This window comes from Bos indicus x Bos taurus, chromosome 16 (genome assembly GCF_003369695.1).
Source record: "Bos indicus x Bos taurus breed Angus x Brahman F1 hybrid chromosome 16, Bos_hybrid_MaternalHap_v2.0, whole genome shotgun sequence".
NCBI lineage: Eukaryota > Metazoa > Chordata > Mammalia > Artiodactyla > Bovidae > Bos > Bos indicus x Bos taurus.
This window is the reverse complement of record NC_040091.1, coordinates 29,734,471-30,022,828: the sequence shown is the minus strand read 5'-3', so window position 1 is coordinate 30,022,828 and position 288,358 is coordinate 29,734,471. Positions and strand designations below refer to the sequence as shown.

General features: G+C 40.1%; 4 protein-coding genes and 1 pseudogene across 8 annotated transcripts; 2 read left to right on the top strand and 3 right to left on the bottom strand.

Annotated features, from left to right (window-relative positions):
• Window positions 1–3,187: 3,187 nt before the first annotated feature.
• Window positions 3,188–4,305, top strand: LOC113907075 (annotated as a pseudogene).
• Window positions 4,306–20,970: 16,665 nt separating this feature from the next.
• Window positions 20,971–21,876, bottom strand: LOC113906474 (histone H3.3C-like). Its single transcript, XM_027564663.1, has one exon. The coding sequence runs from the start codon at window positions 21,801–21,803 to the stop codon at window positions 21,411–21,413; it is 393 nt and encodes a 130-aa protein (XP_027420464.1). The 5' UTR covers window positions 21,804–21,876; the 3' UTR covers window positions 20,971–21,410.
• Window positions 21,877–71,923: 50,047 nt separating this feature from the next.
• Window positions 71,924–101,934, top strand: SCCPDH (saccharopine dehydrogenase (putative)). The gene is made up of 12 exons (XM_027564662.1): window positions 71,924–72,259; window positions 74,373–74,485; window positions 79,679–79,759; window positions 81,951–82,080; window positions 84,384–84,433; window positions 90,561–90,691; window positions 91,343–91,460; window positions 92,530–92,649; window positions 92,740–92,796; window positions 98,415–98,526; window positions 99,960–100,041; window positions 101,293–101,934. Exons 1-12 carry the CDS (start codon window positions 72,070–72,072, stop codon window positions 101,396–101,398), a joined length of 1,290 nt encoding a protein of 429 aa, XP_027420463.1. The 5' UTR covers window positions 71,924–72,069; the 3' UTR covers window positions 101,399–101,934.
• A 1,060-nt stretch (window positions 101,935–102,994) lies between these two features.
• On the bottom strand, window positions 102,995–183,720 carry LOC113906205 (kinesin-like protein KIF28P). The gene is made up of 23 exons (XM_027564101.1): window positions 183,494–183,720; window positions 175,309–175,503; window positions 166,129–166,332; window positions 162,149–162,184; window positions 156,580–156,804; window positions 153,483–153,637; window positions 145,393–145,504; window positions 144,172–144,239; window positions 141,601–141,681; window positions 141,482–141,485; window positions 134,904–134,985; window positions 130,728–130,782; window positions 129,120–129,243; window positions 127,497–127,641; window positions 123,657–123,775; window positions 122,894–123,001; window positions 116,712–116,986; window positions 114,668–114,802; window positions 113,646–113,812; window positions 113,302–113,408; window positions 112,887–113,034; window positions 112,100–112,293; window positions 102,995–103,180 (listed from the first exon to the last, which is right to left on the bottom strand). Exons 1-23 carry the CDS (start codon window positions 183,698–183,700, stop codon window positions 103,028–103,030), a joined length of 3,099 nt encoding a protein of 1,032 aa, XP_027419902.1. The 5' UTR covers window positions 183,701–183,720; the 3' UTR covers window positions 102,995–103,027.
• Window positions 183,170–280,504, bottom strand: AHCTF1 (AT-hook containing transcription factor 1). Of its 5 annotated transcripts, none has more exons than XM_027564657.1 (36): window positions 280,022–280,396; window positions 263,243–263,370; window positions 256,816–257,069; window positions 253,373–253,553; window positions 247,599–247,806; window positions 245,752–245,868; window positions 244,265–244,349; window positions 242,771–242,921; window positions 240,843–240,975; window positions 240,576–240,757; window positions 240,097–240,158; window positions 239,112–239,240; window positions 232,755–232,845; window positions 231,603–231,692; window positions 230,298–230,438; window positions 229,533–229,637; window positions 228,576–228,669; window positions 226,914–227,037; window positions 226,701–226,757; window positions 225,694–225,840; window positions 224,961–225,148; window positions 214,688–214,832; window positions 214,476–214,607; window positions 213,658–213,808; window positions 213,051–213,201; window positions 212,613–212,720; window positions 208,822–209,014; window positions 207,176–207,379; window positions 206,082–206,496; window positions 201,082–201,205; window positions 199,058–199,155; window positions 197,887–198,095; window positions 194,550–196,383; window positions 189,898–190,031; window positions 188,752–188,834; window positions 183,170–185,001 (listed from the first exon to the last, which is right to left on the bottom strand). In XM_027564657.1, the coding sequence occupies exons 2-36, from the start codon at window positions 263,361–263,363 to the stop codon at window positions 184,812–184,814; spliced, it is 6,831 nt and encodes a 2,276-aa protein (XP_027420458.1). In that variant the 5' UTR covers window positions 263,364–263,370; window positions 280,022–280,396; the 3' UTR covers window positions 183,170–184,811. The 5 variants fall into 5 exon arrangements, 4 of the variants coding, with proteins under 4 accessions (XP_027420458.1, XP_027420461.1, XP_027420459.1 ...); XM_027564660.1 differs by lacking the exon at window positions 280,022–280,396 and adding an exon at window positions 280,488–280,504 and having other exon boundaries at window positions 183,724–185,001; XM_027564658.1 differs by lacking the exon at window positions 280,022–280,396 and adding an exon at window positions 279,586–279,680 and having other exon boundaries at window positions 183,724–185,001.
• Between the last annotated feature and the right edge of the window lie 7,854 nt (window positions 280,505–288,358).

Below are 288,358 nucleotides of genomic sequence, written 5' to 3'. Positions count from 1 at the left end.
TATAAGGATTTTGGAAGGCTACAGTTCAGTGCATAACAAAATCCCGAGATTTTACTGTATTCCAGATCAACAGTACACTTCAGCACACATCCAGCCCAGTGTTGTAAAAGATCAAACTCAGTAACAGAGCTAGCCAGGTTATGCTTGAAGGAGTAATTGTACAGCTACATAATTAAAGTTGCTAAACAAGAAGCCAATCGTAGCCTTTTTAAAATACATGGCTTCTCTTTATTATAAGTTTTATTGAAAATTACAGGAAATGGTTCCTTCCCTTAGAGGAATAAAGGAGGCTTGATAGCTGTGAGTCATGCCACAATCTTAGCTTTTTAAAATGCTGTTGTTTTCTTATCTAGTAGCTATGAGTATCATTATATCCACACTACTTCACCCAGGAAATCTTAGCATTGGCCAGGCCAGCCAATGTATTTACACCAATGTATGCAGGCAAACCGGAGAGGGCAATGGCACCCCACTCCAGTGCTCTTGCCTGGAAAATCCCATGGACGGAGGAGCCTGGTGGGCTGCAGTCCATGGGGTCGCTAGGAGTTGGACACGACTGGGCGACATCACTTTCACTTTTAACTTTCATGCATTGGAGGAGGTGGCAACCCACTCCAGTGTTCTTGCCTGGAGAATCCCAGGGACGGGAGAGCCTGGTGAGCTGCCGTCTATGGGGTCGCACAGAGTCGGACACGACTGATGCGACTTAGCAGCAGCAGCAGCAGCATGCAGGCAAACATAGACTCTATTCCCAAGGAGGGACAAGGGGAGTTTCTGGACATAAGAGGATCACTGGATTTTCTGAGGATAGTAATCTGAGTATAAAAAGAAAAAGGCTACTATGATGGCTTTGTCTCTTGTATTCACTCCCTATTCATTTATTCATCCATTCAAACAATAATCATTGGGCTCTAACTACATGGTAAGCATTGTGACAATTGATTTGAGAAAAATAACTTTGTAAAAAAAGCAAACTCCTACCTCCAAAGAGGGAAACTTTTGGTAAGACAAGCTGTACTGTGATAATGATGATGCCATAAAGCCTGGGTTTTGTCATCACAAGGACTGGGCTCAAGGTCCAGCTCCACCTGGGTCAGCAGTATGACCTTGGGCAAGTCACTCCACCTCTCTAAGCGTCAATTTTCTCATTTGTGTAATGAGCATAAGAATAACTCCTACATTAGCAGTTTGCATCTCCAAGTGGTAGGCTGGGAAGATTTTGTCCCTCTTTTCCATAACTGCTCTCAGTATCCTCCAAAGCCACCTTGAATCAGTATAAAATCTAAGTAAAAACAACATATTTACTTGGCATTTTCTGCTTCCAGTTAGACGGCAGCCCTTAAATCCCTCCTATATAGCTTCCTGTTTGCCTCATATACTGTGAAAATTAAACGAGGCAATGCATGCAATATGCTTTCTCATGTAAATGCCCAGTAAACGTTAGCACTATTAAGGCATTTTGTAGTAAGTACTAGGAGTGTGTAGTGATTAGCTCATCCCAGTCCCTCCAGCCTCCAACCTTCATCTCAGAAACCCTCCTCTGTGACAGACAAACCTACACAAGGATGTTCAAGTATGTTACTTGTAAATGATATAAGAATTCAGAGGGTAAAGGGTCACTTAATTTTTTTAAGAATGAGGACTGTTTCTGTGGAAGATGTAAGATTTAATCTGGTCCCTGAAGCATGGCAAAGCAATTGGAAAGAATGACATCAACAAAGATGTATAGATGGGTGAGAGTAAGGCACGTTCCTATAACATGTGAGTGATGGTGTCAGATTGAGCTTTGCTGGGTGGGGTGGGAGTTTAGGCTAAGAGTAAAGGCCAGAGCTAAAACTGAAAGTGTTTTTAAAAGATAGGCTGAAGAGGTTGAGGAGGGTATTCTGTGGTTAGTGAGGAACTACTGACTGGTGACAAATCTTAAGCAGATAATTTAGATGATTAGAAATGCTTCAAGGAGACGGCTCAGGTAAGAGCCTTTGGTAACCACTGAGCATATGGGCTGAATTGGAGCAAGGAGAGGTTAGGCGAAGGGTACCAGTAGCAAAGAAATTAATGAGATTGTCCAGAGAAGAGAAGACGAAGGCCTGAGCTAAAGCAGTGGCCGTGAGACTGGCAAGAGGGCTGCAGATGGAGAAACCCACCAGGAAGATGTTCTCCTATGGGGCTTGGTGGACAATAGGTGGTAGATAGAGAGCAAGGGGGGAAGAGGAGTCAAGTGTGCCATGGTCCCTTTAGCCACACAGAGAAGTAGAAGAAATAAGGAAGAGGATCCTAGAGAAAGAGGGAGACTTTGATATCAAAGTTGTTGACAGGAGTTGATGAAGTGGACAGACATCCAGAAGAAGACGTTCAGCAGACATAGAAATTGTCCAGGTCTCAGGATTGAGTATCTGGGTAGAGAGGTAAGCTGGGATCCATCCCTAGAGATGTCACCCCCAACTGGAGCAGAAAAGGAGACTATTGGTGGTAGAAGGAGACGGGTGTTTGTAGTCTGAGCAGGAAAGCTGAAGGTGTAGGAGGAGCCAGAGCCCAAGGAGAGGACATAGGTTTATGATCCATCCATCCATCCATCCATCTGGATGTGGGGTGTATTAAACTTTGCCCCCAAAGTCCGGAATCTCAAGCTCACTGAGAGAGGCTGCCAATGAGGAGCCCCAGAGCAGAAGGTTTAACTTCAGGGCTCCAGGCTGCATGGCATGCAGAGCCTCAAGAGATTGAGAAAATAAATCAAAGGAACAAGAAGAATCAAGTCTGAAAAAGACTTTTGGATTAGAAAAGCTCTGATACCAGAAGTCACATTGCAAGAGATTAAAAAAATAAATAGGTGGTGTAAACATGGAAAACCTGGAGACAGAGAACATTGCTAGATTAGCAACTTTAAAAAAAATTATAGTTGATTTACAATGTTGTGTTAATTACTGCTGTCTACCAGAGTGACTCAGTTATTCACACATATATATATATGTTATTTTCCATATTCTTTTATTGTATAGCTTGCTTTCTAAAACGGCAATACCCCATTGAGGGAGGAATATCCCCAGGGGGTGCTCAGAAAAGCCAAATACAGAGTTGTTGGGAGAATACACATTTATGCAAATATTTTGGCTCATAATTTGATAAAATAGAAAATGCCTGAAAAATGTTGACATATGCCCATAGTTATATTTCTAGGAATTTATTCCCATAAATAATAAACGATGGCCACAGTTAAGACAGCAGAAAACAGCAGACACTAGGAAGAGCTCCGGGTGGGCCCTCTGGCTTCCCCTGCGCCACCCCACCGCCGCCTCGCCAGACTGCCCTCGGCCCGCGCACCAGCCAACTCCGTTATGGCGTGCCACAGCACCTGTGTCACGATTAGTGATGAGGAGCCAGGTGATGACCTAGATCTATTTTGTGTACCTAACCATTATGCTAAGGATTTGGAAAAGGTGTTTATTCCTCATGGACTCATTCTGGACAGGACAGAAAAGCTGGCCGAGATGTGATGGGGGATATGGGAGGCCACCACATCGTGGCCCTCCGTGTGCTCAAGGCGGGCTATACGTTCTGTGCGGACCTGCTGGACTACGTTAAAGCTGAACAGAAATAGTGATAGGTTCATTCCTGTGACTGTAGATTTTATCAGACTAGATTTTTTAAGAGCTACTGTAATGACCAGTCAACAGGTGCCATCAAAGTCCTTGGTGGAGATAATCTCTCAACTTTAGCTGGAAAGAACATCTTGATTGTTGAAGATATAATTGACTTTGGCAAAACAATGCAGATCTTCCTATCCCTCGTCCAGCAGCATAATCCAAAGATGGTTGAGGTTGCCAACTTGCTGGTGAAAAGGACCCCTCGAAGCATTGGCTATCGACCAGACTTTGTTGGATTTGAAATTCCAGACAAGTTTGTAATAGGATATGCCCTTGACTATAATGAATACTTCAGGGATTTGAATCATGTTTGTGTCATTAGTGAAACTGGAAAAGCAAAATACAAATCCGAAGCTGAGAGTTTAGGTTGAATTTGGTAACATCTGGAGTCCCATGGAAATCATCAGTAGAATTACTAAATCTTATAGTTCTGTGGCCAGCTGCTTAGCAGAGCTTATTGCATGTATTTTCTAAGAATTCTATCTGTTTTGTATTTTAGAAATGTCTGTTGCTGCATTCCTGAACTCTTTTATTTGCACTGTGAGCCTATAGCCTGTCAGTTCCCTTTGAGGTGGATTGTTGTTGGACTCATGAATGAAAAATCTCTTAAACCACACCACTATTGAATAAAAATATTGAAATTATATCTGTGAGAAGCATTTAAAGAGGAGGATATGTTCATTTTTAATTGATATTTTAATTTCTATATACTGAATAAAGAATAGAAGTGATTGGATATTATTAATTATACCACTGTGTCTTTAGAAAAGTGAGAACCAGGGTTTTATATCAGTGACAGTATTTAGAGGTGTTGTTATATCGGATAAACTGTATGTCCTGGAATTGTTTTTGTAGGTTTCATTGGTAATAACTATTCTCCTGTTTGTTCAGATTATTTCCAATGAATCTTTGTCAAACGTTCCTTTTAAATACAGATCAAAAAATTTGAAAAAACCTACCACTTTTTGATGGGCTTCCCTGGTGGCTCAGACGGTCAATCTGCCTGCAGTACAAGAGACATGGGCTTGATCCCTGGGTCAAGAAGATCCCCTGGAGTAGGAAATGGCAACCCACTCCAGTATTCTTGCCTGGAGAATCCCATGCACAGAGGAGCCTGGCGGGCTATAGTCCATGAGGTCGCTAAGAGTTTAACACGACTAAATGAGTAACACTTACTTTCACCTCTTTTGAACTCTTCAGTATAAAAATTCTTAAAATAATAACTATCTCTTTAAAAGAAAAAAGATAGAAAACATTAAATATCTAATAAAAATGGGTTAAATACAGTCATTTTGAGATAGCAATCATAAAATATATATTTTAACAATATCATATGACAAAATGTCCAAGATATATTAAATGGGAAATTATTTTATAACATAGTAAATGCAACAGGCCACCAAGTTTATGAAGATGTATGTTGTACACACACAGGAATTTAGGCATCAACAGGACTGTTAATTTAAAAGTGGTTGTCTTATGGTTGTGGAATAATAGGTAATCTTTTTCCTTCCAATACCTTTTTGTATTTTCCAAATTTCTCTAATATACAGATAATGCTTTTCAAACAGAAAAAAGTAAGTTTGAAATTAAAAAGAAAGAGGAGGTAACTGGAAGGAACAGCAAGGTCAAGAGAAGTGTGCAGATAAGAGGAGGTGTGTGGGGAGGAGGGATGAGGATGAGGGAGAGGAATGATTGATGGCCTGTGCTCCCCAGAAGAGGAGGGAGAGAGAGACCAAGGGCTCAGGGGCAGGCACCGACTTCTGCAGAGAAAAGCGGTGAGGGTGAGGGGACAAAGAAGAAAGGTTAGAAGGTGCCTGAGGTCATTCTGAGTGACCTAGGTCTTCTCCATCAAGTCAGTGGCTGAACAGGTGACCAGCAGGGGAAGGAAGTAGGTGGAATACAGGAGTCTTCCAGATATGGCTCAGCAATTGACCAAGAATCCCTCAAATTCTCAAGAAAGCAAGTAGACCCAGTTATGCAAATGTATGACCTGAGTCACCCCTTCCCCCAGAAAGATCACCTCCCTGGTAAGTGCCCGTGGGTAGCCCTGGGAGTTCATTAATAATCAGCATTTTAAATTGGACAAAGACTCATTGTCACTTCCATCTACACCAGTTAGAGTAGCTCAGCTTTTCACTGAAGTTGGGATCCCAGAGGGCCAAGATGTTACCCCAGAGGGTCCTCCTCCAGGGCCATCTGCGTCTGGGATATGTGTAATGAGACTCTCTAACCACTAGAGGACAGAATTAACTTGAAACACAGGTATGGCTAAGGGATAGGATGGTCTACAATTTATGGAACAAACTAGGATGCTCTGGAGCTGTTCTACTTACTCCAGGACAGCAGATGCAAACAGGGGTTGTCCCGGGCAAACTGGGAAATATGGTCACCTTACTAATGAATCGAAGGGCCTGGAAGAAAGAAAACGATTGTTGTGAGGGAGATGGAAATCTTAGGGCTGCTCATTTGCACAGGAGTAACCCCTGGGGGCCTTCCAAATAGCTTACAGTTACCCAAGGGCCTGAAATCAGAGGGAGGATGTCGTCTGTAAATACAAACGTGTGAATAGTTTCTCGCAGAGGAATACACAGCTCTTTGTGTTTACCATCTCATCTTTCCTCTTGTCTGTGGCAATAGGAGTGTTGCAGATAGGGTATTTATAAGGCTTTTCAGGCTGTGCAGACATACTTGGAAGTACCTGGAGTACTTCTGGGGAACAGTGTATGCCAACAAAGGTGTCCCAGTCTCCAGACAATGGCATGGAAATATAAATAGTTTACGTAAACATACCTGCCTGTCCCGGGCAAGGGTGGGTATGCTCTGAGGCTGGGCCAGGGTTGGGAGCTCTGCCTGCTGCGTCCTCTCAGTGCAACGACAAGCTCCCCTGGTCCTGGAACATGTGAGTTCCAGGCTCCCACTCCACCCGAGATTGACCTTTCTTGGCTATTGTTTGAAATGCTGCAATGAACAGGGAATGACAGTTATCTCTCTGCTGTAACGATTTCGTTTCATTTGGTCATATTTCTGGAAGTCGGACTTCTTTTCTCATGTTTTGAGGAACCTCCATACTGTTTTCCATAACAGCTTCACCATTTTACATTCCCATCAACAGCGGACAAAAGTTCTAATTCTCGACTTCTTTGCCAACTTTGCTATGTTAAATAATTTTATTTCTTTATAATACACATCCTAGCAAATGTGAGATGATATCTCACTGGGGTTTTGATTTGTGTTTCCATGATGATTAGCGATGCTGAGCAACTTTTCAAATGTCTGTTGGCTATTTGTATGTCTTCTTTGGAGTAATATATATCCAATTCTTTTGTTCATTAAAATATTTTTTAAAGTGAGTTGTAGTAGCTCTTATGTATTTGGAGTATAAGTCTTTTTTTAAGGTATAAGGATGGCAAGTATGTTGCCTTTTCATTCTGTTGCTGTTGAAGAGCCTATCCTTTCCCCATTGTGTTATCATAGATACTCAGAGATTATCACTTGGCCACGTCTGTGTGAGTTTACTTGGGGACTCTTTATTCTGGTCCATAGGTCTATCTGCCTGTTTCTATGCCAGTGCCATTCTGTTTCAATTGCTACAGACTTTGTAATATTTTGAAGTCAGGACATGTGAAACCTCCATCTTTATTCTTTGCTGTCAAGATGTTTTGGCTCTTTGGGGTCCTTTGTGGTTCCATATGTATGTTAAGAATGTTTTTTTCCATTTCTTTTAAAATGGCTTTGGAGTTCTGTTAGGTGTTGCAGTGAATCTGTACATCACTTTGGGTAATGTCAACATTACCGATGGAAGTGTCAACAATGTTGTCTTCCAGTGTATGAACATAGCATGTCATTCCAATTAATGAGTCTTATATAATTCTTTCAGCAATGTTTTGAAATTTTCAGTATGCTGTTGCTACTGCTGCTACGTCGCCTCAGTCGTGTCCGACTCTATGCGACCCCATAGACAGCAGCCCACCAGGCTCCCCCGTCCCTGGGATTCTCCAGGCAAGAACACTGGAGTGGGTTGCCATTTCCTTCTCCAATGCATGAAAGTGAAAATTGAGAGTGAAGTCGCTCAGTTGTGTCCGACTCTTAGCGACCCCATGGACTGCAGCCTACCAGGCTCCTCTGTCTATGGGATTTTCCAGGCAAGAGTACTGGAGTGGGTTGCCGTTGCCTTCTCCAAATTTTCAGTATACAAGTGGTTTATTTCCTTAGTGCCCTTTGCCCCCGCCTTCTTAGCTCTTTCAGAGCCAGGGGTGAGAAGGATCAATTCATGAATCTAGAAAAGTGTCCCTAGATACTCTGCTTACTCATCTGTATTTCTCCCTGGACTGTAAGTTGTGGGAGAAGAGAGAGAATGTTTGCTGTAACTTTCTCAAGGTTAACTGTTTTTCGTATTGTATCATTTAGAGAGTATCCATAAAAATGTGAATCAAAATGCAACAATCTTTATCATCTTTTCCATGTTCTTTACATCAAAACCCTGAGGACGTCTATGTTGAGATCTTTTCTTTTCTCTTTTATTTCAGTGGAATTTATTTCCTTCCCTTCTGTGTGAGTCCTGTAATCACATATTACAGGTCCTGCAAGTTATTCTCCCTTGTATGTGCTGTCCTCAGTTGTATCTGACTCTTTTCTACTCCACGGACTGTAGCCCACCAGGTTCCTCTGTCTCTGGAATTTTCCAGGCACGAATACTGGAGTGGGTTACAGGGGATCTTCCCGACCCAGGGATTGAACCCATGTCTCCTGCATCTCCTGCATTGGCAAGTGGATTCTTTACCAGTGTGTCACCTGGGAAGCCCCTATTCTCCCTTGACTCCACAAATATTCATGGAAGTCTCAGTAATCAGTGAAGATTTCCAGTCATTTTATAACATTTGTCCTAACAGTAAATTTCTGGTTAATTTGATCACAACTAAAAAACCCAAAAGCAATCTGAAGATTTCATTCATCTAATACTTCCAATGGTTTTGTAAGTACCAATTCTCTATGTTAACTTTTGCTTGCTTGAAATACTTAGAGGTTTTTGGCTTCTTTACACGACTTGAATACAATAGAATAGAGAACCAAAAATGTTTCCAAGAACTAAATCATCAAAAATGGCAGCTGGAAGTTGTTTTACTTCTGCAGATTTTGGAAGGTCCTAAGTGGAAAATATATACTGGTTTTCCACAGTATGAAATAGCAAATAACTACTTAAATTATCATGCGTGCCTGAATAATGTGCTCTTTGATGGCATGGCTTAGTTAGGGAGGTAAACTAGCTGTTATAAAAGAAACAGTATGAAAGATTAATCACTACAAGACTTGATGGTGGACTGGTTGACTTTGTCAACATGATATCACCTGTAAGTGGGAAATTACTAGTTTGGGAATTTAAATTCTCAGTCAAAATGCGATAAAAAGAGCTTTCAAGCTTTCAAGCAATGTGATAAAAAGAGCATTTCAATCACCCTTAATGGCACCCCACTCCAGTACTCTTGCCTGGAAAATCCCATGGGCAGAGGAGCATGGTAGGCTACAGTCCATGGGGTCGCTAAGAGTCAGACACGACTGAGCGACTTCACTCTCACTTTTCACTTTCATGCATTGGAGAAGGAAATGGCAACCCACTCCAGTGTTCTTGCCTGGAGAATCCCAGGGACGCGGGAGCCTGGTGGGCTGCCGTCTATGGGGTCACACAAAGTCGGACACGACTGAAGTGACTTAGCAGCAGTTAAGTGATCTCTTACTTATTTTTTAAAACGTGCTTATTTGGCTGGGTCAGGTCTTAGTTGTGGACACAGGATCTTTGATCTTAGTTGCGGCATGTGGGATCTTTAGCTGTGGCATGTAGCATGATCTAACTCTCTGATCAGGGATTGAACTCAGGCCTCCTCCTTTGGGAGTGTGGAGTCTTAGCCACCGGACCACGAGGGAAGTCCTGATCTTTTATATTTTTATAGTAGCAGAACACAGCTATTTTTATAGCCCCATCTAATACTTTTGGTCCCAGAATTAAGAGGTGAATGAATTAATAGCATAGCTAAGTCTTGCATGAAATTTAGAGCATTAATTAGAAAGAAGTATCACCTTTAAATTTCAACTGAATATATACGGAAGGATTTAGATTGATTTGAGCATTGAGACTGCATCCTAGATAGTTTGTGCTTCATGGCTCTGAAACCAGCAGGCAATTGTGTGGATTATTATGGTGGTTGGAGTGATTGATCCTGCTACCTAATGGTTATGAAAGGATGTGTGTCTGGAATCCAGAAGATTTCCAAAGGGTACTTCATTGTACTTCCTGTCTAATTAGTGAAGACTCCTGAATCTAGTGCATGTAGGGCTGTTGAGAAATTTTCACCAAGTAAATAATCATAAACAACAAAAATGATTTGAGGGCAAGAAAGAGACAGACTATGTAGTGGAAAAGTGAAATTAAAAGCACCAGCATCTCATTACTAGTTTTAAGCATTTAGAAAAAAATCCCATGGACGGAGGAGCCTGGCGGGCTGTAGTCCATGGGGTCACTAAGAGTCAGACACAACTGAGCAACTTCACTTTCACTTTTCACTTTCATGCACTGGAGAAGGCAATGGCACCCCACTCCAGTACTCTTGCCTGGAAAATCCCATAGACAGAGAAGCCTGGTGGGCTGCAGTCCATGGGGTCACTAAGAGTCGGACATGACTGAAGTGACTTAGCAGCAGCAGCAGCAGCAACAAATTCTTCATTTTAATTAGCATATATTAGCCATTGTTTTCTTTCTTCCTAAATATTACATGTAAGATGTGTTGGTGCACCTCTACCTTATAATTTTATCTCTAATTATCATAGAACAGTGTATCTTCATTAGGAAAAACAAGACATAACCATTCCCCAGAGATGGATACAGTGATTGATTCAACTTCGGATCTCTACCTTGAGAGAGTTTCAGGACATTTTCACTTAAATGAGGAATGGGTTGTATTATCTTAGATCAACACATGCTATTGTCAGTTTTGCCATTGTTCAAAAGTTAAAATATAAGCCGTTGGGTTGAACTCTGGGAAAGAATGCATTTTGGCAACATCAAATCCAAATTCCTTCTCTGCTCTCCCTTCTGGTTGGAGGACTGTTCAGTTCAGTTCAGTCGCTCAGTCGTGTCCGACTCTTTGCGACCCCATGAATTGCAGCACACCAGGCCTCCCTGTCCATCACCAAGTCCCAGAGTTCACTGAGACTCACGTCCATCGAGTCAGCGATGCCATCCAGCCATCTCATCCTCTGTCGTCCCCTTCTCCTCCTGCCCCCAATCCCTCCCAGCATCAGAGTCTTTTCCAATGAGTCAACTCTTCGCATGAGGTGGCCAAAGGACTGGAGTTTCAGCTTTAGCGTCAGTCCTTCCAAAGAAATCCCAGGGCTGATCTCCTTCAGAATGGAGGAGGACTGTAAGCCTTGGAATTACATATCTCAGTTTCCTTTCCTCCAGATTTCTGGATGGGTTGTTTAAGTTCTATCAATGAGATAAGCTTGCATGAGATTGAGAAGGGAGAAAGGAAGTGGATGTCTTATTTCTCTTCCTGTTAGTAGTGGTGAGCAGAAGTACATGTTTGTTTGTTTTTATACGTGTTTTTTAACCATCCAGGTCTTTTTATTTTTTCTCACACCTGTTATGCCATGAATTCACAGGGAATGGATTTGAACAATTCAGGCTCCTTTCCATTGGTTCTCATGAAGTGTGTGTCTCTGGGTGGAGCAGGCTGGTGCTTCAACTGAACCCAACAATCTTTCTCTTTGCCTTCCTTCTTTTTTTCGTTTTAAATATTTAATTATTTGATTGAGCCAGATCTTAGTTGCAACATGCAGGATCTAGTTCCCTAAGCAGGTATTGAACCTGGGCTCCCTGCCTAGGGAGTGTGGAATCTTAGCCACTGGATCACCAGGGAAGTCCCATGGCTTCCTCTTTATCATCATCTTCCTTCACATGTTTCAAGAAGCAACCTAGGATTTTAGAGTGCTTAATATGCTCAATCACACATTTATTCTCTTGGCCAGAATCTTGCCCTTGTTTGTTTATTACAATGGCAATAGCATTCTGGGTAACATTGTAGACTTCCAGGTTTGCGGTGGTGACATCTGTGGGGCATTCCTTTTTGAACAATGCCCATTCCCTTGATGTCTGCAATATCGGCTTTCTTGTAGACTCACATGTATGTGGCCAAAGGAACATTTCCATGTTTTCTGAAGGCCTACGGTTTCCCCGGTGTCTCAGTGGTAAAGAATTTGCCTGCCAATGCAGGAGATGTGGGTTCCGTCTCTGGATCAGAAAGATTCTCCTGAAGAAGACAACAATCCACTCCAGTATTCTTGCTGGGAAATCCCTTGGACAGAGGAGCCTGGTGGGCTACAGTCCATGAGGTCACAAAGAGACACGACTGAGCAACTGAGCGCACAGAGATCACACAGCAGGCGCTTCCCCTCTTTCCCTTAGTTTCGGTCGTTTTGGTGAATTACTGGAAGATGGTGGTTCCAGCTGGAAGGCCAGAACTGTGTGCTTTTCTATGTGAGGGTTCTGGGTCTTTCCCCACCTATTTCTCATGCACTTGCCTGGCTTTACAAGGCAGGAGCAGTAATGGTGGCAGTATCTTGACAAAGTGGTGAGGGGAGAAGTGAAGTGAAGCATTAGTCGCTCGCTCGTGTCCAACGCTCTGTGACCCCATGGACTGGAGCCCACCAGGCTCTTCTGTCCGTGGAATTCTTCAGGCAAGAATACTGGAGTGGGTAGTCATTTCCTTCTCCAGGGGGAATCTTTCTGACCCAGAGTTCGAACCCAGGTCTCCTGCATTTCAGACAGATTCCTTACCATCTGAGGAAGGGAAGGGAAGGGAAGGGAGGCCCCAAAACTCATGAGTAAAATTTGAAACCTACAAATTCTCCCCTTGGCTTTTAATTCTTTAGTACCTAAACAATTTTCTAAGTGTCTGATTCCCTATATTTGATACCTTTGACTTGAAAACCTGTAAATATGTCTTTTTCTACAGTAAGTACTGATTGATTCAGGTGGCCAATTGGCCAGTAACTCAGACAGTATCTCTTTCAGTAAAGACCACCATTTTTTAAATTTGGAATATGGGATTGTATTTCTAAAATCTATACCACTTACATGCATATATGACTGAATTACATATGAAAACACAACATATATTTATCTGAATATGTAATGTTACCAATTATATTTGTTCCATGGGAAAAATTTAGGTTCTAGAAAATATTTATTGTTGTTGTTCTATTGCTAAGTTGTATCCAACTCTTTGCAACCCCATGGGCTGCAGCATACCAGGCTTCCCTGTCTTTCAGTATCCACTGGAGTTTGCTCAAATTCATGTCCTTTGATGCTATCCAAACATCTCATCCTCTGCTGCTCTCATCTCCTTTTGCCTTAAACATTTCTAGAAAATATCATAATCCTTAAAATATCAAATGAGTATTTTTTTCATATAGTTTACATCTATCTGTGAGCATTGATCTCAAGGGAACAATCAGCTATGCATCTGTGAATTTGAGCTTTTTAATTGGCCAATTACTGATTCACTCACATTAGACAAACAAAATAAAGTAGAAGTTTCATTAGACCATAATATAAAAAGAATAATCATGCAAAACAATTGAATTAAAAATTAAAATAAAACAGGTTTATAGATAATAAGTAAATGCATAGATACATGGATCTTTGTATGAGCTTCTACAGTACATGAACTGAGAACTTCCAGATGTTCAAGCTGGATTTAGAAAAGGCAGGGGAACAAGAGATCAATTGCCAAAATCTGTTAGATCATAGAAAAAACAACAGAATTCCAGAAAAACATCTACTTCTTCTTCATCGACTATGCTAAAGCCTTTGACTGTGTGGATCACAACAAACTGTGGACAATTCTTAAAGAGATGGGAATACCAGAGCACCTGACCTGCCTCCTGAGAAATAAGTATGGAGGTCAAGAAGCAACAGTTAGAACTGGACATGGAACAACGGACTGATTCCAAATTGGGAAAGGAGTATATCAAGGCTGTGTACTGTTACCCTGCTTATTTAACTTCTATGCAAAGAACATCATGCAAAATGCTGGGCTGGATGAAGCACAAGCTGGAATCAAGATTGCCAGGAAAGTGAAAGTGAAAGTTGCTCAGTCGTATTCGACTCATGGCATTCTCCAGACCAGGATACTGGAGTGGGTAGCTTTTCCCTTCTCCAGGGGATCTTCCCAACTCAGGGATCAGACCCAGGTCTCCCGAATTACAGGCAGATTCTTTATCAGCTGAGCCACAAGGGAAGCCCAAGAATACTGGAGTGGGTAGCCTATCCCTTCTCCAGTGAATCTTCCCGACCCAGGAATCAAACTGCATTGCAGGCGGATTCTTTACCAACTGAACTATCAGGATTGTGGAGAGAAATATCAATTATCTCAGATATGCAGATGACACCACGATTATGGCAGAAAGTGAAGAACTAAAGAGCCTCTTGATGAAAGTGAAAGAGGAGAGTGAAAAAGCTGGCTTAAAACTCAACATTCAAAAAACAAAGATCATAGCATCTGGTCCCAACACTTCATGGCAAATAGATGGGGAAACAATGGAGACAGTGTCAGACTTTATTTTGGGGGGCTCCAAAATCACTGCAGATGGTGACTGCAGCCATGAAATTAAAAGACGCTTACTCCTTGGAAGGAAAGTTATGACTGACCTAGATAGCATATTCAGAAGCAGAGACATTACTTTGCCAACAAAGGTCCATCTAGTCAAGGTTATGGTTTTTCCTGTGGTCATGTATGGATGTGAGAGTTGGACTGTGAAGAAGGCTGAGCGCTGAAGAATTGATGCTTTTGAACTGTGGTGTTGGAGAAGAATCTTGAGAGTCCCTTGGACTGCAAGGAGATCAAACCAGTCCATCCTAAAGCAGATCAGTCTTGGCTATTCATTGGAAGGACTGATGCTGAAGTGAAGCTCCAATCCCTTGGCCACCTGATGCAAAGAACTGACTCATTGGAAAAGACCCTGATGCTAGTGAAAAATGAAGGCAGGAGGAGAAGGGGATGACAGAGGATGAAATGGTTGGATGGTATCACCGACTTGATGGACATGAGTATGAGCAAGCTCTGGGAGTTGGTGATGGACAGGGAAGCCTGGCGTGCTGTGAGTCCATGGGGTCACAAAGAGCTGGACACGACTGAGTGACTGAACTGAACTGATATCCTAAAAGCTTTCTAAGAGCATCTCCACATGGCTGTCTGAGAAACTTCTCAAACTTAACATGCCTAAAATTTTACTTCTGACCTCTTTCTACTTAAACCAGAAATCAGCTACAACCTTCTCATACCTATCTTTTTAGCTGCTTAGATCAGATCAGTTCAGTCGCTCAGTCGTGTCCGACTCTTTGCGACCCCATGAATTGCAGCACGCCTGACCTCCCTGTCCATCACCAACTCCCGGAGTTCATTGAGACTCATGTCCATCAAGTCAGCGATGCCATCCAGCCATCTCATCCTCTGTCGTCCCCTTCTCCTCCTGCCCCCAATCCCTCCCAGCATCAGAGTCTTTTCCAATGAGTCAACTCTTCGCATGAGGTGGCCAAAGTACTGGAGCTTCAGCTTTAGCATCATTCCTTCCAAAGAAATCCCAGGGCTGATCTCCTTCAGAATGGACTGGTTGGATCTCCTTGCAGTCCAAGGGACTCTCAAGTCTTCTCCTACACCACAGTTCAAAAGCATCAATTCTTCAGCACTCAGCCTTCTTCACAGTCCAACTCTCACATCCATACATGACCACTGGAAAAACCATAGCCTTGACTAGACGAACCTTTGTTGGCAAAGTAATGTCTCTGCTTCTGAATATGCTATCTAGGTCGGTCATAACTTTCCTTCCAAGGAGTACGCACCTTTTAATTTCATGGCTGCAGTCACCATCTGTAGTGATTTTGGAGCCCAGAAAAATAAAGTCAGTCACTGTTTCCACTGTTTCCCCATCTATTTCCCATGAAGTGATGGGACTGGATGCCATGATCTTCGTTTTCTGAATGTTGAGCTTTAAGCCAACTTTTTCACTCTCCACTTTCACTTTCATCAAGAGGCTTTTGAGTTCCTCTTCACTTTCTGCCATAAGGGTGGTGTCATCTGCATATCTGAGGTTACTGATATTTCTCCTGGCAATCTTGATTCCAGTTTGTGTCTCTTCCAGTCCAGCGTTTCTCATGATGTACTCTGCATATAAGTTAAATAAACAGGGTGACAATATACAGCCTTGACAAACTCCTTTTCCTATTTGGAACCAGTCTGTTGTTCCATATCCAGTACTAACTGTTGCTTCCTGACCTGCATACAAATTTCTCAAGAGGCAGATCAGGTGGTCTGGTATCCCCATCTCTTGCAGAATTTCCCACAGTTTATTGTGATCCACACAGTCAAAGGCTTTGGCATAGTCAATAAAGCAGAAATAGATGTTTTTCTGGAACTCTCTTGCTTTTTCCATGATCCAGCAGATGTTGGCAATTTGATCTCTGGTTCCTCTGCCTTTTCTAAAACCAGCTTGAACATCAGGAAGTTCACGGTTCACATATTGCTGAAGCCTGGCTTGGAGACTTTTGAACATTACTTTACTAGCGTGTGAGATGAGTGCAATTGTGTGGTAGTTTGAGCATTCTTTGGCATTGCCTTTCTTTGGGATTGGAATGAAAACTGATCTTTTCCAGTCCTGTGGCCACTGCTGAGTTTTCCAAATGTGCTGGCATATTGAGTGCAGCACTTTCACAGCATCATCTTTCAGGATTTGAAGTAGCTCAATTGGAATTCCATCACCTCCACTAGTTTTGTTCATAGTGATGCTTTCTAAAGCCCACTTGACTTCACATTCCAGGATGTCTGGCCTTAGGTGAGTGATCACACCATCGTGATTATCTGGGTCATGAAGATCTTTTTTGTACAGTTCTTCTGTGTATTCTTGCCATCTCTTCTTAATATCTTCTGCTTCTGTTAGGTCCATACCATTTCTGTCCTTTATCGAGCTCATCTTTGCATGAAATGTTCCTTTGGTATCTCTGGTTTTCTTGAAGAGATCCCTAGTCTTTCCCATTCTGTTGTTTTCCTCTATTTCTTTGCATTGATTGCTGAAGAAGGCTTTCTTATCTCTTCTAGCTATTCTTTGGAACTCTGCGTTCAGATGTTTATATCTTTCCTTTTCTCCTTTGCTTTTCACTTCTCTTCTTTTCACAGCTATTTGTAAGGCCTCCCCAGACAGCCATTTTGCTTTTTTGCATTTCTTTTCTATGGGAATGGTCTTGATCCCTGTCTCGTGTACAATGTCACGAACCTCATTCCATAGTTCATCAGGCACTCTATCTATCAGATCTAGGCCCTTAAATCTATTTCTCACTTCCACTGTATAGTCATAAGGGATTTGATTTAGGTCATACCTGAATGGTCTAGTGGTTTTCCCTACTTTCTTCAATTTAAGCTTAGGATAAAACAAACTTGGTCTCACACTGAAGTGTAGGAGGTAGTTGGGCCCCTGGATTGAGTAACTGGAATTCGTCAAGTGGAGTGAACTGGAGTTTTGTTTCCTCTGATACCTCAAGGACAAAGTTAATGGCAGGAGTTGAGCTCTCCTGGAGCAAAGAGATGAGATGACCACATCTATCACTCCTGATGTTAAGGAGATGTCCAAGACTGCACACGTGCTTCCTCTGTTGAGACACTTTTCCCAGAACTATTCATATGGCTAGTAACCTCACCTATGCTGTGCTATGCTTAGTTGCTCAGTCATGTCTGAGTCTTTGTGACCCCATGGACTATATAGCCTGCCAGGCTCCTTTGTCCCTGGGGATTCTCCAGGCAAGAATACTAGAGTAGGTTGCCATGCCCTCCTCCAGGGGATCTTCCCAACCCAGGGATCAAACCCAGGTCTCCCACATTCCAGGCAGATTCTTTACCATCTGAGCCACCAGGGAAGCCCAATAATACTGGAATGGGTAGCCTCTCTCTTCTCCAGGGGATCTTCCCTACCCAGGAATCGAACCAGGATTTCCTCCATTGCAGGCGGATTCTTTACCAGCTGAGCTACCAGGGAAGCCCCAGTAACCTCACCTACTTTACGTCTGTTTTTTAAGTTATTTATTTATTTAGTTTTGGCTGTGCCGGGTCTTCGTTGCTGCGAGGGCTCTTTTCCAGCTGTGGCAAGTGGAGGCTACTCTCTAGTTGTGGTGCACGGGCTCCTCATTGGGGCGGCTTCTCTTGTTGTGGAGCACAGACTCGAGAGCACAGGCTCAACAGCTGTGGCACATGAGCTTACTTGCTCTGTGGCATGTGGGGCCTTCCTGGATCAGGGATCAAACCCATGTCTCCTGCATTGGCAGGTGGATTCCTTACCACTGAGCCACCAGGGAAGTCTATGTCTATTTTTAAATGTAAAGTTTTTACTGATTCAACCCGGACTTTACTTTTTAGTGCTTCAATTTTCTAATAATAGCAAATTCAATTTCCTGCTTTATTCTTCCCTGTCACACTTATTCCTCACTAATGTAATCTGCTTTCATTATTTATTAACCATCTGCTTCCTCTCCACTCCCATTAGAACATAAATACCAGAGAGACAGGGATTCCTGTTTATTTTTTATTTTTCTCTTTGTGTTTTGAGACAGTGCTTGTTTCACAGTAAACTTGGGGATGTGAATGAGCACTTCCACCAGAGGCTCAGGGCTACTCCAGCGGCGTCCCAGAGCTCTTCTCAGGCCCCGTTCTCATCTTACATGGGTTGTGGCTGTCTCCTTTTTCCTTCAAGCCATGGAAAGCTCTTATTCTGGGAGTACATTCTTGCCAGATTACTGTGCTGCTTGGACTCAAGGAATACAACCTGTTGAGTGGAAAGAAAATAGATTAAAAAAATAATCAAGAAACTTCATCTAAGCCAGTAATCACTTAAGAAATCTTACTGAATGTTACAGTATGAGGCTGCTTTAGTAGTGCCCACTAGCCACAAGGGCTTCCTAGGTGGCACACTGGTAAAGAATCCACCTGCCAATGCAGGAAATGCAAGAGATGCAGGTTCAATCCCTGGGTACAGGAAGATCCCCTGGAGTAGGACATGGCAACCCACTCCAGTATTCTTGCCTGAAAAATTCCCTGGATGGAGGAGCCTGCTGGGCTACGGTTCATGGGGGCGCAAAGAGACGGACTTGACTAAGCACACACACACACACAAGCACATACTGAATCACAAGCCCTAAGAAAGAGCCTGAAGAAAGTAATGCAAAAGAAGAGCAGAGTCCAATCTGAATACAGCTTTACACTTTGCAAGGTCTTGACCTTTTCTCATTTCAGTAGCTCAATATCACCTAAATGACAACCCTTCTAGGCAGCTGCACAGCTCCTCTATCCTTAAAGTAAAACACAATGAAATAAAATCATACAAAGCCACCTTAAATTTTTAACATAGGAAATGAACTATTTGACCATGCAAAAAGCCAAAACCAGGTCATCCCTCAGAAAAATGTTTGTATTTTGTAATATCAATCAGCAAATACAAAAGAGTGATCAAAGACAGCATTATCATTTTATAATAGTAATCTAATTATTGATGGCATAACTTGCTTAAAAATTACCTATTAGAAGACAAATAACTTTTAGTCTACATTTTAAATTTCATTTTATTTTATATTTGGGTAAACTATTTTTTATCATAGCTTCAAATTTTACAAAGAAATAAAATTTAAAAATCAGTATTTACAAAAGTGTGTTATAGCCGTTTCAGTATCATGTCAATATCTAATTATTGATGAGATAATCTTATGTTGTCAGTTAATGCTTACATTTTAATAAATAATTACATCTATAAATAGGATTTCCCTGGTGGTGCAGTGAATAAGAATTCACTTGCCAATGCATGGGACATGGGTTCGATCCTAATCTGGGAAGATTCCACATGCCTCAGAGCAACTAAGCCCCTGAACCACAACTACTGAGCCTGCACCCTCCAGAGCCTGTGCTTCAAAACAAGAGAAGCCATCACAATTAGGAGCCTGCACACTGCAACGAAGAGTAGCCCCTGCTTGCTGAAACTAGAGAAAGCCCATGCAAAGCAATGAAGACCCCAAAATAAATAAATTAATTAAATACATACATAAAATGTTAGTGATTGTGTGATTGTACTTGTAACAACAACCAAAATGATGTAAATAATAGTAAAAATTTCTTAATACATCTACTATGCTGAGGAAATATTGAGCCAAATAACTAAAAAAAAAATTTATATTAGTTCCAGCTATAAATGTGTATTAACAGTTACATTAACTATGTTGAGGAACATTAGTATGTTTTCAGAACTGGAATTAAAAGTCTTTTCCCTTAATTTTTCCTATGATAAAATCGTAGTAGTTTTTGCAGCAAAACAAAACATTAGTTTGTGGTATCATTTTAAAAAATCTATTTATTTCCATAAAATTAAATTTAAAAAATCAGCAAATACTGTGAAAGGATTAGATATAAGAGGCTGTTGGTCCACTTATAAGATGGTTTATTTTTAATGTTAGCTTCTGTATGGTTTTATACATATAATAATATTTAAGCATATTTTGTGTATAAATAAGTAAAAGTAAAGGTCATATTGGAGAAGGCAATCGCACCCCACTCCAGTACCCTTGCAGGGAAAATCCCATGGGCGGAGGAGCCTGGAAGGCTGCAGTCCATGGGGTTGCTGAGGGTCGGACACGACTGAGCGACTTCACTTTCACTTTTCACTTTCATGCATTGGAGAAGGAAATGGCAACCCACTCCAGTGTTCTTGCCTGGAGAATCCCAGGGACGGCGGAGCCTAGTGGGCTGCCATCTATGGGGTCGCACAGAGTCGGACACGACTGAAGCGACTTAGCAGCAGCAGCAGCAGCAGCTTCCAAAGAACACCCAGGACTGATCTCCTTCAGAATGGACTGGTTGGTGTGAATAGCTCGGCTTGTATTATATTCTAGGGCCCTTATAAATCAATCCCCCCATCAGTGTTTGCATTATCACCTAGAGGGTTAGTTAACATGTGGTACAATGAGGACTGATAGAAGGTATAATGTGCAAAGCACTTGAACTATGTAGGAAAACAGGTGCAGTCTAGTTAGGAGAAAACCAACTGTACTCTGAATCCCACACATCTTAATGGCAAGACTCCCCCCAACATGTCAATGTGAAACACTTAATTTTAAAATGTTGACTCTACAATATACAAAATAGCTATTATAAATGTGTATAGTGTATTCTATAGCTGCGAGGTTTACTTTTTTTTTTTTTAAGGAAACTGCAAGTTATGCGGTGGTTAAGACTTATCTTCATCCCTTGAAAAAGTCCACATTCTATCACAGTGATGTATGGTCAGACTTAACAGCCCCAACTGTTAAAAACACTTGGATCAAGTCAATCACTTTTACTGCAAAAGGACCCAGTATAGATTTATCAATTCTAGTACCATTATAATTACCCAACAAGCCGTTAACCTACAGAAAACATGCATCATGAGAAGCAAGAAATATCACTCGTCCCTTCTGCATATTAACAACTTGTCTTTTCTGAGCAACAGTGCTCATATTAACTGAGGTCTGTGAAGGGCCACTTTTCCCATCATCCTGAGTGAAAGATGGAACAACTTAAGTACAAACGCAACATATTATAAACAATTTCCTACCAAAAAAAGTCACAAATTAAGCCAAAGTATTTTACAGAATTTACAAAACACCATAAAAACTGTTTTCACTGAAAGCTCCCCTCCTGCCCCCCTCCCCTATCCAGCGAGCCAACTGGATGTCTTTGGGGCGTGATGGTGAAACTCCAAATGGATCGCGCACAGATTAGTATCTTCAGGCAAACCCACCAGGTACGCTTCGCTAGCCTCCTGCAGCGTACGGATGGCGGCACTCTGGAACTTCAAGTCGGTTTTGAAATCCTGGGCGATCTCCCTCACCAACCTCTGGAAAGGCAGCTTCCGAATCAGAAAATGGGTGGATTTCTGGTAAGGACGGATTTCTCGGAGGGCAACGGTCCCGGGCCTGTAGCGATGAGGTTTTGTCATCCCGCTGGTAGAGGGGGCGCTTTTCCCGGCCGCTTCGATGACCAGCTGTTTGCGGGGCACTTTCCCACCCGTGGATTTATAAGCTGTCCTCTTGGTCCGGGCCATTTTCTTTGAGACCGCTGCCCAAGTCTTAGGCCACTTCTTCGAATGCGGCGCCGCGTCTGCTGCCCAACGGAGAGCCGAGCGAAGCGCGGAACCCCCTCCAACGAACAACCAAACCGCTTTACCGGGGTGTTCTTCCTAAATAAATACTCTAGCCTTACCCTGATGGACTGGCAGTTTTTTAAAGATCAGACAAAACAAAAATCTTGAAGAGTATGAAATACTTTAGAAAGACTATGTATTCATAAATAGTGGATTAGGCTTAAAATATTGTCTTAAAATACAGTTATTGATAAAATTTTCTAAGACAGGTATCACTGCCATTTGGGCATACCTTTTATGTGTAAAATACATTTCATCAATACATTTTATCTGTCACTTCAGTAAATAACAAAATAATAAAATACAGATTATTATTTGTTTCATGCAAAACAAATAATACACTTGCTTTCCATAGAAGTTTTTCTCAGTTTTCAAAATACTTTCCCAAGTTCAGTGGTTACAACACTTTCTTGTTATTTTAAATATATACATGTGAAAATTTAGATTCCAATTAAGCAAATGTCTTGCCAGAGTTTTCACAATCATTTCTACAGAGCTAGTATGTAAATTTGTATCAATTCACCATCAGATCTTCCATTTTGTTTTCAACTTCTGTTCTTATCAGAGTCTGGATCAAATTGGTCTCAGTAAATGTGAAGTGTATTTCTTGGTTTGGTTATGTTTTTAGAGAATAAATTATGACTAAGCTAATGACTGCAAAAAAGCCAGTGAAAAGATTTTACATCTCATTCTTTGAATTTTATTTATTTATAAATTTATAATTTCAGCTTTGTTAAAGCATAATTGACGTAAAACTGTAGAATATTTAAAGTGTATCTCATGGTGGAATTCTCATCCATCACTTCAAATATTTATCTTTTTTTGTATTTGAAAATACAAATTCTACTTTTAGCAAATTTCAGTTACAAATACAGTGTTATCAGCTATAGTCACCATGTTTTACATTAGATCCTGAAACCTTATTAATCTTGTCACTGTAATCTATTCACTGTAACATTTACCACTCCCTTGTTATTTCCCAGCTTCTAGCCCTTGGAAATCATTTTTTCTACTCTCTGTTTATATGAATTTGACATTCCACCCCCTCCCCAGATTCCACATATATGTGATAGCATGTAGTCTGGCTTATTTGTTTTGCAGAATGCCTCCAAATTCCATCAATGTTTTTGAGAATGGAAGGATTTCCTTTTTTTCATGGCTGGTTAATATTCCATTGAGTATGTTTGTGTGGCTTTTTATTCATTCATCCTTTGATGGACATTTAGGTTGCTTCTATAAAGAACCCTCCTGCCAATGCAGGAGACATAAGAGACAAGAGTTCGATCCCTGGGTCAGGAAGATCCCCTGGAGGAGGGCACGGCAACCCACTCCAATATTCTCCCTGGAGAATCCAACGGACAGAGGCGTCTGGCAGGCTGCAGTCACAGGGTCGCACAGAGTTGGGCATGACTGAAGGGACTTAGCACACACACACACACCTTGGCTAATGGGAATAATGCTGCAATGAACATGGTAGTGAGACATCTCTTTGATACCCTGTTTTCATTTCCTTTGCATGAACGCTCAGAGGTGGAATTACTGGATCACACTGTAGTTCCGTTTTTAATTTATTTTGAAGAAACACCATAATGTTTTCCATAATGGCTGTACCAACGTACATTCCCACCAACAGTGTACGGGGATTCCCTTATCTCCACATCCTCTATAATACTTGTAGTGTCTTATCTTTTTGATGATAAGCTTTCGGACAGGTATGAGGTTATATCTCACTGCAGTTTTAATTTGTACTTCCTGTTGCTTAGTGATGCTGAGCACCTTTTCATGTACCTGTTGGCCAGTTGTATGTCTTCTTTTGGAAAATGTCTATTTACGTCCTTTGTCCATTTTAAAATCATATTGCCTCCCCCCACCCATTGAATTGCATGATTACAAGCATTTTGGATATTAACCTATTATCAGATTTATGATTTGCAAATATTTTCTCTCATTCTATGGGTTGCCTTTTCATTTTTAAAATTGATTGCTATGCAGAAGGTTTTAAGTTTGATGTGGTCTTCTCATTTATTTTTGCTTTTGTTTTTGCTTTTGGTGTCAAATCCAAAAAACTCTTGCCAAGACTGTCATGGAATTTACTTCTGATATTGTCTTCTAGGAATTTCATGGTTTGGGTCTCATGTCCAAATATTTAATCTGTTTTGCATTGATTTTTGTGTATGGCATAAGATAGGGGTCTGGTTACCTTTTTTGCATGTGGCTGTCTATTTTCTCCAACATCATTTATTGAAGAAACTATTCTTTCTTCACTTTATCTTGGCTCCTTTAGTTGATCACTGATGTGCGAACTTATTTCTGGGCTCTCTATTCTATTCCATTGATCTGTGTGTCTGTTTTTATGTCAATACAATATTGCTTTGATTCAGTTCATTTCAGTTGCTCAGTCATGTTCAACTCTTTGTGACTCCATGGACCACAGCACACCAGGCTTCCCTGTCCATCACCAACTCCCGGAGCTTGCTCAAACTCATATCCATCGAGTCGGTGATGCCATCCAACCATCTCATCCTCTGTCATTCCCTTCTCTTTCTGCCTTCATTTTTTACCAGCATCAGGGTCTTTTCAAATGAGTCAGTTCTTCACATCAGGTGGCCAAAGTATTGGAGTTTCAGCTTCACCATCAGTCATTCCAATGAATAGTCAGGACTGGTTTCCTTTAGGATTGACTGGTCTGATCTCCTTGCAGTCCAAGGGGCTCTCAAGAGTCTTCCACAACACCACAGTTCAAAAGCATCAATTCTTGGGCGCTCAGCCTTCTTTATGGTCCAACTCTCACATCCACACATGACTATTGAAAAAAACCATAGCTTTGACTAGATGGACCTTTATTAGCAAAGTAATGTCTCTGCTTTTTAAAATGCTGTCTAGGTTGGTCATCTTCCAAGGAGCAAGCATGGCTCCTTGGAAGAAATTTCATGGCTGCAGTCACCATCTGCAATGATCTCGGAGCCCAAGAAAACAAAGTCTGCCACTGTTTCCATTGTTTCCCCATCTATTTCCCATGAAGTGATGGGACCAGATACCATGAACTTCATTTTCTGAATGTTGAGTTTTAAGCCAGCCTTTTCACTCTCCTCTTTCACTTTCATCAAGAGGCTCTTTAGTTCTTCTTCACTTTCTGCCGTAAGGGTGGTGTCATCTGCGTATCTGAGGTTATTGATATTTCTCCTGGCAATCTTGATTCCAGCTTGTGCTTTATTCAGGTTGGCATTTTACATGATGTACTCTGCATATAAGTTAAATAAGCAGGGTGACAATATACAGCCTTGACGTACTGCTTTCCCAATTTGGAACCAGTCCACTGTTCCATGTCCACTTCTAACTGTTGCTTCTTGATCTGCGTACAGATTTCTCAGGAGGCAGGTCAGGTGGTCTGGTATTCCCATCTCTTTAAGAATTTTCCACAGTTTGTTGTCATCCATACAGTCAATGGCTTTAGCGTAGTCAATAAAATCAATTGCTTTGATTACTATCACTTTTAATATAATTTAAAGTCAGAGAACATGATGCCTCCAGCTTTTCTTTTTTCTCAAAACTCTTTCAGCTCTTTGGGTCTTTTGTGGGTCCATGCACATTTTAGAACTGTTTGGTTTATTTTTGTAGAAAATGCTTTTGAAATTTTGGTAAGGCTTACATTGAATCTGTAGATTGCTTTGGGTAACATGGACATTTCTTTTTTTTAATATAAATTTATTTACTTTAATTGGAGGCTAATTACCTTACAATATTGTATTGGTTTTGCCATACATCAACATGAATCCGCCACGGGTGTACACGTGTTCCCCATCCTGAACCCCCCTCCCACCTCCCTCCCCGTACCATCCCTCTGGGTCATCCCCAGATGACCAGCCCCAAGCATCCTGTATCCTGCATTGAACCTGGACTGGCGATTTGTTTCACATATGACATTTCAACAATATTAATTTTTCCAATTCACGAGCATAGAGTATCTTTTTGTTTTCATTTATTTTGTAATCCTTAATTTCTTTCATCAGTGTCCTATAGTTTGTAAAGATCTCTCATCTTCTTTGTTAAGATTATTCCTAGGTTTTAAAAATTCTTTTTGATCCTATTAGAACTTAAAAATCTAAAGCTCAGATTATATTTTCTGCAGATCTTACCTCCTTTCTGTTGAGTAGGTTCTCTAGCTGTTGAAGCACCATTTATCAAGGAAGACTGTTCAGATACTGAATATTTAGTTTTATACTGTTTCATTCAATATAAATGCTTTAATAAGTAGAATTTTAATTAAGATATAGCCTCAAATTCCTATGTGATTACATAAATTTGATATATATAGAAACAGATGTCTATATTTAGTAAATTATTTAGGTAATTTCAAGTATCAAGTACTATCCTTTTGGCCTTTCAGTCCCAACACTGGGTTGGCTATTAATACTTCATGCTGGTAAGATAATGTTATTTTTCTATTAATTCTATCAAGTTATTTGGTGAATTTCTACTTAGAAAAGTCATAAATAAAGGCTTTTTTAAATACTCTGTTTTTCTTCATGCGTTATCATTCAGTTCTACCATATTGAATATTTCTAAAATTACTCTAGTTAACCATGCTTCCAAAAAGAACAAAGTGTTATCCAAGGGTGAATTCTGTCAATGCTGCAATCCATGGGGTCCCAAAGAGTCAGACATGACTGAGCAACCAAATAACAAGAGTGAATTATTATTTTTTTTTGGTGATTGTTTCTCATAAAGATTCTCTCTGATAATCTATCTTATAAAAAGAGTAGAGAATAAACTCACAGGCTGCGAAAGAGCATAGTGTTTACTAGTCAGGAAAGGAATTACAATTTATTAAATTATTTATTTATTTATTAATAAATAAATTATTAAATTTATTAGATTATCTATGGATGAATACAGATATAAACACTTTACAGACTTCAGCCAACCACATTACATGTGAAGATATCATGTTTGAAAAAAGACAATCAAAGAATTAACTATCTAGTCACAATATCAGTGTATAGTGCAAAAGGTATACTTGCACTACTTGCAATACTATACTACTATACTTGCAATACTGTTGAGGCATTGTTGAGTACTGTTACTACTACTGTTGCTACCATTGTCACTGTTTTATAGCTATTTACTGGCTCTGATTCATTGAATCCCTAACACGCACCAAAACTGAAATTAGCTTTTAAACAAATCTCATTTAATACTCAGAACATTGCTGAAAGTAGGCGACATGGTTAATTCAATCTTACATATAAAATACTCAGGCAAAAATCATGAAATAATCTATACAGTGTCACATAATAACTGATAAATTTTAGATTTAAAACTGAAACCAAGACCTTTTTGATTACACTCTCATAGCTAGCAAATTATATTCCATAGGAAATCTTTTCAGTGAGAAATAAATTATGTTAGGTACTCACTAATGGGTTTGGTTACAACCCTAATACCCTATAGCTTATATCACCATTTAAAAAATCATATGTATTTATTTTGGCTGCACCACTCAGCATGTGGTATCCTAGTTCCCATATCAGGGATCTAACCTGTGTCCCCTGCAGTGGAAGTGTGGAGTCTTAACCACTGGACCGCCAGGAAAGTCCTACTTTTAATAAAGTTTCTTTAACTTTATTCAGGAAAATGAAGAATAAGCAGACATTCACATGTATTTAGGGATGGAGGTGCCTGGGTGGGATCTTAAGCCAACAGGAAATCTGGCATGCCTAAATATTATTTCCAGCCCCTCATACTCTTACCATTGTAAGAATAGTCATTATATTATTTCATATATAAAAACATTCAGAAGCTGTGCCTTATGGTCATTAGTGTACTTATTTCTCATAAAAATGTAGAATGGTAAATCAGGTATTAATAAGGAGGTATTATAGGGAATGTGTAAAGATTTTTTTTTTGCTACTTAATTCATTCAGATGTTCCTGATCATGAAATAATTCATCAAGTGTCACACAGTAACTGACAAATCTATAAGACGATCAGCAGTGCATTTCTTATCAAGTCTTCAGATTTTTCTCTGGCTTAGTTTTGCCTTTCCCTCAAGTATTTATAAGGACAAGATGAGGACCTTATCAAAAGGGCCTTGTCTGTCCACTCATCTTGACTTCAGACAGGTTTTTTTCTTGATCTCCTGGAAATAACACATTACAACAGCCAAGGTTTTGCTTGAAAAGGCAAGAAGGCTCTATGGCCACTCAAGTTACTCCCTGTGGTGCCCTCAGCCACCAAGTAAGAGGTCTGATTGCCCTGAGCCTGCCCTGGTGCATGGAAGTCCAGGCCACGTTGGGGAGGTATCATGGAAGTGCTCCAGAAAATCCTGCTTCAACTGCAGACATGGGAGTGAAGTTACCTCCAGAGGATTCTAGCTTCTACTTGTCCTGATCCCTCAGCCCAGAGCCTTCTCTACTGAGGGCCCAGGATCAGAGAGCAGAAAAGAGCCTTTCCCACTGTACCCTGTGTAAACTCCTTGCCCTGTGACCATGAACAAATATTCAATGCCACAATTTTGGAGGTTAGTTCATTAAAAATTACTTTAAGAGCAAGAAAAATAACACAAATGTGCAAGTTCAGGAGGTTCCATAGCACATACACTGCAATCTGTTTCCTTCCTCTCCTGGGTTTGTATCTGGAAGCAACAACTGTTACGTGTCTGTATTTCTTCCAGATTTAGTAATTGAGCAGTGATATAGCACTGACACTCTGACAAGCATTTTTCTCAGGGCTTTTCCTGTGTTTATTCATGTCTTCTTCATTTACCACAGATACTCAGGTGGCAGGATGAAGGGAAATCCTCTGTTCCCATCATTTTCCAAGAATGGAAATCTTAACTGTTTTTCAGTGTTGTCTTTTGAATGCTGTTCCTCTCCTCAGATAAGTATATTTTTCATAATATATTCCCTAATACTTTTTTATTTCATTCCTCAAGTTTCCTATCTACACACACACTTTTCTTTCTTTAAAAAATAATTTTTATTGGAGTGTAGTTGTTTTACAAAGTTGTGTTAGTTTCTGCTGTACAGCAAAGTGAATCAGCTATGCCTAGACATATATCCCTTGTTTTTTAGATTTCCTTATTTAGGTCACCAGAGAGCATGAGTAGAGTTCTCTATGCTATACAGTGACCACAACAAATTCTAGAAAATTCTTAAAGAGATGGGAATACCAGACCACCTGACCTGCCTCCTGAGAAATCTGTATGCAGGTCAGGAAGCAACAGATAGAACTGGACATAGAACAACAGACTGGTTCCAAATAGGAAAAGGAGGACATCAAGTCTGTATATTGTCACCCTGCTTATTTAACTTATATGCAGAGTACATCATGAGAAACACTGGGCTGGATGAAGCACAAGCTGGAATCAAGATCGCTGGGAGAAATATCAGTTATCTCAGATATGCAGATGACACCACTCTTATGGCAGAAAGTGAAGAAGAACTAAAGAGCCTCTTGATGAAAGTGAAAAAGGTGAAAAAGTTGGCTTAAAAACTCAACATTCAGAAAACTAAGATCAGGGCATCTAGTCCCATCACTTTGTGGCAAATAGATGGGGAAACAGTACAAACAGTGACTGACTTTATTTACTTGGGCTCCAGAATCACTGCAGATGGTGACTGCAGCCATGATATTAAAAGATGCTTGGTCCTTGGAAGAAAAGTTATGACCAACCTAGACAGCATATTAAAAAGCAGAGACATTACTTCGCCAACAAAGATCCATCTAGTCAAGGCTATGGTTTTTCCAGTAGTCATGTATGGATGTGAGAGTTGGATTACACAGAAAGCTGAGCACCAAAGAATTGATGCTTTTGAACTGTGGTGTTGGAGAAGACTCTTGAGAGTCCCCTGGATTGCAAGGAGATCCAACCAGTCCATCCTAAAGGAGATCAGTCCTGGGTGTTCATTGGAGGGACTGATGCTGAAGCTGAAACTCTAATACTTTGGCCACCTGATGTGAAGAACTGACTCATTTGAAAAGACCCTGATGCTGGGAAAGACTGAAGGCGGGAGGAGAAGGGGATGACAGAGGATGAGATGGTTGGATGGCATCACCAACTCAATGGACATGAGTTTGAGTAAACTTCGGGAGTTGGTGATGGACAGGGAGGCCTGGCGTGCTGCAGTCCATAGGGTCGCAAAGAATCAGACATAGCAACTGAACTGAACTGAACTGAGGTTCTCATTAGTTACCTATTTTATACATGGTAGCACATATATTTGGAGAAGGCAATGGCAACCCATTCCAGTACTCTTGCCTGGAAAATCCCATGGACGGAGGAGCCTGGTAGGCTGCAGTCCATGGGGTCGAGAAGAGTCGGACACGACTGAGTGAGTGACTTCACTTTCACTTTTCACTTTCATGCATTGGAGAAGGAAATGGCAACCCACTCCAGTGTTCTTGCCTGGAGAATCCCAGGGACGGGGGAGCCTGGTCGCACAGAGTCGGACACAACTGAAACGACTTAGCAGCAGCAGCAGCAGCAGCACATATATTTTCTACCAAGCTGGGAAGCAATAAAATTCTTAACTTAGAGATGTATTATTTTACCTCTTCTTTTGCCTCCTTGTTCTTCACTCTGAGGAACAGCAATTGAGATAGGGCAATCCTGGAGAAAATATGACACCATCTATCTTCTTGTTATATACCTCATTAATGATCCATTTGATTTCTTGCAGATTTTTGTGGTGCATCAGCAATGATAGAGATTTGTACTACAGCATTCCAAAACTTGAACACTACCTGCTTTGTTTTAAACATGGCAATTCTCTCATCTTCTAGAATTTTCATTTGTACCAGGCTGGAGGTGGGGGTGGGGCTGCTACTTACCTTTTCATAGCTAAATTTCATGACCTAACACAGGAATGGTGTGATTAGGTGTTAAATTTTGAGCCAGAACATATATTTAATCCTACAGTTTTGGGTTATCCAAAATTCTTTGTATAGGAAAGATTTAATTATATATTTTTACTCAACCCACTGGTGAAAATACACTATTATTTTAGCTCATTGACTACACAGTTTTGTGCATACACAATGACAGGGACTTTTTTTTAAATGAATACACAGAGACTGAGGCATAATCAAATCTACAAAATCAGTTGCATTCAGAGAAAAAGAAAGTGATAACGAATAAGACAAGGATTAATGTAATTAGATAAGTATATGCTCAGAGAGAATGTGACATTTTACAGTTGAATTCCTATTATTGCTGCTTTCATCTGGAAAAAAATTTTAGTTGTTTGATAAACAAATGTCTACTGACTCAGAAATAGTAAAAATGGTATTTCCACCAAGAATGAAACTTCTTTTTATTCTCAACATATTCGTTTTTTTCTCTTCACTTTGAAAATTTCAGTAGCAACTCTATTTGGGGAGGTCTTTTTCTCTCATATAACTTGTTTTCTTAATCAGAGAGTAATAATGTGTGGTTCTGGGATTCAATTTTTGAAGTAAAATGTTGACTCTGAAATGCCACACTCATCCATGAAAACACACAACAGTCTGCACAGAGCAGGGCTGCCTTCACTCTGAAAGTTCTATGATGACTGGTTTCCATGGTAATGTGATGATGCGCATCCTACGTTCCATTCCAATTGTCACTCTGTGAGATTCAAATTTAGTGACAGATGAGAAGCTGTCACCCTCACACCTCAAGTGTTTGAAAATGGGAAATCTGAATTGTTATTTTGGAGGTACGTTTATATTGATACTCTAAAGGCAGGTTATTTCTTCAAATGGATGATTAACTTTGAGTGAAAACATATTTTTTCTCACCTTTTTTTCCCATTTCTGCCACTGTAATTTTTCTATAGACTTATAAGTCTATTATACAGCTTTGTTGTATTACTTAAGGTATTTTTACAATTCTGCTGTCAAGCTGGCTGCCTCAAATATTTTCCTAAATTTAGAAAAATATGCTATTCCTAATGCCAATTTTGTACACACTCTTGCAGAGCACAGACACAAGAAACACCACACAGCTCTCATCGAAACAGGGGAATCTTGACAAAAGGAAAATTACAGCTCAACTCTTCTGAATGTATATGTCAAAATCTGAAACCAAATATTATCAGGAGAAATGTAAAAAGGAAAGCAACTGGACTTTCCAGGCAGGATTTCCATGGGTTGATAAGGACAAGATCACAGGCTGCTTGGGTGTTACCTGGGAGTGTGGTAAGAAGGGACAGTGCCATTGCATTAAGGAATGAACATTTGGCAACTGGTTCAGGGAAGGAGTGTCTGTCTGCAGTACTCAAAGAGAGTCCTGGGATGAGGTGTTCAGGCCGAGGATATGGAAGGGACGCTCAAAGGGAATATGGGAATATAGACCCTGTTACAGGGTCTATAGAAGGATGAGTTTATAGAAACTGGATTTTGGTGAAGAAAGACTTGAGCCCTCGTCCATTCTCAGACAGGCCTTGGTCCAGGCTGCTCAAACATATACCTAGATCTAAAGTCAGTGAGACATTCAGCATCACAGACATCACAGCATCACAGAGTTGGACTGTGAAGAAGGCTGAGCGCCAAAGAATTGATGCTTTTGAACTGTGGTATTGGAGAAGACTCTTGAGAGTCCCTTGGACTGCAAGGAGATCCAACCAGTCCATTCTGAAGGAGATCAGCCCTGGGATTTCTTTGGAAGGACTGATGCTAAAGCTGAAACTCCAGTACTTTGGCCACCTCATGGGAAGAGTTGACTCATTGGAAAAGACTCTGATGCTGGGAGGGATTGGGGGCAAGAGGAGAAGGGGACGACAGAGGATGAGATGGCTGGATGGCATCACTGACTCGATGGACGTGAGTCTGGGTGAACTCAGGGAGTTGGTGATGGACAGGGAGGCCTGGCGTGCTGCAATTCATGGGGTCGCAAAGAGTTGGACCCGACTTAGCAACTGAACTGAACTGAACTGAACTTTCCTCTCACATAACTTGTTTTCTTAATCAGAGAGCAATAATGTGTGAGGCTGGGATTCAATTTTTGAAGTGAAGTGTTCACTCTGAAATGCCACACTTGTCCATGGGAACACACACTAGTCTAGACAGAGCAGGTGGACTCAGAGTGGGCAGAGATAATTCTTGGCAGAGCGGGACATTTGGCTTAGGCCATTGTGAAGCCATCTGATGGCTGATCTGAAGCCCTCTGATGCTCAGAAGCCATCTCGAGAGCCCTTCAGACCAAACAGACCACTCACTGGTCACTTGAGGCGGTCACCTGGTCATTGTGAAGGTATCATGTGAGACAGTGACAATGTGGAGATGCTGGGGAGGATGGCCACAGCTGAACTTCCTCTGGTCCTTTGTTGCTGTTCAGTCACTAAGTCAAGTCCGACTGTTTGTGACCCCATGGACCGCAGCGCACCAGGCTTCCCAGTCCTTCACCATCTCCCAGAGTTTGCTCAAACTCATGTCCATCGAATCAGTGATGTTGGTCCTTTAGAGGGGATTTATTTGGAGGAAACTCCTGTATATGGATCAGGGATTGAAACATGGAGGCAACATTCTGAAAGAGGATGTAGACTGTCATCTTGGCTCAGACATCTCCTCGGGGCTTCAAGTCTCACCCACTGTAAACCTGGGGTGGGAGGATTTGAGAATGTGAGTAAGGGGAGGGGAGCTCTTGATTCAAAGGTGCAGCACATTATCTCAGTCTTGGGTGGTTCTCAGGGATTCAGGGAACTCTGTCAACAGCAAGCAAGTACATTCCTGTCCCAGATGCATCACTCATCATAGTTGTGACTCTTGGAAAGTTTGTCTAAATTTCATTGTCTACCACTGAAAACATGGATTACAGCACCTGCTTTTTATGGCTTTCATCTGAAACTGGACTGATGTGGGGATCAGAGGAGACAGTAATAGATGTTCTTTGTGAGCTGTAAAGCATCCTTCCTGTGCATAGACTGGAGAGAACGCTTCCTTCCTCCCTTGCTCTGGTGCCATCCAAATCACCTCTCTGGATTCAGCCACTAGCACATGCCTAGCTTATTCTTGCAGGCATTCAATAAGTGAATACTCAAAAAATCATGAAGCAGCAGCCCTTTTTTTTTCTTAAGGCTTTACCTGTAATGAGTCATTTTTGGCCACTTTACACAATATGAATATGTGGGTCATATTAACATTTCTACATCTCAGAACAGGGAATCGGGGTACAGAGAAATCTACGTCACTTTCTCAGGCATGTGCTTCTAATAAAGGGGATTTGAAATCAGGCCGTCAGGCATGGTCACTGTGCTTTGCTGTATATCTAGAATGTCTCTGCTACACAAAGGTGTTTGCCCACAAAACCTAAAAGGCAAGATCTTCCTAAGTTCAACTTTGACTCTGGAGGCTCTGCTGGGCTGTCCGTTAATAAGGGATCAAAGACTGGCCTGTGAGCCAATTATCAGCAATTTCATTGTCATCTTCTGAAATCAAGGTAGTAGTTCTGTCTGCTGTAATTCATTTTCCAGGATCTTGCTTCAGGGATGAAAGAAGAAACATTCATCTGATGTCAAAAAAATCACCCACTAGCTGGGCCAGAATAATCCACTTCTGGCCACACAACAGGGTGCACCCTATCAATGACTCAGAAGAAGGTACTGTGAAAAGTGACTCTAAGTTCATTCAAGAGTGATTATTCTAGTTCATTCAGTGTTCCATATTTAAGAAAGAACTATAAAAATTCTAAGCCATATTCTTCCTTTAGATTATTTGAAACTTCAAATTGACTGACTCAGTTGGTAGTTTTATAACTATAAAAGTGATGATGAATTTAAAACTCAAAATTCAGTTTATGTTTAATAGTTAAGATGGCCTCAGTCATGTTTAGACTTTAGCTGGTTTTTTAATATTAGCTGAAATAGATCTATCTCTGAAGCCACATTTCCAGATTTTTAAATATTATTAGATATTATTTCCGGAGAAGGCAATGGCACCCCACTCCAGTACTCTTGCCTGGAAAATCCCATGGATGGAGGAGCCTGGTAGGCTGCAGTCCATGGGGTCACGAAGAGTCGGACACGACTGAGCGACTTGACTTTCATTTTTCACTTTCATACATTGGAGAAGGAAATGGCAACCCACTCCAGTGTTCTTGCCTGGAGAATCCCAGGGAGGGGGGAGCCTGGTGGGCTGCCGTCTATAGGGTCGCACAGAGTCGGACACGACTGAATCGACTTAGCAGCAGCAGCAGCAGCAGATGTTATTTGGCATGAAATCATACTAAAATAAAAGTTGAACAGATAATACAGAAAGTTCCCATATCCAGTCCCTCCAGATTCCCCTATTAACTATATCTAACATTACTGTAGTACATTTGTTAAAATTAGCAAAACAATGCTGGTACATTATTAATTAATTAAAAGTCCAAGTTTACATTAAAATTCACTCATTGTGCTGTGACATTGGGTGAGTTCTAACAAATATATAATGTCAGGTGTCACCATACAGATATCTGCACACCACTGTTCTCAGAAGCATCAAAAGATGGGACCTACCCCAAACTTCATTGTGATCAATGGATAAATAAAATGTAATATATACTTGCAGTTAAATAATATTCAGCCAGAAAGAAGAAGTAAATTTTGAAATATGTTACATATTCAAACATGGATAGACTATATATATATATATATATATATATCAGTCGTGACATCAAGCAGGCATAGAAAAACAAACAAAATATTATTCCATATATATGAGGTAAACAGAATAGCCAGACAATCAAAGACAGAAAGCAGTGATTACTAAGAAGTAGAAGCAGGGGTGAAGGTGAGTTATTTCTGAATGGGTACAGAGGTTATGTAAGATATGATGAGAAAAATTATGTACAGACAGTAGTGAAGGGTACATTGCATTGTGAAGGTAATATCACTGAACTGACTACCTACAAATTATTACAAGGATAAATATTATGTATATTTCAAATATATATATATAAGTAAAAAAAAATCCAATCAATAGATGAGGAACATAGGAGCAGCATGTGTGAAACTATCCTGCAATATTTCAGGAAAAATGGAAATTTGGCTGAACTTTAAAATGGGAAGGAGGAGCCATGTGACACTCACACTGAAACAGCCTGCATTTTAGTGTACCCTTTTTGAGACTGACTCTATTCAACTGAATATGTTCCCATGAACTTGAAAACTGAAGGCTCAGTTGCTCATTTTTTCCAAGTTCCTCTCTTCCGTGAAAGTGTGAAAGTGTTAGTCGCTCAGTTGTGTCCAACTCTTTGTGACCTCATGGACTGTAGCCCATCAGGTTCCCCTGTTCGTGTGATTTCCCAGAGAATACTAGTGTGGGTTGCCATTTCCTTCTCCCAGGGATCTTCCCGACCCAGGAATTGAACCCAGGTCTGTTGCCTTGCAGGCAGATCCTTTACGATCTGAGCCACCACTTAGCCTTCCTTCAGTCCACCTAGGACGAGGCCCAGTAGCAGCTCAGTCCATACTTTTCAACCCCTCACATCCACACACACCCACCCCACGTCCAGTCAGACAAGGCTTGCTGAGTAATTCCTGAGCAGCACCACCGACATCCTGACTCTTACTCTATGTCCTCTTAGCTCCCACTGAGTCCCTGTTGGAGGATCTGCCCAGTGACCGGGCAGAGGAGAAGGCCCCGCCTACCCCCAAGGTAAGTTCGCCTTTATCTGAGATAAAATTTGCTTTGTTTCTTTTTAACTAATTCAGACATGAAAATGTAACGCTGTACGTTATAGATGACGTATACAAACCCCCTGTTTGGGGAAATGCTGGGTAAAAGTTTGTTATCAACAAATAACTGATTCAAAGAACATTTGGAAGATTGGCAGGATCAGTTACAAACTGAGCAGAATGAGCATCTCCTTCCGCAGAAAATATTCCTTCTTTTTAAAAATATAATTTTTATTTACTTATTCATTTTTAGCTATGCTGGGTCTTCACTGCTGTGCAGGCTTTTCTCTAGCTGCAGAGAGCAGGGGCCACTCTCTAGTCGCAGTGTGGGGGCTTCTCACTGTGGTGGCTTCTCTTGCTGCGGAGCACAGGCTCTAGGGCTCGCTGGCTTCAGCAGTTGCAGCTCCCAGGCTCCAGAGCACAGGCTCAATAGTTTTGGCACCCAGCCCCAGCTGCTCTGCGGCAGGTGGGATCTTCCCCGACCAGGGATTGAACTCATGTTTCCTGCATTGGCAGGCAGATTCTTTACCACTGAGACACCAGAGAAGCCTGAAAATATTCCTTCTTGATAATGATTTTTTTTTTTCTGGTCAGCATGGACTGACTTGGAAAATCTTCCATGAAAAGCTCAAGTGTTTTCCAAAAGTGTCTTCACAGTTTTCTTTTGAGGAAACTGACTCAACTGTGGCTTTACAGATGGTTTCCTAAGGTCAGCGATAGAGAGCAGACCTGAGCCCGCAGTGCAGAGGATGCTGTGACCTTCACAGTGCTCTCTTTTCTCTGATTGCAGGTGGATGGGACAGACGATGAGAACGGTACATGTGTTGGAACCACTCCTCTGCTGATGGGAAATCTAGCTGATGCTGATGAAGAAGGTGGGACTTTCCTGCCTGCTGGGATTGGAGAGACACTCACCCCATTCTGGGTTGCTACAGGGAATGAGGGGTGGGGATGCAGCAAATGAAATTGATTTCCCACTGGGAATGGCAACCCACTCCCATATTCTTGCCTGGGGAACACCATGGACAGAAGAGCCTGGTGGGCTACAGTGCATGGGGTTGCAACTGAGCATGCATGCAGCAAAGAGCAACCCCATGTTGCACAGTCCCTGGAAAACACGAGAATGGTTATCGGATGTGAGTTTGTGTCTATGAAAGTTGAGTGTCCCTCTGTGAGCCTGTTGGTGTGATTGTAAATCTGTGTGTGTGGAGGAGTGCCTGTTTCCTCAGGAGCTATTTCCCACTCACACAGCACGATACACCTGTCAAGGTTTTGTTAAAAAAAAAAAATTTCATCATCACTGCTCACTATCTGTACAGTCACTCATTCTTCCTTCACACAGGTGTTCCTGGAAATGTGGATAATATTCTCTCTCCTCGGATGGAGATGGAGCAGAAGACAAATGGCCCAAGCTCTTGACCTCTTAAAGGGAAAAGTCAAAATGGGAACCCAGGCAAGGGTTCCAATGTGGACACTCTGAAACACCAACCTGTACTTATCACTCAGCCACAGGATCATCAGTCCTGGGTCAAGAGGGGTCCTTGTTTTTCAGACTATTTCATATTGAGCATGATCCCCATAGCTAGAAAACCAAAGGCTTCTTTTTTTCACGTTTTCCCTTTCTTCTCACCTTTGCCTTCAGTCCACCAACATAATGCCAAACCACAGTTTAGTCTATATTTATTAACCACTCACATCCACACACACCCATCCCTCTTCCACAGCAATGAACTCTTCTAGTTCCTGAGCGCCACGACCAGCATGCTGATATTTACTCTGTGTTCTCTTAGCTCCCCCTGTGGACCTGTTGGAGGACATGACTAATGACAAGACAGAGGAAGAGATCCCACTTACTGCTAAGATAAGTAAGCTCCCCTTTCTTTACCTGAGATGAAAATGTTGGTTAATCTCTTTTTCCTTCCCAATCAAATGTAGACATCTGGCAATGTTCAATATAGATGATACTTACAATTTCCTTGATCGGGGGAATGTTGAGTGAAAGTCTATTACCAACAGATACTTGGTTGCAAGGACATTTCAAAAATGACAGCATCATTTACAAATTGGAAGATAGTGAGCTTTTTCCCCAAACAGAATATTTTTCCACTGGAAAAAGAATTTTGTATTTGCCTGTCAACATGGACTTGGGAAGTTCTTCCATGAAAAGTCAGAGAGTTTCCTGCAGGTGTCTTCACTGTTTTCACTGGGGCCATAAACTCTACAACCTGTTTCCAATCTGGTTTCCTAAAGTCACCCAAAGAACTAACTGTACCCACCATTCATAGGATGATGCCATCCCCAGAGGTTTAAAATTTTTTAATTGAATTTTAGTTGATTTACAATATTATATTAGTTTAAATGTATAGCATAGTGGTTCAGTGTTTTTCCAATTACACTGCATAAAAAGTTGTTGGAAAATAATGGCTCGGGCTTCCTTGGTGGTCTAATGGTTAAGAATCTACCTGCCAATGCAGGGGCCATGGGTTCAATCCCTGGTCTGGGAAGATCCCACATGATGCAGAGCAACCAAGCCCATGTGCCTCAACTACTGAGCCTGCACTCTAGAGCACAGGAGCTACTAATACTGAGCCCGTGAGCCACAACTAGTGACGGAAACACGCCTAGAGCCTGTGGTCCACACCAAGAATACCACCACAGGGAGAAGCCCACGCACCATAATGAAGAGAAGCCCTCACTCGCCACAAATAGAGAAAGCCTGCACCTCGCAATGAGAACCCAGCACAGCCAGAAATTAAATAAATCAATCTTTTTAAAAAAGAAAAAAATTATGGCTCTAATTTTCTGAGCTCTACAATACATCCTGGTTGCTCCTCTGTTTTATACAAAGTAGTTTGTACTCTTTAAATCCTTACAACACTCATGGCCCTGAGGAAGGGGGAACCTTTCCTTCTCCGCATTGGTAACCTCTAGTTTGTTCTCCGTTATCTGTGAGTCCTCAGTGTCCTCTCCTCTCTCTTTCCAGGAGGATGCAACAGCTGGTGAAAACCGTACGTATTCTGAAACCACTCCTCTTCAGAGGAGAAAGCTAAGTGATGAAGAATGTGGGGCTGTCTTGCCCGCTTTGGTTGGAGAAACACCCTGATTCTGGGTTCCCACTAGGAAAGAGGGTGAAGGATTTAGTGAAAGAAATGAACTTCCCTCAAAAGAGCGTTGAACTTGTTGTATAGTCCCTGGAAACTGTGAGATCACTTAGGTGATGTTGGCTTGTGTGTATGAGGACTAACAGGCTGTCCACATGTGAGGTTACGGGTATGATTGTCAATCTGTGTGTATAAATGTGTTGATTCCCCAAGATCTATTTCCCACTTACACAGAACATTCCTGTCAACTTTCTGTTAAAAAAAGCCTCATTCTTCCTTCACCACAGCTGTTCCCAGAGATTTGGATAATATTCTCTCTCCTTGGAGAGAGATGGGACAGAGATAAATGGCCCAAACTCTTGACTTCCTAAAGGGAAAAGTCAAAATGGGAACACAGACGAGGGTCACAATGTGATGCTCTGGACCATTGACCTGTACTTATCACACAGCCACAGGATCATCAGTCCTGGGGCAAGGCGGTCTCTGCTCCGTGTACATGCCTGGCAGCACTAGACTCTCCAGAGGTCCCAGACACTGCCCATCACTGTAAGGTGGCTCACAGAACCCAGAGCAGCTGTCGGTACATTCAACAGCCAACTTGGGCAGAGTCAAGCATGTGAAACACACCCAGAAAGCTCACAGATTCTGAGAGGTGTGAGATTCCACATAGGACAATGCAGGCCAACATCTTTCAGTGCTGGGGTCATTGTTTAGCATTTGACCAAACACAGCAAGAATGAGGGAGGTATTTATTGTGTTGGATAATACTACCACAAGCCTTAGAAATGTTAGAATCCTGTAAACACTCACCGATGGCACAGTGGCAAAGAAGTCTAATTGAATTTGATTGTTAGTCCTGGTGCCCATCAGCCTTTTTACAAACCTCCTGCACAGCTGGGTTAGAGACATCAGCACTCACTCCAGCCTTCCTCTCTGCAATGAACTGTTCCTCTGGTTGGATGGCTCATGGGAGTGTGAACTGCCACCAATCAGTGGACATGCACACATTGTTCACAAAAAGAAGGGAAGAAAATGGCACATGATTGATAGCGTCAATTTTTAAGCAGTAGGATCTCAGTATTTTCTAACATTTATGTTTGATTTTCCTTCAGTTCAGTTCAGTTCAGTTGTTCAGTGATGTCCAACTCTTTGCAAATCCATGAACTACAGCACGCCAGGCCTCCCTGTCCATCACCAACTCCTGGAGTTTACTCAAACTCATGTCCGTTGAGTCGGTGATGCCATCCAACCATCTCATCCTCTGTCGTCCCCTTCTCCTCCATCAGCATCAGGGTTTTTTCAAATGACTCAGCTCTTCACATTAGGTGGCCAAAGATTTGGAGTTTCAGCTTCAACATCAGTCCTTCCAAAGAACACCCAGGACTGATCTCTTTAGGATGGACTGGTTGAATCTCCTTGCAGTCCAAGGGACTCTCAAGAGTCTTCTCCACATCACAGTTCAAAAGCATCAATTCTTTGCCACTCAGCTTTCTTTATGGTTCAACTCTTACATCTATACATAACTACTGGAAAAACCATAGCCTTGACTAGATGGACCTATGTTGGCAAGGTAACGTCTCTGCTTTTTAATATGCTATCTAGGTTGGTCATAACTTTCCTTCCAAGGAGTAAGCGTCTTTTAATTTCATGGCTGCAGTCACCATCTGCAGTGATTTTGGAGCCCAAAAAAATAAAGTCAGCCACTGTTTCCACTGTTTCCCAATCTATTTGCCATGAAGTGATGGGACCAGATGCCACGATCTTAGTTTTCTGAATGTTGAGCTTTAAGCCAACTTTCTCGCTCTCCTCTTTCACCTTCATCAGGAGGCTCTTTAGTTCTTCTTCACTTTCTGCCATAAGGGTGGTGTCATCTGCATATCTGAGGTTATTGATATTTCTCCCAGCCATCTTGATTCCAGCTTGTGCTTCTTCCAGTCCAGCATTTCTCATGATGTACTCTGCATAGAAGTTAAATAAGCAGGGTGACAATATACAGCCTTGACGTACTCCTTTTCCTATTTGTTGTTCCGTGTCCAGTTCTAACTGTTGCTTCCTGACCTGCATATAAGTTTCTCAAGAGGCAGATCAGGTGGTCTGGTATTCCCATCTCTTTCAAAATTTTCCACAGTTTATTGTGATCCACACAGTCAAAGGCTTTGGCATAGTCAATAAAGCAGAAATAGATGTTTTTCTGGAACTCTCTTGCTTTTTCCACGATCAGCGGATGCTGGCAATTTGATCTCTGGTTCCTCTGCCTTTTCTAAAACCAGCTTGAACATCAGGAAGTTCATGGTTCACGTATTGTTGAAGCCTGGCTTGGAGAATTTTGAGCATTACTTTACTAGCGTGTGAGATGAGTGCAATTGTGCGGTAGTCTGAGCATTCTTTGGCATGGCCTTTCTTTGGGATTGGAATGAAAACTGATCTTTCCCAGTCCTGTGGCCACTGCTGAGTTTCCCAAATTTTCTGGCATATTGAGTGAAGCATTTTCACAGCACCATATTTTAGGATTTGAAATAGCTCAATTGGAATTCCATCACCCCCACTAGCTTTGTTCATAGTGATGCTTTCTAAGGCCCACTTGACTTCACATTCCAGGATGTCTGGCTCTAGGTGAGTGATCACACCATTGTGATTACCTGGGTTGTGAAGATCTTTTTTGTACAGTTCTATGTATTCTTGCCACCTCTTCTTAATATCTTCTGCTTCTGTTAGGTCCATACTATTTCTGTCCTTTATTAAGCCCATCTTTGCATGAAATGTTCCCTTGATATCTCTAATTTTCTTGAAGAGATCTCTAGTCTTTCCCATTCTATTGTTTTCCTCTGTTTCTTTGCATTGATCGCTGAGGAAGGCTTTCTTATCTCTCCCTACTATTCTTTGGAACTCTGCATTCAAATGGGTATATCTTTCCTTTTCTCCTTTGCTTTTCAGTTCTCTTCTTTTCACAGCTATTTGTAAGGCCTTCCTCAGACAGCCATTTTGCTTTTTTGCATTTCTTTTTCTTGAGGATGGTCTTTATCCCTGTTCCCTGTACAATATCACTAACCTCCGTCCATAGTTCATTAGGCACTCTATCAGATTTAGTCCCTTAAATCTATTTCTCACTTCCACTGTATAATCATAAGGAATTTGATTTAGGTCATACCTGAATGGTCTAGTGTTTTTCCCCACTTTCTTCAATTTAAGTCTGAATTTGGCAATAAGGAGTTCATAATCTGTGCCACAGTCAGCTCCTGCTCTTGTTTTTGGTGACTGAATAGAGCTTCTCCATCTTTGGCTGCAAAGAATATAATCAATCTGATTTTGGTGTTGACTATCTGGTGATGAGCATGTGTAGAGTCTCCTCTTGTGTTGTTGGAAGAGGGTGTTTACTATTACCACTGCGCTTTCTTGGCCAAACTTTATTAGCCTTTGCCCTGCTTCATTCTGTACTCCAAGGCCAAATTTGCCTGTTACTCCAGGTGTTTCTTGACTTCCAACTTTTGCATTCTAGTCCCCTATAATGAAAAGGACAGCTTTTGGGGGTGTTAGTTCTAAAAGGTCTTGTAGGTCTTCATAGAACCATTCAAATTCAGCTTCTTCAGCATTACTGGTCAGGGCATAGACTTGGATTACCATGATATTGAATGGTTTGCCTTGGAAATGAACAGAGATCATTCTGTCATTTTTGAGATTGTATCCAAGTACTGCATTTTGGACTCTTTTGTTGACTATGATGGCTACTCCATTTCTTCTGAGGGATTCCTGCCCACAGTAGTAGATATAATGGTCATCTGAGTTAAATTCCCCCATTCCAGTCCATTTGAGTTCGCTGATTCCTAGAAGGTCAATGTTCACTCTTGCCATCTCCTGTTGGACCACTTCTAATTTGCCTTGATTCGTGGACCTGACATTCCAGGTTCCTATGCAATATTGCTCTTTACAGCATCGGACCTTGCTTCTATCACCAGTCATATCCACAACTGGGTGTCGTTTTTTATTTTCCTTATGATAAGCTAAAAGAAATAAATATAATAGCATGATTTGCCTCACATGGAATTCGGTTCCCCAATGACATTTGCTTTTAATCAAGTACAAAATCTTCTAGATGTGGTTATAAATACAGTAGCACCAATCCAGGAGGAAAAAGTGAATCCAGGAGGAAAAAGTGATCTTGGAAGAAGATAAGGAGACAATAGCACTTAGTTCAACTGTGAAGCAGACAGCAGGAGTCACGGGATTCTGTCAGTGAAACAGAGCATGCATTTTAGTGTTTACTCTTTTACAGACTATTTCACGTGATTAGGTTCTCCAGAGATGGAAAGTCAGTGGCTCTGTTTTCATTTTTTTACTCTTTTGTCTTCATCATCCAAATTCCCCAAAGGCAGCCTAATCTAAACATATTAACCACCCGCACGCGCACAATCAGGGCTTCCCCGGTAGCTCAACGGAAAAAATCCCCCTGCAATGCAGGAGCCACAGAAGACGCAGGTTTGATCCCTGGGTTGGAAGGATTCTCTGGAGGAGGACGTGGTAACCCACTCCAGTGTTCTTGCCTGGAGAAACCCATGTACAGAGGAGCCTGGCAGGCTACAGTCCATAGGGTCACAAAGAGTTGGATGTGACTGAAGTGACTGAGCATGCATACACGCACACATGTCCACACAATCCCAGCCCTTGTCCACATCAAGCCAAACTACTTAAGTAGCTTCTGATGAACACAACTAAGGTGCTGACATTTACTCTGTGTCCTCTTAGCTCCCCTGGAGGATTCGTTGAAGGACAGAGCAGAGGAAGAAGCTTCACCCATCTCTAAGGTAAGCTCACCTTTCTTACCAAGATAGAAAGGTTAATCTATATCTCTTTCCATGGCATTAAGATACGGAGAAGTGAGCATGTGCATCCCGGATGATGCATACAATTTCCTTGGGTGGGAGAAACTCATGATACTGGATTCCAAAGGCAATTAGCAAATCGACAACATCAGCTGCCCACTGTACAGTAGTGAGTTCTTATTCTTGCAGCGATTTTTCCTCCTAGGAAAACTATCTTGTCACAGCCAAGACAAATGAACTTGGGAGACACATCCTCCAGGAAAAGTTCATGCCTTTTGGCCTGAGGAGGTTTGCTCTGTTGCTGGGTTCCCTTGACTTTGCCTGTCTTTCCCACCTGGTTTTCCACTGTCACCAAATGAACAAAACCCTGTGCAAATGGGCCACAGCGTAATCTGATCCTCACAGTGTTTTCTCTTCTGTAATTGCAGGTGGTCTCAGTAGAAAGTGAAAACGGTATGTATCCTCAAATCACTCGGGGAGAAAAGTTTACAAGGTGTGAAAGATGGGGCTTTCTTGCTGGTTTTCCTGTGGAGAGCCACCTGATTCCAGTTTCCTGCTGGGACTGGGAATATGGGACCTGGGGATGGAATGTGATTTTCCAGGTAAAGAACTGAGGCCAAGAATTAGCATCCCAGGAGGCAGCTGTATGCTGGTTAGGTGATGTCAGTCTGTGTACATGGGTGTGGGCGAGTCTATATATGAATTCATGTGCTGTGACTCTGTTGATGGGCACTTGCATTGCTTCCATATCTTAACTTTGTAAATAAGAACTCAAAGATGAGGCTAGTGGTCTCATGTGTGGAAACAGCACCAAGATCCTTGGGCATGACTTGAAGAGGAAACACTTTAGAGGAGCAGAAGGAAGACAGAGGAAGGTACCCAGGCCCCGTGATGATCAGGTGCTTGGTTTCAAGATCAGGAATCAGGGTACAGCACCTGAGCCCAGTCAGACCCTCACATAGGATGCTCTTTGGGATCCTTCTTGATTGGGGATGAGAAAGCACAGGGCCATCTTGTTGAACACTGGACAGGCATCTTCTTTAAGACCTGGGAGAGGAACTTTCTCCTGTTCTGTGCTTGTCTCCAGCTGCCTTTGTGACATGCCAGACACCTTCCATTTTCCTCTTTCCTTCCTTCCCCCCTTTCTTTTCTTTGTATTGTATTTTCCCTTATTTTTAGTTGTGATTTAAAACACACAACGTGAACTCTAACATCAAGCTGTTTGTGTACAGTACATTATTTTTAACTATATGCACATTTTTGTACAGCTGGTATTTAGAAATTTTCATCCTGCAGGACTTAACACTCCCATTTCCAGTTCCTCCTGCTGCTGGCAACCACCCTTCTACAACCTGCTTATGAGTGTTATTTCATATACCCCATTTCAATGGCCTCATACAGTATCTATCCTTCTGTGAGTGGCTTATTTCACTTCAAATAGTGTCCTCTTTGTTCATGATGCTGCAAATGACAGGCTCTCCATCTTCCATAAACACTGAATGGCACCTCACTGTATATATTCACCACATTTTCTTCCTCAATACATCTGCTTATGGACCTGGGGCTGTATTTCTATCTCAGATATCGTGTATAGTATATGGTGTATAGTGCTGCAGTGATCATGAGATTGCAGATCTGTCTTCTGGATGCTGACTTCTCTTCCTTTGGATATATACCAGAATTCGGATTCCTGGGTCATATGGTATGGTTTGTTCGTATTTTTTTGAGGAAACTTCATACTGTCTTCCATAATGGCTGTATCATTTTATATTCCCTCCAACAGTGTACAAAATTTCCAATTATACACATCTTCACTAATTTGATTTTCTTTAAAAAAAATTTTTTTAACTCACACCCACATCTGAATGGGTGTGAGGCGATACCTCACTGTGGTTTAGGTTTGCATTTCCAGGACGATGAGTGATGTGGGCACCTTTTCATATGTGTGCTGGCTATTCATATATCTTCTTTGGAGGAATGTTTATTCAAGTTTGTAGCCCATTTTAAAGCAGAATTATGTGTCCCTTATGATGCAATTGAGTTCTAGTAGTTTATTATATATTTTGGATATTAGCTCCTTTCTCAAATATTAGATTTGCAAATATTTTCTCCCATGCTGTAGGATGTCTTTTCATTCTGTTGATTGCTGAAGAGACTATGCTTTCTCCATTGTACAGTCTTAGAACATTGGTGAAGGTCATTGTTTCAGTCTATAAGAATGTTTTTGAAAGCTACTCTTCTGGTCTATGGGTCTCTCTTGCTGTTTCGATGCCATTACACCACTCTTTTGATTGTTGTGACTTTGCAATATGTTTTGAATTCAGGAGTGAAGCTTCCATCTTTGTTCTTGCTATCAAGATTGCCTTGGCTCTTTGGGGTTCTCTGTGGTTCCCTACATAGTTTAAGAAAAAAATGTCCCTTTCTATAAAATGCCATTGGATTTCTGTTAGGTGTTGCAGTGAATCTGTACATCACTTTGGGTGGTATGGAAATCTCAACAATATTGGCTTCCAGTGTATGAACATGGCATTTCATTCCAACTTTGTTTTCTGTTCAGTTGCTAAGTTGGGTTCGACTCTTTGCAACCCCAAGGGCTGAAGCATGCCAGGCTTCCCTGTCCTTCACCATCTCCTGAAGTTTGCTCAAATTCATGGCCATTGAATTGATGATACTATCATTCCAGTTCTTATTTAATTCTTTCAGCAATGTTTTGAAGTTTTCTGTATACAAGTTGTTTACCATCTTGGGACCTTTGTCCTTGACCTCCTGACCCTTCCAGAGCTGGGGTGAGAAGGATGGTTTCGTGATTCAAGGAAAATATCCACCCTCCACCTGCCCCTCCTCTTGGAATTTGTCTAGCACAGGTGCACCGGGCAAACCCCAGCACCTCAGCTTATATGACCCCTGCTAGGAATTCATCTACGACCTAGGTGTTGACATACTGTTTGAGTGTGCCCCCGAGGCCTCAAATGGGGCTTCCCAGGGCTCAGCAGTAAAGACCCCGCCTGCAATGCAGGAGACGTGGCAGGAGCTGTGAGTTTGATCTCTGGGTCAGGAAGATCCCCTGCAGAAGGAAATGGAAACCCACTCCAGTATTCTTGCCTGGAAAACCCCATGGACAGTCCATGGGGTCGCAAAAGAGTCAGCATGACTTAGTGACTAAACAACAACAACAACACAAAGGCCTCACATAATTCCTGGCACATGTGGATGAAAGCAGGAAATATAAACGAATGCTCAGATCAGACCAACAAACTACTCTGCAACAAGGAAAAAAACAGGAGAGGGGTGGATGCCCCTTCCTCATCAGGGTATCTCTCAGTTCAGTTCACTTCAGTCATTCAGTCATGTCCATCTCTTTGCGACCCCATGGACTGCAGCACGCCAGGCCTCCCTGTCCATCACCAACTCCCGGAGTTTTCTCAAACTCATGTCCATTGAGTCGGTGATGCCATCCAACCATCTCATCCTCTGTTGTCCCCTTCTCCTCTTGCCTTCAATCTTTCCCAGCAGCAGGGTCTTTTCAAATGAGTCAGTTCTTCCCATCAGGTGGTCAAAGTATTGGAGTTTCAGCTTCAACATCAGTCCTTCCAGTGAATAGTCAGGACTGATTTCCTTTAGGATGGACTCGTTGGACCTCCTTGCAGTCCAAGGAACTCTCAAGAGTCTTCTCCAACACCACAGTTCAAAAGCATCAATGCTTCAGTGCTCAGCTTTCTTTATAGTCAAACTCTCACATCCATACATAACTACTGGAAAAACTATAGCTTTGACTAGACGGACCTTTGTTGGCAAAGTAATGTCTCTGCTTTTTAATATGCTGTCTAGGTTGATCATAACTTTCCTTCCAAGGAGTAAGTGTCTTTTAATTTCATGGCTACATTCAGCATCTACAATGATTTGGAGTCCAAAAAAGTAAAGTCTCTCATTGTTTCCACTGTTCCCCCCATCTATTTGCCATGAAGTAATGGGACCAGATGCCATGATCTTAGTTTTCTGAATGTTGAGTTTTAAGTCAACTTTTTCACTCTCCTCTTTCACTTTCATCAAGAGGCTCCTTAGTTCCTCTTCACTCTCTGCCATAAGGGTGGTGTCATCTGGATATATGAGGTTATTGAAATTTCTCCCGGCAATCTTGATTCCAGCTTGTGCTTCATCCAATCCAGCATTTCTCATGATGTACTTATAAGTTAAATAAGCAGGGTAGCCATATACAGCCTTGACATACTCCTTTCCCTATTTGGAACCAGTCTGTTGTTCTATGTCCAGTTCTAACTATTGCTTCTTGACCTACATACAGATTTCTCAGTAGGCAGGTCAGGTGGTCTGCTACTCCCATTTCTTTAAGAATTTTCCACAGTTTGTTGTGATCCACACAGTCAAAGGCTTTGGGATAGTCAATAAAGCAGCAATATATGTTTTTCTGGAACTCTCTTGCTTTTTCAATGATCCAACAGATGTTGGCAATTTGATCTCTGGGTTCCTCTGCCTTTTCTAAATCCAGCTTGAACATCTGGAAGTTCACGGTTCATGTACTGTTGAAGCCTGCCTTGGAGAAATTGAGCATTACTTTGCTAGTGTGTAAGATGAGTACAATTGTGCGGTAGTTTGAGCACTCTTTGGCATTGTATCTCTAGAGCTGCTCTATTCAATGGCAGCCACTAGGTGGGTGTACCTGTTCACAATTAATTTAATTCCATCAATAACTAACTCAATCTATTAAAGGGAAACAAAACAAAACATCCAATTGTTTAGTCATACTAGGCACATTTCAAATGCTGGAATTTCTGGTTTGTAAACTTGGAGGTAAGAACTATAGATGGATTCCTGGAAGTGAGAAGTTGAAAGGTTATTTTTCAGCTTCTCCCTATTTTTGAAGGTTTACAACTGTGACCAGTGTCTTACTGAAGATGACTGAGTTCACAGAGCCCAGGGAAGATCTCAGAACCTGGAGGAAACCACAGGGTTTCTCTGTGTGATCCAGAATAACCTTAAATTAAGCAGGAGAAATGGGTGGGTCACACTTCCTAATAACTTTACTATTCATATTTTTGTTTCTCAGAATGCATTTTGGAAAGCATATATGACAGTGAAAATGAATGCAACAAAGGTAGGGAATGACATTCAGGTAGGATACAACTTGAAAGAGCTCCTGGGAACACTTGGGTTACACCTGCTGTTGAGGAAGAGGTAGACAACATTGAAAAACAGGAAATATATGTAGAAAAGTCCATTTCATATTTTAATATTAAAAGTAAGAAGGATTCTCGCCACGAGCTCTGTCTGTGCTGTGATTATAACTGCTTATCTTCCTTTGTGGACTTCCCTGATGGCTCAGTGGTAAAGAATCCACCTGCAAGGCAGGAGACGAGGGTTCGATCCCTGGGTGAGGAAGATCCCCTGGAGGAGGAAATGGCAATCCAGTCCAGGACTCTTGCCTGGAGAATCCCATGGACAGAGGTGCCCGGCCAGTTACAACCCATAGGGTCACAAGGAGTTGGGACACGGCTGAAGTGACTTACCACACACACACATCTTTCTTTGTATGCAAAAACCATCTTTTCTGTAAGGTCTGCTCTTTCTTTTGGTCACTGCCAATTTGAAAGACTGGTGTCTGATGAGTACCCAAAGGGTATTGTGCACAAGAGATTGTGGTTTTGTGTTTATTACTGGCCCATGTGGCATATAATCTGCTGGGACACAAAACTCCCATAGGCACTTGCACCTGGACACCAAGTTCTTCTATTGAGTGCCAGCTGTTGGACCAGAATAAATTCTCTCCCTCTACACTTTGAGAATGTGTGGCTTGTATGCATGAGCTCAGGAAATACTTACAAATGATGATCAGATCAGACCAGCACACTACTCTGCAGTAGGAACAATCATGGGAAGAGCAATAATAGCTCCCTCATCTTTGATACTCTAGATCTGTGTTATACAGTGTGATAGCCATTAGCCAGAGGTACCTGTTCACAGTTGTCTAATTCAATCAGTAATTAACTCACTCTATTAATATAAAACACGAAACTCATCCAATTGCTCAGTCCCACTAGGCACATTTCAAGTTTGTTCATACAGTTGGAATTCCAGGTTTGTTAATTTAGAGGGAAGAGCTCTCATGGGTCTGCAGAAGTGAGAAGTTTTGAGGTGCATCTTCAGAATCTTTATCTCATATGGACTTTTCAACTGTGAGCAATGTCTTGTCGAGTGGTCTGACTCCACGAAACATAAGGAGGACCTGAGAACCTGGAGGGAAAAATCAGAGCGATGCTCTGAGACCCACAATAACTTCAAGTGAAGTAGGAGAAATGGGTTGGTCACACTTTCTAACAACTTTGTCACTCATGTTTGTGTTTCTACAGACCAGATGCTGGAGAGCACATGGAGCAGCCAGGATGAAGATGCTACAGGTAGGGAACAACACTCAGGTAGGGTCCAACAGGAGAGGGGTCCTGGGAACACTTGGGCTACACCTGCTTGTTTGGAGACTGAGGAAGGTGGATGTGAAATGGGGGGAAATGTTGAAATATGGGTAGAAATCGGATTTGGTGTGGGTTGTTTTTTTTTTTTTTGTATTTTAAATGAAAAGTGAAAGTGTTAGTCACTCAGTCGTGTCCTACTCTTTGTGACCCCATGGTTTGTAGCCTGCCAAGCTCCTCTGTCCACGGAATTCTCCAGGCAAGAATACTGGAGTGGGTTGTCATTTCCTTCTCCAGGGAATCCCGGGGATTGAATCCAGGTCTCCTGCACTGCAGGCAAATTCTTTACCAACTGAGCCACCAGGGAAGCCCTTTGTATTTTAAACATATAAGAGTAAATGGATGGTCTTTGGTAAAGTCCATGGTCTTTGACTGTGCTGTGTCTACAATCATCTTTTCTGCCTTTGGTATGCAAGAAGTATTTACGTACGATTTTTCCTGCTTTTGTTACTGCCCAGTGTGAAAGTTTGGTTTCTGATTAGCACCCTGAGGGTATTATTATGCAAGAGAGATTTTGGTGTTGTTTTCTTTATTGGTCTATGATGCACATAATCTGCTGGGACACAAAACTCTCATTGGCACTTGAACCTGGACACCAAATTCTTCTGCTGAGTGTGAGGAGGTGCACGAGAAGTCTCTCCCTCTGTCCTTTCGTGGCGTCACATTCATGTTCTGCCCTCATTGTTTGTTGCTCACATAAAGGGCACCCCCAGTGTGGAGGAGTTAAAGGATCCGTCCTCTGGGGTTACTGCATATGCTCCAGTATCCTTGATCTCATCCCTGCCTCCTCACCTCACCCAAGGCTTATGTCATGAATGTACATCCATTTCTGGGATGTCCATATCCAGTGGCCCCTAGAGACCCTCCCTGGCAGGCAGGAATTCTGGTGGACTGTGTGCAGGGGCTGCTGGGCTTGCTTTGCCCACTGCCGACCTTTGTCACCTGTGACTGTCCAGGTCTCAGGACAGAGCTTCAGGATAGCAAAGCCAGAGGGCCCTGCTGACCTTAGATCCCTCTGCTCCAACCAGACATGCCTCTGCAGAGGCCCCCAGCCCCTGTTATGCTCATCCTGTGACCTCTCCTCAGGCCTGCCCTGCTCTGTCCCTCTGTCTCTAAGGTTCAGGGCAAACATGGGCAGGTATGGTGTATTCATGTAGGATCTCTGTTGAATCATTTTCACGTTAAGGGAATTTGGACTACTAACTTTCCCTCTGATTTGACTCTCATCTTCTGTAAGGGGCTAGGAGATCTGTGGGGTTGGTGTGAGGATTGAGTATCTCCCAGGTGCCTACAGTCACCCCGGGCACAGGACCGTCGCTTCTTACGTGGACTTAGTTGCGCTTCCCTCCCCCAGGGACCGACACAGCATCAGGCCCATGCCTGCTACTGCACGGAAAGGATGCACTGCCTTGCTGATCCACTGTCTGGCTGAAGACGGTGGCAGTATACCCACGGACATTCCTCCAATGTGCCCGTACTGGAGAACTGTATGATTGATGGAGGGGGACAGGAGAAAGGAAAGAAGCACTAATTCAGAGAGAAATAAGGAAAGGAAGGAGTGAGGAGGACGATGGAGAGAGGGGAAGGCAACCTCATGCACAGAGTGCTGAACACAGTGGCTGCCTGAAGGAGGAACAGGATGACACAGGCCTTCATTTGCGGTCACATGTAGGGCATCTGAGGGCTGCAACAGTATGTGAGAGGTCAGAGACCCACTCCTTCATTGCAGGGGCGAAACAATCGATGCCTTGGGAGGACCATGGACACAAGGACAGAAGGGATTCTGAGAGCAGGCTACAGGATCCCAGGAGCATCAAGGCCCCTAGTTCTCATATTGACTCTAATTCTCTGCTTTCTTTTCTCTTGGCCACCACATCTTTGCTGTCCTCGGACACTAGAATACTACTTCGAGTCTAATGAAGAATCAGATCAGGAGAGCAACAGTCTGCATGTAATTTATTTCTTTCATCTCTTTTTCATTTTCTCTTTTCTTCTAATCATAAGCTCCTCTTTGTAGTGCTTTCGCATCCCCACTTTGGATGATTCTTGTCCTGAAGGATCTGGTCTCATGCAGGCACATGTGTCCTGGGATCTTTTTATAAAATCTCTCTGCAGCCCTCCTCCCCCACTTTGCTAGCATCCCCCTGGCTTCTGACCCCACTTCTGCACCATTCAATCTGGTAGAGCTACTCTGAGTGGTCTGGGCAGGAAGTTGGCTTTGAGTCAGACCCCTTTGAAATCTGGCCCTGCCCTGGGGTTCCCCACATGGGTATTCTGCTGCTTTGGACAGCTCTGGACACGTGCAACCATTTTCTTCCCTCCAGATGTCAAGATATTCTCTCCTTCTCCTCTTAAGAGAAGCTCTTGGGTCTGCAGTCAGTGAAGAAGAGGACAGGGAGGAGGAGACATAAATATGGAGGGTGGGGATGAAAGGTAAGGCACACAAGCACACGTGTCCTCGTCATGTCCCTAACTTACTTGATGGCATTTCAGGAAGACCAGCACAAACACTGAGGCCGCTGCTATCACGTGTGACACAAATGTGGGGGAAAGAGGATTGTAATGATTCATGCAGACAAGCGGAGAATGCTGTGAGCTGAGCACATCTCCTAGGGGGACTGGTATCCTTTCACAGAAGCCCCCGAGGCTCCTAGGTGTGGTCCTCCAGTAGCTCTCACTTTGGAGGGGAGGAGCCAGCGTGTGTATGACTCCAGGAGATGCTGTTCAAACTGTTTCTTTGTGAAGAGCACCACTGGAGTGGTGCATCATCGCCATCTGCCCTTTCAAGCCCCCAGTGTTGTCAGCCCAGAGCACCCCCACTTAATCACTAGGTGATGGCATTGACTTCCTCAGTTCCAAAGGTTTGGAGAAAAAAAGAATGAAGAAGACACAGGCACCCCAGGGTTCAGAAAGCAGGACAGCCCCACTGCCCAGCCTGGCATCCCAGTGGTGCTTAGTAGGCCCCGCATCAAGTAGAGGACACTGAAGGATCGCAACCTGAGTGGCAGCTGTCCAAGCCTCTGGGGAGGCCAGGGGAGCGCTTAGGTCACCCAGGGGGACCATTTCTCAAACTGGAGTTTGAAGTTCTGTAGATTCTGGTCTATGTGTCAAATTCCCACTAAACACCTGAGAAAAATTCAAGTCAGGGTTCACCTGGGATGAGTTACAGGGCAGGATTCAAGTTACTTTTGTTCCTTTTATTTATTTGTATTTATTTTAACATGAACGCCACTTTTTTTATTACACTTTAAAAAGCAGTGTCTTCTGTAAACTTTTCATGTTGCAATATACCACTGAGATAAACCCATGTTTTTATTACTATAGCTTAATGATTTTTTAAATTAAAAGCACAGGCAAAGCTTTGCTGGGGGCTTAGAATCGTTGTCCTTTAGTTGCTAAGTCGTGTCCAACTCTTTGCAACCCCATGGACTGTAGCCCACCAGGCTCCTCTGTTCATGGGATTCTCCAGGCGAGAAAACTGGAGTGGGTTGCCATTTCCTTCTCCAGGGGATCTAGAAGGAATGATCAGGGGTAAAGGGAGCTGCCCGTGTCTCTGTCATTTCCACCGGGCAGATCTCATGATTGGTGGTATTGAGTGTGGGCTGGAGGGGCAGGGTCACTCTTCCCCCCTGTGTCATCAGACCCCCTGCTCCTCACAGGTTCCAGGGGAGAGGCGCTCGGCTTCTTTGCCCCAGAGCCTCAGGCCTTCCCCTTTCCTCTGCACCAGCTTCACTGTCCAGGGACTTGAAGGCTACCCAGACAAACGACCAATTCAGTTGCTCCCACGGGACATTCATATTCCCTCTCTGCTAACAGACAACACCTTCAGCAAAGAGACCCCAATGCCCTGTGGATCTGACCTCTGGGGAGGTCAGGACCCAAGGCTACTTCCCCGGCCTGTGGAGTCTTCTGGCTCCTGCACACTCACTACACACACGGCCCAGGGAGCCTTCTTCCATTTGTCTTTGAGCCTCCTCAGTGATTCCAGCCCTCGTGTTTGTGTTGCAAGTCCTGCCCTGACACCGTGAAGGCCTTGACCTGGGGGCCTCAGCCTGGGCCTCAGAGGGGAAGGAAGCAGAACAGAGTCAGGAGGTTTCCAACTGGACAAGGAACAGGGTCGGCCTCACTGCTTATCTCCTAAAGAACCTAATTTAGTACAGCTTAGTTTTTTTTTATTGTATAGCTTTAGTATTATGTTCAGATATATGTTTTATATATACTGTGGAAGCTTTCTATATTAAATGACATTCATCTATCCAGTTGCTTTTAACATATTTTCCTATAAAAATCACCTTAATCAGAGGTAGGACTAAATGAATTGCTGTCCGGCATTCACCCTCGTGTCCACCACCAAGGTCACCCCCTCTCTTATGTCACCGTCATTCAGTCTTCATTATATCAGGTGACTATGAATTTAGTCCATACCATCTGTCCTGATGTGTCTTTCTAAGGATTCTATTTTCTGAAGTCTGTTCATTCCTTTGATCATGAGAACAGTATTTCCCAAGATCTTCATGATGACTTGAATGACAGGGCCTTTGGTACCCAGTTACTTACCTGCTAGAAAATTCATGCCTCATCATTTCTCTCCTTGAGCAGTTCAAATACATTGCTCTACTTTTTTTCTGGCACAGAGTATGTCTCTCCAAAAAGTCTGATCGAATTCTGATTTTTGTTCCATTATATGTCATGTGCTATTTAGTTCTAGATGCCCAAAAGATTTTTTTCTTTAAAGCCCTGTAAGTTTATTAGAATATCATCTGCCTTTAGTCATTACAAGTGAATGCACATTGTTCTCTTCAAAAGACAATTTAAAAGTTGTTTTTAAAATTATCAGAAAAATTTGGACAATAATGCCTATTATTTGCTTTGCATCTTTTATTGATTTTTCTCTTTCAGGTCCTTGAATCTTTCAAATATCAGATCTCTTATGATTATATTTCACTTTTAACACACTCATGAAATATTTTATAAATTTTTGCTTAATTTATTTTCCAGAAGTGTTTTTAAACAGTGTTTAAGCTCTACCTCCTTACTGTTTCATTCCTTACAAGGCATTATTTGATAGCAGGTTTCTGTTTAAATTTCATTTACATGTACTTTTCAATATTTTCTTATTCTTTTGGGAGTTTCACGTCATTTCTGAGTTTTCTTAATTCTGATCTATGATGTACTTGTAGTGTTCATTATTAATTCATAGCATCACCCATGAAAAGAGAATGGTCACACCCATGAAGAATTGCTAAGCATTTGTGTAGGGGTTCACTACTCCAAGTCCTTTTTTGTTTGTTAACTGAAGTACAGTTGACATACATCCTGATACTTTCAGCTGTGCAACACAGTGGCTCCATATTGCTGTACAGAACAAAATGATCAAGCAACAGGACTAGTTACCATGTGCTGTGATACAAAATTACCACAGTATTACTGACTACATTCCCTATGTTGTATATTTCATCACCTCAACTCATTTCTTTGGGAACTGGAAGTTTGCAACTCTTAATCTCCTTCAGCAATTTCTATATCACTCAATCCCACTTCCCCCTGGCAACCAGTTGTTTGCTCTCTGTATCTATGAGTCTGGTTTGCTGTGTTTCTTCATTTATTTTGTTTTTTAGATTTCCACATATAAGTCACATCATATGCTATTCATCTGTATCCATCTGACTTATTTCACTTTGCATAGTACTTTCTAGTTTCATCCACGTTGTAGCAAATGGCAAGATTTCATTCTCTTTTATGGCTGAATATCATTCCATTCCATGAGTAACCACATCCTCTTTATCCATTCACCTATCAATGGACACTGGTTGCTTCCTTATCTTGGCCAGTAAAATGATGCTGCAATGAACACAGACCTAACTATATCTTTTCAAATTATTTTTTTTTTTTCTTCAGAATACCCAGGATGGAATTGGTGGACTGTATTGTAGTTCTATTTTTAATTTTTTTGAGAAAGCTTTATACTTGCTATATTACTTAACATATTGCCTAATAATGCAGCCTACTATACTTCACCTCATTCTGAAGCTCTTAATGAATATTTCCTTTTTTCTTTACTATTATATTTTTTTTAAAGTAGAAAAAAATTTAGGACATATTTTTTAACCTGATTCATACACATAATTTGCTGAAACTAGGAATGAGTTCATGAATTTTTTTGAAGTTCTGATGTTTCTTTACATTCCTATACCTAAAGTTGGTATTTTTTATAACTGTGATTTATTGAGAGTGACACTGCATGGTACACATATACAAACTCTAAAACCAACTTTAATAAAAAAAATGTTGATTGCAAACCAAATTTGTTTCTGTGTTAATGGATTGACTGAGAGGATAAAGGCTGGAATGCAGAATTATAGAGAAAAGAAAGAAAATGTTGGAATGCATGAAAAGGCAGATTTCTTTGCAAAAGAACAGAGAGAAAAAATTATTTGTGTAAAGAAGGAAAATATCCTGCTGTAGGATTTGGTGGAAAGAGTATTTTCCCATCTTAAAAATCTGCAATTTAATCCCAAGTATTAACAAATCTGGGCTTCCCTGGTGCTCAGTGGTAAAGAATCTGCCTGCAATGCAGGAAATTTAAGAGATGTGGGTTTGATCCCTGCTTTAGGAAGATCCCCTGGAGGAGGGCATGGCAACCCACAGCAGCATTCTTGCTTGGAAAATCCCATGGACAGAGAAGCCTGGCAGGCTGCAGTCCATTGATCACAAAGGGTTGAACATGACTGAAGTGACTGAGCATGCGTCACATGTCAAGAAGTCAGTTTCTGACTTTGTTTTGTTCTTTAAAGAATATTAAATATTAAAACTTATCTGCATATTTGATGTCAATAAATTTATACTGGCTCAGATATAATAAAGTGACTCACAAACTTCTTTGGAACTAATTGTGTTGTCATCTTGTTACCCAAGCTGCTATGAACAATGTATTTTCAAAGAAGACAAAATACACATAGATGTTATTATAGCTGAAAAAAATGAATCATTCTTGCATTGTATTTGGTAGATAATTCTAACTTATATTCTCCATTATGAACTAAAATTACAATTAAACCTGAATTTGTGATGATTTCAGCACTGACCAAAATGAGTAGCTCATTAAGGTCACAATGGGTTGTATTTTCGTCAGGATACATGTGTGTGACTATAAAGAAGCAATGTCTGGGTATGGGCTATAATAATTAACATGGAAACATTGTTTGAAGGGTTCTGTTGGCTTGTTCGGTCTCTGATCTAATGCCTATTTGCTAAAGGGGTATGTGTGTTGACAGAGTCAAAAGTCATAACCCTGTTGATAACTGTTTTTATCATTGATGTTTGGCAACTTATTAAGCATTTTTCCACTTCTCAGTGGGCATTGGGACTGAGTAACATGCTTTGTCTGGTACTTAATGCTCATCAATTGTACAAAACGCCTTGTTTTTTCCTTTCTCATGGTGTGTCCTATTTCACTCTGTCCTGTGAATCCCACAATCCTAAATGTTTTCAATGCTGACACTCATGTCCTCATGACTCAATCTTACCTTCTTTCCTGAAGGAATATGTTGGGGAGGCAGGAGCACTTGGCCCCCAGAGTTTTCTCTTGCTGTCTCTTAACTCCTTATGCTGCTAAGTCGCTTCAGTCATGTCCGACTCCGTGCGACCCCATAGACAGCAGCCCACCAGGCTCCGCCGTCCCTGGGATTCTCCAGGCAAGAACACTGGAGTGGGTTGCCATTTCCTTCTCCATTGAGTAAAAGTGAAAAGTGAAAAGTGAAAGTGAAGTCATTCAGTCACGAGCGACTAGTGGCCACCCCATGGACTGTAGCCCACCAGGCTCCTCCATCCATGGGATTTTCTAGGCAAGAGTACTGGAGTGGCTTGCCATTGCCTTCTCCAACACTAACAAATATCAAAAATAGCATTTGCTATTGTACAATGAATCTTGCTAAGTAATAGGAAATATTAAACTTTGGAGGAAAACATAAGCAAACTATCTCCTTACTTTACCATAGAAATATTTTACATATCTTGGTAGTCTCCTTTAGAATTTTTTTAAAAAATTGAAATATAATTCTCATATCATGAAGTTCACCATTTTAAAGTGTACCGTTCAGTGGTTTTTAGAATATTCATTAACTCCGATGTTAAAAAAAATTTTATTTTTCTGCTTCATTTTCATTTTGCCTAATTTTATCTTCATATTTCTGTGCTTGCGTGTAGTTTTCACATTTATCATTTTAGATTGGTGTTGTCATGTCTTCAGTTACATAGCCATTCTCTATTCATTGGACATGTGGGCATTCTATTTCTAAAATTATTTCAATTATTAATCTCATGAATTTACAATAGTTATAACATTAATTTTGTCAATATATTACTAAAATATTAATTTTAAAATTAATATTTTGTATAATTATTAATAATGATAATACTACCTTAAACAGATAAATCTTTATTCTAAATCATTTCTTTAAGAATATACTCAGAGGTATTAATTACTGAATAAAGGAATGTGATTATTTTTAAATTCTTTACATTTTTTTCCTTAACTCTTGCAATAAACTGAAGATGCTAACAATGTTTGCATATATCCATATTCAATACCTGACCAGTATTGTTTCATTATCTCATTTTTTTTTGCCAAATAAGGTGGTATAAAATGGTACAATAAAGTAATTTTAAATTTCATTGCTTTAATTACGAGAGAGGAAGCAAACTTTTCTGTACAATGATTGTAGGTATCTAAGAATTGTCCACATGTGATAGAACTGTTCCCATCATATCACACTGCTGCTCAAAAACCTACAATGCCTAATCTAAACACAGCACATATGCTATGCTATGCTATGCTAAGTCACTTCAGTCGTGTCCGACTCTGTGCGACCCCATAGACGGCAGCCCACCAGCACATAAAAGGCGCTAAATATTGACTGGCTGTCTTATTGCTTCTAAATCCAAATCTAAGTAAATATTTCCCCGGCACAAAGTCATTATTTTAGGTATTGTGTCACTTACGGATTGAGTGATTCTCAGTTCCACCTTATTCGTGGTTTGGACTAGCCTGTGAAAATGGATCCTGGGCTTTAATTTTTCCTGCGGCGCTGGCGCTGACGTTTTGTCAATAGAGGGCGCCAGAGAGACAATACAGAAGAAAAAGGACTTCCCTGGTGGCTCAGACGATAAAGCGTCTGCCTGCAATGCAGGAGACCCGGAATCGATCCCTGGGTTGGGAAGATCCCCTGACGAAGGAAATGGCAACCCACTCCAGTACTCTTGCCTGGAAAACCCCATGGACAGAGAACCTGGTGGGCTACAGTCCATGGGGTCGCAAAGAGTCGGACACCACTGAGCGCCTTCACTTTCGCTTTCTTCAGGGTGCTTCCTCAGCAGTTCTCCTGCACCTGCGGGGCCATCGTGTGCCGGGCTCCTCCAGCACTCAGAGGTGCCCTGGTGCCCAGCCTCTTCCCTGTCCTGCCCTGCAGCCAGCAGCCCCACAGACCCCACCTCCCCGACTCCATCCTCGGTGTCTCCACACTCTCCTGCAGTTTTATAGTAGAGTGCCTCCAGTGATCAAGACAACTGCCCATGAACTCTTTTCCTTCACACTTCAGAGCGCAGCTTTCTAGAAACGTCCACTGTCTGGCACCGACAATAACTTCTCTAGCTTTCGGTGAGTCACAGCTGCACAGATCTGGACCTCAGCCTAAAGCTGGGGTGGGGGAGGGGAAACTCTTCCTTGGATGCTGCTTGTCTTCCTATGGGTACTGGCTGTTCTTTATAACTGCTATTTCTATCCTGGTTAACGTTCTCTTTGTTTGTTACTAGTCAACCCCTCATTGGCCACCTGATGCAAAGAACTGACTTATTTGAAAAGACCCTGATGCTGGGAAAGACTGAGGGCAGGAGGAGAAGGGGAAGACAGAGGAGGAGATGGTTGGATGGCATCACTGACTGGATGGACATGAGTTGGAGTAAACTCCGGGAGTTGGTGATAGGAAAGCCCAGGGTGCTGCAGTCCATGGGGTCGCAAAGAGTGGGATACAACTGAGCGACTGAACTGACTGTCTGTGATGTAGAATTCTTTACCTTGAACTTCTCATGTTCAGATCACACGGTGATTTCTCTCTCCTAATTGGACCCTGGTGGATACAAATACTGACATGTGCAGGCAGGAGTTGGGAACACCAGTGAGAGCTGCCTGACAGCAAGGTGTGGGTGTGTAATTGACTGGAAACAATACATGAGGAAATAAGTATGTATTATTGCTGCTGCTGCTAAGTCGCTGCAGTCGTGTCCGACTCTGTGCGACCCCATAGACGGCAGCCCACCAGGTTCCCCCGTCCCTGGGATTCTCCAGGCAAGAACACTGGAGTGGGTTGCCATTTCCTTCTCCATTCAGTAAAAGTGAAAAGTGAAAGTGAAGTCGTTGAGTCTTGTCTGACTCTTAGCGACCCCATGGACTGTGGCCCACCAGGCTCCTCCGTCCTTGGGATTTTCCAGGCAAGAGTACTGGAGTGGGGTGCCATTGCCTTCTCCGAAGTATGTATTATTACATGTAACATAATCCTCCTAACTCACCCTGGGATTTTAATTTTCATAACAAATTTATCCAGAGAGAAGACGTAATTATTCCACCTTGGGTGGGGGGGCCAAGGAACTTTTAACTTGTGATGCCAATATATTTTCTGCGTTATTTTGAAGCCAACCTAGAAATTGTATCATTGTATCAGTAAAAAAATTCACTTGGCATCTCTACAAGTTTTTAAAAAATTTAACTACAATACCATTGTCACACCTAAGAAAAATAACATCAGCACTTTAATACCACCAGATATTCAGTGTTCACATCTTTCCAATTGGCTCATAAATTTTTTCAGATGTTTTGTTTTTAATAAATTTAAACATTTGTTTCAGTAAGTATTGGAACCATTGGATATCTGTATAAAAATGAATACTGATACTCTATCTGACACACACACACACAATTAAGGTGGATCACAGACCTGAATGTGTAAAGGAAAACAAAGTTTTAGATGAACACATAGATTTGGAGTAGGCGAGGTTGGCTTAAACAGAACACAAAAGGCACTAACCTTAAAAGAAAAATGATAAACTGAGCTTCACGAAAATTAAGAAATTCTGTTCAGGAAAAATACTATTAAGACAGTTAAAATGAAAGCCACAGACTTGGATACACTTTGCTTTCTTATCTCTGATAAAGCACCTCTGTTAAGAAAGAACTCCTGCAAGTCACGAAGAGAACACACAACCCAATTTAAAAACTGGCAAAAATATCAGGATCACTTGCAGTCCCTTCAAAAATACAGTTGATCTAAACAACATGCTATGAAAGAACCAATGGGTCAATGGTGAAATCAAAGAGCAAATTTAAAAACATCTCGAGACAAATGACAATGAAACGACAGCCATACAAAATCTATGGGATGGAGCAACACCAATCCTAAGAGGGAAGTTCAAAGCAATACTAGGCCTTCTTCAAAAACAAGAAAAATCTCAAGTAAGCACCCTAAGCTACTACCTAAAAGAATTAGAAAAGGAAGAATAGACAAAGCATAGTCAGAAGAAAGGAAATCATGAAGATCAGAGAGGAAATAAATAAGATAGAGATAAAAAAGTAGAAAATAGTCAATAAAACTGTTTGTTTGTTTTTTTTTTTAAGGATAAACAAAACAAACCTCTGGCCAGGCTCACCAAGAAGAAAAGAGAGAAGACCCAAGTAAACCAAGTAAAAAACCAAAAAATACGAGTGCCCACTGTACTATCACTGTTATCTCTGTTTGCTTATTGAGGCAAACATTATCAGTAGATGGTAACACCACAGAACCAAATATTCATACAGTCTCCAAGTCTCCCCATAGATCATTTACCGATGACAAAGGAGAAAAAGGAATCTTTCAAGTTGAGAATTAAGGCAGATATCACCTAATCAAGTAATCAAACTTAACATCATCGATAAGACCAAAAAGTTGGGGAAAGGGAATGCTTTGAACACATTCTTTACAAGTGAGAAAATAACTGCTCTAAGCAAATGATCAATAAAAAAGGTGATCTATATCAGTAATTATCATGTAATGACAAAATTTAAAACACAATGAAATGCCACTATATGCCAACCAGAATGACTTAAAAATTTAAAAGACCAACAATACCAAGTGCTGGTAAGGATATGGAGCAACTGGAACATTCTCTTAAATTACTGGAATGTTCATTGAAATAGCCACTATTGAAAACTGTCTAGCAGTATCTACTATAGCTAAACATATACCAATCTTGTAACTCAGCACTTCACTCCTAGATATATATCCGGGACACGAGGACACAGAAGCAATTAGATATTTGTACAAGAATGTTCATCACAACTATTGAGTGGAAGGACAAAGGCTGTTGGGGAACAAGATAGCATAACATGTTACATAACATATTATCAGGGCTTCCGAGGGAGTGCAGAGGTAAAGAACGCCCCTGCCAATGCAGGTGATGCAAGACGTACAGGTTTGATCTTGGATTGGGAAGATCCCCTGGAGGTGAAAATGGCAACCTGCTCTGGTCTTCTTGCCTGGGAAACCCCATGGACAGAGGGGTAACAGCTTGTACAACTCAACAACAACAAAAAACAATCCTATCCAAAAAGTAAGCAGAAGACCTAAGTAAGACATTTCTCCAAAGAAGACATACAGATGACCAATAGGCACATGAAAAGATGCTGAACATCACTACTTATTAGAGAAATGAAAATCAAAACTATAATGAGGTATCACTGTCCTTCTTTTCTTCTTTGTTGAAAAAAGGCTTTAGTCTCCTAGACCTTCTCTAACTTTCAAAGAGCAGTTACTAATTAAGGAAGTAGGAAACAGGGATAAAAAGGAAAAGCAGTCCAGCAAGAAAATTAATGACAGCTTAAACAATTCTTCAGGGATAAAACAATGTCGTAGTTCTTCCTCAAGGGATACATATAACAATCTGATGCATATTTGGGGTTATTCTGCAGAAACTAAGCCCCTCACCCAGGTGGAGGATGGTGCCTACATGCTGACCACATTATGTAGACCCCAGACTGAGTGGAACCAGAAAGCTGATGATTAAGATTCCCAAAACAGCACCTTGTTACCTCAACACCAACCAATCAAAATTAAGTCAATGAATTACAACACTCATCCCAAATATCACCTTTCAAAAGCCTGCCTGGAGGACCATCAGGGAATGTGGGTCTTCGGAGCATTAGCTGCCCATTCCTCTACATTGTGCTGTACGCTGTGACTACTTTGGCTTTGTTGCACATGGGCAAGCCGACCCAAGTTCAGTCTGGCAACCATATGAGAGTCACATGTGTAACTTGCAGAGCTGTAAATATTTGTAAAGTGTCTGGCATGTACTTGGTACATATTAGGTAGCTATTATTATTGTGAGTCCTCTGGAAATACAGACCAAATATTCTAACTGCCCGTCTTACCAGTAAGCTGGCAGTGTGGTATGCAGAGTTTCCTGAAATCAATGTTTCAAAATTTGATCTTTGTAATACAAGGCTCAAAGGTTGATCGGAGAACTTCTGTTCACTACAGCTTAATGAAAGTCTCTACTTGCTGGCGGCCACACCAGTGTCTAAAAGGGACACGCATGGTTCCTACCACATAGTAGGCGCTCAGTTTCACACAATGTTAATCTTAGGGAGTGTGGCTTTTTTTTTTTTTCAAGTATCACATGCACTAAAAATGACAGCAGTACAAAAATGTCAATTCAGTACTCTATAGATGGAGTGGTGATCTCCCGAGGGCCTCAGCCTGAATGTCATGCCATTTGCTGAAGATAGAAGCACCTGTGAGATTTCTACGCTGGTCCCTGATCTCTCTGAAGGCTCATTGTTCTCACTGTTGAAGGGTGGAAAGCTGTTTGACTTGTCAGTTGGCAGGCAGATACAAGTAAAATGTTTTTAAAGGATTAAGTTGTTTAACATATGTGAAGATTAAGATATTATCTATTGCTTCATGGGATGTTGTCTTTACAGTCTTTGTTAATTCTTAGTTGAGAAATAGGCAAATTGAAAAAGACTGCTCATGATACCTCGGGTCATTATTTGAGGATGGCACTTCCTGACCAAATTACATCACTTATAAGATGAGGTACATTCATTTCAAAATAGAAAATTATCACTGCTTAAATACATATATGCTTTATCATACTTTTATTAAATAAGGGCTTGTCATCAGGTCCTGTTATCTTTTTACCCAAAGGAAACTCAGAAACCAGAGGTTGAATAATTAGCCTATAACAAATTGATTCATTGACAGGGTCAGGAAAATTAGATTTCTCTCTATTAAACTGATCTTTAATTTTATCATCAAAGAGCTTTTTCCAGACTTCTCTTGCTTTCTACAATATTCTTGATTCTTTCCTTTCCTTTTTTTTTACAATGCTTCTGGTGATATGCTGGTGAATATGAACAATCTCCTAAGGGAAAACTCAGGATTTCTAGTGTTTCCCAATTTTCATAATGTGAATACACCCACCACGGCTAATTTCAAATTACCAATATGGCTTCAACTGGCTCACAAAATTTCTGAAAATTTAATAACTGATCTTATCGCACCACTGGCTACTTCATTTGTTAAAAATAATAAAGCACAGATCTCTGAGGATTTGTACAAAGAACTTTTCATGAACAGACATATCTTTAGATTAATTATAGAAAAAAGGAGGAAATCATACATAAAAATAAAGGGAAGAAAAAAAAAGAAATAGCTACTTTAGTTGGTAAAAAAAGAAAACCAAATCTTAATTTCTTTTGATTTGTTATAAGATCAACCCAAACGAATTCCTTTTCATTGAGTCATTCCAGCAGGATGGGCAGAGGTTGGTGGAAAGACTGGCCCCGTGTTGCACCATTCTGCAGCTTGCAGTATGCTGAGAGAACAATGTGTTCTAAATGCTCTGAGGGAATTTCTGCCTTGGATTTGTTGCTTTCCTTGCTTTCTGCTTACGTTTAGAGGCATAATTTACTCACTGGAGCTCAGCAGGTAACTCTGGCAATCAAAACACCTTCTAAACGACTCCCCATCCTTCTGCCCCTTCACATTTACCCATAAGAGCCTCCCCGTGTCCTCATATGGGTCGTGTCCATGTCTGCTTTCTGCCTGCTGAGCCCTAGAGTGCTGCAGCCCCACCTGCATAGCACAAGTCGGTTTTTCTCTTTTTTTCAGCTGCAAATGGACCCTCAGGATGACCTCAATGTTCCTATATTTATCTCTTTCTGGTTTACTACATCAAAGATGAACAAAGCCAGATACTAGTTAATGTGTAACGACAGATTTTCATCAGTAATACATTATTACAGCCTGAAAAAGAGTCCAGTGTAAACTGAACTCAACAGAGGTGTCTGGACATTTAAAGAGATCAGGAGGGAATAGGGAGGGAGATGAACTCAGTAGAGTCAGGGGAAAAAAAATCACAAAAAGTGGTAAGCAGTTGGTCTGTGTGCTACCAATCTGGGCTTGCTAATCAGTGTTGACTGAAGTCAGGCTCCTACCCTTCCACTGAGGCTGGGAGACAGAGGCCCTGTCTTCAGGTGTTGGCTGTAATACACGGTACATTATTTTTGCAGCCCTGATCTTTCTCCTGCAGGCACTTTAAGAGAGTGTGACTGAGTGACTTCACTTTCACTTTTCCCTTTCATGCCTTGGAGAAGGAAATGGCAACCCACTCCAGTGTTCTTGCCTGGAGAATCCCAGGGACAGGGGAGCCTGGTGGGCTGCTGTCTATGGGGTCGCACAGAGTCGGACACGACTGAAGCGACTTAGCAGCAGCAGCAGTGTCATTCTAGGGCTGCATCCTTGAGCTGTTATAAACTATGTCAGTGTTTTCCCAGGTCTTTGTAGGCCAAGGTTGAAGCCTGGTTGTGAAGAGGGCTCAGAGGAGCCTGGCTAGAATTTGGTCCAGGAGAAAAGCTTTGTTACCTAGCAACCACTCCCAGCTGATGGTCAAGGAGAAAAGCTGTTACCTAGCAACCACTCACAGCTGAATTCTCCCTTCTCACTCCCCTCCCCTGCTACTTCCGACCCTTCACCCCTGAGCCTCAGAGGACAGGGTCTCCATCTCTGTGAAGGTCAGCAACCTTGTCCACAAGTCAACCCATCTTCTGCTGTAGGGGCAGGCATCTTCCCCTTCTTCTTGATGCTATGTTGGGATTGAAATGAACCTCTATCCTGGTCCCTGGAGAGAAGGAATTCCTTGGAAATCCATCAGATAGAGGATTACTTCAAGAACAGCCTGAAACCTCCTACACTCCTACATGGTAGGAATGGACATTGGTGTAACCACTATGGAAAACAGTAAGGAGGGTCCTTAAAAAACCAGACTTGCTGTATGATCCAGCAATCCCACTCCTGGGCATATATCTGGACAAAACTATAATTTGAAATGATACATGCACCCCTATGTTCATAGCAGCACTATTTACCATAGCCAAGACATGGAAACAACCTAAATGCCCATCAACAGATGAATGGATAAACAAGATATGGTACATACATACAATGGAATACTACTCAACCATAAAAATTAATGAAATAATGCCATCTGCAGCAACACGGGTACCTAGAGATTATCACGCTAAGTGTAATAAGCCAGAAAGACAAATACCATGATATTATTTATACATGGGGTCTAAAGTATGACACAAATGAACTTATTTATGACATAGAAGTAGAAAAATACAGGCAACAGACTTTGTGGTTGCCAAGGGGAAGGGGAAATGAGAGAGGGATGGACTGGGAGTTTGGGATTAGCAGATACAGATTATTATATATAGAATAGATTAAAAAATAAGATCATATTATATATCACAGGGACCTATATTCAATATCCTATAATAAACTATAATGGAAAGAATATGAAAAATAATATATATATATATATAGCAAATTATCTTGCTGTACACCAGAAACTAATACAACATTGCAAATCAACGCTAGTTCAATAAAGTAAATTTAAAAAAAAAAGAAAAGAGCCTGACCTGGGACTGCTCAGTTCAGTTCAGTCGCTCAGTCTTGTCCGACTCTTTGTGACCCCATGAACTGCAGCACACCAGGCCTCCCTGTCCATCACCAACTCCCGGAGTTCACTCAAACGTCCATTGAGTTGGTGATGCCATCCAGCCATCTCATCCTCTGTCGTCCCCTTCTCCTCCTGCCCCCAATCCCTCCCAGCATCGGAGTCTTTTCCAATGAGTCAACTCTTCGCATGAGGTGGCCAAAGTACTGGAGTTTCAGCTTTAGCAGCATTCCTTCTAAAGAACGCCCAGGACTGATCTCCTTTAGAATGGACTGGTTGGATCTCCTTGCAGTCCAAGGGACTCTCAAGAGTCTTCTCCAACACCACAGTTCAAAAGCATCAATTCTTCAGTGCTGAGCTTTCTTCACAGTCCAACTCTCACATCCATACATGACCACTGGAAAAACCATAGCCTTGACTAGACGGACCTTTGTTGGCAAAGTAATGTCTCTGCTTTTGAATATGCTATCTGGGTTGGTCATAACTTTCCTTCCAAGGAGTAAGCGTCTTTTAATTTAATGGCTGCAATCACCATCTGCAGTGATTTTGGAGCCCCAAAAATAAAGTCTGACACTGTTTCCACTGTTTCCGCATGTATTTGGCATGAAGTGATAGGACAGGGTCGGCGGCCGGGAAGGGCTACCCAACATGGCGGCGGTGAGGAGATACTCCTCCTCTAAGATAAGAGAAACCCAAGTAAGATGGTAAGTGTTGCAAGGGGGCATCAGAGGGCAGACACACTGAAACCATAATCACAGAAAACTAGTCAATCTAATCACACTAGGACCACAGCCTTGTCTAACTCAATGAAACTAAGCCATGCCCTGTGGGGCCACCCAAGATGGGCGGGCATGGTGAAGAGGTCTGACATAATGTGGTTCACTGGAGACGGGAATGGCCAACCACTTCAGTGTTCTTGCCTTGAGAACCCCACGAACAGAATGAAAAGGCAAAATGATAGGATACTGAAAGAGGAACTCCCCAGGTCAGTAGGTGCCCAATATGCTACTGGAGATCAGTGGAGAAATAATTCCAGAAAGAATGAAGGGATGGAGCCAAAGCAAAAACAATACCCAGTTGCGGATGTGACTGATGATAGAAGCAAGGTCCGATGCTGTAAAGAGCAATATTGCATAGGAACCTGGAATGTTAGGTCCATGAATCAAGGCAAATTGGAAGTGGTCAAACAGGAGATGGCAAGAGTGAACGTCAACATTCTAGGAATCAGCAAACTAAAATAGACCGGAATGGGTGAATTTAACTCAGATGACCATTATATCTACTACTGTGGGCAGGAATCCCTTAGAAGAAATGGAGTAGCCATCATGGTCAACAGAAGAGTCCGAAATGCAGTACTTGGGACTGCTCAACACAAGAGCAAATCCTTCCAAGACTCCCGTCACCATAGATGGGTTTTGCCTGGTTCTGAAATTCAAATAAAGGGAATCATACAGATATATTCTTTCTTTACCCAACTTTCTTTATCCAAATTAGTGTTTATGAGATTCATTCATATTATTGTGTGTGACAGTGGACCAAAAATCCTGTCCAGGTGGCAAGAGGAACTGGCCCCAGCAACAGGACTGCAAACGATCAGGGTGATCCCCACAGCTGCTCCCTAGCCCCTTCTCAAAGCCCGCTCCTGTTCCTTTTTTAAAAATTCTGATTATAAAAGTAATATACTTCCTGTTTAAAACAAAAAGTTTAGGGACTTTCCTGGTGGTCCAGTGGCTAAGATTCTGCACTCCCAATGTAGGGGGCCCAGGTTTGATCCTTGGTGAGGGAATTAGATCCCACATATGGCAACTAAGACCTGGCACAGTCAAAGAGATAAAAACAAAAGTTATTGAAGTACAAATAGGTTAAAAAGTGAAAAGTACAAGTCCCTTTCCTCCTCCCTAATTCATACAAACCCACTCCTCAATAATTATTGCTATTACTATTAACAATAGCTAACATGTATTGACTATTTAAGATGTGTAAGGTGTTTTTAAGCATTTTACAGTTCTTTTTTAAAAAAAAATTATTTATTTTTGGCTGTCCTGGGTCTTTGTTGCTGTGCGGGCTTTTCTCTAGTTGCTGAGAGCAGGGGCCTCTAGTTGTGGTGCCAAGGCTTCTCATTGCCCTGTCTTCTCTAGTTGCAGAGCACAGACTCTAGGGCGTGTGGGCTCAGTAGTTTCCGCTTCTGGGCTCTAGAGCATAGGCTCAACAGTTGTGGTGCATGGGCTTAGTTGCTATGCAACATGTGGGATCTTCCCAGATCAGGAATGGAGCCCTGTCTCCTGCACTGGCAGGTGATTTCTTTACCACCGAGCCACCAGGGAAGCTCCCCCAACAGCTCTTTTTAAAAATAAAGATTTGTCATATATTCTTCTAACATTTCATATGCATACAGTCAACTAAAAATTGTCACTCGCCATCTGGTTCTACAAGAATGGAGTCACTAGCCTGATCACTGACCTTCAACCACACCCCCTCCCCTCCCCCCAAAAAACACTCTGTGTTCTGGGAAAAGTTGGCAGAACAGATCTTTAGATAGTCGGAGATTTTATGAGCCCAATCTCTTACATTTTCTCATACCTAGCAAAGCACTATGGAGAAGGTGATGGCACCCCACTCCAGTACTCTTGCCTGGAAAATCCCATGGACAAAGGAGCCTGGTAGGCTGCAGTCTATGGGGTCGCGAAGAGTCGGACATGACTGAGCGACTTCACTTTCACTTTTCACTTTCATGCATTGGAGAAGGAAACGGCAACCCACTCCAGTGTTCTCGCCTGGAGAATCCCAGGGACGGCGGAGCCTGGTGGGCTGCCGTCTGTGGGATCACACAGAGTCGGACACGACTGAAGCGACTTAGCAGCAGCAGCAGCAGCAAAGCACTAAAATCATTAACGGAGACACCTCTGCCTCCGAAGTAGCAACAACCTTCTGGCAAAATGTGTGCTTGTTTCCCCTTCACTAAAGTCCCATATATACTGACCTCTCCCCACCTCTTCAGAATAGCTCCTCAGAGGCATCTGAGAGGCGGTGTCCTGGACTATAGTCCTTATTAAGCGGAGCTTCACCATTAACTGTGTTCTGCATTACCAAGGAGGGTCCCTGAGGTGACCGGAGGGCACTCAGACGGTGGAGGCGGAGCCTGGTCAGAGGGCGCTGCAGAGTCGGCCCTGGGAGGGGGACATAGATATCATGTCCACCCTCCACTTCCACCTGGCTCAGTAGACACTCTCTAGGTAATGTGCTTTGTAACCAAACAAACAAAAAGATAAGGGTTTTTGGCGTGGGCAGAGTTCCCATCCATCAGTTCAGTTCAGTTCAGTCGCTCAGTAGTGTCCGACTCTTTGCGACCCCATGAATCGCAGCACACCAGGCCTCCCTGTCCATCACCATCTCCCGGAGTTCAAACTCACGTCCATCGAGTCGGTGATGCCATCCAGCCATCTCATCCTCTGTCGTCCCCTTCCTCTCCTCCCCGCAATCCCTCCCAGCATCAGAGTCTTTTCCAATGAGTCATGAGGTGGCCAAAGTACTGGAGTTTCAGCTTTAGCCTCATTCCTTCCAAAGAACACCAAGGGCTGATGTCCTTCAGAATGGACTGGTTGGATCTCCTTGCAGTCCATCAGGTTTTCGCAAACTCTCGCTTTGAGCAGCATCCTCTCGCCAAAAAAAAAAAAAAAAAGGAATAACTGGCTGCAGCCGCCGCCCCTCCAGCCTACGGAAGAGCGAAAAGATGCGACACCTAAGGGGGTCAGAGCTGTGCCAGACCATCGACAGGTCGGAGGATAGCCACCGTCTGCTCCCGCCAACCTGGGAAGCTTGGGAAACACAAAACCCTCGCGGGCAGCGAACACACGCGAGGAGTGGGCGTGGCAGCCCCTGGGCACCCCACGGCGTGGGCGGGGCCGTGGGCGTGGCTGTGGAGAGGCTGCGCGCGCGAGACTTAGGGAGCGCGGCGCGCAGGCGGCTGAGACCGCAGCGGCCGCGGCGGAGTCGGTTGCTGCGCCCGGTACTGTGGTAGCAGCTTGAGGCGCAGGCGCCGTGGGCTCAGCCCGCCCCGGGTCTTGCATCGCTGTGGGTTCGTCATGGCGACCCAGCAGAGGCCTTTTCACCTGGTGGTGTTCGGCGCCTCTGGCTTTACCGGCCAGTTCGTGACCGAGGAGGTGGCGCGGGAGCAGGTGTCCCCGGAGCGGACTTCCCATCTGCCCTGGGCCGTGGCGGGCCGTTCCCGGGAGAAGCTGCTGCGAGTGCTGGAGAGGGCTGCCATGAAGCTGGGTAAAGGGGGCAGGCTGGGACGCCCCGGGACCTCGGGCTCGGCCCCGCCGCCGCGGCTCTCACCCCCACGAGCCCCCTTTTCCCGGCTGAGGGGTTCCCGTCGCCTTAAATGAGCGCTTCTCTCCCTTGGGTGCCCCTCGAGGTTCCCAAACCTGCTAGAGGTCAGGAAGAAGAGAGCGATGCTTCACATGGTGTCAGAGCTTTTCCCCATTTACTAAAACAAAAAGAGAGAAATCCCCCCTTCATTTTCTCCCTTACGGAATCCCCGCTGGCGAAACAGGAACTTTAATTTTTCCATTCTGCTCCCTCCCCCTCTAGAGCCAGGGGTACCTTGTACCCTGTTTCCAGGGTTGCAGGGCTGGAAGTTCTAGATACTTGATCGGATAGAACGGTAGAGCACTGGCTTCTTCAGCATTGTTTGTACTCTCTTTGCCGGGTTTTGGAAATGGGAGAGAAAGCTTAGGACTTTTAATGATAACATTGTTGTGGCTTTAATTTTTAATTTCATTTTTGCTTGTAAGAATTCTCCAGCAGTCCCTCTATTAAACCTTCCCCAATTTTTTTGGTGTGGTTTTGTTTTGGGCGTTTACTTACTCCTTCTGCATTCATTGAAACATTTTTTTATTGAGTGGTCTTTTAAATGTCAGGTCCTATTCTAAATGCTGGGATTCAGATGAGGAGGAGAGAGTCACATACACACAAACACCCTAATATCATGGCCCTCGGATTGCAGGGAGACCTTTAGGTGAGGAGTCAGTTGTTTTTAACTAATTTTCCACCCTACTGCCCCTTCATACAGACAAATAGCACCTGTTAGAGTTCTGGATATTCTTCATTCTTCTGTTTAAGCTTCATCTCACTTCCTTCTAATTCTACACAGAGTCCTGTTATGGTGGGAATTTGGAACCTATTTTGTTTGTGATTTGTACAGGAGATAGCATGTAGGCTGACTCTTCTACAACTCTCCTGCTACCACTACCAAGTACAGAATCTTTCCCAAAGAGCTTTCTGGTCTTTCTTTACTTTTCCAGAAGAAATACTTTCATTATTAAAATTTCCTTTTAAAAATTCCTCCTTTTTTTTTTTTGTTCAAGAAGATGGTACGGATACAGCCTAGTTGGCTACCATTTATAATGCACACATCAAGTTACTGCAGGGAATACACCTTGACCCATGAAACCTTCCTACTCTATTGATTCAGTTTATTCCAATTATTTCCTTATTATAAACCTGAATGTTCTTCCCTAGACTGTGTTTTACACGTCAATCCTCTTTTATTTCATTATGTTAATGTTAACTCCCCTCCACCTTATAATTTTATCATATGTAGTTTATTTAATAGGCTTCCCTGGTGGCTCAGACGGTAAAGCATCTGTCTGCAGTGCAGGAGACCCGGGTTCGATCCCTGGGTTGGGAAGATCCCCTGGAGAAGGAAATGGCAAACCACTCCAGTATTCTTGCCTGGAAAATCCCATGGACGGCGGAGCCTGATAGGCTACTGTCCATAGGGTCGCAAAGAGTCAGACATGACTGAGCTAAGGGAAGATTAGAAACTACATTTATAATTCTTCCTGCAGAGGAAGTCAGGAAAATCATCTTCTGAAAACTTGTAAAATTGGCATTTTACATAGAGTTGTCATTTACACATTCCTTATGTTAGATTTTCTTTTAAACGTTAATAAGTTGTTTTATTAGGGAGCTTCCCCAGTGGCTCAGTGGTAAAGAATCCCTGCAGTGCAGCAGACAGGGTTCGATCCCTGAATCTGGAATATCCCCTGGAGAAGGAACTGGCAACCCACTCCAGTATTCTTGCCTGGGAAATCCCATGGACAGAGGAGCCTGGTAGCCTATAGTCCCTGGGGTTGCAAAGAGTCAGACACAACTTAGGAACTAAACAACAGCAACGTGTTTTATTAACCCTTCGTATGAACTCCATTTTCCTCATAGTCTTTTCCCTTTTTAAAATTACCTGGTTAAAAACAGTTTTATCTTTTGTTTGAGAGGAAGAATTAGCTCTTAGTACATTTTCCATCACTGGTTATTATGAAAGGAGGATCTGGGAGATCTAATACTGTATTGGGATTTGCCTAAAACGATTTATTCTTTATTTCAGGAAGACCGACACTGTCATCTGAAGTTGGAATAATAATTTGTGATATCACTAATCCAGCCTCACTTGATGAAATGGCTAAACAGGCAACAGTTGTCCTCAACTGTGTAGGCCCAGTAAGTAATCTGCCCTTCTTTGTATCAGAACAAAAAATCTATTCATTTCTAGCAGAATCTGGTATTTTGTATTCCAGAGAAACATAAGGGCAAGGAACAGAAGAATTGATTCAGGACATTAACCCCTTACGAGGAGTTTTTACTTCTCACGAGAAGCAAATGAATATGACCAAAGTCTCCTGAAAGAGAGAGTGACACTAGACTCTAGGAATGTTGCTGTTTTATTTAGTGGCTACAACTATAATTGTTGTGTGCTATATACCCCTTAACTAAAAAAGTGAGCATGTAGCCACAATCTGCTTTTTATTTATTTTTAAAATTGCATTGTGTACTGCTGTACCAGTGTATATGTTAATGCATGTACAAAGAAAGATATTTTAAAAGGACTCATTCATTTATTCAATAAATATTTATTGAAATATATATATAGAAAATACACAGAAAATCTCTCATGGAGCTGATGGTCCAGTGAGGAGACAGAAAAATAATGTTATAATAGTGGGTAAGTGACAGGTGCTTTAAAGAAAAATACAACAGGGAAGAGAGAGAAAAAGATTGGCACACCAGTCTCTATTGGGTGGATGGTCAGGGAAAGTCTCTATAGGAACTTTGCAGAGAGACCTGAATGCAGTGAGGGAATAAACCGTGTGTGTATTGGAGGGTAGGGGATTGCAGGGAAGAGCAAATACAAAGGTCGTGAGATGAGCATGTTCTTGGAGAGATGGAGGAGTGTGAGAGAGGCCAGTGTAGTTGGGCATGAACAGGGCAGAGAGGTGGGGAGTTAGATTGGAGAGATACCCAGGAGCTAGGTGGTTAGGTCTGAAAGGTCAAGGTTGGGGTTTGGATTTTTCTTCTAAATATGACAGAGTTATTGAACGGTTGAAAGCAGGTTGACATAATTTGATTTACGGTTTTGAAATTCTTTGGCTTCTGAGAGGAAAAATAGATGGTAGGGAACCAAGAATAGAATGATGCAAGCAAGCCAAGGACAGAGTAGGAGTGTTAGAGGGGGAGGGAAGTGCTTGGGTCCAGGTATTTTGACAAGAGAACCTCTAGCTGCTGCTGTTGGCCTGGATGAGAAAGAGATACTTGTCTGTGTAACACGGTGAATGTTGATGACATTTACTGATCTGAGGAAGCAGTCCTAATTGTCAAAGCATTTAGGAAATTGTTCATAATTTTGTTAAATGAAACCAGAAATTTTTTGTCATAAAATAAAATATATTTCTATTGTTTATTTCAATTTATTTTGTTCTTAATTAGCTTAGAATGTGGCTCTGTGGTTTGTTGCTTGAATCACTGTCTTATATACATCCTCAACCAACTTGTCCCTCCTTCCCCATACTCTGGAAAGACCTGAGCCCTGATTGTTCCAGCTCCCTGCTTACTCTTTACCTGAACATGTGTAACCCAGCGTGGCTGGAGAAAAATCCATCATGATGCTGACTGGTCCCGCTTAAAATGTGTGATTACAAACCTCATGTACAGTCTCAGTATTTCCAGCAGTTCTATTTCCCTAGGCTATTTTCTCTTCTGTTCTCTGAAGCAACAGTTTTATAACTTCATTTTTCTCATACTTTTGACATCCTATTCCATTTTTCCTTTTTTCTCACTCTTACCTGGTAACTTTCTTCCTTTCTTTGTCTCTTTCTTTCTTTCTCCTTCCCTTTCTCCCTCCTTCTCTCCCTGCCTGTCAGGAGAATTTATACTACCTACTTGCTGCATTATACCATGACTTTGCCTTACCTCCTTTTATGAGGAAAAACTGCCCCTGCTTCTGTTGGGCACCATATTCAAAGACTTTATAGTTATAGGTTTATAGTTACATATGTTCTTGTTATCATCAAATTTTCCATCGTGATGGATTATTCCTCTCAACAGACAAATGTGGGATTATATCTCTCATTTATAGAAAAACTTTCCTTAGTTCTATATACCCTTCTAACTACTCACATTTTTCTGTGCCTGTTTTTTAGCAAAACTTCTTGAAAGACTTCTCTTTACTCATTGTCTCCTCTTCCTCACCTTCTCGTCTCTCTAGTCTCGTCAGGCTTTTATCCTTAGGCCTTCAATGAGACTACTCTGCCGACATCCCTGTCCTGTCAGATCCAGTTGTCAGTTCCCGTTGCTCTTCTTAGTCAAGCCTCTCAGCATTTGTTCCAGTTGATCACTTTTTCCTTTCTTCATTTAGTTTCTAAATTCTTGCCCTTTCCTAGCCCCCCTCCCCCACCCCACAGCTTTTTATCCTCCTGTGAGGCCAGAGGCCTCAGAGCTTAAGCCTTAGAAACTCTCTTCTGTTTACATTTGCTGGACCAGTGTTAAATGTGATTATGATTGTGGTAAAATGTATATAACATAAAATTTAGCATTTTAACCATTTTTAAGTACACACTTTAGTAACATTAAGTACATTCACAGTCTTATAGAACTATCAGCACTTTATTTCCAGAACATTTTCATTACCCCAAACAGAAATTGTAACTGGGCCAATATTTTTTAAACCTTGTGAAATCAATTCAGTGGATTAAGACTAGGCAATAAAAAGAAAATAATCAGATAGACTGAAGTAGAAAATAGGATGAATTACACATAATAAAGGTAAGTATTGGTTCATGAAGCTTTCATGTCAGGTAACATTTGTGTATGGAGTCACTGTGAAATGAATTTCTTAGGGCCGTAGTCAGAAAGATTAGAAATCCATGGCTTTCAATATCGTCTGTATGCTGATGATGCCTACTTTAAGTTATTTCCACTGAAAACCTACCCCTTAAACTCCAGACTGCTGGATCTAATTACCTTCTGGATGTTTGTCCAGTTGGATGGTTTACAGTCTTCTCTAGCTTTTTGCCTCCAAAACATTCTGCTCCTTAACCTCTGCTCTGAAGGTTGTTTTTACTTTGTAATATGGATTATTCTCCCAGAGTAGATGCCAGTTTGCTAGTTTTGGTGTCATAATTTGTTTCTTTGAAGGTATTTTTTAAGACCCATTTCTCTACTTTGTGAGGGTCTTTTTCGTGAGAACTAAATGATATGTGTAGAACTAATCAGGCATTTATAAACAAGCAGTATGTCAAAATATACAGAAAATGACTGAATGAATACTTTTAAGCATTATTCTTTATGGTATTCTGTGCTCGGAAGTGGAGAGGGGAAAACTGCTTTTGAGAGAAAGATGATGAATCTGATTTTGGATGTATTGAAACTGAGGTGTATGCTAGATATTTTTAAGTTAAGACAGGAAATATGTAATGGAATTATAATGGAATTATTTTCTGTAAATAAGTGACAAAATCAAGATGTAGAGGAAATAGAGGAAGGAAAATGAAGCCTAAGAGAAATTAGTTTCGCCAAATGTTCTGTGCTTTTGTGGATCCTGAATTTTATGACAGAAGCTGCAGATGAGGCAACCTCATCAGTGAGCAGCTCTGAAGATAGGAGTTGGAAGTCATCAGCGTACATATTTTAATTGAAATCCAGAAAGTTGGTGAGATTTTCTGGGGAGAATGTCTAGGAAGGCAATTCTCTACCTCTAATGTACATTGGAGTCACCAGTGAGGCTTATATATAATGATGGTTCCTGGAGTCTACCCCAGAAAACTTCTTACTGGAGGGCATTGAGGTGGGACTGAATAACCAGCAGGCTTAATGAGGGCCCAGGTGACTCTGACACAAGTAGACTACTGGTAACTTGAGATATTTGGGGGTAAAATAATCAGGAGGCCAAGGAAGTCACTAAATGAATTTCAAATGGATGTGTGTAAATATTACCTAAGATGATCCATTGAGTACAAGAAGAAAAGACCTTTGACTTTTATGTATGTTTAAAAATGTATATTAGTATAGTAATCCATGTCCGTGATGTGTAAATAAATTCATACAATTTAGTAGATGATGGATTTTAAAATGTGAGCTTAGTTCTTGGTGCCTTGAAAGCCCTTGTTTGTTCCGCTACGCTGTGTTGCCTCAGAGGTGAAGTGCTTCAGTAATTTTAGTGTTGGTTAGTGGCAGAGGATGAACTAGAACTTAAACACACTTTCCCAGTCCTGTCATTCCAGTGTCTTTTGCTGTTTTTAAGAAGGGGGAGAGAAGGCTGTGGAGATGAGGCTGTGGAGTTAGGTAGAGAGGAGCCTGTAACCTACTTGAAAAGGTCAGTCCTTGCAGTGCCCTGACTTGTCTTTTAAGTGTCCCTTTGCCAGTTTCTTAAAGTCTAGAAGAAGCAGACCATCTCCATTCTCCATCTTTTGCTGTGAGGAATGAGAGAAGCAGGGGAGCTTGTTCTTCTCCTACCCTACCCTCAAAAGGAAAAATTCATCATGCTTCTTTTGAAATGGGACTGACTCTGATGTATTAACTATTGTATACAGTTTTAAAATGTGCAATTCCTTGAGTTTGAGCAACAAATAGTTTGGGAGATAAAATCACTCAGATTATCTACTATGTCCAAGATTAAACTTATCCCTTCCAAACCTCTTTATCCTATTTTTCTTTATTTTGTCTAATACAGCCACTGGTTTTTGGCCTCCATGTCCTGCTAATCAGGAAGTCAAATCATTTCTTTTAAGTGTATCTCACCCTTAGTAAATCCTTCCCCTTTCTTAGTTTTGTCCTTCATTTCTTCCTTGCCATAAGTTTTGTTTTCTAATGTCACAGGCAGAGTGATAGGTCTGCACTACACATTTTTCATCACTGTCCTATTTCAAATCCTCCAGGAGGGCTCAGCAATGCAGAAAAGATAAAGTTCAGTCTTGATAGCATGTCACTTACGGTCATTCCTGATCTGGCCCAAGTATTTCTCTCCAGACTCATCTCTTACACTTCCCTCTCAAATATTCTGAGCTTCAGGTATCTTGAGCATCACTTCACACATCTTCTTTACACTTTTACATATAATTTTTCTTTTGTTTGGATTTTCTTTTTCCTGGCAAATCCTTACTGTTCTTCAGAATTCAACTCTAATGAGTCACTGATTCTATGAAACTTCCAAGTTTATCTTCAGTTAGAGATAATTCCATCAGTCCTTTATTTACATAGTGAATGTCAGTATATTGCAGTTATATTATTTTCTCATTTTCTATTTAGACTATTCATATTTGATTTCTTGATAACCAAGACTGTACCTCCAAAACTCAATGGTATTCCTTCATTTACGCTTGCCAAGTAAGACTAAACTGTTGGTATTCTTTATTCTCCCAGTACCGATTTTATGGAGAACCTGTAATAAAAGCATGTATTGAAAATGGAACTAGCTGTATTGACATCTCTGGAGAACCTCAGGTATGTAAAATGAAAAGAGAACATGAAAAATGGTGCAATTTTGCGGACATATTTTAGAAGGTAATGAATGATTCCTCCCTAGCATTTAAAGATGGTATTTCATTAAAAGCTTGAAGGAGAGCATGGTGATAAGGTATTCGCTTTTGTTCCCAACAACCTGATTGCTTTCAAAGCCTTTGTGTGTAGTATGTGTTGATTTATATAACTACTGCATGCTGTAAAGAGAATTAATTAAAATAAAACTTGCTCAGAGTCATACAACCATTAAGTTGAAAAGCTAGGACTTGAATTGAGGTTTGCCTGACTGCAGGGAGTGGAGTAGTATAAGAACAAAGCTACACTAGTTCCTTTATAACTATAATCTCCTATGTTCCTATAATCTCAGTCCTTCATCAGTGTGCCAGTATAGTATATACATACTTAGACCTTATCAGTTGGTGATACTGGAAAGTGCTGAGAAAGTGTAAATTACCAAGACTGATGCAAGAAGAAGTCAGAAGCATGAATGTTAGAAAAACTTGACTCTTACTTAAAATATTCTAGAACAAAGAAAATGGTGAAAAGCTTCCAAGTTATCTTGTAAAGTACTATAAATGTGGTATCAAAACCTAATAGTACCTGTGGCGGATTCATTTTGATATATGGCAGAACCAATACAATATTGTAAAGTTTAAAAATAAAATAAATTTTTAAAAAAATTAAAAAAAAAAACCTAATAGTGATCCAGAAAGTGTGTACACCGAAAATGCAAATTTAAGTAACTCAGTTTAAAAAAAGGGCAGGGGAGGAAAAGAGGCAAATCTCCTGTGCAAAAGAATTCCGTGTAATTCACGTAGCTTCTGTGCCCTCAGGAGGGGGAACATAACACCTGCCTTCTTATGTGTGGGCTGCACACAGTCACTTCCTTCCAGTGTATGGAAAGGAGAAGGAAAAGACAAGCTTTACAGTGGAGAAACTGGAGAACACTAGCTCAGCCAGGTATTCAGGGTCAACATCAACAGTGATAAATTATGTTGATAGTATGTACTCTTTTCTTTTAATTGAAGTACAGTTAATTTACAATATGGTGTTAGTTTCAGATGTATAGCAAAGTGTTTCAGCTATATGTATTTTCAGATCCTTTTCTATTATAGGATATAGTTCCCTGTGCTATAGAGTAAATCCTTATTGTTTGTCTATTTTAGATTAGTGGTGTATCTTTTAACCCCATACTCCTAATTTATCACTCTCTCCCACCCTCCCTCCTGCTTTGGTAACCATATATTTGTGAGATAGTATATACTGTTGATATGACATCATGAAATGGCACTTTACCCCTGTGATCTTCCTCCCCAAAACCTGTAACTTCACTATAGTAATGAGAAAATCATGAAATAAATTCCAATAGAGGGGCATTCTACCTGGGCAGTACTGTAAAGGTCATAAAAAGCTAGAAGTCTGAGAAACCGTCACAGCCAGAGGAGCCTAAGACATGACAGCTAAATGTAGAACAGTATCTTGAATGGGATCCTGGATAGAAGGACATTAGGTAAAAGCAAAGGAAACCTGAACAAAGTATAGACTTCAGTTAGTAATAATGTATCAAGATCGGTACATTTCATTAATTATAACACATTAATGTGAAAGATTAAATGATAGGGTTAGCTGAGTACAGAGTGCCTAGGAACACTCTACCACTCATTTTTTTTCCCTGTAAATCTAAAATTGTTTTAAAAAAGTAATTATTAAAAAACAGACAAAGAATTTGAACAGACGTTAACCTTGCATCCCCTCCTTTCTGACCATTCTTATCTTTCTGTTTATGTATGTATGTGCACAGATAGATGTTTATAATGGTGTTCATCAGGAAGATGTGATTTGGGATAGCTTTGTTTGGCTTTCTTTGTATATTTTTATATTAATTTTTCATAATAGCAATTACTTTTACATTTAAAAATAGTTCTAAAAAATGAATTAATTCAGATCAGCATATCTCTCACTTGGAACAGAGTAGGTATGTTTGCTGAATAAGTGCGGACTATTTTCACAGTTAATGTTTTACTGCAGAGGCATCTTAGCATTTTCACAGTTTAATTGCTTTGTTTTTTAAATTGTTTAAATTTAAATTTGCTTTTTAATTGGTTTGTTTTTTAGTATTGATCTAGATGTTTCTGTGTAGCTCTGATTTAGATCTTTTGTCTTGAATCTTTAGTTTCTGGAACTAATGTATTGGAAGTATCATGAGAAAGCTGCAGAAAAGGGGGTTTATATCATTGGAAGCAGTGGCTTTGACTCCATTCCAGCAGATCTGGGAGTAATATATACCAGAAATAAAATGAATGGTAATTATTGATCAATAAGCAATAATGAAATTTAAAATAGAGTAGTTTCTTATTGGTAATTGTGATGAACTCAAATTTGCTTGGGAAAAGAAACATAATTATTAATGGGTAATATTAAAACACATACTTTGTTTTAATATAACTCTGCATGTTAGAAAATGCTACTGACACTATTGGTTTTTGAGGTATGGATAGTACTATAAGTGTTCTAAAGGAAGGAATTCTCCATTTTTTGAATCTAGTTGTGGTTATAGTTGTAGAAATCTAGTTGTGGAAAAATTTTTTAGCAAGCATTATAAATTCAAACTTGCTTTGTTTAGCAATTACTATATCTTAAAGTATCATACTAAATTGAAAAGTGTTAATTTTTTAATGAATGAAGCTAGGAAGTATTGAACAAAGTTTTTGATATCTTTTTTTTTTCTAGCTCATGTATAAAAATGGAGACAATAAGAATGGGAAAAATTACTAATGTAGTAAAACAATGGAAGTTGCTAATGTCATACATATACAAAAAAATGTCCCTTTAGAAAATGATCTGAAGCCCATAAGTCCAGTTCTGTATAAATCATTCCAGAGCTTAAAAAGATGGAATGTGTTCCAGTTTATGTTAGAGAGGTAGCTTTGAAACCGAAGCTCAACAAATGTAATGCACATGCGTACCATTTACTGATTTTAGATTTTTAGAAATTGTGAATGTCAGAAAGCAGCATAGTGAATGTCAGAAAGTGAATGTCATAAAGCAGCAGCTAACATCATACTTATTAATGAAACACTAGAACCATCCCTAATAAAGAAAAGGGCATGAATTGAGCATCTTTAAAATACTTAGTCTTCCAACCCATGGATCTAGTATATTTACATTTATTAAAAAACTTACTTGGAGAAGGAAATGGCAACCCACTCCAGTATTCTTGCCTGGAAAATCCCATAGATGGAGGAGCCCTGTAGGCTACAGTCTGTGGGGTCACAAAGAGTCAGACACGACTGAGCCACTTCACTTCCTGTGACCTGTAATGTTCGTTCTGTATAGTAATATTAATGTTTCTAGTAAAAGTGAAAATCTTCTTTTATCTCCTTTCATGTAAATGAAAATAAAACATGTTTATCACTTTAAAAAAAAACAACTTACTAAAAATCTTCATTTACTAAAAAAGCTTGGACTGTTTTTCATGATGTTCCTACATGTTTCTCATTGAGGTTATTCTTAAATATTTAGTAGTTGTTATTTTGGATAGGTCCTTTTTTACTTTTAAAGTAGTATTTTAGGAAATACATTCTCTTAACAGCTCTCAGAATCCTCTCCAGTGAGCTACACTTTAATGATTTATTTTTGGTTTTGTCAAGATATTTTAAAGTTGTTCAATTCATGCCCTTCTCTTTATTAGGAATGGTTCTGGTGTTTCATTATTAAGTATGATGTTGGCTACTGCTTTTTGACATTCATTGTGTTATGCAAGATGTTTATGTGGCTTTAGTTCTTCCCTGGTGTAACATCGTCATGGATGACATAGTTATTCATTACCTTACTCATTGTCAGCTTTCAAAGGCCTCATGCTTTAATTTTCTCTTGGAATTAAAGCTGGGAATACTGTCTCTTAAGAAATGGATGTATTTCATTTTATCACATTTTGAGAATTAGCTAGCCCATTATATTTTTCTTTTGTCTTACTGCTCTCAATAAGCTCAAAGACTAATTAAATTCTTAACCACTCTACATATATGTTAGTTCTCATGATTAATATAATTGATTTCTCCCCTTTTTTTCTGGCCTTAGTTTTCTACTTTTATTTTTACTCTGTACATTTTTATTTCAATTAAACAGCCTTACTTTAAGTATTTAATAAGCCATCACAAAGGCCCACTTTGGTAGGGTTTCTGTACATTTATTATAAGTCACTACTAATGAGCTTTCTTGAAAGCTTTCATATTGGAAAATAGAAGAATTCCCATACGTGTCATTTTGAGAACTGATGGGCTTCCAGAATGAATGAGCTAAATTGTTGTCTTATTGGAAGAGATTTTTTGCAGTGTCAGTTTGACTGCTAGAAAACATTTTGTCAGTACCAGCAGTTAGTTTATGTTAAAGTACTTTTTTTCTGATAATTTATCTGGCTTTAGCTGCTCCTTAAATCTGTTTACAGTAACCTAATAATACTGTTATAGCACAGATTTTCCTGATTATATCAGTTATAAGCTTAGTAAAAATGTTTCCTAAATGAATAGGCATAGCTTATTATTACTTGTCCCGGGTTAATAGATTTTTATTTGATTTTACTTTTACCATTTTCCTCCTCTCTTAGGTACACTGACTGCTGTGGAAAGTTTCCTGACCATATCTTCAGGACCTGAGGTTAGTTTTTGTCTGTCACATGTTTCCTGTGTTAATATGAAAAAACATTTTGGAAATGATAACGTGCCTGTTAAAAAGATTTAGATTAATTAAATTGTATATACAGTTGTAATTTTTAGTGCATGAAAGTCACTATATTTAATTTTAAAAATTAAAGATTGCTGAGAATTATTTTGACTTAAAATAGAATTTATTTAAAACAGTTGCACAATTCTTTATATTAGAATGAGCTACCTTCATCCTAACACTAAGCATTTGTCATTGTTATGTGGTGAAATGTTGTCACCCTAGAAAATTATCACCTTAGTGCAAATCAGTGCATTTTTATTATGTGCCTAACTTGGAGTTGGATGCTCTTGTGGCCATACAGGAAATATATGATGTAAATGTAATCTTACTGAATTTATGGTCTATTTGGGAACATAAGATATTGCATTTTGGGGATAGGACCATGTTTTGTGGTAGTACTTTTATTGCCAATAGTGTCTAACCCAATTCTGTGTCTATACTTGAGGCTCCATAAGTATTTGTTCTCTTTAAAAAAAATACTCAGTATTTCAGGTATTGTGTAATGCAAGTATATGTAATACTGCAAGATAGTGTGACATATAAATGAACAACAAGCAGACCCTTAAAGAGGTAATAACTTAGACTAGCAGAGACAAGAATTGTTATTAAAGAGGTCAGGTGAAATACTGTAGGATTCTGAGACTGGGGAATAAATACATCTACCTGGGAGGCCAGAAATCATGGAGTTTTTGGAGAAGCTGGAATATGGACTGAATTTTAAAGGTTGGTGCTGAGGAGATATAGATAAGGGAGAGGAAATAGTTTAATCAAGATGTAACTGTGGGATGGTATGGTGCATGTTTTAAGTAATGGGTCTGTTCCTTTGGATTATGGGTTCAGATTGGTGAACACAAAGAACTCTGTAAAACATGCTGAAATTTGTGTTACAAATCATATCCGCTAGAGTATCAGAGCGAAGGGAAGTAGTAGTGGGACTGAGTAATTTGAGAGTGCCTCATAAAGGCCTTATTAAGTTGAACCTTGAAAAGTGCATAGCATTTGGAAGATGAGAGGCAGCAACCTAAAACAAAAGCACAGAAATGAGATTGAAAGACATGTCTGGAACTCTGGGGAACATGAGTTACAGAAAGCCAACTCAGCCTGGTTTAAACAAAACAGAAAAGAATTTACTGATTCTTGTAACCAAACGTCTGCAGATAAACAGTATGGTTGGATCTGGATGTTCTGGATGTTATCAGAACTCATTTTTACCCCTCGTCCTCTTCGTGTCTCTTCAGTAATTCTGTGTTCCTCAGTGTAGGTTCTCACAATGGTGGGGAAGTGCTGGCGGCTGCAGATATACACTGTACTTAAGGTTCATGATCTCCCAGGGACAGCTGGCAGAGTTTGAGTATGCAAAATTAGGGAAGATTACTCAGTCAGTTCAGTTCAGTTGCTCAGTCGTGTCCGACTCTTTGTGACCCCATGAATTGCAGCACGCCAGGCCTCCCTGTCCATCACCAACTCCCGAGTTCACTCAGACTCACGTCCATCGAGTCACTGATGCCATCCAGCCATCTCATCCTCTGTCGTCCCCTTCTCCTCCTGCCCCTAATCCCTCCCAGCATCACAGTCTTTTCCAATGAGTCAACTTAAGTATTGGGTTATTTGGTCATTCTTGAGCCAAACAGTGAGACCTGGGGTATAATGGAGTACTCAGATAGCCCAGGCCTGGGTCATGGGCCTTTGGAGGGGGGATCATAGGGCCAAGCCCTTCTGAACACCATGGAACAAATTCCAAATAGGAAAGAGAGTTTTCTAAGTAGAAGACAGGATAGCAGAATTAAAAATTCCCTGCAGGGGACCAGTGTAGAACTGACAAAAACAGATGTCCACTATAGGGAGATAATGAGAAAATAAGTAGAGCTTAAAAAAAGAGGCTTCTTTTGAAAGAGCAGCAGGAGATGATCTGTAATACAAAATGATAATACTTTCTCCTTCATATAATTGTTACGAAGATTAAATTAGTCAATGAATATAAATCAGAACAGTGGTTGGCACTTAGTAATCACTCAATAAATATTGTTAAGTCCTGTTTTTATAAGGACTCAAAGTTGGGGCTTGATCAGGACCAAAGATTTGAAAACATCAGATTCAATGCAGCTCCTTCTCATTCCCCTTAAAGCAAAATATGAAGCCTTAATTTCCCAAGGATGGACAAAGATAACTCTCTTGAAGAAGCATCCCTTGGCCCAGGATTGGTTTCCTCCTGCTCCTTCTCCTGCTTTTCCCCTTAAGCTTTATTACTTTACATAAAAATTGAATCATAGACAATGTATTGGACCATAAAGCGACTCAAAGAATTTCCGAGGATTGAAATCATATTCTCAAGACAGTGCTGTCCAGTACATCTTCCCACGATGATGCAGGTTTTCCATATATGCTGTATAATGACTTCCATACCGGACGGTGCAGCTCCAGTGCAGGTGTCAGCCCCGGCCTGCTCTTATATGGCTGCAAGCTAGGAATAATTCTACTATATTTAGAGAGCTATAGTGGGAAACGAAGAATGTGTAGCAGAGACCATATGTGGCCTACACAGCCCAAAATACTTAGTGTGACCTTTTACAGAAATAGTGTGCCAATCGCTGTATGTTTCAGGCTATAATACTATTACAGTCTAGAAATTGTACACCAGAAATCAGTGAAGAGATAACAAGAATTCAGTCTCTTCACTTCTTACAGGTTTTTAGGATTTTCTCTATACTCCTAAGTCAGTTTTGGTAGGTTGTGTCTGTGTTAGTTTCCTAGCACTGCCATAATAAAGTACCACAAACTGGGTTGCTTAAACAAGGGAAACAGTGTTTAAGAAGTCCAGATCTAGCTAGAAGGCTAGAAGTCCATGATCAAGATGTTGGCAGGGTGGGTTTCTTTTGAGGACTGTGAGGGGGCTCCATGCTTTCTCCTAGCTTTGGATGTTCACTGGCACTCTCTGGTGTTCCTTTGTTTGTAGATGCATCACTCAGACCTCGTTTTCATCTTCACATGATGTGTGTGTGTGTCCAGATTTCTCCTTTGTATAAGGACACCAGTAATTTTGGGTTGGGGGGTCCACCTCCTCCAGTATGACCTCAACTTGTTAAATCTGCAACAACCGTATTTCCAAATAAGGTACATTCTGAGGTGCTGGGGGTTAGGCCTTCAGTATACAAACTTGGGGCAGGGACACAATTTGATCCATAACAGTATCTTTCTAAGAATTTGTTCATTTCATCTAGGTTATCTAATTTGTTTGGCATACAACTGTTCACAGTATTTCCTTATACTCCTTTTTCTTTCTGTAAGATTAGTAATCCCACTTCTTTCATTCCTGATTTTAGTAATTTGAGCCCTCTCCCTCTCTCTCAGTCCAGCTAAAGGTTTTTCAATGTGATGAATTTCTTTAAAGAACTGACTTTGGTTTCATTGACTTTATTGTTTTTCTTTTCTTTGTTTAATTCCACTTGAGTCTTTATTATTGCTAGAAGACTAGAATGGAAAGCAGAAATATAAAAATCAGTTGCATTTCTATATACCAGCCACAGTTAGAAAATGAATTGTTTTGAAAAAAAGACCATGCAATGGCACCCCACTCCAGTACTCTTGCCTGGAAAATCCCATGGATGGAGGGGCCTGGTAGGCTGCAGTCCATAGGGTCACTAGGAGTTGGACATGACTGAGCGACTTCCCTTTCACTTTTCATTTTCATGCATTGGAGAAGGACATGGCAACCCACTCCCAGTGTTCTTGCCTGGAGAATCCTGGGGATGGGGGAGCCTGGTGGGCTGCCACTTATGGGGTTGCACAGAGTTGGACACGACTGAAGTGACTTAGCAGCAGCAGCAGCAGCATAGTAGCATTAAAAAATCAAGAACTAGGGGACTTCCCTGATGGTCCAGTGGTTAAGAAACTGTCTCCCAATGCAGGGGACGCAGGTTCAATCCCTGGTTGGGGAACTGAGATCCCCATGACACAGGGCAACCGAGCCCATACATAGCAACTACTGAGGCTGTGTGCTCTAGAGCTCGGCCCCCGCAACAAGAGAAGCCCACACACCACAACGTGAGAAGCCTGTGTGCTGCAACAAAGAACCATTGCAGCCAGCACTTTAAAAAATTAAAATGATCAAATACTTAAGAATAAGTGATACAAAATGTGTAAGAGTTCTTTGAAGAAAACTATAAAATGTTATTGAGTGACCTTAAAGACAAGCAAATATGAGAATCCACCATATTCATCGATTTGAATACTCGAGTTTGTCAGGATGTCAGTTTTCCTTAAATTGATTTATAATCCCATATAATTCCAATCAAAATCCCAAACAGGTTTTTTTTTTTTTTTTTGCTTGTTTTCTTTTAGTGTGAAGCTTGACAAACTAGTTCTAAAATGTGTATGAAAATGCAGAGGGCTGAAAATAGACAACACTTTCTTAAAGGAGAATAAGGTAGAACAATGCTCTTGAATGTCAAGTCAGAGTGTAATATTGGCAGGGAGATAGCAATAGGTCAACAGAACAGGATAAAGAGCTCAAAGTAGTTTGTGCATATATGAGCACTTGATTTATGGTAAAGAGTCTCTTCAGAAGATGATGGGTATGGAGAAACAATGAAATTGGACTCATACTTTGCACTGTGTACAAAATCAAGTTGAGATGGGTTATAGACCTTGATGAATAAGGCAAAACACTAAGCTTTTAGAAGGTGGCATTTCATGGCCTCAAGTTCGGGAATGGCTTCTTTTTGCCCAGAAATATATTTTATTTTATTAATTTATTTTTATTGATGTATAATTGACATATAACATTATACTATTCAGATGTACAACAGATTCAGTGTTTGTATGTATTACAAAATGATCACCATGGATAGTTAATATCTATCACCATATTTAGTTATAATTTTTTTTCTTGTGATGAGAACTTATAAAACCTCTTCAGAAAATTTCTAATATGCTGTATAATATTTTTGTATACATTTAAAAATATTTAATTGAGTAATTTTTTAATCTAAGACACCATTAAGAAAATGTTAAGGTCAGCTGCAAAGTAAAGAGGTATTTCTTACACATGATGAATCCTGACATCACAGTTCTGAACAAAAGAAGCAAAACTCAAGAAATATACACTATATGGTTCCATTTCTATAAAATTTAGAAACAGGCAAAATTTACTACACTGTCTAGAAATGAATTCTTAGGTGGTAAAACTAAAAAAAAAAACAAAAACAAGAATTTTTCTTGATTATCACAAAGGCAGGAAAGAAGGAGGGCTTTCTGGGCTTAAATAGATGTTAGCCTCATAATTACATTAAATTATGCTTTTATGTTCTGTGCACTTTTCTATTTTTTAGCAAAATAAAAGGTTTTTTAAATGAGTTGTAGTTTTTGTCTTTTTAATGGCTTATTTGTACAAGAAGATACTCTTAGGTTTTTAAAAAATCTGTTTTCCCCTGATTTTAAGAAATCTTTGCAAATAGGTCAAAGTGGCTAGGTGCAGATTGAGAATAGTTTCCCAAATTAAACTTGGAAGACTTTTAGCTCTGTTTTAGTTTTAGCAAAACAGAAGTGATTAATTTGTAAAAAAATGGAAGTTAGATTGGTATCTCTCTACCTTTCAGTTTCATCAAAGCTGTTTTGTGAAAACATGAATCTTCTGATGATTTTATTATTTCTTTTTTCCTGCTTAAAGAAATCAGTGATAGTTAAGTGAAAATGATGAAGTGAAACTCACTGGCTTGTTAAAAAGAAGATAAATGATGGTAGGAGGAAAGAAGAAAGGGCATGTGTTATAAATATGTAGTATGTAAAAAGGATGTAAACAGCGAATATGATTGTACTAGTGAATGTTACTGCTGCCTAGCTGGTCATAAAAACTCATCTCAAGATTATTGAGTTAGAGATTATGCCTTGCTCAAATAAGAGGCAGTGTTCTTTGTATCAATTATAAATGACTTCGTTTTGCATTTTAGTAATTATCCCTTAAGACATGTTTCTTTAATATTTTAATTTTTTTTGGAGTGTAGTTGATTTACAGTGTTGTATGAGTTTACATGTTTCTTTAACTCTTGAATTATTTTGTTAGGGGTTGTGTGTTCATGATGGTACCTGGAAGTCAGCAGTTTATGGTTTTGGAGATAAGAGTAATTTGAAAAAGCTACGAAATGAGTCAGATATGAAGCCTGTCCCAATTGTTGGACCAAAATTGAAAAGAAGGTATATTATCTCAAAATCTGTTCTTCAGGTTATCTAAGCATATTGTTGTTTATCTGACTGTTAATAGCATGTGCTCTTAAAAAAGCCTGGAGACTGTTATAGTGAGTTCACTGTTATTTTCAAAGATAAATAAAATATAATTAATATGTTACACTAAGTTTAACTACTTCATATATAATAATACATTTGGATTCTGGGAAAAATTAGTTTTATGACTCTTCACTATCAGTATCAAAATTAAACATCAGTTAAATTTTATGCAATAAAAATGTGATGATCTTATGTATGTTAATCAATATATTAATAGTGTTTATATATGAGAACCCTGAACTCAGAGTTTGGCTATTGAAATGAGTGTTCTTTTTATCGTTATCTGAAGAAATTGTTGGGGTACAAAACATGGTTAAATTATGTATGTGTTAAGTGCCCATGGTATGAAGAATACTAGTGTTCTAACTTTTCACTTATTTGGGTGCAAGTGTAGAGAACAAAGGATGAATACTAAAGTAAATTTTAATGAAGAGCAGATCTGCCATCATTATTGTTACCACTAATTGCCTCAGCAAGAGTTAAGGTTTTTATTCAGAAATTTACCAGTTAAAGTTGTGGTCACTGTAAATGGAAAAGCTGCAACTTGGGTCTGTCTTGCAGGTGGCCAATTTCTTACTGCAGAGAACTCAACAGTTATTCCATTCCTTTCTTGGGAGCAGATGTGTCTGTTGTGAAGCGGACTCAGCGTTACTTGCATGAAAATTTAGAGCAGTCACCTGTAAGTATATATGATTTATTTTTTAGTAAAGAGTATTCTAGTTTGTTTCAGTTCCTCTATCAGTGTAATGTAGGATTTTTATGTTTATAAATCCAAAAAAGAAAGAGTTGAATAGTGAATGTTTCAGTTTCTGGAAGCATAAAGAGCTAGTAGTGTAGAGCATTTTGCATTTTATGGGCGTGGTAATAGCTTCCTCCCCGGAGAAGGCAATGGTAACCCACTCCAGTACTCTTGCCTGGAAAATTTCATGGGTGGAGGAGCCTGGTAGGCTGCAGTCCATGGGGTCGCGAAGAGTCAGACACGACTGAGCAACTTAACTTTCACTTTTCACTTTCATGCATTGGAGAAGGAAATGGCAACCCACTCCAATGTTCTTGCCTGGAGAATCCCAGGGACGGGGGAGCCTGGTGGGCTGCTGTCTATGGGGTCGCACAGAGTCGGACACGACTGAAGTGACTTAGCAGCAGCAGCAGCAGCAATAGCTTCCTCCCACAATTCAGATCTGACCTTCTGAATATGTTTTTTACATGAGACAGTAGAAGCAAGTTCAGTGCAGGAAATCCTGGTGTTGTAATCAGCCAACAGTCCTGTTGGGAGTTTGAGCTGCTAGAATACTTTCTGTTGCTTATGGAGATATCTGGGTTCTTCTTTCTTCTGTCCTTGCTACCTCTGGAGTCCCATCCTACTCAGTTGGTGAGGGAAGTCATTATTCCCACTGCCGAGACTTGAAGAGGAAACTATTTCAAGTTAAAAAAAAATTTCTTGAAGAGGTTGTAAGTGGAGTATACATTCTATAATGTATAATTATTAAACTCAGGTATATGATTATGAACATTTCATATTTGTATTCAAGGAGGGGGAGCTAATTATTGTTTCCAACAATTCCTTTTAAAAAATGTCCCTCTAGTGTCTGTTTTCTGAACAAGCTTTTAGAACATAACACATTCATAAAGTGAAAACTGCTTTCATTTGATATTTCTGACTGTATAATAAGTTATTAGTAGCTAACATTTTTTTATTACTTGGTCTAAGAAGGGCATAATATCCTGATTTTATATTCTGAATCTAGGTTCAGTATGCTGCTTATATAAATGTGGGAGGCATCACTTCTGTTATTAAGCTGATGTTTGCTGGACTCTTCTTTTTATTCTTTGTGAGGTTTGGCATCGGAAGGCAACTTCTCATAAAAGTAAGTAAGTTTTTATGAAATTAAACCTATAGAAGTATTTTCTATGAATTTTAAAAAATATGACTAAAGTTTTTTTTTTTTTCCCTGTAGTTCCCATGGCTCTTCTCCTTTGGTTATTTTTCAAAACAAGGTCCAACACAAAAACAGGTAATCCTTTCCTTTGTATCCAGGTCTCTAAAATAATATTTTTCTTAATTTTGTTTTTACTTTTCCTCAGTGCAGTGATAATAATAGCTAAGACTTGATGAAGCACTAACTGTGTTTCAGACATTCTTATGTTCTTTATATACATTACAATACTCAATCTTTTCAAACACTCCTTGAGGGAGGTGTTATATCCATTTTATAAATGAGGAAAATAAGTAACAGAAGTAACAGAGAGGCTGAGAAATTTGCCAAAGTCCTGTAGTAAGTAGATAGCCAGGCTAGAATGAGAACTGAGCTGTTTGGCTCCAGAAATTGTGTTCTCTTTACATCGTAGAAATTTCAGATTTTTTACTCTTCAGTTGTACTCCTTCGTTATCTCATCCTTTTTACCTCCTCTGTCCCTCTCTCCGAAACTTACTTCCTTTTTCCTCTTTCACACACCCTGGATTCCCATGGTAGATAAATTGAATCGTCACCTGTCCAATATCCTCAATACAACTGCTTTAGGCACTTAAAATATAATGTGTAAAATCTGAACTTCTTTCCACCAAACCCTCTTCTTCCTTCTATGTTTCCCATCTCAGTTGGTGGCACTATCATCTGGCCAATCAAGAACGTAGGCATCATTCTAGATTTTTCTCCAAATCCATCACAACTACCTTAGTTCCCTCTCTCTTCTCTCCTGTCTCCCTTCTCCGCCACTTCCTTCTAATTGTGGTAAAATTAAAATACGCATGACATAAAATTTCCCATCTTTACCATTTTAGTTCATCAGGGATACAGAGGGCTGATTGTATATGCCCTATTTTGCTTATCCACTCATCTGTGCGTCGACATTTGGATTACTTCTATCTTTTGTCTATTTTAAATAATGCTTTTATGAAATTGAGTGTGCATTAACATCACTGAAGAGCTTTCAAAAAGTCCAGTGCCCAAGCCACATTCTACACCAATCAAACCTGAATCTCTGATCATCTGTTTTGGGTTCTCTCCCAAAGTTGAGATCTCTGCTATGAGGCCACACTTCACACCTACTGAATCAGAATGTCCAAATGCCAGGGTCAAAACATGTATTTGAAAAAAGCTCCCTGAGTGATTCTGATATATAATGTCCCAGGTGTGAAAGTCATTGCCAAAGCAGTAAGTCAGGGAAGTATTTTAAAGAAGGTGATAACAGGGTCAGATTTAATTGTTTATTGAAGTGTAGTTGATTTACAATATTGTGTTAGTTTCAGGTATATGGCAAAGTAACTTAGTTATACATATATATTTTTTTTCACGTTATTTTCCATTATAGGTTATTACAAGGTATTGGATATAGTTCCTTCTGTTATACAGTAGTTCCATGTTGCTGATCTATTCTGCGTGTAGTAGTTTGTAGTTGTTAATCCCCTACTCTTAATTTATCTGCCCCCCTTTCCTCTTTGGTAACAATAAATTTGTTTTCTATGTCTGAATTTGTTTATATTTTGTATCAGTTTTTAAATTCTACATATAAATGATATCATATATTTGCCTTTCTCTGTTTGACTTACTTTACTTAGTATGGTATTCTCCAGGTCCGTCTGTGTTGCTTCAAACAGCAATATTTCATTCTTTTTTTATAACAGTAATATTTCATTGTATATATACATATTAGGGGCTTCCCTCATAGCTCTGGTGGTAAAGAATCTGCCTGCAATGCAGGAGACCCAGGTTCGTTTCCTGGGTTGGGAAGATCCACTGGAGAAGGAAATGGCAATCCACTCCAGTATCCTTGTCTGGAAAATCCTGTGGACAGAGGAGCCTGGTGGGCTACAGTCCATGGAGCCACAAGAGTCGGACACGACTGAGCGGCTAAACCACCACCACACCGTGCATACCACATCTCCTTAAACCAGTTGTCTGTTGATGAGCACTTGGATTGTTTCCATGTCTTGGCTATTATAAATAGTGCGGCTATGAACATTGGCATGCATTTATCTTTTGAATTAAAGTTTTCCTTTTTTCTGGATATATGGCCAGGAGTGGGTTTGCTGGATCATATGGCAGCTCTGTTTTTAGTTTTTGAAGGAACTTCCATCCTGTTTTCTATGGTGGCTGCACCCATTTGCGTTCTCACCAATGACGGAACGTACAGTATTTATCTTTGTCTTACTTTACCTGAAGTCCATCCGTGTCATCACAGATGGCAGGATTTCATTCTTTTTTATGGCTGAATAACATCCCTGTGTGTGGACACGGACACACACACACACTCACTACATTTTCTTTGCACATCAGTGGACATTTAGGTTGTTTTCCATATCTCAGCTATTGTAAATAACGCTGTGGTGAACATGGGGATGCATATATTTTTTCAAATTAGTGTTTGGTTTGCTTCAAATAAATATCTGGAAGTGGACTTACTGGATTGTATGATTTGCATTTCCCTGATGATTACTGACACTGAGCATGTTTTGTTAGTCACCTGTATGTATTTTTGGGAAAATGTCTATTCAGGCCCATTTTTAATCAGATTGTTTGGTTGAGTTATATGTATTTTTGTATATTTTAGATATTAACTCCTTATTGGATACATTTTTTGCAAATATCTTCTTCCATTCAGTAGGCAGTATTTTTGTTTTGTTGATAGTTTCACTGTGCAAAATTCAGTTTAATGTAGTTCCACTTGTTTATTTTTGCTTTTGTTTCTGCTAAGAAGACATCCAGTAAAATAGTAAGACTGGTGTCAAAGAGCATACTACCTATATTTTCCTCTCAGGAGTTTTGTGGTTTCAAGTCTTACATTTAAGTTCTTAATCCATTTTGAGTTTATTTTTCTATATGTTGTGAAACAGTAGTCCAGTTTGATTTTTTGCATGTAGCTGTCCAATTTTCCCAACACAGTTTATTAAAGAGACTGTCTTTTTTGTTGTATGTTCGTGCCTCCTCTGTTGTAGATTAACTGAACGTGTAAGTGTGGGATTATCTCTGTGCTCTCTATTCTGTTCCATTGATCTATGTGTCTATTTTTTTGTGTGCCAGTACCATACTGGTTTGGGGTTTTTTTTGGCCATGCTGCACAGCTTACAGGATCTTAGTTCCCCAACCAGAGATTGAACCCATGCCTCCTGCAGTGGAAGCATGGCGTTCTAACCCCTGTACCACCAGGGAGTTCTCAGTACCCCATACTCTTTTGATTACTGTACTTCTGTACTGTAATTTGAAATTAGAGAAGATGATACTTCGAGCTTTGTTATTGTTTCTCAGGATTACTTTGACTCTTTGAGGTCTTTTGACTTCAAATTTAAGAATTATTTGGTCTCATTCTGTGAAAAATGCCATTGGTATTTTGATAGGTATTGCATTGACTGTGTAGATTTTCTTGGGTAGTATTGTCATTTTAACAATATTAGTTCTTACAATCCAAGAGCATGGTATCTATTTCTATGTGTCATCTTCAGTTTCTTTCATTAGTGTCATGGTTTCTCAAGCATAAGTATTTTACATCCTTGATTAGATTTATTTCTTGGTATTATTCCTTTTGATGGGATTGTAAATAAGATTGTTTTCTTAATTTCTCTTTCTGATTGTTGTTAGTATATAGAAATGCAATAAATTTCTGTATGTTAACTTTGTATTTATATCCTGCAACTTTACTGAGTTCATTTATTAGTTTTAATAGTTTTTTTGTGGGATCTTTAGGATATTCTATATATAATACCATGACCTCTGCATACAGTGACAATTTTACTTCTTACTTTCCAATTTAGATTCCTTGTATTCTGTTTCTTGTCTGATGGTTGTGACTAGGACTGCCAGATACTATGTTAAATAGAAGTGGCAAGAGTGGGTACTCTTGTCTTGTTTCTGATCTTAGAAGAAAAGCTTTCAGAAAAGCTCTCAACTTTTCACCATTGAGTATGCTGTTGGCTATGGGTTTGTCATATGTGGCCTTTATTATGTTGAAATATGTCCCCTCTATATACACACTTTGTTGAGACTTTTTATTATAAATGGATGTTGAATTTTGTCAAGTGCTTTTCCTGTGTTTAAGATGATTATATGATTTTTATCCTTTATTTTGTTAATGTGGAATATCACATTGACTTATTTGTGGATGTTGAACATGTTTGCATCCCTAAACTAAATCCCACTTAAGTAGAGTATATGCTGTGCTGTGCTGTGCAAAGTCACTTCTGTTATGTCCAACTCTTTGTGACCCTATGGACAGGCTCCTCTCTCCATGGGATTCTCCAGGCAAGAATACTGGAATGGGTTGCAATGCCCTCCTCCAGGGGATCTTCCTGACCCAGGGATCGAACCCATGTCTTTTATGCCTCCTGTATTGTTAGGCGGGTTCTTTACCACTAGCGTGACAGCCAGATCTTAATTATAGCTTATGGTCCATTCAATGTATTGTTGAATTCAGTTTGCTAATATTTTGCTGAGGACTTTGCATAGGAAGCTGAGGCTTCGCTGGTGTCTCAGTTGGTAAAGAATCCCCCTTCAATGCAGGAGACCTGGGTTCAGTTCCTGGGTTGGGAAGATCCCCTGGAGAAGGGAACAGCTACCCACTTCAGTATTCTGGCCTGGAGAATTCCATGAGCAGAGGAGCCTGGCAGGCTACCGTCCATGGGGTCGCAAAGAGTTGGATACAACTGACTGACTTTTGCTTTCATTTTGCACTTATATTTATCCGAGATATGGGCTGTAATTTTCGTTTCTTGTAGCCACCTTGTCTGGTTTTGCCTTTAAATAATGATTTCTCTTTTCTGGTACCTACTTTACTTTTCTTTGTAATAAACTTCTCTATTAGATATGTATGTGTGCTGTGAGGACACAGACAATTCAAGACCCTGGCCTCCTGCTCAGTAAATTTAATAATGCTCTCCACTAAACTAACCCTGTACTTCTAATTCATGTTTCATATTGTTACTAGATCTCATGTGTGTGTACACACACACACACACACAATCTTCCCCCTTCCCCTAAACTAAGCTCTAGAAATGCCACATATTTTATTTTATAAATACTTTATGTCGCAGGGCCTAACATAATGTCTGACAGTTGGTTTATACTTAATAAAAATTTGTTCACCATGGCTTTGTTACTTTATTTCTAAGTTTAGTGATTATGACAGATGCTTGGATAAATCTTCTATAATTTAATTTTGAATCAAATTTTTATATTTCTAAATGGAGCAGTTTTGTGTCTATATCCTAGGCCAATATTACCATTACTTGCTGACTATTTTTGTCTTCTCACCTCAAACATATCTAAAGCCAGAGTAACATATTCTGTCCTAAAATAAAAACTACCTCCAGCTTTTCCTTTGAAACTGCCTGTTTTAGTAATGCTGTTCTTTCAGCCACAGCCTAAGATTCATCTTTATTCTTCACTAAGACTCAGCTATATTCCTCACTACCTCTGTCCCCAGAACATTACACCAGTCAGCAAAACTTACAGTTCTTCAAAGAATTATTTTTTGTTCCATGCTTAGTTAAGGATGACAGGATATTCTATCTAATAGAATATTGATTGTGGTATCTATTAAAAATGTCTTATATGAAGTATAATGTTGATAGAATGTTTTATTGTGTTCAAGGAGGAAATGACATATTTATTTAATAAACTCTTTGCTTTCTGTTCCTCAGATTGACGCTTCCTCATTTACGATGACATTTTTTGGTCAAGGGTTCAGCCAAGGCGTCTCCCCTGTTAAGAACAAACCAAACATCAGAATTTGTACTCAGGTGAAAGGACCAGGTATTTCACATGTGACTGAAGAACGTTTGGGAGTTTTACATTGTCTTAAGCTGTAAAGTGGTGTACTAGTCATAATTTCTTTTTAAAATTTGTTTTAGAAATCAATTTATACAGTTATTTAAGTTAATAATGATAAATAATTCTGTCAAAAGAAGGATTGGAATTACTGGTATCATTCAGTTTTATTGTTGTATACCTCTCTCTGATTTTTTTGTTTTCTTTCAGTATGATTCAGTAATTCTGAATGGAATTTTTAATATAAGAAGACAAGGGGCTGATTGATATTTGTCTGTTCTACTCTCATACTCAAGGGTCACATTAAAGCCTTTTACTTATAACAGTAGTATAATTATAATCAAGGCTGTGGTCCAAGCTTTCTTTGGAGTCTGGGATCACCCTGACATTGCTTGTAAAATATGTGCACATGTGTGTTTTTCCAGGGAGGGTAAAAATTTTGATAGGTTGTTAAAAAACTGTCACCCCAAAACATTCAGTAACTAGGAGTACAAATTGTAGAGAACTATACAGAGACAGCCCCACTGTGAGTTACATTTCATTACCATCCTTCCTAATAGATCACGGGCATCTGTTGTACAGTTTTTAATCAAGCCAAATAGCAAAGATATCTTTGCATCTTGCATTTTTTTTCAAATTTCTACTTGGGTTTTTAGGATAAGCTATGTTCTTATTTGACATGAATATAAACACCAATGTTATACTGGTTTATAGACTTCTTTTAAAGTTACTTCTTAAAGTTAGACTTCTTTGAGAGTTACTCAGTTGTCCTTTAAGAAACTGAGTCTGTTTTTTTAAAGTGAATTTGATTGATAAAGGTCAGTTTAGTGTGAGTTGGGCTTCCCTGGTGGCTCAGATGGTAAAGAATCTGCCCACAATGCAGGAGACCAGGGTTTGATCCCTGGGTCAGGAAGATCCCCTGGAGGAGGAAATGGCAACCCACTCCAGTATTCTTGCCTGGAGAATCCCATGGACAAAGGAGCTGAATGGGCTGCAGTCTAAGGGGTCGCAAAGATTGCACAGTGTATGAATAAATCTAGGATCATTGGTAAGAGTGTTGGCTTGAGCTAGCTGCCCTCATGTGATTCTGGTTCAACCACTGTCTAACTCTGTGAATGTGAATGAGGCGCTTAACCTCTCTATGCCTCAGTTTCCTCATCTGTAAAATGGATATAAAATAGTACTAACCTTGTATGATTGTTAAGAGGATTAAATGAGTTTAATAGATTTAAAGCACTTAATACAGTTCCTAACGCTTAATAAGGACTATATAAATGTTAATTGTTATTATTGTTATTTCATGAACAGAGTATTAAGGAAATTCTGTACACTAAGATATAAAATCTACCATTTGATTTTTCGGTGCTATTGAATGTCTAGTTTATACTTTCTTTTTCTTGATCACCTGTTTTCTGCAGAAGCTGGCTATGTATCTACCTCCATAGCCATGGTCCAGGCAGCCATGATTCTTTTAAATGATGCCTCTGATCTTCCTAAGGCGTGAGTCTGGTTTTCTTCAAATTTAAAGATATCTTTTCCATTTATGTTATATTTTAGCTTATTTTAGTTCAGTTTTCAGGTATTGGGTTTACAATATCTTTGATCCAAAGAGAGAGATGAACTTAAAATCGTGAGGAAGTTCCTTACTGACTTCTAGGAACAGTGCAGAAAGAAATGAGAGGAGAAAGAAGTTGAGAGCCATGTAAGTTGGCTTCAGTTCCTTCGAAAAATAACTCAGATCCCAAGTTAGCTATTCAAAAAAATGTCCCCGTAGTTCAATGTTATTGACAGGAGCCCTTAATCCATGCTGAATGATACCCAGCTGCCAGTGAGAGCCTTGATTCATGGCATCCTGGCTAGATAATTATAAAGTACACTATATTACTGGAGGATTTAGCTGTTAGCCTAAAAGTAGGCCAGCTTTACAAATAAGCATAGGCTTGCAGGCTTAGAAATAAATCAGGTATGACCAGAAACTAGTAAGTAATAAACATAAAAATTATATAAAGTGAAACTTAATTATATTTTCTTCAAATATTTGTATACCCTTTGAAAATATTTAGCATTTTCTGAATGGTAGCCATTACATGTAAAAAAAACTTATTTTCATCCTATTTGTCCTGTTTATGCTTTATTAATAATTGATTACCTAAGTTTATTTTGTCCATGGGTATATTTAGAGGCTTCCCAGGTGGCCCAAGTGGCAAAGAACCCGCCTGCCAGTGTAGGAGACAGAGACATGGGTTCAATCCTTAGGTAGAGACAATCCCCTGAAGAAGGGCATGGCAACCCACTCCAGTATTCTTGCCTGGAGAATCCCAGAGGAGCCTGGCAGGCTACAGTCCATGGGGTCCCAAAGAGTTGGACACAACTGAAGCGACTTAGCATGCATGCATGTATATATTTAATCTTCTGAGTCTTAGGGCTGACTTTATAAACAGCAACTGTTACTTGGGTTGATAACCCTCCATGTGGCCCTTCCAACACACACACACCAGTGTAATGGAAACAGTCTCATTATCACTGAAACAGTCGAGACAGGTTTGCTAGGTACTAGTTTCCTCTTAAATAATAGCTACTTGCTCACTTGGCTGGTTTTAGAAGTGGAACCAAAAACAGTCCATGATGAAATTAAGAATCGGGTTTTTATAAGTTTTGCATTGCTTTGATAGCTAGCTGTCCAGCAGATCATACTAGCAGAGGAAGGGGCTGGGGCTGGGCATTGTGCACTGTTTTTATCTTGTCTTACAGGGGTGGAGTCTTCACGCCCGGAGCAGCTTTCTCCAGAACAAAGTTGATTGACAGACTCAATGAACATGGCATTGAATTTAGTGTCATTAGCAGCACTGAAGTCTAAACATTTGAATAATTAATTGAAGTCATAAAATGTATGAATTAACAGCTTTTTAATTTGGTGTGTTGAAATGCTTCTATAAACCTATCTGACTATATGTGGAAAAGATTGTCAAATCTAAAATATGTATACATTAAAAGCAGGAAATTGTACTAGCTTACCCCAAATTTCAAATCTTAGCTGGTTTTTGTGATTTTATTGCTTTTGAGAGAAAACTTAATATTTGACTGACTTTTTCATTGAAGAATTCATGGTCATTTTTTATAAGTGAGCTGGCAGATCAGAGGATGGGATGGGTGGCTCTGTCTGTGTTGCTGACACACCCAGGCTGGTGGTCATGTGAGATAGTGGCTGCTGTTTTCCTTGTCATGGTATCAAATGAGATCTCACTTTCCCATGAATTTCTCTGCATAGTGTAGGCCTTTGCCAAATGAAACTGCAGTTTTTGCTGTTTTAGCCTAGTTTTTCACCCATCTACACTGACTGATTTTGGACTCTTACCTAAAGTTTAATAATAAAGGATTGTCAATTGAACAGTGGATTTGTGTTTGGACATGTCTGTGTAATTGAGTAATGGTAGAAATGTGCTTCCCAAGCAGTCTGTGTCCTGCTAATAACTGGGTTCATCATTCATTTTCCCTGGTTCTATACCTGTGGTTAGTTTGAAAGATGTAGCTGGTAAATTGCTACTGATTTTCACTGCCTAAGCAAAACTTTTCTCTAATTTACTTTTACATTTAACTACATTTTTCACTGAAGCCTAAAAATAAGGCAAAGACTGTTCCTTTTGTAATCATACCATAAACACAAATAAGTGTTCTGTTACATTCATCATGTAAAGAGGACAATCATTTCCTTTATGGAATTTCTACAATACAGTGAGAGGCATGAAACTGATAAGAATCTTACTCATGTTAGACGGCAACTCTGTCACTTTTCACTTTCATGCGTTGGAGAAGGAAATGGCAACCCACTCCAGTGTTCTTGCCTGGAGAATCCCAGGGACGGGGGAGCCTGGTGGGCTGCCATCTATAGGGTTGCACAGAGTCGGACTGAAGCGACTTAGCAGCAGCAGCAGCTGGAAAAACTGTACAGAAGAAAGAGGGTCCTTAACTTAAAGAAGAACAGATAAGGAAAGAGACTTAGAGAGGGAACATGGCTTGCTCCAAACCACAGAACTGATTAGTCATGGATTCAGCTCCAGGCAGTCAATCCTCTTGCTGACTGCTAACCATTGACTGCTCATATTTTCCACCTCACCTTCAGCCTGAATTGATTTTTACATGATTTTAAATCAAATAAAAAGGAATTTTGCTTGAAAGCAGTGTAATAGGTTGAGTGAGTGAGAAATGGGTTGACTAGGTTGAGTCCACAATTCAGCTCCGATAGCCAAGTTAATTAAATAATCTTGACAACTCAAAGTGCAAATGTTTTCAGTTGGTGTATCCTCTGGGAAAGATTGAAGGCATGAGGAGAAGGGGACGACAGAGGATGAGATGGTTGGATGGCATCACTGACTCGATGGACATGAGTTTGAGCAAGCTCCAAGAGTTGGTGATTGACAGGGAAGCCTGGAGTGCTGCAGTCTGTGGGGTCCCAGAGTTGGACAGGACTGAGCGACTGAACTGAACACTATTCCGCATGCAGTAAACATTCTTTCTTCTGTTTCACTATAAGAGCAACATCATTTTTCAGTTTCCACAAGCTGGATTCAAGTAGGTCCCCAAAGTCCTTTAACATTTGTGACTGTTGGTGTACAAATGGCCGAAGCATTTGATCATCTTCCTAAAAATAAATGAAAGAAAAAAGTGATATTGTTGTCAACCCCCAAATTCATATGCCCAATGCACAGTGAAGCCAAACAAACTGAAATAGTGGAGTTTGGAGCAAAGAAGCTTGTATTTGTTGAGGAGGTGCCAACTCTGAAGGTGGGAGACCTAGACTCATCTCAAATCCATCCTACTGGCTGGCCAGGGTGCAAGGGTTTTAAAAGCAAAAGTAAAGGGGGTGGGGGTGGTATGTGATTTCAGCTCCCCTATAAGACCTCAGTTGCAGACTTCTGAGCATCATCTTGTAACTTGAGTCTGTCATTGTGATTGATCTGTGTCCTAGCAAACTAGTATATCATGGTCTCATGATCCCTTAACTTCTTTTGGAGAGAGAGCAAAAGCAATGATGGTTATTATTGTTATTGTTATAATTCCTGATGGCTCAGGAATTCAGTTCTTAATTGACCCAGTGTCACTAATTTTAAGACTGCTTGTGTTGCAGGAAGGGGAACCCCTTCCAGGGCCAGAAAGTAGACTCTGGTCTAATACTCAGAAATGAATTGTCAGAGGAGACACATGTGTTGACAAAGCAAGAGATTTTATTGGGAAGGGATGCCCAGGCAGAGCGCAGTAAGGTAAGGGAACCCAGGAGAACTGCTCTGCCACATGGCTTACAGTGGGTTTTATGGTGATGGGATTAGTTTCCTGGTTGTCTTTGGCCAATCATTCTGGTTCAGAGTCTTTCCTGGTGGTGCGTACGTTGCTCAGCAAAGGTCGATGGCAGTGAGAAGGATTCTGGGAGTGGTTGGACACGTGGTGTCACCTTTTGACCTTTCCTGAACTCTTCCAGTTGGGGTGGCTTAGTAGTTTCATGTTCCTTACCAGGACCTCCTGTCGTAAAATAACTCATACAAATGGTAACTATGGTGCCTGGCCAGGGTGAGTTTCAGTCCGTGTGATTCCCCTCACACTTGGGGCCATTTGATAGAGCATTATCTCCACAGTTTGGGGTCATAAGTCAACGCATTGTTTTAAGCTGACAATCATGGAAAAGATGTTGCTGGGCTTGTTTTTCCTTTGTGTCTGTGTTCCCTTACTCCTCTAGTTAGTAACTGCTTGAATCTGCTCTTTGGAACTCAGGGAAGGTCTAAGAGAGGAAAGTCTTTTTCTCCAAACAAGAACGAGGGGCTGTGTACTCAAAAGGGCCTGAAGTGTCCTGCTCAGTTTCAGTCTTAGTAGACTCACTTCATTATAGTAAAAGGATGGTGTGTGTACATGAGGGGGTGCCCTGTAAGGTCTCCCTTTGAGCTGGAAAGCTGCATTTGAAAGCTGCTACCAGAGGCAACAATTCACCTAGGAGCAGGTCTGGTTTAGGAAGCCTGCCTAAATGACCCTTTCAATTCAGTTCAGTCACTCAGTTGTGTCCTACTTTTTGCAACCCCATGAACCACAGCACACCAGGCCTCCCTGTCAATCACCAACTCCCAGAGTCCACCCAAACCCATGTCTATCGAGTCGATGATGCCATCCAACCATCTCATCCTCTGTCGTCCTCTACTCCTCCTGCCCTCAATCTTTCCCAGCATCAGGGAAAGTCAGCTCTTCGCATCAGGTGGCCAAAGTATTGGAGCTTCAGCTTAAAAATCAGTCCTTCCAATGAACACCCAGGACTGATCTCCTTTAGAATGGACTGGTTGGATCTCCTTGCAGTCTTCTCCAACACCACAGTTCAAAAGCATCAATTCTTCGGTGCTCAGCTTTCTTCACAATCCAACTCTCACATCCATACATGATCACTGGAAAAACCATAGCCTTGACTAGACGGACCTTTGTTGGCAAAGTAATGTCTCTGCTTTTTAATATGCTGTCTAGATTAGTCATAACTTTCCTTCCAAGGAGTAAGTGTCTTTTAATTTCATTGATGCAATCACCATCTGCAGTGATTTTGGAGCCCAGAAAAATAAAGTCAGTCACTGTTTCCACTGTTTCCCCATCTATTTGCCATGAAGTGATGGGACCAGATACCATGATCTTAGTTTTCTGAATGTTGAGCTTTAAGCCAACTTTTTCACTCTCCTCTTTCACTTTTATCAAGAGACTCTTTAGTTCTTCGTCACTTTCTGCCATAAGGGTGGTGTCATCTGCATATCTGAGGTTATTGATATTTCTCCCAGCAATCTTGATTCCAGCTTGTGCTTCCTCCAGCCCAGCATTTCTCATGATGTACTCTGCATATAAGTTAAATAAGCAGGGTGACAATATACAGCCTTGACATACTCCTTTTCCTATTTGGAACCAGTCTATTCCACGTCCAGGTCTAACCATTGCTTATTGTCAACAGGGAAAATTGGTGAGAGAATCCAAATATTTGGGACTGGCATAATACTGTAGACATTCTGAAGTTTGCAAAGGACATGTGGGTGGGGATTCTCCCATCAATAGGGTTGACTGATATGGGTCCCCTGCCCCATAGGAGAAGGGACTGCAGATACCCCTGTGGGCCAGGGCGCCGGTGAGCAATGGTAGAGGAGGTGACGGTGCTCACAGAGATGGGCAGTGGGCACGGGGCAGGTAGTGTGTCATGGCACCTCCTTTTAGTTTCTGTTTCCCTGATGGTTAGTGAAATGCCTGCTCAAAGACTTTGGCCATTTTTTCCAATGTGTTTTGCCACGTGTTGTCTTTCTTATTTTAATAAACATGTAGTTGTTTGTTTAGTCTGGATACTAACATCACCGACTCAGCAGACATGAGTTTAAGCAAACCCTGGGAGATTGTGAAGGACAGGGAAGCCTGGTGTGCTGCAGTCCATGAAGTCACAAAGAGATGGACACAACTGAGTGACTGAACAACAACAACAATACAAATAGATTCTCCCAGGTTGTGGCTTATTTTTTACTTTATTTTTAGTGTCTTTCACCACAGTAGTTTTTCTTTCTTTCTTTATTGTGAGCTGAGCGCTGAAGACTTGATGCTTTTGAACTGTGGTGTTGGAGAAGACTCTTGAGAGTCCCTTGGACTGCAAGGAGATCCAACCAATCAATCCTAAAGGAAATCAGTCCTGACCATTCATTGGCAGGACTGATGTTGAAGCTTCAGCTTCAATCCTTTGGCCACCTGATGGGAAGAACTGACTCATTGGGAAAGACCCTGATGCTGGGAAAGATTGAAGGCAGGAAGAGAAGGGGATGATAGAGGATAAGATGATTGGATGGCATCACTGACTCAATGGACACGAGTTTGAGCAAGCTCCAGGAGTTGGTGATGGACAGGGAAGCCTGGCATGCTGCAGTCCATGGGGTCGCAAAGAGTCGGACACGACTGACCAACTGAACTGAACTGATACATCCAAAAGAGTGCCCCAAATGTATGCATCAGATCAGATCAGATCAGATCACTCAGTCGTGTCCGACTCTTTGCGACCCCATGAATCGCAGCACGCCAGGCCTCCCTGTCCATCACCAACTCCCGGAGTTCACTGAGACTCACGTCCACTGAGTCGGTGATGCCATCCAGCCATCTCATCCTCTGTCGTCCCCTTCTCCTCTTGCTCCCAATCCCTCTGAGCATCAGAGTCTTTTCCAATCGCATGAGGTGTCCAAAGTACTGGAGTTTCAGCTTCAGCATCATTCCTTCCAAAGAAATCCCAGGGCTGATCTCCTTCAGAATGGACTGGTTGGATCTCCTTGCAGTCCAAGGAACTCTCAAGAGTCTTCTCCAACACCACAGTTCAAAAGCATCAATTCTTTGGCGCTCAGCCTTCTTCACAGTCCAACTCTCACATCCATACATAACCACAGGAAAAACCATAGCCTTGACTAGACGAACCTTTGTTGGCAAGGTAACGTCTCTGCTTTTGAATATGCTATCTAGGTTGGTCATAACTTTCCTTCCAAGGAGCAAGCGTCTTTTAATTTCATGGCTGCAGTCACCATCTGCAGTGATTTTGGAGCCCAGAAAAATAAAGTCTGACACTGTTTCTACTGTTTCCCCATCTATTTCCTATGAAGTGGTGGGACCGGATGCTCTGATTTTCGTTTTCTGAATGTTGAGCTTTAAGCCAACTTTTTCACTCTCCTCTTTCACTTTCATCAAGAGGCTTCTTAGTTCCTCTTCACTTTCTGCCATAAGGGTGGTGTCATCTGCATATCTGAGGTTATTGATATTTCTCCCGGCAATCTTGATTCCAGCTTGTGCTTCTTCCAGTCCAGCGTTTCTCATGATGTACTCTGCATAGAAGTTAAATAAACAGGGTGACAATATACAGCCTTGACGTACTCCTTTTCCTATTTGGAACCAGTCTGTTGTTCCATGTCCAGTTCTAACTGTTGCTTCCTGACCTGCATACAAATTTCTCAAGAGGCAGGTCAGGTGGTCTGGTATTCCCATCTCTTTCAGAATTTCCCACAGTTGATTGTGATCCACACAGTCAAAGGCTTTGGCATAGTCAATAAAGCAGAAATAGATGTTTTTCTGGAACTCTCTTGCTTTTTCCATGATCCAGCGGATGTTGGCAATTTGATCTCTGGGTACAAGTTAAACACGTCTGCTCAAGAAAACACTCTGTCTCTTGATTTCCTCCTGGTCACACCCATTTCCCCACCCCCAGAAGCAACCACTAACCTAAGTCCATCATCATTTTCTTGCCACCTAGAATGCAGCCCTAAACAGCCCTATATTTTGCCTGTTTTCTGGCCACTTGTGCCATAATTTACTTATCTTCTGTGGATGTGCATTAGGATGTTTCCATTTGGGGAGCTATAACGGAAAATGGTTAAAATACCATCTTATGCATATATGCGTGGGTTTCTACAGGATTATTCACCTGGACCACCATCTGAACCACAGAACAGAAAATGACTTGAATGACTATCTTCCCAGTTCTCTCAGGAATGGTTTATAACAAGGACCATTCCAGATAGGTAGGAGAAAAATTAATTCATTACATACATAGCATACCAAGAAAGGTGGTTCAAACTTGAGTCGAAGGCAGAATAATCTAGCTGCTGCTGCTGCTGCTGCTAAGTTGCTTCAGTCGTGTCCGACTCAATGCAACCCTATAGACGACAGCCCATCATGCTCCAGGATTCTCCAGGTAAGAACACTGGAGCGGGTTGCCATTTCCTTCTCCAATGCATGAAAGTGAAAAGTCAAAGTGAAGTCGCTCAGTCGTGTCCTACTCTTAGCGACCCCATGGACTGCAGCCTACCAGGCTTCTTTGTCCATGAGATTTTCCAGGCAAGAGTACTGGAGTAGGGTGCCATTGCCTTCTCCGAGAATAATCTAGAGGGCTCATTAAAGCCCAGTTGACTGGGCCTCACACCCAGAGATTCTGACTCAGCAGGTCTGGAAGGAGACCCTGGAATCTGCATTTCTAACAAGATTCCAGGTAATGCTGCAGATGCTGACTGGGAGGACCACACTTTGAGAACCTCTGCCTCAGGGCATGAGGGCGCAGTTCTCTGCACAGTTTACTCTGTGGAGAAGAGTTGAATTGCAGGCTTATAAGATGGAGAAGCTCTATACAGTCAGCAAAAACAAGACCGGGAGCTGACTGTGGCTCAGATCATGAGCTCCTTATTGCCAAATTCAGACTTAAATTGAAGAAAGTAGGGAAAACCAACAGACCATTCAGGTATGACCTAAATCAAATCTCTTATGATTATACAGTGGAAGTGAGAAATAGATTTAAGGGTCTAGATCTGATAGATAGAGTGCCTGATTAACTATGGACTGAGGTTCGTGACATTGTACGGGAGACAGGGATCAAGACCATCCCCATGGAAAAGAAATGCAAAAAAGCAAAATGGCTGTCTGGGGAGCCTTACAAATAGCTGTGAAAAGAAGAGAAGTGAAAAGCAAAGGAGAAAAGGAAAGATATAAGCATCTGAATGCAGAGTTCCAAAGAATAGCAAGAAGAGATAAGAAAGCCTTCCTCAGCGATCAATGCAAAGAAATAGAGGAAAACAACAGAATGGGAAAGACTAGAGATCTCTTCAAGAAAATAAGAGATACCAAGGGAACATTTCATGCAAAAATGGGCTCGATAAAGGACAGAAATGGTATGGACCTAACAGAAGCAGAAGATATTAAGAAGAGGTGGCAAGAATACACAGAAGAACTGTACAAAAAAGATCTTCATGACCCAGATAATCACGATGGTGTGATCACTCACCTGGAGCTAGACATCCTGGAATGTGAAGACGAGTGGGCCTTAGAAAGCATCACTATGAACAAAGCTAGTGGAGGTGATAGAATTCCAGTGGAGCTATTTCAAATCCTGAAAGATGATGCTGTGAAAGTGCTGCGCTCAATATGCCAGCAAATTTGGAAAACTCAGCAGTGGCCACAGGACTGGAAAAGGTCAGTTTTCATTCCAATCCCAAAGAAAGGCCATGCCAAAGAATGCTCAAACTACTGCACAATTGCACTCATCTCACATGCTAGTAAAGGAATGCTCAAAATTCTCCAAGCCAGGCTTCAGCAATACATGAACTGTGAACTTTCAGATGTTCAAGCAGGTTTTAGAAAAGGCAGAGGAACCAGAGATCAAATTGCCAACATCCGCTGGATCATGGAAAAAGTAAGAGAGTTCCAGAAAAACATCTATTTCTGCTTTATTGACTATGCCAAAGCCTTTGACTGTGTGGATCACAATCAACTGTGGGAAATTCTGAAAGAGATGGGAATACCAGACCACCTGACCTGCCTCTTGAGAAATTTGTATGCAGGTCAGGAAGCAACAGTTAGAACTGGACATGGAACAACAGACTGGTTCCAAATAGGAAAAGGAGTACATCAAGGCTGTATATTGTCACCCTGTTTATTTAACTTCTATGCAGAGTACATCATGAGAAATGCTGGACTGGAAGAAACACAAGCTGGAATCAAGATTGCCGGGAGAAATATCAATAACCTCAGATATGCAGATGACACCACCCTTAGGCAGAAAGTGAAGAGGAACTAAGAAGCCTCTTGATGAAAGTGAAAGAGGAGAGTGAAAAAGTTGGCTTAAAGCTCAACATTCAGAAAACGAAGATCATGGCATCTGGTCCCATCACTTCATGGCAAATAGATGGGGAAACAGTGGAAACAGTGACTGACTTTATTTTTCTGGGCTCCAAAATCACTGCAGATGGTGACTGCAGCCATGAAATTAGAAGACGCTTACTCCTTGGAAGGAAAGTTATGACCAACCTAGATAGCATGTTCAAAAGCAGAGACATTACTTTGCCAATAAAGGTCTGTCTAGTCAAGGCTATGGTTTTTCCAGAGGTCATGTATGGATGTGAGAGTTGGACTATGAAGAAGGCTGAGCGCCAAAGAATTGATGCTTTTGAACTGTGGTGTTGGAGAAGACTCTTGAGGGTCCCTTGGACTGCAAGGAGATCCAACCAGTCCATTCTGAAGAAGATCAGCCCTGGGATTTCTTTGGAAGGAATGATGCTGAAGCTGAAACTCCAGTACTTTGGCCACCTCATGCGAAGAGTTGACTCATTGGAAAAGACTCTGATGCTGGGAGGGATTGGGGGCAGGAAGAGAAGGGGATGACAGAGGATGAGATGGCTGGATGGCATCACTGACTCGATACACACGAGTCTGAGTGAACTCCGGGAGTTGGTGATGGACAGGGAGGCCTGGCGTGCTGTGATTTTTGGGGTCGCAAAGAGTCGGACACGACTGAGCGATTGAACTGAACTAAACTGAACTGAGGGGAGATGCATCTTTGACTTTTATTAGATAAATGGCAACAATTTTTAAAGTTTTTATTCTGATTTATGGGCTTCCCTGGTGGCTCAGTGATAAAGAATCTGCCTGCCAATGCAGGAGACCCGGGTTCAATCCCTGTGTCGGGAAGGTCCCCTGGAGAAGGGATTGGCAACCCAGTCCAGTATTCTTGCCTGGAGAATTTCATGGACAGAGGAGCCTGGTAGGCTACAGTCCATGGGGTCACAAAGAGTTGGACATAACTGAGCGACTAACATATACACACCCATCTGGTTGTTGTGAGAACTCAATAAGTATAAAAACACTTAGTACGTATTATGTTGTTGTTTTTAGTTGCCAAGTGGTGTCCAACTCTGCAACCTCCTGGACTATATTCCACAAGTTTCCTCTGTCCATGGGATTTCCCAGGCAAGATACTAGAGTGGGTAGCCATTCCCTTGTCCAGGGTATCTTCCTGCCCCAGGATCGAACCCATGTCTCTTACATCTAACCTGCATTGGTAGGCGGGTTCTCTACCACTAGTGCCGCCTGGGAAGCCCCCAAATGTTATATAAATGTTTGCTATTATGACTATTACTTTTTATCCCCCTTTCCAATCTTTATACCTTTTGTTTCTGCCCTTGCTACACTGGCTAGAACCTAAAGTACAATGTCAAAAAAAAGTGAAGATAGCTGACATCTATGATTTACCATTAAGATTATGCTTCCTGTCTGTTTAAGACTGCCTTTATCAGATTAAGAAATGTCCATAAAAAAAAAAAAAAAAAAGAAAGAAATGTCCGTTTTGTTCCTAGTTTGCTAAGAGTTTTTATCGTGGGAGGATGCTGAATTTTATCACATGCTTTTTCGGTATCTATTGAAGTAACCATGATTTTTCTCCTATAATATCGTAGTGTGATGAATTATATTTCTTTGGTTTTGTAACAATAAAGCAAACGTGCACTTCTGGGATATTCTATATGTCATAAAGTGCAGGAATCTCAATCCTGCAGGGGCCACAGCCTCCTTGAACCAACCAGATGTACACTAAAGTGAAAAATGGGAGCAGAGATGGGTAGAAGCCAGAAAGCAGCAGACTCACAGTGTTCCCGGCCTGACCTGCTCTTTTTCTTAAACACACATCCACCCCACCCTCAGGAAATGCTTTCTATCCAAGAGTTACATTTAATGGAAAGATAATCCTTTGGCTCCCAGGATGCCGGATACTCACAGGAGGTTTATAATGTCTCAGTTTGAGAAACTGCCCTCTGGCCACATTTATGCTTTGGTAGAACACCTTAAGAGCTCTGGCAAATTCTCTATCGTAGCTGACTTGCTGGGTGGTGCATATTTGATTAATGTCTCTGGCTAGTGGCCCTTGTGCTGTCATCCGAGTGATCTTTCGGGTACTGGAAGGCTGATGCGCTGAAGGTGGAAGATAAGAGAACGTTTATTTATTTGTTCATCTCAAATCAGTCAATCCTAAAGGAAATAAACCCTGAATATTCATTGGGAGGGCTAATGCTGAAGCTGAAGCCCCAGTACTTTGTCCACTTGATGTGAAGAGCTGACTCATTGGAAAAGACTCTGATCCTGGGAAAGACTGAGGGCAGAAGGAGAAGTGGGTGGCAGAAGATGAGATGGTTGGATGGCATCACCAACTCAATGGACATGAATTTGAGCAAACTCTGGGAGTTGTGAAGGACAGGGAAGCCTGGCATGCTGCAGTCCATTGGGTCTCAAAGAGTCGGACATGACTAAGTGACTGACCAACAACTATTTATCCACATATTTATATATTTAATTATCTTGGTGGCATTGTACTACATCATCATTTATCAGGTACCAATTGGGACCCATCCAAAGAAATCTTACAAGGAAAAAATGTTCTGCTTTTTTTAAAAAACTGAAACAAGATATTAACTCATTTAAAAGCTCATTTCTTAGAAAGAAAATACACATCACAAATGTAGGCGTTTAGAGAAAGTCTAAACACCAAGATTTGAGCGGCCTCTCACCTTGTTGACTAGAACTGGTTCTCTCAATAGATTCTTTAAGAAGCACATTTTCCTCTCTGAGGACTCTGTTTATGTTTCTGAGCAGTTCCGTCTCCTGTTCTAACTTGAGCAGCTTCAGATAAAGCTCTGGTATCTGGTTTGACGTACTCTACAGAAACAAGTTGAGTTAGTCTTGTGTGCATTATTTGCATATCCTTTGAGACTGGCCGTTGTTCCTATGTTATGAAAACTGGATGGGGTGCAGTGAGGGGTGGGCGATAACCAAGATTTAAGACCCTCAAGATACACAGGAGTAAATCAAGAAAGAGGCTTTTTAACGGGAGGGAACATTGATGATCCCCAAGCAACTATTATCTGAGATTTTTTTTTTAGTCATCTGTGACATCTATTTTTAATGTGACTTAAATAAACACACCTGACCTGTATCCATCACTGTGGAAATTTTCTTCGTGTCCACCAGGATGTGGCCTTCACCTGTGACCATGAGGTCCAGCCGAGAGCAGCTCAGTTCAGCACAGCCTTCTGTAGTGTGAAGTAGATACCATCAAGGAAAGAAATGTCTCATCCTCCACTCACAGTGTTGTGTGAGGAGGTTTAAACCATGTAGTCAACTGTGGACTGAAACCCAGAGGTTGAGGAGAAGACAGCTCTTGGCCACTGCTGTCAAGACCCTGACAACCTCCCTCTGCAGCCCTAAGATATACAACATGATATCTGACGGAGGAATGCACCATGCAAAAGGGGAGGTAAGCATGGTACCTTGAAGACCCCATAAATCAACAATGAGAGCGTTTGTCTGTAAATAATTCAGAAACTCCTGAGATGCATTTAAGGTTGTAAACTGGACAGTCTCATCAATTTGGGGATTCACAATTTTCCATACAGGCTTGGTATATAAAGTGTTTGGAAGATCATAAATTCTGTACCTGAGAAAAGAACAGAAAACATAACTCAAAACTATAAGGGATACATTTCTAAAGGAAAGTATCAGATAAGCCAAAGAATTGTAGCCTGCTTTGTTTAGTTGATAAAGGGGTGCATGCTCAGTCGTGACCAATTCTGCAACCCCATGGCTTGTAGCCTGCCAGGCTCTGCTGTCCATGGACTTTTGTAGGCAAAAACACTGGAGTGGGTTGCCATTTAGTTGATAAAAGATGACCTACAGTTGATTCTCCTGATTGCCACCTCCAACATCTCAGCTATTCAACATAGATATCATCATTACATAGATAATACTTATTAAAAGTCTAACAAAAAAAGAAAAGGATTTTGATACTTTCTACTTAATCTAAAGTTATTAATTTTCCACTGTAGTTTGTTTTGTGGTTTGTTTTTTGTCCTTCAAAATCTCCCTTCTTTATTGCTTCATCTTTTAGTATCCTTTTAACCCAATTAGTTTAAGCACATCTGGTGCCTCTATCATATCATCACACACAGTCCTTTTATTTCCAACTAAAAAAAGAAAATAAACCCAATCATCCTACTTTGATAACACAGGTTCACTAGACGCTCTTTCTGATAATTAAAATTCCTGGCTCTTGGCTTCAGTCCCTTAGAAGAGTCAGCACATGTTGACCTGTACACAGTGACCCGGAGGGACATGGAACTTCTCCCTCTGTTAAGCAGAAGGAGGAAATAGTCATTTGGAAGTTGAACAAGCAGAAAAACTTAAGCAAATGTCATGATCAACTCATTCCTAAAACTTGAGGAAAGGCTCCCTCCCACCAGGGCACACAGGCCGGGTGGTTCACATTCAGCAGCTTGGCGGGGCAGGCTGGTACCCCATCTGAACACCCCTCTCCGCATCCTCCTTTAGCCACTTGGTGCCAAGGCACTGCACAAGGCGAATCTGGAAATCCATCCTCTTGCCCAGCAGGTCCACTGGGTCAGTAACCACATCTTCCTCACCACGTGCTCTGTAAACAGAAGAGGTAAACATTGATCACAGGTTAACCTGGGCCCAAGCAAGAGAGACTGATGTTGGTGAAGATTACATAGACGCCTTGTGTGTGCCAGCCACTCAGTCGTGGTGGACTCTTTGTGACCCCATGGACTGCAGCCGGGCAGGCTCCTCTGTCCATGGAATTCTCTAGGCAAGAATACTGGAGTGGGTTGCCATTCCCTTCTCCAGGGATCCTGACCCAGGAATCGAAGCCGGGTCTCCTGCAGCATTACAGGTGGATTCTTTGCAATCTGAGCCACCAGGGAAGCCCTAAGAGACAGCTAAATTCTCTGAAGGAAGGATGGGTAATATTACCAGCTGTAGAATTCATTCATTCAAGAGACATATCACAAGAGCCCACTGTGCTCTTGTACTTCAAGATACGGACTTTCTCAAAGAGGAGACAGGAATATAACAGCTTCTTGCAATAAATGCACCCAGGTGTGGATGCCAAACTGCCATTGAAGATTTAGGTAGATTCCCCAGTGGGCAGAGGGCCTGCCACCTAGAGAAAGCCAGCTGGCTGGCCACAGGCAGCCTCTTCAGGTGTCATTCTCCTTGTGAACCCTTCACAGTCCAGAGTCAACTCCAGGCCCACAGGCTCAGAAACCAGTTTGGACAGCTTTCCAGCAGGGTACTTCTCTCACATCAAGTGAGCTCACAGAGATTGAAACCTGTAAACTATAATGCCACTTCACTAATTCAGAGTGAGAAATACAACCATCGGGCAGCCTAGGAGCCTGGGGTAGCAAAATGCCCAGGAAGTTACTTAGAGTTCCAATAAAGACAGCGAGGCACTGGTCATCTTAGTCTTTTAGTCACAAGACTTGGCAGTTTTGTTGCTCACTTGTTGACTCTCCTCTTCAGAAAGACAAAAAGCTTGCATCGGCTAGCCTCTGAGGACACTGGCACCCAGACCAGGCCTCCTGCTGGCCTCTTTACTTAGAATTGCTAAGAGGTGTTAGCTTTGTAAAAACTCTCTCAACTGCCTTTGGCCCAAAGAGAGGAAACAGGAAGACAACCTCTGTGTGTGTGTAAATCTCTCAGTTGTGTCCGACTCTATGTGACCCCGTGGACTGTAGCCCGCCAGGGTCCTCTGTCCATGGAATTTTCCAGGCAAGAATACTGGAGTGGGTTGCCATTCCCTTCTCCAGGGGGTCTTCTTGACTCAGGGATCGAACCCATGTCTGCTGCATTGCAGGTGGATTCTTTACTATCTGAGCCAGGGAAGCCCCAGAGACAACCCGAGGGGACAGTAAAGGTTATACAGTGGAGTTAGCACGAAGATCAGATAACAGCTCAGAATGGGGCCACATAAGGAAACAAAGATACCACAGTTCCTTCCTTGAGAAAAGGAACAAAGAAATTAACAGAGCCTGTCCAGGGAGGCAGGGTGAGCTACAAAATCAGCTTCCTGCTTCTGGCACTTGGGCCTGGTCAGCAGGGCTGAGGACTAATGCTGGAAAGAACAAATGTGTGTGGTGGGTCCCAGACCTCACAGGCGCCAGGAAGGGCGGGGAGGGTGGAAGGTTCTGTGGCACCCTTGGCTTCTCTACAGACCCAGATCACTGGGCTTGTGTCCGTGTTTCCTTCTACTACAGTCCTGCCTCTGCAGGGTATTCTCATTCATTTGGTCCTTTAGGGCAGTGTGAGCTGCTCAAAGACTGCTGGATGTGCAGTTTTAAATAGTCCAGGTCAGCTGATTTGGCTGCCTTGGCAAAATCAGATATGATGAGGCCAGATTATGAATGAACGAGCTCATTTGTTTGTCTCAGGAGTGACCTCTTCAGGGTACCAAGTTCTCCCCTTCCAGGAGAACTCAGGCTTGCTGTGAGTTTTCTGTGTGACCCAGAACTAAACAAGGGGGTGGCAGAGATACCCACTGTCCTGTCGGGGAGCAGGGCTTTATGTGGATGTGCAACACTGCCTCTTCCAGCCCGTCACAGTTCAGAAATTCCACTTGTTCCTCGAACTTCATGCAGTAGGCAAGAGATTGGAGCCAGATGTGAGCGGAGCCCAGGTGAACAACTTCGACAGGATCCCAGAAAGGGTCATCTTCCTGGGCTACCTGGCTGTCTTCTCCATCAAGAAAACGCTGGTAAAGTTCCTCCATTAGGAATTTCCTATTGATAAATTTGGCTTTTGACCAAATCCACACCTGGAAACACAAAGGTACATCATCAATATTTGATTCCATCTGCTGCTCTAACAATTCATTTCTATGGTTTTCCCAGCATGCTCTCTCTGATGGGTTGGGTTTTGGGTACCCAAGACCAATGACAGTCTCATCAAACTCAGCTTAGGTGAGGGAACTTCAAGAGCACTACATTCATTGCTGACCTGTCTACTTCAGCTTTGCTGGATCCCAGGAAATGACTTAGAGGAAATGATGGACTTAGAAAACACTTTCCCAGGAGAAATGAAAGTTTGAGCTTGTGGTATACAGAAGAAAGACCTTCAGAGATATTCTTGTCCCAGTCTCTGGAACCTGGGAATATATTATCTTACATGGCAAAGAGGAATTAAATTTGCTTATCAGCCGACCTTAACATAGGGAGATTAGCTTGCATTATCCAGATGGACCCAGTGTAATCACATGGGCCTTAAAGGTAGAAGAGGGAGGCAAAAGAGAGGGTCAGAGAAAGAGAGATGGCAACAGAAGCAGGGTCAGGGATGCTATGTGGATAACTTTGAAGATGACCATGACCCAAGGAATGTAAGTGGCTCTAAAAGCTTGAAAAAGCAACAAAACGTATTCTCCCCTCAAGCCTCCAGAGAGCAAAACATCCCTCCTGATACTTTGCTTTCAACCCAGCAACATCTGTGTTGCGCTTTTTACAAATTCATTTATTTCTTCTATTTATTTTTGTTTGTGCTGGGCTTTCTTTGTGTGGACCTTCTCTAATTGTGCTGAGCGGGGCTACTCTTCATTGCGATGCATGGGCTTCTCATAGCAGTGACTTTTCTTGTTGCGGAGCACAGGCTCTAGGCATGTGGGCTTCACACAGTTGCAGCACACAGGCTCAGGAGTTGCAGCTCCTGGGCTCTAGTTGTGGCACATGGGCTTCATTGCTCCGCAGCATATGGAATCTCCCCAGTCCAGGGATCAAACCTTTGTCCCCCACAGTGGCAGGCAAACTTATCCACTGCACAACTGCCGGGAGCCGGCATATTGCATACTGAGTGCATATTGCATATTGAGTGCAGCACTTTCCACAGCATCATCTTTCAGGATCTGGAATAGCTCAACTGGAATTCTATCACTGCAGGTAGCCAGTGTGAGGAACTCCGCCCATGACAAAGGTCATGAGGAAGGAGGCTTGGCATATGCAAAGGCGGGATCGAGCTTCAGGAGTCCCCCTGGAAATTCTCGAGCATATACCCCCAAAACCAGAGTCTGCCTACTTTCTGCTTTGTGCTTTCACCTACACCTCTGACTTTACGGGGGGCTGTCCCCCACTACCTCTCTGAAAAAAGTTAGCTTACAGCTCCAGTTAATAATTCCTGGGTGTGACAGTGTTTAACCTACAAACTCCTTTGGAAATCCTCTAGCCTGCCTGAATAGGTTTTTCCGGCCACATGTGATTGCTCAGAGCCTCCCAACTGTGAGAGGCAGGAGATGTTCTAAACTGTGTAAACACAGATTCTTTTGAGTAGTTAAAAGATTGATTAGAAATTGTATTGGTGAAGGGATTTTCACTTGTTGGGCCAATGTTTGCTGCTAAGTCTCCATATCCCTTACCTGCTGTGTCCCTGGCAGTGTATTGATTAATATAGTTGGTGTAAATAGTAGCTTTAATGTTTGTAACCTGGGAGCCTTGAGTTAATTCTTTTTCTTGTTGTAGCCCACCACACCTTTGCTCTGTAGGAATGCAACTTTATCTAATGCTTTTGGAGGGTGGCTCCTGACCAATCACCTTTAGAGAAAAATAAGTTTTCTGAAGAAAAGGTCTTAAAATGTTAACAGGTCTCCGGGCCAGAAGATGATGCAAATCACCTAAGCTTTTGCATATGATAAGTTTGCAGGAAGAAAGCCTGGCTTGCTGCCTGACTCTACCCCTTCCCCCATTATCCTCTATGCATAACTTAAGGTATAAAAACTACTTTGGAAAATAAAGTGCGGGGCCTTGTTCACCGAAACTTGGTCTCACCATGTCGTTCTTTCTCTTACCTTCTGGCTGAATTATTCAGCCTCTTTTCTCCACTGAATTTCCTCACTGAGCTATCCTTATTTCAGCCTCTTTTCTCCACTGAATTTCTTCACTGAGCTATCCTCGTTCTATTACTCTTTATATCCTTAATTAACGTTTAATTAAGCAATTGTTTCCTGATCTTCGCCTACGCCGTCTCTCCTTCGAATACCCTGGATCAGCCGGGGCTGGTCCCCGGCACACAACTAGAGAAGTCCTGTGTTGGGCTTTTAACCTACTGAACTAGAAGATAATAAATTGGTGTGCTCACACCTAGTGAGCAGAAAATCCAGGAAAAGAGCCTGGCACTGGTCTGTCCCCTCAGTAAGTGAGGGACAGGGCCACGTACCAACAGTGATTACTGAGAGAGTGGACAAAAGCATAAGCCAAAATAAGAAGAATTCCAGGTAGGCAGAAAATTGCTTAATGATAATTGCCACATCAGAAGTGGTTACCAGGAGGCGTGGCCACCATGGAGAAGTAGGAAGGTCCTGAGCTTGCCTCCTCCCTTCAGCATGCCAAAATTAAAACTATTTACAGAGCAGTTGTTGGCGAGGAAGAACTGAAGATTAGCAGAAAGGATCCCTTGCAACTGAAGATATAAAGAGGGAACCACAAGAGGATGGGTAGGAGGGGCAGAGACACAACATAATCAAGACCCACCCCAAGGTGGGCAACTCACAAACAGGAAGATGATTACCATTACGGAGCTTCTCGCCAAGGAGTGAGGGGTCTGAGCCCCACATCCAGCACCCTGGCTTAGGAGTCCTGCACTGGGAAGACCAGCTTCCTTTGTCTTTGAAGGCCAAGCCGGGTTTATTTTCAGGAGAGTTAGAGGGCTGTGGGAAATGTAGACTTCACTCTTAAAGTGAAAGTGTTAGTCGCTCAGTCGTGTCTGACTCTTTGAACTATAGCCCGCCAGGCTCCTTTGTCCATGGAATTCTCCAGGCAAGAATACTGGAGTGGGTTGCCATTCCCTTCTCCATTCCCGGGATCGAACCTGGGTCTCCTGCATTGCAGGCAGATTCTTTACTGTCTGAACCATCAGGGTTAGTCTTAAAGCACTCATGCAAAATCTCACATGCTCCAAAATCCAGTACAGAGGTAGTAATTTGAAATATGCCTGGGTCAGATCCCCTGGCTGATCTTGGAGAACCACCTGGAGACACAAGAGGCAACTGGAGCTCCCCTGGGGGACACAGATGCTGATGGAAGCCTTGGGAAGGGCGCAGAGGGTTGTTCTACCAAGAGGATACAAGTGCTGACAAGCACTGGTTTGAGTCTTCCCTCTAGTTTATTAGGCCTGGGATCTGGCCCTGCCCACCAGCTAGTCAGCACCAGTCCTGGGTTACCTCAGGCCAAGCAGGCAGTGGCAGGGGTACAGCCCCAACCACCAGTGGGCTGTTTGCTAAGGAGCCCCTGAACCCCCAGCTGCCAGGGGAGCCAGCCCCATCCACCAGAGGGCCCAGGCCCCAGCCCTTCCTAGTAGTGCATCAAAACCATCTCTAGGTCCCGCAGGACCATGCAGCCAGAGCCTGCAGGACACAGCCTCACCCACCAGTAGGTCCACAGCAACTCCAGGACCTGCAGGACTCTGCAGCCAGAGACCTAAGACCTGGCTTCACCAGCAGGCCAGCACTAGCCCTGAGACCCCACAAGCCTCAACCCAGCCCACCAGCAAGCCCATGGCAGCTCTGAGAAACTTGGGCATCTCAAGAGCTGCCTCAGGATCCAGCTCCACTCACCAGTGGGCTGACACCAGCAATGGGACACCCTAGGTCCCACTGGAAGCCATGTCAGGAACCGGCCTCACCCACCCACAGGCAATAGTAACACCGAGACCCCTAGCCCTGCAAACAGAACCCAGCTCCATTCCATTCATCAATGGGGCAGGACTAGCCCAGGACCCCTGGGGCTCCACAGCCAGCCACTTCATTAGCCAGCCCCAACCACAAGTGGCTGGCAACCTCCAAAAAGCAGGCCCTAGAAACCAACTAGACCAGGAGGCAGCCATGCCTACCAGACCACCCACAGTAGTCATCCCACTACAACAGAAGGGCCCACACAGCCCATGAGAGAGGCACCCCTAGAGCATACAGCTCTGGAGACCAGAGGGGAGGGCACTTCTGGGACACATAGGATATCTCCTACAAAAGGCCACTTCTCCAAGATTGGGAGATGTAACCAACCTACCAGACACATTGAAATAAAACAGAAAATTAGTCAAGATAAGGCAATAAAGAAATATGTTCCAAATAAGGGAATAAGATTAAAAAAAAAAAAAACAAGAACAAAGTGAGGTGGAGATAAGCAAGCTACCCAATATAGAATTATAAGTAACGATCATGTTGCTCAGTCTCTCAGTCATGTCCAACTCTTTGCAACCCCGTGGACTGCAGCACGCCAGGCTTCACTGTCCATCACCATCTTTCAGAGCTTCCTCAAACTTGTGTCCATTCAGTCAGTGATGCCATCCAACCATTTCATCCTCCGTTGTCCCCTTCTCCTCCTGCCTTCAATCTTTCCCAGCATCAGGGTCTTTTCTAATGAGTCAGCTCTACGCGTCAGGTGACCAAAGTATTGGAGCTTCAGCATTAGTTCTTCCAGTGAATACTCAGGGTTAATTTCCTTTAGGATTGACTGGTTTGATCTCCTTTCTGCCCAAGGGACTCTTAAAAGTCTTTTTCAGCACTACAGTTCAAAAGCATCAATTCTTCCACACTCAGCCTTCTTTATGGTCCAACTTTCATATCCATGCATAACTACCGGAAAAACCATTGCTTTGACTATATGGACCTTTGTCAGCAAATAAAAGATGCTCAAAGAACTTCATTGCTGCTCAAACTTTTCTCTTGTTGCCAAGAGCAGGGGCTCCTCCCTGGCTTTGGTGCACAGGCTTCTCGTCGTGGTGACTTCTCTTGTTGAGGAGCACAGACTCTAGGGCGCGTGGGCTTCAGTAGTTGTGGCACATGGGCTTAGTTGCCTGAGGCACTTGGGATCTTCCTGGACCAGGAATCAAACCCATGTCCCCTGCATTTGGACTACAAGGGGAGCAAACCAGTCAATCCTAAAGGAAATAAACACTGAATATTCATTGGAAGGACTGATGCTGAAGCTGAAGCTGTAGTACTTGGCCACCTGATGCGAAGAGCCGACTCATTGGAAAAGACCCTGATGCTGAGAAAGATTGAGGGCAGGAGGAGAAGGGGACGACAGAGGATGAGATGGTTGGATGGCATCACTGTATCAATGGATACAAGTTTGAGCAAGCTCCAAGAGATGGTGAAGGACAAGGAAGCCTGGTGTGCTGCAGTCCACGGGGTCGCAAAGAATTGGACACAACTGCGCAACTGAACAACAACACCTGCATTGGCAGGCAGATTCTTTACCACCAGACCACCAGGAAAGCCCACCTTCTGGAGTCTTAATGAAAGTGTGCGTTTTCTCATTGCTCAAAACGGTAGCCCTCTCTCTCGGGCACTCACACGAACACCATTTTCAGCTGGTGTTCAGGCTCCCTTCGGGTACTAAAACTTTGGAGTCATGATAAAAATAAATAGAAAGTTTTCACTGCCTGCAGGTGGGAAAGATCCCAGGTCTCAGTGTTGTGTGCGATAGAGGAACCAGAAGAGGAAACTCAGAGGGTCCTCCTCTCCCCAGAGTCGGTCCCCCAGAATCCCACTCATACTTGGAGCCTCGGAGGGTCCTCCTCTCCCCAGAGTCGGTCCCCCAGAATCCCACTCATACTTGGAGCCTATCTTGCCCCTTTGCTGGAGCTCCACAGGCTGTAGCAGGTAAAACTAACCTGTATCCCTAGGAAACCTCCTCAGAAACCCCTTGTGGAGTCGCACACCAGCCCCCAGGGGCAGCCTCACCTGATGAGTCCTTTGATGGGTCACCTTCACCGTGACCTCTTTTTGTAGGTCACAGCCCCTGGAATCTGACGAAGCTAAATTCTTCACCTTCAGCTCCATATTAAGTCCCTGGTAAGAAAAACACTTCTCACTAAGTAATTTTATATTTCTCAGTATGTAAATTTTACATACCATCTTTGCAATTTATTTTTCATCCTCTCCACACTCGGACTTTCTGAAAGAAGATGGTCCACCTCTTGCTCCTTGGAATTCCCATCAAGGGAAATGACAAAGCACCCAGAATTTCTCAGCAGCATCCTGGAACTATTTCATGTGTAAGCCTCACCAAAGGGACTGAGTCTTGTGCAAGTTTCCTGATGATTGGGATCCTGTGTCACCAGGGAGTGACTCCAAACCCAGGCCTTCTCTGGGGCAGAGAAGCCTTCAGGGTGTGTGCACCCAGAGAAGGACTCAAGGACAATCTGGGGTGGGGTGGCCATGGTGGGCAAGCATTGGTCTGGCATCTTGGTGGTTCTGGAGCCGTGGGGGCCAGAGGTAGAAGGAATGGACTCGAGGCTGGAACTGGGGAGGCCTGGGGTGTTGACTGAGGCCCTGTCACTAGCTCACTGTGGGGTCTCGGGCAAAGCACCTGCCGTCTCCAGACCCGAGGGTCTGGCGTGTCTACACCATGAAGCCAATTCGGGGCAGTGGGAAAGCGGTGCTCGTTGAATTTGTCCTCTAAGGTCCTTTCTAGAGCTGAGATTTTACCATTTTCTGCACTTACCTTTTTCAGCTCTTCGCTCATTTGATTTGCTTCTGCAACCAGTGGCATCAGTTTGACGTAGTCCTGGAACACAGCCAGGACACTGGGGTCCGCTTTCCCATCCCCACTGTTCACAGCACCTAGGAAAGATCGGAGAGGGAGGGGAGGTCACTCACTGGTTCTGGGATACCTTTCATCCATGAATAAACTTGCATGCTCTTTGCTTCCTTCATTCAATCATTCAACTGTTCACCAAATATTTATATTTTAAATTTATGAACGTGTATTTTTTTTAAAAACTAGGAAGAAAACTAAGTGGGGAAGAAAAGTTGCTGCCTCTCTTGCTCATCTCAACCCATGAATCTCGGCAGCATTGTGACAGGAGGTTCCCTGCCTCTGATTTTCAGTCTTGGTCTGTGTCCTTGACCCAAGGTAGCTCCAGACTGTCCAGTGAAGAGGCTGGGCCAAGAATAATACAGCTGGCTAAAGGAAGGTCTGGGGGCTTCTCCTGAAACCACAGCTGGCACAGAAGCAACTTGTCCTTACTTCTGTTTGGGGTGGCTTGGAGGAGGGGATCATGGACACGATGGGTGAGCCAATCCCCCCTGCCAGACCCTGGCTGGTGCTGCCTCCTGTCAAGAACTCTCAGTTATTTAGGGATTTCCTGTGCTGAGGTCTGACTCCCCAGAATTGCCCAACAGCCACCTTGCTGAAGAATCAGTCTTTGCTGGTGCTAAGCACCTTTGACCAGGGTCAGGGCTTGTTCAACCTCACTGTGCTGCCAGCCCTGGGCTGGAAAATTCAACCCTGTAAATGAATAAATGAATATATAGGGTGTCCAGGCTTGGTATTAGAGTCTTATTGACTTGTTTTGTTCAGTAACTTGCAGACAATGAACAAAGAGGTCACTTTCAAATCCATTTATTTTGCTAAAATTCTGAAGAGAAACCTTTGGTGCAGGAAAAAGGGAGGATCTATTTTGCACATATGTAGGTGCACCCACGACACTGCTCATGGGTTTAGAAGACAAGTTTGCACAGGCGCCATGTGAGATGCTCCACCTTTGCGAGTTCAGCATAGCCAGAGACCTCGGTGGAGCCCATACTCACCTGACTGGGCAGGGTTGGGGGTGCAGGTGGGCAGCAGGTGGGCCCTGGCACCACAGCCTCCCCTGAGGGGAGTGATCTGGGGTCTGGGAATGAGAGGGGAAGCAAGGTGGTCAAGAACCTCCATCTGAGGCAAGGGAAGAGATGAACAAAGAGAAATGACAAAGCTCCTGAGTGTTCTTGCGGACAAGGACTCCCAGGTCGTTGTGGGGGAGTTGAAATACAGCAGTAGCTAGAGGGAGAGGGAGCTAGAGGGAGCTAGAGTAGCTAGAGGTCTTTTCTCATTGGAAAAGGCCCTGAGGCTGGGAAAGATTTAATGCAGGAGAAGGGAACCACAGAGGGATGAGGTGGTTGGATGGCATCATCAGCTCGATGGACATGAGTTCGAGCAAGCTCCGGAAGTTGGTGATGGACAGGGAAGCCTGGCATGCTGCAGTCCATGGGGTCGCAAAGAGTCAGACACGACTGAGCAGCTGAACAACAACAAAGGGAGATGTGGGTCCAGGTAGGGCTTTGTAAGTTTGTTTTTATGGCAGAAGATAGTGGAGCATGTTTGCATGTGATGGAATGATTCATGGAGAGCCTTTAGTGATGCAAAAGAGAAGGGGCTTTTCACAGACAAATGCTTGAGATAGTGAGAGGGGAGAGAATCCAGAGAACAGATGGAGGAAAATTGACAGATGTATTATGTTTGCCCATTCAGGGAAAATGAAAATAAACTCTGTGGTATTGAACTGGAATTGGCCATATGAGGATGAACTTATGGCTTTACAGAATAGGTGAAGCTGTAATATGTGTGGGGGAACACATGTGTTAATGTAGCAGTTTGCACACGTAGCTCCAGATCTTGATTTATAAATGTCATTCTTTACCAAAAGGAATCAGGATCCTTGGGGGAAATGACACCTGAGCTGGGGCTGAGAGACCACACCTGGAACATTTTTGATGCCAGAAAGTAAGCTAGTGCCTGGTGAGGAACGTCCGGGAGACACAGAGTCCAGCTTGAAGGGGTGCCCACTGACCAAAACAGGGATGGTTTGCACATCAAAATGAATTATGAAAGCAACAGATAACTTATTGACTAAAACAGGACTCTGAGACCACACTGATATAACTAAATGAATAAACAAATCAACAGATAAAACATTTCTTATAGTACCTTTTTGTTTTTTCAAATATAGGTAGAGGAAATTGTGAAGCTAGGAATTCACCATTTGACAAAAATCCATACTGATTATCCAATGATCAAAGGATGATAAAACTAGTGGATGAAATTGTAATGAGGTATAGGATATCTACATATCAAAGTCTCTCCCCATAAAATATTAATTGAAAAGATAGGATTGCTCTCAGGTGGCCTCAGCCTGCAGCGGCTGGAAGCGGAGCTTCAGTTCCCCCACCAGAGATTGAAGTGGGGTTGTGGGGTTGTGGCAGTGAGAGCACCAAATCCTCGCCACTAGACCAGAGGACAGTGAGCAGGCCCCTGGCCCTTCAGCTTTTCAGGAGAATTCCCACAAAGACAGAAAAATGTTCTTGCCTGGAGAATCCCAAGGACAGGGGAGCCTGGTGGGCTGCAGCGACTTAGCAGCAGCAGCAGCAGCAGCAGCAGGGAAGTAAGTAAAGTATTTATCAGGAAGGAAAAAGAGTACAGTACATGTGGATAGTGCTGGGAAAGATTGAAGGCAAAAGGTCACTCCCGTTTGAAACTTTAAGGAGCCTTTCTGCGCATGTTTGGTCAAGGAAGTCTTCTGACTTCGAGAATGAGAAATATGTGGTCTGGGCAGGGTCCCGCCTCCTCTCTTAATTGTCCTGTTATTCTCTCCTGGAGCTTTGATCCACAGGGAGTGAATCTCCAGTCACTTAACTCTGGGGCGGCATTTACCTCTTGCCTCAGGATAACTCATTTTACGATGGAGAAACCTGGTAGACACCACCTTAACCAAGTGATCACAATTAACGCCACCAAAGATGGACAAACTGACACCAAGTGTGTCTGCTGTGAGGCACAGAGGACACAGCATCACTTTGCTGGCATTCCTGCCGAAAACCTATCACCTCAATCCAATCATGGGGAAGCATCCTAAAAACCTAAAAAAATGGTCTTTACTCTTCAAAAATGTCAAGGTCATGAAAGACAAAAACAGACCTGGTGACTTGTTCCAGATTTAAGGAGACCAAAGAGACGTGACAACTAAATGTGGTCCTGGATTGGACCCTGTATCCCAATTTTTTATAAGGGAGGTTTTTGAAACAATTAGGTAAATATGCATGGAATTCATAGATTAAATAATAGTATCAATGTTAATTTTCTGATATTGAGAATTGTACTGTAGTTATTAAGAGAAAGTCCTTTTCCTTAGGAGTAACACAATGAAGTGTTTAAGGATGCTCAGTCATGTCTGACTTTGCGACCCCATGGACTGTAGCCCATCAGGTTGCTCTGTCTACGGGATTCTCCAGGCAAGAATATTGGAGCATCCTTCAATTCTCCATGCATTGCCATGCCCTCCTCCAGGGGATCTTCCCAACCCAGGGATTGAACCTACATCAGCATCTTTACCCTCATAATTAATTTTATGAATTAAATAAATCTTCCACCTGTGCTTACTCTATGAAAATCATACTTTAATCTTCTAAACATTGTATTTTGACACAAAGATTATTTTCTTAAGGAAAGCAGGATTGCACACAAGGGAAAACACTGCTTTTACATCCACCCATGGAAAATGCCAGAAGCCTGGCCTGGGCTGCTCACCGAGCTTGTCAGTGCTCACTCCCTCAGCAGCCGCTCTCTCCAGCTGGAAAAAGTCATAATCAAATCTGCTCAAGTCCTCACTGCCTCGCTCGGAAGGAAACCCAATGTAAAGGTAGGCGCTGTTGGATCCCAAAATAATCCGGTCCTAAGAAGGAGACAGTGCGCTCAGAGGGAGGAGGGCAGAGCGGGTGAAGTCAGCCTGCTGCTCTGTGTGCATTATGGGACCTCGTGAATCCCCAAGCAGGGGAGAGACCTGTAAATGAGGAGGGAAGAGGGGCCTCTTGCTTTCTTGTGCTTTCGTTGACTAATCCTTTATTCTGGGTTCTCTGTCAGCCACTGGGGGAGTCAGTGGGGACTAGACAGACCCATCCCTCCCCTCCAGGACTTGATAAACTAATGATGTAACAGCCTGTGCAGGATGGGGAGGAAAAGGGCAGGGCTTCCACAGAATGTACTGGGCTAATTCACACTGGGAATTACAGAGCACCTCGGGGAAGGTGCACTATTTAAGGTGACACAACTGGTAAAGAATCCACCTGTAATGCGGGAGACCTGGGTTCGATCCCTGGGTTGGGAAGATCCCCTGGAGAAAAGGCTCCCCACTCCAGTACTCTGGCCTGGAGAATTCCATGGACTATATAGTCCATGGGGTTGAAAAGAGTCGGACATGACTGAGCAACTTTCACGAGTGCTAAGTTTTGGTGAGGCCAAGAAGAGTACTGTTGACCAGAGCCTGGAAGGTCTGAGCATCAGAGAGTCATGTGACCAAGGGAAGCCCAGGCAGAGCAGTGAGGCCAGAGAAGCAGATGATGGGCCCACTCACTCTGGTGTCCTAAAAGGGTGGGTCACTGAAGGATTTCCAAGAAAGGAGTGGCTTGCTCCAGTGTGCTAGTCTAAAGGGATCTCTGTGTAGAGGGGTGGAATGGGCGGGATGCAGGAGGAGGCTCAAGAGGGAGGGGTTTTATATATATAATTATGACTGATTTGATGTACAGCAAAGACCACCACAACATTGTAAAGCAATTATCCTCAAATTAAAAAAATAAAATAGAAGGCTTTCTGTGGCTTCAGCGTGGAGAAGGGACAGGAGAAGGGTCTTGAGCCCCTGTGCTACTGACAGGGTGGTGGGGAGATGCAGAGAGCCCAGTGTTGGCAAGGTGCTGGCAGTTCTCTCCAGCACAGATTTTTTTTTTCTTCTTAATATTTATTCATTTATTTGGCTGTGCCAGGTCTTAGTTGCAGCATCTGGGATCTAGTTCCCTGACCAGGGATCGAACCCAGGCCCCCTGCATTGGGAGCTCAGAATCTTAGCCACTGGACCATCAGGGAAGTCCCTCCATGGCAGGTTGTTAAAATCTAAAATATCATACAGCGTTAGAGCTGGAAGGATCTTGGCGAGCACCTAGTTCACCCCTCTCTGTTTTGTAAGCAAGGTCCAGGGAGGTGAAACGACTTCCCCCAGACACTCAGGGAGTTAATATCCCAACTCCACAGCTGTGACCTCGTCATCACTGGGACACGGTGGCAGAGGGACAGAAGGGGCTTAGCGCCCAGCCCTGCCGGCCTCACTCCAGCTCTCCTGGTTGGACTTAGGAAATCCTGTGGCTCCGCAGGGGAGTTTACCAAATGCTGCAGCTTCGTCTTGGTCGTGATGGGCACCCCATTAACGATGACCTTGCATTTGCCGTATGGAGTCACCGTCACTTTACCACCCGAATTCGTGAAGGAAGCATGTTTCTCTGAAATTCTAAAAGGACAAGAATGTGTCTAAGTGACCAAATAAATCACAATTTTGGTGAACAGTGTAGGTAGTTCTTTGTCATTTGCACAACTAGGCAAGGCCTACAGCTGCTAGGTAGGCCCGTGGGGCTCCTGTTGTTCAGTGGGTGGAGGTGGAGAGGCGGGTGCAAGGGACCCTGCCTTGACCAAGAGGGGAGACAACAAAGCAACTGCTTATTAGTAGAACCAACCCCACTCCTGACTCCTCCCCACCCTCCTGGGGCCAGGAGACACAGAGTCAAGCTGGAGCCCGCAGGGACTCACAAGTCGGTGGGATGGAGTGGAGAGAAATGGAAAGAATGGTGTTTCAGAGGAGACTACTGGGAAGGAGATTTAATAACAAGCCTACATATCACCAAGAAGTTTAGGTCTGTTTCTTCGTCTTTATCTACACAAATCCAGACCTGAGATGTTACAAGATTTGGGGCCTGTATCAGAGGCATCAGTTTGGCTCCCAACAGATATCACCTATGTGCCCGTTACTGTTCTAGAATGTCCCTGGGCTCCTCGGATGTTGTGAATGTTTGAGAAGCTGAGACACACTCAGGCCCAGGGGTCCTCAGGAGCAAGGTTTTAACCTCAGCTCAGCTGCAGTTCAGTCAATTCCAGACCTGTGGGTTTGTGGACCAGGGTCCCCACAGGAAGTGATCTGGAAAGAGGGATGAGGGGATCCCCAGGAAGAATTGGGGGAAAGGGGCTAGAGGCCATTGGTCAGGGTGAGTTAGTGCCCCTCCCTACAGGTCCCTCTCACCACCCACCCACCCTCTGCTGCCAACTCACACACACACCCACACACAAGGGCTGGGGTGGACTGTGGAGGGCTGAGGTCTGTCATGGGGGACTGGTGAGTAATGCCCCGAGTCTATTGGCTGGAAATCCGTGGGCAGTCATGACACAGTGGGGCTGGAATCAGGGAGGAACCCTGGAGCAGCAGCCTCCCTGGGAGAGAGGCCACAGAAGTTCACCCCCCTACTCTGAGTTTACAAACCTGCCTTGGGTCCCTCGGGGAGGGATCAGCTCCAAGTCTGGGCTTCGTGTTAGTCCAGTTGGCAAGGGCTCCGAGCACAGAGATGCCTTTGCTCTTGGTGGTGAGACCACGAAAGGCCCGCGCCACCATATGGGGCCTGTCCTCTTAACTCTCTTTATTTCCTGCCCCCCTCTGCTCAGGTCCATTTGTGAGAATAAGTCCCTTTCTCCCCAGACCAGATCCAAGAAAACAAACTGAGCCCAGCAAGAGGGATTTCGGTGAGAGAAGAAAACCCTCCCATGTGACCTTCCATAATAAGTATTAGAGTGGGTCCCAAGATACATCTGGTCAGTTCTCATCTTTGGCTGTCTGGCAGGGCTTGTGGCCTGCCCTGACAATGACTAGATGAATTTTGAGAGTATCCTCTGGATGCAGTGGTCTCAATTCTGTAATGCTGGACAAAGGTACTGAGTCTGTTCACTTACCCCAAACCTTGAAGAGTAATGGCATTTGAAGCTGCTTTACCAGCATCACACGAACCTGAAAAGAATTATAAATTCTTTATCATAAAAAATGATAAAGTCCTTTATGAATGATGATAATATCAAAACAAAACTGGGAAATACAGGAAGGAGTAAAGAGCACTACGAACAGTCAATACATGGATAAACATTAGAAACTATTCTCTTTTCTTAATTTCTTCATGGTAAACTATCAACATTATATTGTGAAATTTTTCAGAAAAAAAAAAAAGAATATGGTATGACATAGTTCTGTCTTAGATATTATGCAAGTGGGATGAATACTGAAAATAACTAAAGTACCTCATGGTACATATTTTCAAAAAAAAAAAGAAGACCGTGGTGAGAATTTTTCTCTCTCTCTCTGACAGGGGGAGAGGTGAGACAGTAGAGGGGAGAAGTACTTTGTGGGATTAAGGAATATAAATAGTATAAATAACATATGATATATGCACTATTATTATACCCATTTCATACATGAGAAAACAGAGGCATAAGGAGTTCGAGGCTTGCCCAAGTAATGGAGATAGAATAGAATAGTTATACAGGTAGTTATAAAAGTCCCAGTAGGGGATTATAGGTAGAAAGGGGAAACCTGGGGAAATTTGGGAGACCACTGTAAGTTAATGATCACTCAAGAAAGCTACCCAGAATGCCATGGAATGAAGCAGACTTGTTTAACTATAAAGCCATAAATAAAAGTGGGCTTCCCTGTTGACTCAGGTGGTAAAGCCTCTGCCTGCAATGCAGGAGACCTAGGTTCGATCCCCTGGAAGAAGAAAAAAAAAAATAGAAGGGAGGTGACAGTACAATCTGCTGGGTGAATGTCTGGAACTGAGTGGAACTGATGAATCACAACCACATGTAACTATGTAGATGAAGTTCACAAAAAAAAAAAAAAGAAAGAAAAGAATTAAAATAACCTTTTTTTCCCCCCAAATTTCCTGGATTTGATCTTAGTAACATATCTGATGTTTGGGAAGTGCCATTTCCTCTCCAGTTGGATCACTTGAAGGGATTTTCTCACTGTGATTTTCAATCATGATGGTACATGGACATCACCTTGCCCGGGGGATAATTGCTTTAATTTCTGCCTTTTTTGTGATATTCCTAACTTTCTGTTTGTTTGCTTAGGAAAATATTTTTTATTTAAGAATGTGCCATTAATGGGAAAGACTAGAGATCTCTTCAAGAAAATAAGAGATATCAAGGGAACATTTCATGCAAACATGGGCTCGATAAAGGACAGAAATGGTATGGAACTAACAGAAGCAGAAGATATTAAGAAGAGGTGGCAAGAATACACAGAAGAACTGTACAAAAAAGATCTTCACCAACCAGATAACCACGATGGTGTGATCACTCACCTAGAGCTAGACATCCTGGAATGTGAAGTCAAGTGGGCCTTAGAAAGCATCACTACAAACAAAGCTAGTGGAGGTGATAGAATTCCAGTTGAGCTCTTCCAAATCCTGAAAGATGATGCTGTGAAAGTGCTGCACTCAATATGCCAGCAAATTTGGAAAACTCAGCAGTGGCCACAGGACTGGAAAAGGTCAGTTTTCATTCCAATCCCAAAGAAAGGCAATGCCAAAGAATGCTCCAACTACCACACAATTGCACTCATCTCACATGCTAGTAAAGGAATGCTCAAAATTTCCCAAGCCAGGCTTCAGCTATATGTGAACTGTGAAATTCCTGATGTTCAAGCTGGTTTTAGAAAAGGCAGAGGAACCAGAGATCAAATTGCCAACATTTGCTGGATCATGGAAAAAGCAAGAGAGTTCCAGAAAGGCATCTATTTCTGCTTTATTGACTATGCCAAAGCCTTTGACTGTGTGGATCACAATAAACTGTGGAAAATTTTGAAAGAGATGGGAATACCAGACCACCTGACCTGCCTCTTGAGAAATTTGTATGCAGGTCAGGAAGCAAGAGTTAGAACTGGACATGGAACAACAGACTGGTTCCAAATAGGAAAAGGAGTACATCAAGGGTATATATTGTCACCCTGTTTATTTAACTTCTATGCAGAGTACATCATGAGAGTCTCTGGGCTGGAAGAAGCACATGCTGGAATCAAGATTGCTGGGAGAAATATCAAGAACCTCAGATATGCAGATGACACCACCCTTATGGCAGAAAGTGAAGAGGAACTCAAAAGCCTCTTGATGAAAGTGAAAGTGGAGAGTGAAAAAGTTGGCTTAAAGCTCAACATTCAGAAAACGAAGATCATAGCATCTGGTCCCATCACTTCATGGGAAATAGATGGGGAAACAATGGAAACAGTGTCAGACTTTATTTTGGGGGGCTCCAAAATCACTGCAGATGGTGACTGCAGCCATGAAATTAAAAGACACTCCTTGGAAGGAAAGTTATGACCAACCTAGATAGCATATTCAAAAGCAGAGACGTTACCTTGCCAACAAAGGTTCGTCTAGTCAAGGCTATGGTTTTTCCAGTGGTCATGTATGGATGTGAGAGCTGGACTGTGAAGAAAGCTGAGTGCCGAAGAATGGATGCTTTTGAACTGTGGTGTTGGAGAAGACTCTTGAGAGTCCCTTGGACTGCAAGGAGATCCAACCAGTCCATTCTGAAGGAGATCAGCCCTGGGATTTCTTTGGAAGGAATGATGCTAAAGCTGAAACTCCAGTACTTTGGCCACCTCATGCGAAGAGTTGACTCATTGGAAAAGACTCTGATGCTGGGAGGGATTGGGGGCAAGAGGAGAAGGGGACGACAGAGGATGAGATGACTGGATGGCATCACCGACTCAATGGACGTGAGTCTGAGTGAACTCCGGGAGTTGGTGATGGACAGGGAGGCCTGGCGTGCTGCGATTCATGGGGTCGCAAAGAGTCAGACACAACTGAATGACTGATCTGATCTGATCTGATCTTAATGGATTTATTATTGTTACTTTAATTAATTTTAATTAATTTTTATTGGAGCATAGTTGGTTTACAATATTGTGTCAGTTTCTTCTGTGCAGCAAAGTGAATCAGTTATACATATATCTACATCTACTCTTTTTTAGGTTCTTTTCCCATGTAGGTCATTACAGAGTATTGAGTAGAGTTCCCTGTGCTGTACAGTAGGTTCTTATTAATTATCTATTTTATATATAGTAGTGAGTATATGTCAGTCTTGATCTCCAGCCCCAACTACTGTCCTGCAAAAGCCTCTCCTGTCCTGAGTGTGCATAGGGCTAAAGTGCGGAAGCCAGATGTGACCAAATACTGGTGCCATTTTCCAGTGGATGAATGGATAAATAAATGTGGTAAACACATAAAATCATGTATTGTTCAGTCTTAAAAAGGGAGAAAATCCTGATACATGCTTCAATATGGATGAAGCTGGAAGAAATTATGCTAAGTAAGCCAGACACAAAAGGACAAATATTGTATTTATAAAAGTACCTGGAATGGTTAAATTCATAGAGACAGGAAGTAAAATGATGGTTGCCAAGGACTGGGTGAGGGGCTAACAGGGAGTTATTGCATAATGGGGACAGAGTTTCAGTTTGGGAAGACAAAAAAAATCTGGAGATGGGTGCCTGTAATGGTTGCCCAGGGCTTCCCAGGTGGCTCAGTGGTAGAGAATCTGCTTGCCAGTGCAGGAGATGCAGGATACGTGGGTTTGATCCCTGGGTCAGAAAGATCCCCTGGAGGAGGAAACAGCAACCCACTCCAGTATTCTTGCATGGCTAATCCCATGGACAGAGGAGCCTAATGGGCCACAGTCTATGGGGTCACAAAATGTCAGGCACAACTGAGCAACTGAATGCTTGCACACATGTGTGTGCACACACACACAAAATGGTTGCACAACAATGCAAAAGCACTTAATGCCACTGCACTGTACACTTAAAAATGGTTAACATGGTGAGTTTTCTGTAATGTGTATTTTACCATTAAAAATTTTTTAAAAGAAAAAGAAATATGCTCAGGGGCAAGAGGCATGAACAGAACCAAAATCAACTGCTGAGGAAGTGCCAGGTCAGTTAACATCACTCTGCAAATTAGAAGGTCCCAGACAATTCGGCCAGAGACCTTACGAACCAAAGCCAGCAGGCAAGTGCCTCTTGACCCTCTTCCCTCTGCCTTCCCTCGGTGCGAGTTGAGAGGGGTAAGTAAGTACCAGCCTGAATGAAGTGCTTGAGAACCCCCGTGAGCTGCGGGTCTTCATTGACGTTGAGAAGGTGGGGGAAGGTTTTTATCATCTGCTGCTCCTGGAGGAGAAACAGAGAGGGTATCCTCACCAGACGGGGCAGCACAGCACAGAGGGCAAAGTTCCTTCCTATCCACTGCTCCCAGTCCTCCAGTGACCTCATCACCCAAAAGATGCTGATGGCAAAATGGGGCTGTGACATCGCCCTCTCTTGGTTATGAAAATGCATTTCATTCTTTAATACAGGTAGTGATTGGTATTGTGATTATAGAGGATTGACAGTCAAACGGAACTGGAATAAACTATATGGGCACAAGGAAAGCTTTGAATCTGGAAGTTCTGATAAAGAGGATGAAAGTCCTTCTGATTGTAACTATCTACACAAAACAAGAGTCCTAAGTTCTTCACTGTGGATCGATCCTCTTGACATTTGCAGCCAAGAGGCACAAACCCAGGTTACACAGGAGGTTATTTTCTTGGCATTTCTCTCTGACATATGCAGCCACATTATGCCCACATCTCTAAGTCCTTGGACCCTAACTCATCCTGACCCCCTGCAGCCACAGACCTCCACCCCCACTCCACTCCCAACACTTGAGGCTCCCATCTATTCTGGCTCCAGGAACCTTCTGGAATATGGACTGGATCCCTCCCACCACTGCTAAAGTCCTCCAGGGCCGGCCCATGACTCTGGAGCTTGTCCAAAGCCCCATAGCTTTGGGGAGTAAGGTTATGGGAGGGGTTGTGTTGACAGAAGGCAGAGAAGGCATCTCCCTGGCCCAGGAACAAAGTTCACATCACAGCCCATTTATGATCCGGAGCTGGCAGTGAATGCCAGATCCATGGTTCAGGATCACAACACAGTCCCCAGAAGACAATCACATTCCTCAAATTCTCCCCAAATTCTAATTTTCTTTCTTTTTTTTTTTTTTAGGACTAGATATCATTTTTAATTTGAATTATTTTCTTTTTTTTATTTTTAAACTTTACATAATTGTATTAGTTTTGCCAAATATCAAAATGAATCTGCCACAGGTATACATGTGTTCCCCATCCTGAACCCTCCTCCCTCCTCCCTCCCCATACCATCCCTCTAATTTTCAACAGCTTTGAATTCTATCCTCAGCCTCATGCATCAGAGGCACCAAGGCCTCTCTGCTTCCTTCCTTTTCATGCCCTGCCATTCTATCCCCAACTCTGCCAATAATTTAAAGTCATATGTCACATATCACAATTTGTCACAATCACACATTACACATAATAGGTATACTATCCAATTACCCAATTATCCACCTGTCAGCAGCCCAGGCATCACTGAGTGTCTGGTTAAGATGCAAGGCTGCCCCATCCCCTCCCAGGCAGTCGGCCTCAGCAGGTGGAGGTGGTGAGCTCACCTGGGCGATGGCCACATATTGCTGCTGCCATTCCCACCGGGCCTTCTCCAGTTGGTTCGCCCAGCTCATCTGGTCACTGGGAGGCCCAAGTAAACAGGCTGGCAGCTCTGGAAGGAGGGAGGTATTTTAAGCAACTGAAGGACAGCTTTAAGGTTTGCAGTGTCAAAGGTGAGGCACAGAATGTTGCCATTCTGTTCTGAGTCAAAACAAGGGACTCTCAGCAGGAGTGGGAAATGGAACTGCACTAACTGAGTCTGGAAAGTACTGTAAAGACTAGGATCTTCATAGCAGCACTAGACACAATAGTCATGACATGGAAGCAATCTAAATGTCCATCAACAGAGGAATGGACAAAGAAGATGTGGTACATATATACAAGGGAATATTACTCAGCCATAAAAAATAACATCATTTGCAGCAACATACATGGACCTAGAGATTACCATAAAGACAAATATTAATATCATATAGTATCACTTATATGTGGAATCTTTAAAAAATGATACAATTGAACTTATTTACAAAACAGACTCACAGAATTAGAAAACAAATTTATAGTCATTCTTCCAGAAAATTGCAGAGGAAGGTAAACTTCCAAACTCATTCTATTTTTTTTCCCTTAATCTAATTTATTTAAACCCCATCCTGAACCTTCCTCCCATCTTCCTCCCCATCCCATCCCTCTGGGTCATCCCATTGCACCAGCCCTGAGCATCCTGTCTCATGAATCGAACCTGGACTGGCAATCTGTTTCACACATGTTTCAATGCTATTCTCTCAAATCATCCCACCCTCGCCTTCTCCCACAGAGTCACCATCACCCTAATACCAAAACCAGACAAAGATGCCACAGAAAAAGAAAATTATAGGCCAATATCACTGATGAACATAGATGCAAAAATCCTTAACAAAATTCTAGCAAACAGAACATATTCCAACAGATTGCTTTGGCTATTCAAGGTTTTTTTGTATTTCCATAAAAATTGTGAAATTATTTGTTCTAGTTCTATGAAAAATACTGTTGGTATTTTTATGACAGAACATATTATTCTGTTATATAACAGAATATATTCCAACAACATATTAAAAAGAATATATTATTCTGTTATATAATAGAATATATTCCAACAACATATTAAAAAGATCATCCATCATGACCAAGTGGGCTTTATCCCAGGGATGCAAGGATTCTTCAATATTCGCAAATCAATCAATGTGGTATACCACATTAACAAATTGAAAGATAAAAAACATATGATTATCTCAATAGATTCAGAGAAAGCCTTTGACAAAATTCAACATCCATTTATGACAAAAATCCTCCAGAAAGCAGGCATAGAAGGAACATACCTCAACATAATAAAAGCCATATATGATAAACCCACAGCAAACATTATCCTCAATGGTGAAAAACTGAAAGCATTTCCCCTAAAGTCAGAAAAAAGAAAAGGATGCCCACTCTCACCACTACTATTCAACATAATTTTGGAAGTTTTAGCCATAGCAATCAGAGAAGAAAAAGAAATAAAAGGAATCCAGATTGGGAAAGAAGAAGTAAAACTCTCACTGTTTGCAGATGACATGATCCTCTACATAGAAAACCCTAAAGACTCCACCAGAAAATTACTGGAGCTAATCAATGAATATAGTAAAGTTGCAGGATATAAAATTAACATACAGAAATCCCTTACATTCCTACACACTAACAATGAGAAAACAGAAAGAGAAATTAAGGAAACAATTCCATTCACAATTGCAACAAAAAGAATAAAATACTTAGGAATAAAGTTACCTAAAGAAACAAAAGACCTATAAAATACTGATGAAAGAAATCAAAGGTGACACAAATAGATGGAGAAATATACCATGTTCATGGACTGGAAGAATCAATATAGTGAAAATGAGTATACTACCCAAAGCAATCTATAGATTCAAGCTACCAACAGTATTTTTCAGAGAACTAGAACAAATAATTTCACAATTTGTATGGAAATACAAAAAACCTCGAATAGCCAAAGCAATATTGAGAAAGAAGAATGAACTGGAGGAATCAACTTGCCTGACTTCAGGCTATACTACAAAGCTACAGTCATCAAGACAATATGTTACTGGCACAAAGACAAAAATATAGATCAATGGAACAAAATAGAAAGCCCAGAGATAAATCCACGGACCTATGGACACCTTCTATTTGACAAAGGAGGCAGGAATATACAATGGAGAAAAGACAATCTCTTTAACAAGTGGTGCAGGGAAAACTGGTCAATCACTTGTAAAAGAATGAAACTAGAACACTTTCTAACCATACACAAAAATAAACTCAAAATGGATTAAAAATCTAAATGTAAGACCAGAAACTATAAAACTCCTAGAGGAAAACATAAGCAAAACACTCCCTGATGTAAATCATAGCAGCATCCTCTATGACCCACCTCCCAGAGTAATGGAAATAAAAGCAAAAATAAATAAATGGGACCTAATTAAACTTAAAAGCTTTTGCACAATTAAGGAAACTATAAGCAAGGTGAAAAGACAGCCTTCAGAATGGGAGAAAATAATAGTAAATGAAGCAACTAACAAAGAATTAATCTCAAAAATATTCAAGCAACTCCTGCAGGTCAATTTCAGAAAAATAAACAACCCAATCAAAAAATGGGCCAAAGAACTAAATAGACATTTCTCCAAAGAAGACATATAGATGGCTGACAAACACATGAAAAGATGCTCAACATCACTCATTATCAGAGAAATGCAAATAAAAACCACAATGAGGTACCATCTCACACCAGTCAGAATGGCTGCTATCAAAAAATCTACAAACAATAAATGCTGGAGAGGGTGAGGAGAAAAAGCAACCCTCTTACACTGTTGGTGGGAATGCAAACTAGTACAGCCACTATGGAGAACAGTGTGGAGATTCCTTAAAAAACTGGAAATAAAACTGCCATATGACCCAGCAATCCCACTGCTGGGCATACACACCAAGGAAACCAGAATTGAAAGAGACACGTGTACCCCAATGTTCATCGCAGCACTGTTTGCAATAGCTAGGACATGGAAGCAACCTAGATGTCCATCGGCAGATGAATGGATAAGAAAGCTGTGGTACATATACACAATGGAGTATTACTCAGCTATAAAAAGGAATATATTTGAATCAGTTCTAACGAAGTGGATGAAACTGGAGCCTATTATACAGAGTGAAGTAAGTCAGAAAGAAAAACACCAATACAGTATACTAATGCATATATATGGAATTTAGAAAGATGGTAATGATGACCCTATATGCGAGACAGCAAAAGAGACACAGATGTAAAAAAGAGACTTTTGGACTCTGTGGGAGAAGGTGAGGGTGGGATGATTTGAGAGAATAGCATTGAAATGTGTATTATCATATGTGAAATAGATCGCCAGTCCAGGTTCAATGCATGAGACAGGGTGCTCAGGGCTGGTGCACTGGGATGACCCTGAGGGATGGGATGGGGAGGGAGGTGGGAGGGGGGTTCAGGATGGGGAACACATGTACACCCATGGTGGATTCATGTGAATGTATGGCAAAAAACACCACAATATTGTAAAGTAATTAGCCTCAATTAAAATAAATTAAAAAAAAACATAATCATCAAAAGGGATAGCTGGGGATGGAGGTGGGAGATAAACTAGGAGTTTGGGATTAATAGATACACATTACTATATATAAAATAGATAAGCAACAAGGGCATATTATATAACACAAGGAACTATACTCACTATCTTATAATAACCTATAATGGAAAGGAATCTGAAAAATAATTATGTATATTTTTATGTATGTACTCATCTATCTATATACAACTGAATCCCTTTGCTATACACTTGAAACTAACACAACATTATAAATTAACTACACTTCAATAAAAAATCTTTTTAAAAAACTAAAATAAGACTAAGTTCACCCCTTAATTCATAGGAAACCAGAGCAAAGAGGTCCTTTATCAGAACAGGAAGCTCAACATTATGTTTTTCAATTGTGTGAGCATGCAAGACAGTTTCAGGGCATTCCTGTCAAGTCAGGGGATTTAGGAAGAATCAAAGATTTATCTTCCCTTGTTTTTCATGAGTTCTGTGCCTATGCTTATGAACAATGGGAATCAGATGCAACATTTAGGTCAACATCTGGCTTGTCCAGGTGTAGAGATTTGTGACCCATCAGTGTCACCCTGGACCAGACATGGGCACAGACTCTAATTTAGGGAGTTCCTAGTTGAGGCTGAAGCCTTATTGAGTAAGGACGTGGGAACCCAGAGGTATGCCAGGTAGCAACAACCTGCCCTCAAGGGGAACATCCATGAAGTTTGCGTGTGTTAGGGTCGGAAGAGCCGCTAACACCAGAGAGAGAGCCCATGTGGCTTGAGGGAGCCCAACTTGGGGAGGGGGAACAGGTACCGAGGGCAGGACAATGCATCACGCTCCGCTAAGAGCACTGAGCACAGGGCTTCCCGACCGTCCAGTCTGGCTCTTTTGATACTGAATGCCTTTACCAATTCTACTTGAACAGTTTTATATTTTGCCCTTTTCACAAATCCTATTCTAAATTGTTAATGCACATAAAATTACACACAACTCAAGCTGCCACACGGAAAACTAAGGCCTTCACTCAAAGCAATGGTTCTCAATAACTGCCCAGTGGAGCCATCCTAAGGCAAGTTGCTGCCCTGGGGATGGGTAATTGGTCCGAGTGGTGCCCAGTCACCAGGTGACTCTAACGTGCAGCCAGCACTGAGCAGAGTCTTAGTAGAGGATTCAGGGGCTACTGCTTCTTGGGCCCCCAAACATCACTTAACTACAGGAGGCCATCAGCAGAACAAATGCCGTATGGCCACTGTTTAAATCTGGTTAAGGAGAAAGTAGTCCCAGGGGAAAGAACAGCCTCAAAATAAAAATGGCAATTAAAAAATGAGACTAAAATGACCATTTCAAGAGGCCAGGGCCAGTATTTCATACAATCGCATGAGAATTACATTCAGGCCAAAATGTCCTGGACAAAGAAAGGTCCAGGGATGTCCTGGCCTGCCCTAGGGCTCCCCTCAGACTAAACACAATGGCTCCTGGCCCCTGCCCTTCCAGCGCAACACCACCCACTCCCCTATCTCCCCGCAGCCCCGACCCTGCAACAGGGCTTGGCCACTCCCCTCTCTCCCTCCCTCCTGCATCTAGCCTCCTGACTGCTGCCTTGGACCTGCGCTGACTCCTGACTCAGTTTACCTGTCATTCTGCAGTTTCCACACCCGAGCAGCAGTCTGTCGTTCTCTGCCCTGGACTCCCTCATCAGGGTGGAGGTGTTGACAACAGCTTTGTTCCGGATCTTCTTAGCCCTGTGCAAAGGTGGACACACACTCAGGCCCTGGGTCTTTCGCAGCTGGAGCAGTACTACCAGAGGACTGGCCAGAAACTGGCCTCGAATGGTCGAAATGGGAGCCTTTCACTTCCTAGTAACTTGAGATTCCACTGCGTAAGTTTCCAGTAAACCACTAAGACCAGAAGGGACTCAGTGACATCCAGGGCTCAAACATGAGCCCCTTGTCACATGACAAGTGTCACATGTCCACACGAGCCTCTTGTGGACTCAGCCCAAGCCTGGAGTCCACCACCCCCAACGTGTTCTGGGCCCCAGACACACTCCCCACGTTGGGCTGACTTGGTTAATGAAAACAGTCTCTTCAATCTCTACTGTTTCTGTAACAACACAAACCCTGGAGGCTGCCAGCAACGGCTCTGCCAAGTGTGCCAGGCCAGGAGTGGGCTTGGACTTGGCCTAGTTAAGGTCTCCAGCCTCCAGGATCCAAGACCTGATGATCTGAGGTGGAGCTGATATAATAACAATAGAAATAAAGTGCACAATAAATGTGACGTGCTTGACTCATCCCCAAACCACCCCTGCTCCCCACCCCCACCTCTCGACCCCCAGTCCCTGGAAAAACTGTCTTGCATGAAACTAGTCCCTGGTGCCAAAAGGCTGGGGACCGCTGTCCTCGTTCACTCCTGGCTAGTGCTGCATGGGACATAGTTATGCTAAAACATGACTTGTTCTTTACCCGAAATTCAAATGTAACTGGGCATCCTATATTTTCATTTGCTACATCTGGCACCCTTACTTCTTTCCCTAAGGAATAGGGTTTGCAAGGCTTGCCCCCAGTCACAGAGTCCACGACAGATCCAGGCCTGGAGCCCAGGACCCCTGGGGATCATTTTCTCCTTCCTCAGCATCACATAGTCTCTCATGTAAAAAGTGCTAGCAACAGTTTAGAATTGACAAGTGGGAAGGAAATGAACATTCTACATAATACTAAGGGCTTCCCTGGTTGCTCAGATTGTAAAGAAGCTGCCTGCAGTGCAGGAGTCCTAGGTTCGATCCCTGGGTTGGGAAGATCCCCTGAGGCGGGCATAGCAACCCACTCCAGAATTCTTGCGTGGAGAATCCTATGGACAGAGGAGCCTGGAGGGCTACAGTCCATGGGGTTGCAAAGAGTCAGACACTACTGAGCGACTAAGCACAGCACAGCACATAATACTAAAGGCAAAATTCAACCTTAAGTTCTGAGTTTGTAGCACAGATGTTGGAAGAAAACAGAGAAAAACAAATGAAGCAAAATGATACTGAGGCCTGGCAGTGAGGAATGAGAATGCAAGGGTTTGTCCCTAAAATGCAAAGGCCTTTCCCTAGAGAAGAGGCCAAGGAAAAACCAAGAGAACTACTTGGAGACATCATAACAACTGTTATTTTGAGCTTCAGCCCCATGCCAGGCAGAACTTAGCCAGGAACGGTTCTTGAACCGTCTCACACAGTCTTCACTCAGCCCAGAGAGGGAGGTATCACCTCCTTCAGCATGTGAGCTCACCAAGGGCAGGGAAGCTCAGGTCTCGGAGGGAGTAGGGCCAGATTCTGTCTGACACACTGGCCCATAGACCTGACAAGTGACATATTAGAATAGGAACCAGGTTCATTTCACATGCCAGCTCCAGTCACCTGGAACACTGGCCGAGAATTCCAAGCTCCTGAATGAAGCTGACGGGAAAGCTGCAGAGGGGGATTCTCCATGTCAGCCATGCTGAATGGGATGGAGGGGTGGAGACACCATGGGGTTCCAACCCCTGGTTAGAGCCTCTGTCTCCCCAGACCCTCACTTTCCCAAAAGGGCCAGGGGAAGCAGGCTTCTGCCTGCCTTGAAAAGCAGAAACTCGGCTCGGCCATAGCCTCCTGCCAGGACTAAACTGCCAGAAGTGGGCTTGCTTCCTGGGCCAAGTGGGAAGGCAGGAACGTGTGTGGACAGCCTCTCCCTGGGAGGAGCCACCTCTGCCCTGCTGTGTGGGGCCTGGAGATATAAGACACAACAGAGGGAAAGGGGCAGGGCCCAGGGCTGGTTCCCAACTTTGGGAGCCTCTTACACGCTCATCTTTATCATTAGCACAAAAATTCCCTGCCTGCCACTATTCTCTACCTGTGACCCATAGGACAAAAGGAGAATCTGTGAATGGCCATGTTATTTGACAGAAAAATGCAGGGAGACAGAGAACTGAGCACTTCAGGGGTGGGTTCAATGCATCCTCCCATGAATTTGAGCCTGTGGCTCCTCCCCGATCCAGGACTGCAGTGACTGAATGACAGGCTAGGAGGGCCCTGAGCCCCTATTTCTGTCTCCTCTTATTTATTTTATTTCTCTCTCTCTTCTCTCACAGATCATTTTGTTCTTCCTTTTTCTGGACCCATTCCCAAGACACCAGCTCATCAAGTTTAAGGGTACTAGAAGAATTTGCCAGATTTAGAACTTAGAACCACTATAGATAATAAGTATTCATAATCGTACCTTTCAGCATATCTTAGTGTTGATAAAGTTTCCTCATAGCAGATGTCAGCTGGACTTATTGCTGCTATCTGTAAACAAATATCCTTTTCAGATTTTGTTTTTTTATATAGGATATATAGCTATTGTTGGGCTTCACTGGTAGTTCAGCTGGTAAAGAATCCACCTGCAATGCCAGAGATCCCAGTTTGATTCCTGGGTCAGGAAGATCCCCTGGAGAAGGGATAGGCTACCCACTCCAGTATTCTTGGGCTTCCCTGGTAGCTTAGATGGTAAAGAATGCCTCTGCAATGTACGAGACCTGGGTTTGATCCTTGGGTTGGGAAGATCCCCTAGAGCAGGGCATGACAATCCACTCCAGTATTCTTGCCTAGAGAATCCCCATGGACAGAGGAGCCTGGTGGGCTACAGTGCATGGGGTCACAGAGAGTCAGACATAACTGAGCGACTAAACACACAGCAGATAGTTATTATTGATTTTACACAGCTAACATTCATGGAATATCTTGGAACTTGTGGTTTGTTTAAATTTTACAATTCAGAAAACTGAGGCTTAGGTAAGAATAATGTGCCAAGGTCACCCATAACTGGCAGAGCTGGGACCTGAACCTGCCCTGACTTGAACAACTGTGCTGCTAACCTCTGTACTATGCAACCCTCAGCACTGAGTCCGCAACAGATTTCCTCAGGAATTTAAATGACAGTTGAATGGTGGCACTACAGAGACTAATAAATAAATCATTACTGAGTACCCACCTAAATGGTTACAAATCTGGTATTGACTTCAGCTTAACTGTTCTGAATTGAATAAGAATTCAAATGAGAAAATAAAATTTTTGATGAGCTGGAGGTGAGCAGGATCACTGAGAGTGAACAGGAGGGAGTGTGACTGCCCACGGGGTAGCTCCTAATCTATGGATCTGGAGGCCATGATTTAGAGCATAAGGGCCTGATGAATAATCATTTATCTTTGTCCAGCTTTGCAATTTTTAAAGCTTGTTCATTATATTTCATTTAATCATCACAACCACAGTTTCAAGGCGAGATCATTATCTTCACTTGAAGGAAGGAAATGAAGCTCCACAGTAAGTGTGCTGAAACTGAGAATCTTGTCAAGAACTGACAAGATTCTTGTGAAGAATAACTTTAATAATAATAGCAACAGCAATCATGACAGCTGCATGAGTCTAAATAGTCTAAGATGTGGTAGGAAAGCCACTTTACCAGAGTAGTTCTGCTGTTCCCACCCAGAGCTGACTGGAGCAGTTTGGTCAGTACAGAGTCTCTGTAGGGAACATGGAGGACTTTCTTCCCCATGGCAGCATCAGCCAGAGCACTAAATGAAAAGAAAATGTAAAACAATAAAAAGTTTTAAATATATCAAAAAGAAATCTGCCTCTTTGTGGATGAGTCAGAAACACCCCTCAAATATCCTTGACAACCCCATATACCAGACATGACATTAAAGAACATCCAATAGTTGATATACCTTCTGTACAAAGATACTGGCATATTGCAAGATAGAAGCAGCTGGCTCCCTCTCCAAGGTCAACTCCGGGGAAACCATAACAGAGAGGGAGGCCCAGATCTGGGGCACTAACATAGTCAACCTTGGGAAGAAAACCCAGAGCCTGCAGAGAAGGGTCTTTTTGTGTCTGTACAGAGAAGGGTTTTGACTCGAGGGAGACGGTGGTAGGCTAGCAGTGTGGAGACAGATAGGGGAGCAGATTTAAGTCCTTTCTGGTCTTTCTCTCATACTGCCTTAGGAAGATCCCATAGAGTTAGAACCTGATAGGCTACAGAATCAAGTAAGAGTGAATGAGAAATAAATGCCACTCAGGGTACTTCAGAGGAAGCAGTGTTGGCATTGAAGGGAGTGGGGAAGAGGGAGGAAATCCCATCTCTGATAAATTATAACCACAAACAAAGAAAAGAAATCCAAAAAAATTAAGCTACCAGGTTTAGAAAAGAAACAAAATGATCATCTAGAAAGGATTAGATACAGCAATTGAAATTTAAAACCCTATGGATAAGTTCAACAGTTCAGTTCAGTTCAGTCCCTCAGTTGTGTCTGACTCTTTGCGACCCCATGAATTACAGCATTCCAGGCCTCCCTGTCCATCACCAACTCCCGGAGTTCACCCAGACTCATGTCCATCTAGTCGGTGATGCCATCCAGCCATCATCCTCTATCGTCCCCTTCTCCTCTTGCCCCCAATCTCTCCCAGCATCAGGGTCTTTTCCAATGAGTCAGCTCTTCGCATGAGGTGGCCAAACTATTGGAGTTTCAGCCTCAGCATCAGTCCTTCCAATGAACACTCAGGACTGGTCTCCTTTAGGATGGACTGGTTGGATCTCCTTGCAGCCCAAGGGACTCTCAAGAGTCTTCTCCAACACCACAGTTCAAAAGCATCAATTCTTCGGTGCTCAGCTTTCTTCACAGTCCCACTCTCACATCCATACATGACCACAGGAAAAACCATAGCCTTGACTAGACGAACTTTTGTTGGCAAAGTAATGTCTCTGGTTGTTTTTTTTTTTTTTTTTTAATTTTGCTCACCGGACTCGCACCCAACCGACAACACCTGCGTCCTCCGCCACTGCAGGTGCGAGACCGCCGCCTCCCGTCCGCCTGCTGGCCGCACTCTAAGCCCCGCGCCCTGCTCTCACCGGTGCCACCGCGACGACCTGTCTCTGGTTTTTAATATGCTATCTAGGTTGGTCATAACTTTCCTTCCAAGGAGTAAGTGTCTTTTAATTTCATGGCTGCAATCACTATCTGCACTGATTTGGGAGCCCAAAAAAATAAGGTCTGACACTGTTTCCACTGTTTCCCCATCTATTTGCCATGAAGTGATGGGACCAGGTGCCATGATCTTCATTTTCTGAATGTTGAGCTTTAAGCCAACTTTTTCACTCTCCTCTTTCACTTTCATCAAGAGGCTTCTTAGTTCCTCTTCACTTTCTGCCATAAGGGTGGTGTCATCTGCATATCTGAGGTTACTGATATTTCTCCTGGCAATCTTGATTCCAGCTTGTGCTTCCTCCAGCCCAGAGACTCTCATGAGGTACTCTGCATATAAGTTAAATAAGCAGGGTGACAATATACATCCTTGATGTACTCCTTTTCCTATTTGGAACCAGTCTGTTGTTCCATGTCCAGTTCTAACTCTTGCTTCCTGACCTGCATACAAATTTCTCAAGAGGCAGATCAGGTGGTCTGGTATTCCCATCTCTTGCAGAATTTCCCACAGTTGATTGTGATCCACACAGTCAAAGGTTTTGGCATAGTCAATAAAGCAGAAATAGATGTTTTTCTGGAACTCTCTTGCTTTTTCCATGATCCAGCAAATGTTGGCAATTTGATCTCTGGTTCCTCTGCCTTTTCTAAAACCAGCTTGAACATCAGGAAGTTCATGGTTCACATATTGCTGAAGCCTGGCTTGGAGAATTTTGAGCATTACTTTACTAGAGTGTGGGATGAGTGCAACTGTGCAGTAGTTTGAGCATTCTTTGGCATTGCCTTTCCTTGGGATTGGAATGAAAACTGACCTTTTCCAGTCCTGTGGCTATTGCTGAGTTTTCCAGATTTGCTGGCATATTGAGTGCAGCACTTTCACAGCATCATCTTTCAGGATTTGAAATAGCTCAACTGGAATTCCATCACCTCCACTAGCTTTGTTTGTAGTGATGCTTCCTAAGGCCCACTTGACTTTACATTCCAGGATGTCTGGCTCTAGGTGAGTGATCACACCATCGTGATTATTTTGGTCGTGAAGATCTTTTTCGTATAGTTCTTCTGTGTATTCTTGCCATCTCTTCTTAATATCTTCTGCTTCTGTTAGGTCCATACCATTTCTGTCCTTTATCGAGCCCATCTTTGCATGAAACGTTCCCTTGGTATCTCTAATTTTCTTGAAGAGATCTCTAGTCTTTCCCATTCTGTTGTTTTCCTCTATTTCTTTGCATTGATCGCTGAGGAAGGCTTTCTTATCTCTTCTTGCTATTCTTTGGAACTCTGCATTCAGATGCTTATATCTTTCCTTTTCTCCTTTGCTTTTCGCTTCTCTTCTTTTCACAGCTATTTGCAAGGTCTCCCCAGACAGCCATTTTGCTTTTTTGAATTTCTTTTTCTTGGGGATGGTCTTGATCCCTGTCTCCTATACAATGTCACGGACCTCCGTCCATAGTTCATTGGGTTCTCTGTCTATCAGATCTATTCCCTTAAATCTATTTGTCACCTCCACTGTATAATCATAAGGGATTTGATTTAGGTCATACCTGAATGGTCTAGTGGTTTTCCCCACTTTCTTCAATTTAAGTCTGAATCTGGCAATAAGGAGTTCATGATCTGAGCCACAGTCAGCTCCCAGTCTTGTTTTTGCTGACTGTATAGAGCTTCTCCATCTTTGGCAGCACAGAATATAATCAATCTGATTTCGGTGTTGACCATCTGGGGATGTCCATGTGTAGAGTCTTCTCTTGTGTTGTTGGAAGAGGGTATTTACTATGACCAGTGCGTTCTCTTGGCAAGACTTTATTAGCCTTTGCCCTACTTCATTCTGTACTCCAAGGCCAAATTTGCCTGTTACTCCAGGTGTTTCTTGACTTCCTACTTTTGCATTCCAGTCCCCTATAATGAAAAGGACATCTTTTTTGGGTATTAGTTCTAAAAGGTCTTGTAGATCTTCATAGAACTGTTCAACTTCAGCTTCTTCAGCATTACTGGTTGGGGCATAGGCTTGGATCACTGTGATATTGAATGGTTTGCCTTGGAAATGAACAGAGATCATTCTGTCGTTTTTGAGATTGCATACAAGTACTGCATTTTGGACTCTATTGTTGACCATGATGGCTACTCCATTTCTTCTGAGGGATTCCTGCCCACAGTAGTAGATATAATGGTCATCTGAGTTAAATTCACCCATTCCAGTCCATTTTCATTCGCTGATTCCTAGAATGTCAATGTTCACTCTTGCCATCTCCTGTTTGACCACTTTCCATTTGCCTTGATTCATGGACCTAACATTCCAGGTTCCTATGCAATATTGCTCTTTACAGCATTCGACCTTGCTTCTATCACCATCCTTTCATTCTTTCTGGAGTTATTTCTCCACTGACCTCCTGTAGCATATTGGGCACCTACCGACCTGGGGAGTTCCTCTTTCAGTATCCTACCATTTTGCCTTTTCTTACTGTTCATGGGGTTCTCAAGGCAAGAATACTGAAGTGGTTTGCCATTCCCTTCTCCAGTGGACCACATTCTGTCAGACCTCTCCACCATGACCTGTCCATCTTGGGTGGCCCCACACGTCATGGCCCCACACTAGCCAATCTGATCACATGGACCACAGCCTTGTCTAACTCAATGAAACTAAGTTCACCAGTAGACACTGTGATAATTTAATTAGTGAACTAGAGATTCACTAGATTTCAGAAGAAATCTAGATTGCAGCCTGGAGACATAGAGATGAAAAATCAGAAAGATAGGTTAGGAGACATGGAGGACAGGAAAAGAAGATTCAAATAGGGTAATTGAAGTTCCAGGAGAGAAAGGAGAAAAAAAAATGTGCAGAATCAATATGTGAAAAATAATGACTGAGAATTTTTTAGTGTTGATGAAAATCACTATCATAGAGCTATGGAGACTAAAAAATTCCAAGCAGGATAAATAAAATGCAACAGAATTAAATTGGAGAACACCAAATAAGAAGAGCTTAAAAGCAGCTAGGGAAAAAAGATTGTCTTCAGTGGAACAGTAATTAGGTCAACAACAGAAAACAGTAGAATGGTATCATTAATAAGCTGAAAGAAAAAACTACTTATCTAGAATTATATACCCAGCAAAATTATCTTTCAAAAATGAATTGAAATAAGAAATTTCAAACCAAACAAAAACTAAATTTGCTGTCAGCAAATGGTCATTAAGGGAAAATCTAGAGAATATTTCAATCAGAAAGAAACTGATTTTATATAGCAGCTCTGAAGTTTAAGAAGGAATGAATAAAAATAATTTAAAAAAAATAGATAAATGTGAATGAACACTAACTGTATGAAACAGTAATGGTAATATTTGGGCAACCAGTCCATTCTAAAGGAGATCAGCCCTGGGTGTTACTTGGAAGGAATGATGCTAAAGCTGAAGTTCCAGTACTTTGGCCACCTCATGCGAAGAGTTGACTCATTGGAAAAGACTCTGATGCTGGCCGGGATTGGGGACAGGAGGAGAAGGGGACGCCAGAGGATGAGATGGCTGGATGGCATCACTGACTCGATGGACGTGAGTCTCAGTGAACTCCAGGAGTTGGTGATGGACAGGGAGGCCTGGCGTGCTGCGATTCATGGGGTCGCAAAGAGTCGGACACAACTGAGCGACTGAACTGAACTGAAAGAATAGAATACACGTCAACAATGACATATGGAAGATGAAGATCTTCATATTATCCAAGGATGTGTGTGCTCAGTTGCTCAGTTATGTCTAACTCTTTGCAACCCCATGGACTGTAGCCCACCAGGCTTCACTGTCCATGGGATTCTCCAGGCAAGAATACAGGAGTGGATTGCCATTTCCTTCTCCAGGGGATCTTCCTGACCAGGGATGGAACCTGTGTCTCTGGCATCTATTGCATTGTCAGGTGGATTCTTTACCACTATACCACCTGAGAAGCCCATTATCCATGAATAGGTTGAAGCATTTATTATTTTCAGACTTTGACCACTGAACAGACGAAAAAGCCAGGAAATTGTTAAAAAAAAAAACAAAACATGTTGAATTTTGACATATGACAGAGGTAGCATAGAAGATCACAGGGAGAGGACAGACTATTCAACAAATGAGACTCAAAAAAAATTGGTAATCTGTAAGGAAAAAGTAATGAAAAGGATGCCTACTTTATACTATATAAAGAAATCAACTCCAGATAGATAGGGTTTAAGTACAAATTTTCTTAAACAAGACACAGAAAATGAAAAAATGCAAAACGTACACCATAACTTCTGCTCATCAATAGACATCTTTTAACAAGTGAAAACACAATCTACTAACTGGGAAAAGATACTTATGATATATATACCTGAGAGAAGAGAAATAAAAATATGTTTAAAACATCTACAGATCAATGAAAAAGACAATAAATAAATAGAATAAAGGAGAAAATATAAGAACAGGTATTTTTGAGAGAAAATATATTGCTAAAAAAGAAATAAAATGTTGCTCAAGCTTGCTAGTAACCAGGACTCTCAAGACCACAGTAAAGTATGTTTGAAAGTGAAAGTCGCTCAGTCATCTCCGACTTTTTGTGGCCCCATGGACTGTACAGTCCATGGAATTCTCCAGGCCTTTCCCTTCTCCAAGGGATCTTTCCAACCCAGGGATAGAACCCAGGTCTCCAGCATTGCAAGCAGATTCTTTACCAGCTGAGCTACCAGGGAAGCACAAGAATACTGGAGTGGGTAGCCTATCCCTTCTCCAGGGGATTTTCCCAACCCAGGAAACGAATCAGGGTCTCCTGCATTGCAGGCGGATTCTTCACCAACTGAGCTATCCCGGAAGCCCAAAGTAAATTGGTAAATGTCAAGAAATCTGACAACATCAAGCCTTAGAAAAGATGTGGATTAATGGGATATGTTATACATTGCCACTGGGAGTGTTAACTGGACCAACAACTTTGGGGAACAATTTATCACCATCTTGAAAAATTAGGTATTCACACACATTATATATAAAGCACAATAATTTCAGTTGCCGATATCAAAAAATCCTTTAATATATTGATACTCAGTGACTTTATGAGAATGTTCATAGTAGCACTATTTGTAAAAGCAAAAAAAAAAACCCCTAGAAACAACCAAATTAACAATTAACATGAGAATGAAGGAATAAATTGTGGCATATTCCCACAATGGATGACTACATAAGAATGAAAAATAAGTAATAACATGGATGCTGTAACAACTGCTACTGTAACAATATGGATGAATCTCATAGACACAATGTTTAGTAAAAGAACAGAAATAAATTAACTAGAGCCACACATAAGATAGATGGATATTGTTAATAATGTTGAATCTAAAAACAAACTATACTCCTGGGTATATACTTAAGAGAAATGAGTAATTATTTCCCCCAAATTATATGTGCAAGAATGTTTGTAACAACTTTATTCATAATAGTTAAAACCTGGAAACAAACTAAATGCCCATGAAATAGAAGAAAGGATAAATAATGGTATATTCCTACAAAGAAATAATACATAACATGAAAAAGAACTAATAATTGCTAAGCAAAACATCATGGATAAGTCCCATAGAAACAATCCTTAGTGAATGAAGCCAGATATAAAAGACAATGATCTGGGAGGGAGGAGAGAGGAGGGTTTAGGATGGGGAACGCGGGTATACCTGTGGTGGATTCATTTCGATATTTGGCAAAACTAATACAATATTGTAAAGTTTAAAAATAAAATAAAATTAAAAAAAAAGACAATGATCTGATATAAGTGATTGCATTTATATGAAAATCAATACAGCTAGGCAAAAATAAATCTTTGATAACAGGTTAATTTCTTTTGTTGGGATTAAAAGCCAAGGAGAAGGCATGAGGGGGTTTTCTGGGTTTTAGAAATGTACTATATCTCAGTCTAGTCATTAATTACATAGATATATACATATATGAAAATCCATTGAGCTGAACATTTAAGATCTGTGCTGCTACTGCTGCTGCTATGTCGCTTCAGTCATGTCCGACTCTGTGCGACCCCATAGACAGCAGCCCAGCAGGCTCCCCCGTCCCTGGGATTCTCCAGGCAAGAACACTGGAGTGGGTTGCCATTTCCTTCTCCAAGATCTGTGCACTTTACTATAACGTAATTTATATCTAAATAACTTTAAAAATGCAAGATCCAGAAAATAATATAATATTTTACCCTTTTATAAAATTCAAAAATCAGTGCTACTGAATATAATATTCACGTGTGATAAAATAAGAAAAGAAAGAAAGAAGGAAGCAAGGAAGGGGAGAAAGAATGTGGGGCGGGAGGGACATACATAAAACATAAAATTCAAGATGAAGGTCACCTCCAAGGGGAGCAAGATGGTGATCACCTCCAACTGTTTTTTGGATTTGGTGGTAGTTTTATTAGTGTTTGTTATTTCATCTAAAAGCAATTAATTAGTTTAAAATAAAATCTAGGAGAGGACCAGGAATAAACCAATGATGCGAGTTGGTCATGAACCAAGGGTTATGATTAATCTAAATTTTGATATTTGAGGTCATGTTTATGGCACGAATAAGTACCTGTCCACTGATTATTTACCTGATGACATTTCCTAAATTGGTTAAACTTAGGTTAACGCGTGATCCTTCCCGCAGTCTGTCTCCTTCTGATCCTGAAGATTTCTGCCTTTCACTTCCAGCTAAATCTACCAAGTTAATACTGGACTGTTTGGTGAGGCCTCTGTCTGGGAAAACCTGCAGGAAAGCACCACAAGTAATGCTATTAGAGGGGTAGCAGGTTACATGAGAAGTCAATCTATTTCACATTTACATTCTGAAATATTTTTCTAATTGTATTTCACACTCAAAAAAGATATAATAAAATTTGCAAGTTAAAATGCCATCCTCTTTACGATGACATTTTACAATAACATTCTTAGGTCCAAACATCTCAGTTGCCCCTTCCCTTCTGTAGCGTTATTTCCAGTTATGTATTCAGTTCAGTTCAGTTCAGTCGCTCAGTCGTGTCCGACTCTTTGTGATCCCATGAATTGCAGCACACCAGGCCTCCCTGTCCATCACCAACTCCCGGAGTTCACTCAGACTCACATCCATCTAGTCGATGATGCCATCCAGCCATCTCATTCTGTGTCATCCCCTTCTCCTCCTGCCCCCAATCCCTCCCAGCATCAGAGTCTTTTCCAATGAGTCAACTCTTCGCATGAGGTGGCCAAAGTACTGGAGTTTCAGCTTCAGCATCATTCCTTCCAAAGAAATCCCAGGGCTAATCTCCTTCAGAATGGACTGATTGGATCTCCTTGCAATCCAAGGGACTCTCAAGAGTCTTCTCCAACACCACAGTTCAAAAGCATCAGTTCTTCGGTATTCAGCTTTCCTCACAGTCCAACTCTCACATCCATACATGACCACTGGAAAAACCATAACCTTGACTGGACGGACTTTTGTTGGTAAAGTAATGTCTCTGCTTTTCAATATGCTATCTAGGTTGGTCATAACTATTGTCCTAATATTTCTGTAATCATTAAGTGTGGCATGTGGGATCTTAGTTCTCTGACAGGGATTGAACATGTGCCGCCTTCAGTGGAAGTGCAGAGTCCTAACCACTTCCCACTCAATAAATATTTTAAAGATAATGTGAAATCTGCAAAGTAAGTAACTCTTCAGGATGGTGTAGTCATGTAGCAGAAAGAACGCTACAGGTTCTCTTGCTGTCATGTAACAGTGAGCCAATGATTTAACTTTTCTGAGCTATGATTTAACTTTTCTCAGTTGTAAAATCAGGATGATAGCATATTATTGGGATGTTATGAGGAGAAAGTATAATAGATGTAATGGTTCTAATCATGCCTGGCATACACTGTTAGGTGCTAATATTGCTACTGACATCAATAAACAGAGTATGCTTGTTTATATCCAGTCAATTTTGTCTCCTACCTCTAAAATACCAAATTAAAAAATAGCACAGAAAACCATATATAAAGTCTATGAATGCAACAGTTTATATTCATTGTAAATATAGTACATACAAAGTCTATGAATATAGAGTGAATGTTACATTCATATAAAGTGAATGTTACATTCATATAAAGTGAATGTTACATTCATATAAAGTGAATGTTACATTCATATAAAGTGAATGTTACATTCATATAAAGTCTATCAATGTAACATCTTACCTACATTGTAAAATCAAGTGAATAATAATTAAAAGTTTACTTGTGTGCTTAGTTGCTCAGTTGTGTCCAACTTTTTGCAACTCTATGAACTGTAATCTGCCAGGCTCCTCTGTCCCATGGGATTCTTCAGGCAAGAATACTGGAGTTGGGTAGCCATTCCCTTTTCCAGGGGATCTTCCTGACTCAGGGATAGAACCCAGATCTCCTGCATGGTAGGTGGATTCTTTACCGTCTGAGTCACCAGGGAAGTTTACAGAGTTCTTTAAAATGTAGTATCTTGGGCTTCCCTGGTGGCTCAGTGGTAAAGAGTCTACCTGCCAATGCAGGAGACATGGGTTTAAACCCTGGTGTGGGAAGATCCCACATGTCAGGGGGCAAGTAAGCCCATATGCCTCAACTATAGAGCCTGTTCTCTAGAGCCCATGGTCCACAGCAAGAGAAGCCATCTCAATGAGAAGCCTGTGCACTACAGCTAGAGAGCAGACCCTGCTAACTGCAACCAGAGAAAAGCCTGCATAGCAACGGAGATCCAGCCCAGCCAAAAGTAAAATAAATAAAAATTTTAAAATGTAATATCTAAACTTCCCAACATTCCTATGAGGATAACTATTTGTTTCATTTTACAGAACAAGAAGCTGTGACTCAGGAAAGGTAAGTTATTTACCACAATTTCAGAGCTGGTAAATGGAGTCATACATGGTCTAGTGTTCTTCTACCAATCCTGGCTAGAACAGGACAATCTTCATTTATTACTATTTCATCTATTACTAGTGCTGTGGCTTAGGAGAAGGAGGTGGTAATATTGTAGCTAACTCTCATGCTTACCCAGGCTTTATGATAACCATTTCTGAATCAAATTGTCCATAATTGTAGCTATCATTCCCTACATCATTCCCAACCAAGGAGAATGGAGGAGAAAAGTGTGCTTTAGCTTATCAAAGATTCTAGCTAGTGGAGCATTACATGGATGATGTGGTTTCAAAGGCTTTATCTTGGACTTACAAATTTCAGGAAGACACTTCAGTATCTGGTTGTCCTCTAGCCTCATGGATCTGAAAGCTGACCATCATTATATTGGTGATGCACAGAAGGACTGTTAATAGGAATTCCCCACGACAAACCACAGACTCATTCTCCTATTTCCAAAATTTCATCAAATTGGGGGTCAAAACCTGTTTCTCAAAGTATATAATTTACTTGAGGGAAAACAGCCTTTAGCCCTACGGGCATTTCTGGGACCTTACTAGCGACCCTCTATTGGTAATGGGATCACTTAGGCCAGAGTGGGGCATGGATGTGGGGAGAGGGAGGCAGGAAAAGACAAGTGTCTTACTTTCTCCTGCTTCTGACCCTATAGTCTATGTTTGGAAATAGCTATCTTAATCCATAGATCAAATCTAAAAAACTCCATAATACTCACCAGCCCATAATGCTACTGGGAACACATCCCCTGACGACCTTGGTGGGAAGTGGGGACATTGGCATCCAATTGAATCTTACCTGCTTGAACTGAATGGTGATGACCATGTGAGACCGGCTGCTGCTGGCATTCATGTTGGTCGAAGCTGTGGTCCTTATTTTTGCTCCCTGTTCCATTAGTCTTTCAATCTGGGCATAGTTCTCACAAGGCACTGACTGCAGACCATCCACATAAAAGCCCAGCTGTTGGTCCTCCCTTACTTTTAGCCCTCCGGGTTTCTTGATCCTGGATAGCAAATCTCTTACCTGTGGTAAAACAAGTAATGCAAACTTCAGGAAGGCACAGAGTTTTGTTTACTTCACTGCTATAGCTCCTCGTAGAATATATTACATGCTCAGTAAATATATAGTGGATGAATAAATAAATGTTAAAGTTCTGTAGGTACCAGACAGCCTCATAACTTAGATAAGTAAGAAACAAAGAAATGACAAGTAAGAAAATAGAGAAACCTGTTGTAGTTAGTGAAATCAGAAGCTTTTTTTTTTTTTTTAAGGAATTCAGTTTTATTATTTTCAAGTACCTAGAGCACTTCAGAGCTTCCCTGGTGACTCAGATGGTAAAGAATTAATGCCTGCCAATGCAGGAGACATAGGTTCAGTTCCTGGGTGTGGAAGATCCCCTGGAAATGGCAACCCACTCCAGTACTCTTGCCTGGAGAAACCCATGGACAGAGGAGCCTGGTGGGCTACAGTCCATGGGGTCACACAGAATTGGACATGACTGAGCAGCTAAACAACAAAAACAAGAGCAATTCAACCAGACTGCAAAATCCCTGAGGGTGGGAGTTGACTAGTAAATCCTAACATAGCTCCTGACACATAGTAGGCACCCAGTGAAATGCTTCTGGAGAGAACAGTGTAACTGGAGCTAAGTCAACAAGAAATGTTTAATACATTGCATGTAGGATATTGGGGGAACTGCTTCTGTAGCTTGAAAAAAATTTTAGTTGGTATCTACAGTTGTCTGACTTTAAATGAAAGTGAAACTGTTAGTTGCTCAGTCATGTCTGACTCTTTGTGACCACATGGAGCCTGCCAGACTCCTCTGCCCATGGAATTCTCCAGGCAAGAATACTGGAGTGGGTAGCCATCCCCTTGTCCAGGGAATCTTTCTGACCCAGGGATTGAATCTTGTCTCCTGTGTTACAGGCAGATTCTTTACCATCTGAGCCACTGAGGAAGCCCCAGTGGTGATTTTAAAGCATTTGTGGTTGAAAATATTGTTCTCTTATTAACCTAAATATGCTCCTAGTAATCTTGTTAACTCTTGCAATTGATTAGCAACTCCTTTGTGGAAAACATAAAAATAAATGATCTCTTTCTGAATTGTCACAAATTTTATATCACAAAATAATGAAGTCTTACTTTTCTAAGAACAGTGATAAATGAAACTTAATTAAAAGTTCATAACATTCAAAGTACCTAATGTTCTGCCTAGGTTAAATCAGTTCAGTTCAGTTCAGTTCAGTCGCTCAGTCATGTCCGACTCTTTGTGACCCCATGAATTGCAGCACGCCAGACCTCCCTGTCCATCACCAACTCCCGGAGTTCACTCAGACGCACGTCCATCGAGTCAGTGATGCCATCCAGCCATCTCATCCTCTGTCATCCCCTTCTCCTCCTGCCCCCAATCCCTCCCAGCATCAGAGTCTTTTCCAATGAGTCAACTCTTGCATGAGGTGGCCAAAGTACTGGAGTTTCAGCTTCAGCATCATTCCCTCCAAAGAAATCCCAGGGCTGATCTCCTTCAGAATGGACTGGTTGGTTAAATCATGCTGCCACAACTGCCACCACTCTGAATCTCTACTTCCAAGAAATTTATCTAACCCAAACAGGATTTGCCATAGGCTAACCTAACACAGGAATATAGGTAATTCTTTGGATCTCATTATTATTATTATTATTGGAGATTTGTGTGATGTCACACTTAGTGGCCTCAGGTGAAAGCCCATGTTGCATTTCCCCCCAGAAAGCCACTTCTGCCCGGCCACAGCAGGTTGAGCTATGGGAGCCTGCTACAGCCTGAGCCCCTGCAGAGGGGAGTTGGTGTTATATGATGCAGTGAGGTCTGGGCTGGGAATCTGACCTGGGTTCTTCTGGTCCTGCCTCCAAACTGTGAGAGCTTTGGAGAGTCTCCTACATGGTCAGTTTTTTCCTCATAGGAGGAGGGGAATGGACTAAATGGTTTCTAAGATCACCCCCAGCTCAAATATTCTGTAGCTTTAGGTCCTAGAGTCAAGTCGCTAGGGAACCACTGACAGAAACCACCGGCCTCGGCCAGGCACAATGATAACTACTTGCATGAGCTGTCTCACACCAGGAGGTCCCTTCTGATAAGGAACTTGGTGCTGGCACATAAAACTAACTGGGAGAATTCAAGAGGGGCCAAAAGGAGAGAACAGACACCACCCCATAATATGTCTTACTAACCTCCCAGAATCCTTCATGCTGGAGTCCATCTTAGCTGAGAGATGCTCACGCCACAAGGAAGGACCCTGAGTTAGGCCAAATATGGGCCAAGCAAGATGACTGGCCAGAGACCACCTGGAAACTAACCCCATGACCACAACACCCAAGACTGCCAGCCACGTGGCCGAGCAGTTCTCCTGGATCCCCTTACCCTGCTGCTCTCCTCCCCAGGGCCCCCTTCCCAATAAGGGCTTTAGCTTTGTCCTATGGATAATTCTTTTCTGAGGGCTAGATGAGAACCCACTCTTGGCCCAGAAAAGAGTTCCCCTTCCTATCTGGTTGCTCAGACGGTAAAGCATCTGCCTGCAATGCGGGAGACCCGGGTTCGATTCCTAGGTCGGGAAGATTCCCTGGAGAAGGAAATGGCAATCTACTCCAGCACTCTTGCCTGGAAAATCCCATGGACAGAGGAGCCTGATAGGCTACAGTCCATGGGGTCGCAAAGAATCAGACATGACTGAGTGACTTCACTTTTACTTTCTTTCACTTTCCTGCAACAGAGGCAAGATCACACACAGATTGAATTCAGGCAAGAAAAACTAGGACAGTGGATAGAATAGCCAGAGATAGGAAGACATTGAAATGGTGACAACTTCTGCCTTAGCTAGAAAGCCTTTCCTATAACTTCCACTGAGCGATGTAAATTGTTAAGAAGTGGCATCTAAGGCTAAAGATACGTCTGAATAGGGCTCATTAGAAAAAAAAGCTAAGTAGGTTTAACCAGATAGAATGGAAGTGTGAGGGCCCAGAGATGAGGGCAGTTCCTGGCACTGGACTCTCCAGGTAGTACCTGGAGATTGAGTCAATGATGAGACCTTCCTCACTCACTTCAGCCCCTACGGGACTCTCCTAGCTCTGCCTCTATCTGGCACTCCTTCAAATACAACTTCACTCTGCTGCTAGAGAAATCTTCTAAACCCAAGGCTGATTTTCTTATTTCCTTGTTTAGAATCTTTCGCTGATGCTCCATTGCCTACCAAAGGGCCTTTGCCTTCTGGCAACTGATGTTCAGCTCCCTCTCCTGATGCTTCCCCATTCTCACCTCCCTGCATGCTTCTCACTCTGGTTACCTGGCGCCCTCACTGTTCCCTTAAACGCCATGTGCTTTCATGTGTCCCTGGACTTGCTGGTACTAATCAGCAACCCTCCTCCTGGCTCACCAAACTCATAGCATCTTTCAAGATCCAGTCTAACTCCTCCGTTTACAAACAACACCAACAATCGCAGGTATGTTAGTTGCTCTCTCTTCTATGCCTTTTTAGCATTCATGCAGCATACATGATATATTTTATTACTGTCTGGAGAGGATGTAAAATCTCCCACCAAGCTTCTCCATGGCAGAAATCACATCTTAGGTTTTATTCATCCTCAAAGTCTAGTGTGATGTCTGAAACATTAGAAGTTTCTAATAAACTTCACTTTGACTATTGAAGTACTACTGGAAAAATACCAGACCCCTAGCTGGTGAGACATGAAGAGGTTATAAGCATGTCCATGTCCTTATTTTAGAGATGAGAAAACAAAACCAGAGAGATTATCTTCATTAATAGGTATCAGTAGAGGGCCCACAACGTGATGCCATTTCCCTGCTCCTTCCATCTGAACTTAGTAACAAAATGAAGCTGCCTATTTGGTATGAAATAAAGGAGTCATACTGTCTTCCAGGCCCATCACTTTGAAAGAAATAAAAACTTAATCAGTGACCTTAGCATAACAACCCATTTGAATTTGCCATCAACTTTCAACAATAATAAATGTCTCGTGGAAGCATATGAGAAACAAAATGGGTATTTTCTCTCCTTAATATAAAGAGAAAAACATGGATGGATTTATTCCATCAATGTTTATTTAGCAATGATTAAGCGCAAGACTTTGGATGGTGCTTGGAGTTATATAAGAAATCTTAGGATATGAAACTGCCCTTAAGAAACTTACAATTATAGATACCTTTGTGAATTTATCCATTTAGCAAACCTTGGGGCATCCATTTTAAACCAAATATTATACTAAGTATTGCAAATAGAAAGGTGTAATCCTTTCTTCTAGAAATATAAATATGGAAATAAAATTTTATAGTATAAGGGCAAAGGGAAAGGGTAGAATGAAAAAGGACTTTCTGAATACCTAGTATTTGCTTAACACTACATCTCAATGTGTAGTCTAGTTTACTGTATTTATTTTTAAAAATATCTATTTATTTGGCTGTGCTGGGTCTTGGTTGCAGCTGGGGGATCTTTGACCTTCATTACAGCATGCAGGATTTTTAGTTGCGGCATGTGGGCTCTAGTTCCCTGACCAGGGATCAAACCCTGGCCTCCTGCATTGCCAGTGTGGAGTCTTAGCCACTAGATCACCAGGGAAGTCCCTCGTTGTGTCTTATTTTAAATTCTCTGCTTTATAAATAAGCAATCTGAGCTCTGAGATAAAGTAATTGTCCAAAGTCACAAAGCTAGTAACTGAGAGAGCAGGGGTCTGAAACCATATTCCAACTATGATCAGATTTGCTAAATGGCTGAACAAAATCAAGAGAAAAATATTTTGTGACACATGAAAATTATGTGAAATTCAAGCCTCAGTGTCTATAAACCAAGTTGTATTGGTACACAGCTCACTTACACTTCACTTACACTTCAGCTGTGGCCGTTTTTGCTCTCTGAGGGCACAGTACAGTAGTTGTGATAGAGACTTTAAAAAGGCCCTCAAAGTCTAAAGTACTTTCTGTCTGTACTTTGAAGATAAAGTTTGCCAACCCCTGTACTGAAGCCAACTGCTTTAGGATGTATAGATAAGCTGACATTTGAACTGGACTTGCAGTTCAGTGGTTTCTCTAAGACCAGAGAAACAAGAAGGGTGTTCCAGGCAGAGGAAGGACAGATGTAGGAGAGGACATATTGGGAAAGGAAGGAAGGTTCTATGTGGCTGATGCAAGGAGTGTGTGGAGGTAGAAGGCCATAAGACGAAGTGGAACCCAGCTAAAGTGAGGTAGGTTAGGGCTGGATAGCCGATACCAGGCTAACGGGTGTTGACTTATCTGCAGGATGGATGAGGGGGAGCCCCTGCCATTTTTTAAGCTGCAGAGAATCACTCAGAATTGTCTGTCAGAAAATATAATCGCTATTACCTGTTCGTTGTAAATTTCCAGCATGCTGAATGTAACCTGTATAGGAAAGAGCATAAAGGAAATTAAGATTCTCTTGAAACAGTCACCTTTGGGACAAAAAAAAAAAAGGACTATGGAAACAACATAAATGTACAACAAAGGAAAAACCTAAATATTAAAATAGCGACACTCAATTTCACATGCAATATGAGATTCTGAAATAATTTTAATGACATGGAGGAAGTTCTTAACATAAACTAAAAACAGGTACCAAAGTGTGTGTGTATTTTGGTCTCTATTGTGACCAGAAAAAAAGGCTTTTTCTTTATTGTTCACTCTCCAATCTGAACACATGCAGAGAAAAAGATTGGTCTTTACCCCTACCATGCCTTTGGAGCAACGTTAGCCAATCTCCTACCTCCTAAACAGAAGATGGGAGGAAACTCAGTGACTCTGGTCTAGAGAAAAGGCTCTGAGACACTGACATTTTGCCGCCACTATACCCTCCTTCGGAAAAGCTGGCTTGCCTGTTAGTCACCCTTTGGTGAGTCTTGCCAGTCAAACCCCACCTCCCAAGAACTTCCAGCTAGCTTCAGAGAGCATCACAGTTTTAAAATGAACAAATGGGAGGGAAGGTCAAAATGGGAGAATAGGAGGACATGAAGCTTACTTCCTTCCACTCACACATCAGTAACACATCTACACATGGAGCAATTCTCACCAAAATTTAGAAACTGGCTGAAAGACTCTTACACAACCAAGGTGGTAGAAGAGATCCACACAGAATTAGGTAGGAAAGGAAGAGAAGGAATCCGTTTGGGGTCTGCTCCCCTGGGAGGGACACAGAAGAGGAGAGATATTGCAGGCTTGAAGGGAGTGAGACGTATGAAAACACAACGGTCAACCCAGCCCGGGATCTGTCACCAGGAGGATGAGTCCCCCTAGGGGGGCCGGAAACCAGTGGGACTGACAGAGGGCTGTAAGCAACCTAGACTCCACTCCTAAGAACGTCCCCACACTTGCTCACTCCAGAAACAAGGCACAGAAGACAGATTAAAACTGCATGGGACTCTGGTCAGTTTCCTGCAACTGCCCTGGCGAGCCCCGCCCCCAGCCAGAGACGAGCAACCACTCCACCCCCATCTTGTCTCAGCACTGCTGCCCTCTGCGGGTAAGGTTGCTGGTGCTGGGAAGGGGAAGAACACACACTTAGAACGCAGGAGCCATCTGGGACCCAACCCTCTAGGCTTCGGCTCTGGCAACTTGGGACTCAACGCCGCCCCCTACTGGGCAGTGACAGCCACTGAGCAGAGGAGAAGCCTCAGCTCACACCTGGCTCTGACCCTAGCCCCTCCATTTCCAGAGCTTCCCAGACAAGCAAAAACTAAGAATTTATCAATACTAAGTCAACCCTAAAAGCAATGTTAATAGGTCTCTCTACGTGGTAAAAGAAAAGGCTACAGTAACTAAGAATCTTTAGGAAACGAAAAATCCCACTAGTAAAGGTAAATATATAATAAAGGCTGTGGATCAACCAATTAAACAAACTAGTATGAAGATAAACGGGCTTCCCTCATAGCTCAGTTGGTAAAGAATCGCCTGCAATGCGAGACCCTGGTTTGATTCCTGGGTCTGGAAGATCCACTGGAGAAGGGATAGGCTACCCACTCCAGTATTCTTGGGCTTCCTTTGTGGCTCAGCTGGTAAAGAATCTGCCTGCAATGCGGGAGACCTGGGTTCCATCCCTGGGAAGATCCCCTGGAGAAGGGAAAGGCTACCCACTGCAGTATTATGGCCTGGAGAATTCCATGGACTGTATAGTCCATGGGGTCGCAAAGAGTCAGACATGACTAAGCGACTTTCATTTCACGTCACTTCATGAAGACAAGACAAAAAAAAAATTGTGCAGTCATCTATACTGGCTTTTGAGCAGCAAGCAGTTAGCCCACTTTTGGTAACAATATCTCATTGTGGTTTTGAGTTTCATTTCCCTAATAATTAGTGATGTTGAACATCTTTTCATGTCCCTATTGGTCATCTGTATATCTTCTTTGGATAAGTGCTTATTCAGGTCCTCTGCCCGTTTTTACATTGGGTTGTTTGTTTTTTTGCTGTTGAGTTGTATATGTTATTTATATATTTTGAAAATTGACCTCTTATCAGATGTATGATTTGCAAATATCTTCTCCCATTCAATAGGCTGCCTTTTCATTTTAATGATGGTTTCCTTCTCTGTGCAAAAGGTTTTTCATTTTATTGATCCCATTTGTTTATTTTTGCTTCTCTTTCCCTTACTTTTGAGTTAGAGCCACAAAAACACTGCTAAGAATTCAATGTGGTTACTGCTTATGCTTTCTTCTAGCAAGTGAATGGCTTCAAGTCTTACATTCAAGTATTTAATACATATTAAGTTAATTTTGTGTATGGTATAAGATGAAGCAAAGTGTTAGTCACTCGGTCATGTCCAACTCTTTGCAACCCCATGGACTATAGCCTGCCAGGCTCCTCTGTCCATGGAATTTTCCAGGCAGGAATACTGGAGTGAGTTGTCATTTCCTTCTCCAGGGGATCTTCCTGACCCAGGAACTGAACCTGGGTCTCCTGCATTACAGGCAAACTCTTTACCATTTGAGCCACCAGGGAAACCCTATGATATAAGATAGTGGTCTAGTTTCATTCTTTTGCATGGGACTAGCCAATTTTCCCAACACTGTTTATTGAACAGACTCTCCTTTCTCACTGCATGTTCTTCACGCCTTTTTCATAATTAATCATCCATGTATGTATGAGTTGATTTCTGGGCTCTCAGTTTTGTTCTGTTGATCTCTGTGTCTATTTTTGTACCAGTATCATACTTTCTTTAATTTAAAAATTTAATGAATTCCTAGATATTTGAAAATATAATTCCAGAGAAAGTATTTAAAAGCCTACCATTGAAAGAAAAAGATAAAATCAGAGCAAACTTCATAAAAAACACTTTTTGAAAAGGTGAGTAATTGACATTGAAGAATATTGTAATTATTTTTCACTTTTTAAAAAACTTTTTATTTGGTACTGGGGTATAGCTGAATAATAATGTGGTGATAATTTCAGGTGAACAGCGAGGGACTCGGTTGTACATATACATGTATCCATTCTCCCCAAACTCCCCTCCCGTCCAGGATGCCACATAACATCAAGCAGAGTTCCATGTGCTATACAGTAGGTCCTTCTTGGTTATCCATTTTAAATATAGCAGTGTAGTATATTTTTTTGATCACTATAGTTTTGTAGTACAGTTTGAAACAAGGGAGTGTGATGCTTTCAGGTTTGTTCTTCTTTCTCAAGATTGTTTTGACTATTGGGGATCTTTGCAGTTCTATACAAATTTTAGAATTATTCTACTTCTGTGAAATTTGTCACTAGACTTTTGATAGGGATTGTATTGAATCAGTAGATAAATTTGAGTGGTATGGGCATTTAAATGTATTAATTCTTCCAACTCATGAACATGGGCTGCATATCCATTTATTTGCGTTTTCATCAGTTTCTTTCATCAGTGTACTAGAGTTTTCTGTGTGGGGTATTTCACCTTCTAGGGAAAGTAAGAAGCTATGTTAGGACAATTAAGAAGCAAGATAATATTCTTAATTTAGAAATAAGAATAAATTAAGAGGAGAACACACCTTGATAGAAGAGGGGAGCAAAGGGAACCAGAAACTTGAGCTGGCTAGGGTTTTGTCTTATAAGACTCCACAGCGGTCTCTTGTTATTGTCATCATTTAAGATGTCTGCTTCTATGACACTCAAAATGCCTTTAAAAAATATTTTCCTGAGTTTGCCTCCATAGAACCAGAAAAATTCAACACTTTATTTGATTTTGTAATGATATAAGGATTTTGGTATGGAAGATTAACATTATCCTAAATAGATACACTGATAACTTCCACTGGGGGCAAAGAATTTCCAAAATGAAAAAAAATTTTTTTTCCTTAAAGAAGGGATTCTAGAATAATACATACCTGGTATTCTTGATTTTTGTCCCGGTTCTCAATTGCTTGAAATAGCTCTTCGCACACATTTGGAATGATACCCTTGTTTGCACCAAACCCAATCATGGAATAGCTTTTTCCAGAGCCAGTCTGCCCATAGGCCAAGAGAGTAGTATTATAGCCTTGCCAAGCACTGTCCAGAATTCCCCTGCCAAGATCATGAAAAACCTCTTTCTGGAAAGAAAATTGCAGGTATTATGTTCAGCACAGACTTTTCACAGTACTTTTAAAATCTAACATTCTGGTTTTGATGAATTCCACCTTAATTAGTATCATTCAACTTACTTGAAATATAACTCATATGCTATTTTAGAACCAATGGAATAAAGCTGGAAACCAAAAATAGATTTGTCAGTTTGGAAGATACTGATCACCATGGGATCACCGCAGATCTTCAACTAGCTACTGCTACTGCTGCTAAGTCGCTTCAGTCTTGTCCGACTCTGTGCGACCCCAGAGACGGCAGCCCACCAGGCTCCCCCATCCCTGGGATTCTCCAGGCAAGAACACTGGAGTGGGTTGCCATTTCCTTCTCCAGTGCATGAAAGTGAAAAGTGAAAGTGAAGTCGCTCAGTCGTGTCCGACCCTCAGCAACCCCATGGACTGCAGCCTACCAGGCTCCTCCATCCATGGGATTTTCCAGGCAAGAGTACTGGAGTGGAGTGCCATTGCCTTCTCCATCAACTAGCTAGTACCCATCAGTAATGGACTTATGTATTTTACAAAACATGGGCTAGGTCTTTAAAATTCAGCAATTAGACAAACATTTCAAGGCTCCAAGGGACACAGACCAGCCAAAGTATTTTCTATTGGGTTGACCAAAGTGTTCATTTGTTTTTTATCTAAAAGATGGTTGTAGTAGTCCTTAATAGTCTTTAACTTCATTTGAAACAATTTTGTTACATTGCATTGTGACAGTTGTCATCTCAGTGTACATTTAGAAAAACATCAGAAATTGGTGAATTTTTGTATAACCATTTTAATATTGAAGATGGAAAAATAAAAGCAACATTTTGGCATATTGTGTGTATTATTTCAAGAAAAGTAAAAAAATTTATGAAGTGTATGGAGAAGGTGCTGTGACTGATCGAATGTGTTAAAAGTGGTTTGTGGTTTCCCTGGACATGTTCCATGGTCGAGTAGACCACTTGAAGTTCAAGGTCAACTATCACAATTCTTGCAGTCTTTTAAAACTGTCTTTTGAAAACTGAGATAGAATTGACACATAACATTAAATAGTTTCAAATGTATAGCATAATGATTTGATCTATGTATTTATTGAGAAATGAATACCAGAAGTTCACACCCATTACTTCACAGAGTTAAACATTTTTTTCTTCAATGAGAACATTTAAGATCTACTCTTTTAGCAACCTTCGAATATACAACGTTGGATTGTTAACTCCAGGCATACCTCAGAGATACTATGGGTTCAGTTCCAAACCATCACAATAAAGAAAGTAATGCAGTAACATGAGTCACAATTTTTTTGGTTTTCCAGTGCACATAAAAGTTATGTTTACACTATACTGTAATTTATTGTGTAATAGCATGACATCTAAAAAAAAACCAATGGATATATCAGTTTAAAAATATCTCACTGCTCAAAAATGCTACCCATCATCTGAGTCTTCAAGGAGTCATAATCTTTTTGTAATAGTATCATCAAAGTTCACTGGTCACAGATTACTATGAGAAATAGAAAGAAAAAGTTTTAAATATTTGGGAAAGTTACTAAAATGTGACACAGAGACATGAAGTGAGCAATGTTGGGAAAGTGGCACCAATTGACTCAGGCTTGCTTGATTCACGACTGCCAGAAATCTTCAATTAGTGAAAACAAAATGCCCAAATACTGTATCTGAAAAGTGCAATAAAGCAAAGCACCTGTATAATCACCATGCTATATATTACATCTCTAGGACTTATTTATCTTACTGGAAGTTTGTAACTTTTGATGATCTTCTCCATTTTCACCCATATACCAGTCTCACCCCCCTCAACTCCACCCCCAAACACTAACCCCCTGCCTCTGGAAACCAACAATCTGTTCTCTGTTATCACGTTCATTTTTAAAAATATTCCACAGTAAGTATTTCTTTCTCTGTACAACTTATTTTACTTAGCATAATGTCCCTAAGGTCCATCCATGTTGGTGCAAATGGTGGCATTTCCTTCTTTTTAATGGCTGAATGATATTCTATTGTCTATATATGTATGTGCATATATGTATATATATGTATATATACATATGTATTTCTTGGTGGCTCATATTGTAAAGAATCTGCCTGAAATGCAGGAGACCCGGGTTCAATCCCTGGGTTGGGAAGATCCCCTGGAGGACGGCATGACAACCCACTCCAGGATTCTTGGCTGGAGAATCCCATGGACAGAGGAGCCTGATGGGCTACAGTTCATGGGGTTGCAAAGAGTCAGACATGACTGAGTGACTAAGCACGGAACTGCATATACATACATATATATATACACACACATACATTTTCTTTATCCATTGTCTTGATTATTGTAGATCTGTCTACAGTGGGTTTCAGTTCTTCAAATTAATGTTGGCTACTGTAAGTCCTTTACAATTCCATGTCAATTATTGAAATAGTGTAATTTCTGTAAAAAGTTACCATTGGCGTTTTGGTTGAGATTTTTTTGAATCTGTTGATCAATATGACTTCTTAATAATGTTGAGTCTTCTGATTTGTATTCCTCTTCTTAATGTTTTTATAGTGCACAGATTTTGCATAGATTTTGTAAATTTAACCAACTAGTTCATGGTTTTGATGTTGCTGTAAATATTTTACAATCTTAATTACAGTTCAGTTCAGTCGCTCAGTCATGTCTGAATCACAGCACACCAGACCTCCCTGTCCATCACCAACTCCCGGAGTTTACTCAAACTCATGTCCATTGAGTCGGTGAGGCCATCCAGCCATCTCATCCTGTCATTCCCTTCTCCTCCTGCCTCCAATCGCTCCCAGCATCAGTGTCTTTTCCAATGAGTCAACTCTTCACATGAGGTGGCCAAAGTATTGGAGTTTCAGCTTTAGCATCAGTCCTTCCAATGAACACCCAGGACTGATCTCCTTTAGAATGGACTGGTTGGATCTTGTAATTATATGTGATTATGAGTGAGTGAGTGAGTGAAATCTCTCAGTCGTGTCTGACTCTTTGCGACCCCATGGATTGTAGCCTATCAGGATCCTCAGTCCATGGGATTTTCCAGGCAAGAATACAGGAGTGGGTTGCCATTTCCTTCTCCAGGGGATCTTCCTGACTCAGAGATCGAACCCAAGTCTCCCGCATTGTAGGTACACGCTTTACCATCTGAGCCACCAGGGATTTGAGTACATAAATAAATTATAATCTTAATTTCCAATTGCTCACTGCTAGCATAGAGAGATGGCTTCTCAGGTGGCTCAGTGGTAAAGAATCCTCTTGCCAACACAGGAGACACAGGAGATGGCGGTTCAATCCCTGGATAGGGATCCACTGGAAGAGGAACTGGCAACCCATTCCAGTATTCTTCCCTGGAGAATCCCATGGACAGAGGAGCCTGCCAAGCTGGAGTCCACTGGGTCACAAAGAGTTGGATACAACTAAGCATGCGTGTAGCATAGGGGAATTTTATCAATTTTTGTATATTGACCTTGGTTAACAAACTTATTCACTGTAGTAGCTTTTCATCCACTTTTTTGGCAGATTCCTTAGGGCTTTTTTCATAGATAATTATGTTGTCTGCAAGTAGTTATACTTCTTCATTTTCAACCTGCATATCATTCAGTTCAGTTCAGTCTCTGAGTTGTGTACGACTCTTTGCAACCCCATGAACTGCTGCACGGCAGGCCTCCCTGTCCATCACCAACTCCTGGAGTCCACTCAAACTCACGTCCATTGTGTCAGTGATGCCATTCAACCATCTCATCCTCTGTCGTCCCTTCTCCTCCTGCCCTCAATCTTTCCCAGCATCAGGGTTTTTTCAAATGAGTCAGTTCTTCACATAGACCAAAGTATTGGAGTTTCAGCTTCAACATCAGTCCCTCCAATGAACACCCAGGACTGATCTCCTTTAGGATGGACTGGTTGGATCTCCTTGCAATACAAGGGACTCTCAAGAGTCTTCTCCAACACCACAGTTCAAAAGCATCAATTCTTCGGTGCTCAGCTTTCTTTATAGTCCAACTCTCACATCCATACATGACCACTGGAAAAACCATAGCCTTGACTAGACGGACCTTTGTTAGCAAAGAATTGTCTCTGCTTTTTAATATGCTGTCTAGGTTGGTCATGACTTTCCTTCTAAGGAGCAAGCGTCTTTTAATTCATGGCTGCAATCACCATCTGCAGTGATTTTGGAGCCCAGAAAAATAAAGTCAGCCACTGTTTCCCCATCTATTTCCCATGAATTGATGGGACCAGATGCCATGATCTTAGTTTTCTGAATGTTGAGCTTTAAGCCAACTTTTTCACTCTCCTCTTTCACTTTCATCAAGAGACTCTTTAGTTCCTCTTCACTTTCTGCCATAAGGGTGGTATCATCTGCATTTCTGAGGTTATTGATATTTCTCCTGGCAATCTTGATTCCAGCTTGTCCTTCTTCCAGACCAGCGTTTCTCATGATGTACTCTGCATATAAGTTAAATAAGCAGGGTGACAATATACAGCCTTGATGTACTCCTTTTCCTGTTTGGAACCAGTCTGTTGTTCCATGTTCAGTTCTAACTGTTGCTTCCTGTCCTGCATATAGGTTTCTCAAGAGGCAGGTCAGGTGGTCTGGTATTCCCATCTCTTGCAGAATTTTCCACAGTTGATGGTGATCCACACAGTGAAAGGCTTTGGCATAGTCAATAAAGCAGAAATAGATGTTTTCCTGGAACTCTCTTGCTTTTTCCATGATCTAGCGGATGTTGGCAATTTGATCTCGGTTCCTCTGCCTTTTCTAAAACCAGCTTGAACATCAGGAAGTTCACGGTTCACATATTGCTGAAGCCTGGCTTGGAGAATTTTGAGCATCACTTTACTAGCGTGTGAGATGAGTGCAATTGTGTGGTAGTTGGAGCATTCTTTGGCATTGCCTTTCTTTGGGATTGGAATGAAAACGGACCTTTTCCAGTCCTGTGGCCACTGCTGAGTTTTCCAAATTTGCTGGCATATTGAGTGCAGCACTTTCACAGCATCATCTTTCAGGATTTGGAATAGCTCAACTGGAATTCCATCACCTTCACTAGCTTTGTTCTTAGTGATGCTTTCTAAGGCCCACTTGACTTCACATTCCAGGATGTCTGGCTCTAGGTGAGTGATCACACAATCGTGATCATCTGGGTCATGAAGATCTTTTTTGTACAGTTCTTCTGTGTATTCCTGCCATCTCTTCTTAATATCTCCTGCTTCTGTTAGGTCCATACCATTTCTGTCCTTTATTGAGCCCATCTTTGCATGAAATGTTCCCTTGGTATCTCTAATTTTCTTGAAGAGATCTCTAGTCTTTCCCATTCTGTTGTTTTCCTCTATTTCTTTGCATTGATCGCTGAGGAAGGCTTTCTTATCTCTTCTTGCTATCCTTTGGAACTCTGCATTCAGATGCTTATATCTTTCCTTTTCTCCTTTGCTTTTCACTTCTCTTCTTTTCACAGCTATTTGCAAGGCCTCCTCAGACAGCCATTTTGCTTTTTTGCATTTCTTTTCCACGGGGATGGTCTTGATCCCTGTCTCCTGTACAGTGTCATGAACCTCTGTCCATAGTTCATCAGGCACTCTATCTATCAGATCTATTATTTTACTGTCTTAAATTAGTCTTTTTTAATCCCTTTCTTGCTTTTTCTATACTTTTATTTTCCTAAATTCTTAGGTGGAGGAACCTAGACTGTTGATTTGAGATTGTTCTCTAATATAATCACTTAATGCCCTAAGCCTTGATTTAGCTGCATCCCACAAATTTTGATAAATGTTTTGATTTTCATTCAGTTCAAAATATTTACCAATTTCCTGTATTCTTTATTCCCTGACCTATGGATTATTTAGAAGACTGTCATTTTCTAAATATTAGTGGAGTTTCCTAATAATTTTCAGTCATTCCTTTCTAGTTTAATTCCATTGTGTTCAGAGAAGATACTTTGTATGATTTCAGTTATCTTACATCTATTGGGACTAGTTTTATGATCCAGAATATAATTTACCATAAAGTTCCATGCTCACTTGAAAAAAAGTGTGTAGTGCTGTGGTTGAACGGAGGGTAGCAAAATTGTTCTATAGTTGTCAAGTAGGTTGATAATATTGTTCTGGTTATCTATAATATTGATTTGGGGTTATTTGCTCTATTACTCAGAGAGGAGTGATGAAGTCACCAATCAACGGTAGATTTGAATATTTCTCTTTCAGTGTCTATCAGCTTCTGCTTTGTGTACTTTCAAGTTCTGTTAATAAGTACATACCCACTTAGGATGGTATGTATGAAATATTTCTTGTTCTGAAGTCTACTTTGTGTGATGTAAATATAGCATCTGTAGTTTTCCTCTTCTTAGTGTTAACACGAGTATCTATTTATTTATATTTAAATTGTGTTTGTGTAGACAGATATGGGCTTCCTAGGTGGCTTGGTGATAAAGAACCTGCCCGCCAGTGCAGGAGATACAGGAGATTCAGGTTGCATCCCTGGGTCAGGAAGATTCCCCTAGAGTAGGAACTGGCAGCCCGCTCCAGTATTCTTGCCTAGAGAATCCCTTGAACAGAGGAGCCTTGAGGCCTCAGGCCCTTGGGGTTGCAAAAAGTGGGACGCAACTGAGCATGCGTGCACTTAAGATGACATAGTTGGATCCAGCTTTACCTATCAAATCTGATTATCTATACTATCTAATTGGCATGTTTAGTTACACCTGATATAATAACCAATGGTTGGCATTAAATCTACTATCTTGCTATTTGTGTTCTGCTTATTTCATCTCCTCTTTGTTTTTCCCTCCCATTCTTTTCCTGCCATGCTCCAAGTTTCTTTCATAATTTCATTTTCCCACAGTTGACTCATTACTTTTTTTGATAGATTTTTTTATTGATTGCTCTAGGACAGTGGTTCCCAAAGTGCATTCTGAGGGGACCTATGAAATTCTTTCAGTGAGTTTGTGAAGTCAGAAAAATTTGACAGAGCATTTTTAGGGGTGGTTTAACAATTGCACTCATCTCATACGCTAGTAAAGTAATGCTCAAAATTCTCCAAGCCAGGCTTCAGCTATACGTGAACCATGAACTTCCAGATGTTCAAGCTGGTTTTATTTATTTTTTTTATCTTTCTTAAATTTTATTTCTAAGCAACCATTGTTTTTCAAGCTGGTTTTAGAAAAGGCAGAGGAAACAGAGATCAAATTGCCAACATCCGCTGGATCATGGAAAAAGCAAGAGAGTTCCAGGAAAACATCTATTTCTGCTTTATTGACTATGCCAAAGCCTTTCACTGTGTGGATCACAATAAACTGTGGAAAATTCTGAAAGAGATGGGAATACCAGACCACCTGACCTGCCTCTTGCGAAACCTATATGCAGGTCAGGAAGCAACAGTTAGAACTGGACATGGAACAACAGACTGGTTCCAAACAGGAAAAGGAGTACATCAAGGCTGTATATTGTCCCCTGCTTATTTAACTTATATGCAGAGTACATCATGAGAAACGCTGGTCTGGAAGAAGCACAAGCTGGAATCAAGATTGCCAGGAGAAATATCAATAACCCCAGATATGCAGATGATACCACCCTTATGGCAGAAAGTGAAGAGGAACTAAAGAGCCTCTTGATGAAAGTGAAAGAGGAGAGTGAAAAAGTTGGCTTAAAGCTCAACATTCAGAAAACTAAGATCATGGCGTCTGGTCCCATCAATTCATGGGAAATAGATGGGGAAACAGTGGAAATAGTGTCAGACTTTATTTTTTGGGGCTCCAAAATCACTGCATGGTGACTGCAGCCATGAAATTAAAAGACTCTTACTCCTCAGAAGGAAAGTTATGACCAACCTAGATAGCATATTCAAAAGCAGAGACATTCCTTTGCCAACAAAGGTCCATCTAGTTAAGGCTATGGTTTTTCCAGTGGTCATGTATGGATGTAAGCGTTGGACTGTGAAGAAAGCTGAGTGCTGAAGAATTGATGCTTTTGAACTGTGGTGTTGGAGAAGACTCTTGAGAGTCCCTTGGATTGCAAGGAGATCCAACCAGTCCATTCTAAAGGAGATCATCCCTAGGTGTTCTTTGGAAGGAATGATGCTAAAGCTGAAGCTCCAGTACTTTGGCCACCTCATGTGAAGAGTTGACTCATTGGAAAAGACTCTGATGCTGGGAGGGATTGGGGGCAGGTGGAGAAGGGGACGACAGAGGATGAGATGGCTGGATGGCATCACCAATTCGATGGACGTGAGTTTGGGTGGACTCCAGGAGGCCTGGCATGCTGCGATTCATGGGGTTGCAAAGAGTTGGACACGACTGAGTGACTGAACTGAACTGAATAAAGGCTATAATCTTTGAGCTGAGTTTTCAAAGATGAGTAGACAAGAAGAATAGAGAGAAAAGGTTGGGAGGAAATGAACAGAGCCTCAGTAACTTGTGGGAAAATCTCAAGCATACATGTAACTGGAGTCATAGAAGAAATAAGGGGAGGCCAAAAATACTTGGAGAAATTATGGTTGAAATTTTTTCAAAGCGGAAATTACAAACACATAGATTTATGCAGGTTAATGAGCTCTATCCACATTGAAATGACTTTTCCTTTGTACCCCATTGTATCCCACATATATTTTTATAGAACCTGTAGCATTTGAATGCACTTTTTTGCCTGTCTCCCTACACCAAATTCTGAGCAACTTTCAGGCAGAATAGTGTATGGCACATGGTAAATACTCGATAAACCAAAATTCTCAAATGCCGAGTGCCACACAAGTTTGGCTTATTTTGCTTATATCAGAGAGGAAAATATAACTGACTTGACCAATATTCCTTTTTTGAAACATGTAAATACATCAGAAAAATAACAGACTTAAGTGTCTAAAGAATTATTTAGGCAACAGTTATGCTTTTGGACCTCATAAAAAAAATCAATGTACTAATATATTGCTAACACTTAAAAAAAAAAAACTTCCATTGATGCTATTTTAAAGTAATTTACCTGGCCTGCAAATTTGCTGCCACGATCAGCTGAAATAAACACACCATCTTTATCCTTTTGAAATCCACTGTGAGACCAATATGCCAGGTCAAAAGTAAATGTCTTCGTATGTCCTGGATTCTTAGGGTCTTGTATAATGGTGGTGGTCCTGGAATGCATGGAAATCACACATTTGCTCCCAGAATTCTTCTCTCTCTATAGTCAAATCACAAATTTAAGTCAATCATTAGTTTTCCTGTCATCCAATTTTTTTGCAGATCTTTACATCTAGTAAGAAATTAAGCTAGTAACTTACCGTTCATTCATTTTGTTCTCTGATTATTCTTAGCAGCTGTTATGACAACAGTTGCTGTTATGGGTCCTCAGAACTTTTGAAAGGCTTGTCTCCAGTCATATTAACTTTCTGAGAATAGCATATCCAACACTCAGCTACGCTAATAGCATAAACTACAGCATCAGAGATCCATTCCCAACATGGCAACATAAGATGCTACCCTGTCCCACTCTCCAACAAAACTGGTGAAAAGTATTAAACAAAAAAATGAAAATGAAAAAAAAACAAAAGGAAATGGAAATGGTTCTAAGAGCAACAGCCAATGAAGAAAGATCTATTCAAGAAATCTATCAAAATTTGGTAAGAAAGGAGAGTCCATGGTGTTTAAGCAAGACTATTCCTTCTCTCGCCACTGTCAGCTGAACCAAGGAGAGACAACTCCAGACTGCTGGAGCTGAGAGCACAGGGCTCCCTTTCTCCCTGGGTCCCAGGAGGAGGGATTTCTTCCTGAGAGGATAATGTCAGCATTTCTCACCCTGCCCCCTTCCACCTGTGACTGAGGCTTCATGTGGGAAAGTATGGGTAAGAGGTGGGAGCTCCTTCTTCTACCCAGTTTCCACACATGGAACAGAGACTCTGCCTTGGTTGCAGCGTGCTGAGAATACTCGGGTGCTGACCACACTTGCCCTGGCTCCCGAGGTGGTAGTTCTTTGCCAGGAGAGACAAGCTGAGATGACTGCAGGTTGCTGTTCTACACTAACCAAAAACTGGGCTTCTAGAGCAGGGCCGTCATACAGAGTAGCTTCCTTGTGTCCCCACCCACAAATCCAGAGCCCTGGTTTAGAGATCTTGCCTGGGCGCTTAACCTCTTCCCAGAGGAACTGACTTCATTTGCCCCCTTAGAGACGTCCAACACTAAGAGCACTCTTTAGAACAGAGGTGCTGTGATGAAGGGCAACTCGGAGATTCAAGATAACAGGTTAAAGTACAGGTTCTCTGGTTTGGCTTCCCTGGTGGCTCAGATGGTAGAGAATTGGCCTGCAATGCAGGAGACCCCAGTTCAATCCCTGGGTAGAAAGATACCCTGGAGAAGGAAATGGCAACCCACTCCAGTATTCTTGACTAGGGAAATTCCATGGACAGAGGAGCCTGGCGAGCTACATGGGATCGCAAAGAGTTGGACACAACTGACTCACTTTTTTTGGTCTGGTTTGCTGGGGAGGAACCCACCCGGACTCAGAAAAAATATCAATCACTGATCTCAGAAACTAATCCTTTTTTAAAAGGAACCAGAATTTGATTGAAATAGTTCGTAGAGCAATTTATGCCCCTGGTCATTGTTGAAAATAGAGCAATCAGTCGGCAATCAGTGGACTTCACACTTTGGTGTGGTCGAGAGAAAGGGGGCCCTACAAAAACTGTTACCATCCCACAGTGACCAGGTAGGAAATAAAACTTCACTAAAATAATCCAGCCAATCACTAAACAAATGTTGGGGAAGTTCATACAAGTAGTCTTGTCCAGGCTTCAGAAGCAGCAATAGGTCTTTGACTGATCAGAGACCCTGAAAGGAATTACATGCCAAACTGCTGACTGGCAGGAACGCTGAAAGTAGGTCTTGAGAACCAACAGTTAAGGGAATAAATAACATGGATGGTAAAGAGTCACAAAACTTCCTGGGCCTGGGGAATCTGGCCAGTTCCCAGGGATCACTGAACATTCTGAGACTGACAACTAGAAATACAAACATTTAACACAATAGCCGAAGCTGCATCTTTGCATGTAAGCTGATGACTACCAGCCAGCCTGAAGCTTGGTGATAAAAGCAGGACTCCTTTGGATGGCACTCTCAAGTCTCACCCATGGAATGCACCTTCAAATTGGGGACTCCAGATTGCTGAACCAGGGACTTCCCAGTGTTCCTTAACTCTGGATGTAGGTGTTCCCCCAATTAGGTGATGTATATGGATATGTATTTTCTGCTATACTGCTTGTGGATCTTCCAACTGGGGCTGTGGCTTGAATCTGGATGTAGTGCTTCCCCAATCTGGTGATGTACATATATTTATCTCTTGCTATATTGCTTGTCCTCATACTGTAACTTACTATTAATATAAGAAACTTCCTTAATTCTTGCCTTCTTAAAGACAAAGTGGTTATTTTGCCAGTGAATTCTCTGAACCTGAAAGTCCTTCAGCAGAACACAAATCTTTCGGCAAAACAACAAATAAACAAGCAAATAACAATAACAAGCTAAAGAAGACTGGGAAGAGCAGCACTCAGATTTGCTACAATGCATTATCTAAAATGTCCAGTCCGTCCAATAAAAAACTGTGACCGCAAAGAAATAGGCAAGTAAGATCCATACACTGGAAGGGAAGCTGGCAACAGAAACTGAGAGTAATCAGATGCAGGAGTTACCAGAAAAGTAAAAACCATAAATATATTCACAGCACTGAAGGAAACCAGATTAAAGAAATAAAGGAAAGATTATAAAGGAATAATATAAACAATTTATTACATTAGATAATTTAGATGAAATGGACAAATTCTTAGACACCAAGTACGAAATACTCAAGAATAGACAATTTGAATAGACCCGTAACAAACGAAGAGACTGTAGTAAAAACAAAACTACTCATGAACAAATGGCTAGACTGCTTGATTCTACAAAGATTTACAGAATTAATACCAATTCTTCATAAACTCTTCCAAAACATAGAAAAGGGAATACTCCCTAACTTATTTTTATGAAGCCAGTATTACCCTGATACTAAGTAGAGACAAAGATATCTCAAGAAAATAAAGCTACAAACCAGTATCTCTGATAAGATACTGCAAGAATCCTCAACAAATCATTACTACCGTGAATCCTGCAACATATAAACAGAATTATATATCATAACCAAATGAGATTTATCCTAGGGATGCAAGCTTGGATTTAACATCTGAAAACATTTCTATTGTTTCAATTTTATGGCCTTTGACATCCATGAATTCAGAAACAGCAAACAACTTAACCTTTCGTGCATATCAACCAATCTGAAGGCCACATCCCAAGCCTTTATCTAATCCCTTTATCTAATTCACACCCCAAGCCAGTGTTTCTCCCAACTCACATTACCCCAGAACCAGGTACCTGACAACTAGGCTGAACCTGGCCAACTGAAGTCTAGAGTCCAAGGAAACTATACTAACTATCCAATCCAAAAATTGCTCAAACTTGACTACTGTGCGTTGCCCATCCCTTCCTGTGGAAACCACAATAAGGGTGTGGGCCAGGCATCCTTTCCTCCAGCCTTCTGACCAACTTTGATATTTCCCTGTATGGCTACGTAGAATGCTCCTTTCTCTTGAAAATTATAAGGCAGTGATCACTGAATCTGTCACCTTATTATATCTGATTAAAACAAATCTTGGGTACACTTTAAAATAATGATCAATGTAATATGTATCAATAGAATAAAAAAAAATCACATATCATCTCAATATGTAGAAAATGAATATGACAAAATTCAACACCCTTTCACGATAAACACACTCAAAACACATCAGCCACAGAATGGGACTTCCTCAATCTCCTAAGGGGCATCTACGAAAAACTTCAACAGCCAAGGCTGACTATTACTCTCTAAGATCAGGAAGAAGACAAGGATTTCTACTCGTGACGTTTCTATTCAACATTGCATGGGAGGGTCTAGCCAGGGAAATTAAGCAAGAACAGGAAACAAAAGCATCCAGATAGGAAAGGAAGAAGTAAAATGATAGCTATTTGCAGATGATATGATCTTAGAAAATCCTGAGGAATCCACTAGAAACTATTACAACTAGTAAATGAGTTCAGTAAGGTTGCAGGATGTAAAATCAATATACAATAATAGACTTTTTATACACTTTAAACAATTTGAAAATGAAATTAGGAAAATTTCATTTCTAGTACTACCACAAAGAATAAAATACTTAAGAATAAGGTTAACAAAAGAAGTACAAAACATACCCTGAATACCTCAAAACGTTATTGGAAGAAACTAAGATCTAAAATTTAGAAAAACATCCCATTTCATGGATCGAAGGAATTGGCATTATTACAGGCAGATTCTTTACCCTCTGAGCCACCAGGGAAGCCTATTATTAGGAGAAAAATCCCCAAACAGATGAACATTCAATTCAACTCTATCAAAAGCCCCCTTTCTTTGTAGAAATTAACAAGCTGATTGTAAAATTCATATGGACCTGACAGGCATCCAGAATAGCCAAAATCTTCAATCTTCAAAACGAAAAAAGTAGGATTCACACCAATCTCACAATTTAGTACAACCGACAGTGATCAAGAGAGTGTGGCACTGGCATACAGACAGACATACAGATTAATGTAATACAGTGGAGAGTCCAGATACAAATCCAAACGTCTATGATCAACTGATTTTCAACAAGGCTGCCAAAATGAAGAATGGCCTTTACAAGGAATGGCACTGGGAAAACTTGATGGTCACACACGGAAGAATGAACTTGGATCATTACTTCACATGATATATAAAAAGCAACTCAAAAAGGACCAAAGACCTAAATGTAAGAGCTAAAACTAAAACAGAAAACATAAATCTTCATGACATTGGAGTGGGCAAAGAGAGATAAAACACCAAAAGCACAATTTTAAAAAATGGACTTCATCGAAATTAAAAATGTTTGTGCTTCAAATGATAAAAAGGTAACCCTTTGAATGGGAGAAAATTTGCAAGTTGTATATCTAATAAGAAATTGTAACTAGAATATGTAAAGAACAGCTCAATATAAAAAGATAAATAGTCCAATTTAAAAATGAACAAAGGATCAGAATGGACATTTCCCCAAGGAAGACACACTAATGGGCAATAGTACATGAAAAGACCCATGACATCATTAGTTATCAGGAAAATGCAAATCAAAAAAACATGATATACCACTTCACACCAACTAAAATGGCTATAATGTAAATGTTGGCCTGGACTGGAGAAACTGGAACCTTCATACAATGCTAGTAGGAATATAAAAATTTCCAAGTAGGTGCAGCTGCTTGGAAAAGTCTTGACAATTTCTTGAAAGATAACACAGAGTTACTGAATGACTCAGCAATTCCATGCCTAGGTATATAACCAAAAGAAATGAAAACTTGTGTCCACACAAAAATCTGTAAACAAATATTTATAGCAGCATGATTCATAATAGCTAACAGCGAACAGGTGGAAACCACCCTGACATTCACTGAGGAGTGGATGAACACAATGTGGTATATCCATACAATGGATTAGTATCCAGCCATAAAGAAATGAACTTTTGATACAACATAGATGACACAACATAAAAGTATGTCGTATCATATGATACGACATAGATAAATCTTGAAAACACTATGCTGAAAGAAGCCAGTCACAAAAGACTATATAATTCTATTGATATGAATTGTACACAACAGGGAACTATGCAGAAACAGAGATTAGTTTAATGCTTGTTTAGGACTAGGGAAATGAGGTGATTAAAAACGTTATAAATCTGATCGTGGTGATGGTTGCATCTGTGAATACATTACAAGTCACTGAATCATACACCATAAGTGAGCTAAATGTGTACTATGTAAATTATCTCAATAAAACCATTTAAAAGGTGGCCTAGATGGTAAAGAACCTGCCTGCGATGTGGAAGACCTGTGTTTAATCTGGTTGGGAAGATACCCTGGAGAAAGGAATGGTAACCCACTCCTGTATTCTTACCTGGAAAATCCCATGGACAGAGAGAGGAGTCTGGTAGGCCATAGTCTATGGGGTTGCAAGGAGTCAGATACTGAGTGACTAACACGATGGTGAAAATAACTATAGCAGCTAATATTAAAAGTACTTACATGTCAAACATTGTGCTCAGTAATTTACAGATTACTTCAAACTAGTGTTTCTAACGGCAATCCTGTGAGGTATCAACATCTCTATTTTAGACTCAAGGAAATCAAGGCTCAGAGCTTAAAACCTTGCTCAAAGCCACACAGTAGGTAAGGGATAGTCAGGTTTTGAACTCATGTTCATCTGACTTCAAAGGCTCCTGACAGTCGGGACTTCCTTGGTAGTCAGTGGTTAAGAATCCACCCCCGGGAACATGGGTTTCATCCTTGACCCATCCTGGAAGATCTCACATTCTGCCAGCAACTAAGCTTGTGTGCTAAAACCACTGAGACAGTGCTCTAAAGCGGGCTAAGTCGCAACTACTGAAGCCCGGAGCTCCAGAGCCATGCTCTGCAACAAGACACCACTGCAACGTGAAGTCCACACGCTGCACCTAGAGTAGCCCCAACTTGCTGCAATTAGAGAAAGCCCACACTGCAACAAAAAGCACAGAAACGAAGAACCCACGCAGCGCAACAAAGACCCAGTATGCCCCCGGACCCCCAAAGACAGACACTGTCTTACAACAAAGGAAGTCTCATAAAGTTGGATCTCTGATCCCACAGCGAAAGCAACACTGGATATGAAGTTAGAAAACTAGGCAGGGTCTAGGTCACCAAGGCGGTTTAATAGTTGTCCGGATGTGATCTAGAGCTACCCCCAAACCATTTCCTGAATTCATTTTCTTTCTTCCTACTATTCCAGTCTAAGATAATCAACTTTGGTGGTAGATATGAATCATAGGGGCCCTAACTATGTAATTGTTTTACTGCCCATTTCTATATCCTAGTTAACTGTCCCTCAGTGTGGTCATTTAATTTAATCACACATTAACTCTATGACATGTTTTGAATCTGTTCCCTGAGAAACTATGCCACTTTAGAAACCTTAATTAGGGGCTACACTACAGTGAGACATAACCACACTTGTGTCTAGTTATAAAGTTATCTAATCATATGTCTGCCTGATTCCTGAAGTATTTTCTGTAATATAGAGGAATGTTAAGGGACAGGACAGAATTGGTATCAACTGAGTATGTGCAAAGCAATATTTTCTATTAACGGACGAGAGTAAAAGCAGCAAACTACACAAGGGGGAAAGTAGATGTAATATGAGGTCATCACTACATTGTATCCCATTCAGAATTATTATCAAATAAGCCTTTGCATGTTGTTTCAGCATACTCTTATCCAAATCTTATTTATCTCCTTTATGGCCATTTCAAATTCTTCTAGCTCCAGGAAGTCTTCAAGTTCTGTGCAAGCAGAATGAACTGCACCCAATCTTTCTCTGGGTACCAAGATGATTCACCTTACCATGGTACATATTGCTATAAACCATTAACATACATAAGACTATACGCTGTTGAGAACGACGACTTTCCTTTGTATCCTCAGTTTCTAGTTCAGTGTTTGATCTTCAACAAATAAGCAAAAGTCCGCTGAATGGATCAACTGTTCACAATTATCTTAAAATTCAACTACTCCGTTGATAATCAAAGACAGACAATTGCTAAAGGTCCCAGAATAAGTATAACTCATATTTTATCCTAAATGTTGTAGCAACAGTTTAATGACTGGTATTTTCGTAAAAAGTTATACAAATACAATTATACATAAAAGCATATAAAATACATAAGAGTTCATTCAGAACTGGAAATTTGTTTGCTTATGATCTGTTTTTTTTGGGGGGGGGGCGTAAAAACACATAGCACATGTCTATATTCACCAAACTGCATTGGTTTAAAAAATTATTGACAAAACATTTTTCTTGTCAATTTTTTTTTTATTGTGCTACTTGTGCAAAAGAATGAAATTGTTTTCTGAATTATGTTTAATTTAGATCTTTAAATTACTCATTTAACAAGTTCATTTAAATAAATTTAATATTCGGTAAAGGACAAGCAGCTTCAATACAAGTTTGATAATTATTATTTAAAAAATTAATAAAATGAAAGTCATAGTCAAACTTTCAACAAGGCAATGTAACATTTAACACTAACCTGACTAAAAGGCCGCACTCGTACTGCTACTTTCACACTCTCAGTACTTGGCATAGGCATTTTCATCATTTTCCCATTATTTGTACTGTTATTTGGTAGAAAAATAATGTAGAAGGTACACCGCTTATGCTTCACACTGAAACACTGAAAGCTTAGCCAACAAAAGCAGGCTGTTTCTAGACAATCAATTATTAATGGTCCATTCATTACACACTATCAATTACCTGTTATAATTTTACAATACTTATTTATTGATGAATTGTATAGCCCACATCAAGTATCACCACTTAATTGCACAGTCACATTGCAGAAAACAGAGTGGTTTTTCTTTTCCTTTTTCCACATCTACTCACACCCTTTACCCATCCTCAATACTCTGTGCCTGAGGTCCTATGAGAATTTGTCATTTTAAAACCTGAATGAATGTTAAGGGATTTCTGTGACTCAGTAGCAAGCTCCTTCACAGCGAGAATGTTTATAAAATTTGTTCAGACTTTTCATTCTATTAATATTAGGCACATACAAAGTGCACTGAATAGCCACAAAACAGCTTTTTTTAAAAAAAAAACACACATTTCCTTTCTTACTACTCAAACCCCTTTAAGAAGTTGCTAGTGAGCAGTGAACCGGTCAGTCTAACCTGGATAATTAGTCTCTGAATAATTAAGAGACTTTAAAGATAATAGCCTTTAAACTTGCTGAACAAGAAATGCCAACATTATATTTAATCAATGCATTATTTGGAAAATTACTAATTTGAGGTAGAATACACAAAATATGTTAAACTACAAAAAAAGTGGCAAAATTACATGCCCATAATTCAATTTCAACATAGTAACAGCCTTCCTCAATTTAAGATTAGAAGTCTTAATCACAGAAGCAAAGTGCATAAATTATAAAATAGCAACTTAAAAAAAAACAAAACAGTTCAGTCATCTTCAAACTGGTCTAATACTTTTAACTATAGACAAAGAAAATGGAACCAATATCTACTAGCATATAAAATCATTATTAAAACAGAAATCCCATCTCAAAAATCTAACAGACACAGACTACTGTAAAGTATACTTTATTTAACATTCCAATAAGCCATATTTACATATTATATAAATGTATGAAGTCTTATTATAAAATAGAAAAAACTGCCTGGACTAAAAGAATCACACTCCATATGGAGTTACTTTACTTATTGAAGACATTGTTTACAAAAATTTACAATAATTTATATAAATTATTTTCTTCCAAATTAATGATTTTTAATAATCCACACAATTTTGATGACTTTACAAATAGGTGTACATTAAAAAACTTGAAAAAATTACAGCATTTTTCTGCGTAGAACTTGCTTTGGAAAAGAAGACAACTTCTTCCTGCTCCTTCCAACAGTTTTTCCCGTTACTTCTGCAGTCTTTCTTGGTTTGCTCTTGACTCCATCAACTGGGCTTGCCAAGGGAGAAATCAGCTTAATTTCTACCGGGGGAGGTGACCAACTTTCTTTTTCTGTGTTTCTGAAATAAAGATATAACTCAAGTAAAAATAAACATGTTACACAGTATAAAATGTAGTCCACTTCCCAATATATGAAGAAATCTTAGGTATTACCTTTTTCTAGTGCTTTCATTTTATAAAGGAGAAGTAAATTAAAACTTTAGTCAAATAAACTAAGTTGAAGCACTTAAAGATTCACATGATAGAGATTATCATCTATGTTTGGGATCCTCAAAATAATTACTATTTGCATTTTTGTTTAAATATTTCATATGCATTAATAAATACTACTGGTTTACAAGGAAGGGCCATAAGGAGAGCCCAGCAGGGCCATACAATATATGAGAAATGGGAATTCTCAAATACCAGCAATTAGAAACTATGTCTGTATTCCAAAATATGAAGTAGTTTCCACATATACACAAAGCCAATTTATATGTAGTGTTATTAATTATAGTCAAAAGCTCTCATTAAATCAGTTTTTAAAGTAAGATAAAATGAATTACTTTGTACTTTTATGAAATTCAACCATATCTAAGCAAAATATATCCAAAATGGGAGTAATTTTGTGATGGATGAAGTTTTAATTGCTAACAGTGACATAATCACAGGACTTCTATGTTTTTAATGACTTTTATTGATAGTTTTATCCCTCTTCACTAAAGAAAAGGTGAAACATTGCACTCCCCTCCCCAAATTCATTGTGAAAAAACAAAGCTTTGTTGAGTATTCAACTACCCCCACCCTACTGAGCTTAGTCACGCAGTCGTGTCCAACTCTTTGTAACCCCACGGACAGCTCCTCTGTCCATGGGGATTCTCCAGGCAAGAATACTGGAGTGGGTTGCATACCCTCCTCCAGGGGATCTTCCCAACCCAGGAATCAAACCCAGGTCTCCCGCACTGCAGGTGGATGTTTTACCATCTGAGTCACCAGGGAAGCCCTTCACTCATCCTTTTTAAAGAAGGGGTTTTCATGCTATGTTAAAACGCATATTAAAAAGTAGAGACATTACTTTTACTGACAAAGGTCTATCTAGTCAAAACTGTGGTTTTTCCAGTAGTCATGTATGGATGTGAGAGCTGGACTATAAAGAAAGCTGAGCACTGAAGAACTGATGCTTTTGAACTGCGGTGTTAGAGAAGATTCTTGAGAGTTCCTTGGACTGCAAGGAGATCCAACTAGTCCATCCTAAACATCAGTCCTGAATATTCACTGGAAGGACTGATGCTGGAACTGAAGCTCCAATTCTTTGGCCACCTGATGCAAAGACTGATTTATCTGAAAAGACCCTGATGTTGGGAAAGATTGAAGGCGGGAGGAGAAGGGGACAACAGAGGATAAGATGGCTGGATGGCATCGCCGACTCAATGGACGTGAGTTTGGGTAAACTCCGGGAGTTCATGATGGACAGGGAGGCCTGGTGTGCTGGAGGTCCATGGGGTTGCAAATAGTCAGACATGACTGAGCAACTGAACTGACTTTCATGCTATATAAGAAAGTAACCTTCTGCATTTAAATCTAGATGGTAATTGCAGCCATGAAATTAAAAGACGCTTACTCCTTGGAAGGAAAGTTATGACCGACCTAGATAGCATATTCAAAAGCAGAGACATTCCTTTGCCAACAAAGGTCCATCTAGTCAAGGCTATGGTTTTTCCTGTGGTCATGTATGGATGTGAGAGTTGGACTGTGAAGAAGGCTGAGCGCTGAAGAATTGATGCTTTTGAACTGTGGTGTTGGAGAAGACTCTTGAGAGTCCCTTGGACTGCAAGGAGATCCAACCAGTCCATTCTGAAGGAGATCAGCCCTGGGATTTCTTTGGAAGGAATGATGCTAAAGCTGAAACTCCAGTACTTTGGCCACCACATGCGAAGAGTTGACTCATTGGAAAAGACTCTGATGCTGGGAGGGATTGGGGGCAGGAGGAGAAGGGGACGACAGAGGATGAGATGGCTGGATGGTATCACCGACTCGATGGATGTGAGTTTGAATGAACTCCGAGAGTTGGTGATGGACAGGGAGGCCTGGGGTGCTGCAACTCATGGGGTCGCAAAGAGTTGGACACGACTGAGCAACTGAACCGAACTGAACACCTAAAACTAATACAACATGCTGTAAATAAACTATATTTTAATAAAAAAGTTCAGTCACTCAGCTACATTAGTGAGATTTTAAGTGCTCATTAGCACTGACATACTGTGGTATTGGAGAAGACTCTTGAGAGTCCCTTGAACAACTGCAAGGAGATCCAACCAGTTCTTTCGGAAGATCAGTCCTGGGTGTTGTTCATTGGAAGGACTGATGTTGAAGCTGAAACTCCAATACTTTGGCCCCCTCACGCGAAGAGTTGACTCATTGGAAAAAGACTCTGATGCTGGGAGGGATTGGGGGCAGGAGAAGAAGGGGACGACAGAGGATGAGATGGCTGGATGGCACTACTGACTGAATGGATGTGAGTCTGGGTGAACTCCAGGAGTTGATGATGGACAGGGAGGCCTGGTGTGCTGGAGTCCATGGGGTTGCAAATAGTCAGACATGACTGAGCAACTGAACTGACTTTCATGCTATATAAGAAAGTAACCTTCTGCATTTAAATCTAGATGGTAATTGCAGCCATGAAATTAAAAGACGCTTACTCCTTGGAAGGAAAGTTATGACCGACCTAGATAGCATATTCAAAAGCAGAGACATTCCTTTGCCAACAAAGGTCCATCTAGTCAAGGCTATGGTTTTTCCTGTGGTCATGTATGGATGTGAGAGTTGGACTGTGAAGAAGGCTGAGCGCTGAAGAATTGATGCTTTTGAACTGTGGTGTTGGAGAAGACTCTTGAGAGTCCCTTGGACTGCAAGGAGATCCAACCAGTCCATTCTGAAGGAGATCAGCCCTGGGATTTCTTTGGAAGGAATGATGCTAAAGCTGAAACTCCAGTACTTTGGCCACCACATGCGAAGAGTTGACTCATTGGAAAAGACTCTGATGCTGGGAGGGATTGGGGGCAGGAGGAGAAGGGGACGACAGAGGATGAGATGGCTGGATGGTATCACCGACTCGATGGATGTGAGTTTGAATGAACTCCGAGAGTTATGGACAGGGAGGCCTGGGGTGCTGCAACTCATGGGGTCGCAAAGAGTTGGACACGACTGAGCAACTGAACCGAACTGAACACCTAAAACTAATACAACATGCTGTAAATAAACTATATTTTAATAAAAAAGTTCAGTCACTCAGCTACATTAGTGAGATTTTAAGTGCTCATTAGCACTGACATACTGTGGTATTGGAGAAGACTCTTGAGAGTCCCTTGAACAACTGCAAGGAGATCCAACCAGTTCTTTCGAAAGATCAGTCCTGGGTGTTGTTCATTGGAAGGACTGATGTTGAAGCTGAAACTCCAATACTTTGGCCCCCTCACGCGAAGAGTTGACTCATTGGAAAAAGACTCTGATGCTGGGAGGGATTGGGGGCAGGAGAAGAAGGGGACGACAGAGGATGAGATGGCTGGATGGCACTACTGACTGAATGGATGTGAGTCTGGGTGAACTCCAGGAGTTGATGATGGACAGGGAGGCCTGGCGTGCTGCGATTCATGGGATCACAAAGAGTTGGACACGACTGAGCGACTGAACTGAACTGAGTGCATGTAAATGCCCCAAAGAATGACCTTTTTCTGATGAGCTTCATTTCTCTCTTTTAAGTAGAGTCTTCACCAATATAATTTTATGAAACAAAATTGAAAATAAAAATTACAGCCTAGAAAAAGTCTTACTTGCTTGCTTGTTTTGTTTTTGCAGTCCTGATTCTTTTCACTTGTTGCTTTCCCACAGTTTCAGTTGTTTGACCATCATCTTCCTATGGGTTAAAATTTTTGAAAGATCAACATTAGCTAATTAAATATTCAAAATTTAAACTGGAAAAGTTCTATCCTGAGTCAAGGACTATAGTCAGACAGTGCTAAATGAATTTAACCTCAATAAATGATCAAATGGACTCTGTATTTTTTTGGTAGAAACCTTGGTCATCTAGGACAGCTCATTACCCCTCATCCCCACACGTTCAATTCATCTCCAAATCTTATCAGTCTTATTCTGGAGTCTTTCCATTGTCCACTGCGGTGTTCCACTGCCTCTGTCCAAATCCAGACTCTGACTGCTGCATACGGATTAGACCACCATCAAATATTTTTTCCTCCCTAGAACTCATTTTCAATGGAATTACTTAAAACATGCACATGGTTATCTGCTGGCTTGTAAACAGCCCCACCCCCGTCCTCATGCACTGCAGGCCTCTGTGCTTTTGCATCTGCTGTCCTCTCTTCCAGCAGTGCCTGTCTCCTTTACCTTCTGTCTGCAGCATTATCTGAGTATAAATGATTATCATGCTGTGAAATAATTATTTGTATTTTTGCCTCCTCAATTAAACTGAACTCCTGAAAAACAAGGAATCTGCCTGAATTATTTTTGCATCTTTGTCACTGCATAGTAATGGCTCATAGCAGATAATTCAAGAAATGCTCATGAATTAAGATTGGTAAATATAAAGGTCTCATGCTCATACTTAATCCATAAACTATTTTAAATGTAGAGTTACATGCAACTAGTCAACTGTGACACACTCTCTCCAAGTGCGGTCTGTGGATGACACTCCAGGGGGTCTGGGACCCGCATTTTAAATAAATACATTCAAGTAATGCTTATGGGACAGTACAGTTTTAAAACCTTTCCCATAGGCAATTTCAACTTCAGCTGCCAATAATACACCAAGAGTAATATACCAATCTATCTTAAAGCTAGGATCCCCAAAAGATAATTTTGGTCTTGGAGTATAAACACCTGCTGTTTTTGAAGAAGTTCACCTAGGAAGCACTGCTTAAAAAATAAAAGCATGCATACAAATAAAATCATGTATTTCTTACCAGTCCATCTGTATGTTTGGATGTATTCAATGGGTTTTTCCGCCTGGTCCTTAAAGCAGGAGGTGAGGAGACAAATTGAGAAGGTAAGTCTGAAACTAATTCTTGCAGCTGTGCAGGAGCCTCTATTTTTTTAGCTAAAGAAAGGCAAAAACAAAAAACAAGACACCATATATATGTATGTGCATTTTATATATATATATATACACACACACATATAAATTCAACTTACAAAAAAAGTTAACACCTGTGAAGCACGATTAAGGGAAATAAAGCAAGGCACAATAAAAGAGGTGAGGTACAGCATATTTGAAGGTTTGAAATAAGGTGAAGAAGGTTTGTGGCAAGTATACTATTGGTGCCATTTTTCCAACAGCACTTGCTAACTTCATGTCTGTCTGGCACATTGTGGTAATTCTCGCAATATTTCAAACTTTTCCACTATTAACTATATTTGCTATGGTAATCAGTGATCTCTGATTGTTGCAAAAAGATTAGACTCACTTAAAACTCAGATGATGATCAGCATTATTTTTCCAATGAGCTATTTTTAATACTATCACACAGGACTGTAGTATTGTGTAAACATGATTTTTATATGCACTGGGAAACCAAAAAAATTTGCGTGATATGCTTTGCTGTGATATTCACTTTATTATGATAGTAAGGAACCTAATCTGCAAATATTTCCATGGTGTTACTTCGTTCCTTAATTCCTACTTCTCCAGCTGCAAGGGTTTTATTTTAAAAAGCGATTTTCTTAACAAAGTAGAACTCAAACTCTCTTTCCTTTCAGCTCATTCTGAGCCAGTTGTTCCAGGCAAGAGGAACATAAGTCCACAGCATAAAAGGAAAAAAGCAAGCAGAGAAAGTAATAATATAGAAAAAGATTGATAGGAAGATATTCCACAGAAAAACAGAAACAGTTTAAGAATTAGTTGAAAATATGTCATTAAAAATATTTATCACATTCTTGAATGAATCACCATTCATATTAATGGTGATTAGCAATGCAATTATGGAAGTGGCAGGGTACAGCTGAACCAGTCTGCCAGAAGTTCAATCCTAGCTTCTGGATTTATAAGCTGTGGTACCAAATCCAAGTCACCTACACCTCTCTGTGCCTCAGTTGCTATAATATTCATAATAGTGCTTTAACATTACTGTGAAGATTAAAGATTAGAATAATGTTAGTATATGGTAAGTGCTTTATAGATGCTTGTATGTTATATTATTAAAGAATATAAAGAATGTAATTTACCAATCTCCGAAAGAAAATTTCCAAATTATAGAGTTCAATATTATTTCATCTACTGGGACAATCAAGAGTTCTATGAAATGCCAAATTCTGCTCTTAAAGCATGTGATTCTTAATAAAAGAAAAAAGAGGAGTGAGGTCAGAAATAAAAGTCCTCTCTGCTCCCAGCTGACAAGTGGCATAAATAGCACTGGTAGTAATTCTCCTCTTTTGTAGGTAAAAAAACAGACAAACAAACCTATATTCTATAAAAAGGATACATTCTATTTTTCTCCTTCCAGGCTATCTGGAGCAACAGCCTCTTTAGCTTTTCAAAGACAAACTCATATTCCTCACTGAGTTTCCCTCTGCACCCAAAGGAACAAAAATGTATTATCACATGCAAAAATGTTTAGCTCCACATTCCTTCCATAGGCTTCTAACAGCCAGACAAGAGTTGATTATATTTCTTTGTATGTCAATTTCTTGCCCACTTCTGTAAGCTTCCTGGGGAAAAGTTCTGATGGCGAGAATTAAGGGCTAGGAAGTTCAAAAGTCCTATAGATTCAGTCCTATAGTAACGTACTGGTAAATAGCTTTCTGGGAAAGAAAACAACAACAACAACAAAAACACAGCTCTGACTTACAGCATTTGCCTATTTCGGTGCTATAAATGTTCCATGGTTGGCTCAAAAAAAATTCCTGAGTATTTAGCAATTGGCTCTCATCAGCCAGCGGGAATAGGCTCCAAGACACCACTATTTACTCATTATCTGGGTGTCATGGGTGCTCAGTTTCACTGAACTTCACTTTCTTCACTGTGGAAAAAAAAGAATAATGGTACCTAAACTACACTGGGTTATACTGAGAATCAAATGAACTGATAAATGTATACCCTAGTATAGACTCAGGCATATAAGCAAACCCTTCTTAAATATCTGCTGCTGAATAATGGAATTACAGAAAATCTACTGAAATGTCAAACTGTACATTCTTTTTAGCTAGTGCTTCTAAGATACGTGTTTGACATGTTTCAATTAAATAGAGGATGGCCTCCAGCTTTCTAATCATATAATATTTGTGTATCCACTCTTCTCTGTATCTCCTGTTGCTGCTGCTGCTAAGTCGCTTCAGTCATGTCTGACTCTGTGCGACCCCACAGATGGCAGCCCACCAGGCTCCCCTGTCCCTGGGATCCTCCAGGAAAGAACACTGGAGCTCCTATCCCTCCCTAAAAAAGTTAGTAGGCACAAGGGACAAGAAGGAATTCTAAGAGTGTAGAACCTATAATCTAAGGGCAAAGTAAGAGAGCAAACGGACCTTGGCAGCAACTGCTTTGCTAAAGCAGTGAATACACACAAGAACCCTACAGAGTAGGCATTATTACCTTCACTATAAAGATGAGAAAACAAGATTCAGAAAGCTAGTTAAGAGGCAGAAATGAGAGATGTAAGTCCCAAACTTCTTACCTCTAACTCATCTTAGAAGGTACTTATTTTTAATACTAGAAAATCTGAAAATGATTCAAACACCTACCAGGAGAATGTTTGAGCTATCTGTGGCACGTAAGTGAGTTGAAATGCTACACACATTAACTTTTACACATTATCAATATGTAAAAAACAAAACACAAAACCATGAACACTCAGGGTTTTGAGGATATTTTCCAGTATCTGAAAAATGCTCATGAAATAAGTAGGAGGTGGGAGGAATAATATGTATACATACAAACTATTGTGCATTGGGTTTTATAAAAAAACTATATATCCAGCTAGAAGGATATATAAGCAGATGTAAACAGTGGTTACTGGTCCTCTAGATGGCTAAATTAAATATTTTTAATTTCTAATTTTCTGTGGCAGGCATCTATTATTTTTATTATAGAAAAAAGTTACAGTTAAATGTATATGGATGAAGAATGTAAAGATAACAAAAATCAGAATTACTGAGGTGTTTGGCTATGATAGTCATGAAAAAAGTATGAGTTGTTAATGACATTCTTCTACCATTCATTGCTCTTTTTCATGTTAACTTTTATCTAACATAGTAGCTTAATAAAGTTAGCTAAAATCTCACATATTTGGTCATTTCACTTTCCTCCACGGAAAGACAGGCATAACCACACTTTCCTAACAGCATGAATAAACCAAAATAAAAATAAAAATGTACTCAAAAATGGCGGATGGGATGGGGAAAAGGAATGCCTAATAACTACAGATTCATTTTTAGAACAAATGATCAAATCTATGGCAAAGCATCCTTTTCTAGGCTCTTATGTAATATAACAACTTACACGAATACAATATATTTCAAGAGGTTTTTGCACAGCGAATGCTAAAGACAGAAAATTTTAGTTTGTGGATTTTTAAATGACTCATCTTTCTCTTGGCCTTCCTCAAGTCAGGAGGCAACTATACAGGATGTTCACCAATGCATTAAAAAATACATGCAAGAGTTCAGCACAACAGTCACCCACTTTACTTGCACGTCCCTAATCTGCTTTATCAGCACCTTTTTAGATCTTTTTTCTTAACTGTCTCCCTCACTGAATTCTGCCCAAGAAATCTTAAAAGTGCAAATAAACTGTATATCTGTTTATGTACTTTATGTATATCTCTGCTTTATACATGGGCTTCCCTGGTGGCTCAGACAGTAAAGAATCTGCCTGCAAGACAGGAGACCTGGGGTTCAATCCCTGGGTTGGGAAGATCCCCTGAAGGAGGGCATGGCAACCCACTCTAGTATTCTTGCCTGGAGATTCCATGGACAGAGGAGCTTGGCGGGCTACAGTCCAAGGGATGGCAAGGCCTAAGACATGCCTGAGCGACTAACAGACACACTATACATAAAGAGTGAGAGACTTCACTCCTGTTGAGATGGTATGAACTATACCTATCAAACAATACAATTAAAAGCTTGTATCATCAGTGAGGGAGGTTGGGCACGTAGCCTTGCCAGTTCATGGACAACAAGAAATATGGATTTAAATAATTTCTGTATCATAATCAAGATAATTCTACTGCTACTTCCCTTCAAAACAATTTGAAGTTGTGGACATCATCTGGAATATGAGACAAAAATGAAGGTTCTATCTGGGGAAAAACCAAAATCAAGTCACTTATGATATAAGGACAGAATGAAAAGAAATGATCCTATTCTAAAAAAAAATTAAACCTATGTCAAGTTAATTATAAGATTTAAAAAGTCACAATGAAGCAGAAAATTCTTGAATCTAAAAATAAACTTTAAAATTAAGGTATTAATATTTTACTATTAAAAGATTTAAAAAGTTTTTTTCAGGAGGGGAATTCCCTATAAATCATTTTTAGGAGATATGATCCAACAGTGCCTTAACAGTTTAAGCTGAAGACTTTAAATGAGATGGAAATTATTCTTCAAAAAAAAAAAAAAAAAGTACCTTTCTCTTTCCTTGGAATCTTTGACACAGGAGGAGAAAATAAAAGAGACTCATTTTTTGGTTCAGAAAGGTCCGGCAACAAGATGGCCTTGGTAGATCTAGTCCGTGTGCTACGGGAAGATTTAGTCAAAGCAACTGTAGCAAGCAATCTTTCTTCTTGGGCATCTGGCTCTGTGTGTGCCGTTTCTTCATCTATGCACTTTTCTGGTATTGAACGTAATGAACGTTTCTGGCTTTGGTTTTCAGTCCTTTTTGTAAGCTTCTTCTTAGAGCTCATCACTGCAGCAACTTCCTCATTTGGCATGAAAACTGACTCTTCTAAAGTTGGTTTCCCAACATCAGTATTTTCACTTTTAGCTGGGGTGTTTCTTGTGGATCTCCTTTGGATGCTGAGACCTTCTCTCTTCTTGAGACTTCCTGCTTCTGTAACAGCCTTAGATTCTACATCTTCAGATGGATTGATTTTTCTTGGTCTACCACGTTTCCTAGGTGTAGCAGGTGTACCAAAATCTGCTTGAATAGTCAACTGGGAGGAATCAAGTTTGGAATCTTCCGTAACATCCAACGCACTAACTTCTTTCTTTTTAACCCTTTTACCACGTTGAATAGGCAGCTGTTGTTCAGCGGACTCCCCCTCTTGTTTATATCCTACACTTTCAGAAGCTTCCAAATGAGTACTTCTCAATTTTCTGGTACTTCTGCTAGGACCTGCTACTTTGCTGACCTTCAGATCATTTATAACTTCAACACTTTCCCGATTTTCTACAGATTTAGTTCTTCTAGGAGTCCTTTTTGTAGCAGATGAAAGCTTAACTTCTTTTCTAAAAGAACTTTCTTCAGTTGCTGCTTCCAACAGCTGAGATGATTTTAACCTTCTTAATTCCCTACCTGGAGTAACTTGTAATTCTTGTTCCACAGAATTAGCATTTTCTAATGTGTCTTGATTAACATCTTTTTTTCTCCTTCCTCTCCTAGGAGTAATAGCATTTTGAGGTATTTGCTGGTTATGAGATACTCCCTTGTCATCAGAACTGGCACTTTCCAGAGCCCCTGCAATTTCTTTTGTTTTCCTAGTTTTCTTTGTAACTGAAAGCCCCAGCATCTCAGGAGTAGCAACAGCGGCTGGCTCTTCCTGTTGTGCTGATTTGACATTCAGGTTTTGGACACGTCCTCTCTTGCGAGTTCTGGAGGAAATCATGTCATTAACCTCGCCGACATTTATAGTCTCTGTACTTGTTTCCTGAACAGTCTTAGTTGTAAAGTTGGCTAACTTGGTGGAACACTTTACCTTTTGGCTTATTAAAGGTATGTTTTCTTGAATGGACTGTTCCATTGTATCTGAAGTAATTTCTTTACTTCTTGTGTCTTTAATTACATCTAATAAATTTTCTGCAATTGCTACTTTAATTGGTTCAGGCACATATGGTAATGTCTCTACCCTCTGGGACTTCTGATCACTCATTATGACAGATGGCAAATCTGCAACATGCCTGTGATTCTCACTTTCCTCACTGCATACATGTTTTTCCTCAGTGGCTGCATTAGCTGCTTTAGCTAACACATCAGATGCTGCAGAATCATCTGTCTCTACTTCTCCTTCTTCACCTTCCAAAATCAAGGTAAAGTTGCTCTGTGCCACAAAATGTTCTCCATCCACCTCAGCAATGTCACACTCAGCAGAGTCTTTATTATCAGGTAAGTCACAAAACTGTTGCTCAATGGTATCAAAATTGTATTGAAGCTTAAGAGTTCCTGAGGGATACAACTCATTAAATGAAAGATTCCTAGCCTCTTGTCCTGAATCTTGACCTTCAAGCTTTTCATGTTCAATTACCTAAAATGAATTAAAGATAAGAGACTATTAACGTATATATTTTAACCTATAGCATAAATTTTTTTAAAGACCATCTCACCCTTGGTGTATGAATTGTTAAACATAAACTACATCAAAATGGCATATACTTATAGGTTTACTTTATTAAAATAGCCATTTAAGCAATCAGACTTTCTCACTCAGTCAAAATAACTAGATAGAAAAAGATCGAAACCCTGAATGGAATTAAAGTAGAAGTCTACATTTCCCTGGCTAAAAAAGACAGTCTTAACAAAAATGTTAAAAATTATGATGATGCTAACAGTTGCAATAATTAAGGATTTATTCTATTCTCACCCAAGGAAAAAAAAATGAACTGGAGAAAAAGAAACAACCCCCAAACTATGTTCTAATGATAATCCCCAAATCACCTAACTAACCACACTTTTCCTAAATAGCATGATCCCCGTAAGGTTGAAGAAGAGTTCACCTACATAAGCTCCCTTGGGCTAGACTCAATCCTCTTCCCTTTGCTGGGGCTGCATAAACCATGAAATTCCTAAGGCTTTCAAGTTCAGTACCTCTCTTGCAAGGGTTTGGTGGAAGAAGGAATGGTCCTTGCATTTACCTTTTGGTAAGGGAAGGGGAGAAAAAGGAGGAGGCAGAAAGTAACAGAGAGATCTCCTGACCAAGAAGGTAGAACATTACCACCCACCTAAACAATGACATTTTCCCACTACCCACACATTCACTGAAAGACTGGAAATACCCAGAAATGAGGATTCCCATTTACACTATGCCCACAAATTTTATTAGCTTCCTGGCTGAAGGAAAAGGGACTTTATCCATCTAATTCACAGTGAGAATACTCATGAAATTCAATATGGATAACCAAGACATTTTTATGAGTTAAACTTCCCAACTACTATACAATCATAAATAACTAGAAGAGATTATTTTTCTTCACCTTAAATTCACTTATCATGCAAAACTTACTTGTTGATAATAGATTTGGTGGGATTTTTAGGACACGTAAGTCATATTAAATAGCAAAAAAAATCCCACCTTTCTGGAGTATATAAGAATTTAAACCCCAGGCAGCAGAATATCATTTTCCCAAAAGTATGAAGGGAGGGGAGATGGTAAAGAATTCTATTTAACTGTACTCAACTATTTTCAGATATATGCTCTGGATAGCTGTGATGTCATGCATGTTTCAAGAGTAGCTAATATCTGTTTTCTTATGGCCAAAAGACCTTTCATTTGAACTGGATACTGAGTGAAAATTATTAAAACTGTGACTTCTTTAACACAGTCTTTTGGTTTTCATGAAACCAATTTCTTAAAGGATGATCTCTATAATTCCACAATGTATTTTATATACCTTTTCAAACACAGATTTTTATAAAGGGATTTCTACATAGTAGTGAAATGCATGAATACATTACATTAGAGCTATGGTCTGAAACCTAACTAAACCAACACTGAGAGACTGACAAGGAAATAAAAAATAATTTTTTTTACATGAATTTCTTGAGTATCAGGAGGATCATCAGAAATTGGAGTCTTTTCTTCTGGTAAGTCAACACTTGCTTTTAGTACATCAACTTCTATTTCATGATCTTCTTTTAAGTTCAACTCTACTTCCTGGTCAAGCCTATGTTCAGAGACTACAGGGCTTTCAGAGGTAACAGGCCCAGATCTTCCACTATCACCAGGGACTTCGGGCGTGGCTGAAAAAAAAATGAGAGTTAATCTTCCATGTTTTAAACTAATTAAAAAAAGATATATACACAACTGGGGAAGCACACAGAAGAGGAAAGGCTGCACTGCACTTAACGTTTCCTTGAACAACTGTCAAGAGTGTCAAAACGTTTCTAACAGCTTCGAAGAGGAAAAGCCTACGAGGGTCTATACAGTACTCCTCCTTCATCAGTATCCACTCACTCAGTTTAGACAATACGCATTTGCTTTTCAAAAAGATAAAATATAAACAATAAAAAATTAAAAACCTGTGTACACCTGTTGACCTAGCAAGGCCATGTTTGGGAATCTATGTGAAAGAAATACTGACACAGAACATGTGAAGATGTATACACAGTAATATTCACTGCAGAAATGAAATAGCAAAACAAACTCATTTCTGAATAGCCAGTGTCTAACTGAGAAGACACTCAAAAAAAAAAAAAAAAAAAAAAGGCAAGGAAGAAGAAAGAAAATTCACTGGGGAAAAAAATGTCAAATGAACTCCACATATCTGTTTATCTTCCCTGGAGCAAATTCAGATGTTTGTGATTATTTTCTAATAACAATAAGCCAATCTTGGCTGTAAGTTATCACAAACACAGAATATATATGGAAGTAACCCTGTGTAGATACCTGAAACCCAGAAGGTCAAAAACCAGGTATACAGTCTTGGGTGGGGACCGGTAATTTACTTTTTTCCTCTTTAAATACGTCCACAAAAACCATTCTAAGACTTCTACTGTTAGAACTACAGAGTGTTTTACAAGCAACCAACTGCTCTGATAGCTGACACGCTTCCTGAGAATTCTATTTTTAGCTAGGGAAACAACTGGAGAGGCGTAACATATAACAGTCTGGACTGTGATCCAGATTCTTTTGCTCTAAGAATAGAACACTCTTTAGACAAAACACTGAAGTGAAATGATTCTGAAGTCAAAACAATACATACATTTATTGTTACCTGCTGTAACTGCAGAGGTATAGGCTTCAACAGAGACCAGTCCTTCGTCTAAAACAGGTACTGTGGACTTCAGGCTGAGGAGTTCCCTTCAGGGAGAGAAACATATACTTCAGTGTCTAAGAAGATCCCATCTGTTCTGACCTGCTTTAATCCTACCCCAACTCCTACTTTTAAAACCAATGTTCAGAGAATATACAATGCAAGTACATTCTGAATAATACAACTATATAATTTACAAGTGAATTTAGAAACAAGTAATGTTGTATTTGTTTTTCTTATTTTCTAATATTTTACTTTGTTGAAAATAATGGCATAACCTTAAACTACAAATAAAATGATTTTAAAATGCTGGTCAGTATAAATTACATGGATGTCAATTTTTAATTATCAGTGGCAACATTTTTCAAATAAACCCGTCAAATAGTATGGACATTTCCCCTATATACTCAGTAGATTCAATATTTTAAGGCCAACTGGAAAAAGTATGATAAATGACTCAGAATGGGAGACCAATGTAACCTCTACTAATCTACTTGACGAAAGTTCTAGGAAGAGTTGACAGTGGTCCCTTTGTATTCTGAGGTGGCCTTCCCCTGAAGCCAACTAAAGCATGCTGACTTTTAAAATGGGACAAATAAATTATAAAGTTCAAGAAAAAGTATGCATTTGGAATATGTACACATTTATTTATAGGTATATTTGTAAGACTTATCTTAATCACAATGTTTACAGTAAGGATAACCAAGAACCAACAACAAAATAAGTTTACATTTAAAAAGGAACTAGCTTGCCAAGATGTTGAATATTCGCCTAGATTGACACTGATGAATGCCAAATTTCTGATCAAGTGACTGCTTTTTGATTTGTTGTTGCTGTTATCCACTGAACCCATTATAATTTATACTAATTTTCATTAAAAATTTTAAAACCTTAGAATTAAATAACAATCTTGATGATCCTTTCGTACTATTTTCTCCCTCCTTTTCCATGAAGGACTGGCAAAGTTGCAGTTTCCACGATTTCTCTCTCAGAAGTGAAGAATATGACTGAGTTAAATGTATGAGAGGTGATGATTATAATACTGTTTTATGGATGGTCCGTGAAATCACTCTCAGAACTTACAGTGAAGCATTTACAGTATCTTAAATTGTCATGTTTTATGTGGGTTAATTTTAGTAAATTATACCCTTACAACTTCTTGATAATTGAAGCTGCAATTTTTTATTGTATTCTCTACAATTGCATCACTCCAAAGTGCTGATATACAATGCGTCCAGTCTTGCAATGAGATAAGGAGTTTATGCCAGAAGGTCAATCAACTACCTCAATGATTAGTTCATCTAACTTCCAAAAAGGCTATTGATAAGTATTTTAATAGAAGCTGCTATCTTGCTGCAGACCATAAAGTCTTCAGTAACTAGCATCAACTTTATTAGTCCACACTTTAAGTAGCACTGTCCTACATCACCTAGTATACTGGCTGAATGTGTTAAGTGCTAAATGAAACTGAAGAACTGGCAGCATAATAGTTCAAGCTGTCACTGAAAAACAATAACTTTTAACTTGAGTCTTGTAGCAACCAAATGGCAAGGATCAATACTGTCTCTGAACCATCTCCCTTATGATCTGCCTTGGTGCTATAAGATACATACCAGATTACTCTGAGACCACTGAAAGCAGGAGAGCATGGAAGAATGTGTGGCCGTAAGTGAAACTTTTGTTTTTCAACAAAAATAATATTCTTTGGTGATTCTCAAGAGTTCTGCCTCAATTTATCATGTCTCTGTATGTTTAGGAAACATTTGGTATCGTTTCATAATAACTACTAAATAACACTGAGTTGTACAAATGAATTTCTTACATAACAGATACAGTACCAAAATGGAAATGACAGAGACAAAGAAAGATCTAAATAAGAGTTAATCTATGCATGGAACAAATACCAATATTCACTACTGTTTCACAGCTTCATTAAACATTATCAATATTTGAAATTTTCTCTATAAACTTACTCTTCCCGGACTGATGGTACACAAAGAGAAGCTTCAACTCCTTGAATGGGGCTTAAGTGATTTAATTCTGAAAGCACACCCTCCACAACTAAGCCATCCTTTGCTTCTGCATCTTCTAAAGTGCCTGTAAATAATACAGTTATGAACATATATATTTACTAAATGTTTAGCAATTACTTACAGTCTTGGCTTATTACCTTTTAGTAAGTTGTTGGGTCTGCTTTTTTGTATACTTTTAGTTTATTCCTTTGGCATCAGACTACCAGTTCCTTCTAATTCTCTGAGCCTAGGCCAAACCCCACCCCAATCCCCTCTTTCATCTTTAACTAATACTTTTGGCTTAACAGGTTATCAACTAGCTGAGCTAGCAAGATTCAAATCTAGCTGATTTCACTCTAAAGTCTGTGCTATATAATACTCCCCACAAAACAATAAAAATGTCTATTTGAGACCACTTCATCATTTTAGGACTAGTCAATGAAAACACTATATTCACTGGAAGGACTGAGGCTGAAGTTGAAGCTCCAATACTTTGGGCACCTGATGTGAAGAAATGACTCATTTGAAAAGACCCTGAAGCTGGGAAAGATTGAAGGTAAGAGAAGGGGATGACAGAGGATGAGATGGATGGATAGCATTACTGACTCAATGAGTCTGAGTACTGAATAGCCCCTGGGAGTTGGTGATGGACAGGAAAGACTGGCATGCTGAGGTCCATGGGGTCGCAAAGAGTCAGACATGACTGGCAACTGAACTGAGTCAAAATACTGCCAATAACATCCTCATCAAACAGTTACCATTCAAATATTTTAGTGGAACACAGCACATCAAAAGAGTATGTGAACTTCTAAAGATACACTATTTATAAAGACAGTCCTAAATTCTTAGATTACGATTATACAGTGGAAGTGACAAATAGATTCAAAGAATTAGATCTGATAGACAGAGTGCCTGAAGAACTATGGATGGAATTTCGTGACATTGTTCAGGAGGCAGGGATCAAGACCATCCCCAAGGAAAAGAAATGCAAAAAGGTAAAATGGCTGTCTGAGGAGGCCTTACAAATAGCTGTGAATAGAAGAGAAATGAAGGGCAAAGGAGAAAAGGAAAGATATACATATTTGAATGCAGAGTTCCAAAGAATACCAAGAAGATAAGAAAACCTTCCTCAATGATCAACGCAAAGAAATGGAGGAAAACAATAGAATGGGAAAGACTAGAGATCTCTTTAAGAAAATTAGAGATACCAAGGGAACATTTCATGCAAAGAACGGCTCAATAAAGGACAGAAATGGTAAGGACCTAACAGAAGCAGAAGATATTAAAAAGAGGTGGCAAGAATACACAGAAGAACTACACAAAAAAGATCTTCACGACCCAGATAATCATGATGGTGTGATCACCAACCTAGAGCCAGACATCCTGGAATGTGATGTCAAGTGGGCCTTAGGAAGCATCACTAAACAAAGCTAGTGGAGGTGATGGAATTCCAGTTGAGCTACTTCAAATCCTAAAAGATGATGCTGTGAAAGTGCTTTTAATATACCAGCAAATTTGGAAAACTCAGCAGTGGCCACAGGACTGGAAAAGGTCAGTTTGCATTCCAATCCCAAAGAAAGGAAATGCCAAAGAATGCTCAAACTACCACACAACTGCACTCATCTCACACACTAGTGAAGTAATGCTCAAAATTCTTCAAGCGAACTTCAACAGTACGTGAACTGTGAATTCCAGATTTTCAAACTGGATTTAGAAAAGGCAGAGGACCCAGAGATCAAATTGCCAACATCCGCTGGAACATCAAAAAAGCAAGAGAGTTCCACAAAAATATCAATTTCTGCTTCATTGACTATGCCAAAGCCTTTGAATGTGTGGACCACAACAAACTCTGGAAAATTCTTAGAGATGAGAATACCAGACCATCTGACCTGCCTCTTGAGAAATCTATATGTAGGTCAGGAAGCATCAGTTAGAAGTGGACATGGAACAACAGACTGGTTCCAAATAGGAAAAGGAGTACGTCAAGCCTGTATATTGTCACCCTGCTTATTTAACTTATATGCAGAGTACATCATGAGAAATGCTGGGCTGGGTGAAGCACAAGCTGGAATCAAGACTACCAAGAGAAATATCAGTAACCTCAGATATGCAGATGACACCACCCTTATGGCAGAAAGTGAAGAGGAACTAAGAAGCCTCTTGATGAAAGTGAAAGAGGAGAGAGAAAAAGTTGGCTTAAAATTCAACATTCAGAAAACTAAGATCATGGCATCTGGTCCCATCACTTCATGGCAAATAGATGGGGAAACAGTGGAAACAGTGAGAGACTTTATTTTTTGGGGTTCCAAAATGACTGCAGATGGTGACTGCAGCCATGCAATAAACAGACGCTTGCTCCTTGGAAGGAAAGTTATTACCAACCTAGATGGCATATTGAAAAGCAGACATTACTTTGCCAACAAAGGTCTGTCTAGTCAAAGCTATGGTTTTTCCAGTGGTCATCTATCGATATGAAAGTTGGACTATAAAGAAAGCTGAGTGCCAAAGAATTGATGCTCTTGAACTATGGTGTTGGCGAAGACTCTTTAGAGTCCCTTCGACTGCAAGGAGATCCAACCAGTCCATCCTAAAGGAAATCAGTCCTCAATATTCATTGGAAGGACTGATGCTGAAACTCCAATACTCTGGCCACCTGATGCGAAGAATTGACTCATTTGAAAAGATCCTGATGCTGGGAAAGATTGAAGGCAGGAGGAGAAGGGGATGACAGAGGATGAAATGGCTGGACGGCATCACTGACTCAATGGACATGAGTGTGAGCAGCCTCCAGGAGTTGGTGATGGACAGGGAGGCCTGGCGTGCCACAGTCCCTGTGATCACAAAGAGTCGGACATGACTGAGCAACTGAACTGAAATTCTTAAAGCAATTAATAATGTGTTCAGTTTAGTTCAGTCGCTCAGTCGTGTCCGACTCTTTGAGACCCCATGAATCACAGCACACCAGGCCTCCCTGTCCGTCACCAACTCCCGGAGTTCATTCAAACCCATGTCCATCGAGTCAGTGATGCCATCCAGCCATCTCATCTTCTGTTGTCCCCTTCTCCTCCTGCCCTCAATCCCTCCCAGCATCAGGGTCTTTTCCAATGAGTCAACTCTTCGCATGAGGTGGCCAAAGTACTGGAGTTTCAGCTTCAACATCAGTCCTTCCAAAGAACACCCAGGACTGATCTTCTTTAGGACGGACTGGTTGGATCTCCTTGCATCCAAGCGACTCTCAAGAATCTTCTCCAACACCACAGTTCAAAAGCATCCATTCTTCGGCGCTCAGCTTTCTTCATAGTCCAACTCTCACATCCATACATGATCACAGGAAAAACCATAGCCTTGACTAGACGGACCTTTGTTGGCAAGGTAATATCTCTGCTTTTGAATATGCTATCTAGGTTGGTCGTAACTTTCCTTCCAAGGAGTAAGCGTCTTTTAATTTCATGGCTGCAGTCACCATCTGCAGTGTTTTTGGAGCCCAGAAAAATAAAGTCTGACACTGTTTCCACTGTTTCCCCATCTATTTCCCAAGAAGTGATGGGACCAGATGCCATGATCTTAGTTTTCTGAATGTTGAGCTTTAAGCCAACTTTTTCACTCTCCTCTTTCATCAAGAGGCTTCTTAGTTCCTCTTCACTTTCTGCCATAAGGGTGGTGTCATCTGCATATCTGAAGTTATTGATATTTCTCCCGGCAATCTTGATTCCAGCTTGTGCTTCCTCCAGCCCAGCGTTTCTCATGATATACTCTGCATATAAGTTAAATAAGCAGGGTGACAATATACAGCCTTGACGTACTCCTTTTCCTGTTTGGAACCAGTCTGTTGTTCCATGTCCAATTAATAATGTGTACGTTTATCAAATAAAGACAGTATTAGCCCCAACTTCACTGGATTCACATTTTAAGAAACCTTAGTTCAGCTTAGGCAGAAAATATTTTCCCAAAGAAACCACTATGACACACATTTTTACACTGGTTTTACAGATTTAAAGATAGGAATTATCTTTAAATAAGCTTGTTAAATCTTCAGGAGTAAGAAAGATAAACATAGACTAAGTTTTCTGATCCACCAATTCTAAGCAAAGTTTCTCCCTTCTTGTGTTCCACTGGTTCCTACTGTGTCTCCCACCATAACATTTATCAATCTGCGTTGTACGCACTTGTTTGATTTAATCCACAATCCACTCCAGTAATCTTGCCTGGATAATTCCATGGACAGAGGAACCTGGCAGGCTACAGTCCATGGGGTTGCAAAGAGTCAGGTATGACTGAGCAACTCTCACTCACTCACTAGACTTTACATTACATGCAGGCAAGTGCCATGTCTACTTAGTTTATCCTTAACATCTAGCACATTTTTATTCTTTATCCTCTACTTTATTTATCCTTAATACCTAACACACACACAAAACAGGACCCTGTCCGTTGCACAAGACTAGGGGCTCAAACATTTTTTGATAAATGAATATAAAGACAATATATTCATGGGTCTTTGGACATTTATTTTCACTTTCTAGTGATTATTTTGGAGGCAGGGATGGAGAGCAGAATGAACTTCGTTTCCTAAGCAGCTTTCCAGAAAGTTGAGGCTTCTGGATGGGTAAGTTAACGTAATCTTTAAAGGTAGTATTATTATTTCTCATAACTATAGGAAGACGTTAAGTCACACTGATATTTGACATTGCTTCCTTAATCATTACTGTTCTTTTCTAAATTTCATTTCCAAATGAAAACAGAACACACATTAAGTTCTCCTCTTCTCAAACCTCATACATACTTATAATCAAAGTTTGTAAGTGGAAAGAATAAGATACGTATACTCTTGCTAGAACCTACTGTGCTATGATCATGTAATTATTTAACCCTGTTGCTTTTCTTATGGTAGAGAAACTTCTATTCCAAATTTTACTGAAGGATATCAATGGCCATTTTGAATATCTGGGATGAGTCCTTACCCATTTGTTTCTCTGGCTCTGGAGGAGTCACTCCTGGTTCAAATGTATCTTTATCACTGTTCTTCTCAGTCTGTTCAGTTAAATTAGCAACCAGTTCAGTGGAAGAGCTCACTGACTTAGAGGCTATCAAAATATCTTCAAAGTCTTCTGGTAATGGAGCATCCTGATACTCTAAGGTAGTCTGGTCTGATCTGGTGGAAGTATTGCTATTTTCTACGCTCACATCCAGTTTCTCCAAACTTTGTGAAGTTGTATCCTGTGATCTGACATCCATTTCTTGATGTTCCTCTTCAGGGCTATCCAGGGGGAAAGATGTTGTCTTATCTTTGTTTTTCAGCCATTCAGTTTCTGCTGGAGCCCCACATTTATGTAAAGATGCAGTAATAAATGTTTTTGCTTTGCTGTCATCTACAGTCTATCAAGTTAAGATTTGGAGAAAAAAAATTTTACTAGTAAAAATCAGTTAAATCTAACTTATCCATCCCAATCACACCCACCCTTTCCATGCTCTGTTTGTCTCCAAATTCTTTCTCCATCAAAATTTACTTACTCTAATTCATTCTCCTCAGACTGATGATTAAAAGTTAATGACTGTTAATGATTCTCTAATTGGTAATAGATCAGTACTTCCAAAAGACTAATATACAGAATAGGCAAGATGCCCAATAACCACCAATGGATTCCTATTAACCTACAGTGAAGCTCTAAAGACATACCCTCCCAAACAGACAACAAACTAGGAACTTACTAAGAGCGGCAGTACAATACAGGTTAAAAAACAAAGACATTCCAAAACAAACAAACAAAACCAACCATGGATCTTAATTCCAGTCCCATTTCTTCTATCAAGTAACTATGTGGTTATAGACAACTTAACTTGGGAAGTTAATAGTGCTTCTAGCCCTATTTTCTTCACCTGTAAATGGTAGGTTTGGTTTAGCCAAGGCCCTAAAGTTTCTCTCTGAATTAATGTTTTCTGATTTTATGACTATCTGCAAGACTGTATATAAAAATCTATAGCGATATCATTTACACTGATAGGAGCTTAATATATTATTAAGAAGTCCTTTTGTTCCAACTATTATCAAACTTACAGCAGCAGTCCATTTCGTGGTTACACCTTCTTCCATGAACGAAATTCTAGTTTCTTTGAGTCGTAAAGGAGGACTAAGAGATCTTCCAGGTGACAGAGAGGGAGATGCTAAAGGTGTTGTTCGAAGACCAGACCTTAGGATGGATTGAGGAGTGAACTCGGCAAATCCAGAGGAAGTAACTGACATAGCCAAAGTCTTAGCTTTCTATGACACAGAGTAAATGGAATTCACCATTAGTGTTTGTAAAAGACACTTAAGTAAGGACAGACAGAGCCAAATGAGTGGCAATGGTGACTATATTCTCATCTCCAATAAAAACATCAATAAGTATTATTATAGATTACTGGAAAGAAAACATAAAATTCTACTCAGTGCTTTCTATTTATAAGGCTACAAAACATAAAATTGCATCCATAATCATTCTAAACCTTGATTATTCCTAGGTTTAAGTTCAACTTAAAAAATAAAGTGCTGATATAAGATAAATTATTTAACTATTGCTTAGAAAACTGTAGTAGGTGAAAGAGATGGTACTGTGTGAAGAACAGAATCTAGTTTAATTATAGCAAGCTAATCTAAATTAATAAGACTGACTTTAAGAATGTTTTAGAAAAAATATAATTCCATTACATGAATTCAATAGTAACTGACTTACTTATGAGAATTCTTATGGTTTACTACAATGATTACAGATAATCAGATGAACTAGATAGCAAAAACAATTTCCTCACTTAACCTCTCCTCTAAAGGACTCGTAAACAAATTACTGGATCCTATTAGATTATTAAATTCCATCAGATCCATCATAAGATTATATTGATTTTTTTCCTAGATTCTTTTTGGTAGCAAGTACAAAATTACTCCCTCATTTAATTTCATTTGAACTTAACAGCAGATTATATAAAATATGAGTGTTTTTCTATAGAAGAAAAAAGTTAGAAATACTATACTGGATATTAAATATTAGGAACTTAATCTTAGCAACCACCTTTTCAATTTCTTTTAATAACTATTTTAGGAATAGCATTTATTGAAGTATCTTTTATCCAGTTTGAAAAATAAGAATTTCTTGGCTTCACTTTAAATGCTGGATATCCAGAAACAATTAAGGAAAAAATAAATAAGTTCTGGGACTCAATCCAGAATACCGGACAAGGAACTTGCAGAGAACATATGTGAAAATGGCTTTCCAACAGGAAGCTAAAAATCCACTGTTACCAGTCATCACAAGTTTAGCTGTGGTTTCTCTGCTAGTAATTTATCAGAAAGGGTGAAGGAAAAAGCAATTTCCTACTGATAGCAGGAAAGAGTAACACTTTATAATTTTACTGAAGGAGCTAGAATTTTAATACAAAACTTAAAAAATGTTAAGAATGAGAAAGTATTTGATGAAATAGCAAAATGGCATCAGAAAAAAAAAAAAAACACAACAAGAACATGAAAGCATTTTTCAAAGAAAAAAGGCTAATTTATAATACAGTAAGCATTTTGGAAACATATCCACAGAAAAAGGGAAAATAAAGGCTTAAAACCCCTATTACCCAGAGATGTCGATTATAAATAGTTTTATTTCTCTCTGCTATTTGTAAGGAACTTCCTAGCTTCACTATGAATACTAGATGCTAGATATGTAATATAATACTTACCTTAACAACAAGAGGAGTTTCAAGTAAATGTAATTCTGAAGCCCTGGAGGCATTCTGACGTGATCCTTTTAATTGTGAACTTACTGGCAATGAACTAGATGCCAGGGACCAAGGAGACCTTGTGGGGCTTTGCTGAATCAACTCCAAACACTGAGAGGGCTGGGGGACAGGATGAACAACCAAATCCAGCAGTCTGTAATCACAGTATACATATAAATAGAAAAATCCTGGTAACATATTTGAGTTATACTGAAGAAACAAAAAGAATCAGTATCCCATTTAATTATGCAAACTTCTATATTCACCATATGAAAATATAAATTCAGACAAGTATATTACTGTCTGTAATGCCACCCTTAGTTTCAAAAATCAGAATTAATTCAGTAGTGAAAAAAGAGAATTATGAAACCTAGATAGCAATTTGATCATGCTCCCACTGCTGCTGTTGCTGCTAAGTCGCTTTAGCCACGTCCAACTCTCTGCGACCCCATAGTCAGCAGCCCACCAGGCTCTTCTGTCCCTGAGATTCTCCAGGCAAGAATACTGGAATGGGTTGCCATTTCCTTCTCCAATGGAAAAGTGAAAGTGGAGTCGCTCAGTCATGTCCGACTCTTCATGACCCCATGGACTGTAGCCTACCAGGCTCCTCCATCCATGGGATGTTTCAGGCAAGTGTACTGGAGTGGGTTGCCATTTCCTTCTCAGATCACGCTCCCCACCCCCTCAAAAGGAGTTATAGCCCTCCTCCCTCCCTTAACCAATATTTACTGAGCCCCTCTATGTGCCAAGCATTTATTTTCAAATGAAGACAAACTATTAATGATTCAAGCACTCAAGAAAACAATGTAACGCTTCCCTAGCAAGCCATTCACTGCAATTCACTTTCATCAACCTAGAAATTCCTTTCACCTACATGAAATTTACATAATGAATACTGGTTTATTTACCTTTATGGTTCTGATCACTACACTTAGCAACCAAAGGAAATGTTAATTTTCTCAAATTAATGAGGTTAGTAGCAAAAGAGAATCCCAGGACTATACTCAATGGTTTTTTTTTCCTACAGTGTCCTGGACATTCTTATCATATCAGATGATAGAAATGATCTCATTGGTGACTTGTATTAAGTATGCACAGTCCAAACAGCTTAAAAACCTAATTTACAAATAAATAAACTTGAAGGTGAAATTTTCAGATTACAATTTTTGTGGACCATTTACAAACATACAGTCACTCCTTTCCCAATTTCCTAATAGTTTATTTTATGGCTACATTCCTAGCAACAAAAACACTACCCCAAGATGCCTATGTGATTCAGCTGAGAATAACCAGAAAAGTAGGTTTGGTGCCCAGAAATAATAATTTCTTGCTGCTATGCCTTCTTTGCCATTCTATCCTTTAAGTTCAAGATTTTTGCTGCGAGAGATGGCAGACCAACAGAAATCATAGGTGCTTCAAAACAACTTATTATGTGGTGGGAAAATATTTACAGGAAGTATTTTCTTCCTCTAAATACAGCATCTTTGCATTTGTTATTCTGTACTAAGCACAGCTTTGAGCTTTCTACCAAACCAAGAATATTCAGTCAGATTGCTAGACATTTCTTTCTCTGTTGTCTTCTGATTCTTCTTTCCTTCTCTACTTCATTTGCATTCAAATTATATATTTGTAAACTTTTGCTCACTTTTTTATTGAGCTATCCCAAATAGGTATTTTGTTAAATGCCTTGCATTGGGCTTAAATTTATGTTTAAGGTGTCTATTTAGGAAAGATTATTTCTCAAAAGCAAGGTCTGTGCAACAAGTGGTACACCTACTGAGTAAAAGCAAAATTCTTATACTAACAAGACTTGATGTGTTTAAGTTACATTTAAAAAAGATATCAAGAAAAACATTTTTGATTGTTTTCTAAAGAAAGTGTTAAATATCACATTAGGTCTTTTATTTCCTCAACAACTTTTTGACCATGATCCAAGTAGGTAATGCATTTTAGATTATACACATACACAAATGAATGTATTTTCATATGTAAAAATATACACATATGAATTACATAAAACGGCATTTAGCCTTACTATATTCAGTGCCCATTGATATTATCTATGCTAAGCCACAATCCATTAAATTTTACTTACACTAACACACACCCAATTTGAAAAATATAGAAGCAAGAAGTGGAATGATTTTTATAAAAGGTAAATATTCACAACTCAATCAGCTCTATTCCATATGCATTAACACCAGTTTTAAAGGATTCTCATAATAGTCTTTAGGCCATTAGTAGGCCTGAACACTTATTCTTTCTCCCTTCTTGAATTGCAGACCTATTCAATGGTAAAGCAGCTACCTACAATGAGGGAGACCAGGGTTCAATCCCTGGGTTGGGAAGATCTCCTGGAGAAAGGAAATGACAACCCACTCCAGTACTCTTGCCTGGAAAATCCCATGGATGGAGGAGTCTGGTGGGCTACAGTCCATGGGGTCGCAAAAAGTCAGACACACTGAGCGACTTCACTTTCACTTTCAAGTACAAAGGAACTGAGAAAAAGTGATTTGTGGGAAAAAAACCAAAACTATTGGTAAAAATACCATGTCAGTGATAATGACTTCTATTTGAAGCAACCTTCTCACCATCTCCTTATAGTAATAAAGGAAAAGAACCTCAATTTAATAAAATCTAACCCAAAAAAGGGAAAATCCTTTCATGATTTGAAAAGATGTCCATTATATACACTACAAATGGGTTGAGCCCAATTGTTTTTAAGTTATTAACTTATTCTGAGTACCTTTATTCTTAGTATCAAAACTATTTCAACAAAATTATGTCATTTTGTCATGGATAAATTGCAAAATGTCAAAAATTTTCAACAATTATGGTCATATTATTAAAGAGAAAGAATCATTACATTAAGAGATACTTTTTGTACTCTGCTATTGATAATTATGAACACTTCTCCACTCTCCAATAAACAACCACAGTTCCATCTTGGATACAAAATTTCAATTTAACTATTTACTTTTCTAATAACCATAGGTTTAAGAAATAAAAGTATTATTGTACTAAAGCCACTTAAGACATCTTAGTAGGCTCAGTTAAACAGGGGCAAGTTTTTAGAAGCCAACCAAGATCAGCTGGGATTTATAAAAAATAACCTTCATTCATGGGTCTGAATCAGAGAGATTAAAGAAAACAAATTAATAATTTATTTTGCTTATGATTTTAATACAACAAAGTTTGCTTTTTTTAAAGCAGTCTGAAATCATTAGGCAAAATTCTAAGTAGATTATCAGCTGATGTAAAATTCCTTAAAATTACTATAAAACTGCCCAAATTATTTTTTTAAAGGAAGCATTATAAACTCCTTCAATAATTTAAAACAGTATTTATGAAAACTTCAAAGATAATTTTAAAATTATAGTGTAAGTATTAAGTATCATCTCACACTGGTCAGACTGACTATCATCAAGAAGTCTTCAAATAATAAAAGCTAAAGAGGGTATGGAGAACAGAGAACCCTCTTAACACTGCTGCTGGGAATATAAATTGGTATAGTCACCATGGAAAACAGAATGGAGCTTCATTAAAAAATATATAATGGACATATATATAATATACATATATATATAATGGAATTAGTCAAAAAAAAGAATTAAATATTGCCATTTGTAAGCAACATGGATCAACCTAGAGAATACCATTACTAAGTGAAGTAAGTGAAATTAAGACAAATATCGTATCAGTGTAATTCTTGTCTAATACTGTCTTTTAAAAGTGATTAAATAAATTCTTACCTAGAAATTCTTTGTGATGCCTTTGTAATTGGTGTTCCAACAAATGCCTCAGGCAGCTCTGGATCTGGGAGAGAATATGCTACAGGAGAGGGTTCTTCTACTTTAGGACTACAGAGAAAATAAAAATTTAACTTTTGATTATGTATCACAAAGAAGACTAAATTATCAATACAAACACTGTAAGAAGGTGAGGTTAGATGGGAGGGGGGCTATCTTTTTTTTACCATGTATATTCTGCTTATTTACAAATAACAATGAACATAACTGGTTTCAAATTTAAGAACAAAGAATGTTCTTCTTGCAAGAAAAGTAGACAACACAAAACATTTTTCCTACATACGCTAATTAGCTCTAAGGCTGGATTGTTTATGAATGCAGCTGATAACCCAGGGAAGATTAGCAAGTAGCATGAGTGTAAAAGGTGTAAGAAAAACATACCTATTGTAGACAGAGATACTATTTTCGGGTTCATTACTTGCCCAGACCTCTCCAATTTTAGATAACACATTATTGATGAAAGTAGATCTTGTTAACACAGTTCCAGTTACAGCCTGCTTTGGAACTGCTGATAATGGTTTTGGTCTAGAAACTGTGAAACAAAAAAGGTAGTATTTAATTTCATCTCTAACACCAGGATTTTAAAGTAGACAGACAAATACAGCAAAGTGATTGGCGAAAACAAAACATGAGTAGTTCAAATTATATTTGGTTTAGCAATATACGTGCAGAAATTTAACAATTTTGGCTTTTAGGAGACAGTGAAATAATTTGTCTACATGTTTTCTAAAAGTCAGCAGTCTTCAAATGAAATCAAGAGAGTTCTGTCACTCTGTACTAAATAAACTAGAAAGATTAAAAGTTCCAAGGAAGCTTTCGATTTCTTGGGGTAGAACCACCAATAAACAAACAAACAAAACCGCAAAGCATCACTGTGATGAATCAAAGCAAAATTGAGCTAAACAGAAGATAACAAAGGTTTCAGAAGATAATCATTCAATATCTTTTCTAGTGCAATATTTTAGGACATTTTTCAATGAAATCTTACCTTCTCGAAAAACTGATGATGCTGACAGATGGTAAGGCTTTGCTCGCTCAATGGCTAATTTTCGCTGGACTCTAGGAAGAATTTTCCCATATTGGTCTATTATAGAATTTCGAGTCACTGATCTCTCGCGCAAACGAGGATCACGATCATTCTACAGAACATAACATAACTGGTAAAAATTTAATCTTCAAAAATGTTAGGTGCTATGCCTATTATTTACTATTAAAATATAATTATGAATACACAAGAACACCTTCCTCCTTTCTACATACCCATTCTTCCAAACCAAAGACATCATACACACAACCTAACTGCTTCATCAATTCTTACCCATTGATAAATTCCAAGTCTCTCCTTCCCAGCCTTGATTATTTACAACTAATAAAAGCAATGATTTTCATTTACTAAGCAACATGTTCCATCACACACACGTCTGTGCACCCTCACAAAAGATACTCTCCTTTTACGATTAAGGAAACCAAGGTTCAGAGTGTGTCCAAGCACACAGAGCCAACGAACAATTAGTCCAACCCCTAAAGTCCATGCTTTTTGCACTATTTATTTCCTACTGTTGTCCTCTACCAGTTGCTATTTTTCCTGAGTGAGTAAAGTAGTTAGTCTGGCAAGACTGTGGGCAGATACCTAAACAGAAATGGCACATATAAAAGAACTGGATAAGTAACAACACCCTGTTTGTCAATTCTGCTTCAGAAAGTGAGGATTTTCAAAATTCAAGATTATACAAAGCTCTTATATAATGAAGTCATCTGTTTTCCCTATTCTCTTGTCCCCCCATAATAAAACAAGTTCAACTGTACCATAAGATTAATCTTCAGAGTCTGGTTCAGCTTCAAGGCAGGAATATAATTGGCACGCTGCAAATGGTGAACTAAAAGGAATTCATGATTCTGAACACTCGCACTGGACTGTAAAAATCTCACCAAACACTCCTACAAAGAACAAAATAGATTTGTAAGCTATTAACTTATCCTGAATTTCCAGATATAAGTTTACACTGACAAATCATTACCTGCTCAGTGTCTGTGAATGGTAGCTTCAGTAAATCCTCCATTAAGCCCATCTCCTGACAGACTTCATATGTATGCTTGAGCAGCTCCTCTATATTCAACCTATTAGAATGTTGTCGCAGTAAAGTCCAGGCCTCCACCATGCACCTGAAATCAATATTTATCAAAGTTTAGTTTTAGAAAAGCTATTTAAAATGTTCAAAACAAGACATCCACCTGAAGAATCCCAAAGATACTTTGTGCATGCATCTTAGTTGTGTCCGACTCTTTGCGACCAACATGGACGGTAGCCTGCAAGGCTCCTCCATCCATGGGATTTCCCAGGCAAGAACACTGGAGTGAGCTGCCACTTTCTCCTCCAGGGGGTCTTCCTGACCCAAGGATCAAACTTCTATCTCCTTCACTGGCAGGTGGATTCTTTACCAGTGAGCCATCTGGGAAGCCCCAAAAGATACTATGTACATATTATTTAAAAGTACTTAAAAATTTTATTGAATACTAATCACTGTGAAGTAGTAAAGAAAATAAGGCATCTTTAAGTACTTTATCATAAAATGTTGACTATTCCATGTAATTTATCAAATATTCCACCGAAAATAAAAAACAGAATTGTTGTAGGGACAGAGAATGGTTTTGAGTGTATGAGCTGTCTACTCTCATGATCATGTGATCATGTGATCAACCGACGAACAACTAATCTCAAAAATATACAAGCAACTCCTCCAGCTCAACTCCAGAAAAATAAATGACCCAATCAAAAAATGGGCCAAAGATCTAAATAGACATTTCTCCAAAGAAGACATACAGATGGCTAACAAACACATGAAAAGATGCTCAACATCACTCATTATCAGAGAAATGCAAATCAAAACCACTATAAGATACCATTTCACACCAGTCAGAATGGCTGCGATCCAAAAGTCTACAAATAATAAATGCTGGAGAGGGTGTGGAGAAAAGGCAACCCTCTTACACTGTTGGTGGGAATGCAAACTAGTACAGCCACTATGGAGAACAGTGTGGAGATTCCTTAAAAAACTGGAAACAGAACTGCCTTATGATCCAGCAATCCCACTGCTGGGCATACACACTGAGGAAACCAGAAGGGAAAGAGACACGTGTACCCTAATGTTCATCGCAGCACTGTTTATAATAGCCAGGACATGGAAGCAACCTAGATGTCCATCAGCAGATGAATGGATAAGAAAGCTGTGGTACATATACACAATGGAGTATTACTCAGCCATTAAAAAGAATACATTTGAATCAGTTCTAATGAGGTGGATGAAACTGGAGCCTATTATACAGAGTGAAGTAAGCCAGAAGGACAAACACCAATACAGTATACTAATGCATATATATGGAATTTAGAAAGATGGTAACGATAACCCTGTATATGAGACAGCAAAAGAGACACTGATGTATAGAACAGGCTTATGGACTCTGTGGGAGAGGGAGAGGGTGGCAAGATTTGGGAGAATGGCATTGAAACATGTGAAATGTCATGTATGAAACGAGATGCCAGTCCAGGTTCAATACACGATGCTGGATGCTTGGGACTGGTGCACTGGGACGACCCAGAGGGATGGTATGGGGAGGGAGGAGGGAGGAGGGTTCAGGATGGATTTTCTTTTAAAAATAAAAAAAATAAAAAAAAAAGTACTTAAAAATTTTATTGAATACTAATCACTGTGAAGTAGTAAAGAAAATAAGGCATCTTTAAATACTTTATCATAAAATGTTGACTATTCCATGTAATTTATCAAATATTCCACCGAAAATAAAAAACAGAATTGTTGTAGGGACAGAGAATGGTTTTGAGTGTATGAGTTGTCTACTCTCATGATCATGTGGGTTAATGGGAGCTGCAGCTCACTGTCGATGCCCAGCATCATTAAGAGAAAATCATACTGCATATAGTTAGCTTAGGAAAAGACCAAAATTCAAACTATGGTTACTACTTCATATATGCATATTGCTTTGCACCATTTTAAAGTTGAAAAAATTATAAGTTGAAGCATTGTTAAGTCAGGGGCCATCTGAACCCAAGAGTTCAAGAAGACAAAAATCTAATGTGATCTGGACAGAACTCACAGAAATATTCAAGTGAGGTTCTTAAGAAAGTGACACTGAGCACGAGAAGAGTAGAAAAGAAAATGAGCAAAGACCTAGAGACAGAAACAGCATACTGTGTTTATGGGAAAGTGGAGGACTTAGCTTAGCAAATCTTCTTAGTAAGATTTTGGCTTATCTACAGCAAGATCTGATTGGAGAACTTAGGTCAAATTAGACAGTTTTAGAAACCAAGTGGGGCTGCTGAAACATCCTTCTGTGAGCAATAGGTCATTAAATGAAGCAATGTGTCTCATGATACACTGATAAGTAAAAATAGGCTTAAAACAACATGAATAATAAGATTTTCTAAAAATTAACCAATAAACAAAGCCTGTAAGTCTTTATGTATTTATATAAACAACAAAATGTCTTGAAAGACACATACTAAGATTAACAATGGTTAGTCTCACATGTAGAATTTTTGGAAGGGCTGATAAGTGTCAAGGCAGAAGCAGGAGTAGAATAAAAAAGGGCAAGTAGATAGGAATAATTTTCTAAAAAAAAGTCATCATTCCTAATTTTAAGTGAATAGGTAATTTTGATTTTAATAGTTCAGTGGCTAAGACTCTGCGTTTCCTGTGCAGGAGGCCCAGGTTCCATTCCTGGTAAGGGAAGTAGATCCCACATGCCACAACTAAGACCAGGCAGAGCACCCCTACCAAAGGCTTTAACTATAGTTTTTATTGAAATAATCACAAAAATTGAAATAACGCCTTGTAAATAAATAACTGACATGCATAAAAAACACAGAATACATGAACCAAGTTACAGCAATTAGTATTCATAATGAAAATGCATCTGAGGAAATTTTAGCAGCACTGTCCCAGACTTCCTGTAGATACAAAGTTTCTTGGGGAAGCAAAATCCCACTGCTGGCAGTTCAGGACCCTAAAATTTTTATTGTTTGACTAGAATATTTTACATATTCTACAAAACTTATAAAAACAACAGTGCAAATAAGTAAAACATTTAGGTGTATCACCTAAAAATCTACATCTGAAATTGCCTTGCACTCCTTCTTCTACCAGGACAGGGATAACAGTGTGGTTGTTATAACCTGAGTATTTAAGAGAAGTAGTTTTTTTCCCCTAAATCAGAAATCTGGGAGTGTTAAAAATGAGCACGCCATTTCTACAGAAAGAAAAATAGATAATGAAGATGAATGAACATCTAATCATTAATTTTAATATAAAGAAATAGATGAAGTAGGTATAATAAAATCTTGTATCTGTTAAATCTGATGTAGGATGGGTATATGGAATTTTCATAGTACTACAGTACTATTCTACTTTTGTGTATTCTGTAATCTTCTTACAAAATGCTTGAACCAAAATAAATTTCAGCTGCATCAAAAATTTAAATGATAAAACAAAAATCACAAAGTAGTAACAGAAACAGTGAGAGGATTAAATAATATTGAAATAGAAGAGACAAAGAGTCATAAAACACTGGCAATTCTAACTTCATAAAATAGCTCTTCATGAAAAGATGCATTCTATTATTATAGTGAGACTAATCACATTAATATTACCATTTTCACCAATCAACTCGATAAATGCCTAACTAAAGGGTATAACACAAAGTGAGACATACATGGAAGGCAATATGCCTTATCAAAATTAAAATTGCAAATATCCTTTTACCCAGTTGGAGAAGGAAATGGCAACCCACTCCAGTATTCCTGCCTGGAGAATTCCCTGGACGGAGGAGCCTGGTGGGCTACAGTCCATGGGGTCACAAAGAGTCCGACACGACTGAGTGACTAACACTTATACTCTTCACCCAGTAATTCTACTCCCAGGATTTTACAAAATAAATCTGCACTTGTGTAAAATAGGTGGATACTCATACACAGCAGTGTTTGAAATGGCATAAGATTAAAACCACCCAAATGTTCACTAAGCGAAGGCAGTTAAACAAATACTGGTACATCCACATAATGAACTATCATGCAATGATTAAAATAAGGAAGCTCTTTATGTACTATCAGGAAATGAACTGCAAACTAAATTACTTTTAAAAATATACTGCAGATGGATGACAGCATGTATTTTTTAAAGGGGGGGAGGGGCAGCAATGACATACATATGCATTTGCTCAGAATGTCCCAGAATGTCTTAGGAAAGATACACTAGTACTGTGAGGAAGCTTAGGAGGCTAGGAATTTACTGTGTATCCTTTTGTAATTTTAGAAAAAAGCATGTAAATATCTTATTATTCAAAAAACAAAAAGAACCGTATTCTTGCCCCTCTTCTCCCAGCCTATATACATACAGGCTTCCCTGGTGACTCAGATGGTAAAGAATCCACCTAGAATGTGGGAGACCTAGGTTCAATCCCTGGATTGGGAAGATCACCTGGAGAAGCGAACAGACACCCACTCCAGTATTCTGGCCTGGAGAATTCCATGCACAGAGGAGCCTGACAGGCTATAGTCCATGGGGTTGCACATATATACAATATTATATATATGCTACATATGTGTGTGTGTGTGTGTATATATATATAAACCGCACACACACATATGTACTTATTTCGCTGCAGTAGGTCTTAATTAAAGCACACAGGATCTTCATTGTGTCATGAGAGATCTTCACAGCTCAGATTCTCTAGTTGCCGCCCAAGGGGTTAGTTGCTTTGATGCATGTGGGATCTTCACTCTCCTTCCAAGGATCAAACCCATGTCCCCTGCACTACAAGGCAGATTTTTTAACCACTGGACCATCAGAGAAGTCCCTGGATATGTTTCAAGTTTTCCACTTTAAAGTATGATATCCACTCCCAGTGAGCAGATACACGAGGTAAGAGTAAGATTAATTTATTTATGATTTATCAAAAACGAATCTAATAACAGTAAGCATACCTGAAAGCAAAAGACAAATGATAGTATATTTTTCTCAGTTTCTCCTACAACAGGAGAAGGCATAGTTACCTCCAACTTCAAGAAATTGATGCTCCATTTTGGGCCAACATTTAAACATAAATTTTAAAATAAGTAACTCTCATATACCCAATACTCTCCTGCTCCTCATGGCAGGAAGGCACGATGCCAATAAAAGCAGTAAGAAAATCACTTCAATTGATGAAAGGCTAAAACTAGCAGGTTAACAGTAAAGTTAAGAAATGTATGGAGGGTTCTTGGCAACACAGCAAGAAGACAGCCTTAGAAACACTCCTGTGACAAGCTCTAAAAATGACAGATCAAATATAAACAGTCTTTTGAAATGGATCATAGAGATCACAATGAAAAAAAAATTCAGAAATGTAAACAAGCAACTATTGATTTCCAGTGATTAGTGTAAAAGTTAAATATTAGGAAAAGATGAATCATAAATAACAGAAAGTTGTTGTAGCTATGTTAACAATTACTCATGACGAAGGTTATTCTACAATAAGAGGTTAAAGTCATTAAAAAATAACAATTTTAAACTTTTATGTACCTAATACTGTATTCAAAATACAAAAAGTTAGCAGTATTACAAGGAATAGACACATACATATTAGAGGAGGCAACATGCAAACGTTTCATTCTTATTCATTTTTTTAAAGTTTATTTACTGGTTGCACTGCAAGGCATGCAGGATCTTAGTTTCCCAACCAGGGATCGAAGCTCACTCCCTGTCCTGGAAGAATCTTAACCACTAAACCACCAAGAAGTCCAGCAAACCTTCCTTCAGTCAGTTCAGTTCAGTCGCTCAGTCATGTCCGACTCTTTGCGACCCCATGGACAGCAGCACACCAGGCTTCCCTGTCCATCAACAACTGCCAGAGCTTGCTCAAACTCATGTCCATCGAGTAAGTGATGCCATCTAACCATCTCATCCTCTGTCATCCACTTCTCCTGCCTTCAATCATTCCCAGCATCAGGGTTTTTTACAATGAGTCAGTTCTTTCCCTCAGGTGGCCAAAGTACTGGAATTTCAGCTTCAGCATCAGTCCTTCCAAAGAGTATTCAGAAGTGATTTCCTTTTAGAATAGACTGGTTGGATCTCCTTGCAGTCCAAGGGACTCTCAAAAGTCTTCTCCAACACCACAGTTAAAAAGCATCAATTCTTTGGCACTCAGCTTTCTTTATAGTCCAACACTCACATTCATACATGAATACTGGAAAAACCATAGCTTTGACTAGACAGACCTTAGTTGGCAAAGTAAGGTCTCTGCTTTTTAATATGCTGTCTGGGTTGGTGATAACTTTTCTTCCAAGGAGCAAGGGTCTTTTAATTTCATGGCTGCAGTCACCATCTGTAGTGACTTTGGAGCCCAAGAAAATAAAGTCTGTCACTGTTTCCATTGTTTCCCCATCTATTTGCCATGAAGTGATGGGACTGGATGCCATGATCTTCCTTTTCTGAATGTTGAGCTTTAAGCCAACTTTTTCACTCTCCACTTTCACTTCCATCAAGAGGCTTTTAGTTCTTTTTCACTTTGTGCCATAAGGGTGGTGTCATCTGCATATCTGAGGTTATTGATATTTCTCCCAGCAATCTTGATTCCAGCTTGTGCTTCTTCCAGCCCAGTGTTTCTCATGATGTACTCTGCATATAAGTTAAATAAGCAGGATGACAATATACAGCCTTGACGTACTCCTTTTCCTATTTGGAACCAGTCTGTTGTTCCATGCCCACTTCTAACTGTTGCTTCCTGACCTGCGTACAGGTTTCTCAAGAGGCAGGTCAGGTGGTCTGGTATTCCCATCTCTCTCAGAATTTTCTAGTTTATTGTGACCCACACAGCCAAAGGATTTGGCATAGTCAATAAAGCAAAAATAGATGTTTTTCTGGAACTCTCTTTTGTTTTTTCGACAATCCAGGGGATATTGGCAATTTGATCTCTGAATCCTCTGCCTTTTTGAAAACCAGCTTGAACATCTGGTTCACGGTTTACATATTGATGAGCCTGGCTTGGAGAATTTTGAGCATTACTTTACTAGCGTGTGAGATGAGTGCAATTTTGCAGTAGTTTGAGCCTTCTTTGGCATTGCCATGAAAACTGACCTTTTCCAGTCCCGTGGCCACTGCTGAGTTTTCCAAATTTGCTGGCATATTGAGTAAAGGACTTTCACAGCATCATCTTCCAGGATTTGAAATATCCTGGAAGGATATTTCAACTGAAATTCTATCACCTCCACTAGCTTTGTTTGTAGTGATGCTTCCTAAGGCCCACGTGACTTCACATTCCAGGATGTCTGGCTCTAGGTCAGTGATCACACTATCATGATCATCTGGGTCGTGAAGATCTTTTTTGTAGAGTTCTTCTGTATATTCTTGTCACCTCTTCTTAATATCTTCTGCCTCTGTTAGGTCCATACCATTTCTGTCCTTTATCAAGCCCATCTTTGCATGAAATGTTCCCTTCGTATCTCTAATTTTCTTGAGAGATCTCTAGTCTTCCCATTCTGTTGTTTTCCTCTATTTCTTTGCATTGTTCACTGAGGAAAGGAAGGCTTTCTTATCTCTTCTTGCTATTCTTTGGAACTCCGCATTCAAATGGGTATATCTTTCCTTTTCTCCTTTGCTTTTTCACTTCTCTTCTTTTCACAGCTATTTGTAAGGCCTCCTCAGACAACCATTCTGCTTTTTTGCATTTCTTTTTCTTGGGGATGGTCTTGCTCCCTGTCTCCTGTACAATGTCACAAACCTCCGTCCATAGTTCATCAGGCACTCTGTCTATCAGATCTAGGCCCTTAAATCTATTTGTCACTTCCACTGTATAATCATAAGGGATTTGATTTAGGTCATACCTGAATGGTCTAGTGGTTTTCCCCCCTTTCTTCAATTTAAGTCTGAATTTGGCAATAAAGATTTCATGATCTGAGCCACAGGCAGCTCCTGGTCTTGTTTTTGCTGACTATATAGAGCTTCTCCATCTTTGGCTGCAAAGAATATAATCAATCTGATTTTGGTGTTGGCCATCTGATCCATGTGTAGATCACATTATGGAGTCACAATGCAATTAAAAGAGAAAAGAATTTTTTAAACCATATTTGTACATTAAAGCTTCTAAATAATTAATTGGGAAAGAAAAAAATCATAATGAAAATTAAAAATACTTACGAAAAAAATAACCATAAAAATTGTGGGATGATGCCAAAGTAATATACAGAACATTCAGATTTACCTTTTTATGTTAGTAAAGATAAAAGGTTGAAAATGAGAAACCAACTTGAGTTAAAAAGCACAGCAGAATGAAACCCACAGAAAGTGGAAAGAATAAAGATAATGATTACACCTATACAAAAAGGTTTTCCAGCTCTATTGTACTTCTATTTTACTAAGACTGAGTACATAATGTTAAGAGCTAAAAATCTAAAACTGTTACTTTTAGGCTATCGTGTACTGTGCATCATGATTACTTTTAGGTAAATCTATTTGCCATAACTGTGATGGTATGTCCATAAAGAAAGCTCATATAACTGAAAAGCTACCAGCATACAGGTTTCACAGAAAGAGAAAGATGATCTTAATAAAGAAGAGGTGGTAGAGGAAACAGGCAGGAGTTAGGCTGAAAAGTTAAATAAATGATGCAATGATGATTAACTCAAGAAGGTTCAATCTACCACCCTTTACTGGGCTTCGCTGGTGGCTCAGACCATAAAGAATCCCCCTGCAATGTGGGAGACCTAGGTTCGATCCCTGGGTTGGGAAGATCCCCTAGAGAAGGGAACGGCTACCCACTCCAGTACTCTTGCCTGGAGAATTCCACAGACAGAGGAGCCTGCCAAGCTACAGTCCATGGGGTTGCAAAGAGTCAGACCCAACTGAGCAACTTTTACTTTCACCACCATTTACTAATGATTTACTACTTGCAACTGTAATAGTGCTTATGCCATTTAACTAACCTCAAAATGTTGCAAAGCAGTCATTATTAACCCAGGAGGAAACCTGGGCTCAGAAAGGATAATTTAACTGCTTCTGATCATATTTCAGAATGTAGCAGAATTCAGGTATAAATTCAGATCTATCTGAGACTGTCAACTGTTACAATCAGTAACTATTCCAATATTGTCATTTTAAAATGTAGATTAATTAATATAAATTCACACAACAGCTAGAAAACCGAACAACACCTCAGTAATTATTTTAAACATTTATTGAATTTGAAAACATGTTATCTCACAATGATGCTATGTTTTTGGAGACTAGATAACTGAGGCTTTACTGTACTTGAGAAATACAGTTTTGAAATTACATTATATAAAGGTTTCATTATTGTAAATATTATCAAGTACTAGAACTCTTTAACCCATTTATTAAACATTTATGTTCTTTAGCTTCTTTAACGTTTTGTTCTTATATTTATTCTTGATTTATTCAGCTGAGCCAAATACTTTTACTAACCAAAATTATTTCAACAAGTACTTTAGCAGTTTATTACTTTTGAGGACATTGTAAGTTTCAATGTCTAACAAGTCTATTACTAAATTGCAGATCTGTCTGAAATGTAAAGATCCAATCCTCTCTCCTCAAAGCTGTATGGTTCATAAATGACAATTTGGGGTGAGTAAAGTGGCCAATTTTTAAATATATAAAGAAAATATAAAATGACTCAACCAATAAGATTCAACAAAAAACCAGTATGAATTAATTCCAGTCTAAAACAAGTTTCCCAACTACCTAGGTATTAAGAAAACCCAATAACCAGACCACTGTATTTCCAATCATGCCACTTAATTGTCAGTTAGTATATACATGTCAAATATAATTATTATAGCAACTGTGTACTGCTATAATGCAACAACAAAATTAAAGAACTGCAACACCCAAGCAAGCAAGACTAACAAAAATATCAGAGTACCATCACTGGAATATACCGTCAAAGAATATAATTTATCAACTTAGCATAAACTTCATTCTATCTCTATTTCTGGCTGCTTCTCAGTATAAGCAAACCTCAACTGTCCAAGGAGAAAACTGTCAACACTGCCAGGTAGAAACGGACATAATTTTTAAACCTCAGTCTGATTTCCCCTTTTACTCATTACTTCTTTTATTCATCTTATTCTAGGTAAAAGGTGCTTTACATTCTTCTCGATGAAAGATGAAGAACATAAGAATACTGTGCAATGCAACCAAGTCGAAATATATATTGCTCTATTTCATCAGTTCCATTTTATTAATACATGGCCAAGAGTTCAATTGTACTTTCAAAACAGGTACTTACCTATTAAAAAGCAAAACAGTGAGGTGAAGGATAACATCTCTACCACTGGACACTGTTGGCTTCATTGTCTGAATATATCTGAGGGCCTGTCTGTGCTCACCCTGACTCATGAAGGCTTCAATAATCTTTGAATGTTGCCATGACACAGGTTTTGCAGTAGCCGGGTGAAACAGAAGATCCAAACCACTCTGCAAAAATGACAATGAAAACTGGTAAATTAAATACAATGCTTTGCACTTTGAAAAAAAAAAAAGGAATATACTAAACCTATGCAAATTAAAATAAAACCTGTTTAAATATATCTGAAAATATCTATTTTACTGTATATTTTATTTTAAATAAAAGCCTTATCAAAAGCCTCATACTTTTGAGATCTTGTCAAGTGAGTATATAAAATCTTTCCATCACCAATTTCATACATCAATGTCAAATTCTGGCTTCTCTGGTTCACCCAACACATCAAATATATCTGTAACATAAAAATGACTATATTTGCACTACTGGTAATTGTTTGTATGTTATTTAGACAATAAGACTCTTGGGGTTCTAAACTATTTTATCTTTGTATATTCTTGTTGCCTGAAATGGTGCTTGGTGAAGGTACTGATTAAACTGAATCCTTAAAAAACCTCCGGAAGTAGACTGTGCCATATCTTTAATGTTAAATGTATTTTTCCTAAAATTCTAATAGTTTACAAAAGTTTAACATTCTAAATGAACTATACAGACTTACCTCATAGTCATTATGATCTATCAGCCAAAATCCTTGAATAAGTTTAACCTGGCCCCAAGAAATGGCAAAGGCAGTTGGAAATGATTCAATGGAAGTATCCGTTTTGTTTGGAAAGGAATACATAATATCAAGTAGCAAATAAATAGTCTTTTAAAAAAAAGAGGATTAAGGACAATAAACAAAAAGAAAAACTCCTACATATATATCTGCAATAGGTAACAACAGAAAGTATCAGAAAAAAGGCTTAAGACAGTTTTATTAAATGTCGGTACAGCCAACCCCACAACCAACTTCATTCATTCTGTATTAAGTACCACCACAAAGGTACTTTGTCCCCTGGAGGAAGAAATGGCAACCCACTCCAGCATTCTTGCCTAGAGAATCCCCACAGACAGAGGAGCCTGGTGGGCTACAGTTCATAGGGTCACACGTGCCTGAAGCGACTTAGCACACAGGCACCACAAGGAGATGAACTAAAGCATACTTTCTTCACCCAAGTTAGCAGATTAACAAATTTAAGAAACAAAGCCACAGATGAAATTCCAATTATCCAATAAACCCTGGCAGTTTAAGCAAACACATTATTTGTTTTATAAATTATGAATAAAATTATGCATTTTGACTAAGAAATAGACTTTAGTACAGAAATCTTATTTAAGAGACCACATAATGCATTCCCATCCAGCACATAAAATCTCATAGAGAATGACCACATGCTAGCAATGTTCTAGAGCTGTCTTTAACTTCGGGAATGTCTTGGACACATTTGAGTCTGATGAAAGCCAAGAACTGTATCTCTAGAAAAATAAACATAAACATTTTGCATAGTTTCAAGGTTAACGAAAGACCATCTGAATCCAATCAACAGGTCCTGGATTAAGAATCTTTCCTTTAAAACAAATTCAAATGTGAAATTGAGATTGGATTAGATGCATAAGGGTCCTACTACTCTGACATTGTATGATTTTGGTAATATGTGAATTACTTGATAAAATTTTAAAGGATACAACAGAATGCTTGCTTGCTTCAGTAATGTTGTCTAGTAGGTATATGTCAAGTAACGCCTATTAAAAAAAAATTTAGTGCATTTTACATATTCATTCATTTATGTTCCTTGTTTTTCCCTAGCCCATACCAGGTATGAAAAATCCAATTAAGCATTCCTCTCTCTCCCAGCCCAGCTTTTGAGACTAAATGATATTGTGTTACCGCGAACCTACATGTAGACTCGTAGGAGGATATTTTCCTGTGCCTCCTTCGTCCCGTTTCCACAACTTCTCTACTCGATCTCCTAACTGAGAAACCATTCCATCAATCATCAAGCAGTCAGGGTTCCACTTCCCTCTGCAATAAGGGCAACATTAAGGATATTGAGCATTAGTTCTAATTATTATTATCAAAACAACCAGCAGCCAACTCTTAAAAGTAACGACCTCAACTATCAAAGGCAGAAGAAATTTGAGGACAGGATCCCATCATGAGAAATCTGGACATCAAGTAAAGTTAGTCAGATAAACCCTGAAGAAGCCTCAAGTTTGGTTATTAGCCAAGTCAGTTAGTGAAGGTCAGGTTCCAGGGGAAAAAGTGGTCTAGTCAGCAAAATGCTGTTTACTTTTTACTACCTTGAGCAAATTACCAAAGAGCATGATATCTCAGTATAGAGAAAGTAAATACTGTAGCTCAAAGTCAAAAAGTTTTACTTTCAGTTTTATCACCTGGACTAGTTTTTAAACCTCAATGCTAATTGCTAAGTCACTTCAGTCGTGTCCGACTCTGTGCGACCCCATAGATGGCAGCCCACCAGGCTCCCCCATCCCTGGGATTCTCCAGGCAAGAACACTGCAGTGGGTTCCCTCCTAATATTTATTATTGAGCACATACAGGTGATAAGCAGATACTGACCTCGTCTGTTTCCTCATCTAATATTAATAACAACAATAGCAGTTACTAATTATTGGATGAAATTTTCTTGAATAAGGCATTGAAAGAAAGATATTTTATTTCATCTTTATATTTACTTTATATTGACTTTATAATTTGTGACAAATAGGATTAGAAAGTTTATCCAACCTGCTCAAGGACATACACTTAGGAAATAACAGATCTAGAAATTTTAAATACACCTTATAAATTTCCCAAGTCCATGCTCACTATCCTAGATTAGTTATTAGTTATTCTAATCTAATCCTTGATTAGATTCTGGATCCTCTAACTATGCACAACTTTGTACAGGTTTCCAAGTGATTCAGACAACAAACCTGGAATCAAGGTTTGGGAATAATTGCTCTAAATGTTATACCCCTCTACAATTCTGTCATTCCAACTTGAGGAAGAAGGCTATTTATAATTCCAAAGTAGAGTCAGGCTGTAAAACATTACTCTTTTTTTCTTTTATTACTTTTATATCTTTATTTCAAAGGACCCAACCACATATGTATTTAAGGGGAAGGGGGAGTTCATATTTAAAGAAAAGAGAGAAAAAGGCAATAAAGAAAAAAATGGATAAAGTGCTGAAATGCAAATGTTAATGCAAAGAATGTAAAGTAACTAACATGATATATTTTCAGCTTTAGTAACAGTTGCTTCAAGTCTTCTTCTGAATAAGAATTCTCAGGAAAAATGTATACTTAAATTATAGAATCTCCGATTTAGGAAATAATAAATAGCTGTGTTCAAATTCTAAAATAAAGATGTAAACAGTAGGTCAAGGCAAACACTACAACTAAAATAGTAATGCTGGTGACAAATTCATATACTTTACTGAGATTTCCACCCCTTTAATCTTTTTTTTTATAACATAATGAATTCTATTCTGAGAAAGCTTTGATTTCTTATACAAGTAACTTCTAAAATGGTTTTTGAAGGCTCTGGATGTACTATACCTTGATGAACGCTCACACTTCTGTCGACGACTGGTGTAGTAATTCTGAATTACGGGGTAGTTGTAGCATAACCTTGACAACTGCACAGCATCATCTAGATGTTTCATAAGAGTTGGAAGAAAAGCTAGTAATATTTCCAAAACACTCCCCATAAACTTAAGGTTACATAATTGATATTTTACTACAATTTTATAATATTCTTTAAATTGCAGGCTTCTTAAAGTAATAAAAGAACACTTTATTAACAGACGCATAAATGAGAAAACTGAGTGTCTCAAGAAAGTCTTGTAACAACAGGATGCCAGTTAAAGACCCTGGAAAAACTATTTCAGAAAATTATTTTACTCCCTTAGGCACAAATGATAATATAAAAGTAAGCAAATTCACTATGTGTTCAAGTAAAAATCTAAGAGAATTATGAAAGAATAAGATCAACAGTAATTATGCACAGTGGCAGATACACTTCTAAGTCTGTGAATCCTGGAAATATAAGAAGTTGGAGGCTTTTGTTCTACACAAATGTAGTAAAAGTCAAATTCTCTAATTCCTGATATTAGCATGAATTATTAGATAAAACGGGGTAAGTAATTGATGGCAAAAAGTATTGGTTAATAACCATATTAAAAGAACCTTGAAGAGAAAAAGATGGACAAATTAGATTTTAAACTCATACTTCTATGGATCTAAATTATAGCTGGTGATATCACTGAACCCATCTTCATAAGCCATGTTTTGTCAAATGTTTTTTTTTTTAACCCAACAAACATGCATGCAACACCTGCATATCAGGCATGGGGTGAAGCACTGAAGGCACAAAGAGAATACAAGAAAAGAAGGTGAGAATAAAAGAAAGCACGAGAGAGCGGTAGAAGGAAGGAAACCCCAACAATAGAGCAACAAAATTATAAAGATTTAAGAATGTTTCATTAATATTTATAGATTAAGGAAATATTTTACCTAAGCCCTCTGGTAAAAGGCCAGAATGAGAGAACCAAAGAACCACTTGTGCATACTGACAGATGAGCTGAGTAACCATATATTTATTGCTTAAATCTGTAAGACCTGTAAAGAGTTGAAATCAGTTGTTTAGTTTTCAATTTATCAACCACAAATGAAAAATCAAGACACTCTATAGTTCTCAAAAACAGTAACTACTTGGTGATTTTAAACAATATGCATGTATTTTTAAACAAATTTAGCTTGAACAAATAATCTCCAAAATGCTAAACTAACTCACTGACTAAAATAGACATTTTAAGTAAATATGCTTCCATGTTAGCTACACTCCCATTTAGCTATTTTCAATAATCAGATTTATACATTAAAACAAACTAGTACAGTATCATTAATACAGGCTGTTCAAACCAGGCCTTTATATGAAACTGGCTATTTTGTTTCAATGGAAAACCAGAGGAGAAAAATTATGAAGACCAACTCTATGCACAAAAACTTAAATATAATTTAAAAATCTGAAGTTCTACCACTAATACACTGCCTTAACAATCTTTAAATCCCCAATTTCCCAACCTTATTTAATCATGAACTCATGGTTCATCTAACAACATTCGTAGCTTTTCATTTGAAAAAAAAAAACAAACTAGCATTTGAGAAATAATGGCCTCTTTGCCCAATAATCCATCTAATGCATAGGAAATGTATTCCGTCCCGAATTCAAGAAGCAAAAGTCAATGAAACATTCGTTTACATAAGACAGGAGCACACCTCTCTCAGTGATGTCGTGGGCCTCAGCTGCAAAACAGCTTAAGACTGTACTAAGATTGCTAAGAAGTAAATGGCACTGCTGGAGAGACTGTATAGTTTGTGGGTCGATGAAACGACATGAACCATCAAATAACGGTGTACCTTTCAAGAAAAAAAGACAAGATTAGTTTTGACACACTAAATCTTGACTTAATTAAAATAATAAATGCAAAATATCTCAAATTACTTTAATCATAGAATTATTCTATACATTGTGAGATTTAAAAAGACAAGCTTCAAATGACAAGTATCCTCAAGGAATATAGAAACGACAGCTACAAATTCTATCTTTAAAAAATGCAGAATGAGGTGAGCACAGACAAAAGTGATACAGATTCAACTTCAGATTCACTAGAAATCAGTACTATGTTGCTGTGTGATTATTATTTTATAAGAACTCTTTCTTCCACCTCTAGTCTTTGGAAAAGTGAGACAATGAAATTAAGATCCAGAGACTTAATACAATATAACTGCATGCTTGCTATAATGTAGACTTGGCTGTCCTCTCATTTCAAGCTTAAGGCTGAGTTCACAAATGCATTTTTGGACACAACTTAGCGACTAAACAACAACAAAAACACTATACAGAACCCTATATCCTCCTATCAAATTTTGTAGGTTTAAACAATCCTCTGCTAAGAATAACTTTTTTAAAAGTCCAATTTGTTCACTCATCAAGACATAACAGTAATAACAAATGCACATATACTTCTAAATAAACTTAAAATGTACTTTCAATGCACAAGGCAATCATATATTACCTTTAATATTATTTTTGCACTAGTTGGACATAATGGGTTTTAATATTCACAGCATATTTTAAAACTCAAGGTGTACAACAGACTAATAAATAACCTGATATAACTAATGACATGTTAGTAGAAGACAAGAGGTGATTTGAGTTTTTGCCCTACTATTCCGCTTCTTTACACTCCTAAGTATTTTAAATAGAAAATGAATAAAGCTTAGAGGTTAACTGGCCTATTCTCTTAACTCCATCATCAGCATATCTTATAAATTAAATGCCTAAGATTAAAAGATATGATATAATTCTGAAACTTGCTACTGGAAACATGCCTAACATGTTGCCAATCTAAACAATCTGCTGCAAAATCTTGATCAAAAAAATAATTTTTTCACTCTAATATAAAATAAAGTCTTTCTGGGACTTCTTCAAAGAGTTTGCAACTTCAAAATAATTAAAAATTTACTGTTATGTACTCAAAACATAAACCAAGATTATTTTTTTATATATATAATACTTACATAGTCTGTCAAATTCCTCTTTTGTGAAAACCACTTTATTCCATGACCATTCAAGAACAAAGCGTAAATTAGCAGCAGAATTTGGTTGTTCTTATTTGTAAATATGGAAGGGAAAAATGAAGAATGGTTACTAATTACAAAAAAAAAAAAGAAACTTCAGGGAAGAAACCTGACAAAAACCACCCTAAACAAGTGAGCAACGTTAAAATCAATATTGATGGAGACAGACGGGCTGCATCTGTGCTCAAGGTATCACATGAGGGAGCACATCCATTTACGTGATGCTGCTATGAAAAATGTAAAATCTAAATCTAATCATGAGGAAATATCAACAAATACAACCTGAGAGGCAGGCTACAAAATAACAGGCCCATATTCTTTAAAAATGTCAATTTCTTCAAAGACAAATGCTTAAGATTTACACAATATTATGAGCGAGTAAAACAACATGAAAACTAAATATAAAATATATTCTGGACGGGATTCTGAATTCCCTCTCCCTAAAAATGTTACAAAGGACATTACTGGGGCAATTAGTGATATTCCAATAGAATCTACAGATTAGGTAATAGCATGTATCAATATTAATTTTCCTGATTTTTCTAACTCCAAAGTGTTTTGTTAAGTGAATATCCTTGTTCTTAGAAGGAAACATTGAAATATTTTGAGTAAAGAAGCATGATGCCTTCAACTTATCAAATGGTCAGAATAAAAACAACACGTGTGTGTGAAATGTTTGTTTGCAGAGAGTAAAACATACAACTTGAATCCCCAGAGAATTTTTCTGAATGAAAAAGAGTCAACCCTAAAAGGTTACATACTGTCGGATTCCATTTATGATCACTTCTGAAATGACAAAATGATAGAAATAGACAATAAATGAATGGGTGCTGGGCATTAGGAATGGGGTGGGGGCTGGCGATAGTAAGCATGGCTATCAAAGAGTAAGAAGAAAAGTCCTGTGTGTGATATAATACTAGAGACGTGCCACATCTTATCATTCATGGGGGATAAGGGTACACTGTAAATGTCTTACAATTGCATGTGAACACAATTATCTCAAAATAAAGGTAACTTACCACCCCCCCCACAGTAAATTGACAATTTTAAAACTACAAAGCATTTTTTAATTGTTAAAAATCATAATCTTACCTTCTGTTATCCATCTTTTGATACACCCTGTCAAAAGTCCCAGAGAACTTGTCTGGATTGCTGCTGACAATATAGCTTCTAACTGTTCTTCCTAAACCATGTTTTAAAAAAAGAAAAGAAAGGGTATGTGATCCGAGACAGAGGTATCAAGTTCTAGCTCACAACCCAAAATTTTAAAGGATTAAAAATCATTATGATTCCCCAGGATGGCTATACACAAAAAAACAACAAGCACTGGTGATGGTGTAGAAACTCCTCACACACTGCTGCTGCTAAGTCACTTCAGTCGTGTCCGACTCTGTGCGACCCCATAGACCTAGGCAGCCCACCAGGTTCCCCCGTCCTCCAGGCAAGAACACTGGAGTGGGTTGCCATTTCCTTCTCCAATGCACAAAAGTGAAAAGTGAAAGCAAAGTCGCTCAGTTGTGTCCGACCTTTAGCATGGACTGCAGCCTACCAAGCTCCTCCGTCCATGGGATTTAATGTTAAAATGAGACAGCCACTTTGGAAACCAGTCTGGTAGTTTCTCAAAATCTTAACTATAAAGTTACCATACGACTCAGTGGTTTCACACTTAGATATACACCCAAGAGAACTGAAAAACAAACATCCACACAAAAACTGTTATATGAAGCATTATTTCTAACAGCCAATAATGCAAACAACCAAAATGCCCTGAAACTGAAGAATAGATAAATAAAATGTGGTATATCATACAGTGGAATATTACACAGCCATGAAACAGGGTGAAGTTCTGATATGTGCTCCAACATGGATAAATTTTGAAAATATTGTTCTAAGTCAAAGAAGTAAGTCACAAAAGGCCACATATTATTTGATTCTATTTATATAAAATGTCAATGGCAACCCACTCCAGTATTCTTGCCTGGAGAATCCCATGGAGAGAGGAGCCTGGCAGGCTACAGTCCATGGGGTTGCAAAGAGTCGGACACAACTGAAGCAACACACACACACACACACACACACACACACAATATGTCTAGAGCAAATAAATCTACAAAGACAGTAGATTAGTGGTCACCAAAGACTGGAAGAGAGGAGGAAAAGGAATTGACTGGTTATGGGGTTTGGAGGGAGTTGATAAAAATACTCTGAAATTGAATGTTGTAATAGTTGCACAACTCTATACTAAAAACCACTGAATTATAGGAATTAAATCTCAACAAAGTTGTTTATACTTTATTTACACTTTATTTTACACTTTAAGAATCTATGAATTTCATTCACTACAACAAATGTTTTTTTAAAAAGGAATCACAGGAATAAATAGATGAGTTAAAAAGGAATAGAGAGAGCTACAATATGATAAAGATACCCCAAAACTACAGTATGATTCTAAATGGAGATTCAATAGAACAATTTACATTAAAATCAAGGACAAAACAAGGACGTCTGGTAGTACCATTATTTTTCTATAATCTGTAGAGGTTCCACCAAATGGCATAAGAAAATAAAGTAATAAACTGGGGGGAGGGGTGCAGAAAGCCTGTATTTGCTGATGATTGCATGCCTTGAAAATCTAAGAGATTCTAATCTAGCCAAGTATTAATAGCATTGAATGAATATACAAAACCCAACTCTATTTCTGAATGAATATGGGGAAAATGGTCTACTCATAAAAAATACTATAAAACATTTAGGGATAAAAATAGAAACTCACTGGAAAATAACCATTAACTCTTATGACAGATGTAAAAATTAACCCTAAATAAATGGAAAGATACAAATGCCAACTCTCCCTCAAATTAACATGTGAATATAATAAAATGCTCAAAAGAATTCCAACAGGAATACTGGATAAAACCATCTTATAATTAATAAAAAGAGTAAGTGCCTATGAATTCCCCAAAATTATAGATTAAAAAACCAGGCTGCATTTCCAAATATCAAAGCAATATATTAAAATGATATAGAAATAGATAACTAGATTTATGAGACAAGATAAAAGCCCAGAAATAGAACCCAGTTGATACGGGCATATAGTATCGGATAAAGGCAGTATTTCAGTAGCATGAGAAAAAGATATTTTGGGTCCTGTTTCACAAATGATATAACACAGCTAGACTAATCATCTGGGGGGAAAATAACTGAACCTTTATTTTATCTGACACACAGAAAATGAGTTAGAGCCTTAAAGAAACATTTGGGTGTTAAAATTTTAAGCCAGAGTCAGAGCTATAAAATGCATTTGACTATAAAAACATTATTTTGAATGTGGTAAGAGATATCATGAAACAGTGAAGAGCAAACAAAAGGGGTACCATCTGTAAGATTTATGACAGGATAAATATCTACATATTTTATAAAGCTTTTCCATAAACAACCCAATTAGAGAAAAAGTATATCAATATGTCATTCACAGAAAAAACCCTGATAACAAATATATGTATATACTATCATTTTTTTATTGTATATGGCAGGATAAAGAGATATAGGAAAGTATACACATCAAAAAGTCCATATACCATACATACAACTAACAACTAATTACCAACTGGACACTGATGAAACTGATCCAAGTCTAGATTAAGACTATTTCCCAGAAGCCCTGTCTCCTCCTACCTAATCAAAAGAAATTTCCATTCACTCCTCCCATCCTCCATGGTAACCACTCTAACATTTTGAAGGAATCTCCTCCTCGCTTTTTTTGCTTCATCTCGACATATCCATTACTAACCAATTCAGCTCAATTTGGTCTATTTTAGGAATAAAGTTTTTAAAAAGATACATGAAAAAAGTCAACAAAATGCCAATATTTGCATGCCTCCAAATACTTTAGCCTATTTTCTAAATTGAAATTATTCATGTTTTATCTATGTAAGTGGAAAGAAACCAAGGGTTGAATTACCAGATTCAAAATAATCACAAAAAGATACTAAATGCTATTTGACTAACATGGCTGAATGGTTGAATTATAGCTATTTTTTCTCACTTTTTCTTATTTAAAAAAACTTATTTATTTATATTTGGCTACGGGGTTCTTCGCTGCTGCATGGGTTTTTCCTCTAAAGCCACGAGTGGGGGCTACTCTCCAGTTGCGGTACTTGGGCTTCTCATTGCAGTGGCTTCTCTGTTGCAGAACAGGGGCTCTAGGGTGCGTAGACCCCGGGAGTTGTGGCATGTGGGCTCCGCAGTTGCAGCTCCTGGGCTCTAGAGCACAGGCTTCAGTAGTTGTGGAGCACAGATTTAGTTGCTCCATGGCATGTGGGACCTTCCTGGACCAGGGATCAAACACATGTCTCCTGCACTGGCAGGTGGATTCTTATCCACTGCACCACCAGAGTAACCTCTCACTTTACTCTTCTTTTTAAAACTAGATATCATTGCTTGTAACTAAGTTTCATAATATAGAATAGGGGGGATTGGTATTAATTCTCTAAAATAAAAAAAATTAAATGGAGCACTTAAAGTGCTCCTTAAGGATGATGAACACTAATACTAATTTGGAGCCTGTGGCAGGGAAGGATAATTTCCTGACCACAGGGTCCTATGAGCAAGGGCCACCAAGACAAAATTTACCTAAGGTTTTTTAATGAACCCAATTCAGAGCTCTGTTTATGTAGAAGACAGTTTATAATCTGTTACTGACTCACTCAACATATGAAAAGGAAAGAACCATCAAACATTTAAGTATAGCCACCAAATCAAAAGGCTTCCCTGGCAGCTCAGATGGTAAACAATCTGCCTGCAATGCAAGAGACGTACGTTCAGACCCTGGGTTAGGAAGGTCCCCTGGAGGAGGAAATGGCAACCCACTCCAATATCCTTTCCTGGAGAATCCCATGGACAGAGAAGCCTGGCGGGCTATAGTCCATAGGGTCGCAAAGAATCAAATATGACTGAGCAACTAAATAACAACCAAATCAAAAAGACTAAAATAATAAAAAATAACTCCAGATAAAACAGGCATAATACAGGAACTAAATAAAACCTGAAACATAGAGCTAGAAGATATTTCATCCATAAAATATAACAGAATACTACCAAAAAAGAATGATCAAAGAGTAAGAGCGTGTAGAAATTTTAAATTGGGGCTAAATTTTTTAAATCTAAAAAAAAGAAAATTAGATGAAAACATCTCCCAGAAAGCAAAATCAAGAGGCAAACGACACACAGTTGGAAAGCAAAGATAAGCTAACATAAGACCAACTAAGGATAGTCAATATTTGTCTAAAGGGGTTCTACAAAGAGCAAAACCAAACTGAAATGTTGATATCCAGTCAGTTCCTCATCAACTGCAGATAGGAAACATTTGGGGGTGGGGGAGATTACAGAAAGTTCCAAAAAAAAAACAACTTGAATTTGAGGTGTGCCAGCAACTATTGCGGAGAAGGCAATGGCAACCCACTCCAGTACTTTGCCTGGAAAATCCCATGGATGGAGGAGCTTGGTAGGCTGCAGGCCATGGGGTCGCTAAGAGTTGGACACGACTAAGCGACTTCCCTTTCACTTTTCACTTTCATGCATTGGAGAAGGAAATGGCAACCCACTCCAGTGTTCTCGCTTGGAGAATCCCAGGGACGGGGGAGCCTGGTGGGCTGCCATCTGTGGGATCACACAGAGTCGGACACAACTGAAGTGACTTAGCAGCAGCAGCAACTACTAACATGCATGTATGTTGTATTAAGTACTTTAATCTAGAGATGATTTAAAGTACATAAGTGGGTGTGCACAGGTTATATGCAAATATCATGCCTTATTATGTAAGTTAATTGCTGCTGCTGCTAAGTCACGGGTACCAAGGGTTGACTGAACATGACTACATGGTCAATATTTGCTCAGTACAGTGATACAAAAGGGAGGAGGGGAGAAAGGGAAAAAAAAATCCTGATAATAGATTGACTATTTCTCTTATTGTCATGACATTAGGTATTAGAGTCCAACTGCAGGTGTTAAACCGCCAGCAGCAATATTCACAATTCATCTGATATTTAAAAGGCTCCTTCCCTAACAATTCATTACGCTACATATCTGCAATTATTTAAATAACTTAATTCAAACATTATTTGAGGGGAAAGAGTTATTAAAACATTTTCTCTTTCTCCAAGGAAAAACGACCTGGGGTTTGTTTACTTTCAGCAAATACCAAGTTAAAATGTTGAATTTTAAGTTGTCACTAGACAACACTGTTTAAAAATGTCTCCTGACTGGTAAAATGTATTGTGACTCTAAAAACTGTGTGGATTTTACAATATTTTTATTTATGTATCCATTGGGAAATTAAGCCTGTCTTCCATTACTAAGTCTGACTCCCGTAACTCTCTTGTGTTTTGCAGAAACCTGGAATCTTCACTAATAGGCTTTCATAAGAGCAGTTTTTATAGAGCAGTGGTTCTCAAACCATCAGAAATCACATCAAGGGCTTATTAAAACAACTATGACTTCTACTCATGACATGCCTGATGCATCCATGATGTTTCCTAGCCTATAGTTCAGTTCAGTCTCGCTCAGTCGTGTCCAACTCTTTGTGACCCCAAGGACTCACAGCACACCAGGCTTCCGTGTCCATCACCACCTCCCGGGGTTTACTCAAACTCATGTCCGTCGAGTCGATGATGCCATCCAACCATCTCATCCTCGGTAGTCCCTTCTCCTCCCACCTTCCACCTTTCCCAGCATCAGGATCTTTTCTAATGAGTCAGTTCTTCCCATCAGGTGGCCAAAGTATTGGAGCTTCAGCTTCAGCATCAGTTCTTCTAATGAATATTCAGGACTGATTTACTTTAGGATGGACTGGTTGGATCTCCTTGCAGTCCAAGGGACTCTCAAGAGTCTTTTCCAACACCACAGTTCAAAAGCATCAATTCTTCGGCTCTCAGCTTTCTTTATGGTCCAACTCTCACATCCATACATGACTACTGGAAAAACCATAGCTTTGACTAGATGGACCTTTGTCAGTAAAATAATGTCTTTGCTTTTTAATATGCTGTCTACACTAGTCATAGCTTTCCTTCCAAGGAGCAAGAGTCTTTTAAATTCATGGGTGCAGTCAACATCTGCAGTGATTTTGGAGCCCAAGGAAATAAAGGCTCTCACTGTTTTGTTTCCCCATCTATTTGCCATGAAGTTATGTGACCAGATGCCATGATCTTTGTTTTTTGAAAGTTGAGTTTCAAGTCAGCTTTTTTTTCACTAGCCTATAGACCTGGTGTCAAGTTATACCTATGGGATCCTGCAGGTATGAATTTTAAGCCAAATCCAAGAACCACAGCTACTGACATGCAAAGCTGGCATTACACTACTTAACTTACTTTTTAAGATATTAATAGATTTTTGTTGTAATAGAAAGCTAATGACATGATCCAAAAGAAACAACAAGAGTTAAAAATCTCTCACCTGACTTAAACTGGAAGGTTGAATATCAATAAGTCTTGGTGAGAGAAGGCCAGCCACAAGACATCGATTATAACCATCAGGAATGACTTCATTGAGAGATGGTCCTGATTTCTTTAAAAAAGTCAAAGTCTATAACAGAATGATTAATAAGATATCAGTCAATAATCAATTCAAATAATCAAATTTAAGAATAACTAATAAACCCATTACCCTACTTTACACTTAACAGTATGAAGAAAACTAAAAGGCACTGAATGAAAATTGTGGAAGACTACTTTTCTGTACTTCTTGCAAGGAAAAGAGCTCATAGGTTCTTGAGGTAACCAATGCTTGTCAGTCACAAATACTACTACTGATAATGCAATTATCAGTACTACTGAAAAAGCAATTTTAAATTGCTTATATATGAGGTAACCCTGTTATCTTCTGTAAGGCTGACAGACTTGGTAACAGATCTTAACAAACTTAATACACACAAAAGAAAAAGCTTGCAGTTTATTCTTCTTGGTCTAATGTGAAAGAGATCTGATATGAAGTATAAATATGACATTCATCCATATCTAGCTGATTATCATTTTAAGGATATGCCACTTAATGTTTTCCTGGAAAAGTATTTTCAACATAATCCACTCTGAGCCGGTCACTGTGCCACTGTGCCAGGTACCTTTTTTGCATTACTTCATTTACCCATACGCTTTTTAAGAAGGAAGAGAATTAAGAAGATGGAGTAAAGGAAGGTATTGACTTACTTTTGCTTAGGGTTCAGGAGCTAACATCCATATAAAGCTGCTATAAACACCCTAATAGCTCTTCCTAGAAGGTTGCCGTCAGTAATTGATGCTACTAGCTGCTATCTCATATACCTAGCAGAAGCTACCTTTTAAGATGAAAGAGTAGTTTATATAAATAACACTAAAGTTTAAATCCATGATCTGACTTCAGCTCAAGAAGAAACACTCTGTCCAAATTGTTATTTCTTACTCACCTCCTTTTGAAAGCCAGTACAAGTTATATGAACAACTCCTGAGTTTAACAAACAAGTGGCATCTAAAAAAAAAGAAAAAAAGATTTTAAAAAATCCACTTACATATTATATTTGGGATGGTATTAGTACAACAAAATTTATCCTAAGAACAAATTACTAGGCAAGGCATGGTATTACTACATACAATAAATTTTAAAATAATTTGTCCCTGTATTTCTATCCTAACAAGACACCAAACTTTATCAAAAGTTAATATGAAATAGTTAATGTTTTACAGCAAATTCAAATATTGATAATTTTTCTATAAAACATACAATCATTAAATTTCTTGTGTACATATATCAAATTAACATCGTAACTTATCCATACATGTTAACTAATCATAATGAGAAATGAATGATAATACACTACACACAGCACAAATATACATACTCTTACATGTTATTTTTCTCAAAAAGTAATGTTAAATAAATACATACCAAAATTGTAAGTACTTGGGTTAAAAAACTGCTCAGGAGGTGGATATGAGGGAGGAACTCCTCGACTTAAACTTCTCTCATGTACTAATATATCCAAGATGTAATGTGGAGACGTCCTACTTACAACAGCATCCAGTGACCACAACGCAAAATAAGAGCAGTTATGCAGATATTCTCCTGATCTAAAAGAAATTGTATACAATTAAGTCAATAAACTACTACACATAAAAATTCCTAGAGAATTTTACATACATAGAGAAATCATACCTTAACGAATCTGGCATTTGTGCATGGTACCAACGATTTATGTCGAAAAGCCCCAAATATATAGAAGGCTTTCCCTGTCCATATATATTCACCTGCCAGGTAAAGACTGAAACACTGGTGTCAGGAGACAGAGCTAAAAGAAGAGATAATTTTTAAAAACAGAATAAATAATCTCAAAATAAATACAACAAATATAAGTAGGAAGATTTTCCCATAAATTAAGAGGTTTAACTCATATCTGATTTGTTAAAACACATTTCTATCATTTATTCTGTAACAAGAGGTTTATTCACTTCTATCTTGACTGTTTTTCTATTTCAAGAAGACCTTATTAAAATGCATTCATCAGAAAAACAGTAACTTTGGCTTGTCTTCAGTTAACAGTTTGGCAACTTCAAGATGCTGTAAGGAGAAAGTAGAAAATGATTTGAATGCAAGTTCTCCCACAAATAAATCATTGCTAGTACCAGAGACTATGTGTGTATGTGGACACACACATGTGCAAGTTCAGTCATGTCTGACTCTTGAAACCACATGGACTGTAGCCTGCCAGGCTCCTCTGTCCATGGGATTTCCCAGGCAAGAATACTGGAGTGAGTTGCCATTTCCTCCTCCAGGGGATCGTCCTGACCCAGGAATTGAACCCACATCTCCTGCTTTGGCAGGAGGATTCTTTACCTCTGAGTCACCTGGGAAGCCCAGAGAGTATCAATACTTAAAATGGATATCTTTGGGCTTTAGGGCTTAACTCTGTAGAAGAATTCTAGCTGAGAAGGATTGATCCAGCTATATGCTAAGGCACTGGTGGCAGGGGAGAGAGACAAGTACCCAAATGGTACATGGAATGGAAAGATAGGAACAAAGATGAGAGACCAATAGAAGGAAAAAGGAAAGTAAAAATCCAAGACATAACTAATAGGAAATATAAAAAAGATATGAGTGGGGAGTAAGAGACAGAGTTCCATAAATTCTGTTTTGACATGTTTAGTTGGATATGAAAAATTAGGGGACCAGAACAGAGGAAATCTCTAGGATGAATAAGCTATACATGAGAATAAATCCCAATAGGAACAAGCTAAACCAGGGCCCCACTAAGCATTCTCAGAACTGAATAAACCTATCATGTTGTCCCATTCAATTCTTAACAACCACCCTTTGCAGAAGGTATAAATGTATTATTCCACTCACAGATAAGGAAACAAAAGCTTAGTCACAAATGTTAAATAATTTGTGAAAGGACTTCCCTGGTGGCTCAGATGGCAAAGCATCTGCCTACAATGCAGGAGACCCAGGTTTGATCCCTGTGTTGGGAAGATTCCCTGGAGAAGGCAATGGCAACCCACTCCAGTACTCCTGCCTGGAAAATCCCCTGGATGGAGGAGCCTTGTAGGCTCCTCCGTGGTGGGCTGCAGTCCATGGGGTCGCTAAGAGCTGGACACGACTGAGCAACTTCATCTTCACAACCAGTGACAGAGCTGGGATTTGAATCCATGTTGGATTCTAAAATCTATGCCATTTTCATTCTGTCACAATATTTACCAGGAAGAACAACTAGAGGAAACAAAAAATTCAAGACAACAAAGCATGTTTGTTGTGTATGTCTCAAAAAATACAGAAGTAAACATTATTCAGAGACTACTCATACTAGTCACAACTAGAGACCTTTTGGTGTGTGTCTGTTTTGAGAGGCGGATAAAAATAAAGAGGTTGCTCATTAATCTATTCAGTTCTTGAGTTCTACACATCACGATCTGGAGAACAAGAAATACCTCAGATCTCACACAGTCCTAAATAAATCCCACAATTAGTATTCCAACTTTTTAACTGCCAGGAGTACAAACTCTAGAAACCAATATCTGTCATATATCTTAAATCAAGACAAATCTTAAGCATTCACATGATATATAATAAAAGTGCTTTAAACCAACCTTCATTCATGCTTTCCTCCCTGTCACCGTGAGATCGAAATTTCTCTATACTCTGGCATCCCAAAAGTTTGGTATTACCAGTCTGTCCCCTCAAAGGAAACATGCCACCTGTGAGGTCCAGTGTGTATCTTTCTTCACAGTACTCCAACCCCTGAAATACAAAATGTACACCAATCTATGTCTTAATAGGATTCTAAGAAAAAGTTATTCTAAAATTAAATGTTCAAGAATTTCCACACAATATAAAGAAAACAAAAAAGTTAAAAGACCGAAGAGAACAAATTATTCAAGAAAGCTCTAAAATTTACATATGGGATAAAACACAAATAGAAAGGCTGATTTTGTTTCTCAAAAATAATTATCAATAAATCTTCTAAAGCTGTTATCAAACACAGGAACCTTCATGCATTACTGGTTGGGGTATAAATTGGACCTAAGCAATGAAATTACAAATACATATTCTCTAAACCAGCAAACCTACTTCTTTGTTTTCATTGAAGTTCTTGCTCTAGTTCTTAAATTTTTATTCACTGATCCCTGTAAGAATCTGACAAAAGCTATGACGAATAGCTTCTATTTTCTCTAGAAGAATGCATAGTTTTCCCTTGTTCTCCATGAAGAACTGGTTCTGGGACCTTCTTCCAGTATCAAAATCTGTGGATGCTCAAGTCTCTTACATAAAATGGTGTAATACTTGCATATAACCTATGCACATCCTCCTATAGACTTTGAATCATTTCTAGATCACTTATTAATACCTAATACAATGTGAATGCCATATAAATAGTTGCTGTGGCACAGCAAATTCAAGTTTTGTGTTCTGAAACCTTCTGGAATTCCTCCCCCCCATATTTCTGATCCAAGATTCACTGAATCCACAGATGTGGAACTGGAGAGTTGGAGGAGGGGGGTTCGGGGATGACATGGACACTGTGATCATAAAAATATCACACAAAATTGAAGGGCTTCATGAATTCCCTAAAACCCAATCACACACCCTCAAATACAAGGTTAAAAAGCCTGTTCTAGAGAAAGTATTGTGACAGCTAACCAAATATGGTTATTTGGTTATTAGCAGCACTTCACTACTTCCTCAAGAATTCAGTCAGAAAAATAGTCACTTAAAATGCTAGATGTATTTATCCTCTCTTACAACTGTAAGCAACCAGACTATAAAGTCTACCCCATGGCTTACTGCTTGTTATATTAGAACAATAAAGTGGGGTTATTTTTCCTGGCTACCAACTAGGCCATAAGCTTGAGTCTTGTCTAATCTCTTCATTCTAAAGAAAAATTATACCTGAAGATTTTAAGATTGCCACCTTGGTAAAATACCAGTGTCCTGATTCCTAAATCTAATACTTTTTACATTACATTATGAATACAGTATTAACTTGAATAGAAGAAAAGATTGTAATATCTCAATAGCTTAAAACAAAGACTTAAAATAGCCAAACAATAAAACTGATACTATCAACCCATATCACCATTTACCTCATATAAGATTTGTCCTGACGCCAAACACTTTCTGTCACCAAAGGCCAGCTGAAGCAGATGTAAACTCAAAACATCCCCTTCACTGAAAGGAACAGAAATTAGCTGAGGAGAAATACTAAATACCATATTAATGCATTAAGCACCTCTTATTGCTCAAATAAATTTAATTTGGGTACAATATTGAGTACATGTGACAAAACTGAAGTTGTTATAAAGAATTTAGTTTTACTTGGTTGTTTTCACAAAATGTAGTCCTTTGAAATAATAGCCGATTTAATTTTTATTGATTCTAATTAACTTAAGCTTATGTTGCTTGCATATTTTAGGTGACATCTTACATGGAAGACTATAAAGCTACTCAAAATTCATTCTTTCTCCCTGTCTTTCATAGGTGTGCTTTAGTTAGACAGTATTGGAAGAAAAAATAAATGGGATACAAAAATTGTTGAGATAAATGTCTTCTTATTCACCACATGGAGTCTTCACCAGGCACATTACTCAAGCTGCTGCCAGCCCACATCACACTTGGATGGAAATATGGACCTAATGAGGACTATTCCAATAGCCATCTCCATATTTTTATTTCAATTTTCCTCCAGGATTGACAGAAGTGAATCTGTCAATCAATTAATTAATGAATTCTTTAAATCAGAATTAATTAATTTTTAATTAATTAAATTAATTTAAGTGACTTAATTCTTAAATCAATTAATAATTCCTTCACTGATGTACTAAAGCTTAAGACAAAACCTCAAAGTGAGGAAATCTAACACAAAAACCTAAGTTGACCACAATTCAGGTATTTAGAATTTAAAGTAGAACAGGTTTGGGAAGAGAACGTATTGGGAACACCAAAGAAAGCACTAAACATCAATGAAAAATAAGAGAAAATCAATACTTACACTGTTCCAGCACTGGAAATGAATGAGCTTAACCAGTTGGAAATTAAACTGAAAGGAAAGATTTCTCAAAAGCTACACTGAGATAAAATTAAAGCTTATGAAAGAGAAGGGAAAATTAACCAAATTAACCTTAGGAATATACTGCAAAAGGCAAGTACAACAGAAGAACTAGAGAACAAAGTAGGGATACATAAAAATGAGAGGCATATACAATCAAGAGAAGAAAGGAATGAGATTATAAAAGAGGAAAAATGTTCTTATGAGAGAACACAGAAGGCCATAAAAATTGTCTGAGGAATAAGAAGTTGCCTACTAATGTGTTATCAGCTTACTCTCTGAAATATATATTATATCCAAACAAGTCAAGCAAGCACAATTTCTTCTTACTTATATCTCAGACTTACTCAAACATATAGGAACAATTATTTACCTTTTAAAGTCATTTCAATGGCCACTTACTAATTCACTGAATTATGTGGCTCTCATTAAAAAGAGGCAATATAGCACAAAGCTTTGCAAAAGAAATTAACTGCCATGCCATTCTTGACAAATACTATTAAAAACCAGATATATCACATTTACCTATCTTGTGTAGACTGAACAGCCCAGAGGTAACAGCAATTACGAGGATCATTTTCAGGTTCTTGAAAAGTGACAGCATACACAGGAACTCTTCCACCTTCCAACTGTGTGTAGTATCTATAACAAGCACAAAAATCAGTACACTTCATACTTCTAAGTTACAATTTCATGAAAAAAGAAGAAGATGCCTCATGTAAGAATTTGGGTTACTGCTCTTACAATCATCTTATCTTCAAAAACACACAGGGCACAAGACATCAAGAAAATGAGCATGGCACCCCATTTCCCAGGTAGAACTGGGAAGGGTTAGAATCACTAAAGCACGAACTATTCCTTCCAGTCATATAAATGTATGCCACTACGCACTGTTCCCCAGTAACAGGTACTCTAGAAAGAGATGAAATACCGTCACAACACTCCACTTCAGTTGCTGCAGCTGGGTCAGTTTCCCATTACTGCAACAGAATGAGTTAGAATCTGAAGACGCCTCACAAAGCCCTTGAAAAAGAGCTATTAGTGACGAGAACACAGTGTTCAAGAAAATCCTCTAGAAGCTAGGTTCTCCAGGCATTCCTTTGTGAGCAATTCAAAGACAAGAGCTGATAGAAGGGTATAAACAAAGACAGTGGAGACGGAATTCCCATAGGGAGCCACTAGGCAACTGCACTGCCACTGCATCACTGGCACTGTGCAGAAAAACTGAGTGTGAGGAGGTGCAAGGACAGTCGATGTTTACTTTAGGGGCTACTGACACCTCAGTATCATCAAAGAACCAACGGTTAAAAAAAAAAAACAGGTCTGGCATATATACATTGTTATTTTCCATCTCTCTCTTTCCCCCTCACTTCAAACTTGGCAAACATTTATAATCAACCAAACACCAAACTGAGCAGAAAGTTTGGAAAGGTGACTATTTTGTTGACTCATCTGAAAGACAAGTTACTCAAGAAAATATTCTAATATTACTTGGAAGAAAAAGGAAGAAATAGTAAATTGACAACTTAAAGGACAAATAGGTATCTATTTAACTCAATAGAGATATGACTTAAAACCTATAGTGCCTTACCTCCCTCAATAAAGGGAGGTAATTCAATAATTCAATAAATAAAGGTAAATTAATAAAATGGATTCCTCAATAATTTTAATAAAGATTTAATTAAAAAGTATCAATACAATTATATTTGGGGGAAGTTTTTGACAGCATATAAATTTTAAACACAGTATTTTGTAATTTTCTTAAAAGTCTTTATTTTTTCCTGTCAACTGAGAACTACTAAACTACCTTACACATATGGTTATGCAGAAAAGTACTTCAGAAAGAATTCATACCAGATATCTTAGTAGAGTCAAAGTTTACTAACAAACTGACTTCCACAATGACTAAAATGCCAGGTTTGGGTTTTTTTTTTTTTTTGCTGTGCTATGCAGCTTACAGGATCTTGGTTCCCTGATCAGGGATTGATCTGTGCTACAGCAGTTAAAGTGTAGAATCCAAACCACTGGACTAGCAGGAAATTCAGCAAAATTCCTTTTAAATACATTGACTCAACTTAAATTGATGTGCAAGAAGGAAATGGCAACCCACTCCAGTATTCTTGCCTGGAGAATCCCATGGACAGAGGAACCTTGCGGGCTGCAGTCCATGGGGTCACAAGAGTCGGACACGACTGAGTGACTTTGACTAAGTCACTCCTTTTTATACTAAGTCATGATTTCATGTAATGGAAACTTATGCATTCAATCCTTAGTCTACCCTATTTTTCCCCGTTTATGCTAATCTTTAAATATTAGTAAATGAGTATATTCAGAAAGAAATTACTAATAAATAATTAAAAAGTTGTCCTTACTCTTTTTTCATGCTTTTCATGTTCCAAAGTGCTAGATAGCCATCAGAAAAACCGACAGCAAGCTGATTTGTCCGGTTTATGTAACTAAGGGTTGAAACGGCTGTTCCTGATGGGCTGACTAACTGAAAACACAGATGGCGTCCTTCTCGCATCACATTTTCTCTGATGCGCGGTACTTCAGCTGGGATGCCAGTTATAACTTCAAGGTCTAAAAAATAAATAGGACAAGTAAGATTAACAAACTCTAAACAGCATAAAACCAAGTATGTCACCCATTATTCAATCAGCAACTGAAAACTACTGGGGTCAATTAAAATAAGATTAGTGATAACAAAGCATACTGACTATATGAACTAGCCACCGTTATTTTAAATGTTATAATTTTCAAAACACATTTAATTGTGTAATATCTTTAAAATCTCACAGTACATATCAAATGTTACCCGTTTTAACAGAATTAATTTTCTTGCGGTTTCCCGGGTGGCTCAGTGGTAAAGAATCCGTCTGTCAGTGCAGGAGAGAGAAACGGGTTCAATCCCTGATCTGGGAAGATTCCCTCATGCTGTGGGGTAACTGTGCGCCACAACTACTGAGCCTGTGCTCTAGAGCCTGGGTACCACAGTTACTGAAGCCTGAGAGCCCGAGAGTCCATGCTCAGCAACAAGAGAAGCCACTGCAGTGAGAAGCCAGGGCATCGCAACTAGAGAAAGCCTGCGCCCAGCAACAAAGACCCAGCACAGCCAAAAACAAATAAGTAAGTAAGAATTAATTTCCGTAACAATCATAAATAAGGCTGATGGTTTCTTTATTCAAATTTAGGAGTAACAACCTAAATATTCCCCTTGGAGAATGGCTGGTTCTCCAATGAGCCTGGTATATCCTGTGCCAGAAATCTAGGAAGCTATCAAAATCTAAGGTGATGTGTCAGATTCCATGAAGGTGCCTTCGTTAGCAAAAACAGGGCACTTTTGAGAACAACAACAACTAATAATGAAAATAAACAAATAAAGCATATTAAGTATTATGTAAAACCCCATGAGTTTCTACCTTCTTTACTTATAAGAGACCTTACTGAACCACTGAAAGTAGCTGAGTACCAGCTTCTTACTTGGAAAATCAGTACTTAAACAGTAACATATGCATTTATTCTGCCTTTTCTATACAAATTGTATTTCAAGATAAACACATACACCTAGTTAATAAAAAAATTCTTTTCACATTAACAGAACTTTAAAAGCATTTTTGCAGCCCTATTGAAATAAGAGATCTAGGCAACAATGTCAATGGAGAAACAACTAATTTCAAGTATGATTTTTTAACCTTGGCCCTATTAACATTTTGTGTCAGATAATTCTCTGTTGTGGGGGCTGTCTTGCGCTTTATAGGATGTCAACAGCATCTTTGGCCTCTATCTACTAGATGCCACTAGCACCTTCTCCCTCCAGTATTAACAGCCAAAATTATCTCTAAACATGACCAAAAATCTAGAGAGCAAAAAAATCACCCCCAGTTGAGAACCACTGGTACTAAGGTTGATGGATCATGCTGTCATCACCTAAACCCACTCACTGATCACTAAATATAAAACAAGACACCATGTGCCTCCTGCTGTGAACCATTATGAAATACCCAGCACTTCTGAAAGATACCTGTCAAATGTTAAATCTGAATCTAATCTGAGCTAACTTACATTTACAGAAAATATAAAGTGTAAATGACACCACGTGAAGATACATAGATCATTCCAAAATAATATCTTCAGCAAGACAGTGGAACTAAAAATAAATAAATGAATAAGGAGAGGATAGAGGAAAGACTGCTCTACATTTAAATAGACATGAGATGCAAACTGTCAAATGTAATGTGTTTGGATACTGGTTCAAACAATTCAAATGCAAAAAGATACTTTAGAGAAAATCATAGCAATTTCATTATGGACTAGTAATTAACACTATACCAAGTAATCATTAATACTTTTAACAGTGGTAAATTGCATCATGATTAGTAGTAAATAATCATTATTTGCTTTAAATTAATAGACTCAAAGAGAGAAGGGAGGAAAGGGAAATAGAACAGATGCACATATGGTAAATTTTGAAAACTAAGTTGAACTTAGGTAACAGGTTTGTGGGAATTCTTTTATTATTCTGCTTGAGAATGTCCCAAATGTTTACATAAAAAAATTCAGGCTCGTTTATTGCTGTAACTGTTGTGCAAGAGTAGATTCCCTCAATGCTGTTAATGAAGAGGCAAAAAATCCTATCACATTATACTTGTTTGAGTACCCCCCTAATCAATCCTGCTTCTGATTTTCTTCTCCTCAGAAAATAGCAAGTGATAAAACTTTGCCAAAATAACTAATCCATTCAATGGAATACTGCAAAGTTATTCAAGAAAATAAAGCAGACTCTTTATGTAAGTGATGTGTGTAAAGATGTATAAGAAACACTGTTAAGTTTGGAAAAGTTACAAACAGTACTTACAGTATGATAAATCTTAGGAACTTCATTTCCTATGTTATGTGTGTTTCAGTGAAGTCTAAATAATTGTAATCATAAATTATTTATGTAAACAAAAATATACATTTTGCTTAAACTCCAAAACTCAAACTTTTTGTATGCTATAAAATTCACCAGCTTCCTAATTCTAATTGAGAAAAAATTCACTATAAAATTAAAATTATAAAATTTCACTATAAAATTACTCGTGTGGAAAGGAACTACTGACTACTGAAATAAAACATGTTTTCAACTCTACTATTTTGATCTGATGAGTTTTAATTATGAATACAGGTATTTTAATTAGCCTTATAACTATAATGATATCATGCACAAAACACACTCTGGAGCAAAACTCCATTAAGCTTATTTAATTCTTTCATCAATTTTCTACAAAGAGTAGCTAAATCATTTCTAATAGTCCACAAATTCATTTTTAGTTACTGCCATTCTTACTAATCAATTCTTTTTCATTTACCCAAGATTTTATTAAGATCAATCAGACCTCAATACATATCAAATTTCAAGGTGTAGTTTCCATCACTATGAGAACTTTTTTCCCTTAAGTGCATGTGGGGCCATTATTTCTACCAAATCAAACTCTTCCACATAATATTTTGCAGATCTAAATTTTGATCAGATAATCTGGTTCTTCAATTTCTTGTCAAATATAATTTTTACCAAAATATTGTAGTTTTGATCAGTTTTAAGTTGGAGAAGACTCTTGAGAGTCCCTTGGACTGCAAGGAGATCCAACCAGTCCATTCTAAAGGAGATCAGTCCTGGATGTTCTTTGGAAGGAATGATGCTAAAGCTGAAACTCCAGTACTTTGGCCACCTCATGCGAAGAGTTGACTCATTGGAAAAGACTCTGATGCTGGGAGGGACTGGGGGCAGGAGGAGAAGGGGACGACAGAGGATGAGATGGCTGGATGGCATCACTGACTCGATGGACGTGAGTCTGAGTGAACTCCGGGAGTTGGTGATGGACAGGGAGGCCTGGTGTGCTGTGATTCATGGGTCGCGAAGAGTCGGACACAACTGATCGACTGAACTAAACTGACTGAATCAGTTTTATTACATACCAACAGTTCTTAATAATTATACTCATTATTATATATTGGGACAAAATATTGATTATTTGCATCTTTTTCTTAGCTGATCCAAAAATTAAAAGATCTGAACTAATATTACAGGACTATTTTAAAAATCAAGAAGGTCCTCAAGGTTAAATAGTCCTTTCCTAAAACTTTATAGATAATACACACACTTTTTAAAGTTTTTAGGTTAGCTTTTCTTCCTACATAAACCAATCAATAGTAACATAAATCACAAAAGCAAACTACTACTGAAGAGAAGACTTATATACATAATACTGAAAAAAAAGGGCTTCCCTCTAGCTCAATGAGTTATGAGCCTGCCTGCAATGCAGAAGATCCGGGTTTGATTCCTGGGTTGCAAAGATCCCCTGGAGTAGGAAATGGCAACCCACTCCAGTCTTCTTGCCTGGAGAATTCCAACGACAGAAGAGCCTGGCAGGCTACAGTCCAGGAGGTTCCAAGAGTCAGACATGACTGAGCGACTAAGCACAATAGTACTAAAAGGGGAAACTGTCTCTCTACATTTTATAAAAAATTTTTATTTATCCAGTTTTGGCTGTGCTACATCTTCGCTGCTGGGCAGGCTTTTGTCTAGCAGTGAGCACCAGCCACTCTGGTTGGATGTGGTGGCTTCTCAATGTGGGTAGCTTCTCTTGTTGCAGAGCACAGGTTCTAGGTCCAGAAGGCTTCGGTAGCTGCGGCACGTGGGATCAGCAGTTTCGGCTCCCAGGCTCTCGAGCACAGGCTCAGCAGCTGCGGCACGTGGGATCAGCAGTTTCGGCTCCCAGGCTCTCGACACAGGCTCAGCAGCTGCGGCACGTGGGATCAGCAGTGGCGGCTCCCAGGCTCTCGACACAGGCTCAGCAGCTGCGGCACGTGAGCTTAGTTGCTCTGTAGCATGTGGGATCTTGTTGGGTCAGAGATGGAAGCCCTGTCTCCAGCACCGGCAGGCGGATTCTCTACCACTGAGTCACCACCCTCTCTTTACTTACTAATTAATTAAGCTTTAGTTCTATTTCAAGATGCTATTTTGTGAGGGAAGACTTTTAAATTACTGTTGTTTTCTATCAAATTACTTTATTTCTATCTTGGGCTTACCACAGAAACATAAACAGTATGCCAAAAACAGTGTTAGATCCTACATAGTTGGATAATTTTATATTGTCTAATAAGAATCAATACCTTTCAGCCCTTCTTCTGGTATTTACTTAATAACCTGAATGATGTTATTCAGTTGTGTATCTGGGAACATGTCTCTCTTTCAAGAACTACTTTAGTCTCTAAACACTTCATCAATAAAACATAGTAACTCATGCAAAAAATATCCACGGTGCACAAAATAAAACAATACAAGCAAACAATTTTTAAAAAGACATATAAACAAGTTTTTGACTCCCCCCTTTTTTTTGATTATTAAAAAAAAAAAAAAAAATCCATATAGACATGCCTGAACAGGCTAAGTCTGCTCCTGCCCCTAAAAAGGACTCTAAAAAAGCTGTGACCAAGACTCAGAAGAAGGACGGCAAGAAGCGCAAGCGCAGCCACAAGGAGAGCTACTCCGTGTACGTGTACAAGGTGCTGAAGCAAGTCCATCCGGACACCGGCATCTCGTCCAACGCCATGGGCATCATGAACTCCTTCGTCAACAACATTTTTGAGCGCATCGATGGCAAGGCATCGCGCCTGGCGCATTACAACAAGCGCTCGACTATCACATCCAGGGAGATCCAGACTGCCGTGCACTTGCTGCTACCTGGGGAGCTGGCCAAGCATGCCGTGTCCTAGGGCACTAAGGCTGTCACCAAGTATACCAGCTCCAATATAATATGCCTAGCTGCTGTTAAAGGAGAAGGCAATGGCATCCCACTCCAGTACTCTTGCCTGGAAAATCCCATGGATGGAGGGCCTGGTGGGCTGTAGTCCATGGGGTCGAGAAGAGTCGGACACGACTGAGCGACTTCACTTTCACTTTTCACTTTCATGCATTGGAGAAGGAAATGGCAACCCACTCCAGTGTTCTTGCCTGGAGAATCCCAGGGATGGGGGAGCCTGGTGGGCTGCCGTCTATGGGGTCGCACAGAGTCAGACATGACTGAAGCGACTTAGCAGCAGCAATGCATCAGAATATTCAGGTGCTCAATTTTGGGTTTTAAGCCAAGAATGACTAATTAATTACCTGATGCTTCTACTTCATTCTGACTGCATGACAAGTCATCCAAACATAGATCAATAAGAAGGATCTGTCCAACATCAGTTACCACAGCTGCCACACCAAAAAGCCATCGCAGACTTGGGTGTAAATGCTGAGTGCTTGCGCTGGCTCCTCCATGATTAATTATAGGTTCAATAGCTGTTACCTAGAAAGTAGAATGTATCATTTGTTTTCCTCAAAGTGAGAAAACACAATTAAATACATAAGCAACAAATTCTGAAGTTAAAGCAGGTTACTAGTTATACAGATATTAACATTTCTAATACAGAAGCACAAATCTGCATTTGATACTTGTGAATCTGAGTAACATTATGAAATCTTCAGATGTAAGAATTACAACATGCAGTTGGAACAACAATTGATGTTTACCTAGAATTTACCATATTCCAGACATTATGCTAATCAATGCACGATAACCCTTTGATATGGGACTATATATAGTTACACCCACTTAAAGATGAAACACTCTGAGGCTTAGAAAGTTTAGCTGAGTTATTCAAGTAACACAGTCATTAAGCCATTAAAATTCAAACCTAGATCCTTCTCACTTTAAAACTGTAAACCAGCTACTGTAAAAGTATATATAGCCTCTCCTCCGAAGAAGACGAAAAACGAGTCATTCCAGAAAAATTTACTGTTTGCGGGGTTTTTTTTTTTTTAAGTCCTTTTTATGCCGTAAACCCTGAAGAGGTCTAACCTTTAAAAGGACTACATTATAATGGACTTCACACCAAGCTTTCACACTAATTGGATTACTGAATTTAACAAGGACTGAAATTACTTAAAGAAAATCATACTGTAGTTACACTATGGAGTTCTATTTTCCCTTTTCACTTCATGAGTCAAATTTTCAATGTCTATACCTAATAGTCTGGTTTTAGTTTACACTTAACTTTCCTTCTGTTTCCTATTGATTCACAGAAATTAATTTGGTACGATACTTGATAAATAAGTATTTGGTGATTTCTACTATAATACTGATGAACATCCTAGAAAGAAAAGAGAAAATTTGCTATCAGTGGTTTACGTGTTAATGTAAGGTTAAAGTCTGTTTCAGGCTATAATCTATTATTACAGACAAAACACTGGCTTTCTCAGTATTTCATTAGTACACAAAACATTCTTTCTAATTCTGAAAGCTGTAATTTCATGGATTATCTTCCTTTTCTAAATTATGGTAATAATGTCTATAAAACTGAAGTACGTTTTCTGTAATTCCTTCAGTGAAGGATAAGTAATCTGCCTTCCTCATATAAATACTACATATGAAGCTATTGATAATGCTACCTTAAGTAATTTTAAATGCAGTTAAAAGCAAATTTAAGAGGGGATACTGTGCCTTTGTTTAAAAAAAAAAAGTCAGTTGACTGAACTCCTTTTGAAGATGTCTATCATTCCTCTCCCAGTCTTTGCCTTCCCTATACTTCATCTGGTATCAACCACTCATCCAATTAAAAGTCAACAAGTTCTGTCCATGTCACCTCTGGAACATACTTCCGCAATCTGTTCCATAGTCTTCACTTCTTATGTCATATCCTCAGTTCAGTTCATCATCCTTATTTACCTAAACTACCCAACCAAAGGGCTTTTTACACTACAATTCTGCTTTCAATTAAAAATTTCACCTACAGACTTTAGAAGGAGGCCTCTAACTGCACAACAGGCCATTCACAATCTCAATCTTCACCATCTCTGGCTCCCACTTCCTCCTCCTACTCTTCCCTGCCATTCTAAATTAAGTCTAGTTTCCCAAACGTTCCATATACTGTGACTTTTTACATGGTGGGTCTCTTAGCCTGAAATGTCCAATCTTTTTGAGTAGAAGTCATCCAGGTGTTCTTCATGTTCCGAGTGCTAAAATGTATCAAAATACTTATTTATACTATAATCCTATAATCTGTCTTCTCCTACTAGACTACAAGCCTTTTTGGACAGCACGGACTAGGTTCAATTTATCTACTTATTTGTAAAACCTAGCATCTACTTATTTGTAAAATCTAGCACATAGCTTGATTTACAATAAGCACTCAATAAACTGCCAAATAATTTGGTCTTTAAAATCATTATCACTGGCAAGTACATATAAGGTATCCGGCTATAAATTATTTTAGACTTTACATTAGCCCACTGGGTCTGTTTCTTCACTATAAAAACATTATCTTTTGTCATTAAGCTCCCTTTTAAGTTTAAAAATTCTGTTCTATGACTATATACATAACATATATATATGCATACAAACCTACATATACTTTTGTGTGCATCTAAGTGCATACTTCTTTCACACAGGCATCTACTCCTCCATGATTTTTGACTGTGTGTATTTGTGAGTGCATACATTTTCTCACCATGGAAAAAGAGGAGTAATAAATTTGAAGAAACAACTCGATTTCTATAATTACTACCAGATAAGATATCTGGCATATAGAAGGCATATGTATGTTAGAATTAACAAATGTGAATATAAAGAAATCCACTATTTAAATGTATTAGTCAAATCATAAATGATAATAAAGACATACTTCCCATATTACTCCAAGGCTCAAATTAAAAGAGAAAAAATAAAAAAGGCAAGGAAAAAATGTCATAGTAATGAACACAGTATTTTTATAAATTTTCAGTGTCTTCGTAAAACAAAACTGGAAGTAAGAATAAGACTTAGATGATACTTGTCATATGAAAGATTAAAACACAACACGTCATTATTTTTACTTTGTAATTTTCTAACCAATAATAAGTTATAATTTAAATTTTACTTAAGTATGGTTGATTTACAATGGTGTGTCAGTTTCTTCTGTACAGCAAAGTGACTCAGTTATACATATATATATTCCTTCTATATATTCTTTTCTATTACAGTTTGTCACAGAATATTGAATACAGTTTCCTCTGCTACACAGCAGTACCTCGTTGTTTATCCATCCTATGAATAGTTTGCCTACAGTAATCCCGAGCTCCCAATCTTTCCCTCTTCTATTCTCCCCTCAGCCCCAAATCTGTTCTCTGTATCTGTGAGTCTGCTTTTGTTTCATAGATATGTTGATCCGTATATTTTAGATTTCACATACAGTATTTCTCTCTCTGACAATCTGCTTAGTATTAAAATCTCCAGGTCCACCCATGTTGCTGCAAATGGCATTATTTCATTCCTTTTGATGGCCGAGAAATATTCCACTATGTATGTATATATACATATATCTTCTTTAGCCAAGGAAAGTTTTAATGTTATGTTGTTTTGATAATATTTTTAACCTCTTTAAACTTTTTAATGAAAAACAACAAATTTCCAAAAAGTAATCTAAAAATAAATGTATACAGCTCAATGAATTTCCACAAAGTGAACATACCCATGTAACCAGCAGGGTTTTAGTTTTGAAAACAAAATACCATGTATCTTAAGCAGTACCTACCCGTCCAGGAAGAACAACTGCTTTAACCACTCTTGATAAACCAAGGTCATAAAGACAGAGAACACTCCCTTCTACTTCTTCCAATCCAATTAACAATCCAGTTCTCTTCTGCCAAGAGAATTCTTTCACAGCGAGGACTATAGGAGGCTGTTCATTTACTCCACTGAATCTATATGCAGACAACCGCTCTCCTGTTAGAGAATTCACTACCTCAAGTTGTGGACCACAGGCCAAGCAAGCAAGTCCATTTTTCCCTAAAAGGAAAAAGAAATTAAAAATTTTGCTTATTTTAATATTGTATACAACAAAACTAAACAGCAGTAAGCTCTGTTACATATATAATCTATAACTCATTATCTTCAAATTGAAATCTAAGCATTTATAGAACAGCTACTGCTGCTGCTAAGTCACCTCAGTCATGTCCGACTCTGTGTGACCCCATAGACGGCAGCCCACCAGGCTCCCCCGTCCCTGGGATTCTCCAGGCAAGAACACTGGAGTGGGTTGCCATTTCCTTCTCCAATGCATGAAAGTGAAAAGTGAAAGTGAAGTCGCTCAGTCGTGTCCGACTCCTAGCGACCCCATGGACTGCAGCCCACCAGGCCCCCCTGTCCACGGGATTTTCCAGGCAAGAGTACGAACAGAGTGGTCCTCAAAATAGTAAAATAAATTGAACTACTACTGCAATAAGAATAAAATAACCATTCAGTAAAGGTACCATGCTATATGCTTAAATATGCTTATATATATGCTTAAATTATCTCATTACTCCTTGTTACACTTTAATACAGAAATAAGGCAACTAACTGTATGAATGAATAACTTGCCCAAAACCCATGGAGCTATGAATACCAGAGCCAAAAGTGGATACCAAGTCTCCTTAACTCCCAAACTCATATGTTAACTACATTATACATTAAGAGTTAAACTACATGTTACAGGAGTTAAAAAATATAACACATATTCTGTCACTTTAAAGTTCAAAATCTAGGAGACAAGACGTAACTAGTATAATAATAAGAAATACCAGAAGCCCTTTATGGCCCCTGGCTAGTCTAGTCCGAATTTTATTCCGCATGCAATGTATAGTAACTGGATTTTAAGCAGGGCAGTGACAATCTGATTTATGTTTTTAAATGTCAGTCTAGCTGCTAAACAGCAAATGGATAAAAAGCTGGGGCCAAAGCAGAAGTAGGGAGATGACAACCTATGTGTGGTTGGTGGCCATGCAAAAAAGAAAGTGAACTGACTAGAGATTCATCTCAGAGGCAAAACTAAAAGGATCTGCTTGCTGACGAGTAATATACAGGAAGTGAAGAATCAAGAACTAGACCCTGGGATTTCTCCTTCAACAGTCAAATGAACAATGTAACTTTTACTACTAAACTGAGGCCTGGGTGCTGAAGTCCATGGGGTCACAGAGAGTTGGGACATGACAGCGACTGAACTGAACCACGCATCTAAATAGGTAGCTCTATATACTAGACTACAGCTGATAGTTTTAAAATTTAGCATGGCACAGTGGGGTCCAGAAAACATGGGTTCAAAGCTCATTTTTACAACTTGCTTTCTGTGTACTGGGACCAAATTACTTAACCTATTTGATTTTCAGTTACAAAGACAAGTGCCTAATTAGAAACACCTAGTACTCCCTCAATGAAAAGTTGTTATGGTGCCTAGTATGTAACAGAAGTAGTGTTATTACCTTTAAGAGTCAAGAGAACAGCTCTATAAATAGCTAAATTACTACTACTCTATATGTTTTATTGTCTTTGTGCTAGGAAGGGTGGCTATCACATTCATTTTTAGAGAAGTCTTCTGCAATATATTTCACTAGACTGAAATCCATAATTTAATGGTTTCTTTGGTATAATTCTCTGCTATATTACATAGTTTAAAACATGATCATTATTAAGATATTGTTCAGATTAATGGAATTAAGAAATGAGACTTCCTGAATATATTTTATCACCTAGGGCACTACAGGCCTCCCAGGTGGCTCCATGGTAAAGAATCCACCTATCAGTGCAGGTTTGATCTCTGGGTGGGAAAATACCCTGGGGGAGGGCATGGCAACCCACTCCAGTATTTTTGCTGGGAAAATCCATGGACAGAGGAGCTTGATGGGCTACAGTCGCAAAGAGTCGGACGTGACTGAGCATGCACACATAGGGCACTACAATCAGGGTTTTCCACGATATAATCATACGATTATTCAGGTAATAATTTAAACTTATCACCAATAAAACTGCCTAATTATAAAGAAAAATCAGCCATGCATTATTTCTACTTTTTAAATGCAGATACTCAATACTGAAAGGTATAAAATATATGGTATTGACTGCGACCGGCGAGCTTAAGCGCAGGCAGCTGCGACTGGCGCGCTAAGCACGGCCGAGAGGAGCTACCCCATGTCCGAGGTCAGGGTCAGAAGCCGGGAGGACCCCCATGCCCGAAGGGCGGCGGACAAGAGTTACCCCAAGTCTGAGGTTAGGGGCAGCGGCCGAGAGTGCCAGACTATGGCAGTGGAGTAACGGCCGAGAGGAGCCACCCGGTGTCCGAGGTGGGGGCGGGGCAGGGCAGCGGCCGGGAGATACCCAGCGTCCGAGGTCAGGGGCCGCAATGAGAGGAGTTACCCCGTGTCAGAGTTCAGGGGCATCAGTCAGGAGGAGATACCCCACGCCCCTAAGCCCGAGGGCAGGGGTGGCAGGTGGGAGGGGCAACCCTACACTGGAGGCCAGGAGGACCAACCCCACGTCCAAGGAGCCATGGCTGAGCGGGCACAGGAGGACCTAGAGGAGCTATCCCACGTTGAAGGTCAGAAAGGGCAGCAGTGAGGAGATACCCCTCATCCAAGGTAAGCAGCAATGGCTGCGCTCTGCTGGAGCAGCCGTGAAGAGATACCCCACGCCCAAGGTAAAAGAAACCCAAGTTAAGATGGTAGGTGTTGCAAGAGGGCATCAGAGGGCAGACACACTGAAACCATACTCAGAGAAAACTAGTCAATCTAAATACACTAGGACCACAGCCTTGTCTAACTCAGTGAAACTAAGCCATGCCCATGGGGCAACCCAAGACAGGCGGGTCATGGTGGAGAGGTCTGACAGAATGTGGTCCACTGGAGAAGGGAATGGCAAACCACTTCTGTATTCTGCCTTGAGAACCCCATGAACAGTATGAAAAGGCAAAATGATAGGATACTGAAAGAGGAACTCCCCACGTCAGTAGGTGCCAAATATGCTACTGGAGATCACTGGAGAAATAACTCCAGAAAGAATGAAGGGATAGAGCCAAAGCAAAAAGAATACCCAGCTGTGGATGTGACTGGTGATAGAAGCAAGGTCCGATGCTGTAAAGAGCAATACTGCATAGGAACCTGGAATGTCAGGTCCATGAATCAAGGCAAATTGGAAGTGGTCAAACAGGAGATGGCAAGAGTGAATATCGACATTCTAGGAATCAGTGAACTGAAATGGACTGGAATGGGTGAATTTAACTCAGATGACCATTATATCTACTACTGTGGGCAGGAATCCCTCAGGAGAAATGAAGTAGCCATCATGGTCAACAAAAGAGTCCGAAATGCAGTACCTGGATGCAATCTCAAAAACGACAGAATGATCTCTGTTCGTTTCCAAGGCAAACCATTCAATAGCACAGTAATCCAAGTCTATGCCCCAACCAGTAATGCTAAAGAAGCTGAAGTTGAACAGTTCTAATGAAGACCTATAAGACCTTTTAGAACTAACACCCAAAAAAGATGTCCTTTTCATTATAGGGGACTGGAATGCAAAAGTAGGAAGTCAAGAAAAACCTGGGATAACACGCATTTTTGGCCTTGGAATATGGAATGAAGCAGGGCGAAGACTAATAGAGTTTTGCCAAGAAAATGCACTGGTCATAGCAAACATCCTCTTCCAACAACACAAGAGAAGACTCTACACATGGACATCACCAGATGGTCAACAACGAAATCAGATTGATTATATTCTTTGCAGCCAAAGATGGAGAAGCTCTATACAGTCAGCAAAAACAAGACCAGGAGCTGACTGTGGCTCAGACCATGAACTCCTTATTGCCAAATTCAGACGTAAATTGAAGAAAGTAGGGAAAACCACTGGACCATTCAGGTATGACCTAAACCAAATCCCTTATGAATATACAGTGGAAGTGAGAAATAGATTTAAGGGCCTAGATCTGATAGGTAAGAGTGCCTGATGAACTATGGACTGAGGTTCGTGACACTGTACAGGAGACAGGGATCAAGACGATCCCCGTGGAAAAGAAATGCAAAAAAGCAAAATGGCTGCCTGGGGAGGCCTTACAAATAGCTGTGAAAAGAAGAGAAGCGAAAAGCAAAGGAGAAAAGGAAAGATATAAGCATCTGAATGCAGAGTTCCAAAGAATAGCAAGAAGAGATAAGAAAGCCTTCTTCAGTGATCAGTGCAAAGAAATAGAGGAAAACAATAGAATGGGAAAGACTAGAGATCTCTTCAAGAAAATCAGAGATACCAAAGGAACATTTCATGCAAAGATGGGCTCGATAAAGGACAGAAATGGTATGGACCTAACAGAAGCAGAAGATATTAAGAAGAGATGGCAAGAATACACAGAAGAACTGTACAAAAAAGATCTTCACGAACCAGATAATCACGATGGTGTGATCACTGACCTAGAGCCAGACATCCTGGAATGTGAAGTCAAGTGGGCCTTAGAAAGCATCACTATGAACAAAGCTAGTGGACGTGATAGAATTCCAGTTAAGCTATTCCAAATCCTGAAAGATGATGCTGTGAAAGTCCTGCACTCAATATGCCAGCAAATCTGGAAAACTCAGCAGTGGCCACAGGACTGGAAAAGGTCAGTTTTCATTCCAATCCCAACGAAAGGCAATGCCAAAGAATGTTCCAACTACCGCACAATTGCACTCATCTCACACGCTAGTAAAGTAATGCTCAAAATTCTCCAAGCCAGGCTTCAGCAATATGTGAACCGTGAACTGCCTGATGTTCAAGCTGGTTTTAGAAAAGGCAGAGGAACCAGAGATCAAATTGCCAACATTTGCTGGATCATGGAAAAAGCAAGGGAGTTCCAGAAAAACATCTATTTCTGCTTTATTGACTATGCCAAAACCTTTGACTGTGTGGATCACAATAAACTGTGGAAAATTGTGAAAGAGATGGGAATACCAGACCACCTGATCTGCCTCTTGAGAAATTTGTATGCAGGTCAGGAAGCAACAGTTAGAACTGGACATGAAACAACAGACTGGTTCCAAATAGGAAAAGGAGTACATCAAGGCTGTATATTACCACCCTGTTTATTTAACTTATATGCAGAGTACATCATGAGAAACGCTGGACTGGAAGAAACACAAGCTGGAATCAAGATTGCCGGGAGAAATATCAGTAACCTCAGATATGCAGATGACACCACCCTTATGGCAGAAAGTGAAGAGGAACTCAAAAGCCTCTTGATGAAAGTGAAAGTGGAGAGTGAAAAAGTTGGCTTAAAGCTCAACATTCAGAAAACTAAGATCATGGCATCTGGTCCCATCACTTCTTGGGAAATAGATGGGGAAACAGTGGAAACAGTGGCTGACTTTATTTTTCTGGGCTCCAAAATCACTGCAGATGGTGACTGCAGCCATGAAATCAGAAGACGCTTACTCCTTGGAAGGAAAGTTATGACCAACCTAGATAGCATATTCAAAAGCAGAGACATTCCTTTGCCAACAAAGGTTCGTCTAGTCAAGGCTATGGTTTTTCCAGTGGTCATGTATGGATGTGAGAGTTGGACTGTGAGGAAGGCTGAGCGCCGAAGAATTGATGCTTTTGAACTGTGGTGTTGGAGAAGACTCTTGAGAGTCCCTTGGAATGCAAGGAGATCTAACCAGTCCATTCTGAAGTAGATCAGCCCTAGGATTTCTTTGGAAGGAATGATGCTAAAGCTGAAACTCCAATAGTTTGGCCACCTCATGTGAAGAGTTGACTCATTGGAAAAGACTCTGATGCTGGGAGGGATTGGGGGCAGGAGAAGAAGGGGACGACACAGGATGAGATGGCTGGATGGCATCACTGATTTGATGGACGTGAGTCTGAGTGAACTCCAGGAGTTGGTGATGGACAGGGAGGCCTGGAGTGCTGCGATTCATGGGGTCGCAAATAGTCGGACACGACTGAGCGACTGATCTGATCTTATTGTAATAAAGAAAAATGAACTATAATATCCCAGGATATTCAATGAAAATGTGCTCAAGTAGGTAGAAATTATTACATATGTAGTTGTAGATGTAATATACTTACATATAAGACCACTCTAAGCGGGTTCTGCTTTTTTTTCTTCCACATTAAAGGAATCACAATATATGTTTATTATTATTTATCTTACAAATCAAATAAATAAATTTTCAGCAATATTATTTTACCTGCAGCAAACTTTCCACGAAGCACAGATTCTAATGTTATTTCGTCTTCTCCAAGGGCTTGGATAGTCACTTCTGGGAACTGCAGAAGACCACTTGTCACCTGCGCCGTTAGGTCTCGCATACTTCCACTGCAAATAATTTTTAAAGTAAAATTATTATATATTTGTACCATAAGACATTTCATTATCTCTATCCAGAAGGAGAAAAAGAAAAGAAAAAGAAAATGATACCATACAAAAGTAAATAAACGGAAACTAAAATCTGATTATGAAATACATATTATGTGCTCCAAGTCTGGGATATTCTCTAAGAAAGTATTTCCCAAACAGCCTGAGGAGAGTAAAGATTCATTAAGCCAGATGTCCTAAGGATATACATGAATGCTACACAGGTTCTTTGAAGACTGGGTTCAATGCAATTAGTCCTATTGCTACATTCACTCTCAATAAGCACTTCACACACAAAACAGGAAAAAAATGATATTGTTTTAGAAAAGTTACCACCACAGTAAAAGAGGAGAAAGTCCAGGAAAAATGCCAAACTCACAGTAACCTCAGGAATTGAGTGTGGTATATGTCTTTAACTGGATAGGAAAAAAAAAATTGTCTTTCATTTCCAGTATATAAAAGACTAGAAAGTCCTAAATGACTTTCCCACTGTAAACAAGAAAAAATGATGGCTGAACTATAAAAGTATCTTTTTGAATGATTACTGGCAAGTCCAAATGTAGAAACAGTAGGAATTTTGCAAGATATATAAGCTGGCTTGGATCTTGATGATTAGCTACTAAATACAGTCCTGGTGACCCTAATCTTGTTTTGAGCATCCTGAGGTCCACAGAAAAAAAACCTTAGGGCTAACAAAGCCAATGGAAGCTAAGGGCCTCCCGCGCCCCTCCCTGCAACCCCATTAAACTCCATAGGGCTGTGTCATCAGTATATAGGTGAGTGATAGAAACACTCTGTGCAGGAGAGAGAGCAGTTCATTTTGACCACAACTGAAAGTTTCTACACACAAAAGAGAAAAATTCCCTTCATACAAATTAGTAGCCAGAATTCAAGGCATGGTACCAGAAAATACTCTGGTGAAAAATATCATATAAAGCAGTCTCAGGTTGGTAATGCTCCAAGCAACCCACAGAAACTACCAAATATTTTCTGGAATCTCAAGAGTTCTCAAAGATGAAGTTTCACAGAAAATGAACTTACAGTCAAAATAACAAAACAAGGATATCATGATCAATAGCAAGCAGAATTAACCTATCAAAGACTTCATTCAGATACTGAAATAAGAGAATAAAAAATAGGTATGTTTAATAGGTTTAAAGAAACCAAAGATTTAGCTTGCTAATGAGGAATAAACTAAAAATTACAATGAAAATTGGTCAAACAATTTGGGGAACAGGGGAAGAATTGCTGGAATGAAAAATGAAATAAGTAAAATTTAGAACTCAAGGGGGGAAAAACCTCAATGGAGCAGTGAGAATGTAGCAGCTACAAAGCAACAATATGGACCAACATCAACATATATTAAAAGTAGAGGAAACACATGCAGAATTACACTTACAACTGAGCTATTAGGGAAGCCCTACATAAAGTTTAAAAGACTGCAAAACTAAACAAAATATTGCCTAAGAATACAAACTCATGTAGCAAAACTGAATAAAACAAAAGATATCATAAACACAAAGTGAGAGGAAAGAAAGGGGACTGGAATGGAGAGGAATACATAAGGGACTTCAAGTAATTAACTTTCTTTTTCTAAAACGTGGTAGTGAGCACATAGGTATTCTTTGTACCATGCTTCTTTGTTATTTACAAAAATATGTGTGCCCACTCAATAAATAATTATTTTGTACCTACTTAAGTCAACACTGGGCTGGCAGAAGCACAAGCTGGAATCAAGATTGTTGGGAGAAATATCAATAACCTCAGATATGCAGATGACACCACCCTTATGGCAGAAAGTGAAGAGGAACTCAAAAGCCTCTTGATGAAAGTGAAAGAGGAGAGAGAAAAAGTTGGCTTAAAATTCAACATTCACAAAACTAAGATCATGGCATCTGGTCCCATCACTTCATGGGAAATAGATGGGGAAACAGTGGAAACAGTGTCAGACTTTATTTTTGGGGGCTCCAAAATCACTGCAGATGGCGACTGCAGCCATGAAATTAAAAGACTCTGACTCCTTGGAAGGAAAGTTATGACCAACCTAGATAGCATATTCAAAAGCAGAGACATCACTTTGCCAACAAAGGTCCATCTAGTCAAGGCTATGGTTTTTCCAGTAGTCATGTATGGATTTGAGAGTTGGACTGTGAAGAAAGCCGAGTGCCGAAGAATTGATGCCTCTGAACTGTGGTGTTGGAGAAGACTCTTGAGAGTCCCTTGGACTGCAAGGAGATCCAACCAATCCTTTCGGAAGGAGATCAGTCCTGGGTGTTCATTGGAAGGAATGATGCTAAAGCTGAAACTCCAGTACTTTGGCCACCTCATGCAAAGAGTTGACTCACTGGAAAGGACTCTGATGCTGGGAGGGATTGGGGGCAGGAGGAGAAGGGGATGACAGAGGATGAGATGGCTGGATGGCATCACCGACTTGATGGACCTGAGTCTGAGTGAACTCCGGGAGTTGGTGATGGACAGGGAGGCCTGGCGTGCTGCAATTCATGGGGTCGCAAAGAGTCAGACATGACTGAGCGACTGAACTGAACTGAACTGAAGTGAAGTCAACAAAAACAAACTCAAAAGATATGAAAAGCTGTAGAGAGAAAATTGTAGCACAAGAGACAGAGATGAGTACTTAAAAGTTACAGACAATACAGGGGAAAAAGAATCTAATGTATGTTTATTCAGAATTCCCCAAAATATAATACTAACAGCAAGGAAGAGACAATATTCTAAAAGATGTTTCCCAGATTTGTAGAGACAAATTATCTGAAATCAGGAAGAGCAGTAAATTCTAGATCAAATAAAAAGAAGTGACTTTTCAACAACAGTGGAAGTCAGAAGTCTGGAATATCTTTAAAATTCTAAGCAAAAATGGTTGTCAACATATAATTTATATCACTGAAATGATCCCCCAAACAAATATGAAAACACATTTTTTGACAAAAACTTTAAGTTTTGCACAAACAGATCCTCCTTAAAGGGAATTCTAAAGGAAGGTTTCAGATAGAATAATGATCAAACACAACTTCTAAGATACAAAAAGAATGGTTTGTCAAAGTACTGGTAAATAGATGAACTGTAATAATTATAATATGCTAGTAATGGACAAATAGGTCACTGAAACAGGTAATTTAGACACAGAACCACAAAAATATAGATGATATTTGGATATTTCAAACCAGAGCATAAGTATGGACTATTCAATTAAAGTTACTGGGACAATCTGCTACTCATTTCCAGCAAAGAAGCTACACATTGGCAGACCAAATTTATACAAGTCATCCACACACATACTACTAAATACTCCTCTAATATCTACAAAACGAATAAAATTATATGTGTATGTGTACAGAATGAAATAATACAGAAGAAAAAAGATTAGTTAAAAAATCCATAGAATTTGAATATTCTTCAGTTTGGAAAGAAGTAAATTAAAAGGGTGAATATAGATAACCCGAGGAAAACACCGGATCAAAAAGCCTCTCATTACATACTACATACACTGGACCTCCTATCTCTTCTCCAGCAGATATTCCCAACCTAGGAATCGAATGGGTGTCTCCTGCATTGCAGGCAGATTCTTTACCAACTGAACAATCAGGAAAGCCCTGGACCTCATTAGAGTGCCATTTTCCAGGGCACTGTGCTACTTTCTTGGGAGAAAGGCATTAATGTCCAAAGGAGAGTCTCTAGCTGGAGAATGATATCAACCAGGTGTGAGTCATTTTATGAGGTACAAGGTTCCCCAGTAGGGACTACACACAATTCTAACACTCAGCCCAAGCAGTTCTCAGAAAATAAAATCAGTACTACCAAACTGAAATCTATGGCAAAACAATAGTTAACAAACATCATTAAAAGATAGGGATTCCCAGGTGGCTCAGTGGTAAAGAATCCACCGCTAATGCAGGAGATGCAGATTCAGTTCCTTGTTGGGAAGATCCCCTGGAGAAAGAAATGGCGACCCACTCCAGTATTCTTGCTTGGATAATCCATGGACAGAGGAGCCTGGAGGGCTAAAATCCATGAGGTCACAAAGAATCACAACTCAGAGACGCACAAAGAGACTGAGAGGTCGAAGAGACACAACTGAAAAACTGAGCATGCACGCATGCTTACAAGATCTTTCTTAAAAACCAAACCAAACCAAAAACTATCACCTTTAGAAAGAAATGATTGATGTGTTAAAGGAACTATCATAAATTACTACATACAGGAATTACTAAATTCCTGCCCTTTCAGTTTTTTCTTATAAAATTAATTTTCTAAAAAATAATGTTTTAATTTTATTCATTTCATAAAACTATTCTGTATGTGAAATCTTTCTAAAAAGTGACATTTACAGTCTATTTCATTTCATAAAACTAATCTCTATGAAATCTTCTATTGGTATATCTGGCTACAGCGATGTCTGAAATACAACATATTAGCACAATGGCACCCCACTCCAGTACTCTTGCCTGGAAAATCCCACGGACAGAGGAGCCTGGAAGGCTGCAGTCCATGGGGTCGAGAAGAGTCGGACACGACTGAGCGACTTCCCTTTCACTTTTCACTTTCATGCATTGGAGAAGGAAATGGCAACCCACTCCTGTTCTTGCCTGGAGAATCCCAGGGACGGGGGGAGCCTGGTAGGCTGCCGTCTCTGGGGTGGCACAGAGTCCACGACTGAAGCAACTTAGCAGTAGTAGCAGCAGCAGCAGCACATTTACTTTGACGTGATTTGTTCTTCTCTTTTTAAGTTTTGATATGGCTTCAATTTTTGTTAATGTCTTTCATTTTTATAAAATCAATAATTAAAGAATTAAAAAAATCTAAAATAAAAATAAAACTTTGAAAATACAGGCGATATTTATATAACCTAAGATGGGAAGAAGGTGCCAATCAAACTAATATTAATATTCACTTAACAATCAAGAAAATGCCATTTTGGGACTTCCCTGGTGGTCCAGTGGCAGAAAGACCCCGAGCTCCCAATGCAGAGGGCCCAAGTTAAAGACTCCTGGTCTGGGAACTATATTCCACAAGCCGCAACCAAAGACTGAAGATCCCGAGTGCCATCACTAAGACTGAGCAGAGAACAATAAAAATTAATAAAATATCACTCTTCTTAAAAAAAGAAAATGCCATGCTATATATCCTCTATCTCATCATCAGATCATCACAAGAAAGAAATCCAGGCTTCAAATATTCTAAGATAGCAACACCACATTCCTTCCAAAGTGACAGACATGACTAACCATTCCCTATGTCGCTGCTCGATGCTACCATGATACCTCAAAGCCAACATTTCCAAAATGAAACAATCTTTCTCCGTCCTCTCTACAGATTTGTTTCTATTCTTCTGTTTCTTCTCTGGGTTAATGACTCCATCACTAGGCAGAAATTTTGAGGACTTAGTTAAAACAATGATTCTTCAAAAAAACAAAGAAAACTTTCCTTGTCCAGGTTAAGTTACAATTCTGTTTGTTCCTGATGAACCTGGTACTTGCCCTATCACGGACAGCACTTATCGCACTCTGTAACTGACTCTTCGTATCCCCAACTAGAAAGTTCTTTAGGGGACAGCTCCAATCTTCCTTGCTTTAACCCTACTAGTTTCACTAGAGGGGGCAAAGAATATTGACTGACTACATAGTAAGTGGTTTATTTTTCCACCTTTACCGTGCAATACAAACTGTCAATGAAACCCACTCATTTTACAAATAAATAAATTTCTGCATCCCAGTGATTCAGTCTTTGTCAAAGACTAGACTATTGGTCTTTTGATCTCCAGTCTCCTGTTCTTTCTGGTCATTCTATAATTAGCAAGTACTTAGCCCCACTACCAATTTATGTGAAAAGAAAAAACAGATTTGAAAAGGTTACTCAGAAAGTTAATAAAACATGAGCTACAATTTTCTATTCAGGCTATAAATGCTATTTTATAGACAAAAGTCTAATCAACTACCTCAAAAAACATATTTGTTAGCATTAACTCAAAAAACTAAAAAAAAGTAATGTTCGAGATTTCCCAGTCATTAAACGTGTAATTTTTTTTATCCAAAACACATCCAAAGTATAATCAAACATAAATTAAACTATTATTACTATAACACATAGTCAGTGAAAAGTACTGTACATTCATTTGCCTCTTATATTAACATCTTATATTTACATGACATCCTAGGCTCAAGTTTAAATGCTGAAAGCATTATGTTTTCAGAAATTGATTACATCCCTGTTCTAAACATTTTAGTGCCAAAGAAAATTTTACACAAATTTAGGTATCGCCGACTCGATAGACGTGAGTTTGAGTGAACTCCAGGAGATGGTGATGGACAGGGAGGCCTGGCGTGCTGCGATTCATGGGGCTGCAAAGAGTAGGACACGACTGAGTGACTGAACTGAACTGAACTGAACTGAGGTAGAAAAGGCTATAATCTCATTGTTATGAGATTTCACCTCTGATGGCCTTTTATAACCTTGATTTAAAAGAATTTAATGGTAAACTGAAGTGAATACATTTTTCCTATTAAACTTGAAACCAAAATCATTTCTCTAGAGCTAAAACCTTCAAAATTCCAAACACTTTGGGTAGCTTTACCCAAAGTATAATCAGTGGCATGTTCATGGCCATTAAGCAAAAAAGTTCCATGATCACTGCAATTCAATCAACATTACCCTAAAAGAATTTTTGGAAGACTTTCACAAAATGATTTTAAAACTCATCTGACAGGTGCACAATAATCAATTTTTTTTAATGAAATATAATAAACGTTCATTTCTCAGACTAGATGTATTTTCTGTTACGCTCTTTTTAATTAAAAAAAAAACACAAGTATTATGATGTAGAAGAAACGGCTCAGTCATAATATTCAAGAATAGAATTGTCATTTCCATTCCCAATATATTCTCCCACCTTAAAAAAAACAAAGAAACAAAATATATGAAAACAAGTTGTTCAGAAACAGGACAATAGGTAGCACAGAGAAGAAAAACAAAATGACCTCTAGGACTGTCCCACGTTACTGTGTATAGAGAATCCAGGACACAGAGCTGAGAGGGAACCCAAATGAGGCCCAAGGGTCTCCCTGAACTGAAACAGGGTTGAGAACTCCAAAGGTGGCTAGAATTCACAGGGTAGAGGAACTGTAGTACAAAGGGCCACACAAAGAACTCCAGGGGTCTGCAGTGGGGTCCCCTGAATCTTCATGTGACTAGCATAAGCGTAGAAGCAAAGTACCAAAGACCAGGGAAATGATCCAGAGACACTGGAAATGATCCACAAAATGGCCACAGGCCCAGGTATAACTCCAGAGTGGGGGGAAAAAACCTAACACATGGGCACTGAGTAGAGTACTCAGAAAGGTATTGACTGCTTCAGTAGTGGGGAGAAAAATCAGGCCCTGTTTAAAGGCTGTTTTGGTCTAAAACAAGCAAGCCTCAAAAGAATAAAACTGTTCCCAAGAAACTCAGCTGCATCCCCAAACAAAGCTCAAGAATATATCAATGACTGCAAAAACATCCAGTACTCAGGAAAATAAAATTCACAGTGTCTGCCAATTGAAAAATGGCAGACATCCAAAGAAACAGCAAAATACGACCCTTTCCCCCTTTAGTGGGGGGGTGGGGCGAGGAGAATCGAAACAGACTTAGAAATCACACAGAAGTTAGAATTACTGGATAAGAAACGCAAATCAGTTGGTTATTCTAGCTAGAGTCCCTACATCCAACAAGATAGAGCAAAGCATGAACACATTAAGGAAAGATGTGGAAGATATCAAAAGTCTAAATCAAATTTCTAGCAATGAGAAAATACACTGGATGGGATTAACAGATTAGACACAGAAAGTATTAGTTAACTTAAACACTCATAGTGGAAACTACAATGAAGCACAGTAAGAAAAAAAGACTGGGGTGAGGAGAGAAAGGAGAGAGCATCAGTAAGCTATAAGACAATCTGAGTGACCTAATACATGTGTTAGGAATCTCCAAAGGGAGAAGACAGAAATATCTGGAAAACTAATGGCCAAACTCTTCCTCAATTTGATCAAAACCATGACCTACAAAACCACCTAGAACTAGCAAGAAAAAAAGATGCCCTTTATATCATAGGAGACTGGAATGCAAAAGCAGTAAGTCAAGAGATACCTGGAGTAACAGGCAGGTTTGGCCTTGGAGTACAAAATGAAGCAGGGCAAAGGCTAACAGAGTTTTGCCAAGAGAACTCACTGGTCATAGCAAACACCCTCTTCGAACAACACAAGAGACAACTCTACACACAGACATCACCAGATGGTCAATACTGAAATCAGATTGATCATATTATTTACAGCCGAAGATGGACAAGCTATATAGTGTCAGCAGAAACAAGACTGGGAGCTAACTGTGGCTCAGATCATGAACTCCTTATTGCAAAATTCAGACTTAAATTGAAGAAAGTAAGGAAAACCACTAGAACATTCAGATATGACCTAAATCAAATCCCTTATACAGTGGAAGTGACAAATACATTCAAGGGACTAGATCTGATAGACAGAGTGCCTGAAGAACTATGGATGGAGGTTCGTGACACCATATAGGTGGTGGTGATCAAGACCATCCCCAAGGAAAAAAAATGCAAAAAGGCAAAATGTTTGTCTGAGGAGGCTTTACAGATAGCTGAGAAAAGAAGAGATGCAAAAGGCAAAGGAGAAAAGGAAAGATATACCCATCTGAATGAAGAATTCCAAAGAATAGCAAGGAGAGATAAGAAAGCCTTCCTTGGTGATCAATGCAAAGAAATAGAGGAAAACAAAAGAATGGGAAAGACTAGAGCTCTTTTCACAGAGAAGTCACTGGCAACCCACGCCAGTACTCTTGCCTGGAAACTCCCATGGACGGAGGAGCCTAGTAGGCTGCAGTCCATTGGATCGCTGGGAGTTGGACAAGACTGAGCAACTTCACTTTCATGCATTGGAGAAGGAAATGGCGACCTACTCCAGTGTTCTTGCCTGGAGAATCCCAGGGATGGAGGAGCCTGGTGGGCTGCTGTCTATGGGGGTCGCAGAGTCGGACACGACTGACGTGACTTAGCAGCGGCAGCAGAGTTCTCTTCAAGAAAATCAGAGATACCAACAGAATATTTCATGCGAAGATGGGCACAATAAAGGACAGAAACAGTATGGACCTAACAGAAGCAGAAGATATTAAGAGGTGGCAAGAATACACAGAAGAACTATCCAAAACAAATCTTAATGATCAAGATAACCACAATGGTATGATCACTAACCTAGAGCCAGACATCCTGGAATGCGAAGTCAAGTGGGCCTTAGGAAGCATCACTACAAACAAAGCTAGTGGAGGTGATGGAATTCCAATTGAGCTATTTCAAATCCTAAAAGATGGTGAAAGTGCTTCACTCAATATGACAACAAATTTGGAAAACTCAGCAGTGGCCACAGGACTGGAAAAGGTCAGTTTTCATTCCAATCCCAAAGAAAGGCAATGCCAAAGAATGTTCAAACTACCACACAGTTGCGCCAATCTCACATGCTAGCCAAGTGATGCTCAAAATTCTCCAAGCCAGGCTTTAACGGTACATGATCCATGAACTTCCAGATGTTCAAGCTGGATTTAGAAAAGCCAGAGGACCCAGAGATCAAATTGCCAACATCCACTGGATCATGGAAAAAGCAAGAGAGTTTCAGAAAAACATCTACTTCTGCTTTATTGACTACACCAAAGCCTTTGACTGTGTGGATCACAATAAACTGTGGATAATTCTTAAAGAGATGAGAATTATCTGCCTTACCTTACCTGCCTCCTGAGAAATCTGTATGCAGGTCAAGATGCAACAGTTAGAACCAGACATGGAATAACAGACTGGTTCCAAATTGGGAAAGGAGTACATCAACGTTGTATACTGTCACCCTGATTGTTTAACTCATATACAGGGTACATCATGTGAACTGCCGGGCTGGATGAAGCACAAGCTGGAAACAAAATTGCCGGGAGAAATAGCAACAACCTCAGATACGGAAATGACACCACTCTTAATGGCAGAAAGCAAAAAGGAACTAAAGAGCCTCTTGATGAAAGTTAAAGAGGACACTGAAAAAGCTGGCTTAAAACTCAACATTCAGAAAACTAAGATTATGGCATCTGGTCCCATCACTTCATGGCAAGCAGATAGGGAAACAATAGCAACAGTGACAGACTTTATTTTCTTGGGCTCCAAAATCACTGCAGAAGGAAAGCTTGCTCCTTGGAAGAAAAGCTATGACAAACCTACACAGCATATTAAAAAGCAAAGACATTACTTTGCCAACAAAGTCCATCTAGTTAAAGCTACGCTTTTTTCCAGTAGTCATGTATGGATGTGAGAGTTGGCCCATAAAGAAAGCTGAGCGCCGAAGAATTGATGCTTTTGAACTGTGGTGTTGGAAAAGACTCTTGAGAGTCCTGTGGACTGCAAGGAGATCAAACCAGTCAATCCTAAAGGAAATCAGTCCTGAATATTCATTGGAAGGCTGATGCTGAAGCTTCAATATTCTGGCCACCTGATACAAACAACTGACTCATTAGAAAAGACCCTGATGCTGGGAAAGACTGAAGGCAGAAGGGGACGACAGAGGACTAGATGTTTGGATGGAATCAATGACTCGATGGACATGAGTTTGAGCAAACTCCCGGACTTGGTGATGGACAGGGAAGCCTGGCATGCTGCAGTCCATGGGGTTCACAAAGAGTCGGACATGACTGAAAACTGAACAAAGCAACAAATCAAAAAGGTCAGTAAACCTCCAGCATGTGAAACATGAAGAAACTCCACCAAGATTCATCCTAATCAGGGGACAAAGAAAAAATCTTAAAGTAGTACACTGCAGAGGAACAAAGATAATTCAAAGAAGTCTCATTGAAAACATCGAAAGCAAGGACAGTGGAGTAATGTATTTTAAGTTGTGAAAAAAGCAAGTTGTGAATCTAGAATTCTATATCCAGTGAAACTATCTTTTAAAAATGAAGGTAAAATAAAGACCTTTTGGACATAGGAGCATTGAGGAGATCATCACCAGCAGATCTGCACCACAAGGAATGTTAAAAGAATTCTTTCAGGCAGAAGCAAAATGCTGCCAGACAGAAACCTGTATCTACGTAAAAAAATACAGACCACCAAAAACGGTCAAAACACTTTTCTTCCTTATTTTTAAATCTCTTTAAAAGACAATCATCAAAAAAGAAAATATAAGACAATCATCTAAAAGACAATCATCAAAAAAAAAGACAATCATCTATTTAAAGCAGGAGTTCATAACATATTTATAATACAAGGGAGACAAACGACAAAACAGCAGAAAGGCCTAGAGAGGAACATGTTGCTACAAGGTTCTTATACTATAAATACTATGTTGATTAAAGACAGACTGTAATCATTTAAAGATGTACACTAGAAACCTTAAAATAACCACTAAACACACACACACACACACACATGGAAATAAGTATAAGCCAATGAAAGATAAAATATCATTATAAAAATAAAATCCAAAAGATAATATAAAAAGAGAAAGAACAAATGGCTAAGTGGGAAAAGAATCTGAAATAGACACGTGTAACTGAATCACTGTGCTACACACCTGAAACTAACACAACACTGTTAATCAACTATGAGTCAGTGAAAGTCGCTCAGTCCTGTCCGACTCTGCGACCCCATGGACTCATCTGCCATGCTCCTCTGTCCATGGAATTCTCCATGCCAGAATACTGGAGTGGGAAGCCATTCCCTTCTCCAGGTGATTTTCCCTACCCAGGGATCGAACTCAGGTCTCCCGCATAGCAGGCAGATTCTTTACTGTCTGAGCCACCAGGGAAGCAATCAACTATATCCCAATATATTAAAAAAAGAAAAGAAAAATGAGACAAAAAAAATAGGAAGATGGTAGACTGAAACCTAACCATATTACATCACTAGTTACATTAACAAAATGACATTAATATTCTAGTTAAAAAGCAAAGATCAGTCAGATTGGATTTAAAAAAAATAAGACCAAGTTTAAATAAAAAGCCTAGATAGGTTAAAAGTAAATAACGGAAGACGTATCATGCTAACATTAATGAAAAAAAACAGAAGCAACTTAATAACACCAAAGTAGAATTCAGAGCAAAAAATATTATCAGGAATAAAGAGGGTCATTTCCTGACAACAAAGTGGTCAATTGTGACACAAAAGGAGTTCAAAAAAACGTTCACTGAAAGAAAAAGTTTTCCAAATTTAGAAGTTAGCCTTTGAATCGGTAATAGGTTTCTACGATGGCTCAGTGGTAAAGAATCAACCTGTAACACAGGAGATACAGGAGACTTGGGTTCAATCCCTGGGTTGGGAGGATTCCCTGGCCAAGTCAATGACAACCCACTCCAACATTCTTGCCTGGAAAATTCCATGGACAGAGGAGCCTGGCAGGCTACAGTCCACGGGGTTGAAAGAGTCGGACACAACGGAGCACACGAGCATTTTGAAAATACAGGGCAAAAACTGGTTTTGGCTTCAGGACCTTTCAGATACTGAATTTATAGTGTGAATTTTTAACATTTTAAGCACACTAAAGAGAACTTCTAAAAAGTATATTAGAAAGAACATCCTATATAAAGACATCTATGTCTATATGTGTGTGTATATATATATATATATATCTTCATAAAAACACATCAAGCAGCTATGTTTAGTACTGTACAAAATTAGGTAGAGTCCTAGCCTTGATGACATAATATTGCCAACCTCTAAAAAGTACTTTACGAACTTTCAACTTCTTCCAAGTTCTAGACAAGCAGAGCAGGAACACTGTGCCTAATGTCAATGAAAATTTTGTTTATTTTCTTGATAAAGCACAGATGGATTGTCATTCCCTTCTCAAAAACCTCCAATGACTCCTCTACTGCATATGAAGACTGACATCTTCAGCCACAGGTAATCAAAGTCTTCCACAATCTGGCAGGGTCAGCCTATCTTCACAGGTTTGTCTCCCCAAGGCCCTTCCTTCACTAGCATATTCATTCTTCTATTTAAGCGGTTCCGTCCTCCATCTCCATCTGCCAAAGCCCCACACATCATTTAACGACGAGATTCCCAGTGTGGTCGGGGTAAATCAATCCTTTCCTATTTAATCTCATTTCTGAGCTCATTCCTTTCCACATTTATGTTAGCAATCCTAAAAATGATTTTTGAAATCCACTATTTGTATTTGTCAGTCTTCCCCAGAACACTATGAATTCCCAAAAAGCAAAAATCATATCTTACTCCTGTGATTTCCAGAGGGTCACAATGCCTTACAACAGGTCCTAAACATGTCATAAATTACTATGTTAAGATACTAGCAAGGCAAGAATTGACATGTTGAATAACAAAATCAATTTTAAAAAACTCAATATTCTTGAAACCCAACGAAAAAACAACCCAATTAAAAAATGGCCAAAGATATTGACACTTCATTAACAAAGATATACAGATGGCAAATAGGCACATGAAAAGATGTTCCACATCTTATGTCATCAGGAAAATGCATATTCAAACAATGATGTACCACTACATACTTAGCAGAATGACCAAAATCACTGACAACAATCAAACACTGGTGGGAATGTAGAGTAACAGGAATTCTCATTCACTGATGCTGGGAGTGCAAACTGGTCCAATGCCACTTTGGAAGACAACTGGGCAGTTTCTTACAAAACTAAACATATTTTTACCCTAAGATCCAGCAATCATGCTCCCTGGTATTTACCCAAAGGAGTTAGGTAAAACTTATATAAAACACAAAAACCTGCACACGGATATTTTTATTAATAATTGCCAAAACCTGGAAATAATCAAAATGTACTTTAGTAGGTGAATGGATAAATAGTGGTACATCCAAACAATGGAATATTATGCAGTGCTGAAAAGAAAATGAGTTATCAAGCAAAGAAAAAGACTTGGAAAAAGCTTAAATTCTAATTATAAAGTGAAGAAAGTCAATCTGAAGCCTGATTCCAATTATAGGACAATTGTGAAAAAGGTAAAACTATGAGACAAAAAGATCAGTGGTTGCCAGGGGTTAACAGAGACTGAGGGAAATACAGGGGAGCACAGAGGATTTCTAGGGTGGTGAAAACTACCCTGAATGATGAACTACTATAATGGTAGATACATGCCATTATACATTTCCAAATCCAGACAATTTATACCAACAAGGGTGAAGAGTAAGGTAAACTAGGGACTTTGGGTGATGATGTGTTAATACAGGTTCATCAATTGTAACAAATGTTCCAGTCTCCTAAGGGATCCTGATAATGGGGAAATTTATGCATGAACTGGAGCAGGGAAAGCAAATACTGGAAATCTCTGTGCCTTCCACTTAAAACTGCTTTAAAAAACAAAGTGTATTAAAAAGAAGAAACTCAATATTGGATCTAACTTACTTTTAAGTAAATATACATTGTTTCAATATTAAGAAGCAAAGCAAACTCTGCAAAGGTACTGGGAAAGATACTGACACAATACCAAAAATCAGCTGTGTGAAATACACTCATCCTAGAAAGCTCCTGAACTCCACCACAGAAAATAAAACTCTAAACTAGTTGTTCAATAACTGTATTGCAGCATATACTGAGCAAACATTTCTACAAAACATTCTGCATGCATTTTTACTTTTTAAAAAAGACTAAAAATTATGATATAAATGTAAACTATCCATGGACCCAGAAACTTCCAGTCTTTTAGTAGTTGTTCTTTCAAACTTAAAACAATTATCAAACATCAGCTACTTTTAAAATATTGCGTTGGGGAGGCAATACAAAGGCACAAAGATGACCTACTTCCTGACCTCAAGGAGTTTACATTCTAGGAGATACATAATAAACCAAGAAAATAAATGCTGCAGTAAAGGTATATACTCTGTGAGATCCCAGGAAAGAAGTGGGATACACAGAAATTAAAGTATATAGAAAAGACGGCATTTAAGCTAAGGAGGATCTGAAAGCTGAAAACGGCCCTATTGCCAATGCAGGAGACATAACTCCTGGTTCGATGCCCGGGTTAGGAAGAGCCCCTGGAGGAGGAAATGGTAATCCACTCCAGTATTCTGTCCTGGAGAGTCCCATGGACAGAGGAACCTGGCAGGTCCCAGTCTATGGGGTCACAAAGAGTCGGACACGGGCTGAAGTGACTGAGCACACATGCAACTTTGAAAAGGCAGAGATGGTACTCCAGGCTGAAGGACAGGGGCAAAGGAACATCAAAGCACATCTTCAAGAAAACGGGCCCAGGACTGGGGATGATTCTGGAATAGCTGAAGCATACATCTGTGAAGAGTTGAGGGTGGACAGTAGACAAGATTTATTGTTGAGACCGATGACCTCAGCAAGGGAAACGAAACTCTATTCTGAAGAAAAAAGTGAAAAATCTCCGGAAATTTTTTAAAGTTAGGAAAGAAACAAGTTTTTATTCCTTAAAATTAAAAATAAATATATGTCCATCCCAAAACTGCTGTATAACAATCTTTGAAACTTTAAATATAATTATTATTGCTGTTTGCGATTGGTGACATTTTGGAACTAGGTTATTGAAAAATCAGAATCAAAAACTACAGCACGGGGAGAATGCAGGCTTCCCATTGCGCTTTAACACACGAGCATCCCTCAAGACATTAACTTGAGCTGGGCTTGTCATCCATAGTCAAATCCTCCAAAATCAGTAAATCGATCCTAATTTCTTCTGTCCTCCCAGACTCAATCAATGAAAGAGCACTAAAACAAAGTTCTTAAAATCTACTGTCTCTTTAATTTTAAGGATAAACTGAAGTAAGTTTTCCAAGAGACCTGTATTTTATTCTAAAGGACCCAGATTCTTATCAATTACGTTCTCAAACTGCCTATCTGAAAAAACATAATGACGGCTAGTTTGAACCTCACGGGCTTATGAGAACAAATTAACCTCCCCACGTCCCCCCAAAACAGTCAACGAGTAACAAAAGTCATCGTCCTCAAGTTTCCAGGTGGCACAAGGCAAAGCAAATTAATAGCCACTCCAAGATGTACAGTTATTTTAAACCCCCTTTATCGGACCCATTCACTGCACTTTTCAAATCACCGGTCAAACTTCTCCGCCCGAGACTCATCATAGCCATGCCCGGCAGCATGCGGAGCACCCATCAACGGAACAGAGATCCAAAGTACCAGCAGGATGCCCAGGGGAGAAGCTCGCCAAGGTCTCAACCGCATCGGAAGACCGTGGGGAAGAGGCGCCGCGGTCCAGGCCCGCCCGGACAGAGTGAGGACCGAGCTGCCGGCGCGTTAGGCGCTGGGGTTGGACCCCGAGGCGCCTCTCCGCCGCCATGTGCCGCCGCTCGGCAGAGAAGGAGGTTATATAACAAACTCCCGGAGCTCTAGAGCGTGCCGCACCCGCCAACGCCCGCCTTCGTTCCCTAGCGCCGGCTCCGCGAGCCCGGCCGCCGCTGCGCGCTGAACGGCCATAAGCATGGCCTAGGCCCGGCGCGAGGAGGGCCCGGCGGGCCAGGCGCGGCGGGAGATGCCGGGCCTCGGCTCCGGGCCCAGGCCGCGCCGACCCACCCTCCGCCGCCCCGGCCCAACCCCCTGCTTCCCTTCCCCCTACCAGAGAAGGGCGGGTGACCGAGCCGCCGCGGCCGCAGAGTCCAGTGGGGCGCGCGAGGCGAGGTGCGAGCTCCTCCCGCGCGAGTCCGTCACAGCATCTCCCGGGAGACACGGCCGCCACCGGCAGGGCGCGCTCACCTCCGCCCCGGGGAAGCCGCTTGCCTCTTCGCGGGCCTCCGCCTGCGACCGCCCCGGCCAGCTCAGATCCACACACCCCCCACCCCGCGAGCGCCTTCGCCGGCTGCAGACCGGCCGACCGCTCAGCGCGTAAAACGCAGCCACTGCCCGCGCCGCGGTTCCGGGTCCTTCCCCACGCGACTCTGCTTCTGCCTCCTCCGCTCCGGCAGCGCAGGCCCGGCTTTGCGCATTACCCCCGGCAAACACACGGAGTCCCACTCACCGGGGAGGGGAGGGGAGGGGCAGGGAAGGGCGGGGAGGTGGGAGACAGGAGATCGCGGCGGGGAGACCTGAGTTCTCGCGAGGGTTCCGGCCTCGGGCGCCTGCTCTGCGGGAATTTCAAACTCTCGGCGAAAGAACGTAGAGGGAGGGAAAAGGAGGAAAGGAAGCAGGGTCTGGAAGGGCCGGGTATTTACATAAAACAGGAGCTCCCCGCCTCCAAAGAGCTAAAGGGAACAAAGACTACGAGTCCCATAATGCCTTGCGCGTTAAGCCTCTTTGGGCGCCCAGCCCTTGAGCCCAGGGCGGACTTGGGAGTGGTAGTCTGTACCCGAGGTAGGGCCCGCCTCACGATCCCTCCCAGAGTCTTCTGTGGCGGGCGAGTCGCCACGTTATCTTCTGGCTCCGCTTGCTGGCGGCCGAATGATAATCTTTGCCCTCGGTGTTTTTCATTCTCCCTGCTCCGACTTTCTGTGCCGAAAGCCCCCAAACTTTGGGGGAAAGCTTCTTCCCCCACCCCTTCTATATTTTTTAATATGCCGGCGTGCTTTCGTGGCCAGAGGTGCTCACGAGATCTAGTGTAATCTTCTAAATCAAAAATTTACCCCAAATCAGTGTTGCATATTTGGTCACCCTGGGGTTTCATTGTGGAATTTCTTTTATTTATGGTTAATATCTTTGAAGTTGACGGGCTTCCCTGGTGTCTCAGTGGCAAAGAATCCGCCTGCAATGCAGGAGGGACGGGTTGGATCCCTGAGTTGGGAAGATCCCCTGGAGAAGGAAACGACAACCTCCACCTGTATTCTTGCCTGGGAAATCCCATGGACAGTAACTACACGGTGGGCTACAGTCTATGGGGGTTGCAGAAGAGTTGGACACGACTTAGTGACTAAGCACACAGGATCTTTGACGTTAATCCCAGCACCACACACTTTTCAAACAAACGTGGAATATAACCATAATGAAAGTGAAAATAATAATAAATAAGAAAAATAATAAAACGGGAGATAGGGGTAGGATTCTAGCAAGCCACTTTTGTTTTAATCAGGAAAGTTTATCCTTTTCTGTTATCCTTTCCCATATGATTTTTGTCAAAGTTTGTCTTTTAGAAATGTAATATTCTTTTTTCCCCACATTTTTTTCTCTTTATTGACAGCGATCTCTAAAAGTAACAGGCGTGTGTGCTAAGTAAGTCGCTTCAGTCGTGTCCGACTCTGTGCGACCCTATAAACTGCAGCCGGCCAGGCAGGAGTGGGTTGCTGTGCCCTCCTCCAGGGGATCTTCCCCACCCAGGGATGGAACCCAGGTCTCCAGCATTACAGGCGGATTCTTTATCCACTGGATCCTCAGAAACATAGTGGTTTACAAAAGGTACTGGCTAAGTTGTGGCAGAGAAAAAGTTAAAGAGGTTTTTGATTGTTTGTCTTAACTATTTTAAATAGACTTCTTCAAACAGAAACTGCTCTGCAGTCAGCTGTGCGAATTCATGTCCTTGCCTTGCTCTCCATTTTATACTTCCTTTCCTTGGCACCATTTTATCCTCAATTCATAGGTGTTGTACTTCTCTATAATCTGAAGAGGTAGATTCTCAACTCCAGAATGCTGGTAGAGCAAGGATGACTTAGAGGTTCAATGGATTCCTTAGACAAGCATTTTATTACCAGTTGTAAAATTCAAAATCATCATAACTTATCCAAACTGAGTTTCTAAAACTATCCTTCAGATTTCAATCTTTCTTTCCATAATTACTGACAGAATGCTGGCATGGTTTCTGTACAGTTGTGTGTAATCTGGACCAATCCTACCTGTCCTGTTTTATTTCCCTGCATAGTTCCTGAGAATCTTTTCTTCACTTCCCTGCAAACATGTTTCTGCTTCTCAGTATCTTCCACTGAAAATGGTCCAGCTAAGACTCTTTTCTCACAAAATCTTCGCAACTTCAGCCCATATTAATCACTAAAAACTTGTGCTGAAAATATGCTGTGTGTATTATTTTATATCTGTTTCCCCTTTTGTCTCTGATTCCATCCATCCACCCAATGCCCCCATCTCTTAGCTACACTGAAAACAGACTGGATCTTATACTTTTTTCAAATGCTTCCCTCATAACTATTAGCTCTTTTATTTCAATTGCTTTGTAAACTGAATTTCTACTTTAAAGGTCTCATTCATTCATCTTTTTTCGGTCATTTAATCATATGCCAAGGACTTCCCTGGAGGCCCAGTGATTAAGACTTCACACTTTCAATGCAGGGGGCAGGGGTTCAATCCCTGGTCATGGAACTAAAATCCCACACGTCCTGAGCCTCAACCAAAAAGTTAAAGGAAAAAGCACATGCCAAATTGTTTTAGTTTCAAAAGATGCTAATAAGTATTAAAATATAAACAAAAACCTGGGTTTGGTAGTCAGATGAGGAAAAGATAGAATTAAATTAAACATTTCTTTTACATAATACCTCACTGCCTTTAATATGTTCAGCATTTCCCAAAGTTACTTGACTGTGGCATGAATCCATCTATACTTGTGGAACATTTTGTCTCATCAGTGTTCCACAGAATGGACTGGTAAACACGGCTTCCAAGCTTCCTCTTACTGGAGGAAGCACTGTGTAGTGGAAAGAACATGGTTATTTGAAACCAGACAAACTCAAGTTTTAATCCATTTCACTACTTTCTTGAAACATGACTTTAATGGAATTGCTTCACTCTCTCGGCCTGTTTTCTCGCCTGAAAAGAAAGGCTGTTACTTATTTTCCTTTCAGAGCTGTTGCAAAGATTAGAGGGAAGTATGTGCCCCACTCAAAACTTCATTCCCTTTCTATCTATATGATCAGTTGTTAGTTATTTTGGTAAAAGTCTTAGAAAATGGTAATAACTAGTGTGGACGCTTCCATTTGGAATGTTTTATTCAAGAGCTATTTCACTACCAATCCAGCACCCTGGTAGGAACAGACAGCCATCTGATCTCAGAGAACTTAGAACCTCATTGAAGTGCTCTGAATTAGAACTCGTTTGTTTTGCAAAGTAATAGGGAAAAAAAACATGATATTTTAGCAGCAACAACAAAGCGGAGCTTGTCTGTCTCAGACAGTGGCAATGCCTCTGTCCTGATAGCTATGTTTTCATCATTTTTGTGGAGATTGTTGGTTATAGCAAGCAGTACTGGTTCCAAATAGGAAAGGGAGTACGTCAAGGCTGTATATTGTCACCCTGCTTATTTAACTTACATGCAGAGTACATCATGAGAAATGCTGGACTGGAAGAAACACAAGCTGGAATCAAGATTGCCGGGAGAAATATCAATAACCTCAGATATGCAGATGGCACCACCCTTATGGCAGAAAGGGGAGAGGAACTAAAAAGCCTCTTGATGAAAGTGAAAGTGGAGAGTGAAAAAGTTGGCTTAAAGCTCAACATTCAGAAAACGAAGATCATGGCATCCGGTCCCATTACTTCATGGTAAATAGACGGGGAAACAGTGTCAGACTTTATTTCTGGGGACTCCAAAATCACTGCAGATGGTGATTGCAGCCATGAAATTAAAAGATGCTTACTCCTTGGAAGGAAAGTTATGACCAACCTAGATAGCATATTCAAAAGCAGAGACATTACTTTGCCAACAAAGGTCCGTCTAGTCAAGGCTATGGTTTTTCCAGTGATCATGTATGGATGTGAGAATTGGACTATGAAGAAGGCTGAGCGCCGAAGAATTGATGCTTTTGAACTGTGGTGTTGGAGAAGACTCTTGAGAGTCCCTTGGACTGCAAGGAGATCCAACCAGTCCATTCTGAAGGAGATCAGCCCTGGGATTTCTTTGGAAGGAATGATGCTAAAGCTGAAACTCCAGTACTTTGGCCACCTCATGTGAAGAGTTAACTCATTGGAAAAGACTCTGATGCTTGGAGGGTTTGGGGGCAGGAGCAGAAGGGGACGACAGAGGATGAGATGGCATCCTGGATGGCATCACCGACTCGATGGACGTGAGTCTGAGTGAACTCCGGAAGTTGGTGATGGACAGGGAGGCCTGGTGTGCTTCGATTCATGGGGTCGAAAAGAGTCAGACACGACTGAGCAACTGAACTGAACTGAACCCCAACCTTGATTTTTCCAATTGACAATAGGATTGGTGATGAAGAGTCACGTTTTGTGATGGAATAGTGACCAGCATCTAAATAAATGCAAAAATAATTATTTAGTGAATGACTATATATTTATTGATTTCACCATTCCAAAAGCAAAATATATACAATATTTTGATCAAAAAGGACCCTACAGATTTTCTAGGTTAAACATCTTGCTCTAAGGAAGGGGGAAACAGATTTGTCAAATGATTTTGGGATGGATTTTGTTTTGTTTAAAAAAGTAGACATCGAATCAAATCTATAGTTGTAAAGAAAAGCAATGTAAATATTTTCTTTCTTTAAAATATAGTCTTTGTGCACTTGAAAAAAATTGTTTTTCATGAATGGTACCCCCCAAAAGTCATAGATTTTCTTCCAATGAACACTAGTAATATTTGCATAAACATGGTACTGAAATTTAATTTCTTCTTAAAAATTGTTTCCCTTTCTACCTCTCCCTTTCTTTTAAAGCTACTTTAAATTCTGTATGTTTTAATTAAAGCTATCATGGTTATGGTTTCTCTGTTTCTTAACCCCAAAGACCGCTATTAGTGATGGATCCTGAAATTCTGCTGGGTGAGCTACAGGTTGTGTGCTTACAAATCACTGCATTTTTCATTTTCAATCTTTGATTCCTCAAGACTCATGCTTGCCTTTGAGCATTGTTATACCAAATTATAGGGGGCACAAAGTGATTTTTATGCTTCTTTTAGTCAACGGTGTTGTAAGTATTGCTCATGAGTCACAAATTTTCCACTTGCCTGAAGCTTCCTGCCTCTAAAGAAGCCGTGTTAAAAGTTGACTCTGCGGTGTTGGAAAAGTGATGGAAATGCAAACAGTCAAGTCTGATACCCTACTGAGGGAATAGGTCACCCATTTTAATACATGTTTTGTGCCTCTTTTATAGGTGGATTCTCAGCCGTATCTTTTCTTGTAAGTTTATTTTAATCCCATTGAATTTGCATGTGCTATGTTAACTGTGATGTTTACATGGTGCTGGGTAAATTTTCAAGGCATTTTAAATTTTTAGTTGAAACAATATCTCTACATGGTTTAAATGATAAACTATGGGGATTTTTTTCCCCTTTTTCCTTTTCTATCTTTACTCCTTCTTGGGTCCTCTGTATGGCATTTTAATAAATTTTAGTAGACTTGTTGGATTTTATTAAAGAAAAGCATAGGTGACATGGTATTCATTTTTCACCGTGAAATGCCTGAAAACTAAAACAAGATGTCAACTGGGATGCCCTAAGAGGAAAATCAGCAGTGGAATGCCCGGAATAAAGTTCAGCATGCCCAAGAGCATTCTTCTCCAAATAAGTTTGCAAATAAGTTTAGCGACTAAGTTTGACTGTCAAAGATCTGTAGGATTTAGGAGTGAATTATTTATTAGCAGACCGCATAATTCTTATTTAGCGAAGAAAACAATATAGAACTTTAATGAAACCAAAATTGCATCTTTAAGAATCCAAATTGTATTTCTCAAGTGGTATTTTTCAGAATAGTTTTATTTTATTTCAGTTCCCCATCATGTCTTCATGTATTTGTTCATCCATCAAATACTTATCGAATGCTTTGGGCTAGTCTTTACTTAAGGCACTGGGAATAGAGATCTTGGTAAGACCATTATCTGTGTCTCAGCAATGAAATCAGGACAACATATTTAAATGGCAAATTACTCTTTGTTTGAAGTATTTTTTATTAAAAATCCTTTAAAATCAAAGAGAACTACAACCCTTTCTTTTTTTTGGCCGACCATGCAGTGCAGCATGCAGGATCTTAGTTCCCCAACCAGGGATCCAACCCTCACCCCCTACAGTGGAAGCAGAGATTCTTAACTCTGGATCCCCAAGGAAGTCCCTAACTCTTTTTGATGCATCTTATTGATAATTATGATGAATGCTCAGTTCAGCATACTAGTCTGTCATAGGAATATTCTAGTTTCATATTCTGGTTTTGGTCAAGCAGATATTCACTAGAATTGGTTGGGTCACAGACTTATTTCCTGGAGTTGGATGAAAGACACTTTGAAAGAAGGCCTGGTTAAAAAAAAAAAAATCCTCCTGTCAATGCAGGAAATGTAGGTTCAACCCGCATTTCTTCTGGGTCAGGAAGATCCCCTGGAGGAGGAAATGGCAACCCACTCCAGTATTCTTCCCTGGAAAATTCCATGGACAGAGGAGCCTGGAAGGCTACAGTCCATAGGGTCTCAAAGATTTGGACATGACTAAGCAGCCTGCATGACATGGGTTACATTTGGAGTGTTTTTGAATGACCCCTCTATAATCTCTCAGATTTCTTTTGTTCTTCTGATTCTGCATTCTCTTATTTTAAAGAGTCTAAATTTAAAGTTAGGTAACTACTCTTCATTACCTTTGTCACAGATTGTGGACATGAAAGTTTAGTACAGTCGGTAAATTTCAGATATTAATTATAATACAGTGAGTGCTTTGGTTAAGAGTGAATGACGAGGCACAACCTCATTACCTATGTTCCCCCAGCACTTATGCTTCTGTATTGTAAGGAGGTTCTTAGAGTCTTTTTGGTGATTAGTGCAGCAATCAATTATGTAATCTTTTAATTCTATCTCAGACACACATACATCACCTCATCAATGGACCAGCTTTTGGAAAAATAGACACTTGGTAAATCTTTAATAAATAAGTCTGAGGAGCTGTCCCTTCAGCAGGGTAGACTGTGGAAATCAGGTAGGGATGGACACACCAGAACTACTGTGTAAGAATTCTTGTCTTATTGAATTACTGTGTTCAGAGATTAGAAAAGAAGACCAACTGTCTTTCAGTTTGAAGGTCATGAAGATTTCAAACAGCGAAACACAGTCCTACTAATACTGTAAGACTTAGATGGAGTCACGTTGCAGGAACATTAAAGGACAAAGTGATGTGTGAAAAACAACTCTGGCCTACTTGGGTATAATTCCAGCTGATTTGGAAACCAGTTGTTATGTAGACGAAATTTCAGTAAGTCGTTTGATGACAGTTGGAGTTCCTTAAAAACCCAGTGCCTTTGTTCAAAATCATTTCCTTCCTTTGCTACTTCTGCTAGCACATTCCAAACCGGCAAAATATCAACCTCCTAGAGAAGAGGAGATCTGAGACAGTAGCTCCCAACTTCATGTCAGCCCTCAACTCCCCACAGACCATCAGGGGCTCACAGGCCATTAACACCCTGAATGAGCCACATCCCATTCTAGACCAGCCTCAACACAAATGCAGTGGGGTCAGTCCCGCCAACATGTGGTTTAAGGCAGCATTCTCCTGAGAATTTCTTTGAATATGTGAAGCAGTATGTTAAAAAGTACTGAATTTAGAGGGAGAAGATGTAAATGAATCCTGATTTCTAAAGTGACGCTTTGCTGTCTGTGCATCCATGACAAAGACCTTAAACTATCCAAGCTTCTATTTCCTCACCTGTTGTGAAGATTATGTGTAAAAATATGTAGTCAACCTTTAACTTCTACCAAATATTTGCTATTGCTAACACTTTGCTGGCCATCAGATGATTGGTTGAAGCTGTGTAAATAACAATATGTGACAGTATAGAACAGATTTCTTCATCATTTTGGATGAGCTGTTCTGCACAAATATCAGCTATATTCCATCATTGTATTAAGATTTTTTTTAAGTTGCTGGTCCTTGCTTTTTTTTTAATGTTAGTCTGCCTAATATATAATTTCATATGTGTGTGTGCGTGCTCCATTGCTTCAGTCGTCCCAACTCTGGAGAACCCATAGGGATTCTCTAGGCAAGAATACTGAATTGGGTTGTGATTTTCTCCTCCAGGGAATTTTCCCAATCCAA

Excerpts from the sequence above, each read along its gene's own strand:
- LOC113906474 (XM_027564663.1), bottom strand. The coding sequence starts at position 21,803 with ATGGCCCGGACCAAGAGGACAGCTTATAAATCCACGGGTGGGAAAGTG.
- SCCPDH (XM_027564662.1), top strand. The coding sequence starts at position 72,070 with ATGGCGACCCAGCAGAGGCCTTTTCACCTGGTGGTGTTCGGCGCCTCT. Across the intron at positions 79,760-81,950 it reads ACATCTCTGGAGAACCTCAG|TTTCTGGAACTAATGTATTG; the intron begins GTATGTAAAATG and ends TTGAATCTTTAG. Across the intron at positions 90,692-91,342 it reads GGACCAAAATTGAAAAGAAG|GTGGCCAATTTCTTACTGCA; the intron begins GTATATTATCTC and ends TCTGTCTTGCAG.
- LOC113906205 (XM_027564101.1), bottom strand. The coding sequence starts at position 183,700 with ATGAATGGACCATTAATAATTGATTGTCTAGAAACAGCCTGCTTTTGT. Across the intron at positions 141,682-144,171 it reads ACACTAAGATATGCTGAAAG|GGCTAAGAAGATCCGGAACA; the intron begins GTACGATTATGA and ends ACCTTTGCACAG. Across the intron at positions 130,783-134,903 it reads CAAGCACTTCATTCAGGCTG|GTTCGTGTGATGCTGGTAAA; the intron begins GTACTTACTTAC and ends AATTCTTTTCAG.
- AHCTF1 (XM_027564660.1), bottom strand. The coding sequence starts at position 263,363 with ATGCGAGACCTAACGGCGCAGGTGACAAGTGGTCTTCTGCAGTTCCCA. Across the intron at positions 257,070-263,242 it reads TCGTGGAAAGTTTGCTGCAG|GGAAAAATGGACTTGCTTGC; the intron begins GTAAAATAATAT and ends TTTTCCTTTTAG. Across the intron at positions 188,835-189,897 it reads CCAAACATACAGATGGACTG|GAAGATGATGGTCAAACAAC; the intron begins GTAAGAAATACA and ends TTTAACCCATAG.